At 41.3% G+C, this 282,532-nt stretch overlaps 23 protein-coding genes across 36 annotated transcripts; 11 read left to right on the top strand and 12 right to left on the bottom strand.

Moving 5' to 3' along the window:
- The first annotated feature begins 4,268 nt into the window (after positions 1-4,268).
- rorb (RAR-related orphan receptor B) lies at positions 4,269-28,176 on the top strand. 2 transcript variants are annotated; one of them, XM_049577980.1, is made up of 10 exons: positions 4,270-4,625; positions 20,794-20,879; positions 21,020-21,161; positions 21,376-21,807; positions 22,317-22,438; positions 23,239-23,371; positions 23,501-23,608; positions 23,817-23,927; positions 24,198-24,310; positions 24,523-28,176. In XM_049577980.1, the coding sequence occupies exons 1-10, from the start codon at positions 4,619-4,621 to the stop codon at positions 24,685-24,687; spliced, it is 1,419 nt and encodes a 472-aa protein (XP_049433937.1). In that variant the 5' UTR covers positions 4,270-4,618; the 3' UTR covers positions 24,688-28,176. The 2 variants fall into 2 exon arrangements, with proteins under 2 accessions (XP_049433936.1, XP_049433937.1); XM_049577979.1 differs by having other exon boundaries at positions 4,269-4,625; positions 23,239-23,608.
- Positions 28,177-28,226: 50 nt separating this feature from the next.
- On the bottom strand, positions 28,227-51,924 carry trpm6 (transient receptor potential cation channel, subfamily M, member 6). Of its 4 annotated transcripts, none has more exons than XM_049577977.1 (41): positions 51,713-51,919; positions 50,207-50,286; positions 49,935-49,973; positions 49,032-49,221; positions 48,544-48,757; positions 47,203-47,327; positions 46,890-47,061; positions 46,601-46,775; positions 45,888-46,011; positions 45,731-45,803; positions 45,326-45,423; positions 44,658-44,792; positions 43,932-43,985; positions 43,655-43,792; positions 43,374-43,499; positions 42,615-42,886; positions 42,194-42,422; positions 41,666-41,818; positions 41,412-41,567; positions 41,103-41,231; positions 40,687-40,938; positions 40,401-40,572; positions 39,087-39,201; positions 38,790-38,986; positions 38,538-38,670; positions 36,321-36,759; positions 35,475-36,156; positions 35,096-35,193; positions 34,839-34,941; positions 34,491-34,537; positions 34,301-34,365; positions 33,746-33,771; positions 33,587-33,637; positions 33,341-33,406; positions 32,927-33,225; positions 31,401-31,483; positions 31,114-31,319; positions 30,922-30,973; positions 30,688-30,800; positions 29,985-30,045; positions 28,227-29,908 (listed from the first exon to the last, which is right to left on the bottom strand). In XM_049577977.1, exons 1-41 carry the CDS (start codon positions 51,713-51,715, stop codon positions 29,827-29,829), a joined length of 6,027 nt encoding a protein of 2,008 aa, XP_049433934.1. In that variant the 5' UTR covers positions 51,716-51,919; the 3' UTR covers positions 28,227-29,826. The 4 variants fall into 4 exon arrangements, 3 of the variants coding, with proteins under 3 accessions (XP_049433934.1, XP_049433933.1, XP_049433935.1); XM_049577976.1 differs by having other exon boundaries at positions 40,398-40,572; positions 51,713-51,918; XM_049577978.1 differs by lacking the exon at positions 29,985-30,045 and having other exon boundaries at positions 40,398-40,572; positions 51,713-51,917.
- A 2,574-nt stretch (positions 51,925-54,498) lies between these two features.
- Positions 54,499-56,130, bottom strand: wu:fa19b12 (uncharacterized protein LOC560551 homolog). The gene is made up of 2 exons (XM_049578742.1): positions 55,603-56,130; positions 54,499-55,312 (listed from the first exon to the last, which is right to left on the bottom strand). The coding sequence occupies exons 1-2, from the start codon at positions 55,987-55,989 to the stop codon at positions 55,139-55,141; spliced, it is 561 nt and encodes a 186-aa protein (XP_049434699.1). The 5' UTR covers positions 55,990-56,130; the 3' UTR covers positions 54,499-55,138.
- Positions 56,131-59,832: 3,702 nt separating this feature from the next.
- On the bottom strand, positions 59,833-64,284 carry carnmt1 (carnosine N-methyltransferase 1). Its single transcript, XM_049579503.1, has 8 exons — positions 64,093-64,284; positions 63,369-63,564; positions 63,058-63,224; positions 62,709-62,849; positions 62,252-62,430; positions 61,568-61,681; positions 60,808-60,911; positions 59,833-60,718 (listed from the first exon to the last, which is right to left on the bottom strand). Exons 1-8 carry the CDS (start codon positions 64,227-64,229, stop codon positions 60,521-60,523), a joined length of 1,236 nt encoding a protein of 411 aa, XP_049435460.1. The 5' UTR covers positions 64,230-64,284; the 3' UTR covers positions 59,833-60,520.
- Positions 64,285-65,790: 1,506 nt separating this feature from the next.
- On the bottom strand, positions 65,791-68,367 carry LOC125889956 (serpin A3-2-like). The gene is made up of 6 exons (XM_049578263.1): positions 68,257-68,367; positions 66,927-67,566; positions 66,743-66,813; positions 66,443-66,636; positions 66,149-66,296; positions 65,791-66,053 (listed from the first exon to the last, which is right to left on the bottom strand). The coding sequence occupies exons 1-6, from the start codon at positions 68,308-68,310 to the stop codon at positions 65,859-65,861; spliced, it is 1,302 nt and encodes a 433-aa protein (XP_049434220.1). The 5' UTR covers positions 68,311-68,367; the 3' UTR covers positions 65,791-65,858.
- A 132-nt stretch (positions 68,368-68,499) lies between these two features.
- On the bottom strand, positions 68,500-71,285 carry LOC125889958 (dual specificity protein phosphatase 26-like). Its single transcript, XM_049578265.1, has 3 exons — positions 70,654-71,285; positions 69,551-69,762; positions 68,500-69,474 (listed from the first exon to the last, which is right to left on the bottom strand). Exons 1-3 carry the CDS (start codon positions 70,830-70,832, stop codon positions 69,281-69,283), a joined length of 585 nt encoding a protein of 194 aa, XP_049434222.1. The 5' UTR covers positions 70,833-71,285; the 3' UTR covers positions 68,500-69,280.
- A 186-nt stretch (positions 71,286-71,471) lies between these two features.
- Positions 71,472-77,635, bottom strand: bag4 (BCL2 associated athanogene 4). The gene is made up of 5 exons (XM_049578264.1): positions 77,327-77,635; positions 75,626-75,745; positions 75,165-75,407; positions 74,663-74,932; positions 71,472-73,511 (listed from the first exon to the last, which is right to left on the bottom strand). Exons 1-5 carry the CDS (start codon positions 77,417-77,419, stop codon positions 73,035-73,037), a joined length of 1,203 nt encoding a protein of 400 aa, XP_049434221.1. The 5' UTR covers positions 77,420-77,635; the 3' UTR covers positions 71,472-73,034.
- Positions 77,636-78,268: 633 nt separating this feature from the next.
- On the top strand, positions 78,269-83,315 carry lsm1 (LSM1, U6 small nuclear RNA associated). The gene is made up of 4 exons (XM_049578267.1): positions 78,269-78,444; positions 78,598-78,666; positions 78,859-78,974; positions 82,751-83,315. Exons 1-4 carry the CDS (start codon positions 78,399-78,401, stop codon positions 82,919-82,921), a joined length of 402 nt encoding a protein of 133 aa, XP_049434224.1. The 5' UTR covers positions 78,269-78,398; the 3' UTR covers positions 82,922-83,315.
- A 2,858-nt stretch (positions 83,316-86,173) lies between these two features.
- Positions 86,174-117,462, top strand: grk5l (G protein-coupled receptor kinase 5 like). 2 transcript variants are annotated; one of them, XM_049578254.1, is made up of 16 exons: positions 86,174-86,689; positions 103,353-103,448; positions 103,539-103,654; positions 110,047-110,124; positions 110,479-110,576; positions 110,721-110,813; positions 112,398-112,461; positions 112,565-112,705; positions 112,804-112,994; positions 113,172-113,209; positions 114,020-114,109; positions 114,196-114,404; positions 114,492-114,629; positions 114,852-114,989; positions 115,099-115,230; positions 115,316-117,462. In XM_049578254.1, exons 1-16 carry the CDS (start codon positions 86,638-86,640, stop codon positions 115,397-115,399), a joined length of 1,758 nt encoding a protein of 585 aa, XP_049434211.1. In that variant the 5' UTR covers positions 86,174-86,637; the 3' UTR covers positions 115,400-117,462. The 2 variants fall into 2 exon arrangements, with proteins under 2 accessions (XP_049434211.1, XP_049434212.1); XM_049578255.1 differs by having other exon boundaries at positions 86,175-86,689; positions 103,542-103,654.
- Positions 117,463-122,203: 4,741 nt separating this feature from the next.
- Positions 122,204-125,364, top strand: star (steroidogenic acute regulatory protein). Its single transcript, XM_049578373.1, has 7 exons — positions 122,204-122,420; positions 122,635-122,742; positions 122,912-123,042; positions 123,166-123,324; positions 123,456-123,640; positions 123,795-123,888; positions 124,728-125,364. Exons 1-7 carry the CDS (start codon positions 122,357-122,359, stop codon positions 124,845-124,847), a joined length of 861 nt encoding a protein of 286 aa, XP_049434330.1. The 5' UTR covers positions 122,204-122,356; the 3' UTR covers positions 124,848-125,364.
- Positions 125,365-127,573: 2,209 nt separating this feature from the next.
- Positions 127,574-139,684, top strand: elmod3 (ELMO/CED-12 domain containing 3). Its single transcript, XM_049578958.1, has 13 exons — positions 127,574-127,669; positions 130,078-130,886; positions 131,723-131,794; positions 131,880-131,954; positions 132,042-132,111; positions 132,480-132,542; positions 133,084-133,172; positions 133,565-133,688; positions 133,810-133,932; positions 134,073-134,203; positions 134,524-134,600; positions 134,717-134,844; positions 135,651-139,684. The coding sequence occupies exons 2-13, from the start codon at positions 130,785-130,787 to the stop codon at positions 135,890-135,892; spliced, it is 1,296 nt and encodes a 431-aa protein (XP_049434915.1). The 5' UTR covers positions 127,574-127,669; positions 130,078-130,784; the 3' UTR covers positions 135,893-139,684.
- A 6,425-nt stretch (positions 139,685-146,109) lies between these two features.
- On the top strand, positions 146,110-161,387 carry aebp1b (AE binding protein 1b). The gene is made up of 23 exons (XM_049577930.1): positions 146,110-146,318; positions 146,513-146,978; positions 148,084-148,254; positions 148,343-148,405; positions 149,838-150,191; positions 151,805-151,879; positions 152,434-152,493; positions 152,803-152,880; positions 154,731-154,802; positions 154,907-155,016; positions 155,467-155,606; positions 155,700-155,784; positions 155,889-156,033; positions 156,130-156,218; positions 156,686-156,809; positions 157,009-157,205; positions 157,343-157,519; positions 158,422-158,585; positions 158,761-159,266; positions 159,378-159,517; positions 159,615-159,714; positions 159,836-160,002; positions 160,488-161,387. Exons 2-23 carry the CDS (start codon positions 146,729-146,731, stop codon positions 160,860-160,862), a joined length of 3,642 nt encoding a protein of 1,213 aa, XP_049433887.1. The 5' UTR covers positions 146,110-146,318; positions 146,513-146,728; the 3' UTR covers positions 160,863-161,387.
- pold2 (polymerase (DNA directed), delta 2, regulatory subunit) lies at positions 161,344-166,007 on the bottom strand. Its single transcript, XM_049577931.1, has 11 exons — positions 165,842-166,007; positions 165,391-165,623; positions 165,173-165,294; positions 164,950-165,073; positions 164,699-164,813; positions 164,411-164,609; positions 164,190-164,270; positions 162,412-162,569; positions 162,192-162,319; positions 161,997-162,098; positions 161,344-161,849 (listed from the first exon to the last, which is right to left on the bottom strand). The coding sequence occupies exons 2-11, from the start codon at positions 165,614-165,616 to the stop codon at positions 161,689-161,691; spliced, it is 1,416 nt and encodes a 471-aa protein (XP_049433888.1). The 5' UTR covers positions 165,617-165,623; positions 165,842-166,007; the 3' UTR covers positions 161,344-161,688.
- A 238-nt stretch (positions 166,008-166,245) lies between these two features.
- On the top strand, positions 166,246-167,977 carry nono (non-POU domain containing, octamer-binding). The gene has a single exon (XM_049577932.1). The coding sequence runs from the start codon at positions 166,380-166,382 to the stop codon at positions 167,694-167,696; it is 1,317 nt and encodes a 438-aa protein (XP_049433889.1). The 5' UTR covers positions 166,246-166,379; the 3' UTR covers positions 167,697-167,977.
- A 5,199-nt stretch (positions 167,978-173,176) lies between these two features.
- On the top strand, positions 173,177-186,998 carry npc1l1 (NPC1-like 1). The gene is made up of 21 exons (XM_049579676.1): positions 173,177-173,377; positions 175,636-175,797; positions 175,967-176,878; positions 177,287-177,580; positions 177,673-177,896; positions 177,997-178,097; positions 178,191-178,363; positions 179,011-179,139; positions 179,906-180,088; positions 180,186-180,300; positions 180,411-180,676; positions 180,861-180,950; positions 181,038-181,228; positions 183,431-183,558; positions 183,669-183,798; positions 183,885-183,940; positions 184,038-184,188; positions 184,326-184,557; positions 185,181-185,294; positions 185,460-185,622; positions 185,712-186,998. The coding sequence occupies exons 1-21, from the start codon at positions 173,336-173,338 to the stop codon at positions 185,921-185,923; spliced, it is 4,068 nt and encodes a 1,355-aa protein (XP_049435633.1). The 5' UTR covers positions 173,177-173,335; the 3' UTR covers positions 185,924-186,998.
- A 754-nt stretch (positions 186,999-187,752) lies between these two features.
- On the bottom strand, positions 187,753-211,677 carry LOC125890332 (rapamycin-insensitive companion of mTOR-like). Of its 2 annotated transcripts, XM_049578909.1 has the most exons (38): positions 211,623-211,677; positions 211,450-211,497; positions 209,676-209,773; positions 207,071-207,135; positions 206,689-206,820; positions 206,432-206,495; positions 205,721-205,847; positions 204,060-204,229; positions 203,604-203,671; positions 203,065-203,132; positions 202,853-202,935; positions 200,883-200,970; positions 200,558-200,648; positions 200,396-200,462; positions 200,157-200,237; positions 199,822-199,922; positions 199,425-199,590; positions 198,657-198,758; positions 198,526-198,572; positions 198,287-198,422; positions 197,974-198,173; positions 197,752-197,878; positions 197,356-197,520; positions 196,566-196,642; positions 196,366-196,444; positions 196,148-196,257; positions 195,514-195,601; positions 195,269-195,361; positions 195,057-195,163; positions 194,644-194,873; positions 193,358-194,462; positions 193,000-193,080; positions 191,284-191,543; positions 190,924-191,130; positions 190,667-190,819; positions 190,447-190,570; positions 190,207-190,345; positions 187,753-189,467 (listed from the first exon to the last, which is right to left on the bottom strand). In XM_049578909.1, the coding sequence occupies exons 1-38, from the start codon at positions 211,669-211,671 to the stop codon at positions 189,387-189,389; spliced, it is 5,277 nt and encodes a 1,758-aa protein (XP_049434866.1). In that variant the 5' UTR covers positions 211,672-211,677; the 3' UTR covers positions 187,753-189,386. The 2 variants fall into 2 exon arrangements, with proteins under 2 accessions (XP_049434866.1, XP_049434865.1); XM_049578908.1 differs by lacking the exon at positions 193,000-193,080.
- Positions 211,678-214,108: 2,431 nt separating this feature from the next.
- LOC125890334 (FYN-binding protein 1-like) lies at positions 214,109-218,976 on the bottom strand. Of its 3 annotated transcripts, XM_049578914.1 has the most exons (14): positions 218,870-218,976; positions 218,005-218,668; positions 217,796-217,874; positions 217,437-217,510; positions 217,320-217,342; positions 217,184-217,212; positions 216,994-217,087; positions 216,821-216,910; positions 216,560-216,671; positions 216,309-216,432; positions 216,046-216,096; positions 215,124-215,158; positions 214,971-215,041; positions 214,109-214,557 (listed from the first exon to the last, which is right to left on the bottom strand). In XM_049578914.1, exons 2-13 carry the CDS (start codon positions 218,639-218,641, stop codon positions 215,010-215,012), a joined length of 1,380 nt encoding a protein of 459 aa, XP_049434871.1. In that variant the 5' UTR covers positions 218,642-218,668; positions 218,870-218,976; the 3' UTR covers positions 214,109-214,557; positions 214,971-215,009. The 3 variants fall into 3 exon arrangements, with proteins under 3 accessions (XP_049434871.1, XP_049434869.1, XP_049434870.1); XM_049578912.1 differs by lacking the exons at positions 214,109-214,557; positions 214,971-215,041; positions 215,124-215,158 and having other exon boundaries at positions 215,317-216,096; XM_049578913.1 differs by lacking the exons at positions 214,109-214,557; positions 214,971-215,041; positions 215,124-215,158 and having other exon boundaries at positions 215,960-216,432.
- A 375-nt stretch (positions 218,977-219,351) lies between these two features.
- lg6h5orf34 (linkage group 6 C5orf34 homolog) lies at positions 219,352-224,061 on the bottom strand. The gene is made up of 11 exons (XM_049578890.1): positions 223,791-224,061; positions 223,569-223,658; positions 223,103-223,480; positions 222,770-223,032; positions 222,576-222,674; positions 220,991-221,111; positions 220,778-220,869; positions 220,626-220,695; positions 220,437-220,534; positions 220,300-220,346; positions 219,352-220,153 (listed from the first exon to the last, which is right to left on the bottom strand). Exons 1-11 carry the CDS (start codon positions 223,992-223,994, stop codon positions 219,972-219,974), a joined length of 1,644 nt encoding a protein of 547 aa, XP_049434847.1. The 5' UTR covers positions 223,995-224,061; the 3' UTR covers positions 219,352-219,971.
- A 2,169-nt stretch (positions 224,062-226,230) lies between these two features.
- rnf34a (ring finger protein 34a) lies at positions 226,231-234,289 on the top strand. The gene is made up of 7 exons (XM_049579363.1): positions 226,231-226,380; positions 226,970-227,188; positions 228,218-228,604; positions 229,216-229,278; positions 229,971-230,172; positions 230,460-230,489; positions 231,423-234,289. Exons 1-7 carry the CDS (start codon positions 226,375-226,377, stop codon positions 231,608-231,610), a joined length of 1,095 nt encoding a protein of 364 aa, XP_049435320.1. The 5' UTR covers positions 226,231-226,374; the 3' UTR covers positions 231,611-234,289.
- Positions 234,290-236,385: 2,096 nt separating this feature from the next.
- On the bottom strand, positions 236,386-246,911 carry kdm2ba (lysine (K)-specific demethylase 2Ba). Of its 3 annotated transcripts, none has more exons than XM_049579097.1 (10): positions 246,501-246,911; positions 243,167-243,388; positions 242,867-243,010; positions 241,982-242,068; positions 241,290-241,577; positions 240,380-241,197; positions 240,070-240,233; positions 239,805-239,966; positions 239,127-239,345; positions 236,386-237,699 (listed from the first exon to the last, which is right to left on the bottom strand). In XM_049579097.1, the coding sequence occupies exons 1-10, from the start codon at positions 246,552-246,554 to the stop codon at positions 237,518-237,520; spliced, it is 2,340 nt and encodes a 779-aa protein (XP_049435054.1). In that variant the 5' UTR covers positions 246,555-246,911; the 3' UTR covers positions 236,386-237,517. The 3 variants fall into 3 exon arrangements, with proteins under 3 accessions (XP_049435054.1, XP_049435053.1, XP_049435055.1); XM_049579096.1 differs by having other exon boundaries at positions 243,167-243,391; positions 246,501-246,909; XM_049579098.1 differs by having other exon boundaries at positions 241,290-241,568; positions 243,167-243,391; positions 246,501-246,909.
- Positions 246,912-249,581: 2,670 nt separating this feature from the next.
- On the top strand, positions 249,582-255,466 carry LOC125890303 (calcium release-activated calcium channel protein 1-like). The gene is made up of 2 exons (XM_049578869.1): positions 249,582-249,952; positions 252,348-255,466. The coding sequence occupies exons 1-2, from the start codon at positions 249,839-249,841 to the stop codon at positions 252,894-252,896; spliced, it is 663 nt and encodes a 220-aa protein (XP_049434826.1). The 5' UTR covers positions 249,582-249,838; the 3' UTR covers positions 252,897-255,466.
- Positions 255,467-258,504: 3,038 nt separating this feature from the next.
- Positions 258,505-268,538, top strand: LOC125890301 (histone-lysine N-methyltransferase SETD1B-A-like). 4 transcript variants are annotated; one of them, XM_049578867.1, is made up of 18 exons: positions 258,505-258,616; positions 258,841-258,993; positions 259,131-259,235; positions 259,336-259,606; positions 259,855-259,967; positions 260,100-261,143; positions 261,264-262,001; positions 262,124-262,240; positions 262,329-262,407; positions 262,508-262,689; positions 262,967-263,102; positions 263,193-263,606; positions 264,172-265,203; positions 265,508-265,674; positions 266,157-266,282; positions 266,453-266,572; positions 266,822-266,959; positions 267,493-268,538. In XM_049578867.1, exons 2-18 carry the CDS (start codon positions 258,856-258,858, stop codon positions 267,664-267,666), a joined length of 5,094 nt encoding a protein of 1,697 aa, XP_049434824.1. In that variant the 5' UTR covers positions 258,505-258,616; positions 258,841-258,855; the 3' UTR covers positions 267,667-268,538. The 4 variants fall into 4 exon arrangements, with proteins under 4 accessions (XP_049434824.1, XP_049434822.1, XP_049434823.1 ...); XM_049578865.1 differs by having other exon boundaries at positions 263,193-263,609; positions 267,493-268,537; XM_049578866.1 differs by having other exon boundaries at positions 266,154-266,282; positions 267,493-268,536.
- Positions 268,539-268,551: 13 nt separating this feature from the next.
- Positions 268,552-273,380, bottom strand: hpdb (4-hydroxyphenylpyruvate dioxygenase b). The gene is made up of 14 exons (XM_049578868.1): positions 273,368-273,380; positions 273,198-273,224; positions 272,956-273,018; positions 272,539-272,643; positions 272,164-272,206; positions 271,397-271,479; positions 271,170-271,259; positions 270,959-271,062; positions 270,792-270,869; positions 270,043-270,205; positions 269,870-269,941; positions 269,644-269,766; positions 268,836-268,952; positions 268,552-268,687 (listed from the first exon to the last, which is right to left on the bottom strand). Exons 1-14 carry the CDS (start codon positions 273,368-273,370, stop codon positions 268,577-268,579), a joined length of 1,182 nt encoding a protein of 393 aa, XP_049434825.1. The 5' UTR covers positions 273,371-273,380; the 3' UTR covers positions 268,552-268,576.
- Positions 273,381-282,532: the final 9,152 nt, after the last annotated feature.

The raw sequence follows: 282,532 nt of genomic DNA, 5'->3' as shown, positions 1-282,532 counted from the left end.
CCTGTAATGGTACAACAACAAAGCTACAGGAAACAAAACCGGAAAATGATGATAAAGATGGAAAGATACAATTTAAACAAGACTTCAGGTTTGTCTAAACAGGATCTATGTATTATCAGTTCACCCCCTCAAACGCGTCTGATGGAACATCACTGTTGTCCTTTACCACAGCTGTGCTCTACACTGTGAGCATTTCGCTGCACGTGAGTGAAAATGAGAATTTTTAAATGTGAAAAATTATTTGGATGGACTGGGAAGTGACTGAGGTTGGGTAAATGTGTAGATTCGCTAAGCTTTGATGCTAATTACCATTAGCAAAGAGCAGTGTACAGCACACTGAAGTAGTATTTTTGAACTAGGACCTCAGATATTTGGATCATGTAGCTCATGAAAAATACACTAGGCTAGAGATCATCAGATAAAGTAGTCTACAGCTGTTATTTCAAGGTGCCAGATACATACCGAATCAACAGTTAGGTAAATGTAAGTGTTAGATTGGACCGCAAATACACAATACCAAATGTTCAGACTCAAGTCAGTATCTGAGCCAAACAAAATTTGTTTGGGACAAGTGATTGAAGGTTGGATTCTGAGGGCTGCCAAAATACTGCTACACTGGCAAGGTGCACTCCAAAACGAGAGTGACACCATCGTTGTTCCTAAGCATCTATTTTTCAGGGAGCAACTTCTGCACCCCGAGATACACAAAGCTCAACTTTTGGAATCCAGTGACACGCACTGCATGGCATGCAATGCGGAAACACCAATCACAATCAGCAGATAGTGAATATCAGTCGATAGTAACTATGGAGAAAAAGTTGATCATTTTAGTGCAGGGCTTTTCTGAGCTGACAATATTTTGGCCTAATACACCCTTGAAAAACAACGTCTGGAAGAAGTTCAGTTTTGAACCCATGATTCCTGGTGAATAGGCTACTATTCCAGTTGGTTACTGTTGCTTAGCAACACCAGGTGCAACCTACTTCTGTGCCCTTGAAAGTTGGTACACAAGAGTAGCACCCAGCATCAGACTGACCCGATCCGACCCGTACTGAGGCATGTCAGCACTTTGAGCTAAACGCTTACATCAGCATACTAACATGCTCAAATTAGCAATGCTAACATACTGAGCAGGTCTGTTTGATGTGTCATCAGCATTGCTAGCATGTAAACATTTGCTAACTGACACTAAACACAATGTACGGCTGAGGCTGATGGAAGCGTCATCAGCTTTTCAGGTACTTTGTCATGAAGTATTTGACAAATTAAAGTTTTGATCTCATGGTGACGCTAGTAGAAAAGTTAATGAATCATCAAAGTCATTATGTCCACTGGGCATCATGAATGTCTGTACCAAATTTCATGGCAATCCATCCAATTGTTGTCGATATATTTCAGAATGGACCAAAGTGCAGGACAGAGCAACAGATCGACATTGCCATCCCTGGAGCCACGCCTCCAGCGTGGCTAAAAAAACTGAGGGAAGACAGGATGGAAAAGACAAATTGAAATAAACAGAAAAAACTGCATGTGTGCATGAAATAATGATGACAGACATGAAGGACACACAACATACTCGAGACAGACACATCAGTTAGAATAACAGTGACTTTCAGGGCAGGACGACTGTAGTTAGACAGGTAGACAGACTCACAGGGATATGAGGCAGCCAATAGAAACAGACAGTGAAACATAAAGGCAGAAGGACCTAAGATCCCATCTCGGCGCAGAGTGCTGCTTTTTCCTTCTTCAAGTTCAGCCCTTAGGCATGGCCCGGTCTGCTTCTCCTGCTCCCTTCCTCCCTCCTACCACCATATGGACAGAGCAGCCTACACTCAGTATATCTCATCATACGCAACCTCTATGTTCTTTTTCTTCCCATCGTCGCTTAACAGCCGACGTACATATTTGGTCATGTTTAAAGTCATTTCTCTGCTATCTCTGTGGCTTTGGGAGAACAGTGAATGGTTGGCAATGAGGGGTAATCCTTCTTAATGGAGTCCCCAGCCCTCAGATGGATTGAAGTCCATGCAGCACACTGATCACATGAGGACACATTTTATTGCTTTGACAAAAAGAGATGAAACCTTTATTGTATGCCGAAGAGCTAACTACCCCCTCTTTCATTTCAGCCCCCTCCCTGTCTGTCTTTCACTGTCGCTTCTTCTCTTTATCTCTTTCTTCTGTCTGTCTGTCTTCAAGAGTGTTTCATCCTGACCAGTCTGGGATTTTATCACGCCTGCTTTGGTCATTACATCACAATTATGGAGCTGTTGGTACAGGAGAAATAAGAGATGACAAAAAAAGGGAAGAGTGGAAAAAAGCGACAGATGAAATGTAGGTCAGTGGAGATGTGCTCGGGGCAGTTTCTCTCTCTGTTTCTCTCTCTCCCTGGGCCACAGCTAAAGAGGCTAAAAGAGACCGGGGTGAAAGTGCCTCTCACCCACACCTGCTTCTCTCCTGCCTCGCACAGACATACAGAAGCTCCGGCAGTGTTATCTCTTAGAAAACCACTCTGATGACAGACGCTGAACGCCAGGCGTGACGCTAACCGCGTGTGACAGGAATGGCTCTTTTCAGCACCGACATGACAGACACTCACTTCTGTACATTCATGACATGGTCAGTTTTTACATTTTGTTAATGTTTCACCCAGCAGAGCACTTAAGGTCACCAGGAGTCGGTCCCAGGCCAAAGAACACCTGCTGGGGTTTCCTTCTGGCTCAGTCAGTCAAGGTCTACCCCTGTGGTTATAAATCTGCTGGTACACTGTAATGATAGGACGAGGACACTGTGAAAGAGTCTGAACGCTCAGTTGTCCCTGTTTAACCTTAAAAAAGACAAGTATAAAAAGTGTTATCTTATATTTTAGCGTACATTTTGTGCCATCTTCTACTGTAATTACCCATCACAAGGTCAAGCAGTTTATTGCACTATGGCTGTACAAGTGAGTTATATATACATTGAATGATTTCCATAGGAATGTTAAAGCAGTACAATAAAACACACTGAACCAGGTCATGCACTGTATGCGAAATTATACCATACCAATTGTGAGTTGCAATATATCAAAAATAAGCCTGTAAATATATATCAACAAGACAATCGTCTATCGTCATAGCTTTACCAAGTAACACAGGTATGTACACACTGTACATACATGTTAATATCCCACAGCCTACACTAGGTCAGCCATTGTTCAGTACAGTGGTCTGACATGGGCCTGCTCTTTCATTTTCCAGGTCAGTATTTCAGTGTTTCTCAGAGGAAGGAGAAGACCCCACCCTGAAAGCCATCCTGAAGACACCTGAGATACCTCGTGTCACCCGAGCTGCTCCTCTTTCTGTGACATAAGATCTGTTAGCCTCTCTATATGTAAGATCTATAGCACAAATGTGAAGTTTTTTTTATCATTGTCTTGAATGTATACTTTTATATAATAATCCCAGAGTCATTTACTGCAATAATTCCAGATGAGCATCAGCATGAGATGATCAATTGTTGTGGGGATAAAGTGTCCTGCATTGATCCATATGCATACTTATATGCATTAAAGTATTACAGCATCATCAATTAAATAAACAAAAATCATTTCAGTTTATATTCAGCACAACTAAAATATGAGTTATCAATGATATTGTTGAAATCCTTTTTTTAATTTTTAGTATTTTAGAGAATGCAGAGTTTGATAGTTAAACCCTCCGAATCATACTTCTATCTGCAATACTATCTTGATAATATTTCTAGATCACTGTTCACATAAATCCAGAGTCTACTTAGTCTCTTTATCAGCATTTTTAAAATCATTTTTGTCACTTAACTACATTTTTAAAAAAAAAAAAAAAATCATGCCAGTATTTTAACTACAAGCAATCATCCTCTCCACACTGTCACTTTTCAAAGCTTGTCATTAAAACTATTTATTGTTCACCTTAGAGTAACCACAAAATTGTTCAATACAGCCTCCTGGATGTGAGACCAGATTAAAGATGGACTTCTTTCTGTGCATGCGTGAAACCAGCCTAAATTTCATGAAGCTGACTAAATGTGGAGGGTGACATTAAAACTTTCCTGTGACTGTGTCTGTGTACTGTAGCGACAGTGTGCGCTCAGGCTGTGTGCAGTGTGTGTGTGTGTGTGTGTGTGTGTGTGTGTGTGTGTGTGTAGGCTCCGGGCTGGAGGCTGAGCAGGAGAGAGTGGGAGGAGCGGAAAGTGCTCCAGTCCAATCAGGGCCGCCGGGTAAAGCCTCTCCTATACGCTCTTCCCTCCCTCAGCCCGCAGAAAACAGTGAAACCCTCCCATAGAGGTGAGAGCGTAGATGTCATGAGAAAAGCGACCGCACGACCAGAGCGCAACGACCGACGCACCGTCCGACCTCAGCCCGACTCCCTGTGCTCCGGTCTGGGATGCTTTTAGCGCAGAGACGTCTCCACTCAGGGCCGCCAGTGGACGTCGACGCAGATCATCTACACTCTTTTCGTTACTGTTGTTATTTTTAACCGAGGATCTTCTTCCCCCCGCATCCTCCACCCCCCCTTTTTAAGTGTTTATGTTTGTTTCTTCATGACTGCTGCTTTGGGAAGCGAGCCTCAGCACCAGCTCCAGCAACGCCAACACCATGCGAGGTAAGACCATCCCACTGCTCCAAACACCGCCGCACTTTCCCCAAAGCTTCATCACGCTAAACACACACATACACACACACACACACACACACACACACACACACACACGGTGCACCACAGGCTTTATCCCACCTTTGGCCTTGAAAGTTTATTCTGGGAGTTTTCAGCTGTGAAGCTGATTTTGTCACTATATCACAGCCGAGCGGAGGACGTGTGGCTGGATGTCTCAGTGCCTCACACTATAATGCGTAAAAGTTTATTTGGATGTCTCTGTGTGCGCGTGTTTTGAGTCTGAGTGTGTGTTTGTGTGTGTGTGTGTGGAAAAGGCCTGCAGTTTTGCAAAATTCACACATACTCACAGGTCAAAGCCATTGGAGTCTGTGATTGCAAATTAAAAGTGGCGCATCAAGTTTGATTAAAGCTTTAATCATTTGAGCTCCACTCCACACCAACGGAAACACCAGGCTGACACCAGATCAGATCAGATGATGTGCAGGGTAAAAAATCAACTTAATTTTGTTATGTTCTGGGGATAAACTTTATTGGATACTTTTCACGCGCTCCACTAACCCATTTCCGTAACGCTCTGCACCGCGCTGGGGATGTTGAAATTCAACGTCAATGTCGTCCTGTGCGCGCGCGCGCGCGCGCACACACACACACACACACACACACACACACACACACACACAGAAACACATGTTAACACAGCTCTTTCCACTCTCACTATAAGCCTTTCCTCGCCGTTCTGTTTAAATTCCCTTTAAATCATGAATTTTTTCATTTCTCCTTCATCAGCATCTGCAGCCGCTTTGAGTCCAACACAGCTTTAATATTTAACTTGTTTATTATCTGCTGAGTGTTTGCATTTGTTTGTATACTGTTCCTGGCATGGTGCAATTATCGCTGACGCAAAGTTGCAACACTCGTTCAACAAGACGATCTTGAACTCTAATTTATAATCCAATCTGTTTATGACCTGGCTGAGCCTCCTCGTGCTGCTGTTTGACATTTGAAACAATTAAACTAATTAACAAGAATGTTCCGACATCAGGCCGGAGAGGGAAAAGACAGAGACGCAAACACTATAATTTAAAGGGAAGTATGTCAAACTAATACACTGTTTACATCTGATTAAAAACAAAACACAGGCCAGGCCTAATTCCATTACTTTGGATGCTGGACTATGGCCACAGCTGTGATCAGATGTAGTTTTGTAGGGAAAATATCAGAGTTGATAGATGCTGGTGTAATTATTTAACAGATTAATGACATTTTAATTCAAATGATAAATAGGAGTGATTCAACCAACAATGTGACATAATGCCTTAAACTTATTTTCAATCCAGTTTTTACTTGAAATAAATGCTCTAACATATTGATGCATCACAGCTATCTATCTATCTATCTATCTATCTATCTATCTATCTAGTTGTTTCTTGATGCTTTTTGTGTTTGGATGTCACATAAAGCTTTCTGCAACTTCAGTTTAAGGCCATCGAACCTCAGGCAAGAAAAAACATGAGAAGGCCAAACACCCCCCACCTCTCTCTGTCTCTCATCCCATGGCAAACTCCTCTGTCATGCACCTTGTATTTTATCCACATTTTAATGGGCCTCGCGACCACTCTCGTGCATGGGAGGCTTTGGGGGGTATACCGAAAGCTCCTGCTTTCACTTTATAGCCGTGGTTGGCAGAAGAGGCCCCTGAAGCGTCTCTCTCACCCCTCTTTCTCCATGTCTCTCTCTCTCTTTCTCCCTCTCTCTCTCCATCTTCCTCTCTCCCACTGCACGCCCCAAAGGGTTTTGTCAGATAGAATTAAATCAGTGTGGGCCATGCGGCCCCCACTCTCAACCTGTGTGTGTGTGTGTGTGTGTGTGTGTGTGTGTGTGGAGTCTCGGCTGCCCTTACACAGAAATGTGCTCACAACCACAAGGTTATAAAAAATAGAGGCCCCTCATGAGCCGTGGTAATTATCATTTAACAATAGCCACAACTCCTGAAGCCTTGACCGAAGATGATGTCACCCCCATAGCCTGACCAGGAAAAAGCCAGAGAAATAACAGACGGAATAGTATCATCAGGGCCTTTTCTGCATCTCAGAAAATGGAGCATTGTGGGGTTTTTTTCTAATATGGATCAGCGTTGTGTAGGATGATGTAAACAGGATAATTATTTCTGTATTTTCAACAGCAACATGGTGATGCTGTGCTGTGAATAGTGTTCCTCTAAAACCCAACAAAGAAGTTGCATAATGAAATGACATCAGTAACAGTGACATTATATTTTTGAGTGACAAAAAGTTTCTGTGATAGGAAAGTTTTATTTTCTATAAATGGCCCTATAATAAACAACGCGAAAAGGCAAAAAACAAATAAAATAAATAACACAGAACAAAAACTATTTAATTGTTGCAGTCTATTTTGTTTTTAATGGATAATAATTTTAATCACTGCAATTAAGTGTTAGGTAAGTCTAAAATAAAAGCTGTGTTTTGAGAGCCAATCAACATCATCAGCATCCTCCAACCAATTGTTTCATTTAGTTATAATTAATATCAGCACAGCGTCTCTACTGAGACAACCAAATAAACATTTGAACATGTACATAAACTTACAAAACCACACAAACATAAATAGATATTGGAGACATGTATTCTGCATAGCTTCCTAGTTTCCATACATTAGCCCCTTTTAGCCTGTGTCTGAGTATGTTTTGTGTAAGCCTAAGAGCTTCTACAGCAAATAGATGTGTCCGGGTCAGTCGGGTCAAAGAGTTCAGCGATGGAGGGAACAACAGGGGAGGAGGGGTTCACAGCGCCACTTGATCTCCTCTGTTAGCGATATGTGTCAATCACAGTCTCTCATTCTCCCTCACTGCGGGAAAAGATAGAATGACAGAAACTGGAAGAGTGTGAGAGAACAAGAAACCAGTAAGGTGATGACAAGAGGTGTCAAAAGGAGAAGACAGAAACTATTAAAAAATGTTAGAATCCACAGTGACGGTAACATGAGTGCTTATTCCAACATTATTTATACCACCTTGTTTGATGGCTTGTGCTCACATGCAAGTGCAGAGAGCACTAAAAATACACACACACACACACACACACAGCTGCAATACTACGCATGACGGCCTCATGCCAATAGAATTAGTCCCATCCTGCTTTGCTTTGGAGGCGTGTGTGAGCATTGATTTGTCCGATTCTAAAGCATCCCGGGATCAATTTTTAGTCGAAGCCAACGGAAACAGCATGTTTAGATAAATCTATGACACATAACTTGCATAGCTAAAAGTCTGTACCTTTCAGATTTAGACGTGTAATTCAAAACATTTCTTGTTTCTTTTTTTCCTGTCGTAATGTTTACCCCTATTATTTGTTATAATATGTAAGAAATTGGTCAGTGTGTTTTTAAGATATTGGTAACACTTTAACCTCCCCTTTTAGCATTTATAAGTAAACACTGAAACTATGATTTATAACATGCTATAATGTAGCTGTCAGCCAATATAAGTGTTTATTTATATATGTGTCCTCGTCCTGTGGGCACTCATAAGTGGAGGCTGGTTTATAAACAGATATGACATTCTACATAACCACAGTTGTATGAAATATGTCTCCATATGAGAAGTTACAATTGTTGACAAATACTGTACATTAATCAACACTTATATATGTCTGTAAATCTGCACACAACTACATTATAGTGCATTATAAACCATTTATTAAATGTTAATATAGTATTATAAATGCTAAATGGGGGGTGTTACAGTAAAGTGTTACCAATATATTAATGTGAGAAGCATGTAAAGAGTCCCAAAAGATGATTAAAAAAAATCATTAACAGGGACTCTGTGTGAAGCGTCTGTATGAACAAAAATTGGCTAATAGCACCAACAGTGAACAACTTCACCAAAATAGAAGCTGGCATACTTTGCACTGATTGATGGGGGAGCCTATTTGGAAACCAGCAGCACCATCCTCAGACAGAAACAGCAGGTTAGCACACAGCTTTTGTCACCAAATCACTGTTTCCCATTGTTGCCATGAAATCACTCAGTGCCAGCAGTAGCAGGCACCTGGCCTGAGCGAATCTCCAGTTTTAGTGTTATCAGGGGTCCTTGTTGGTCTGTTGTCAAGCTCTGTGTTGTTGATTGTGTTGTTTATTGTGCATTTGTGCTGACTAATGGCCCAGTGTTATGTAAGAAGAGAGGAGAGATTACCCCAAGCCCATGCAGGCCACACTGTTAATCCCTCAACACAGCCCTACTGACTGACTGAGGTACCGCCAGAGTGCTGTTGCAACACACACACACACACACACACACACACACACACACACACACGCACAAGCTTACATTCAGGACTCACTTCCCACTGTCTGTGCACCTGTCTTCAGACACCCACAGTCTACTCCTCACCTAGCGTGTCTGCCTGACCTTTTTTAAAACTGTCTACTAAAAACATCCCACCATGCTGTGTGTGTGTGTGTGTGTGTGTGTGTGTGTGTGTGTGTGTGTGTGTGTGTGTGGCCTGAATGGCACTTCTGTGGTCCCACTGAGCCACTATCATAGCTCGTGTTTGTTTAGCATGTGCTCAGCGTGCGCTCCATGTTGGTTTTATCCCTCTGCGGCTGTCTGGGGGAGTCTAGGCGAACAGTTTTTCTCCTCAGTCGATTCTCTCCCTCTCTCTGTCTTTTTTAATCTTTACACACACAAAGCGTGGGCTATACGGCACGCTTCGGGTTTGTGTCTCCACTTTATCTTAGCCAGGAGGGATTTCAGCCTGAACCACTCCTAAACTCTAAATCTGCCTTGAAGTCATAGAGTCCTCTGACAGCTCCTTCTGTTTTGTCAGTTTTACTCATCCATGAAGCCAGCATGTCTCAATGGAGCCACAATGATATTCAATATTCACATTTTTCTTCGATTTGCATTGAAGTAAAAAACCGGGGGAAGAGGGTGACTGCACTTGTTAAGAGCAAACCGAGTAATGTATGAACAGAGAGACCGTAGATATTATTGGATGGGTAGCTTTTATAATAAAAAAAATGCTCATATTTGAGAAGACTTGAGCAGGAGTTGAGTCTTGCTGTCTCACAGTCAGAGATATATAGTGCAATGTTTGATAGTCCAAAGTCAGAGAGCATGTTCACCTGCACTTCTAAACTCTGGTTTCAAGTCATTGTCATGTAGAACGTCCACTTTTGAATTAATGCAGGAATAAATAGCATTTTGGCGATGTAATCAGATTATAGTTTGTAAAAAATGAAAATATCAGAAGTAGGAAAATTATAACGGGGCATGTCTTTTATTTGTCATTTATTTCAGTCCCTTTGTGAATGAGACTGTTTCCATTTCTGTAGTTCTACTTTGAAAAGACTGCACAATTCTTTCGAAACTATGACGTGTATAAAGTTTATTTAAAAGAAAGAGCGTTAAAAAGCAGGGGATAAACATAAAGGAGAGGAGGGAGCATGTGAGTGAGTGAATGAGTGAGATAAGAAAAGAGAGAGCAAGTAAGAGAGAGACTCAGAAGTTATATAATAGTGCAGTCGTGTGTGTGTGTGTGTGTGTGTGTGTGTGTGTGTGTGTGTGTGTGTTTGAGCGGGAGTGTTTGTGCAAAAGTAAGGGATAACAGGGTAGAGAGTGGATAAAACAGTAGATTGTGTTTACTTGCATGCACGTCCACACACACACACACACACACACACACACACACACACAGAAACACAAAGATCCAGACTATCCTGTCCTCACATTACACTCGCACACGTAGCTGCCCTCAGCAATGAATAACACCAGCAGCCGTAATAGTAGTATCCAAAGTCCACACTTGCAAACCACCTAGACTTTAGCTAACACTCAAAGCAGATTAGTCTATATACTGCAAGTCTGTGTCAGTGTGACATTCTTAACTCTACTTTATACACCTTTTACAGGTTAAGAAAAGGCCCCTAAAAAACAATTTATCGAACAAATTGCACCGTCAAAAAGTTTTTGTTTCTCCCGCAGTTACAATGAAGATGTAAAACAGATCATGTCTATACATATTAACTTTTTAAAGTCTGAGACTGTGTTGCTAAATGCCTGTACACTGTGAAGGTGTTCAGTGTTTGCAGGTGCATAGCACGCACTAGCAACAATAAGCCCATAATATGACTTAGCCCAGTGCGGCATCTTTTCTTAATGACAAAGATTAGCCTGTTTTAGTGCCTGTAATCTCATTGAAGAGACTCTCATTAGGTCTATCTTTCTTTCTCTCCACATCCCTCTCTCTCTCTTTCACTATGTCCAAATCCTGAGTTACCTCTCCTAACCCGTCTGTGTGTGTTCATGTGTGTGTGTGTGTGTGTGTGTGTGTGTGTGTGTCCCAAGCAGTGGCTGTTGATGTGAGGTCTCCTGTCATTCACAAAGAGAATGCAATTACCAAACCAAGACTGCTGCTGTTTCTTCGTTCTCTCGATTCAGATTTAATGTTCATAATGCATTCTGTTAAATCATCCCACTAGAGAGAGAGACACAGAGAGAGAGAGAGAGAGAGAGAGAGAGAGAGAGAGAGAGAGAGGAAGAGAGAGCAGGTGAAGAGCGGAGCAGGCTGGGCCGAGCCGAGCCGGAGCTGTGTGATAGTCTTTGTGATCAATTTGCCTCTGTGAGAGATGCCCCTGGGGCCACTTTGGGGAGAACCTTGTTAGGCTGAGTTAAATTGTTGCCCGAGGCGAGCTATTAGCGGCCATCCCTGGGAGAGGACACACACATCGACTCACACACATGCGTGCTAACACAGTCGCTTTAACAGACACACCGAGACACACGCGTACACTTAAACCTTTTTTTTTTTTTTTTTAAACGCAGACAAACTCGAATGAGAACTCATTCATAGTCATATCATAGTTAATACCACAGTGTTATAACACACAATTACAAGTAAAAGTTGGCTGTATCACCATCTTTAATTTGAAAAAATAGGAAATTCAATAAAGTACTACAAATGCTACAATATGCTTGCATGACTTGGGTAATAGCAGGAATATTATTTGAAACAAAAGTGATACAAAAACAATCGCTAAAGTCCTTTACAAGTGCAGAAGTGTAATAAAAAAATAACTGAAAATATTAAAAGTAAAGTACTCCTAACTGGCCCCAAGAGATATGGTTTATGTACTATGTAATTGGACAATTATTACATTATATTTTGGTCGAGGTGAAGCAAATATTAACAGCTTTATGTACTGTTGGTAGTTTACAGTACATCAGATTTTATTTGTTGATCATATGTTGTGTTGGTAAAATGTTCATCTAAGCAAAGTAACTGGTAACTACTAGGAACTGTGGCTTTCAGATAAATGTAGTGGGGTCAAAAGTACAACAGTTCCCTTTAAAAATGCAGTAGAGTAGGAAAATAAAGTGGCAGAAAATGAAACTACTCCAGCAAAATACGTCATCTACATCATACTTAAGTACAGTACTTAAGTAGTTACTTCCCATCACTGCCCACAACTGCACTTTTTCTGCATGTGCACACAAGTCTATGCGTGTATATTCTGTTTGTACACCATCAGTCAGATTTGTAAGTAAACAGTTTTGAAACAAACATTCACACAGGCATAGCTTCTGTCCCTTTTCAGTGGTTTCATTGTGTCTATTCACACTAAGTGCTGCTCTCTTCATTAAAGCTTTAAAGTCCATTCAACCTTACTCATGCTGATGTTTCTGTTTTATCTGACTGACCACTGACTATCACTATAGAGGATGCGATTACGAGGGCACATTTCTATACACCTTATGTAAGAACTGAAAGCAATATTCTGTCTGTCTCTCCATGGATGTCCCTCTCTTTCTATCTCTCTCTCTCTCTCTCTCTACACTGGGATAGCCACCTTTCCTCTCCCTTCCCCCTCAAAGACACACACACGCACACACACACACACACACACACACACTGTCATCTACAATTAGGCTCAAGAGAAACACCATAGGAGGAGGAGCGTGAGGTTACGGGAGGATGAGGACATGGCCAGAGCCAACAAAATGTTATTTTCTCACCTCAGGAATGAAACAACAGGATCTCAGTCAGTGTTTGTGTGTGAAAACATATTCTTCTCTGCATCTGAACAAAACATAAACACCGCGACCCCCTCTGTGCTTCAACAGCTCAGTGTGCACACATGCATGTCTGCTATCGTGACGGAGAAGGGATGAGAGAGGGAAAAAAAATACATAAGAGAGCTTAAAGCACTCTTTGTGTGTGTGGGTTTTTTTTGTGCACGCCCGTGTGTGTGTGTGTGTGTGTGTGTGTGTGTGCATGTTTGCTTCAGCAAGTGTGCCTCAGTGTGTGTGCATTCTCATGGCTGATTTCAGGACGGTAATGACCAGATGCAGACCTCTCACACTTGGACTCGTTCCTTCCACTCTGATGCGCTCGCTCAGTCCTTAAGGAAAGGTCAAAGGTCATCAGGGTCTTACAGGTCACCCAGAGGGTTGGAGTGTGAGCGTACGCCTATGTGTGTGTGTGTGTGTGTATGTGTGTACAGTGTCGATGAGAGTCAGACCTGAGAAGGCAGATGGGCAGATTGTGTGTGTGTGTACATGTATGTGTTCAGGCAGGGGTTGGGTTTACCCTGTGGATTTTTTCCCACGCCTCCATCTCCTCTTATCCATCTGCGGACACATGCTACACAGGGTGGGAGACTCTGCGTGTGTGTGTGTGTGATGGGGGAGAGGGGGCAAGCATAGAAATCATACTGTAAAGTCTGCTTTTTCAAAAGCAGTTTGCAGTAATGTATGCATTCAAGCATGTCTGAATGCGCCTCTGTCTGTCTGAACGTGTCTCTGCGAGTGTGTGTGTGTGTGTGTGTGTGTGCCTGTGCATGTGAATCGATGCACTGGATGACAGCCAGTGGCCCCCTTCTGTTCCCTCTCCGTGGCGTCCAATCACGCCGCTGCACAATATTCTATGAGCAAACCGCAGCTGATCCCAGACCTGCTATCTGAGCAATTACCCAGAGTGCTTTGGGGCCGCATGGCAAGCTGGACAAGCTCATGCCCTCTGACATACAGCAAGGGGGGGAGGGCAAGAGAGACTGTTTTTCGGACTGTTTGTACGTGTGTGTGTGTGTGTGTGTTGGCAAAGTGTGGGAAGGGGGGGGGGTGGGGGGTCGATGACGATAGACTGATGGGAAAAGCGGAGGTTGGGGGTGGTAACATGTATGCTCATGCAGCAACAGTGTGACTGTCTATATTACAGAGTGGACAAAGACATACTTGGCGGCGAGGGATGGTGATGGGGGAGGGGAGATGGGCGCACTGCTTGGCATTACGATTATAACTATAACTCACAGAAGAGTAGACTGGGCAGACAAAGACAGGAGCAGTACAGGACTGTGTCATCTTATATTAACGAAGTTGGCTTATGTCAGTATGTCAGCATTACGTTCATCTGTCAGATCTAGATGTCTGAGTCAGGGATGATAATCACTGGCACTGAGTTCACTGTTGTTTACGGCTGCAACTTATTATTTTCATTATCGATGAATCGACTAATTAATCGACTAATTATTTTCTCAATTAATTCATTAAATGCTCTATAAAATGTCAGAAAATAGTGAAAAATGCACAGCATTTTCCTGAAGTCCAAGGTGACATCTTCAGTAGACTTATTTGTCCAAACATCAGTTCAAATGTTAAAGAAAATTAATTTCCAATGACATAAAAGCAGGAAATATTTGGTAGTTTTGCTTAAAAAGTTGCCAATTAATATTTGCCGCTCAACTAATCAATACACTGACTATTTCTTGCAGTAAAACTGGCATTTACAAGCTGTTTTTAATACACTGAATAAAAGCAATTTATCAGGCAGCAGTGATGCTATCAACCAAACTTCATGTTAAACATTCAAGCATTCGACACTGTTATAATGTAAAGAAAATGTTTATTTATCTGTGAGAAAATGTTGAGCAGTAAATCCTGCGTAAAGCACATATTTAATCTCACATTGAAGTATTAAAAGATGGCTTCCAATGCCTGTTCAGATTTGTACTTTTTCAAATATTAGAATATTTTATACATTATGACTGCTTATACTTATTTGATGGTCAAAATAAAGAGGTTTAACTTCTTGTGTTAAATAGAAAAAAAGGGTTTGTAGGCATAAATATTTATATTCCTTATGTTAAAGTTTTGTTTTAGATTCAGTAAACTTACATATAATATTGGCACTATGTTGAAAATTGTGTAGTGGTGCATAGTGGTTTTTCATATTGGGGCATTAAATTATTTTATTGGAGAGCAGACAGTGGAGACAGACAGGACACGAGGGGAGAGAAATGAGGAATGACATGCAACAAAGCCGAATTCAAACTGGAAACTTTGCGATTACATGGTTGGCGTGTTAAACCCTGAGGCCACAAGGGCAACAAAAAAAAAAAAAAAAAAAAGAAACAGTGACATTTACGGTCAACACTGTGCGTTGGTGTGTGAGTCACACAGAAAAGTAAAGAGGACAAACAGTGCGGAATCCAGATGAAAGTGAGTAAAATGCTCTTTATTCTTTTTTATTTTTCTAGAGAGAGCAGATCGTCCACCACCATTCAATCTATTTTTTAGATGTTTCAGACAGTAAAAACAGACAGGAAAGAGAGGAAAGTGTGACAGCACATAGCACAAGTCCGTTTGAAACCATATGCAGTGGCAGTGTCTCATTGATTTTAATGGGACAGTATGATGTGAAAACATGACAGGAGACACAGGGGAGATAACCCAAGCAGCACTGCTATATGCTATTCCCAGCTGTATGTGTTAATCCACTCAGCAATCACGCCACCAAAAGTTTCCTCAGTGTTTTTCATCATCGGCGGAGGGAGGAAACAAAAAAAAAACCCACACAAAAAAAATGCTTGTTCCTCTCTAAGCTCTCTATGAGACAGGGAAGACAGAGTTACGCTGAGAGATGGAAATAGATCATGAAATACAGAAACTGAAATGATTTCCCAGTCACACAGCCACTTACAGCGAGGAGGAACACTCAGAGACGAATGAAAAAGTGGAATGGATGGTGAACAGTGATAGCATAATTCACAGTATATAGACATCTAAGGCCAGCGCCGGAGTTGTTCAGATTTAACAAGGAGTGGTGGGGGGTAAAGTGCTGATCTCCTCCATTTTCCCAGAAGATATCTAGTTAACTGGCAAGAAGCTATGCATATTTTTAATGAAGTGGAGATACCACCCACATTCATCCCCAACAAATCAACCCCTGGGACGACAGTGGGAGTCGTGTTTGCATTTCCTAAGTGCCTTACATTGGCAAAAGTTATGGTAGAAAGTGATTTCAACTGCTCCATAAGCTGTGATACTGCAGCACCAACCTCTAGTGTATAACGCTGTTAGGTTACTGCACTGATAGTGACTGTGTGTTGCTCTGGGTATGTTTCTGTTGTAGACCCACCCCGCAGGCTGAATGAATGAAACATGCATGTTCAGTCTGCCCCTCCTGAAACACACACACATGCACACACGCACAGAAACTAAACATGTATAGCAGCACCTAGTGGCCTCAATTTGCTGTTGCATTGTCAGTATAGACGGGAGAGCTGCCCTTTAAAATGGTCATGTGTGTATAACACTTAATGTGGGTGAGCTACTTATGTGTTTTAGATGAAGTATCGTTAACATATTGGTGCTAGGCTGCTGCTTTTTTTCTGCAGCGCAATGTAGATAATTAGGACTCTATTTAGAGAGAGGGCCAGCCCAGGAAATACACAGGAGATCCTTACTTCATTAAAAATCAATTATCATAACACACGTGCCAGCGCAATACAGCCCTCATGGCCACAATCAGCTACACACTCACACACACACGTGTGCAAACTTCTCACTGTAGTGTAGTGCACACTCTAACAACTATCTTTGTTCTTTGCGAAATTCATCTCGAGTTAGTTCTCTTGTCTTTTTCTCTCTCAAGAGATTGTGCGGGCCTGATCCTCCTCTTAGCTGAGGAATCGCCAGCGTTGCAGTCCCGCTCTTACATAATAACCTCAGGATAACGCTTGTGCTCCCGCTGGCTGAGGACGCTGTCAGTCACTCAACTCAGGCTGGGTCACCTCAGGTTGAAAAGAAGGCCCTCCCACTTCTGTTAAAGACATGTAGCTAAGAGCTAAAATAATCTCTGAAAAACAGAAATGAGTGGCTTGTTTTCCACTGACATTTTGTTTGGAAATGGATTCATGTCAGGAGAGGTTAGGGGGATAGCTGCATTAGACACTTTGCTCTAAAGTTCTACTCTCTTTTAGAAATTCACTTTCACTACAGCTTGAAGGATACAAGTTTCCTTCTGTAAGTAGAACCAAGAGAACAAATACCCAAAATCCATTATCATACATCCTAACTTTGAAAACAATAAGCCTCTTTGAAACATCCAACAAATAACACATCTTAATTCTGCTGTAATCCACCAATGCAGCTGAAGTGTAACAAGGCAGCAAGCATGTATTGTTGATGGATGAAGTGGGAGTCCTTTGGTAAACAATCCACAAAGCCTCCGCCGCTGAGAGAGGGCGACAGGACGAACAGTGATGATACACCGAGTTGGCTCTGCGCACTGATGACATCACTTCCTTTAAGAGTGTGACAGCTTAGCACATCATCGCTGTGACAGCCAGACGAGTGCAGCGAGTGGGTGGTCACCCTGGCAACAGCAATGCTGTCATGACCGTCTCCCTATATCCTACCTGACAGTCCCCACTGGCAATGAGCACAACATACACTCAACAATGCGCACACCCACACACACACACACACACACACACACATTCACAAACACTTTGTCAAACACACGCAGACATGTACGCATACTTTATCTTTCTCTGTGTCCTTTTTTACAAGTGAAACGCTCACTCAAACCCTCTCTGAGATACACACTGAAACAATGCACATGCCCACACGCCCATGCTCCTTTGGGCATAATTATGCGATACAAAGAGGAGTACAATCTCCCATGGGGTAAAAAGAAATACAGTGAAGATATCATGTAATCACTGGTGAGAAACAGTAAACACACACTCCTCTAAAGTGGAAAAATGTAAAGAGGTTTTACAAGAAACCTACAGAAATAAGTATGTATATCCACATCACAGCAGCAGCAGGTGTGGGCTGAACATATTCAGCTCGTCTAAACCCAGAGAGATTCACTTGTTTCATGATAAACAATTTAATCAAAAAGTTTGACTTGAATTATGTGATAAACAGTCCCCACCGCAAGAGTAAAAGGATTAAGTAAGAATGAAGGTGATAAGAAGCACAACTGACGCACTGTCTTCTGTTTATTGCTCACATGCGGTCTGTTGATAACAACCATGTCCTGGGCGCAACTGACCTGTTTTACAGACTATAAATAGCGTTTTTCAGGCCACGTTCATTGACAGCTCTGTGTATGTGTCGTCTGTGTGCCGTCCCAGTCCAGTGCTCTGCTCTGACCCAGTTTGGAGCCAGTTGGCCGAGAATTGGTGGAAATGGGTCACGTCTTGAGCCGCACCAGAACTCACAGCACGAGCTGCGCCACTTTAAGTACACAGTCAAACAGCGCGTTGCTCTGTCCATAGGTCATCCATTTGTAGTCAGTCTACTGCGAAGGGACACAATGACCCATTGTTGAGGTACTATATGACAATTATAATTTCACAAGAGACAAATAAAGGGGGTAAAGGCCCGTTCACATCCTGAATGACAACTATAAAGATAACTATAATAGCACATAATGCAACAGACATGAGGGACGGTGCATAGTCCAGGTTTTTGTCTGAATGGAGGCCATTTTTTTAGACATTTCCATGCCTCCTGATGGCCACTAGGGGGCAGACAGGCAAGGGAATTAATGAGGGGAAAAGCAAATGAGTGGATACGTGCTAAGTTACTCTCTGGATCTATAATGTTCTTTGTTCCTGTAACTGTTAAAGTCATTATTTTTTTATTCTCAATTCTCTTAACCTGTGTTTTAAAACAATGTCAAGGCTATGTAAAGAGAATACAGTGCTAAATAAAAATTATTAATATGATTAAGCTGACGCTGGCACTTATTAAAGGTATGCTATGAAGGATTTTCCTACAGAACGTCAGGATTCATACAGAAGTGAACAATGTCAGTGGTTCCCAATTAGTGGGTCGCAGGTCCATTCTGCGAGTGACTCACGAACATGCCAAGTTTGTAAAAAACACACTTTATTTTGAAGAACATTGCTGTAGAGTGAGTGACTGTATATCAGCAAACCAGCACAACGACATGGCCAAATGCAAGTATGACTGTGTGGACCTTAAACTAATGACTAAAGATAATTCTGGACCCCGTGGCTGAAGCAGTTGGGAACCTTGGATCTATGTCAATCATCAGTTAAGACCCACTAAAAGTGTGTAGCAGTGTGTTTTTTGTAGAGACTCTACTTTCTGCCTGTGTTTATTTATTTATTACTTTCTGTGCTCAAAATGTTTATGACTGTCTATCCCCACAGTGTGCAGTGTGTGTGTGTTGAGGTCTGGACTTTATGAAAAGATGGCGACAAGGTGCCAGACAGTAAGAGGCAGGTATTCAATAGCCACAGCGCTGAAAAAAACCCCCACAACTATAGGGAGACAAAACAGCAAATGAGAGTGAATCTAGGGTTGGCTTTTACTTTTACATTCACTGGCGAGCATGTTAACAAACAGTAACCCACTGTCCTGTATAGTATACCTCGTATACCACCTTGGGTTTGACCTGAGGTTCAGGCAGAGTGTATAGACAGCAGTGAAACTCTGCTCCTGCTCAGTCGCTTAGACAGACAGAACTGTCTCCATTGATCCGCATATGGGATTATCCAATTATATATACTGCACACTCATTCCTCCCCAGACTGTATGCCTGCACAGTATATACTGTACACACATGCAAAACAGTTTATACTGCGAAACCAGAACATATACTCAAATGCACAAAAATAGCCAGATAGAACTGCACCTCAGTGTGCACACACACATACACTAAAGACATGCTCAGACATGCACAGAGGGACACAAACAACTTGTTCTATGCAAATACACACCTCTGAAACACCAACTCCAGCTACACATTGCAAGATTTGTATCGTTCTTAAGGGGAATCAATGAGTCAAGTTTTATGCAAAAATTGAATATAAAACCGCAAAACTTGTATTTTCGCTTCTGCCAGGTGACTTTGTCTATTTCTGAACTTCTCAGAGCCTCTATAAAACTATAGGACTGTGCAGGGAGATTACATGTGAATGGCTATTTCAGCTGTGGCTAAGCCCATGCTCATCAAAGAAGGTAACCAGCTCGACGGGAAATAATTTAGGATTAGATAGGCTGTCTAATCTCTTTATAGAGGGTGTGCCATCTCAGCAGACATACCTACCTACCTCCACATCCATCTCATATCTCTTTAGGAACTGCGTCTCTCGCTGTTCATATATTATGGATATTAAGTCTAAAGACACTAGTGGCAGGTAGCTCTGCGCGATACCTTGAAATACTTCCTGTTGTCCATATTCAGTGCCTTTGGTTGCGACTGCATATGGAGCTGCCCATACACAGTGAGTAAAACTTTGACGCAAATGAAAAATAGTGTAGTTAGTGCATTTGTAGATTAAGAAACGCAACATACTAAAGTCGTTACTAAAAGGGTTGTAGAGCTCAACGTCTGTGTGTGTGAGAGAGAGAAAAACATTTGGAGCGCAAGTGTGGTCCTTCAGTGATGTAACCTGTTTTCTCATTATTGGCAACCTTTCTAACCTGCAGGGGTCTCTCCTTCAAGCATGCAGGGGTCTTCTCCCTCAAAAGAACCCACACACACAATTAACACTATCTTGTCCTGTATGTGTGTGTGTGAATGTGCGTCTGTGTACGAATACAGTCCTTGATATCTCGGTCATTAGACAAACTCCTGCAAGGACATACAGAATGTCCAGATGTCACAGCGCCCTTGTGAAATTGAAGTCACACACATACTGTAGACAGACACACATTGTAACCCAATTCGGCTCCTAAGGCCAACCAGGTTATGTGCTGTTTTTTAACCTCTGAATTAAGACCACCAGCTGAGGTCTGAAAATGTTGTTCTATGTCCTGTCCAAAATGTGTTTTGTAACGTGCATCTTTTCTGTCCTCTCTCTTTGCTTGCAGCCCAAATCGAAGTCATACCTTGCAAAATCTGCGGAGACAAATCATCAGGTATCCACTATGGAGTCATTACGTGTGAAGGATGTAAGGTGAGACTTAATGCACTGTTTCAATCAAAGCCTGTTTTGTTTCTCTGTGCTCAGACACTGTGAAGTCAGTCATGCACAGTTTGTGCTCTGCGGGTACTTGTACGTCTTTACTCATGCTCTTTGTTGGCATGTGTGACCAGGGTTTCTTCAGACGGAGTCAGCAGAACAATGCATCCTACTCCTGCCCGCGCCAGAGGAACTGCCTCATCGACAGAACAAACCGCAACCGCTGCCAACACTGCCGCCTGCAGAAATGTCTCGCCCTAGGAATGTCCAGAGATGGTGAGGGCTGGTATATCTGTATCTAGATGTATATGCAGGAATGATCATTACTGATTTATCATAGGTGTGGTGCATGATTGTACACACAGGTCCAATGCAGATTAACATGCTTTTACATTGTCTTTTACTGATTTATACTAACTGAAAAAGCTGAAAGGTTGTGACAGTTTTTTGTTAATAGTTTTGTCCCCCTGCCTTGTTTTCCCCCCTGCAGCGGTTAAGTTTGGCCGCATGTCCAAGAAGCAACGTGACAGCCTGTATGCAGAGGTCCAGAAGCACCAGGCACGACTGCAGGAGCAGCGGCAGCAGCAGACAGGCGAAGCAGAAGCTCTGGCACGTGTTTACTCATCCAGCCTAACCAACGGACTGTCCACCCTCAACCATGAGATTGGGGGCACCTATGCCAATGGTCATGTCATTGAGCTGCCAAAGGGTGTCCATGGTAACGGAGGCGGAGTCCCAGGGGGATACTATGGGATGGATTCCACCCAGCCGTCTCCAGACCAGTCAGGCTTGGACATGTCGGGTATGAAGCACATTAAGCAGGAGCCGGTGTATGACCTGACGCCAGTGCCCAACCTGTTCAGCTACGGAGGCTACCAGGACAGTCAGCTGGGACCCAATAATGTCAGCATGGGAGAGCTGGGTAAAGACTGGCTTATATTTTGCACTGTTTGACAGACAGACAGTAGATTAGAAATCTATATGAATTATCCACGTGGAAAAAACCCACAAAGGAGTTCTGGTAGAGAGCCTGAGTCAGAGTGCTAATCTGAGAGCAGAACAGATCAGACAGGCTTACACAGCTAGCTGACAAGGTGTCATATTACTGTATGTAGCACACGTTAAGATTAAGTTAAAATTAAGGATTTAAGTCAAGGGAATCCAAGGGAATGATAAATTAAGCAGTAAATTAGTAGCAGTGAAAAAAGCCTTATTTTTCTCCCCCTAAATTTTCAACATGCAGGGATCATTCCTGCAGTATGATGTACAGAATACACTTCACTACACTAATACATTTGTTTAGCACATTGCAGCCCTGCTTGCCCCGCCCACACACATGCCATATTCCACTGCATCAAATGTAAAAATTAATAAAATGATAAAACTGTACTGAAAGGAATAAATGAATAAACGAACCATCCTCTCTTCCAGACCGTATTGCTCAGAATATCATCAAGTCCCACTTGGAGACATGTCAGTACACAACAGAGGAGCTGCAGCAGCTAGCCTGGCAGACACACTCCTACGAAGAGGTCAAGATGTATCAGAGCAAGGTGAGGTTACACGTTATCACAGCATCTTCACATATAGAATGTGACAGAGGTGTGGAGTCGAGTCACTTGAACTGGACTTAAGTCAGACTTGAGTCACGAATCTAATGACTTTAGACTCAGCTTGAGAAAATCAAGACTTGCAACTTGAGCCTTTTGACTTTAAAATACTTGATTATATTGATATATTGATATAATCCCCCAAGCCAAAAGATTGTAAAGTATGTTATGTAAGAAGTGTGCCACGAATCTATTCCTTTTCTGAATCAGCTAATGTTAACACTATTCATTCCCAGCAAGTTTACATTTCATTCCCCAAATCCACTTTGTTTGAACCAATCCAACAACAAGTTGCAGGCAAGAACCATGAAGAACAAACATTACATTGCTGAGCACCAGTTGGAAAAATGATACCAAAGATAATTTCTTTTGCAAACAAAAACTCCACGGTGGCCAACAAAAAACAACTTGCGGTATGCTAAACATGGGTAGAAAAATTCTCGATGGAGACGCAAGAACTTCCAACAAAACTGTGACAAATTTTAACGAATAAAGACACATTTTTAAAATTATTCATGATTTTTGTCAATATAGTATAATGACATAAAATTTGTTGAGGAGCACATTATGACTTGTTTCAGACTCAAAACTCAAAGTTTAGGACTCAGGGCTGGACTTGGGACTTGATTCCAAAACGATAACTTGGTCCCACCTCTGAAATGAGAGAACATCTGGTACTAACAATGTGCAGCAAGTTCATGTACTGACATAACAACTAACAAACTGGGTGTGTTTGGTTCTAGCCCCGGGACGTGCTGTGGCAGCAGTGTGCCATCCAGATCACCCATGCAATCCAGTACGTGGTGGAGTTTGCCAAGCGCATCTCAGGGTTCATGGAACTGTGCCAGAACGACCAGATCCTCCTGCTCAAGTCAGGTGAGTTCACTGGACTGATAACGACGGGTCAGGGTCACAGGTCACAGGTCAGACAGTGTAGTTCAATGTGCTTTTTAGTCTGTACATCAGCTTCAATATCATCACAATCTGTCTCCATGGTTCTTTCAGGTTGTTTGGAGGTAGTTTTGGTGCGGATGTGCAGGGCGTTCAACCCTCTCAACAACACTGTGCTCTTTGAGGGGAAGTACGGAGGCATGCAGATGTTCAAAGCTCTAGGTAAGACATTACCACCTAAATGGCCAATCAAAATTGAGAGAAGAAGGGGAAAATGCAAAAAAAAAAAAAGAAATGGAAAAAAAAAACCCTCTACCCCTTTGAGGTATTTTTGCTCATCTGCACATACATGACCGGAGTAAGTGTAATGAAAAATCTCTTTTTTTTTTGTCTGCCCTTGTCTGTCCTTTCCTCTGTGTTTCCCTCCAAGGTTGTGATGACTTAGTGAGTGCAGTGTTTGACTTTGCCAAGAGTTTGTGTTCACTGCAGCTGACAGAGGAGGAGATCGCTCTGTTCTCAGCAGCTGTACTAATTTCTACAGGTCAGTGCACATTCCCTAATATCATTATAATACAGGAGGTGACCTGTGTGAACCTCAGTGTCTGCACTGAAGCAAAGCATGTAAATAAAACAAAATAGTCACACTTATTATTGTATTAGTCTCAAGCAGCATAATCACAGTTGTAGTAATTAAGTCCATGAAGCTCTAATATTTTGTGGCCTTTGACTTTGACAACTTTATGAACATCTCTTCACATGCCAACTCAAAACTATTAGAATAAAAAGAACTTCTTTGTTTGTTCCTACTCAGATCGCCCGTGGCTGATGGAGCCTCGGAAAGTCCAGAAGCTCCAGGAGAAGATCTACTTTGCTCTGCAGCACATTATGCAGAAGAACCACATGGATGAAGATGCACTGGCGAAGGTAGGCCAAGTCTTTGTGGCGAGATCATTCATATCAGGTAGCCTCAGAGGCACTGTCCTAAAGGAACAGGCAAGGCAAACACAGACACAAATCCTCCGAGAAAAAATGGAGCGATGTAAAAATAGCTTGACTCACTTCTAACCTTGCTCTTATTTGTTGTTTATCAGTCTAAATTTCTGTGTCCTTGACCATCTCTCTCTTTTGTCTCACAGCTGATCAGCCGAATTCCAACGTTGTCAGCCCTGTGCACACTCCACACCGAGGAGCTCCAGGCCTTCCAGCAGCTCCACCCAGAAACAGTCAACGTCCTCTTCCCTCCACTCTACAAAGAACTCTTCAACCCCGACCCCAACTCTGCCATGACCATGCCCAAGTGACTGCCTGTGGTCCCGCTGCAACAAATGGCATCAGCAGAGGACCACGAAAATAAGAATATAGCCACGTCTGATGAGACGACAGCAACTGTGTCGACTATGTCACCGTCGTGGCAACTACATATTCCTGAGCCCCACGAGCCTCATTTAAGGCTGCGGGGTGAGGAGTCATCTGCCAGAAACTTACAGTTACCGCCAACAATACTAGGAATGTCCAGCACTTATCCCATCCCGTTCACCGATACAGTCTGAAGAATGTATATATAAATGAAACGCGCCCCAAGCCACAACTTAAATGGGGCTTCCTCCCGTCTCCTGAACTGAACTGACTGACCAGAAATGTACAGACTTTAAAACATCTAGGAACAATTTTAAGCTGTCAATCTTTAAAAAAAAATGGGTAAGTTAATTTGTTTTAACTTTGAAAAAAATCTTTTTGGTTTGTTTGATTTTTTTTTTTTTTTTTTTTGATTTTTTTTTTCACGTGAAGAAATTGTGAAGTTGGAGAAGCTAGACGGGGGAGGGAACTGTGGATTTAGAGAAGCTATTGTAGATATTCTTCTAGTGCAGAGCGGATTCCAGTATTACTTCTTGTTCTGTTAAAATAAGTTAGTCCTAATTTAAATATACAGCAGTCCACTGTGGCTGACTATACCTTGTCTATGTGTTTTTATTTTATTTGATAGTTTCTTGTGTACAGAATTTGTAAAGTTGAGACTTGTAAAAGAATATTGGGTAAAACCGGGAGTCGATTCGGGTTTTGTTGATATATAGAAGCCTTGTCTGGATTTTGTTCATATGTAAAGAAGGTACTACATCCTTCTCATAGAAATGTAAAGAGAGCATATGAAGGATTTAAAAAAAGAAAATAATGGCTACTACTTTTCAAGGTGAAGATATATACATAAATATTCTATTTTGCAAGAAAAAGAATCTGGCAGATTTGCCATCCTATCAATCATGTTTTTTCTCGCTGCAATAATTATGTCCAATAAAAGCTGGACTGCTTTCGAACAATCAACCAGAAACAACCAATCAGAAACTAGGACCTCACAATAAACCCCGCCTCTTCCCAATGTCCCCTCACCCTGCCCCGTATTTCTTATGTATTCTGGCCCTGACATCAGATTCCAGCAGAAAGAAGTGCGTGGGAATCACCATGAAGAAGTGGACAAAACTCCACAAAAAAACTTGAATTTATCTCACAACTTTCCAATCTTCAAAAACCTGTATGAGTGCCGTGTGTCCTCATCCCGCCCATCACTATTTGCACAACTCAGTCCATGGATGTCAATCACTCCAGACTGTGAATATGAAGGATCCTTTTTCTCTAAAGAGCAATAACTTTCACACTGCCTTTCTGATCTTACTTCTCTCCTTTCCTCCTCTTCCTATTTCCAGCTGTTCAGAACAGGGTAGCAGTTTTAACTAGAATGCACTATATTTGACTCTTGATCATTAATTATGTCGTAACAATCATCTCTATGGATGGTACTCGTTCCATCACGGACTCTGCAGTCTCTTAAATGTGACACATTATGATCTGGGGTTAGGACATGACACAGAGCACTGACTGAAAGATGTGAAAAAATGCAGATTAGCCTCCAATGATCTTTAACACTTCTAAAGCTGCAATACTGCATTGACAATTCACACACAAAGCTGTGATAGACAGTAATGTTTATGCTTTTTTGTTAATCATTCCTTAATTGTTAGCACTTACAGATTGTCATTTTTTGGTTGCTTTCACAACACTAATGCTATGTTGACAAGCATTTGGCCACTGTGTAAAATCACACAGCTTTTACTGGGCGTGTATGCCATCTGTTGTTATCACTGTTTTTTTGCAATATGGCATTCAGTCACTTTTGTAAAGAGATTTATGATGAGTACTATGAGCTATGACACATCTCTAATTTCAAACTAAAGAGCTTCCTTTAAAATGAGCTACTTACCAAAATAAGTGACCCACTACACAATAATAACACAACATTAATCAGCTGATGATACTTTCACAGTTTGTTACCTGGATATAAATACCTAAATAAGACAATTTTTTGATCTAAGACTTTTACTTTTAATTACTATGATCAGTGGTCTCTGATCTAGTGTTATTTATGCACTAGAAATAGAGATCTGTGCTTGCTGTCTGCAAATGTTCACTGCACAGTGGCTAAATCTTCAACTTGCTGGTTATGCATTTACTAACACTAAAAAACACTTGAACATTACCATTTTCATCCTCACGTTTTCTCCACACAGTGAACAAAACAATGTTGACAGCATAGGGAACAAACGTCAATGTTAAACATTAGTGACGTACTCACATCCACCTGATCCGCTCACAGGATCCTTCCTTTGACCCCTGACCCGACCCCAGATCAGAGGCCAGTGACTCTTAAGACAATCACTTGCTCATTAAGGCTTGATGCACTACACAGCATCTCTCAGGGAGCAGCTCTTTTTCTGACTTTGCATTAAAAGAGGGTTTAATATTTTTGCAAATTTACAAAAAAAAAAAAAGAATTATAATGACGTTTTAGGAGAAAAATGGCATACGCCGCCAACGTATGCTGGCAATGGAATCTGCCCAGACAAGGCTTTGATAAGTGTGTGTCTGTGTGTATGTGTGTACAGGGCACGAATTCACTGTCCAATTCTCTTTAGAGCCCAGACTATATGACAAGCATTGTTACGTAGCACATGAAGAAAAATATATATATGTAGACACTGTATGTTGGTGTGCTCTTGTCACCACTGTACTCTCATATGTTTACTGCTTATTTTGCTGCTTTCGGGACAGTGAGGGATGTCCAGTGGTAAGCTGTGAATCAAGCACCATTACAACACCCCTGGGACAGTGAATTCCAACTCTGAATATGAAGTTTTTGTGTGTGATGTTATTATTTTCCCTTGTTAGACTGTGAATCAGAGGGGTGGGATGGGGTTATGAGAGGGGATGTGCTGGCAAGAACGAGTGGCAACGCAACACTGTAAGTAAGATACTGTAGCAATAAGAACTGGAGGCATTTACTACTGTCATGTTTGCATTGTAAGATTATTTTTTATTTTATTACTATTTACTATTATTATTGTTCTTATTATGACTACTATTCTTCTATTACTATTAGCCTATTGTTGTTCTGTTCTATTTGCATGACGTTTCATTGCAATGAAACATTTGGGGCTTATTTGTGTTTTCTCTTCTCATGATATTGTGAGTTTCGTGGGAGGGGTTTATCGGCAAGGTGGGCGATGGGTTCAGGGTGAATTCCACATCAATTCAGTCAGTTCAAAGCAAATTCCTTTCACAAGCTGGAAGAACTTTTAAATAAAATGCTCTTATTTATACACAACCAAGTTAAACTTTGTTGTTCGATTTGAAATGATTTTTTTTTCTCAACCTCTGAATGTGTGAGTTGGTATAACCAGTCAGTGAATGGCCCTTTCTGAACTGGCCTTATTGAACCGGATCAGAGACCCTTAACCTGCAGTGGGAGGGAACTGTGCTGTTGGGGGGGGGGGGGGGGGGTAATCTCTTCTGAATGTTATGGAGTAGCCTGTTCAGTGTGAAGGGCTGAACGCATCACGCGCCTTTACCACTCCATCAACACAGAATGACATTGCAGAGCGCACAATAAAACTAGTCGTCATTCTTCGTGACGGCTCGGAGAAATTGCGCAGACGTTTTTAATACACTTGGTTTGAAATGCATTTCCTACACTTAGTCAAATACACTCCACCCCAAACCTCCTCCTCCCTTTCCCTGAGAAAACCTATGTGAGTGTGTGTGTGCGTGTGTGTATGAGAGAGAGAGACAGAGAGAATGAGATGTTTGCTCTACCAATGCTTTGTAAAGTTTCTTGATGCATTACACAAGCGTGCAATTGGAGTAGTGTTGAAAATTGTTAATTTATTGTTTAGAATGTCTGTGCGTCCCAGCAAGAGCAAATAAAACAAAATGTAGCATCTGTAACCGAAACCTGAAAGGTGCTTGGGCTACAGAACCTTTTACACAGGACTAACAACACAAAACAAAAAAAATACAATAAAATGAGACTTTTTTTTTTGTTTTCAAAGTGCCATAGCTAGTGAGGAGCGGAAGGATTGGCAGAGTGGGGCGTAGATGCTTTACTGTGTGAGTTTACTTGAGAAACCAATCAAAAAAGGGGAACTCCAAGGAAAATGTGTATTTGATTACACTGGCAAACAGTTTTTACATTTTATGCTTTTTTTCATTTGGTGAGAGAGGACTCTGCTGGACTCTGAACTGAGACTCTACTACAAATCCATCAGCTCTACTGTAGTTTTTTTTTTAATTTTCACATGAAGATGAAAGTGTGTGTCTGTGTGTGTATGTGTGTGTATGTATGTGTGCATTTGCATTAAGGAGAGCCGCAAACACCCACATTTGATGGATAAGCATGGGTTGAAGTTCAGAGCTATGCAGGGCCCTTACTGAGTCCTCCTTTGAGATGTATATACAATGTGAAGGTCTGAAGTGATTTTTGTTAAATTCTATATTTTATCGCTTTTGTAGACATTTTGTTGTGGGAAGAAAAAAAAAATAAAAGAAATTTTATGGGTGCATTTCTGCCTCGTTTTTCTGTCTCACTCATGCACTTAGTTGGAATGTTTTTTTATTTTAGCCAAACATTAAATAAATGTATTCTCTATAAATTAATTCCTAACTTTTAATGGTAATTGTAATAACAATTGTCATGTCTCTGTGTCAAAATATTCATAGAAAAGAACAACATAAATAGTGATTTAGACTTTTGTTAAGTCATGAAAAAGCAGTATGTTGTTACTGCATTTCCGATAATGATACATGAGATACAGCTTAATTATAATCCCTTTTTTAACAAGAATAATCTGCAACCCTCCCTACCTTCCTCCTGACACTATTTACTTATATTGAAAGAACATATTGGCATCCTTTGTACAAATTACAGTAATTAAATCTCTAGTGTCCAGTCACAGTTTCCTCTGAAAAATGAATCAGGCAGAGCACCAAGACAGCATTTTGTAAAAACATATGTCTGAGTGTGTACTCAGGCAGACATGTCTCAGAATGTGTGCTGGTAAAAGTGCATGTGTCTCCCTTTCTATACTTCCTGGGTCAGAGGTTACAACCCGGTTTCATCGTCCTCTTGATCTTCTTTCCCCGGTGTAGATTCTGCTTCGCTGCTGTTCTCGCAGCTGTCCGAACACTTCCTCAAATCTGAACAACAGAAACATCAGTTAGCGACATGTCGCTCCAATAACGCAGTCATTATCACAAGAAAGAGAATACTGACAGGCCTGGGAGGAAGTCCACGCATCCGGCATGAATAATTTGGTTTGATTTGTTGGAGAAATCTTGGAGAGGACACAAGAAGAGGAAGAGGAAACACAACGCACCTTTGAAATATCAAAACAACTGTGTCTGAATGTTTGTGTTTGTGTGTTTGTTTGCTGGGCTTGTTTGTTTTTGAGCACAGTTTCTTCCCGAGCAGTTATCCTCTAGATGCCGGTATCGTGCCTACCCAGAGACGTTAATTAATAGCTAATCAAAGCTAATGTCTCAGCAGCACATCGCCAGCACAAAGACATGATTAATACGTAATCAAAGGCCGTGGAGCACAACGCACAAAGCAGGGCCCACCCCCATGCCTCAAACACTACTGTTGTTATAGAAATAAACGAACACTCGCGGCTTAATTAGCTGGCTGTTGGTGTGTGCTGTCTTCATTTGAAGTTGTTGGGGATTTATCTCAGAGCCAACGTTGGCCTCCTGAGTGACGACACAGAGGTGACATACGAATACATGCTTATATACACGTGCACAAGAAAAAAACAAACACAATGACAAAAAATCCTTTGTATACACTAAGGAGTGAAAAAACACATAATGGTATAGGATAAAGAAATGTATTTTTCAAGTATTTTAACACTGTTTACATGCACTCTCCCTTTCTCTCTCACACACACAAACACACAGCAATACCAAACATTTCTGACCTGCCAGGCCCAGTTTGCGGCAGCAGGCACGGCAAGAGTGTTTCTGCAGGAAACCGCTGATGGCTGCATCACCAAGGTTATCTGGACCAAAAAGCATCTCACCCCTGCTACCACTGCAACAGAAAAATAAAAGTTTTATCTTTCTCACAATACATATTTGAGATCCCTTGTTCTAACATCAGAAGGGGGAGATGTTTGCCATTAATAACCTTGATATGTTGTTGGTGACTGTACCTTTGATCGTCTGTCATGATGACTGTTGGATCGGTCAGCTCCTCTCCTACTCCTGTTAAGAAAAGTACACATAAGTAAGACAAACAACTCAACAACTTATGTGTGTCCATACACAGGTATGCTGCACACACACACACACACACACACACACACACACACACACACACACACACACACAGTAAAGAAACCTACCTTGAATATCGAGTACCAGAAGCTCTCTGCAGGAGTACTCATAAGTCCAGTGAGAAAACGCCAGCAGCATTTCTTCCAGTGAACAGCAGGGGGTGATCTCTTCTCCTGTGTTATTGTTGTACTTCCTAAAGTCGCCGGACATGTTCCTCTCAATAGTCAGCCACTGGCCATTCGAATGCCAGAGGACCAGCGCTACATCTAGAAACCTAGTGGGGAGAAAAGACAATTAGTACATGCACAGACACACACACACACACACAGACGCATATACAGGAGAGAACACACACCTTGGTGATTGGTGCATATCATCAGGTTTGACTTCATTGAAGACTTGCATCATCTTCTGAGCTGCTCGCTGCTGCTGGATCTCCTTTAGGGAAGTCAAACAGAGGTTGATGATAAAGTTAAAGGGTAAGGTTGGTATTTTTCATCCTGGACCCTAATTTCCCATGTTTCTGTGTTTAAGTGGCTAATGGGAACAACTTTTTTTTTTGGTCCAGTATTGATCAGGGGTGTAATTCACAACTTTTAATCACAAAATAATATTAGACCAATTCTTTGGACAGCGATACAATATTTGCTGATATCAAAAAGTCTGCTGCAATACAATTTGATTTGATTCAATTCAGGTGACTTTGATCGATACAGAACCATATCAGTAAATATCCTCACTGTCAACCTTGGTGCTTACGATTATCTGCCTGGCACTTGGCCGCTGGCTCTGTTTGAATATTTAGGAAGAGATGTGTGCTTGGACGGAAATGGCTACACAGACAGGCAATGGGAATTTGACAATAAAGTTGTATCTTAATGATGATGATACGTGTCGAAGTTTTCACTTTGCATCGATAATACTGGAACGCTGATCACTGTATCATCATTACACATCTAGTCTGAGCAAGATCACTGCAGACAGCAGTGGTGACAATAGGCTGCAATGTAACCATTTGGGGGCATGTTCGCACTGTTAATTTACATCTCCTAAAAATGCTTGTTTTTGCCACTGACAGGCTCAGATTGGTATTTTAAGTGTCTGACAACATTAAGGAAAGTATGACCACAGAGACAGACCTCTTTGTTAGAGAGTAATATCTTTTTAGTGTATCCCCAAACTGCCCCAAATCACTATCACCGAAGCCACCAGACTGTGTTTAAATAAACAGTCATTTTATCATTGTAAAACAACTCTGGTTTGGTTAAAATAAACCCTTAATTTACCAAGTTAGATGTGAAAATATGCTGGCTCCATACATGCCAAAATTATTGTTTATTTAAATAGAGTCTAGTGGGTTTAGTGATGGAGATTTTGAGGCTGTTTCTGGTAAAACAAAAGGGATCTTATTCTTTTTTTTTTTTTTTTTTTTTAAAAAGTAGGCCTCTTTATGGGTCATTTCCATAATGTTGTCAGACACTTGAAATAACAATCTGATCTTTCCAGTGGCAAAAACAAGCATTTTTGTGTATGTAAATTGACAGTGCAAATATGTCTCAAGTGGTTTCATTGCAGCCTGTTTGATCACTGCCGGCTGCAGTGTTCTCATTCAATACTGAACGCATGTCAAAAAAACATTGTTCCTAATTGTTTCATTTCATTTAGACACTAAACCCTAGAAAAATAGGGTCCAAGATGAAAACTACCAAAGTTACCTTTTAAATCTGTAGGAAGATAAAGGTCCAGGAGGTTTAAAACTGTGAACATGTGGCAAATAGGAGCAATTTTGCAAATTGTTAATGCTATCAGCTTCTAGAAAGTCCTCAACAACTACTCAGTGCTTCCCTGCCTATGCATACTTCACTTTTCAGGTACACTTACTCTTAAACAAAGCTGTAGTGCCGTGCTACCAGGGAAGTACCTCTGCCAGGCCCGAACCACCTCCTGCTTGAAGGCTTTCACTACGTATACCAGACCAGGTCTGAGCACGTCCCGTTCTGCCCAGGTGCACAGCACCCTGCAGCCCTGCCGGAGACCTCCATCCAGCGAGCCCTCTTCACTGGAGAGGGGCTGCAGCATGGCAGAGAGGCCACGTGATGACCAGGAGGAGACTGTGCTGGATTCAGGGTCAGCATCAGAGGGCACTTCCTCCAGAGAGTAGATGCTCACCTCTTCACCTCCTGCAGAGAACATACCAGGAAACAGTAAATTAGGTGCTTGGAAAGAGATGGAATTTAAGACACATATTTTGCTACGTAAAACTAGTAAAAAACAAGAAACAAACAAAAAAGTTACCCAGAAGGGAAACAGGAGTGAAGGGAATGGTGTGAGCCAGTCTCATCAGATTGTTTCTCTCCATAGCTGTTAACACACAAACAGAACACAGTCAAAACTTCACATGAGCTAAAATACAGACATAATTACTCATGCAATCCCAGAAAAACAGATGCACAATTACAGTAGAAAAAGCTTTTGGGATCTGGTGTACCTAAAAATGTTGATAGCCACAATTAATCAAACATAATTTTCTGCCTTTATTACCTGAATAGTGAGGATACAAATTGTCAGTGGACTGGAATGAGGAGCTCTTTGCTGCAGAAAACAAGACCATGGGAAATTAAAGTACAGAAACAGTGTATCTCACAATAATTAATAAATTAACTATACAAACATATTTCATAAAAAAAAGTTCAGAAATACCTTCAGGGGCAATCCCACTCTGTAAACTGCAACAGGGACAAAAAGAGAAATATGTAGTGTGCAATCATAACAATCCTCAAGTGTTTGAAATTCATGGATGTAATGCTAGCAGCAACCTCTGCTGAATAATGAAGCCAACACAGAAGCGCCCAAAACTGCAGTTTCTCCAACGGCCACTTGAGGCTGGCTCAAGAAGTGAGTCAATCCTCAAAATTCTTGCAACATTCCCCCCCAGCAACTGCACAGGGGTTAATTTTTACATAACTCATCGTTTACATTTTGTTAAGGCTTAAAGTTACACATAATTAAGGGCAGGGCCACATGAGTGACAGGCTGTCTGTGAGGCGTCACCAGTAAGAGTCAGATCCACCTCTCGCTCCTCCACAACTCCATCCTCCCTGCCAAATATGACGATTTCTGGCCCCAAAAAATCAAGATAGCAATGGCAAACTCGAACGGCAGTCCACAAATAAATGGGTGACATCACAGTAGCTACATCAGTTATTTTTACACTGTCTATGATATTATGGCAGGCCAAAAGAAAAGCAGACTTACGAAGACCTGCGGCTCATGGATCTGGCCCAGCTGTTCCATGTTGAATTAGTGGAGCTCCACACATCCTGAAGGCAGATGCAAAGATAGTCAGACCACTGACGTATTACACACTTAATATATCATGTATTTTCTTAATAGTTCTGTTTCCACAGTTACTACAGTCAGTTACCACAATTCCACACAGTTTTACCTGATGGGAAAACACCTGCTTCTGCAACAAATCCATTGGTTCAAAATCTGAAACAATATTGATATCATTAATATTCAAAACTTTAAAACAAATCTTTGACTGCAAGTAACTTATAAATCGCACATTTTATTAGGTCATTGTTTCTTTTGTGTTTATTTATTCGCAAGTGATGAATTCAGAGAGGCCTTGCTTTAATGAACCAACAGGCTCTTTATCATTCTTTCATTCTCCATCTTGTCACTCTCCGTCTTGCACCACTGTGCATTCAGGTTCCATGGGATGACGTATGCTTATAGTATGACTAATTACTAATATCTGCTTGATGTAAAGAGGATGGTGAGTCCTTACTGAGCTGACTGAGGCTGGTTGAAGCCGACAAACATGTAGGTTCTCCTCTCAATCTCCGGCACCTTCTCCAGCTGGCATCAGACATATGGGACTGCATGGTTACCTATTTCCCACAAGAATTAATGAAACAGAACAACAAAGAAATTAGCAATGTTTTATGATCCATGTAATATTCAGTGTGTTAGTGAGCAATCATGGAGAAATTTCAATTGTCACAAATGAAGTAAATCTTAGCAAATATGCTGTGAACATCTTACAGTATCTGGACTGCTCTCTTGTATCTTCACTGTCTTCCTGTTCTGGTTTTTGCCTCTGCTGTCTGGTACTTGAGTGAAGTCAGAGGACTTGGACCACTCTGCACAAACAAAAACATACATGATCTGTTAGAAAATGCAGCTGCATGATAACTCAAAAGCAAATTCAGTACACAAAAGTAGACATAATGTACACCCAGATTTTCAGTATATTTTTTTCTGTTATATGCAGGAACTGATATGAAGAAAATATGCTGTACATCTAAATAATGTGTATCTTTGTGAGTGGTCAGTTCGACTACTTTTGCAAATATTTGATAAAGACTGATTTATGAGCTCACACTTGTAATAACTGATGTTGACACCTGCATTACTACGTTACCTCTGCTCCTGCTGCATTGCAGTGATGTGGCTTCCCTGAAACTCCTCCCATCTGACAAACTCTCTTTGTTCATTGGTTCGTTAAGAGATGGAAATGATCCCCTCATTGGACTGAGAGGTGCCCCTGAGAAAGCCATATTCTCCACACTGGATGACAGAGACCTGCAGTAGCCGTAGGGGCGGTCTCTGGACAGACGAGCCCACCTGGGGGATTTCACTGGTCTTCCCCATTGGCTGGAAGGTTTGGGCCGAGAACTTAGTCGGCTATCATCCTGAGAAAAGGCAGGATTTACCAAACCCTCAGAGATGTCTCGAGGGTCAGACAGCAGGACAGCGGTGCTAGAAGCTCTGGACACTTCTATATTAGAGAGCTCCTCATGTGTCCTTTTCTCCTCTTCTTCATCTTCTTCTTCCTCTTCCTCCTCTTCCATGGAAGTTTCCTCCTGATTGGGATACAGGTATGGGTCACATGTCCAGAGTTTATGATGCGGTGACTCCAGGCCTCTGGGAGAAAGAGGAGACGCGCAGCGGGACGGTCCACAGGACTCACAGGTTGTCTGATCCCTGAAACCACTGAGATGAACTCCGGCTCCGTGTGACAGAGAGAAAGAAGCATGAGAAGCAGGTCTGGAGACTCCCTGGCAATTCTCACTGGGATGGTCAGGAGTACCAAACTGTGAATCCTAGGAGGAAAAAAATATTTTAAACAAAATAATTGTAACTAGAGAAGTCATTAATTGTGGTAGTTTTACTGATATAAAGCTGAAAAGACAATGCTAGGTATTAAATACTCATGTTCTTTGACTTCCTACGACAGCTATTAATATGAAATGACAACAGTGTGTACCTCCTTCACTCCTTCCTCTCCCTTCTCAGTGTGTCCTTGTCTTCCTCCTCTGCTCCCCCTGGCTCCAACATGGCACTCCTGTGATGTCAGTCTACTCGCCACCAGAGCATGGCCCTTCAGTAAAGAAGGCGGGGTACTTCTACACGGCTTGGCAATGGCTCGTCTCATATTAAGTACATCCCAGTCTGCTCCACCTCTGTGCATGAGGGTCCAGCTGTGAGGGAGTATGTGCCGGGACGCTGTTATGGGTCGACATTGAGCCAGGCGTGCCTCCTTCTGGTGTAGGCTGTCAGTAGCAGAGAGCAGAGTGAGGGTGTCCACTGCCTGTGCCGAAAGGTCCTGGAGCTGACCCAGCTGACAGTCCAGCTCAGACAGGCTGTCCTGAATGAAGTTGACTTTATCTGAGACCTCACCCATCATCACGCACATCTCCTCAGCTCTAATGAGACAAATAAAAAACAGACATTCACACTGCTTCATCATTCTTTTTACTTGCCTTAATAAATCTTCCTTACAGAGTTTACAAATCTTCCAAAATGCTGCTCCTATACTGTAAACATGGTCCAACAGATGGTCACATATTACACCTATTTTAACCTCTACATTGGCTTTCTATTCATTTTAGAATTCATTTCAAAATGATGGTGCTCACTTACAGAGCCCTACATGGCCAGCCTCCATGGTACATCATGGATCTTCTGCAGCCACACACTACACTTCTCTGGGTTCTTTACCCAGAGTTTTCTAAAGGTATCTTGGACACGTTTTAAGACTCAGGGAGATCATGCCTCCCAAATGGCAGCCCCTGAGCTTTGGAATAGTCACTCATAAACTTGAGGTCTTTGAACTCTTCAGACTCCTTTATTAAACAGGTACAAATCCATGTATTCAGACAGGCTTTTAGGTAGCATGTGGTATTTCATGTTTTAACTTGTGTCTTATGTATGTTCCCCTTGTATATTTTACCTGCTGTCTTATCCTTGTTTAATTCATTTGATTTTATTTTTTAAAATGTGAAGCACTTTGTGACTAGTGTCTGTGAAAGGTGCTATATTAGTAAATTTTGCTTGCTAAACATGTTTTTCACCTTTTAATAATGATGTTAACATGTTGATGTTCATGCTCGTACCAATGTCACAATGTGACTAACTTTTTAAAGCCACTAACAGATGACTTTACACAATGACGACATTCTTAGCAATACTGTATCTCACATGTAAAATACGAGTTTGGGTTGTCAGATATACACAGAGGAGTGAAACCTGTGTTAGTGGGACAGGAATACATACTCACTGGGTTGTGTGACAATAGTAATCAAATTTTTATCTACTTACCAAAAGAAAAATCTTAGAAAACACATTTGCAAAGTAATACGATTGTTCTTAATAAATTCAAACATAAATGACTTCCTATGCACTCCACTTGTCTGTCATGTATCTGAGTCAGAAAAAAAGGCCTTTTTGATGAGGTATGAGTTTACTGAGAATCAGTTGTTATCTCAGGACTGCTATATCAACCACCCTTATAGAACATTCTAAGGCTACCTATTTGAATAAAAAAATCAAATCTCGCCAGGTGTTTATAAATGAATGTTACACTCCATCAACCAACATGAAACATACACGTCATATATCTTTAGAAACCTGAGGTTCTAAACTATCTATTTATGAGGATTTCGATGTGTTTCATTCATTTACCAGTAAGTCATCACCATTTGAAAGCCAAACACAGAACCTGTTGAAATGGGCGTCATATGTCGTCTTTATGGATACGCCAGGGGCGTCAAAACTCGTCATTAAGGATTTAAGAGGGGGCGTCATATGTCGTCATTATGGGGAAAAGAGTTAAATACCTCATTATCTATAACCCTCATTATCAAAATACAGTGATAATGAGGAGAAATATGATGACAGAAGGCACCATTGTAGATGATATAGTGGAAAAATGTATTGGTTTTGGCATTGGGCACCAGTGTTTGAGCTTCTATGTACTGTAGAAACTATAACCACTTCACTGCACTACGCCAAAACCAACTTCTGCAGGGCCAACAGAGCACATATATCATTGGTTTTTAAGACATTCTTCTCAGCTTCATTATATACAGCTCCAAGTATTTCATGTTTCTATCTGAGCCAACTGCTTACACAAGCATTTACTCTGAAATGTCCACATCCTAATCTCCTGTTTTAAACAAATCAATTAGAATATCAATCCAACCTGTCAGCTGTGGCTCTGATCCTGTTAATATGCCTGCTGTGGACATCTTCACTCTTCTCATGAAAGTAGCCCTCTACACATTTCCCCTCAAACTCATGGAGCTTCTTCAGATCTTCATGGCCCAGGTAGAGCTCTGGTAAAGACAGGTAAGACAGGAGAGGTGATTTAATAGATACAGACACGTGCTGAGAGGTGACTCATAAGATATGTTTAGATAACTTCTAAATTAGTTTTACACAGTGCGGTACTCACTAAGCCCAGAGCATCTCTCCTCCCGCTCAGCATCTCCACTTAATCTCCTGTAGATGGCTTTCAAACCTAAGGCCACGTGACTAAGGAGGATAAGCGGTGGAGGCAGCCACGGCCTCTCCTGATAGGTCATTATGTAGCGGTAACGGTTGTACTTCCACAGCTTGTTGGATGTCGATGCCATGTCAAAGTAGATGTTGCTGTTATTAAAAAGACAACATTCTTTGAAATAAACATATTCTTTATTTTAATGGGGGTCCTGCAGTGTAAAATTGGATTTTTATTTATAAACACTCTTACTTAAAAAATGCAATGAGTATGTTGACCATGATGATATACTGGAAGAACATATAGACAGCCTGGAGGAATGCCGTGAGAAAGGAAGCAGGAGGACATGGATTGCTGTCCTGACATGCTGTTAACACACACAAACACACACACAGACTTTACACCGGTGATAAGCAATACCTTCATTTAAGGAATAGTTAGGATATTTGAAGTGGAATTTCATGGGGTATTTATCCATGATAAGTGTATTACAGTCAGCAGATGGTGGTTGGCACACCCACAGTTTGGAGAAGCAAGCAAGAAGACTGCCATGGAAGCTAAGCAATGTACTGCGGTGGTCAGGGGCAGCAAAATATTTTAGCTACCTAAATAAATGAATATCAGTTAAAGTTTACACTATATTTAGAATATTTTCACCGCTTTACCTTGCCTTCAGATAGCCCTTTCCATCAGGGAACTGAAGCTGTTCACTATGCACTCCTCAAAGCCACCAGTCTCCTTTACCAAAAATTGTAATTTTACGTCACAGAACATGGGAGCTGCTGGTCTACCACTGCCTTGATCAGTTAGTTTGTTTGTGTTACTGTTTGACTTAAGTATTAGTTCAGATTCACGAAAATCACACAGTCACACAAATAAAATAACCTCTCTAGGCAGTGGTAAAACAGCAGCTCCTGTGTTCTGCAAGGTGAAATTACTGTTTTTTGTTAATGAAGTCTAGTGGCTTTGAAGAGGATATAGCTAACAGGTTTAGTTCCCCGTCGGAAAAGGCTGTCAGATGGCAAGGTAAAGCAGTAAAAAAAAAATTATATAGCGTACACTTAAACTGATATTTATTTTTTTGGTAGCTAAAATATGTTTTGCTGCTGCCCTTGTCCACAGCAGTACATGGCTTTGCTTTCTTGGGGGCACTCCTGCCTGCTTCTCCAAATTATGGGGATGCGAACCACCATCAGCCGTACGTAATACACTGATTTTTGATAACTAACTCATAACAACCCCACTTCAAAAAGTCCAAACAATCCCTTCAACAGTGGGAATACACTGTAAATTGTTAGGGGCATTTTACATATTGTAAAAAGTTAGTCATCATCAAGAGTATGATTTGGTAGAGTTATCAGAGTCCTGAAACAACAAGGATAATTACCCCACTCATCTTTAGCCTGCAATTAATAACACACATTGGAATACAAATGTGAATCAAGCCAACTCCACTAAAAACTCAAGGCAACAGCAAAGTCATCAAGGTTAAACTTGTCTTCTTTAAATCAACACTGGTTAATAAATAAATATCTAGTGTTTTCTATTTACTGAGACACCTACAACCTATCTCCGTTGCATAGACCTCTCCGTAGATCATCCAGTATGGCTGGAAGACTATGTCTCGAGCTAGGCTCCAGGACGGCTCCTCATCTGGCGACAGGATGGCCTTCCTGGATACCCCGAAGCTCAGCAGCACTACTGCCATCATTACCACGATGAAGAACATGTTACTGGTCTAAAGAAACGCACAGAGAGAGGAGAGAGGGGTAACTAAAAGAAGAAGAAGAAGAAAAAAACACACATCTCCACTTTTTTCCTCACCAATATGTAGTGCACAGTCTCTACCCACCATCTTAGTGATCATGGTGAGGTAAGGGCCAGCATACTGATTGACAGCCAGCAGATCCATCACCCTAACGAACCAGAAGATGGTGTCCAGGCAGTAACTGATGCGTCCTGCCGTCCGGTAGGGTTCAGCTTGCCAACGCAGTACCAGACCAGCCATGAAGAGTAGGATGGCAATGAAATCTGATATGTTCCAGTACTCTGAGAACCAAATCTTAAGCTTCTGGCTCAGCTTCCTCGGCTCAGACATCAGTACCTATGTAAGAGGAGTATATATTTGGTTTGTCTTTGTTTCCTTTTACTGTATCTTCAATGACACTTTTAGTAATGCCTTATGTAGAAAAATGATAACAAATGCACACAAACACTTACAAATGATTTGTGATATTGGGATATATAAATAAAACTGACTGGACTTACCTCTCTGGTTTTCTCCACTGCGGTGGACAAGATGTAGGCTATGACCAGCCACTCCTGAACACTGGGATAATCCCCCATCTTCACCAGGACAACATAGGAGAATAACATCACAAAGGCCAAGTAGGACATCTGAAGTCAAAACAGAGACAAGAAAAACAAATTCAGAAAGTGACACAGACAAACAATAACACAGACTCCACATCAAATACAAGGAGGTACTCTCAGCCCATCACAGTAATGTGTTTTCAGAGAGAGAAATATTTTCCATTTAACACATTTTTGCAATATAACAACATGAACACAACCTACTGTGTGAAACCAGAACTTGACAACAGGAGCTGTGTAGAATTCATAGAGTCGTGTGATCCAGGACAGACACTGCACAGTGATAGAGGTTACAGTTTCTGACACTGGACCCAAACATTTATCACTGAACGACGGGCCTTGCTCTGGATCCTGACTGCCCTGTAAGAGTAGAGTAGAGTAGGATAGGAGAGGAGAATAAATTACAAGACAAAAAAGCACAACACTAAGGCTGGATAAGTGCACTACTAGCACTTTACGGTGTGATCAGTTCCCTCGTGGACTGGTGCTGACTTCACAGACTCAAGTCCAAACAGCGCTGCCTCGTGGGACTGTGGTACATGGCACATTTCAGCTTTGCTCTTAAACTCCAGAAGCAAGATCGCAGGGGGCAGAAGGAGGCTCAAAATTATCTGAAAGAGAGAGATAGCAAGTGTATTATGTAAGCTTGTAACAACTATCCGGAAACATCAGGAGGCCATACCTTCAAACATGAGCTTAGTGAAGCATTAGTTTTTAAAATAACATTAAATCAATTCAAATCACTTATCATAATATGAAAGGGACACTGAGAGTGCTGGACCCTCTGAGATGTATGTTCATTATGTTTCTGTATTATTTTTTTGTGTTTTTCTCTTTTTAAAGCAAAATAAATACATCATCGACTAAGACAAAAAAATCCTTGTTATGATGCTTACAATGAAAGACTAACAGTTGAAATGAATTTGAGCATTAAATGAATTTTCTCTGGTTTATCTGAAAACTCTCACAATGTTTACAGTGTTTACCTTCACAAAGGAGTTTTTTCTCATGTTGAGAGGACCAGTCCACAGATCTGTGAGGAGGGTCTGAGTGCAGGAGTGTGAGACAAACGGTCTGTGACATGAGGAGACAGCCATCTGCAGACAGGTGAAGTGGCTCCATGCCTCCATCTCTGAAGTCAAGAGCTTCATGGCCATCTGCTCGTTCTGACGAAATGCACAGTCTAACACGTCCACCGCCAACTGACCAAACTCACTACGACAGAGAGAAAGGAGAGACATGGTATCAGCCATGCATCTACATCTATATTTCTCCCTCTCAGACCATAATTCAAATGTTCTAAAATTATGACCGGGTCTTTAACCATTCTACTACAAACATTTATTCGGTTGCTGCTGTCCCCATAGGGTGACTACTGACATCACACACACTGACATATACACTCACAGTGAATATGTCTTGAATCGCTCTGCAATGTCGTCGTCCCAATTGCTTTGTCGTGCCTCAAAGGCCATGGAACGGTAAAGCTTACAGGCCACTGTAGCACGTGCCAGCGCTTCCTCACCGTGCTGCCACAGAAAAAGTGCCATCTGCTGACGCTGGTGAAGCACGGCCCACACAAACAGGTCGTTGAAGTTGAAGGGAACCAGCAAAGGAGTGTCACCCAGGCCAGGGCTCAATGTGATCTCTCGACTGCTTGAGGGAATAACATTTTGCTCCTGGATGGGAAAGTTAGAAGTATGGACAAAATAATTGACTATGAAATGGAGATAAAGAAGGAGAGATGCCACAAGGAAAAGAAAAAGTGCAAAAGGGGAGAAATAATGGGGCGGCTGTGGCTCAGAGGTAGAGCGGGTCATCCACCAATTGGAAGAATGGCAGTTCGATCCCCGGCTCCTTCTGTCTGCATGTCGAAGCCTTGAGCAAGATACTGAACACTTATAATAACACAATAACATAAAAATAAATACACATACAAGGTTATTTTAAAGATGTTAAGGTTGCCCTTAACATCTAACAGTGCCGATTAGAAATTACAGCATGGTTTTATGATGGTTGAGCTATGCATGACCAGAGAATTTCTCAAAAAACACATAATGTATGAATTTCAATAGTTTCAATTCTGAGGTGTGGGTTTAAATGACTCAAGGTGGCTTCTTGTTGTTTCAGTGTGCATCCCATACTAAAAACAAAATCCCCACCAACCTTGGGTTTGTAGGGCTGAGCAGTTCTAAAGAAAGGCAGGTCCTGGAGACTCCTGGCCCTCGAAGAGTTTGGTATCAATCCTAGTCTCTGTTTAGACATGGAGGTGGATCTGTCCCGTCTACCCTCCTATACACACACACAACGACAAGAGTGCAAGGAGTGGGAGAGAGGTCGAGCATTGTCACAATTAATAACACAAGAAAGTACCAAGTCAAAATGTTTTTTTTCTAGGACATTTATCAAAACACGGTGGAAAAAAAGAGAGTACTAATGATGCTCACTTTGTCCTGCAGGCGGTTGTTGTAGGCAGCTTTGAAGTGTTTCCGTGTGTAGGTGCTGCGATACGCTCCCCCTATGAGGTACTCTATCACCAGGCCCACGTCAATGAGAGAGAGACGGTGACCTATGGGAAGAGAAGTCTACTCACACGCGCACACACACACGCAGAAGTAGAAAATACACATACTATATACCTTTAGATATGGCTACTACAGTAAATTATGGAGGTAGCAGTGTTGTCTGTAGTGTAATATCAGCATTTTCATTCTTACCACTCACCTGTTTCGCATCTTCAACGAGGTGGCGTAGGAAACGGTCCGTCTGCCCCTGAGGCTGTGGAGAGAAACTTGTATTATTATTCACAGAAAATAGACAAGTAAACAGAAAATACCAGATCGGAACAAAAAAAGATCTACTGGTTACTTTTCAACACAGTTGCACATTGCATACACAGCAGCAGCCCTGGGATCCTTAGCTCGTTTCTTAGGGTACTTACTATCCCAGAGTTATAAATAAATAAACAGCCTTTAATACACAAAAGATAAAGACAATGTGGAGAAAGCCAAGTGTGAGTGCATTGATGACAAAGAGTCTTGTGATCTCAAAAGCATCCTAAAACAACAACTGGGAAAATACTGTGAATGCAATTGACCAGGAAGCGCAGAGATTATTGGTGCAAAACACTTACAGTGCATTACTGTGATTTCAATCAAAGCCACAGTTTTGGAGTTTGTGCTTCAAGAGTCGTAAACAAAAGAACTGAACTGTTTGTACGGCAAAATGTGAGCCGTGGGGAGACAAAGGAGTAAACAGTGCAGCAAGACAAACAAAAGTACTGTGGGGTGAAAGTATTTACTAAAAATATGTATATATTATAACCTTTTTATTCATTTTTTTTATTAATGTTGTATTTTATTCATCGTCAATGTGATGTGTAAATAAGGAATTGCGAGGGACAGTCACAAACATGTAAACAAACAAGATACTTAAATATATTATAATAACCATGTTATAGAGCTCCTCAAGGCGATCCACAGTCAGGAAGCGGCTCATCGTCATGCCGTTGTCAATCAGCAGTTTGACAAAACTGACCCGGTCCATCACCAGAGCATCCAGCATGGCCTGCTCCAAGGAACCCACCTAAGTACAACATACAATTATCATACTTATAAGAAAACTATGAAGGTATTTTAGAATATTTCTTGTGTGCATAATAGCATATAATAATAACATATATAATAACAATATTGGCATATAACTAGGCTACAGCTTACAGCAGTGATTCACTAATTAGACCTGGCATTAACATTCATCTTAAATGATCCGATAACAAATGGACAGCGCTAAATACAAGTGTTAAGACAACCAATACAGATTGTGATGCGATCACTCTAACCACTTGCTGAGGTGATCTGGGACATATGTGACCACATGGCTTTTGTAGTGTAAACACAAATGCCAACTGATGTGTCCCCGACAAGGACTACATCATCAATGCAGGACATGGTGGATGTTTTGGTGACTGTGTGCTAACTCCCCATAACTTGCCCAGTGTACAATAAGTTGGACAAAGGCATGATACACATGTGTGATGTTTCTTGGCTGTCCACTTGTGTCGGATCACTGAAACGCATGTTAATACCAGGTATAAACAGGCTCTAAGTCAGCCTCACCTGCCAATGCTGTCCGTACACCATGACTTTCTGTGCAATGTCAGGCCTGTCCCAGGCTAGGGCCACACTCAGCTGCTCTGCAGGACTGGCCTTGGTGCCTGTTCATCATACAGAACAAAAAACATGCAACAGAACTTAAATCACTGCCTTTCTAAGCAACAGCACAACATTATCACGGCTGACATTCTGACCTTTCATAGCAGGGAAAGCCCAGGTCAAACATCAGTTTGAATTGTTCAATTCATGTGCACTGATAAGTCTTACCAGTGAGTCAGCTAGCACAATAACAAGCTTGGAACTACAAATAATGCAGCAATTGTTAATGTTAGCAATTATACCTGTGGTTTTCCTGCTTTGACATGTCAAAACATCTACTGTCACAAGAAAGAGGAGAAATATACGCACCCTTGAGACTGGTTGTCAAAATGGCTGCATCAGGTGCCGTTTGGTCCTCTGCCTCTGAGTCAAAGATGGTTATCTGTTGTTCAAAGACACAGACTCAGTGTGAGTAGTCCATGGGTTGAATAGCAACATACACATTCCCGAATGGCGTTTCACTCACAGACTGTCTGTGATCCATGCACTGCAGGAGGAGACTGTAGAGCTGCGAGGCTTCTGCTATCTCTACTCCAAACACCTCTCCGATCCTGACAAGGAAGTCCTCTTTGATGTCAGCATCCAACTGCCTTAATAGAGCAGTGAAGGTGTAAGTTATAAGTCTCCTCAGTAAAACACTTGCTATGTACAGTATAACATAGAAGTGGGGGAAAAATTCATTCTTAGACGCATTGTGATTCTCCCTTTAAAGATTATGTCTCAATGCAAAATCTCAACATTACAATTATCCAACACCTTTGTAAGACTAAACTGTATATTCCCAACCACTAAACCAATCAGATGGTGAAAAATAATGGACTTACACGTGCATTGTGTTTCTGTTCTTTTTTTGTTACTACTATTGTATTAATAAAAGATAATGGAAGTAAATTCAACTTTTCATTTAATTATGGATCATTGCAAATGCACTTGTGCATGCACTATGTATTAAAAGAAGCATGTTGGAAAAAACGTTTAGAAATCAACAGTTGTGATGCATCAAGGTGTATCAATTGTTTTACAATGGCGACGTAGCACTCTGAATTGAAGTCAAATTTTATCATGAGATGCCTTGAGATTCCCACCCCTAATAACAACACTACCAAACTAAACATTTCACACAATTAGTTAGATCCTTTACACCTTTTACTGTAGCTTCAGTGAAGTTCACATGCATACCTGTCAATAGCGGTCTGCTTGTGTAAGAAGGCGAGCAGGTCAGCAGCCCTGCCTGATCCTTCGAACACAAAAACGGGCACAGGAGGCACACTGCTAACATAGTCCAACACAGTGGACACAATGGCAGGGCCTCCTTCCAACACCACACACACCACCGGCACTCCTTGGTTGAGTCCTACATAGCAGGGGGAGGAATGTTATATAACATCAGTCAAATCAAACCGCTGTGCTTTTCTTACCTCCTAGATGGATTGCACAAACACACACACACATTTACACATAGACTCACGAGGGTGTATCTTCTGTAGCTGGATGTGTTTCTCCAGCTTCCTCCTGAGGCCTTGCTGGCAGCCATGTTTTCCCAGTGTTCCATCATCCACCAACAGAAAATGGGAGTGGAAACCATTCAGACAGGCCCTCTTGCTCAAAGGGTTCCCCAGTGGCTGGTAGGGCCTGAACACCTGAACCATGTTGAGTGAAAGTCACATTAAGAGCCAACCACAGCTCAATCATGTTAAAACATCACACTAGTATATGTTGGAAATATTTAGTGTCAAATTGATTTAATCTCATTCAACAATACATTAGATTTTCATACTCACATCTCTGCCTACAAGGTCCGTGTTGTTGTCAATGACTCCCCATGGTGTGATGCCGACTGTGTTTCTCTTCCTCAGATTATGTCCCCCGAATGTTTTCACTGCCTCGCCCACGTACTTAGACACACCTATGTATGTAAGTATGTAAAGAGTATGTAAAGAGCAGCTGAATGCACAGCAAATATAGAATTTAACAGTATAAATAAAGAATCAGCTCACTTAAGAAAGGCATCAAACAAGCCATTATGCTGTGTAACAATTAAATTCTTCTCTGTGCAAGTGCAAACAAATAGACATAGCATGCAACTGTGCCCCACAGATTAGACCCTGGGATGCTGAGAATTAATGAACTGAAGTCCTTACAAATGAACAGACCTACATGAGTTTACACAACCCAAGAACATGATCAAGTATTATTATTTTAAGTATTTTTGCAACAGTATGGCACACAGAAATTTACATACAATTCAAAATCAAACCTTCTGGTTACTGAACATCATACAGGCCTCCTGGTACAGTTTAAAATCAGGACCAGCTCTGATTAAACCCAGCTATGTTCCCAACAGCATACTTGTTCTTTCTACTTTCAGTATGTAATCCAGCTGCCCTTCCAAAGTAAGTACTGTTGCATGGAGAATGCATACAATTGGCATTTATTACTTGGTCATAACATTGCACCTTGAACTTTGACCCTCTTGCTCATATATATCCATATTTTAAACTTTTAAGTTATAACTGCATGCACTGTAGATTCTAACACGCAGTATTCTAATAACAGCAGTAAAATTACCCATGCATTTGCATTTTAACTCTAAATTGTCCGTAGGTGTGAATGTGAGCGTGAATGGTTGTCTGTCTCTATGTGTCAGCCCTGCGATAGTCTGGCGACCTGTCCAGGGTGTACCCTGCCTCTCGCCCGATGTCAGCTGGGATAGGCTCCAGCCCCCCCGCGACCCTCAAGAGGATGAAGCGGTTAGAAGATGAATGAATGAATGAATGAATGAGTTATGTCCTTTTGTTGTTATTGGTTATCTTTATGGTTATTCATGCAGCGTCTGTCAACCAGAAAAGCATACTGGCTTGCATACTGCAAAATGCAACAAGATGCAGTAGTACACCCTGGTATGTATTGGCATACCGCATTTGACACATTATGTATTGGAATCTTCAAATACCTAGATAGTATGGGTAATAAAATACAACATGAGTCCCATTGTGCCATCGAACAGCCATGGTGATAATGTTGGTTCATATCAGACAACAGCCCAAGATCCAGTGTTGTTCAAGACTAATTAGGGGTACTGACCCACACATGCAGATCTTATATAAATTTATAACACCTACCTGTATTAATGCCATCAGTGAGGATCCATGCCTCTGTGCTTAGAGCGGCAGTTATTAGCCCTTTGCTGAAGGCCTGCTTGACTTTAACGGGCAGGGTAAAGTTTTCTGAGCCCCCCTGGACAGTCAGTAGCAGCTTCGGTTTCTCCATCTGCCACTCCCTTAGCATCAGTTGAAGCAGCACGTCTGGCTTTGAGTCCACAGCCAAACGGACATACTGCACAGGAAACACAAGGAACTTTTAGGGAGTGAGAGTCTTTTTGAGCTTTTCTCAGGCAATGCCAGTGTGACTGTTATGTGAAGCAGATACCATCTTAGATCATAAGTCAAAGCTTGTTTATACCACAATCAAAAGCCAAATCCTGTCTTATTCACTCCAGGACCAGCATTTACCTTAATTTTTGGAGTCATCTCTTGCTGAAATATTTTTAGTTATCAAAATTTGTTTGCCGTAGAAACACATATAACGTACAGTTAGTAGACTCACAGACCTTGGCCCGACAGACACGTGTGGCAGTGTCTTCAAAGTCTACAATCCCATAGGCATTGGTGGGACTGGCTTTGGTGTGGAGCTCTATGGACCAGTCCTCTTCCAGGTCCTGTCCAGGACCAGGATAGAGGGACATGGGGGAAGGGGACTCTTGCCAAGAGTGCTCCATCATCAGGCGGCCACAGCAGCATCTAATCAATGAAAGATTACATAACTGACCATAGCATGTGTAAGGAGGTGGCAGAAATTCAGACTAACTTTTATGTGTGTGCCTACAGAGAAACATTATTCACTTACATTTCATTACCCTATTTGCACTAAAATAAGCAGGTATTTGTTTGGAAAGCACTCCTAAATAAAGGCAGAGTTGTTGGGTGAAATTAACAGGCACCTGACAGGCCTCCACCTGGCCTATTGAAGCCAGGCTGCTGCTACTCTTCCCCCTTTTCTGTCTCCCTCCCTTCCTCTTCACCTCCCTTTGTCCTTGGGTCTACATCGCTATGATTGGTGGTGGTGTTTATCATTTTACATCCCACAAAATTCACACACACAGCTGTCATTCATTCATAAATCTCCTTCACTGTTGACACCACCATCTTCCATACCCTGTCTGTTTTCTCTGTATAGAATGACCTTGGCATTATTACTTTCCCCAAGCCAGTGTGTGACACATTGTAGAGTTAGTTCATTTCTAAAAACATGTCACTGGCAATAGCAAGACGAAAGACAAACAAAAAGAAGGCAAGAAGGGGAAATGATGAAATTAAGGGTGTGGGAAAACATGACACATTAATCCACACGATGATGAAACAACTCTTCATTGGAATAGGGGGGTGGGTGTGGGAGGGGAATGTACATGTGGTGACTCTGAGGATGGTATAAACACACAATTCATAAAATATACCTGATCAAGTTTTGGCATACTTGACACACAGGAATACATCTGTAAGAAACAGGAAATAACACATTATCAAATAATCACATGGTCTCTATTCCTGGAAGTAAGGGCTGAGTGCCAAATATTTTTGCTCTCAGAAACATGTTTCTAGCCACTGCTGATATTATCATACTATGCACTAACTACGCCGTTATTGTGTATTTCTTCTAGGAATCATAAAAATGTGTACTTTAAACAGTTCTTTGGAAGCTCATCGCTGCAATCAGATGCCAGTTTACCTATGTAGGTCCCGAGATGAGGGGATAAACTTCACACACTCTCTCTTGAAGAGGTTTTCCTCAATCCAAGACCTTCGTGACTGGAATAGGAAGAGAAAATATTTACTTCCATTACACAGACCCTGACGCAGCTAAGCAATCCATTCTACACTAAATTGTCAAACTCATCCCCCAGCCAAAAAACACACTATTCCTGAGAAAATGCAATCAGTGACCTTCTCAGTGAAGCTCACTGCAGTGCCGGCAGCAGCCTACGTGGGAACTAACTGTAGGTCCTTCCCTGTCATAGAAACCTCAACGGCACTCTAAAAAACACTGACGGGATGTAAGTTGTTGTACCGCCATCCTCTCATTCAATTTTGCAGCAGCCTTTTCTTCATGCTTTGCCTGGTTGTCGAGGTCTGTCTTGCCCCTGTGGTCTGCTTCCCCTACATATTTAACAATGGCCTAGCTGAGTAGGAAATTGTTGGTAGGAAACATACACACATCCCTTTCCTGAGATTAGTACACATGGTTGGGAGCTGTTGTGCTGCCTCCCTGGGTGGGATTGTGTAAACACTAAACAGATTTCTTCGGTGTAGCCGATGTAACTCAGTGTTTTTACAATAAATGTATTTTTCATGGACAATAAACCTCACTAGTTTACCATGTGCTGCAGCATTTTAAGAATTGTCACATGACTAACAAACATAAAGCACTCCATACTACTACTTTACATTCATATGATAGTTACTAATGCAGATGTATGGCAATGTAGAAGAAAGTGAGTGTTAATATAATTCCATAATAAAGGGAAATGGACCAACATGAGACATCCTTAACAGTTAGACAAAATATTTTCATGTTTATGACATCATATGTCAGTTTCTATCTTGAATTTCACAAGAAACATAACTTCTCTTGGCTCTTCAGCTTCACATCTGTAATGCTTTTGTTGATAATTAACCTAATTTAGATGCCATACAATATATCTAATGAGATTATCATCTTCTGACAGTATCTGCCATGATAAAAAAGAAGAGTTTAATATCTAAAACATTTTTCCTCTGAAATGCTGTGAAGTTTAAGTATAACCTTCACAAAGCGTAAATACAGCTTGTAACGTTATTAGCTAAGTAAGTTAAATAAGTTACTGTTGGCTAACTTGATTAAAGTAAGGTAAAGTCAGTCAGTAAACACTGTGCTTTATAAATATTAGTTATTTATTTAAACTACATATATATATACACGTTTTGCTGGAGGCGAAATTTAAATACAAAGTCGAGTACACTGGTTTAACTAACATGACATTTAGCTAACGTTAGGCTAAAAGTTTATTTTAGCTAACACGTAAATCACATCGACTTTGCTAACATTAGCTAATTGCTAACGACCGTTGGTAAGTGAAGTTAGCGTTCAATAAAAACTGTCAATGTTTATGTCCGTCACGACTAACTAATTACCCGCTACAAACAAGCTGGGCGCTTCAGTAACGTTAAATAAAAGTATTAGTAAACCATAACTTACCATGGCTGAAGACTCCGGTTAAAACCGTGTTAAGTGAGTGTCTACATGTATCTTGAGTCAAATCACACCACTTCATTTATCATTGCTCTGACGAGGACCGACCATCAGCCGCGGGTCCAAAGGGCAGGAAGAGCTTTGCTGAGAAGCCTTGAGGAGTTCAGGACCTCCTCCTTCAAACACACACACAGGACCAACAAACAGTGGGGGTACCATTGTGTCTCTTTCCTGGTCAAAGACTACATACAGAGGGTGTCTTCATTAGTGAGAGTAGGCAAGAATGATGATACATTAATTTTCAAATGAATCTATCCTTCTGACAGCCCTCTCAAGTACACACACTGCTACTGGAGGGTTATAGCACCTGAAAATACAGTGCCCTGCAAAAGTATTGGAACAGTGAGTCCAATTCGTTTACTTTTGTTGTAGACTGAAAACATTTGGGTTTGACATCAAAAGATGAATATGAGACAAGAGATCAACATTTCAGCTTTTATTTCCGAGTATTTACATCTGGATCTGATACACAACTTAGAAGATAGCATTATTTGTAATGGAACACACAATTTTTAGGTGAGCAAAAGTATTGGAACATATAAACTTAAAATAGATTAAAGTGAATGAGACTTAATATTTAGTTGCAAATCCTTTGCTTTCAATAACTGCATCAAGCCTGTGACCCACTGACATCACCAAACTTTTGCATTCTTCTTTTGTGATGCTTTTCCAGGCTTTCACCGCAGCCTCTTTCAGCTGTTGTTTGTTTTGGGGGGTTACTCCCTTCAGTCTCCTCTTCAGCAGGTAAAATGCATGCTCTATTGGGTTTAAGTCTGGAGACTGACTTGGCCAGTCTAAAACCTTCCACTTCTTGCCCCTGATGAACTCCTTTGTTGTTTTGGCAGTGTGTTTTGGGTCATTATCTTGCTGCATGATTAAGGATCTCCCAATCAGTTTGGTTGCATCTTTCTTTAAATTAGCAGACAAAATGTTTCTGTAGACTTCTGAGTTCATTTTGCTGCTGCCATCATGTGTTACATCATCAATGAAGATGAAAGAGCCCGTCCCAGAAGAAGCCATGTAAGCCCAAGCCATGACATTACCTCCACTGTGTTTCCCAGATGAGCTTGTATGTTTGGGATCATGAGCAGATCCTTTCTTTCTCCAAACTTTCGCCTTTCCGTCACTTTGGAAAAAGTTAATCTTTGTCTCATCAGTCCATAAAACTTTTTCCCAGAATTTTTGAGGCTCATCTCTGTACCTTTTGCCAAATTCCAGCCTGGCCTTCCTATTCTTCTTGCTAATGAGTGGTTTGCATCTTCTGGTGTAGCCTCTGTACTTTTGTTCATGAAGTCTTCTGCGAACAGTAAATTGTGATACCTTCACTCCTGCCCTCTGGAGGTTGTTGCTGATGTCACTAACAGTTGTTTTAGGGTCTTTCTTTACAGCTCTCACAATGTTTCTGTCATCAACTGCTGAGGTTTTCCTTGGTCTACCTGTTCGACGTCTGTTGCTTAGTACACCAGTGGTTTCTTTCTTCTTCAGGACATTCCAAATGGTTGTACTGGCTATGGCCAATGTTTGTGCAATGGCTCTGATTGATTGTCCATCTTCTCTCAGATTCACAATTGCTTCTTTTTCACCCATAGACAGCTCTCTGGTTTTCATGTTGGTTCCACCTCTAAATGCAGTCTGCACAGGCAAAATCTATCGTACCCAATCTGAAACTGAGCTCAGACATTCAGTGCTATTTATTGTTTGAATAATCAATGTAATTGGGAGACACCTGGGCAACAAAACACACCTGTCAGTGACATGTTCCAATACTTTTGCTCTCATGAAAAATGGGTGGGTTCAAACAAAAGGTGCTATCTTCTAAGTTGTGTATCAGATCCAGATGTGAATACCTGGAAATAAAAGCTGAAATGTTGATCTTTTGATCCATATTCATCTTTTGATGTCAAACCCAAATATTTTCAGTCTACAACAAAAATAAAGGAATTGGCCTCACTGTTCCAATACTTTTGGAGGGCACTGTATATGTAGTAATCTACCTGTAAACAGCATAGCTTGAGTGCCATTGACTACATCAGATCAACAGCTGGATTATACTTAAATGTACATACTCTGTCACAGTGGTGCTCAACCAGGGGTTTGAGGCCCCTCAGAGTTCCTTGAGGGTCCCCCAGAAAAAACGGTTGTTTATTTTCACTTATTAATTCACTCATTAAGTGAGTCTAATGTGAGTAAGAGTCTTAAGAGTAAGGTTTCACCTACTCTACAGTTATCTCCTCAACTATATATGTCAGCTATAAAATTCTGGTCTTCAGTCATACCTCACAACCAAAATAAATTCATGTGACATGAGGCAAAATGTTATCAGATGGGGTCCGTGACATAATGTCCATCAGTTCAGGAATCCTTGACACAATAAAAGCTGCTCTTGTCTATCAGGACAGCAGATGACTCACTTGTATTTACAGAACACAATCAATTGCTTTATATGGACTGGACAGCAGCATGCATGTGTGTAACCTTTCCATGGTTTCACTTGTGTGTGCTATTAAATTTGTATTTACTGTATACTGTCATATGCATGCCATTTGCTAACACATTTCTCTCTGTAAATTTAGATTGTGTGCCTTATTATAACAAAATGTAGTTCATTTAAGGATCATTTTCAAAATCTGACCTTCTTATTCCTTCAGTTTTTCTGTTGATCAAGTGACACTGCCCCTGACAAATAGGGCAATGAAATGTATCAGTAGCATGGAATACAAGAGAAAATACTGCACAGATGGTTTTAAAAATGTATATTTCGAACACCTACAACTCAGTCATATAATCTATAAACACCATCTTTGGAATGAGTTACACAAAAACATGGTTGAAAAGATATTAGAGAGTGGTTAAAATATGAACTGTTAACATGCAGACCCAGCTTTTCATACCTAATTTCTTAACACTGTATATCTATATAAAATACTTGTAACAAGGTAGGGATTCTGCACAGAGCAAAAAGCAGAAATCACTATTGCTCACCAGGGTGTCTGACAAACTTACAAAACAAAGCTGAGAAAACTTACATTAGAAAACTTCATACAATTTCAAGTTAAAGGTTGAAGTTTCAAATTTCACCGCAGTTTTAGTTACCTTTAAAAACGAAAAGTGTTGTTGCAGTGCAGATCTCATTAATGCTTCACCTGGGTCACTGAGATCTTAACCTGCATGGAGCTCACTTAGCCTAGATCACTGACAGGGCTACTTGGGCAGTCTGCAACATTAGATTGCTGCATCTCACCTGGATGCATTTTAAGCAACCATGATGTGCTTCTGACGTGTCTATCTGCTGACAAGCATTACATTTTCATCACCGTGTGTTACTGCTGATGTGAGGACAGAGTAGAGCAGACTCGCTTGCACCTGTCATTTTCAGGTTTCCATGGCATCAGAAGAAGCGTCTCTGACTTTTGACTTGTCTTTTGTTTGGGAACAGTCATTGGCGTCTTCTAACAGTGAAAGGTTTAGCTCGGGTAAGGGGACCCTCCAGTACTGGAAGGAGTTGTAAGTGCAGTCTTCGGTTTCAGTGTGGGTGTCTTCATCAGCCTGAAAGCAATGAGAACAAGTTGAGTTCATAAGAAGTGTGCAAAGTAGGTAACAGTAGTATTTTGGACTGGCTGTCCCAGGTGAGATCAACCATATGTGGTCAAAATCAGAGCCAGATTTTACACTCATAAAGTTGTTGACAGGTAGCTTGGAAAACACAGAGCTATACAGTGGGTAAAGGGTGACACCGGGTGGACAGTTCCTGCCATAACACCTGCTCACTTTATCTGAACAGCCACACTGCAGCATATGCACAATGTTAAACTTCTGCTATGCTGTCAAAAACTTACTTTATCATCAGTAGCTTTAGGATTAACAGTCTCTGAACCCTCGCAGTCACCTCTGGGTCGCTTCTTGGAGCTTGTGAGCGTGCTGGTGCTGCGACGGTCCTGGAAACTTCCAGAAGTCTGCACCGTCATAACACTAGCTGCATGTTTCTTTGTGTCGCAGATCCTGGGCTTGCGATAAAGAGCTGTTTCTTCCTGTATCTCTGGGTCTTCAAAGTAGTACGGCCTCTTCCTGCAGCGACTGCCCAGCAGAGCCAGCAGAGACGGCGGGCTCACACCCCCGGTCGGAGCCATGCTGTCCAGGTGCATGTCAACACCGCTCAGCAGGCGGCAACATCTTTTGGAGGGAGCGTCGTGCAGCAGCGTGTCCTCGGTGCGTCGCTTCGCCATTAATGTCGGCTCTGTCAGGGTACTAACATACAGCAGAGGAGCGGGGTTACGCACGTGGGTACGATACTGTTAGTAGCTGCTTTCACTGCCTGAGATGATGCACATGTATGTGTTCCGCCTCGCACATTAATCACCGGTAGTACAATTATTGAGAGGCAGTCCGGATTACCAATCAGAGGAGAGTTCTGTTGCCTGGCCCCGCCCACCGCCGCATCTCTTCCTGTGGCGGTATTTTTATTCCATCCAGACCAGAATATTATCAGGGAATTAACTAGGATTTACCAGTGAATCCCCCTTCAGAAAATGTTGACCATCAAATTAAATATCTAAAATGTTAATGATTTGGATTTTTCACATTAATTGTTTATCCTTTTTTTCTGTAAATGTGATACCCCAGCATAAAGGTCCAAATGTTCTATCATCACACTGCCAAAGATAAAACTCTGTTAGGGGAATGTTGAGTCCTTTATTCATTTTGTTGGCTGACTCTAAAAATTAAGGGTGTGCAATACCACAAATCTTGATTTAAACCTGATACCAAGCAATACCCCAAGAGGAATTGCTGATATCCGGTATCCGATATGATACTTTTCATCATGAATAGTGGCTTATGTAGGCCTACTTTCACGTTGGGGAAAGCAGCGTGTCATGATGTATGAGGCAAATAATCAGTCAGCTAAAGTAACAGCTAATGATGACCAGTTACAGTTTGAAAATGTAACTTTAACTAATGCTGAAGATATGATTTGACTAAAATATTATTTTAACTTCTGGATATTTCTCACCTGAGCTTCTCTGACCAAGATCTGCAAGTGAACTCTGTCTCTGTGTCAGGGGTCTGGATGCTGAGGCATTCCCTCCTCCTCCCATCTTTTCAGTTGCAGCTCCAAGTTCTCTTTCTTGTGTTTTTTTTTCCACTTTCATTTAGCCATCACTCCTATTATGTATCGGAATAAACTAGTCAGGGTGCTCATCATCGCGGGGTGCTGCGCATGTGTGATGCATATGTTGTTTGAGTGCAGACAACACAAGCTGTGGAGAAGCAAACTGTACATGCACTAGATGTGTTCACAACCACAGAATGTTGTTTGCACAGACTGTTACTCTTGAAATACAAACAGGTACGACGTAGAAGTAATCCCCTTTTTGGTATCGATTCTATTGATGCTAGGCTGGATCTTCAAAATGAAAATGTAGAATCTATAGTATCGATATTTCAGTATTAATCCACCCACCCCTACTAAAGATACTCAAATTAGCCTACAAAATACCCACCCTACCAAGACTGCTACGACCACCATAACTTATTATGGACTTCACTTACAGACTTCCTGAAAATGTCTGCAAGGACATGACCTCAGTCTCTTTAATGGTAGCTACTGTCTTGATCGTAATGATTTACGTTCCGGCTTGCCACACAACATGCTGGCATTAAAAGTATGTTAGGTCAGTCTTTAAGGTGGTGACACTACTAACCTTTAAAGTGCTAAATTGGAGGGCCCCTTCATACATGCTACATCCCTCACAGCTGTATGTGTCATCCCTTATTCTCAAAGTCCAGGATAAGAAGAAAGAAGTCTTCCTATGTGGAATAATCTCCCAGTTGACATCAGTCTGATTCTGTCTTTTGAACCTAAACGTAAATCTCTACTTTTTACTTTGTTCGTTTCTTACGGCCATTTCACAAAAGACATTTTGACCTATCATATCAGGAAAGGCTTCTATTTCAGGGCGCTGGTATTGTGCACGCTGCCACACTGTCATGACTTACTTGGACATTTAAATAGAACAAGCCACCATTGATTATATTAGTAACACTTGTGACTTTCCTGCTATAATAAGTCAAAATGTCTGCTGTGAATTCAGACCTGTTATATATAACTGGTGGCCCCCTGGAAGAAAAGCACAGGTGTAACCAATAACATTAACAACTGTATTTAGTTGTGTGAGTCTTCAATGGAACCGCTACATCATTAACTGTTATTGGTTACACCTGCGCTGTTCCTGCTGGTCAACATGCCTGCAGTGAAATACATCTGTTGTGGCTTAATATAAACTAAGGCACATGCATTCTCTTTATCGCGACTGGAAACTACCTCTGTACAGATAAGCAAGCCTGATGTAGCCCGCACAATCACATTTACTTTTTCAGCACCTGAACAAATGATGAAATAAATGAAAACACTTAAAGGAGCAGTGTGTAGAATTTAGTGGCATCTAGCGGTGAGGACAAATCTTTTTCACAGCAGACATTTTACACTGTAGGAAAAGCACAGGTCAAAGTGATAACATTAAAAATGGCTCAGTTCCATTAAGAGTCATAGTAAGCTATTCCAGTGAGCCAGCATGCACAATGTCAGGGCCTCCCCTAGGTGGAATGTTGGCACCATTAATGTTATTTAATACAGCTGTGATTTTCCTACTATGACATGTCAGAATGTGTGCTGTGAAAAAGGTCTCTCGTAGGTGGCAACCAGCTGAAACGGCTCCTTTGTGCCAAGCATGAACTTCCTGTTAAGAATCCTCAAGTGTTTATTGTTTTAGGTTTTTACCTGGAGCTGAATTATTTGTGGAAGTCTCTTCCTCTCTAACACAAACAGACCAGGGGCCGTATTCACAAAGCTTCCTCACACAAAGAGTTGATCCTTGTGACGAAAATCTAAAAAAAAATTCTTAGTGTTGTGATGTTTTCTTAGAATTTCCCCTTAAAGTTAAGACTAGGTCCTTGTAAAGATAAAAGTTATTCACAGAGCATCTTAGACCTTAAGAGCTCCTGATGTGAAAAAGTGTTAGGAGTGGGGAGGGGACTTTTAAGAGGCTTAAGAGTTCCTTAAGCAGAGGAGGAAATGTTGGAAAGACAAAGAGGTCGGAGAAATATTCTCCAACACTTGATGACAGTGAGTAAATGAAATGCTACATATTAGATCATGTAGGGATAATAATATGTGGTTGATGCCATTTGGGATCACACATTTCCCACCTAACACTATAACACCGGAAATAAAATGATCACAATACTAAGATATTGGGAAAACTGGAAAAATGCAACAGTGCAGTATTGATGACTTGTATTGTTCTCAACCTTTCATCAGCAGTGATCACATTAACAATGACTCTCACAGTCAGCAGCTCATCTCATTTCCACTGGGTGTCCACACCTTGCAGGGTCAATAAAGGGTGTCTGTGACAACCAATCACATCTTTTAAAAGAATGCATCATACCTAGCAACGGGTCAACCACACCTCCTCAAGGTAAAAGTTTCTGTCCTTCCTTGCGCAGAGTTGCTCTGAGAACTTTCCTAAATCACTCCTAAGCTAGGACTCCTTACTAAAAAAATTTAGGTGAAGTTAGGAACTCTTTGAAAGTATTCTCAGAATGTTTGTGAATACGGCCCCTTGTGTTTTAAACCGTTAAAAACACTGAAGAATGCAGTTTCACATTACAAATCATTGTTTTCCAATGCAGTTTGTCTCATCACAGAGGAGCTACTTACTAAAGTGGCCAACACAAAAATGCAAATGGCCGTCCCTAGAGCCAGTGTTTTGTTTGTCCATTGTGTGCCACAATAGAAACATGGCTGAGCAGCATGGCAGACTACATGGACGAGTGCCCGCCCCCTATGTAGACAGAAATGGCTCATTCTAAGGTAACATGAAAATGACATATTTCTTACTTTCAGGTGGTTATAAATAAAGAATACACACTTATTATATTCTATTTCTAATATATCCCCTAAATCCTACACACTGGACTTTTAAATTTGGCTTTGAGCTGCATTTCAGTGAATTAAAATCATATCAAACTTAAAATAGCACACCTCCGGAGATTAATATATCTTTAAATGTTCTGCTTTATTCCAAAGTGTGATTAGAAACCAGAAAAGTAAATGAATGTCATCTCAAAATTTAAAACAACTCATTACTGAAAATCTGAAACATGGTTTGATTATATTTTCAGTGTTGACTGATAACAATGCAAATGAGAAGATATAGTTATTGGCACCATATTTGGAAAAAATAAATAGATTTCAAAAGCTAATGTTCACATCACGCCGTCCTATCTCTCTCTCACACACAAACACACACACACATACATACATACATTCTCACATACATTTACTCTCTCAGGCAGTGAAAGTCAATAAAAATGAGCATCAGTAAGAACGCAGGCAGTCAGGCAGTCAGGCAGGCAGGAGCGCAGTAAAAAGAAATAGACTCTTCATGGCTTGTACCTGGCACACAAACCACTAAAAGAAAATAGCAATAAAGGGGAACTGACTCATCTCAAATCCAGGTATAAAGAGATAGAGAATATTTAGATGTTATGTGATACATGTCTCAGGGCCTGCAGAGTTGAGCACATTCCTCCATGAGATACATAATTAAAAATATATATGACAAAAAAGAAAATTCATATCCACTGATTTTTTTCCTTCTGTGTCCGTTTTCTTCTTAATTTTGTCAGTGTGATCTTCGCTTAGTCAGTGGTTGCACTCGTCTGAGTTCACTGTTTTTGTCATAACATTTCCTGTCACGTCAGGCTGTCTGTACCTTCTCGCCGTGGTGACTTAGCCGCTGGTGAACTCTGTTGGTCATCTTCTTCTTCTTCTTGACTGTTATAATACAGGTCTGCAGGTTTTCGTGCCACAAAGAAGACACAGTCGTAAATGTATCTCAACATAGAGCGGTCGTTCTCTGTGTAGGTGGTCTGAACTGACTCTCTCTCCACCTGCAGGAGAAACAAAATACTGTTTTACTACTGGAACAAGATTTTTGAAGACAAACATGATATTACACAATGAAAAGCCTTTGGTTTACCTCTATGTGGAAGCCGAAGTTAACGATCGCTGTCCGAATGTCTTCGTAACTAAGTTCAACAGACAGCTCGTTTGCCATATTCTCGAAGTGGTACAGCAGTGGACCTAAGGAAACATAGAATTAAAATTTTGAGATAAGTTTACAGAGACTCAAACATTTAACCTTTTTTTCTTACAACTGCACTTTCTATTGAGTAAAAAAAAAAATTCACCCCACAACACTTTGAAACAAACAGTAACATTGATGTACATCCTAGTCATGGGACGGTGAAATCTTCCTTCTATTTTTTTTAATTTATTACTGGGAAAAATGGCACATTTACCTTTATTTCTCTAGTACAGCGGTTCTCAAACTTTTTTCAATTATGTACCCCCTTTGAAATATTTTTTTAGCCAATTACCCTTTGACCAATGCAAAACATTTCTGGTAGAAGCACAGTGAATAAATGTAAACCTGTTGTGGCAGGTGACAGTTAACAACTGCAATTAAAATAGGAATATTGAATATAAATGTGGTTTATTGAACTTACATTTACATTTTTTTTTGACTTATTATAGTTACTTATTTTAGGAATTATGCATGACTTAAATTAACATTTACAAAAAAATCTCACCTCCTGTAGTACATGTACACTCATTTGAGGAACACTGCTCTGGTACTTGCAGGTCTTTAATGGTGTATTTGTATTTTAACTGCCTTTAACCAACTCAAACAGCACTGTATTTACTTATGGAAAGCATTTTATATAAAGCTGACTCACCCAGGTTGATCCACACTCCTCCGGGCTTCAGAATTTTCCAAATAGTCTCCACATACTCAATGACATTATGAGCTGTGTCAATAAAGAAGCAGGTAGCGACACAGTCCCAGGAATCTGACCGAAACAGACAATATATTATAACATGATCACTTCAAATTAATGTTGCTAAGGTGCATAATTAACCAATCATCAATTATTCCTCATTTACAGTATCTCCTCATCAGAGTGGTCTGTCTTATTTTGGGCCATTTAAATATGATCTTATGATGTACGATAAACACTTTTTACCAACAGAGATCAGCTGTATATTATCTGTAACCCATTCTTGAGGCCTGGAGTAGACTCTTGTTTGCATTTGTATTAATAAGCTGATATTAATTTGTTATAGTTAATGTAATCCATCAAACAAATTATGTAGAAGGCCAGACATAATCTCAGAGGTTTTCTGTGATTATTGAAGCCAGAAATCATTGCATCTGCTGGATTGCGTTACATGTTTTGCTGCTTCTTTTTATCCTTTTTTGTTATTTTGTGATATGTCAACATTTTAAAACTGAAAAGCCACTGGACGTAGTGCGAATTATTTTGTGGAGCTTGGCCCATTTCTCTTTCAGTGTTATGCCATTAATTTGGCAGTTTACAAATTAAGGAATACTACAGACAATCTACACAGCTTATACTGACCTGGGTCGGTGTAGACTTCCACAAAGTCCCCTGCTACCATGGAGAAGTCTGAATCTAGTGGTAAGCTCTGAGGGTTGACATCAGGGAATCTGATTGATCTTGTTTGGTCGGAGGATTTCTTGTTGTTGCTAAACTGGTGGATCCAGGGGTACAGGGTCAGAGAGTTCACCTTCTCACACCTGAATGGAGCAGTCCAAATTCATGAAGACAGATGGATGGATGTGGTATTCAACAGCATGAGGTCAGAATTATACTGCCAAACAAGTAAATATGAATTATGTGTTCTGATTTTGTTTGTGATCACTAACACGTACTTAGAATAGAATTAAGTGCAATTGATGGACACCACAAGCAAGCAGAGATATCCTGTATAAATGTATGCATGAAGGTGACAGTTCCTATGTGTTGTGTAAGGCAGTTGGAGTCACAGGAGTGTTTGTGTCAGTATGTACTGTACCTATTGAGAACAAAGTTTGAAGAAAAGAGCATGAAGAAGCTCCATTCGTTGCCCTGGCAAATATAACCCAGCCGTGCTATCTCCCAGGCTAGACGGCCAAGCCCAGCACCCGGAATCAGCACGCTCACCTTAGACACATCACTGACATAATAAAATGTACAAAATGCACATATCACATGGATAACATGTAGCAAGTCACATCCTCAGAATTATTACGTAACATACTAATACCAAAGCACATGGAAAATTTGTTTGCTTGTATCATTTCGTATCCATGAATCATTCTGTCTTAGCATGCATGCAGATGTTTGTGTGGTAGTCTGACTGAGTGAGCGTGTGTGCTTCCTACTATTGGTCACTTGGGAATAGTCTTTGGATCTCTTGGATGATGGGTTTGTAGCAGGTGTCCCTCTCAGCCCGGCCCGTCTCGCTCCAGTCTCTGACAAACTGCTTTATGGTGGACTTAAGCTTGTCCATGTCAAACGTGGTGGATGGACGCACCTTTCGTGGATCCTCCTGTCAGTTGAAGAAAGACACAAAACCGCTAACCCTTGAGTAAATAACAACAAGATACTAAAACCACTACAAACTGTATCTGTATGCAGTTTATGTGTGTGAGGTATATGTACAGTAGACCACTCAGTGTAAGCCAAGCCTTACCCTCTCGCCGTACTCAATGTTCTCAAACATGTGGAGGCTGTTGTGAATGATGGCCTGCAGAATCTCCTGGTTGTGGTCTGCACACTGGCTGATCCGGGCCAGGTTGGACAAAACATCTGGCAGCAAATCCTGGTGGTGCTGCGGGAGGCTCAGAAACTGACGCTCAGCACGCTTGACCTGCTCCTGGACATGGACCCTGACAAGAACAGAGGACACGGGTGAATATAAGGGTTCACACGCTTTCTCATGTCAGCTGTCAGCTTGAGGGAACACAAGTAAGTTATCTGAGGAGCAAATAGGTGTAAGACTGTTAGTTTATGGAGAGTGAGTCTAACACTCTGGTCCACATGATTCCTATATTATTAACCCTCTTCACTGTCAATGAGTGTGAATGCTACATCACATTATACCTCTCTGAAGTTTATTTTCACTTGTGAGCAGTGTTATGGACGAAAGAGTGGATCATGGAGTAGAAGTGGTGCCATGACATGAGAGGAGCTTAGGTCAGAATATTAGCAAATAACCGTAAGCTAGTTAAACACACCTTAACCTAACTGTGGGAGGCACTAGCCACTTTATTAAACACAAACTATCTCAGTTGTCAGTTTTCCCTCCAAACCGTTAGTTATCTGCCCTTTGCTATTGTCGCTTGCTAACGATTTCGTTTACTGACACAAACTGTGGCTACCTGGCTCGTATTTCAATTAAAACGTTGTCATTCTACCTGTAAAATCTAAACGCATCGATAATTCTCCAGAAATGTTGCCTCTCCAGCCTGGCCTCCTCCTCGGGTGTGTATTTAATTCTCTCTTTGTTAAAATATGGTCCTCCCGGGGGTCCCTCTCCTGTTGTTTCGGCCATGTCTGAAACAAACTTACAGCCGTCCAATCAAAACGCGACAAACTTCTTCGTGTGAATCAATAATTCCAACAGAGCAAGCTTCACGAGGCATGTTGCTGCCACCTGCAGTCAGATGATGACACTGCAGTTAGTTGCTCTGAACCGGATGGAGGCAAACAATATATTACTGCACCCCCTTCTCACAATTAATACATAATTATTCTGGTTCCGGGATGTCCATTTTGGTGTCCCCTGCCCCTTGCTTTTACTTGTTTTTAAGGCTCTTAATGGGTTGGGACCAGCTTATGTTACTAATTCTTTGTCGTTTTATAATCCTTCACGGCCTCTCAGATCCTCTGCAGCCGGCTTTTTAAATACAAACTACTCTAATAAGAAAATTGGCAGCTCAGCCTTTTTTTAACTATGCACCAAAATTATGGAACTCACTACCCAAGGATATAAGAGATACAAGTTCTGTGAAAATTTTCATACAACAATTGAAAACTTATTTATTCAACATTGCTTCCAACTGTCACTATTCCCTGGTTTTTATCCCCATCCTTCACATTTTTTATCTGCTTCCATGCATTCCGCTGTTTTAATTTTATCTTTTACATATTATATTGTTCTTGGTTGCATTGTGCAGGATTTGCACTTGTCTTCTTTTTTTTTTTTTTTTTTTTAAATTGTATTTGTCTGTTTTTATTTTGTTGTAAAGCACTTTGAGCTACACCTCCCTGTATGAAAGGTGCTACATAAATAAAGTTTATTATTATTATTATTATTATTATTATTATTATTATTATTACACACTAATGCTATTTCTTATACGCTGAAAGGTCTTCAAGAGGCTATTTGATTTAAGTAATGCATAAGCAAGTGGTAAACATTATTTAGAGTTTTATTTCGGCTGCCATGATATTCAGTTGTTCTCATAAAATCACCTGGTGATGTATCGTCAATGCTTACCTGCAGGGGCCTAAGTTTCATTTCAACACTGGGGGGATGACGTGGGGGTTGGCGGTCCTCCCAAAGGACATTTTGTGTGTCAAACACTTCATTATCTTCATTGTGGTGAATTTTATGCACCAATCTGGGCCTTTTATGCATCAGTTCAAGGTGGAATTGTCTTTAATTTAGTCAAAAGTTCTCTGCAACTTTTTGTTTTTACTGGGAGAATGTTATGTCCCCCTGAAATCTACATCTAAGTCTATGCTTTCCTGTTAAGTTAGAAAGCAATCTAAGCACCACAGCACAAGCCTCATATATATTACAAAACATCTCAGAAAAAAAGGATTTGAGAAATAAATCTATGTTTTTTTTTGGCTGGGATAGATTTTTGAAGAAGAGGTTAAAGAAAAGGATTTAGGATAAATTGGTAACTGCTTCACATAGTCCCTGAATAGTTTGCGTTGTGTGTTATAAAAGCTTATCTCTGTTTTAAGAAATGCCAAATGCTAATGGCTGTTGATAAAACTTTATCCCTGTATCATTTTACCATCAAAAGCCAATGTAAAATCAAACACTAATGAACTTCAAAGCTGTTAAACACTCAATCATAAAGGAGACACAAAAACAAAGATTTTTCTGAGTATTTTATGTATGTGATGCAACAGCTGTGTCTTCAGGAAACACAAAGTTCTTGTTCCATCAGATAGTTGGGTTGATAATCTTGCCCAGGAACAGTATGTTCTCTGTGTCGCGTTCAGTGATGGCGACCATAAATGGACGATTGAACTTTAAGACAGGGACATGGCGGAAGGACAGAAGTGTGATGCCAATGCCTGTGGCGGCTGCAGCGGTGGCTCCAGCCTCGTCGACATCCAGCGTAGCTTGGTGCACAACCTATGGTGAAATGGAGGCAGGAGTGGGATGAAAGATGGTTGGAATAGAGTGTAGGCAATATTTGTGAAATAACACATTATGCTTTCTGTCCTTACATCTGAGACAGCCAGTTTTTGTCCCTCTGAAATGCCACTCAAATCTGCACGATCGCCAAACATGTCTGTCATTCCCATTTCTTGCAGCACATCATTCAGGTTGTAGGAAGACTTGATGGAGAACTTTGGAATATATATATTATATGTCCTTTAAAAAAAAGGGGGAAATAGACAAAGTGATTTATCTGACAAAATAACTGATCTGACAGGAAAAGCTTTCTTAATACAGTCATTAATACAGTGTCAACCTTCCATAATAGAAACAAAGAAAGGATGATTTTAGATTCTCCATACCTGGACTTCATCCATTTCAACCATTTGGTGACATGGCCTGGGCAAATGGTGTTCTCCAGTGTTGCCATGTCATCAGGCAACAGCAGCAGCATGGAGTAGGAGCTGTTGAAGGGGAGGTGGAGGACTGATGTGTTAATCGCCTGGTCGTAATAGGTATCAAGACTCTCCTCCATATTCATCATCTGGACTGGAACCTGGAAAATGACGGTTTAAACATGAGGTGGAAAAGACACGCAATGAGAGGGATGCATGATATGCTGAATTATTAATCCATTCTGAATAAAAGGTGCAACTTTGAACCTTGGTGTTCTCATCCACCATGAAGACGTCCTCCTTGGTGAGATCAGTTTCAAATGGAGTCGCCCACTTTCCTGTTTGACAATGATCAGAAGTAAAACACAACTTTTCATGGGTACACAAAACTTAACCGTGTGACCTCAAGGGTCAGCAAACAAACCAGATCTAATCTCACATAACCTTTTACCTTTGTAGTAGATGTAGCTGAGGAGATACATGACTGTGTTTGGATCCATGCTTTCGACCAGCTTGTCTATCTTCCCGTTGGTCTTCTCCCCCACATACTTATTGATGGTATCAGCGCTTTCTTTTGTTTGGGTGAAGTCAACACTGAACCCATCTGCAGAGTAGGACTGCCTCAAGGTCTCCAGGAATGCAGGCTGCGGCTTGAAGCGGTTGTCCACGAATACAGCGGTGCCTTCACTGACGTCTTCATGAGACGTGTTGTTTGCCCTTTCCATGAGCATGTAGAAGGCATGATCCACAGCTGACTGCGTCAGGAGGGTATTGTTGAATCCCAGACCACTGAAAAGCTGGTGGTGGGTCTCCCCTCGTGCTCCTACGGCCAAGGCAGCCAAGGCCACAGACACACTAACTGGGGAGAAGAAGATGTTCTTACCTTCGGAGTCAGCATGAGCTGCTAACTTCCTGTATAGGCGGAAGGCAAACTCTTTGTTGGCAGCAGTCACCCATGAGACGCTGTTGGTGTGGGTGTCGAGTTCAGTGTGTTGGTCATGGTGATGTAAGTCATAATGGTGATTGCCTCTCCCCACGCAGATCAGTGCTGATAAGATCCAGAACCCAACGGCTGCATGCATCATTGTGAACTGAGAAGTTCAGAAGTGCAGCATTGTTGAGTTACACAATGTTTGCTATTGGTAATTTTCCTTCAAGTTAAAATAAATATGTAGTTTCAAAGGCCATGAAAACCCATTCAATATTTTTTTTCAATCAGCTTCTTACTATGAGTGATGTTTTAGTTATTTTACACATACATTTATTCTTTTTTCTTTTTCTTGTGTACTTTTTTCAGTGTCATGTCTGTCCATCCACCAATAAGGACTTTGCAACATCCGATCAGAATCTGCTGAGTAGGTGGGCTGTTTGGTTACTGTTAATAAAATCTGATCAAACCACCCACACAGTCCTCATGAGTGTCCCATTTTGAGGTTGAATTCCAAATAAAAAATATTAAAAGATGTTTTTTTTTTTTTTGATTGACTAAAAGTCATGACTAATGTTATTGAAAAGTATGTTACATTTACAGTGGCTATCATTAACAGAATCGTCTAAAGGAGGATAAGAAGAGTAAATGAAGTAATTTCTAAATAATTTACATTTACAGTTGTAACTCACTACAGTTGTTAGATATTTTCCAATCCCAGTGTGCACAGTTAGCCTACATCTCAAAGTCAAGATGTCAAACATTGTTTTTAACAGTTGGCAGAATAGTTTAACTTGTATGTTAACACAAAACCCAATTCATCTGAGCTCTCCCAATTTATTTAACCACTTACCTCCTCCTGTTTGAAATGCAGACAGTGAAGCACAGGTTGGACAGAGGGGGACATCCCTTTTTATAAGACTGATCAAGCTAACTGAACTTTGGCTTTGTTTATTCTCTATCTCTGACTCTTATTTGCTCTGCCCCTGCATTTGTTCTGTGTAATGATTACTATGATCAAACTGAGACTGCACATGAAAACTGCAAAAGCCAAGCTGCCACCATTTGCTTCATCAGCATGTACGAAAAACATATTAGTAATGGTTACTCATCAGTCTCCAGCCCAGACTCTGTCTCATGCCACCTGTTACATTAGACACCCAATTTCTGTTTTGGTGTTTAAGTAGCACTGGTGTGTGAACTGAGTGCCAGACATTCACAAAAAGCTGAATCGGATTCAAATGTTTTTAATGTAATACTCCAATTAATTTCTCATGTACAAACTGACAGAATATGAGTATGTTTTACCTTAAAGGGACAGTTCACCCCCAAATTAAAAGTACATACTTTTCCTTCTCACCTTTAGTACTATTTATCAATCTAGATGGTTTTGGTGTGAGTTGCACAGTGTTGGAGATATCTGCCATAGAGATGTCTGCCTTCTCTCCAACATAATGGAACTAGATGGCACTCGGCTTGTTGTGCTCTAAGAGCAAAAAATACATTTGAAAAACTCAACAGTGATGTCTCTCTCCAGAAATAATGAGCTGGTTACTCAAGATAATCCACAGACCTTGTTGTGAGCAGTTTCATGTAGGAACTATTTTCTTTCTACCCAACTATACCCGCCAACTGTATCACTGCGTGGAAGGAACTGAGTTTTTTTTTTTTTAAACACAATTAAAACATGATCCAGGAAATAATTAGATGCTGTTAAGTCCCTTTTAAAAAAAACAATACATGTAGTACAAAAACTACGAAATGAAATCAGTGCATTTACTCTTTTAAACATTATGAAATATACTAGAACTATCTTTTCCATATTTTTCCTAGGTCTGGACCCATGAAATCTGAACAATAATGCCACCAGGCAGCATTTAATGTATGCCAAAGAGCTGGTTGTCCAGTTTGATGAGCTGTCGGAGGAAACCTCGATTGGGGATGACACCCCGGTTCTCTTTCACAGCACAAATAGCCTCCACGAGGGTCAGGTTCTGCTTCAGCATCAGGTAAGCCAGGACCAGGGTGGCAGAGCGGCTCACTCCTACGTGACAGTGCACCAAAACTTTGCCTAAGAATCAGAGAAACATTACATTACAGACCGGACAGCCTTTACAGTAAATTAATTTTCTACCTCCTCCTCTCACCTCCTCTGCTGAGAGCCCTGTGGATAAAGTCTGCTGCTGCCTGGAAGTTGATGCTCATGTCAAAGTCACAGGAATCACGAGCGTCTATGCCCATATAGGTGATCTGCATGGAGTCATAGATGTCTGGCTTCCCTCTGCGGTTACTGTGGGCTGCGTTCAGGATGTGAGTGACTCGATGCTTGAATAGATCCGCTTGGTTCTCTGCGCTGTCCCTAGAAAGCACAACACTCTGTATTTACTGTCAGTGTCTTACATAATGTGGAATATACAGTTAAATATTGCAGGTGTTTTTTTGAATAACAGTTTGCATGGTAAGTAGGGGTTTCAAGGGCCAAAACAAAACATATAAATACAAAAAAAAAATACACAATTATACAATAAAATACTTATTTGAGTGAGATAGAATAGAATTAAAAAAATGAATAAATAAATAATTAGTTATGGTAATAGGATGCGTAAATAAATGAATGAATAAATAAATAAATAGATTAATAATTACGTAATTTAATGCGTAATTGTCAAAATTAACATTTATCATTTTTTAAAAAGTATACATACATATATTACATACATATACATTTATACACAATAAATGAAATTATTAAAAGATAAATAAATGTGTGACTGAATGATTATGAAAATAAATTAGTCAATGTATGAATGAAGAAATAAATATACAACTATCTATCTATCTATCTATCTACTCATTTTATTTAAGCATCTAGTAAGACAGATGGGTTTTCACATGTGTCTGACCCAGTGTTGAAATGAAACCTAAGCCCTGGTGAGTTAAACTTATCAAGATACCTGAGACGTGCTTTCATGGCAGGGCATCAGTGGAAACTCTCACACAGCATGGCTGTAGTTTACGCATGTTCCCATAGTGGAATGCAACTGGTGGGATCTTCAATTACTCATTCTGCATTTAAGTCTGATTATGATCAGTTCCTCTTTCACACATGTGGACTAACTCCAGGTCTGGACTTGGGCAATATTCGTAAAAATGTCTCAGTCCAACTCTACTAACACACACTGCAGTGAGTTATAAGGACATGCCTCAGGCTTTCAGTGGGTTCTAAAAAAGAGAAAAGTTAATTACTTACTGGTCACCGATGTAAAGCCTCGGCCAAACTTCATCTGCATGGCTGATGATGGCTTTGCCAGTAAACAGGAGTCTTTCCAATTCAAACACTGCTAATCCAGGTGAACTCAGGTCAATTTCGACCTTCCGAGGAGGTGGTTTATCATTCCAGGACGCGGGAAGTTTGGATGTGTAGGACATTGCTTTTTCTGCAGGGTTCTCTGAGGTGACGCAGCAGTTTACCTAAGTTATGATGCAACTTCTAGTCCTCTAAAAGTAGACGGTACAAAGAGTCAAACCAAAAAAAAAGTAGCTGGAGCTTGTAGCCACTTAGGTTTTTCAAAATAAATCTTAGTCTTCCAACAGAAAGCTCTAAAAAAATTATTTCCAAAAAAGCTGTCCGGAACCACTGCGTTAACAGGGCAGAACGAATGGCACAGGTGATAGTGGTCTCAGGCTTCTTTGCCTCAGATATACCCACCGCAGGGTGTCCTAAGGTTTGTCAGGCCATTTGACCCTCGCATTAATCCCAGCCAGTGTGCCTCAAGCCCTCAGGGGCCTGTGTTATGCTTTTGCATCAAAATAGCAGTCTATTTAAAGATCCGTATGCTGCCAGGCAGATGTAGGCAGTGTGGACCCATGCAGCAGTTCCCACTAGACAAAAACATTTTCATAACAGGAGTGTCTATTTCTTATTTATCTGTAGCCACTATCCATATAGAGCTAAATTGATAAATTTTCTCTGGTCACTGTATTTGTTTCTGAATACAGTATAAAACAGCGAGGGGAAAAAATAAATTTCATTTGATCACTGGTTAAAAAATATACTGACATTTAATTATTTCTCTGCTATTTTCTCACTTGTAATAACTTCAGTACTTATCAGGCAAAGATTCCCCATCTTGTGTCGGAAGCATGCATTACATCTGAAACTGTACAGTTGTGCTCTATCTAAACAGAAACTTAACACCACAGGAAAATGAACACATATGACAGGTGATTTTTTTTTCATGCAAAGCTTGTGATCTTATTTTTTTATTATTCTTATTTTTTTCTACTTATATAAAACCATCCTCTGAAATATGGCACTCTTTTTTTCTAAATCAACACATCAAGAATGATTGGAAAATAAAGGACTTTCTCTACACAAGGAAATGGATTATGGTGCAAATCTGGATTTGTATCACAAGGAGTGCGACAGAAAACAGAAACAAGGTCCAATTTAAACACTTGATCCAAGTGCTGGGGACCAACATCGTCTTTAAGCACACAACATTACTGAAATTGTTAACGTACATCCTTCCCTTTAACCTTTACAGCAACTGAACACTTAATTCTGACTATACAATTCACTTGCTTAGTCATATATATATTCCAAGTGTTCAAAAAGGGATAAAAGAACATATCTTAACATCTTTTCAAGTACTTCTTAAACTTCCCTATGTCCTATGTATCTGTAATAACAGCAGTTTCTAAAGTGAAATACATGGCATTCATATGTAGGTCTGATTCTAGGTCCGCACTTAGAAAGAAATTTCATCCAAAAGATGGAATAAATGGGGACAGCAATCTTTAGGGGGTTTCACTAATCCGCTACGCTCTAGGCCCAATTATGAGCTTGGAAATGTCATGACTGTGTTTAGTGCTTGTCTGACATTACAGTGCATGCGGGGCTGGGAGCACAATTGAAAAAGGAAAGCATTGCACCTATTTTCCTGCAGAGACATGGAGAAGTAAGTGACTATGGGCAACTAAGTGTATGGCCTCTATCAGGGTGGGGTGGGGTGGGGGTGGGGGGGGGGGGGGGGGGGGGGCCGGACAATATCATGCAAACGGACTGTGAGATGTAATGACACACGGCTAACGAAGTGCATGTGTTGTTAGATGTAGGGTCGGACTAAAACCGACCCATGATCCTGAGGGACAGCATGACAATAATCTGAATCTCTATCACAGGTTTGAGACCACCAGCAGTTGCAACGTGGCACTAAATTAACTCATCGTCCTGTGACGCTGCCTCGCATTATGCTGGCAAAGGCATGACGTTAGACAAACTGAGCGAGAGTGTCAGGTTGTGTAGCCAGCACAGTCACTCACTGAGACTGAAAGTCAGTTATGATATGTACAACCATCACTCTACACTTCTAACACCATCATATCACTTGTACCAGCATAATTAGGTCTTTAAAGGTTGATTCCATGTACCAGCAATTGCTCAGCCTTGGTCTTGGGTCTACGCCACTTATTTCAGGCATGTTATATCACGGTGGTGGAAAAAACCCTTAAGATAACACAGCTCAGAGAGAGAGAGAGAGAAGACTAGACCCTCATTGTGTCCATGGAAGATCTGGAAGAAGAAAACAGCAAGACTTAGCGACCCACAAACCAGTAAATGAGTCCAGCTCAGAAGGCTTTCTTCTCCAGCCGGTCCAGGATGGCCTGGATCCTCTGTACGGCCTCCTTTCGGGCTTGCCGGACGTTGTCCTGTCCCTGAGTCTCCACAGAGTCCAGCTCCAGCAGCTCTTTGGTCAGCAGTTCCTCCAGACACCGATAACTCTTGTCTGTCTTTTTGCCAACAAACTCGTCGACATCTTCCTGAAGCAGCAGCACTCTGGCCATGACCTGTTGGACCTTAGCTAGGCCGGGGTTATCGCTCAGGGGGTGAGGTCCAGCTGGGCCTGGAGCTGGAGCCGGTGCTGGAGCTTGGGCCGTGGCCGAGGGTGGGGGCTCACCTTGAGAAGGATTGGGCTCTCCTCTACCGGTTTTGTTGTACATCTGAGGAGGTGAACTTATTTCAGCAGGCTTTCCATTGGGGTGATTCAGGGTTTGGGCTGGCCTGGGTTTAGGTCCCACTTGTGGGGCACGTTGGTGCTGTTGGTCCTACAATAACATCAGACATAAGAGTGTAAAGATATTTGATAATTGCCAATCTCGACTCCAGATGTGGGGCTAGGCGATGTATTTACTGGGGAAGTCTAGGTCAAATCTCAAAGATTGCAACAGGGCCGATTAAGGCATTTTTTAACTGATCAGGATCAGCTTTACTGAGCTGCATACAGCCCAATCCGATCCTTTGCTTTATGTCAGCTGTTACACAAGTGTAATTCCTTGCAAAGCTTTAGACTGCAGGGCTATTCAACTGTCAAGCATATACATTAGATTGATTTTAATCATTTCAATGTACTTCAAGAGTGCACTGTGCAGCTGTATTATCTAGGAAAATAGAATTATTGGGTCGGGACTCTGTATCGGCAGATGTTCATCATGAAATGACCTAGATCTGGTTCTGGCATATAAAATTGGATCCAGATATCCCTAGTATTTACACAATGAGATTTTTGATCAATAATCATCAGTACTGTGGATATAATGACTATGTGGGTTAAGGGAAAGTAATCAGGTGGTTACAGCAGTTTGGTAAGGTAAGAAAATGACATCACTTAACTGTAACGCAGCCTTTAAAACCAGAAAAAGACAACATTTATGATACTACGATAACCAAATTCTAACAAGATATCTAGTCTCATATCATGACAGTGATACAATACAAGCACACCATTTGTAAATTGTATTCACTCACTCAAATGATCTATGCTTATACTGTGGTGAGACTTGACATTTCGGTTTTTGATATCTAGTTCTCCAGATCTGGTTTCATGAAGCCACATCTCTTGCGGGTTTCATGTCGTCTCATGATTACAATCATTATGTCTTTTATACAAAATGTATGAGCAGCAACGTCCTGAAAATAATGTCAATGTTATTTTTTATTTTAAATATCATCACAAACAGATATGTTTTATAAATATCTAAATGATAAAAGTCAGACCAAGAGAAATGTGATTGTACCTTACCTAAACCTATCAGTGCAGTTTTCTTAGTTTTAAAGTGCATCACCTCCTGACGTTATAACACTCAGTGTGTTTATTTTCAGTCTCATATCAGAGTATATTTTTACTTACCTAACTTTATTAGTAATACTAAAGGGGTCATGAAGGCTACATTGAAGTACAGCATCTGTGAATTCATACCTTGGGTTGGTAAGGTGGTGGTGCGCCAGTTCCAGTCCCTGGCCATGCTGGAGGATGCGGTGGACGGACATGATTTCCGTAGTGGTTTTGCGCAGGCTGCTGGCCTGGCTGCCATTGCTGCTGTGGGGGAGCATATGCACCAGAGTGCGCCCATGCATCGGCCTGGGGGTTTGGGTGCAGTTGCTGGCCCGTGGGGTATGGGGGGGTTGAAGGCATTGCATGACCACCTTCACTGTAGTGAGGGTATGCCCCAGAAGGATATCCAGGACCCTGGGAGCAGAGGTAAGACAGATACATGTAGTATTTCCTAAAATACTCTGTTTCTTTAGGGTGTGAGGGTAATTTTAGTTAAAAAAATAAATAAATAAAAACAAGCTAATTATTTTTATCACTTATAACACTCTGTATAGATTGTCACAGTCAGAGATGACTATTGGTAATGTCACATTTGGCAAATACGATTTCAAACATTTGACTATGGTGTATGTTTAAATGAACTCACTCCTTGACAGTGTGGACCAGGATAATGATGATGTTGATGCTGATGTTGATGTTGAGAGTGTGGCTGCCCAGACGGCCCACTGCTCTGCTCTGCTGGACAGCCCTGGTTAGGGTAAGGACCTGGAGCCGGTCTCTGAGTGTCAGCACAGTAGAAAGGATTGGATGGGTGGAAACCACTTGTTGAATACTGATTCTGCGCTGGGCTGTAGACACCATGGCCATTTGGATAACCTCCAGGCATTACCTACATGGAAAGCACAAGACGAGGGATTAACTATAAGACAGTCCATTGTCTGTGTGTGAATGTATGGTGATGTAACTGTTCTGACACTGTAGCTGACTGTTAGAAAATGTGAGTGAAAGGTGAAAGCACTTAAGAGACTTAAGGATGATGAGTAGATTTACTGCTAGGGTACACCTTTGGATTTAGAGGGCTAGGTTGTGTTGCATCATGAGCTGTACCTGTGGATTGTACTGTGGCTGAACGTCTGATCCCGAGGGATAGGTGTTTGCATAGTGTCCTGTGGAATGAGACTGGGGATACCAGTAGTGTGAAGGGTAGCCGGGATACTGAGGAGCGTCCTGTGAACACAGAATATCACATAGAAGAGTGTTATTTTAAGAGAAGATCTCTGTCCTTCAGGGACTGTTTGCAATTTATAAGGTGGGAGGGGGTGGTGCAAAAAAGGGGGAGGAATGTCAACTATTTTTTAAGCACTGGAGAGGGACTTTTCTTTTTTATTTTGGCTTAGGGAGGGGTATACAAATTAAAATGCTAGTATTTTGTATTTTTTTTAACTGCAGTTTTTCAGAAAACATGCCTTCCAAACTGGCCAGCGGGTTTGGAAGGCATGTTTTCTTTATAAAAAAAAAAAAAAAAAATCAGCAAAATTACCCCATTTATCATAGCCAAAAACTGTAGCAAAACTTAATGTTGGATTTTCACATTTCCGACAGTCCTTGGACACATCATTAGCAACTCACACTGGGTGTGAATAATGCAATTTGCAAAAGTGAATTAGATGTAAAGTCAATGTAAAGACGTCATTAGACTAAAATTCCCACTGTGCAGCAAGATGGATGCAGTGCAATTGACGTGAAATACACTAATTAAGTGGCAAAAATTAAGCAAGTTGCACGATTTCATGTCATAGGCTTATTCACAAGAGTTGAAAAATCTGAATTTCAGCAACCAATTCGTGCCACACTAGCCAATCAGCACTGAGATCCTCCAGGGCATATGATGCAGAGGATGTACCGGTGAAAGTTAATTCATTGATTCAGCTATTTTACATGCGTTGGCATGTATGAATTGAGTCAACACACAATATTATGACATTCAAACTCACGCAAGTGAGTTGCTTTGAGTTTGACGTGTACAAAACGCTTCTGTCAAGAAAAACAAATAATTTACTAACCAGCACAAGAGTGAGGCTTTGATGTCAACTTTTAAATTTCAAACATCACAGGGTAAGTTTTAAAAATCTAATTATTAATTTATGGTGGAGACAGGGTCATGCATTTTCCACCAGTCACTCAGGAAGGCTCAAGATAAAATATTTCTGGCTTTGGAGAGGGTCATAAAAAGTCACACCCCAGCTACCACCTTCCTCTCCTTTGATAAGTAAAGAACAGTCCCTAAGTACCAGCAGCACTATTTATATTCCGAGCTGTCCTGGATACAAGCTAACAGGAAACTGTCAACCAACCACATGCTATCAACATCACCGCCTCTCCCAGACACAAACAATAACTGAGTAAACAGTGGCACTGACTCAGTTATTGCTCACTGGACCAGTTGTGAACAGAGCAGATGAATTCCGCACTGCTAACCAAAAACAGGCCACGCTGCAATTTAAAGGGAATATTTCTCAAACATATACGTTTTGACACAAGTGTAGTGTTATTAGTATTTTCGTCACGTCAAGATAAACGTGACAAAGTCGGGCGACAGCTGAACAAGCAGTGTAGCTGTAACTATTACATAATGCCAGCTAGCTCCGTTAGCCGTCCAGCTAGCATGGACCCTGCTCTACCGTTACGCAAGCTAGCTGGGTAAAAATGTTTTTCTGTAAAAACTCAGGTTGTTTGTTGAAAATTTAACACACTCAAAGACAACAGACAACCCGTGGGGACTTGTCCACGCTGTGTCCACTCGCTTACCATTGTGTTATTCCAGTTGCCGTGAGTATTTTCCGAGTTGCAAGCCGAGGGCCAGTCGGATTTCAGATTTGACTGCATTTGATGATGGTGCATCGGCTAAGCGCGCTCCCCGGCATCCGTCCTGTTACCTGCCATTGTAGAAGACAAATGTTTAAGAAGCCTAACGCTACTTATCTGAGCCGTCAAGTGGTCCAAACTGTTTGCAACAATGTTGCCGTTTTTTCTACAGAGGTAGAGATCGCCTGATTGGAATCAGGAAATGATTGAATGACACTGATGCTTCGGCAATCCAGTACCGTCACTTTAAGGAAGGGCGCGAGTAAACGTAAAGAGGTCTCACTCCGCCACTTTTTTTTCTGCCACCGCGACGCGACCTCAGTGCATTGAAAGGCAGTGTTAAGAAGGTCACTTTTAAAATGTAATGGGTTACAGATTACTAATTACTAATTACCCTGTCTAAAATGTAATGAGTGATGTAATTATTTTAATTATTTCATCAAAGTAATGTAACTTTAACAGTTAATGATTTTTTTTCATTCTTTAACTTGAATACATAAAGCTAGTCACTCTATTATTTTACTGCATTATGTGAGATTATGCGGAAGTTGCAGTGTTTGCGTGGTTTGGGTTAAAAAACAAAATTGTATTCATTAACTGTATAACGTAATGTTATCACAAGTAAAACTGTTGAATTGTTCCGGATCTGTCACTGTCTGGTAGTTATATACGATCTTTGTTGCTGCGTGTGCGTCAGTTGATTAACCAACCGGAAACACGTCATCAAAATATATATTTTTAAAAAATATATTAACTAGTATTTTAACCTTCAAAAATGATCTGTTTTTGGTGTCACGTGTATTTATAGGTGTTTTCTTAAAGAAACTGTCATAAAAAGTTAGTGAACATAAATTTAATTGTATTGCAGCGCCCGTAGGGTTAAGCGTCTACAGGAAGTTTATCCCAGCCGTGTATAAAGACACTTCCTGTACTCCTCTTGGAAGAAATATATTTTGAAACATTCATGGCTTGAGATTACACAAAGATTTACGAAGCAAATTAAAATCAGCCCAAGATGAACTACGTACCAGGGACGGCAAGCCTCATTGACGACATCGACAGTAAGTGTGAGAGGAGGATCCGCTCCCTCGTACAGAGAGATGGTGTCTGCTGAGAAATCGTTTCGAGATGTGGCATCGTGTCCGACACAACTGTATCATTTGTAACCGTTTCACGTTGTAATTAAACATGCCTGTGTTGGTTGTGTCCTGCAGAGAAGCACCTGGTGCTGCTCCGAGATGGCAGAACACTTATCGGTTACCTCAGAAGCATTGACCAGTTTGGTATAACTCATTTCATTACCTTCACTTTTTCTCATCATATAGGGGCCAAAACACAAGTTAACGCATTTCAACTCATCCCACAGAAGCTTAATTCAAATATGATTACCACCATCTGGTGTTTTTATTTAGTTTATGTAAGTGTAGTGCTAGTCTGCACTTTATTTCACTAACCTGTTTCTCTTGTCCTTCCAGCCAATTTAGTTTTTCATCAGACAGTTGAGCGCATCCACGTGGGGAAAAAATTTGGAGACATTCCCAGAGGAATATTCATAGTGAGAGGAGAGAATGTGGTGCTGCTCGGAGAGATAGTAAGTGGGAATATCCTCGTTTTATTTGTGTGTGTGTGTGTGTGTGTGTGTGTGTGTGTGTGTGTGTGTGTGTGTGTGTGTGTGTTAGACTGATAGAGGAAGCTGAAATGATGCAACCTGGGATTCAACATCAGTGGATGGTGTGTAGTTACTACCAATGATATTAATTTGGCATAAATTGGTCAGAATCATAAAATTCTCGCATTCGATTAAAATTATAGTGATGAGTCTTGGAGTGGAGGTTCACATAACTATGTGGCCAAAGGTCCAGTGTGAAGGTTTTAGTGGCATCCAGCAGTGAGGTTGCAGCATTGAAACTTCTCCTGTGTGCCAAGTGTGTATGGGAACTATGATGGCTGATGCAAAAATGCACCTATGTTGAGCCAGCATTTAATTTGTCCATTCTGGGCTACTGTAGAAACAACATGGTGGACTCCGTGGGAGAGGACCCGCTCTGTGTGTAGATATAGACCAAGGGTGCATTGCGAGTCGCATACTTTTTCGTTTTACTTTTAGTAGGTACTGGGGCAGCCCTTTAAAGGGATAGTGCACCCAAAAATGAAAATTCAGCTATTATCTACTCACCAATATGCCGATGGCTCAGGTGAAGTTTTAGAGTCCTCACATCACTTGCGGAGATCCCAGGGGAGAGGGGGTAGCAACACAACTCCACCTAATGAAGGCTTACGGCGCCCCAGATTCAAACGTCCAAAAACACATAATTGAAAGCACAAAATATCTCCATACTGCTCGTCCGTAGTGATCCAAGTGTCCTGAAGCCCCGACATAAAAAGTTGTTTGGAAAATCATCGTTTGAACTCTGTTTTTAGCCCCATTGTAGCCTGTAGCTCTAACTGCCTCTCTGTGCACAGCGATCACGTGTGCGCGCTTGTGCGAGACCGTGAGACATGGGCACTGCCTTCATGTGTGTTCACGTGCTTTCACTGGTTTCACTGGAGATATTTTGTGGTTTCAATTATGTGTTTTTGGACATTTGAATCTGGGGCGCTGCAAGCCTCCATTAGGTGGGATTTGTGTTGCTACCCCCTCTCCCCTCGGATCTCCGCTAGTGATGTGAGGACTCTAAAACTTCACCTGAGCCTCCCTCGGCATATGGGTGAGTAGATAATTGCTGAATTTTCATTTTTGGGTGCACTGTCCCTTTAAAAGATCTGTGTTGTTGCATGCAGTATGCATACACAATCGGCATATACTACTGTCTCGTAACATTACACCCTGAACTTTGACCCTCTTGCTTTTATATCCGTTACCTTGGAGATAAAACAAACGCCACTTACTGAGTTTGCCAGAGACGGACATCAACCTGGAGAGCTCTGCTGTTGTTACTTTGCAATGTATGCAGTTTAACTTTAAAGTTATCACTGCACAGATTGTAGATTTTAACATATGATATATGTGACAGTGAAATTCCATCTACAGTCCTCTGTCACTGTTATTGTCAGAGTTAAGTCCTGTTGTTGATTGTGATATTTCTGATTATTTTGTTCACTTAAGAAAATCAGTATTCCTATTATTACTATTCGACTGGTCATCAGTTACTTGAATACTCTGTCATTGCGACTTCTGATAACTGTCAATCAGCTGTCAAGCCGTCATCTGTTTGCGGCTCAGACGATGTGACGTATTGTCAGCTGTGCAGTGGATTATGGGTCAAAATAGGCTGAGAAGCATGCTGGCTTGCATACTGCAAAATCGCACCAGAGGTAGTACAACATCCTGGTACTTTTGGCATACTGCATTTGACATACTATGTATTGGGGCATACTAAATCTTCTTTTGGCATACTAAATGGTATGGTAGTATTGAAATTCACAGCAAATCATAGTGACGATGAACTAACCGCAGCAGTCCCTTCCAGGTAGAAAACTGGCAATTATTTTGAGTTACGGAGATATTTGAAATCGGCAAATTGGTTTATTTCTGTCAAAATTTTAGCTGTAACTGTAACGTTTAAAGATCTACAGTTAAACACCTTGGTCTGACCTGTCGGACTTTTCTTTTGTACTTACGGTATTTAATCTACTGTGTTGCTTTGCTAGTGTCTTTAATAAACCAAATCTACCAGCAGGGAAGCTAAACAATGTGCAGCTGTGGATGGGGCCACTGTAAAACATATTTCAGCCACCTAAAAAAAATCAATATCAGTTTAAGTGTTCACTATATTGGGAATATTTTCACAGTTTTACCTTACACAGTAGCTGATGGAGGTAGTGGTAGACCAACAACTCCCTCGTTCTGTGAAGTAAAATGACTGAATGAATGGCTTTTAGAAAACGGCTTCAGCTTCCCGTCAAAAAAGGGCTGTCTGACAGCAAGGTAAAGCAGTGAAATTATTCTAGATAAAGTGTAGAGGGTTTTTTGTTTTGTTTTTTTCTGAAGGTGGCTAAAAGCTAACCAATGAGGCAGTGTTTGCTCAGTGATGTTTCATTTTATGCACATGACGCAGGGTTTTCTACGCCTAAGTTGTTGCAAATAAAACATTAAACGGCTCATGTTAAGGTAACCAAAGCAGGGTTTTTCTAATCTTTTTTGCCAATAGATGCCCCTAAACCCTACACGCTGGACCTGTAAAGTAACATGTTATTGTTTCTAAATTTTTATTGTTTATTCTACATACTTATTTTTAATACTGTCAGGCTGTATGGAAACAGATGAACATAATGTGTATGAACCCAGCTCATTTACCCAAGCTAATGTCTATATTTTTATTTTTCTGGGTAGTAAGTCACTAGGCTACAAACTAAGTAAACACAACAGCTAGACTGCTTTCTAATAAATCTTCTCATTTGGTGTGACACTGCTAGTCCTGTAATCAAGGATACAGAAGTTGTGTTGGTACATGGAAAATAGGATGGTGTGTTTTACGCAGTCTTCTTCATGTGCAAACAAAATAAAACAGTCTAAGATGTGTGAAACCTACAGAACAATGTAACTCCTGCTTAGCCACTTAAACAGGCTTTTATTCTGAACATTAAATGAGAGTTAAAGTAACTAAAACCATCTATAATATTTGATTTTTGTATCCCTAATTTGTGTTAACATGTGCAATGACACCTAAAACACATTGCAGCACATTACAGTGACAGTATAGGACCCTCTAAGCCTTCACACACCACAACCCAGACTCTGTATCTTCCTCTATAAATATGCTTCATGCATTCAGTCACATATCTGCATTTTGACAGCAGTGAAGCTGCTACAGCTGCAGAGCATGTACACTATGTCGACCACAGCAGTTCATGTTGTCAAAGAAGAACACACACATAGCAATGATGGGACTCTTAGGGCTTGATGATGCAATCGCCAAACGTTTTCATTTTTAGCAGACACAAGACATCAATACACTGTTATCAAGCTCAGTGCTCGGGGAGATGTTAACGTCTTTTTATGGACGGTGAGGTTTGTGGTAGCCTGATAATTATACTGAGTTGCTATTTCAGTTTCATTTCATTATTCATTCATTACTCATTATTTATTTATTTCTGTTTTTAATTGCTGGGGCTGAGTTTGTGGTTGAGAAGTTATACTGGTGCCGTTTCAGATGTATCTGTTGATATTGGATGATCACTTTTGGCCAACAGTGGCAATTCAGTATCAGCAGGAATATATTTACATACTGAACGTGAGCGGTTCTTGTGCTAAGCTTTAATCTGAAGCTGTCACGGGAGGTAAGAGTGAACAGTTTGCTGATATACATAATGTGTGATTAGTTTGCTGAAAGCCCCGTGACAGATAAAACGTCCCTATCTCTGCAGGATGTGGACAAACCCTGTGACACAGTCCTGCAGCAGGTCTCCATCGAAGAGATTCTGGAGGAGCAGCGGTTGCAGCAGCAAGCCAAACAGGAGACGGAGAAAGTCAAAATGCAGGCCCTGAAGGACCGAGGCCTTTCCATCCCAAAAGCTGACAACTTAGACGAATACTAACATTGATTCCACGAGCCTCTTTCTCAGTTTGTATCGGACTGATAAGTTTTATGTTGCATTTGATTTTGAGAGAGCATGAGTGTGTGTTTTTTTTTAATGGGTACAAGGCTGCATCATGTTGGGCCTGTACACTGCAGTGTACTGTATGGATTTCATTTGAATTATGTGGAGGAAAAAATGTGATATCTGCTCTCTGATCTGCAGATCCTCAAAGCAAAACTAAAGATCATCATGTGTTTATGTAAAATCACTCTGTTGGCAATTTAGCAATTATTTTACAACAGCAGCACTTTCGATTTTGTCAGTGATATGTTGAGCCTGTTTATTTGGAGATACTGTGCTATTGACAAAAAACTACATGCTATGCTCCATTAAAGAGTTTAGTTTTTCATTATGGAAGGCGTGCTTGTGTCATCACATCTTCTGACCACGTTGCCCAGTCTTTCTGTTTTATATGATGCATTATTAGGTCATTAAAGGCTGAAATATTTGGGGGTAGTTGCCCTTCTGCTCCAGTGTGATGGCGCCAAAATGCCACCAAACGCTGCAATGTTACATCAAACGTGAGGCTCGTGCATGTGTTACGCCTATCCAAGAGGAAAGGGCATAATTAATTTGAGTAATTCAGTGCAGGCAGGCGGCACCATCAGTGCATCAGACTGTGTCCTGTTTATAAAGATAAGAGCGCGTCCGGAGAAATCGATCCTATCTGACTTAATCAGTCAGTGACAGTCGTTTGGACGGATACAGTGAGTTGATATAAAGCAGGCACCCTGTGACCGCCTCAGTGCGCCGTGTACACTGGGTGCTGCAGCAGGCAGAGTGGCGGTATGTCTCTGAACTCTTAAACGAGTTATCATAGTACCACGTGACTTTGCCTTCCGCCGAGATTCAATGTATGTTGAGTGTTTTTTTTACACTGTGAACACTAAAGCAGCCTGCATGCGGGGAGGGGGGGGGGGGGACTTACACAAAGATGTCAAATTATGTATAGTTACAACAGTAAGAGTTCCGGGCAACCTTCAAAATAAAAGCTTCATAAAATGCACTCCAGTAGGAGTCACATCACAATCAGCTTTATAGGCCAAGTGTGTGCACACATACATGGACTTTGACTGTCATTGCACATATAGACGTGACATGAATGAGGAGGGCAAAAGTTGAACAGTGGTTAAACATGCTAGGGACCACACAAAGATGGGTCTGTGTTTTTTCAGCCATGCCACTGGCTAGTCCAGGTCTTACACAGGGATTAATTTTTGTCACAACAGTTTCTAGCAAATTGCTTTCAATGTTCAAGATGTCATTCTTCCTTGCATAGCCTAAATTCATTTTATTTGCATTTTCATGCAGTAGTAACACATCAGGTTACATCATGAGGCCCCACATCTGAAGTACAGCTGTCATATTTACAATATTAACTATATTGCTGTTATACTAAGTTGCATACACACATTTTTGGAATCTCAGATGCCACCAACATGGAAGACATGACGTTCCTGACCTGAGTGAATATGACCCAGACAAAACAGTGTAGTAGAAATAAAAGCCTTTTGCTACTCGGACCCATTTAGTTTGTAATCATGGGTCGTGGTATCATCTGTCAGTCTCAGCAGTATGAAGAGGCATTCAACAAACAACGTGTCAGCAAGTCTTCTGTAAACAAGGACAATCTTAAGAGGCACTAATGCCTAATACAGCATATCCATAACCTTATTACAACCTATCCTTTCTCTTATGTAGTTCATCATGTAGAAATTGCACCACCAGAGGGCGTCTTTACATTTTCCCCATTCTATATTCACTACTACAGTTATTTTACCCCTCTTTTTTTATTTGACATCATTTTATTTTCGACACAACTTGCAGGTATACATTCACAAATAATTGTCAATATTAGAGCACATGTAGCTATCAGGGCAATGACAGGTGGTTAAATTAACAAAACAGGGCATAATAATAACAAAAAAAACCTGACTGTCTGACCTCTTCATAACATCATACCACATATAATACGGCTCTGCTGTTATGGCATTAACAGACACAAAGAAGTAGCACAACATACACACCTGCACCTTTTGGTCATTCCTCAACCCTGACCCTCAACATCCACATGGGTCTTTCTCTAAATTCTACTATACATGTATAAAGATTCTCAAACGTGCACTGAAATAAGACAAAATACAAACACAAATTCATGCCATTTTTCTAGCTATGTTGAGTACTTCCTGCCTAGCCTCAAGCATGATGTAACCTGCCCCCTTCATCCTAGCAACAAAGAAATTCAAAGATAAAGTCTCTGTTACAGAGTATCTCCACTGCTCAGTAGTGTGGCGGTTTCCACCAAACCACCAACATCTTTGTAGCAGCAGTGCATGCTGATAACCATAGCTGCCTTTGAATGTGATTAAAGTTCAGCCATGAATTATCATTAAGTAGTGTACACGCTGGAGAGCAGTCAATCTTCACACCTAAAATTTCACATAGACATTTTGTTATGTGTTCCCAGAAACTTTATTTGATGGACACTTCCACATGACATGTAAGAAAATCCCCAACTGATTCAAATCACACAGGGTACAGTTTGGATAAGTAGATATATTCATCATTCATCATCTGGTGTCAAATAAGTTTGAAATATGAAATTCAGGCTTGTTAATTTATGATTTATGTTTAATGAGGAACTGGAAATATTCTTCCAAACTGGCCCAGTCTATCGATGATTCAGCGCAGTTCTTGTTCCAAATTGCTATAGTGCCAATTGGAGTTTATGTGTGCTCTAAAATGTATTAGAAATGTAATGTCCTCATGAGGACACAGGGTATTAGGCGGACATATACTGAGACACAGGATGTCCTCACAGGTGTTCTCAGTTATCTGTGTGATTAGACCTCTGCTCAGGTTGGGTGAACCTATGCTGGGTGCTGATGTCACCACACCATAAAGCTGACTTGTTGAGAGTCAGTGTAAAAGGTTTGTACACATCCACACAGCCTGAGAGGAGGTACAATCAGGTAACAAGTGGAAACACCTGTGCAGGTGGACCATAGCTGCTTTACAGGTGTGGACAATTGTGAACATTTACGCTTATGTGTATGGTTTTTTGCATCCTTTAACTTACGTTTCTGGCTGTGATTGTCAGGAAAAACTAGGACTATTTGTAGTTTATTTTGTTGACAAATTAGCTTCACTTCCCGTGAAGTTGTTTCCGTCCGCCGCTTGACGCAGCTGTGACAGAGAGGCCCAGCCCATTTTGATTACGCACCAACAGAGGAGGGGGGCGCACTGATGTCCTCTCTGGTGCGCTCAACCAACCCCTGCTGTTGTAATGTAAAGCTGGTAGTGTCTTGCCGTACCGCTGTAAAGAATCCGCTGTTAAGGACACGGTTCGCAGACATCGGTGCCTCCAACGTGAATACTTTCTGCATCGGAGAGATTCCGCAGCCAAATTACGCATGGAAAGGTTTTGGGGGGATTGGAGTAGAAATGCAGCGCCGCACTTCCAACCCACAACAAGAACCATGCCCAGCTTACATTGCAAGCAAATCTATGACATCCTGTTTTATCCATTACGACTTTGATATGAGTGAAATTTGCTCGGATACCGACGAGGAGTGAAGAGAAACCCCACACAGCGTACAAACGCCGAAAGACGTTGTTTTCGCTGCAGACGCTTGTGAACCGAAAACCTCTGCATTTAGGATTTTTTTTTTTTGATGGAGCTGGAGAACATAGTAGCCAACACTGTACTGCTAAAAGCGAGAGAGGGTAAGTTGGCACATAAAAGGAGCTAAGTGCAAACAGTAAGTATAGGCCTGGCTGTGTCACATTTTGCGCTCAATATGCAGAAAAGGTGGGAATAATCGTAATGATGACGGCAGTAGGTAGGTAGCTTGCGGACTGTACGGCTCAGTACAGCAGGTAAACCCTACAGATGCAACAGAAAAAAAAGACTCTTATGCAATAACACACTTAACATGAACACATCTCACTGGGAATCATTCCTAAGGTGATCAATTCTAACCTATAATCAATCTCATGGATCATTTTATCCTCACTGAATCTGACAGATCATATGCGTTTTCCCACATAGGCTATGTAGGGGGAAAAAATCTGCCTCCCACATCCGCTTTCGCTGTCTGTGCAAATGAATGCGCTCTTTCGCAACATTATACATGCTGAGGCACACACTGAAGCAGGGAATAACTCTTTATACACAGAGAATAAATGAGTGTAGGCTGGCTGGCATTTGAACGGTGATCTGATGACGTGACTGGTGTTGAAATCTTTGTATAGGGCCTGCACAGAGGGAGACTGGTTATCAGTGTAGAAACGGTCCAATGTCTGAGAAGGCCACATGTAGCCTGACTTTATAGGTTGAAATATAAAGGTATTAAGTTTCATTAACAGGTCTGTTTTTTTAGGGAGAAAGCCAGGGTCGTGCTGAGGGCAGGAGGAAGGCCTGCAGGTAAACATCATGCAGTCAAATACCATGATTGTTTCCCTGGAAGTCTTCTAGATGTCCGTGAACCTGTTTTGGGAACAAGTGGGTTAAAAAAAGAAGGCACCATACTTTCTTAGAGCTTTGTATATGTCATGCCTCTTCAGAATAAACAATGAAACCTTTAACTGCACTGGAAACGATGTAAATTCTATGTAACTCACCCACTCTCACAAGTGCACACACAAGTTTGGTTGCACGTGGTTTCATGTGGCAACAGTCTCTGTGGAGTTGCGGGGTGACGCAGGAGAGGACTGTGTGCCTCTGGCAGCTCCTTCTATTTATCTCACATGATGACATACTTAGGAGGAAAAAAAGGCTAGTCTGCAGAGAGGGCAGGGAGAGTTTCATGGGAATTGATGGAGTAAAACAGGAAGCTGAGATGCTGTCAAAACCCTTAACAGAGGATGCCTGCGGGTCAATCTGGACGTTTTGTCTTATGGGGGCAGAGCACAACTGGGCCGGGTGAATTAAGCTTCATGAATTAATAAGAGCAGCTAATGACCCATGACAGATCTCGCTTGTCCCAGCTGCTCCATTGGTGCTCATCCAGTCCCTGACTGTGTGTGGGGGAGAAAGGGCCTTTTACAGTTTCGCATTAAGGGATGAGACGGTCCTTTGAGTTAATAGCTGAAGCACGACTTTCTCCACAGCTTGATCAATGGCCCTACAAATGCAGGCGTGTGAGAGTAGATCAACAGTTGAGTTCAGATTCGTTGCACTGCGCACTCTGAAACGTGTCACAGGTTGTTGTGAGTGTCCTTATACTGTGTGATTCATTAGAGGTTTTATCTTACAGGGGCCTGGTGCCAAAGAGATCCCTGTGTGCTGCTGGTGGTAACCCTCCAGCTTCTCACTCACATGTATGGCAGTGGACAGTATGCACAGAGGCTCACTTTGGGTAGCATACCAGCACCAGTGAGAGGATGTGAATGGAGCAAATAAAGTGTTTATTCCTGTTTGTTTATGCAAGTGCGTCTCAAGCTGGAGCTGAAGCGAGAGGCACGCATCCTCTGTCCAAACGCTCGCAGGGACGCACAACAGGAAGGCCCAGTTTCCACTGCAATCTTTGTTTTGTGCCAGCGTCCTCACACCTCTCAAATCAGTGAAACAGTGTAAGTGGCAGCGAAGCGTAGAAATAAAACAGCGATTGATATCCCCAGGCAAGGAGCTGCAACACAGGCCCTGTGCCAACCTTGCATCGCTCTGTGGCTCCTCTGTGTCAGACAGGTCTGACAGTACTGGTCCTGGTTTTGCCACCAAGACCTGTGAACACTCCTCATTGATTAGAGAACCCAGAGATGGGAGATTAATTTATGGATCAAAGAGGATTTACGATCAACATGCTGTTTCATGTTAATCACAGAGTGGAAAATGTAACTCATGGCTTTTCCATAGCTGAAAAGAAGCAGCTCTGACTGTATTGAACCATCTCGTTAAGTGACCGCTCTCTTACATAAAGCCAAATGGTATTATACACTATCAGTTAGATGCAGCCCATAAGCTATTTAATCAAATTGATCGTTACATAACAAACTGAGTGGGCTACTGCCATTCGAGCTCCATCTTCCTGTGGAGCTGCTCTCTGGTCTCTGCGGAAGATGCTTTATGGATGATGAGTATGCAGTGAAATGAAACACCCCGATCTCCTGCACGGTCATCTGAGTATCATCTGACGGCTACAGTACAGTTAACCATGTCAGAGCAGCAGGATGTGCTGCTGTGCTGATCTTAAAAGCTCCGCTGTCTGTATGAGCTGTGTCAGCTGAGGAAACTGGGGGTCACAGCAGATCAAAAAAGAAGCCCTGCGAAGTTATTCATGGCTGTTTGTTTCAGCCTTTTTAATGTTAGCTGACATATAGTGACACAGACTGAGCAGGCTTAATACCAGGGTACACTGTAGATTTATGTGTGTTAGCAGATGAGGGGTGTGGGGGTGAATTCCTTTGTTTCAATGTAACCCGAACCCAGCTGCTCTGACGAGAGCAACATCAGTGCAGTAGACCCTGAGCTTATTATATGTGTGTGTGTGTGTGTGTGTGTGTGTGTGTGTGTGTGTGTGTGTTCCTGCCTCCCCATTCACAACTCTTGCTGGCAGCGGTCGCAGATTCCAAGCCAGGCGAGCGAACGTCATCGGCTGTCGAAGTGAATGAGAGTAAGGGGGAAAAACTGCATTGCTGCATCCAGATGCCTTTCTTGAATTGCTGTAGCAGAGCCGGGGTATTTAGTTTGGGCTACTGGACTGAATTCCACTCCGATGCCTGCTGGCTTTCACATTCAGGGTGTCGTGTTTTTTGGAGGCTGTGGTTGCACAAGCGAAAATCACTTCTGTCACATTTGGTGTAAAATTCAGTACAGGGAAGTGCCTCATACAGTACAGCCAGTACGTTAACAGATATCTCCATGGTAAAATGACCTGAGTGGCGAAGGATTAATTTATTTCCAGGTGGCTAAGGTGAGACGTGATGATGGAAACATGGCATCTGTTCTCTCAGTGTCTTTTGTTTTTCTCCCCCTTTGTTTCCTCAAACAGAAGATTTAGGTAATGTCATTGGATTAAAATCCAGACCGGTTGAAAGAATGATTTTGGAACTCTGTTGATCTGTGATCCTCTACAGTGATTTATTTGTTGCAGGCTTATAGAAGAATCTCTATAATGAAACAAGGACCTTGTTTGACAGCCTATATGGTGGAGGCCTCTTATAGTGATCACATCTGTCCAGGTCAAACTCATGACTATAAGTAGATATTCATCATAGCTGAGTGTTTTTTCTTTTCTTTGTTCCTCATGCAGATTACCATGTCATTGACATCTGTGTATTTATCATATGACTATAAAGTTATGGGGGCATGACGTGACAGGGCATTATCAATCCACTTGACAAGGACATTTTCAACCACAGGTGCTTTCCCCATGCTCATTCGTTTTTCTGTCTCCATCAGCGGCCATGACTGTTTCTCATTGTTTGAGTAGACTTCACAAAGTACCAAGTTTCACTGTTTTGTCTGGGCCGTAGTCATTCACCAAGTTGCACCGCTGCATGTCACTGGCTTGTTTTTGGCAATTTGTCAAAAGTCACAAGGAGACTATTTTGAAGGCTAATGAAGCAGCAACCTGCAAGGCTGAAAAATGAAGCCAACACAGAAATGCCAAAAAGTGCAGTTCCTCTAATTGCTTACTTGAGACTGGCTCCAGAATTTAGTTAATCCACATAAACATGTTAAAATGTCCAACTTTACAGCAGAAATAAACATTTTTACAGCCTTTTACAGAAAGCAGTTTTGGTCTCTGGCTAATGTCAGCATTCATAACAACTGATGAATTTTTTATATAACTCACCTGTTTACATTTTAGTAAGACTTAGAATTACACATATGTAAGGGCGGGGTCTGCGTGACATCACTACAGGAAGTTAAATAGCTTATGGACAAATAGAATATACTGTAGTTTTGGACTGTTTGGTATTTTTTTTACCACTTTTTGACAGTTCATAGAATTAAATGATGATTGATAATGAAATTGGTTGTATAATTAAATGTCTCAAGTAGTAGTAGTCATTGAATTGGCCTATTGGTTGTCAAAAAGCAGTAATACCTTGCAGTTATCTGACATCAGTGCAGAATTATGTTGCGTTTAATAAATGTTAGACTCATCTGTGTGCTAAATTACAAATGAGAGTATCCACAGAGAATAGCTTTGCATGCTTAACACCTAGATATGCTGGTATCCAGTCATTTGGGGTCCTCCAAAGTGCACTATAGTTTTCCCAGATTTAGATAGCAACAAGTCCTGATTGGAATTATTTGTGCATGAAATCATGCATATCATGTTTTTTGTGGCCCCATTGCACTCTCAATAGGATGTTCTGATTAGTACGAACATCATAAGGCCAACTGATCAGTGACTTCAAGAAACAGTGCGTTATACAAGATAACATGAGATAACAGGCATGAGGTATTTGTCTGTACAGGCGATTTGTGTGGGCTCTGAAAATGCACAGTGTGTTCGAGCTCCTGCTGCAGAGGGGCGGGAGGGGGGGTTAGGATGGTGTTGCTTCAACATGTGATGCCATAGCAAGTCTCAGCAAGCCAGGGAAGCTGCTGTTGGTAGTACTGACAAAATTCAAGTGAAAAGAGCTGAGTAACCTGTTTCAATCTCAAACCCCTAACTGTAAACACACAATACAGGTCTCTGTTGTCCCGTCTGATCCTCCACCTGTCAGCTAATGGTAATGTCAGGATGAATGAATTCTCTCCCACTTCCTCACAAACAAAAACACTTGCCTGGAGTGCTCCTCCCTAAGGACCCCTCTGAAAAGGACGGAGCCATGACATAATGCCGTCGACTTTTATTGGGTAGAGAGCTTTAATAGAGGGGAGAGTGAAATACACGAGGGGGAAACCAGCCCGTCGTTTCCTCGCTGGGTTGTTCTGATGGGAAAGAAGCACAGAATAGGAAAAGAAAACCTATGAATAAAGTCTGTTGCAAATAGCTGCAGGGCTGTTCGTGACCCGCTCTTACACATCTCATATTCATCACCTCTCTCTGAGGTGATTCACTTTGATTATTAAAGCAATAGTTGTGTTTTTTCATGTTGTCACTTCCCAGCGTGCATGCTTTAGGAGACCAAACCACACCACACCAGACCAGACCAATAAATGCTCCAGCTGGTAGGTGATGTGATACAAACTTGTCTGGTGTCCAGCTGTCACAGCAACATTCTTGTAAGCTATTACAGTTAAACAATACCGTTTGACCTCCGTTTTTTCAGCCTCTGTTTTTACTATGCTTGAAACTGTATGGCACGCACTTCCTGTTCACAAACTCACGCGATTACAGCTAAATAGGACATTAAAATATGTTTCTAAAATATTTTAGGCGAGAAATAGGCAGTGTAGGAACATAATCCTGATTTATATTCAATCAGCACTGCCTAGTTTTACTGTTTGATCGGATTTTGGTCTGAGTTTGATCTGCTTCTATAATCTTTGTGTCTGTGATGGCGGCATGGGTGACTGGCAATGTGACAATGTGGACGTATAGCCTGTAGTTTGAGCAACAGCCTGGGAGAACCAGCAAATCTCCGCTGGATGATGCATGTCATCTGGGAAATATCTAGGCACTGGTTAGATGGAGGAAAGTACTGTTCTGTTACAAAGCTAGTTGAAAATCGGCATAGTATCCCTTTAAGTATTTTTTAGTAGCCCATTATAAACCCTTCACCTCCTTCCCAACATCATAACATACAGGCTTCCATATAATGTTTTCTATGTTAAAACATGATTCAGTGCACAAATTTCAGATTTCAGTCAGTGGAAATTGATCAACTTTTATTGAAAATAGTGTAAACGAGCAAATGTTAGCATTCTAACAAGCTATCAAAGATGCTAAACATCAGCATGTTAGCATTGTGCCATTGTCATCGTGGGTAGGCTTTGTTAGCATGTTAAGCAAGCATTTGGGACTGATACTTATTACATGTGAATAAGCATAGTTATTTGATTTTAAGAGTGAAAATGTTTGTAGTTTTTGTATTTTTGTGTTTTTGTATTCATGCAATCATTTCCCCAAATTAAAATATGGCAAAGTAAAGAATATTTTTGGACCAATTTTGTTTGTCATTCATGCAGGTGACTATACAAAGTAATTATTTCATGCTGAGATATTTTCAGCACAGTTTTAATTGAAATTGAGACATTTTTTTGTGTGAATCCTGTTTTTTTTCTTGGCTCCCCATCTTCTCGCAACAGTCAAACATGGTGAAATAAACCAAAGAAGAAGCTGAGATACCCATTTCTCCATCGACAACAGGCCACAAGGCTCGCTGTGTTTTGAGTAGGAGTGTGACTCATTTTTTCTTGAGTGGAAAAATTCAGCTCTCTGGCTCTTACTATCTCTATTGTTATTGCTGCCTCTACCCACACGTACAGTATACATAACTCAGCTGGATGCAACAAGTTCACGCCTGTCCTCCGGGGGTTGTCGAGTGGAATTCTGGGAAATATAGGAGATAATTATCTGAAGTAGAAGTAGACAAGGTGGGCTAAGGGAAAGTGGATGCAGGAAAAAATGTGAATTTTAACAGCTCGTCACTAAAGTAGTCCAGGAATGCACCGAGCAGCCAAAGTGAGGATATCTTTTTTCCCCATGTCAGACATGCAGGTGATTACTTATGCAGAATTTTATTGTGTCTTGATACATATTAGGCCTGAGGTGTGCTTCCTGCCCTCTGCATTGCTGCCACAGCTCTTTAATGGAACATCCAATGAATATTTGATGTGCATTAATCGTGGAGTAATCAATACTGTATCTTATGAAGCTTTCTCCCTAATGTCTCCTGCTGTATGAGGAGCTAAATGTTAGACTGTGCACTTCTTCATCATGTCCATGGAAACTGTACACACACACACACACACACACACACACACACACACACACACACACACACACACACACACAAACAACATGGTCTGACATTACAGGGCTTAAAATTACATGAGTTGATATAATTTAAAGTCCCCCTCCACTGAAACATGTCTGTGTCCCTTAAAATGTCTGACCTTGACACTATACTGACAGTGTTGCCAACTTGGTGACTTTCTCGCTAGATTTAGCAACTTTTCAGACCCTCTTAGCGACTTAATGTCTATAAATTGACAAGTAACAAATTTAGCAACTTCAGTCCATCAGGGAAAAAGAGAGAAACATATTTTTATCCACTCCCATGCATGCCGCTCAGAGTAATTGCAGTCCACGACTCTTCCACCATCAGTACGGTTGGGGTCTCTCTTCCTCTCTCCCCTGGCACCTTGCAGTCGATGTGGGACAGGTAGTAGAGGAGGAGACATCACTCACTGTGGGAGTTCAGTTGTAGTTAGTTTGTGGTTACGTTGATACTCTCGCTTTGTGAATTAGAAGTGCAAGGAAGTGGTGCACCATAGTATGAAAGCCATAACTGTCATACTATTCAGGGACTTAAAGTGAATAAAAAAGCCAGTTAGATAAAACTCAAAGGATCCTTTCACCTTGTTGATGTTTTTAGGAGCAGAAAATAGTGGTGTGTACAAGACTATAGTCCCACATGAGCCAGCATACTGTATTTATTGGAACCTATGGCCTGGGGATTTTTTTAAAGTGCATTATGAGAGAAAATAAAAGAGTTTATGACATCTTATTTTGTAAAACCTAATAAACATCAGCACCTGCTCTACCTTGAGGCCTGCTGTGACTTTCCAACACGATAAGGGAAAAAGGTGCAGGTCCAAAATGCCCCAGAAAACCAGGTCGGCTCAGTTAAGGCCACAACCAACTCTCATGCACCTTTTTTTTTTCCTTTCGAGGGATGTTGCCATAATAGGGACAAAAGAACATGGAATGTCAACATACAGTCGGAGCAAGACGTGGAACAAACATTTTCATGACGAGTGTGTGTGTGTGTGTGTGTGTGTGTGTGTGTGTGTGTGTGTGTGTGTTTGAGGACAAAAAGGAAATGGAGGGCAGATAGAAAAGTTAGAGACAGCTTGGGAAGGGCAGTGTAATCACTTTAACACTATTTCTGGGATGGGTTTTTGCCACACACACACACACACACACACACACGTTCAATAATAACTGTTCACATACAGCGCACCATGTGTTCCATCAGTTTGATAAGTCGAATCTCTTGTTTTCATTGGAAGCACTTTCCTCCATGTTTGCTCACTTGTGATGTAACTGCAGAGTTTCACTCCCAGCGAACTAAAACTGCCCCTCACAGAGATTTAGGATTACATTGCCATAATGTTTCGTCCTATCAAAACATTTATGGAGGTGAACAAACACACCAGCACAGTGTCAGAGCGTAGGAGCGTCCCATTATGGCTAGCTTCATCTGGACTATGCTCTGTCTTCCTGGATCTTTATGGATGAGCAAACAGCATGTATTACCCAGCGTGCCCTGGGCTGTGTGTGGTGCTTTGATCAGACAGCCCAGTGGGTTATATAATTTCAGTCCATTGAATCTTTTTCCCCTCCTTCACATTCCATATTTAATGTATTTATAGAACAGGAAGCTTGTGGCACATGACAGGAAATGTACCCTGCCTTCTGCTCTTGAATGCAAGTTTTCACACTAATCATTTTCCCGCACGTAGTTGTTCATTTATGAACACAGACACAGTTACTCTAGCGACAACTGTCACAGCTCACCGGCTCTGAGGTCATGGACCGGTTTGACCACCTCAGTTTGTATTAACACATTGCTCCTGCCCTTGGGCTGGTTGCTATTTATAGCAGTAATGTTTACAAGGACATAAAGACAGGGAAACAGTCTGTGTATTTTTTCTTAAAGCTTTGTAAATGTAGAGGTCACACACTGAATTTATGTCCAGATCAATCGTAAACACATGAACATGTAGCTTTCATGCTAAATACAGCTACATTGTTATGGGCAAGTTACATTCAGGTGTTATTGTCAACACAGCGCACTTGTGCATGGGGACACAGCTGTGCGCTAGCATCAATACTGCTGATAAGATCTCTGTTTTATTGTCTATGACTGATTTGGAGTTTATGACCCCTCATTAAGTGGTTTAACATGTGACCCCCACAGCAGTCAAAAGAATAGTCGAGTGTTGCCAGGTAAAAGGCGTACGTCACAGATGTTTGCTTTGAGAGCCTTAGCAGATGTCGCAGCCCGGATTCATGCCGTTATTATTGCGATAATGAGGGATACGTGGACAGAGGGGCTTGTTCAGGATGGTAATAAGGCGGCTGGACGGAGGGGGACCGACATGACATCATGGTGGAACAGGGCAACAAAGAGCTTCTTCCTGCTATAGTCCTCCCCTTCTGCTCAGGTCTGGGCAGCGTTTCCCTCAGCTTCCTGTGGCACACAGACCACACACACAGACACACACTTGTTATAGTTAAACAAAACCTGAGGGCTAACCCTAAAATGTCCTCCTTTCTCTAAGTTTTTTTACATGAGGTAAAAGTGAAGGATTATGTCAGCACTAAAAGGCCTTAAAATTTACTAAATTGTTGAATCAACAGAGGTGGGACCAAGTCATCGCCTTTTAAGTCCTAAGTCTCAAGTCCTAAATGTTAAGTTACACGTCCTATACCAGTTTCACCAAATGTAATGCCATTTTAACAACAGAGTAATAATATACGAAATTTTCAAAAATCATGAATGTTTTATTACTTGTTTTTATTAGTTTAACAAGTGCAACTGAATTTAATCATAAAAAATAGTGCTGACATGCATTTAGCAAAAAGCACTATTAACCTTTTCCACAACAGAATTAATTTTGTAATGTTCCTCCAGAATTTCGCTGTTTTGGGATTGTTGTGCCTGAAATGCCTGATTTCAGATCAGCTTTTCTAAAAAAAAAAAATTGTGACGCATGTTGTGATGTTGGCGGCACGGTGGTGTGGTGGTTAGCACTCTCGCCTCACAGCAAGAGGGTTGCCGGTTCGATCCCGGGCGTGGGAGCCCTTCTGTGCGGAGTTTGCATGTTCTCCCCGTGTCAGCGTGGGTTCTCTCCGGGCACTCCGGCTTCCTCCCACAGTCCAAAGACATGCAGATTGGGGACTAGGTTAATTGATAACTCTAAATTGTCCGTAGGTGTGAATGTGAGCATGAATGGTTGTTTGTCTCTATGTGTCAGCCCTGCGATAGTCTGGCGACCTGACCAGGGTGTACCCTGCCTCTCGCCCGATGTCAGCTGGGATAGGCTCCAGCCCCCCTGCGACCCTCAAGAGGATGAAGCGGTTAGAAGATGAATGAATGAATGAATGTTGTGATGTTAATGAGCATTTTTTGCAATACAATTCTGAGGCAAGTGAAAATTCCAAACAGTAGTTGTGATGCTGTCTCTGATTTAGAGTGTATTTTATGAGCAATCAGTGTTTTCCAAAGAATTACAATCTATTTGTAATGGTAGGATGGGGTGGGGGGCAGAAGCAGCAGGTTGCCAGACTATTGCAGGGCTGACACATAGAGACAGACAACCATTCACACCTAAGGACAATTTAGAGTCACCAATTAACCTATCCCAAATCTGCATGTCTTTGGACTGTGGGGGGAAGCTGGAGTACCCGGAGAAAACCCACGCTGACATGGAGAGAACATGCAAATCCCACACCTGGGATTGAACCAGGAACCCTCTTTCTGTGAGACGACAGTGCTAACCACCACACCACCATGCCGCATAGTGATCAATCAATATGCCGGTAAGCTCTGCTGAGCCCTGAGAAGAAAGAAGAGAATGTTCTACCAGGGTGCCAATGCAAACTTCTCCTCTTTGCTTAACAATGAACTTGTTGTGTATTTACCACTCATGATTTGCATACACAAAAGCATGCACCCTTACCTGCAGCTCTGATGCAAATAATCCCCAAGTATTGAACAGACAGATATTGTGGCAGAGATGGAAGAGTGTTTTGTCGTCTGGTGTCGGTTGGCTTTACTGTGTTGGTACCTCACAGACCACGACGGTGTGACTCAACCGTGAGGCCGACATTTAACAGATCAGACAAAGGAGGTGATGTGAGAATGAGCGATAATCAGAAGGGGATAATCAGTTGGTTGTGAGCAAGAATGAAATGTTAGGTTGGTGCAGGGAGAAGATGAGTGCAAGAAATCCACAGAAATCTCACTTTTTGCACAGTGTAGGTGTAGAGAACAGCACATATTCACAGGGCTCCTCTCAGCCAGCGCTCACACATCACACTCTGCTGCAGATGTTGTCTTTACATATACGCCAGATGCACAGCGTGAGCTTCAGGATGTGGTTTTGGCTGGTTGTCCACAGCACATCTGACTGCACGGCTGGAGTGACAGTGCAAGTGGAGGTGTTTGAAATCTTAGAGACCGTGTGTGTGTGTGTGTGTGTGTGTGTGTGTGTGAGAGAGGGAGAGACACAGAGAGCTACATGCTTTAAGTGGTGAATATAACCTCACAGCTAAGCAGGGACATTTTTGAATGTGTGGATGGATGGGGGCCTGCAGAACTGCCCAAGTCGGTTAAATTGAGCATGAGGACATTATTAGAGAGAGGTCACAGTAGAAACACTGTGCACACATACATACACACACAGATGTTTGGGATGCCGGTAACCCCCTGGTGTCGCGCCAGACGGATGTCGTTCCCTCTCTGACCTTATTTTTGCCTCACTTGACATGCCTTCATGATGTCAGAGCTGCTAAGCAGAAACATAAATAAAGGGCGGCGACCACACTGCCCTCATGGAACAAATTAGACTGACAAGTTCCTGTGTGAAGCGTACCCACGGCACAGTGCATATTTCTATTCATGTGTAAGTGACAGACCATGAGACAGTGAGAACTGTCTAATAGTGAAAGAAAGAAAAGGGGGAGCAAGTGCAAGAGGGTTTGCAGACGACATTTACGAGCATATTCATACTTTTAATAGCTCAGTGTTCATAAACATGAACACAGAGTTACTGGTCTGGCGATAACACTTGCCACGTTTTTTTTTTTTCTTGCAGCTTCATACCATGATTTTAAAATCTCATTGCCTCGTTTTATGTTGATATTCACAATCCTTTCCCCCAGACCTAGTTTTTTTTTTTGTTGTTGTTGTTGTTGTTGTTGTTGTTGGGTTTTTTTTTTTACATCCTGCCAGAATATTTCCTCTTCAGCGAGCAGATATGCAGCAGCTGACGGGCCCACCAACAATGCGACGCAGAATCTGAACTCATTTGAACTGATTAAGGGTTGTATTTGTTTCAGGCCGCAGACATCAGAGATGTCAAAAGACACTGGGGCCAGACAGGAAATTGCTCGTTACTTCCAGATGGATGAGTCTCTTGTGTGGAGATGAATAATTTATGCATGATATTTGCATGTTTGTGGGAGCGGTTGGGTGTGTTCGTGTACGGATGTTAAGCTCTTTGCACTCAATGGGCCTTTGCTGTTAATCATATTTCTTCCTGGAATAAAATAGTTTGTTACAGCTGGACAAATTAAACATGTTGTTGGGGGTGCCCATTGCCAAGCAGTTCGGATGTTTTCATCTCCACTAACTTTCCCACGCCCTAACTCTCTTGTTTTTGCACACAGTGCAGAATGACATGTAAGGTTTCATTTGCCATTATGAATATGCTGTAGCCTATTTGGCAAAATGAGGCCCCGTAATTGAACACCATTTTCACTGACTGGTTGAATGAATAATCTAAGGGGCTGTGAAATGAAGAGAACAGAAAAAACGGGTTCCTTCAATGTTAACTTTTTTTAAACTTGTTTTTTCAGTGAACTACTTTCATCACTACTATATGTACAACCTGTGACAAGAGGCTGTAAGTACACTATACTTTGTTTCAGTGGTCAAAAAGCTAAAAAGGAAGGGAACAACTGATCTGTAGCAATGTTCTGTTTATATGCCCATAAAGCTGTAAACTCACGACCTTATCCAATCCTAAAACAAAGAGAGTTGATGGGCCTGAAGTGACAAATGAGGCCAGTCATTGGCTGGCAGCAGTGGGTTATGATGACAAAAATCCCCAACAGAGTCCGAAAAGAAAAAAGGAGCTGGATTACAGGAAACAGATAAACAGTTGAAGGTGATGGCAGGAGAGACGAGGGAAGGGGAGATGAGGAGGGAGAGAAAATGAAAAATAGATTTAGAGAGAAGGAAAGAGAACAGGACACAGAAAGGATAAAGAAGAACTACATTATTTGTGGCTGTCCCAGCATTGTGTAGAAGTTGAATGCCTGGGTGGAGTGCAAATGTTTGGTACAATTATTTGACATGGTGTTGACCCTTCGCAGGAACTCTCTGCCATTTGGTGGACGCTTTTATCCACAAATGCTTTACAGTAGCTTTCATTTTAAGCATGGTGGTCCCCCATGGGGAATGACCTTCTCCACTCACTGTACTGTTGTTTTTTTCAGCAGCCGTCATATTTTTTATTAAAAGAGATTTGAATATTGGATCACACAGCAACACAGCAGAGTGTGGTAGGGTTTTGCTGTGCAGCATTACTTTACATATTAACTGTTTTCAGAGAACAACTGGTGCTTAAATAAGGAAGTGTGCCTGTTTATAGCTTGTCTACAGTAATGTTGATGAGGAGCAGGTGCTGGGAGTTAATGATTCTCTTAGGGGATATTTTAACTTGAGTTATTAATACATTCATGCTTGGTGTTTGTCTGAGGTGATATGGCTACCACTCTGAGTGTGTCAGCTGTGGTGACGCAGGGTCCTTTATCTAAAAACATACCCAACATGAAGTCATATGAAGGCTTCCTACAAGCCTCAAAAACCCTTTTTGTTGATTAAAAGTAAAGCAATGGTTTAAAAAGTGAGTTTTTCTGCTCTAATTTAAGCTCACTGCCTATATTAGTAAGTTAATGTTACTTCCAAAGTCATGGGGCACATAATTACCCGCATTAACTACAACAATGTGTAGGTTTACTTAGGCTATGCCCCATTCAGGACTGGCACACAAACTGTGTGGGAACCAAGCAGCTCCTGGATGACACTGTGTCAGAATTTATGCTAACAGTCTTCGTAAGTAGGCTAAGTAAGCTGTCTCTTCTTCTGCTCACTTGTCATTGAGAGGTCATATGCTTCGCCAAGTACATTGGTTAGTTCTCATCTGAGTAAATCTTTAAAAATATAGACAATATAGCAAAATACATTTTTCTGTAACAGTTCATTGGGCCACTTCACAACAGCTACACTCAAAGAAAATATGGGAACATACAATTTGCTTAAATGTTTAATGATGTGTGCAAGTTGAAACAAGGGGTGGGAATATCCGGAGCATCCACGATACGATCTTATCACGATATTTCAGTCACAATACAATATTATGGTGATTTTAAATATGTTGCAATATGTTGAATATTGCAATAAAATACATTGCGATTTATTACCTTTTTAAAACTGTAAATTATGTCCCCAAAAGAAAACTTTGACAACATCTGTTTAATCCAATAAGACAAAGTTTTCAGTCTGTTTATCTCACTTCAGCCGAAATGTATCTAGTGGACTGAAAAAGCAATTGCTTATATTATTCTAATAGGCTACCTACAGTTTAATTTGTATTTGTAATATTAATAGTTTATATAATAAAAAAAATGATATTTGGCACTGTGTGACGATACGATATTGCCACACAAAGATATCGTGATACTGTGCTGTATCGATTTTTTTCGCCCACCCCTAGTTGAAACACTAATCGTTTCACACATCATAAAACATTTAAGGGAATTATGTGCTCCAGTATTGTCTTAATGTGCAGTCCTGGCCCATTGAACTGTTTGTTGCATCTCGTCCTTTCTGTGATCGCCGACCTCCGCCTGTGGAGGGGCTGAAGCGCAATAGATTCCTTCAACTCTGAAATATTTTTCTAGATTTAGCATAGTTACAACACACAGAATTAGCATCAGTTTGCTGGCTGATAAAATCCACGGCGGCACGGTGGTGTGGTGGTTAGCACTCTCGCCTCACAGCAAGAGGGTTGCCGGTTCGATCCCGGGCGTGGGAGCCCTTCTGTGCGGAGTTTGCATGTTCTCCCCGTGTCAGCGTGGGTTCTCTCCGGGCACTCCGGCTTCCTCCCACAGTCCAAAGACATGCAGATTGGGGACTAGGTTAATTGGTGACTCTAAATTGTCCATAGGTGTGAATGTGAACGTGAATGGTTGTCTGTCTCTATGTGTCAGCCCTGCGATAGTCTGGTGACCTGTCCAGGGTGTACCCTGCCTCTCGCCCGATGTCAGCTGGGATAGGCTCCAGCCCCCCCGCGACCCTCAAGAGGATGAAGCGGTTAGAAGATGAATGAATGAACAGCTTCATTGATATGATATCATAATAAGTAATAAAGGAGGCCTGTATGATGTCTAGTGTCTGATATCACAAAGAAACATGCCAATTCGAGTTGTTAATCTTTACATCGTTTAGTGTAATTCAAATGCCTTGACTTTTAGTCCAAGTGAGTCAATATTACCAAGACAACGCAGTGTATCTGAGAGTAACAGATACATTTCAAACAGCAGGGGAGAGAGGGCTGAGGCAGTAATGCAGGGGGATTGATGGGAAAACTGTGAAAGCTTTCACTCGGAGGCTCCAGCATGACGTAGTGGCTCTCGCATTCCTGGGTTATTACTTAAAGATGTCTGCTTGTCATTGCCTCTCATGCTCTCAATGTTGTCTCTCACAGCCGCTCGCAGCCAATTTCCACTGCAGAGAGTGGTTAAAGGAAATCCCTGTCAGTTCATTAGAGCAGTCCTCGCGTATAAAGAAAAAAATTAAGCTGAGACGAACATGACGTAAGGCACAGCAAGTTGGAATGGATGGAGAGCAGTGAAATAAGTTCTCACAGTTGTGTTTAAGAGAGAGGAGAAGGCAGAGGTGATTGTTTAGGTGGGAAATACGGAGGTGAAAGGCAAGTTCAAGGCAAGATAGATTACATTAATGGATAACTGTCCAGTAAGTCAACTTTAAAGATCCAAGGATGTGGATGTAAGAGATATCTGTTCATGATGGTGTTACGTTGCTGCAGGAAGCTGATGCATGATTATTCAGAGTCGTGGAATCCAGTCTGGCAAAGTCCCGGGTTCTGATGGGAACTGAGCCGGTCAGAATAGGCTTTTTTGTCTGAGTTGACACAAACACACACACACACGCAGATACACACACACTGTTCCACTTTCAGAAAAGCTACTGAGTGAGGAAGAAAGTTAGCAGAGAGAGCAGGGATTTACGGAGGAAGTGAGACGTAATCTATGAATTATATATACACACTGAGACTATGATTTCATTCAGGGGAGAGCCCACACACAACCCCCCCTCTCTTCTCCTGCCCCTTTTAGCCATTAGGCGTTCATTTGCTCCTCACTGATGAAAATAGACTTTGACAACTTTATGAAGTTCTTTCATTATAACATTTTCACCTCTTGTTTTTCCTCTGTTGCCGCAGGTGGAGGAGGAAAGCGGAAAGGGAGGAGCAAAAAATGGAAGGAGATCCTTCGCTTCCCCCATATAAGCCAGTGCGTTGAGCAGGGAAATTGCGTCGGTACGTGTTTTTATGCTCACCTTTATCAGAAGAGAGTGTATTTATCTGTTGATGTTTTAAAGTGTGTGTGTGCTTTTTTGTTATTTCAAGCAGAGAGGGACTATGTCAGCATCTGTGAGAAACAGCCCATTGGACGGCTTTTGTTCCGTCTTTACTGTGAGACCAGACCTAAACTACAACGATGCATCCAGCTACTGGATGCAATGGTAAACACACACACACACACACACTCACACACACCACACTGAGTGGTCATCTTTTAACCACAAGTTTACCATTACAAATCTAAGAATATCCCCAGGAAAATTATGTGGGGAAAGCCAACAATGACCTCTCTTTTCCTTTTAATAATTACCATAACAGTTTGTGGACAAAGCATTCAACCCCTAATAAACAATTCTAAGTAACTCTAACTAGGAATGGCAGGCCTATGAAGATGTGGATTTCTTCAGTTGCTGAACAGGTGGAGCTCTAATAAGAGATATTTGGTATCTTAAGGAGGGCGATAGGCGGTGTCTTTTTTAACCTTTCCAGAACCAAAACCACAAGAGCAAAATGTAAAGCTGAGCATACACTGAATGATTTGAGTCTGTTTTAGAAATGTTGCTAACTCCCACTGTACAAGTACATCGTCTTCCATGTAAAGCCCACACTTGTGGTTTATGTGCTCATATCGTGTGGTCCTATTGTCAAGCCAAGACCTGAGTGCTCACACTGTACCTGTAAAATAGACAACAAAGCAGTCTGTTGTCCCCTGTGGGCTAGCTATTGAAATTTGTCAATAAAGATTCTTTTGAAAGCTCAGGGATTGCGGACAGGTAAAAGTTGGTTTGCTAGTGGAGGTGTGATTCCAGGCCCCAAGGAACGCTGCTCAGTCTTGCAGCCAATTTTTCCCAGTGGCCACTCGCGGTATTGCAGCAAAAACGTTTCCTGCAATGTTTTTGCTGCACTCGCGGTATTGCAGCAAAAACATTTCCTGCAGCCCAAATGAATTTTCTCCATAGGCCACCATTATAAAAGAGACATCTATAAAACAGTTGACAGGACACTTCAAACTGCAAACAATCTCTGTTTTGACTCTTTCTATTATAAATATTTCATTCACAGAGGTTTTATATTTGTAAAACGTTCCTGGAGCCGAAAAAAAAAAAAAACAATTTCAAGCTGTTACGTCATCACAATGTAAAGTCTGTAAGCTGAGTGGGAACTTGAGGGTGGAGACAGTGGGAGAAACACTACTGCACATATTCAGTGGCCCTCATACTGCGGAAGTAAACCCAGAAGCTAGAAACCTTTTGGTGTATGCGCCAGGCAAGCAACTCCAATGGAATGAATAGGCGCCATCTTGGCATCTGGTATGTAGATATTATTATAAATCTTTGTACGATTAAGACAATGTACTTAGAGACAGACAGGTCCTTCTAAGTTTTGATGGTGGTCATATCATTAGCTAACTACTACTACTACTAACATCTACCCCACCCAAGGACCATCAATCCTGTGGTGGCTCTGCCCTGCTCTTTATTTGGTTTGGGAAGTTTAGACTTCAGCCAAACTTGCATTAGATGTTGTTACATGATTGGTAATCCTCCTCAGATACTTTTCTCTTGAACAAGTAAAGCATACTGTTTGAAAATAGAAACATCAAGGGGCGTCGGTGGCTTAGTGGTAGAGCAGGCGCCCCATATACAAGGCTGTTGCCGCAGCGGCCCGGGTTCAACTCCAGCCTGTGGCCCTTTGCTGCATGTCACTCCCTCTCTCTCTTCCCCTTTCACGCTTAACTGTCCTATCGATTAAAGGTAAAATGGCCCAAAAAAAAATATCTTTAAAAAAAAAAAGAAAAGAAAATAGAAACATTAAAGCATAAAGCTAAAGCATTAGTCGCCAACATGGATCACAAACTGGTGATGTTGACTCTTTGGCCTCAGTTTTCTAGCATTATATGGCTACTGTATGGTGACCATGCACATTGTTGACCCTTTTACAGAGTCCTGGATTTAAAACAAATCAGCTTGAGACATTAAAGGCCAACTTGAGGTGGAGTTTCAACCAGCTCATATATTTTTAGTGTTTAGTGTAGCTAGTTACAACCCTACCAGCAACATTTATCATTTCAGCCAACAAAATCCACAGCAGAAATGAGAATCCAACAATGGTATCCTTGCACTAACAACAACAATCACTTCTTGGTAGACAACTGGCAATTTATTTTAATCGCAGAGATATGTAAAATTGGCAAGCGTGTTTATTTCTATTGTCATTTTAAGCCATAGCTGGAATGTTTGAAGATATATAGTTAAACATGGTGGTCCAACCTGTCTGACATTTCTGCTGTGCTCATTTTATAAGCTGTGGGTCATCACTGATAAACCAAATTTACAATCACAGAAGTTAACAATATGCAGATGTGGATGAGGCCACAGCAAAATGTATTTTAGCCACCTAAAAAGCAATATCAGTTTAAGTGAACACTATATTTCGAAAAAAAAAAATTCCCACTTACACGCTAACTGATGGAGGTAGTGGTAGACCAGCTACTCTCCTGTTCTGCAAAATGAAATGATTGTCTTCATCAGTGGAGGCTGGTGGCTTTGAGATAATGGCTTCAGTTCCCATTTTTCCTCAGAAAAGGCTGTCTGACGGTAAAAGGTAAAGCGGTGAAATGTTCTAAATATAGCGTACACTTAAGCTGAATGATTAATTGATTGAATTTTTTAGGTGGGCCTTTTTTTAGGTGGCTTAAAAAACTAACCACCTGAGGCAGCGTTTACCTGCCTGACAGGCGTAGCAACACTAACTAACAGGGAGAGAGAGTAGGGGGAAAAGCAGCACTCTTTTCTAGATGAATACAGGTCTGGAAAACACCCCCATCAACATTTTAGCGCACTCACTTTCATTTCAGCGTAGCCTGAAAGCACCTTGATGCTGGGTCATGCAGCCAGAGGAGACAATTAAACTGAGTAGTGATTATTCAACCAGCCAGATCCCCCCCCTCCCCATACACCCGGCTTGTTGTCCCCCACCTCCAATCTCTCTCTATGCGTCTAGACGGAATAGCTCCCACATGACACATTTAAGTCTTTATCTATGCCCAGAATATCTTTGCGGGGCATGTGACAGGACAGAAAGGACAGCATTGTTTCCCACACCACCCCCTTCCAATCCCAACACCCCCACCCTTCTCTGCCCCCTTCACCCACCCAGCCCTAAAAATGACCGTCACCCTCTGCGAGGGGGAAACCACTTACAGGCACCCGTCCCAGACACATGCTGGCGCTAACTCTGCAATCCATGTGACGGACTCTTGAGGCCACGCTCAGTGTTGAACCATATACTCACCACTTTACTGACAATAAACCCGGCCCGAGGGTGATTACAACCAGGCAGGTGCTTGTATTTCAAGTGATTCAATAACGTTTTTCCAGTACGGTTAGGAGGTTTACCAGAAGCTGTTTTATTATGTAATCAAGTCACTGTTCAATTCCAGAAACTATTAAAAAAACCAAAGTATATTAGTTCATTTGTTGGTCTTTGTGTGCGTGTTTAAAAAACTGAGCAGGAGTGTGTACACCATGAGAAAGCTTGAACATGACCGTTTCGGAGGAAGAGGGATTGTGTGTGTGTGTGTTTCGGTGTGTATAGCAGAGGAAGGAATGTGCTCGGGGGTTCCAGTGGTTCCTCTTACATCATGAGAAGGTGTGTGTGCACGCAGTTTTATGTGTGTGTGTGTTTGTGTGTGTTGGATCCCCTCTGCTTCCAAAAGGCTAAAGGGGCGTCTTCTTTTCCCTTTGGCTGACCCCCCACCGGCAAAGGGTGGGAGTCAGACAGCTCATTTACCGTGTGTGTGCGTGTTTGTGTGTGTGTGTGTGTGTAATTTCTCTGGAGCCTCTGATAACAAAGCCTTAGTTAATCAACACTTGGCAGCAATCACAATTCGCTCTTTCCCCCTCTTTCTCTGTCTCTCCATGTCTTTCAGTCACACTCCTATATATTCAAATTTCTATGTACAGTACGTATTTATTTTTGTCTTTTGGCTTTGTTCTGAAGTGTCAGTGACGCTGTGGCTTTTTAAAGCCTGTTTTTCCTTAAGCTCTGGGCTTATGTGTATATGTACTGAATACATACGTGAGTGTGTGTGTGTTTGTGTATGTGGTTTGTAGTGGAAAGCTGGTGACGCTGGTGTGACACACTGTGACACTCCAGGACCTCAAGGAATCCCGTCGTGTTTACTGTGTGGTTGCCAGGCAACACAGGACCATGTTGGAAAAATGCCACTGATAGAAAGAGTTGGGCCAGCGTGCAGCACAGGCGCCATGTTGCTCCCCCCCGCCCCTTTTATTTTTGAGAAGTTAAAAGTGCTGGCCACGAAATGCATCAGAGCGCTCTTCATGTCGTCGCCTCTGTGAGATGTCCAATATGTCCAGCGTGTAACGGCCAACGGTTTCGTATGTGGAAACACGGAGCCAAGAGCAGCATATGTTTGTGTGAGAGTGACAGCAACACACAGAGATACAGAGAGTGAGCGGTGTGTGTAATCGTCACCACTAAACAGCAGCTTCTCCATCAGACAAATTAAAAATTATTTTCTTGTCACAGGCACAGAAAGAATTTGGCACTTTTGTTTTTCACAGTGGGAAGGCAGAGAGAGGGTAGGGATCATGGAGGAAATACTTTTGAGTTACACGCCCCTCATGTCAGTCGGATGATTTTAAAACATTTGAGCTGTGTTTCCGTTAAAGACGCTTTCTTTATCCAAGTCAAGGGCCTCAGGATAGAGGATGTTGTGTGCTGTACAGATGTAAAACCCTTTGAGACAAATTTGTCATTCTGGGCTCTAGAGACAAAACTGACTTAAAGGTATACCATGTGGGCATTGTTGGTTACAGTTTGTAGACAGTCTCGCTAGCCAGAGTAAACGTGAAAGCCAACCCCAGATTCACTCCACTTGGCACTATATTTGCATTTAATCTTTATTTATTTTTTTATTTTTGTAACTTCCTCTTGGATGCGTGCTGCTTACAGTCTGGCACCTGGTAACTACTTTTCCCAACCTCACCTGTTCGCTGTGCCCAGAAACGTCCTGACCGCTACAGAGTAAGAAAATGCAGGCAGCAGGCAGAGTCTCTGCAGATACGAATGTCGCCAAACACTTCTCATGGGTCATAAGTGATGTTCAATCCATAAATTTTGGGGGGAAATTCCTGCATAGTATGTCTTTAAAATCATAAGGAATGGAGCCTTTTTGTTGTAAATTGTACTTTTGGAGGAGAGAGGAGACAAAGTCCATTTTCATTTACCATTTAATGTAAGAAATTAAGGTGTTTTTTTAATAGATAAATGCTGTTGTACCACTGAAAAAGTATATTTGTTATCCTTTTAGTTGCTCTGGCTTTAGTGCTTTTATGTTTGTAACACAAACAGGTGCCACTTTCTAATAAGTCAACCTTTATAAAGTTGTCACCAGAGACTGTGTAAGATAACAGACGTACCCATTGGTTTGTGGACTGCAGTTTCGAAAGCTCAGTTTAAGCATTTTGGCTGTGGCCGTCTGGGTTTTTCTGGAACCAGAAGTGACCATATTTGGACATGTGGGCAGAGCTGTGGAGGAGTGAGGGCTGGTTCTCACGTAGAAGCGGAGGACACTATTATTAGACAGTCACTCAAAGTGCCCCTTCCTTAATTATGTATAACTTTAAGCCTTGATGAAATGTGAATGATTGAGTTATATAAAAACTAACCCCCCCCCCCCATAAAGTTGTCACAAATGGGGAAATTAGTTAAAGAGACCAAAACCATTTTTTGTACCAGGCTGTAAAAATCTTGGGCATTTTAACATAGGGGTCTATGGGGATTTTCTTGCTTCTGTAGCCAGCCGCAAGTGGACATTGAAGGAACTGTAGTTTTTGTCACTTCCATGTTGGCTTCATTTTTCATCCCCGGAGGTTGCCGCTTGATTGTAACTAATGAATTTATTAATTTTAAATAAAACATACCAATGCATTATAGCTCAGTAATAAACCACTAATAAAAACAGTTTGGTTGCCAGGTTGTGAAAAATTCTCTTTGCTGATGTTTCTCTTCATAATGAATGACAGCTAACTTTGTTAATAAGTTATCAACTCTGCGGTTACAAATGTTATTTAAGTCATTAATACATCACTGTCTAGTAAGAACAAGAATGCAGGTAGACATGTTAGTAAATCGATAATAAACAAGCTTTCAGGTGCACCGCAGCAGCTTTTTCCCAGAAGTTCAGAGGTCAGACAGTAAAGGAGGGAACTACCTGGTGAATTTAATACCTAATAGATAATGTGTAGTGGTGAAAGAGGATAAACACCCGCAAGAGAGAGATTTCACAACCTGGCAACCCAAATGCTGTTGCTATTAATGTCCTACACTGGATCTGAAAATCATTTTTAAATTATTTATTAACCATTGTCTTTAGTAAAGGTGACTTACTAGAAGGTCCATTAATGATCATTCATTAATGATTAACAACAGCTACAAAACATGTGGGTCTTGAGGCACACAAGATGAAGTAAATTAAGTGCTTTCATTTCACCTGTTGATACCAGTGTGTCTTATTTTGTTATTTTAGGAAGACTATGAGGTGACACCCGACGAAAAAAGAAAAAGCAGAGGGGACCAGATCATTAAGACATTTCTCTCAAAACAAGTAAGTTTCATTATCTGATACTTGTTGTTGTAAAAGTGAATTTAGTACCTCTTACAGTGATTGATGTTTAAATCCTGTTGGAAAAGCAGACAATAATATTGAGTTACAGCTGAATGAAAGCCTCCCTAACACTCACAAGGGTACTTAAAAGGGTGTAGTAATTCAATGTGCGCATTAAATGTGCAAAAATAACAGTGTAATGTTTGCACAGCGCCTGTGTGCATAATGTACTGATACTCTACAAGGAGCTATGTGTGTTTCTCTTTAGTCTGATGTAGTGCGAGTAATAAAAAGTAATGTACTCGTATGTGTGTGCGCGTATGTCATGGTGTGTGTTTACATGTGTTGATGTAGTCACCTCAGCGTGTAGACATAGCGGAGGTTTTTGCAGACCAGTGCAGAGAGAACCTCGAGCTCAGTCCATGTAAGGAGATCTTCAGCAATTGCCGCAAGTGAGTCACCACTTTGTTTTTATTCCCTCTCACCTGTTATCTTAGTTTTTTACCTCATGTAAATATGTGTAGCAAACAACAGATATTGCTGGATTATAGTTGAAACTGTTTTGACTGAGCCTTCTGTGTTGTGTGTTGAACCAGGGCCGTCCATGACTACCTGAGTGGAGCTCCGTTCTCGGACTACCAGAACAGCATGTACTTTGACCGCTTCCTGCAGTGGAAGATGCTGGAGAGGTACACAGTGAAGTTCATATGAGTTATTCTATGTGGAGAGGTTTATTAGTTCAGTTGATTAACATGATTATATTGGTTATAATACACACTCAGTGGCCACTTTACTAGGTACACATGTACCATCTAACGCCATGCAGTTAAACAGCTCTGCCATAAATCCTGCCTTCACAAAGTTTCTAATGTTTAGTTTTTATGATATATCTTGGGAATGTTTGAATTCAATTACTGTATATGGTTACTATTGAGGTCATAATTAAAGGTGCAGTCAGCGATTTTAATCCAGGACACTTTTTGACAACTTTTTGCCTGCTAGCTGCCAGTTTTGTTTGTGCACTTAAAAAAAAACCCAGTGTGCATACACAGCCCTGGCTCTGTAATTGGGAGACAAACAAAGTAGCTCGCACCAAGCCACACAACACTGTTACAGCCAATCAGCATCAGGGGGCAATTATGCTCATGTACAGAACAAGAGAAAGGCAGCAAGAGCGAGATGGACGGTAAAAAGGAGCACTGATAGAGGGTATATATTTTTGGGTGCTGAGTTCAGATATTATTAATCGTTCTTCAGAATCACTGACTCCACCTTTAAATGCTGTTTCTATTTTTTATTTATTTATTTGTCCTCTTTTGTCTTTTTTATTTACATACAAGAGGGTGGCAGTATATGAGACACACCTAGAATATAATGCAGCCCAGGAGAACACAATGGTGATTAATATAATTGAATCAACAAGTCTATGAAAGCCAACAATATAGGTCTCATAAAAGTTGTATTAAATTGCATTAAATTACAGGTGTACCTAATAAAGTGGCCACTGAGGGTCGTTGCCTTTAACAGTGCTTACACAAATAATTATTACCCCTGTAGTTAGTTACCCATATTAGTTGTTCATTTCAGCACTTAATGACCCCAAAAAATACATATGCAGCATTTTACTCTTGTTGTTGGTCAAAGTGGAGAGTGGATTATCTGTTTTATACATTGTTGGATTGTTTAATCTATAATAACATCATATATTATAAGGCATGTAATTGTATGTAAAGTAAATAGGAACTTCAGCTGTCAAATAAATGTAGTGGAGTAAAAAGTTCAGTATGTTCCCCTGAAATATATTGAAGTAGAAATATAAAGTAGCACAGAATTTAAACACTCAAATAAAGTATGAGAGCATAAAAGTGCACTTATTACACATGTGATTTATACACTTATAATAACTCTGTCAGATGTCATTTCCCACAACCTCCTACCAGTTTGAAGAACAAAACAAATGGCAGGTGAAGAAACTTGACTTGGACAGACTAAGGCTTCACTTCAGAGACTCTTTAGAGGAGTATGATGACTCTAGACAGGAAAATATTTTATGCAGAGTGCATATCAAAGGCAGTTAGAAGTAAACAGCAGGCTTTTAGAGCAGCCTTGATTGTATCCGTGTCTGGAAAGTGAAATTGCGTACAAGAGAGACCCCACCCTCTGTACAGGAAACAGACTCAGGATGGTATTGAGTTCCGCTGATAACATCTCTGCCCTAATCGATACTATATGAGCGTCTATTAATGGATTTTGCTGTGTCTGTGTTCTGTCAGGCAACCAATCACTAAAGACACGTTCAGACAGTACCGAGTGCTGGGGAAGGGGGGATTCGGAGAGGTAAGAGCTGATGATGATAGTGATTAATGTTGATGATGTTGCTTAAAGTGTTGAGATGTGAGTGACAGCAATGTGGGAGATACCGTCTCGTTTTTCGTCTCAGGTGTGTGCCTGCCAGGTCAGAGCTACAGGGAAGATGTATGCCTGCAAGAAGCTTGAGAAGAAGAGGATAAAGAAGAGGAAAGGGGAGTCCATGGCTCTCAACGAGAAGCAGATTTTAGAGAAAGTCAACAGTAGATTTGTTGTGAGTGAACACAATAGAGGAGTATTTGCAGCTCAGTATGCTCTGTGTTATCTGGAGGTCTGTTTTGCGCCATTTAACACTTGCTTTGCTTCTTCAAGGTGAGCTTAGCGTATGCATACGAGACCAAAGACGCTCTGTGTCTGGTGCTGACCATCATGAATGGAGGAGACCTGAAGTTTCACATCTACAACATGGGCACGCCGGGCTTTGAGAAAGACAGGGTCCAGTTTTACGCTGCTCAAATCTGCTGTGGACTGGAGCATTTGCACAGGGAATCCATCGTCTACAGGTAGCACTGTAAATGTTACACGATTTCGAATGCACTTTGAGATGTAGTTCAGCTCAGATAAACCCTCAAATCAAATTATTTTATTGAGTTTTAATGAATCATTGAATACTGTTTTTAAACTCTGTAAATTATAATGTGAATAAATACTCACACACTCACATGCTGTTTTATTTGTAGGGATTTGAAGCCAGAGAATATCCTATTAGATGACAATGGTGAGTTCCAGCTTAGATGTCTGGTTATTGCATTGCACAGCATTTATGTTTTGTTGGTGATATAGTGTTTCAAACTAAATTAAAGGGACAGTTCAACCAAAAATCTGAAATACATATTTTCCCTCTTACCTGTAGTGCCTCTTATTAAAATAGATTGTTCTGGTGTGAGCTGAAGAATGTTGGAGATATCGGCTGTAGAGATGTCTGCCTTCTCTCCAACATAATGGAAATAGATGCCCCCTGGTTTGTGCTGCCCAAAGCACCAAAAACATACATTTGAAAAACTCAACAGCAATGTCTCTTTCCAGAAATCATGTCCTGGTTACTGAACATAATCAACAGACCTTGTTGTGAGTTTCATATAGGACCTATTTTCCTTTTACCAAACTAAACTTAAAAAACCTGCAAGCGTGTATCTACAGCTAGCTCACCTAGCACCACTGAGCTAGCTAACATTACAGCTCAGCTGAGGAGGACACTATAGATGATTACATCTCCCATGACATGTGCATGAGCCTCTCATTCACGAGTAGCTGCACACTTCCTTCTGCGCAGTGATATGGTTGGCAGGTGGAATTTGGTGGTTCCATAATATTTCAGAGAAGGCAGACATCTTTATGGCCGATATCTCTGACACTTGACAACTTACACCAAAACAATCTAGACTGATAAATAGCACTACAGGTAAGAGAAAAAATATGTATTTTTGATTTTGGGGTGAACTGTCCTTTTAACACTTCATAATTCATTGAATTTTGAGTAAAAAAAAAAATGCATCATGTTATCATGCTCACCACTGTTGTGCTGCAGGACACATCCGTATTTCAGACCTGGGGCTGGCCATCAAAGTGCCTGAAGGAGAACTCATCAGAGGCAGGGTGGGGACTGTTGGCTACATGGGTAAGAAACACTGTAATCAGTATTTCCATGAGTAAATTTACCTGACTAACTATCAACCATTAACAACCCGTTCCTTTCCTTTCAAGCTCCGGAGGTGATAAACAATGAAAAGTACGGCATGAGTCCTGATTGGTGGGGTCTGGGTTGTCTTGTATACGAGATGACTGCCGGACGATCGCCCTTCCGTGCCCGCAAAGAACGAGTCAAACGGGAGGAGGTGGAGAGGAGGGTGCAGGAGGAAGAGGAGGAGTACAACGAAAAGTTTACAGAGGACACCAAGGCCATCTGTAGAATGGTGAGCATCAACGGAACAGTGTTTTGTACAGAGAGACGGATGAATGATGGTTAATTTAATGATTCATCTCTGCTTCTGCTCACCCAGCTGCTGACCAAAGACCCCAAGCAGAGGCTGGGGTGCCAGGCGGATGGAGGAGCAGGCGTCAAGGCCCACTCGTTCTTCAAAAAGATCAACTTCAAGAGGCTGGAGGCTGGAATAGTGGAGCCTCCCTTTGTGCCTGATGTGAGTATAGTACTGTACAGGCTGCATGTTTAAATTGGTCTCTCTGCATACAAAACACATTCTTAAACTCCAGTTTTTCTGTGTTTAGTAAAAACTTACAAAGATCCAAAATAGCCACCACAGCAAATAAAATTCCATGATTATAAATGATCTGTTTAGATAAACTTGTCTCCTGTTTTTCCTCTCAACCTCTGTCTTTTTCACGGTCATTGCCCTCTCCAGCCTCGGGCAGTGTACTGTAAGGATGTCTTGGACATAGAGCAGTTCTCCACAGTCAAGGGAGTAAATTTGGACCAAACTGACAATGACTTCTACTCCAAATTTGCTACAGGCAGTGTTTCCATCCCATGGCAGAATGAGGTAAGTGTGTGCACTTAATATGACATCTTTAAATGCAGTTTGTATAACTGCTGGAAAACCTCACTTGACAAGGTTCGCCATATCTCTCCTCTTTTCTCCTCTCATTCAGATGATAGAAACTGAGTGTTTCAGAGATTTGAATGTGTTTGGGCCTCAAGGGACGAGGCCTCCGGATCTGGACTGGAATCAGCCTCCAGAGCCGCCCAGGCGTAGCCTGCTGGACAGGATCTTCAGGAGGCATGTAAGTGAACACACTTATAAACCTACACACTGATAAACACACACAAACTAACTCACTTAAGTGTATCTCTCTCTTTTCTCTGCAGCACCCAGAGGTGTCTATTTCCCACAGCCGTGTGCAGTCTTCCAGTGTAAACTCTGTGGACTCCATGTCCAACTCTGCCCCCTAGTGGCATAGTGACAGTGTGGGAGCCACACACACACACACACACACAAAGGGAAGGAGCTCCGAGGGGCTTCCCTACTGCTGATTGGTCCACAGCCGGGGCCTGAGCAGCAGCCGGAGACAGCCTGTGTAAAAGCCTAAATGGTCAGCCCATGGGGGGTGGGAGGGGGGTGACCAGGCCCTGAGACCCCGGGCATTTGTAGTGGGATGGTCAATGTTGCAGAGACGTTGGGAAATATTCGGACAAACCTTACTTACCCTCAGGATTGCTGGACTATAGATCAGAGCCACTGACGATGACGAAAACAGAAAAAGGATAGAAAACAAGCTAACATTCAGGGGATCCACTGTATAATAAAGACCACCACAGGGAATAGAAGATGGGGTCTTGGTGAATTTTATTTTGTTTTTGTTTTTTCCAGAAAAGGAATTTCTTTCTCACTCATTTACAGTCCTTTACTTTCTGGCCTGTATCTCTCCATCTATCTACATCCCTCCGAATGTCACCATCTGTACAACTCTTTCTTTCTCTGCATTTCCACCTCCCATACCTCAGATCACTCCTAAACATTCAGAACACATCACCTCAACAACCTCAACACATAATGTACATTGCCTTGCATACACTCAGGCCAAAGATTACAGTTTAGTTTTGTGATACTGTTGTCATGTTGATTTATTGGTTTTGGAAGGTTTTCTGCTGTTGTTTAGAACCACATAAGGATCGCAACGCGCGATCCATTTTATACATTTTCTCTAAATATGAGCCTGGCAGACATATCATACTGCTTAAAGCACACATACATACACAGTCAGATAGACATACGCAGACAGAATTGTGAGAATCGTGTTGTGTTTTCATTGCATGGACAAGTGTAAGTATGGACAGCTGTATCCCTTTTTCGCTTCTGCATACCTCATTCCACAGATGTTACCGTCGTATACCGTACAACACGCAGACGTCTCCCTCAGTTTACAGTGTCACTTTATATTTGACATTATGTGGAAATGAATTAATATGCTGTACAGAAACAGAGATCTCCTCTTTTGATTTTTTGTTTGTTTGTTTGTTTTTTGTTTTGTTTTTTGCTCAATTTTTCTGCACAGTCCCCCATGGAGTGGAGAGGAACACATGCACTCAGCCTGACTTTACAACTTGCACAATTTCAAAATGTCATGCTGTTTGTTCACCAAATGAAAATGTTTTTACCTCTGATCATTAAGGCACATTGTTGTATTGATATTGTCACACGCCGCTTGTTTTTCTACATCCAAATCTTAAGTGTTCTTGCTCTCCCTATGCCTTTTCCCATTTTAAAGATATTGCTGCATAACCATTGTCACATGTAAAGGTTTTTATATTTTGCCCCTTTACACATGCTCTACAAAATGCCTCATTGATCTAAAGGGTCTTCCTCTTGTTTTGTGCCCAGCTGCAATCAAACACACAGGGTATCAGCAGCTGAATTTTGTTTTAATCAGTCCAGTCCATTCATGTCAGAGCAGAGGAGGGGAGGAAGACGCCAGAGGATCCGGCAGACACCACACAAAGAAGTGGCCTTCTCGCAGCAGCACAGCCAATTAAAAGAGAGGAAGAGCTCACTCTCCTCTGTTTTTAAGAATGTGGTATTTTCCCTATCTGAGGCAGTGAAAGCTGGTCCATGCAGTAATTTCAATTGTCCTTACCGATCTCACACAAGCCTGTTTTTTTTTCTTTTCTCTGCGTACTTGATATAAAAAAACAAAAAAAAAGAATCAGACTGAAGTGCCTCCTTGTTAGCATGATCTCCTAGACAATGCCCACACAGACATCAGCACTTTGTTTATTCTCTGACTGTCATGCTCTGTTTGTTTCGCTGGGGAACGCATCAACACAAATACACACAGACTCACACGGTTTTGTTGGAAGCGGGGGGAAGGAGGGGTGAAGGATGGAGAGGAGTCGATGAGGGGGTTCTCCTTCGTAATGTGATGTACAGCCAAGTGCTGAGTGCATGTGAAAGCCAAACCCACTGTGTCCTTCAAGTCCCAATAAACTCTGTGCTATAGCTTGAGGACTCTGTGGTTTGCATGTGTCTTTATTTCCCTATCTCCTCTGATCATCTGACTGCACAATATTTCCCTGTTCATAGTCAAATACATCCAAATGATTGAAGATGTTTTCTGCACGCCATATTGTTCAAGTTCCTCATGTGCATGGAAGTCAGACAGCAAAGCTCTTATCTTTATAGTCATAGATGGATTACTGAACAGGCCTATCGGGCACAGGCCCAAGGGCCCAAAGTATAAAGGGACCCCCCCCGGTCCTCACCTGTAAAATGTCACTCAAATGAACACATTCTATCCAGGAAGAGATTCAAAATGACCACAAAGAAATGGAAAGGGGCTGCAATGAGACAAAATAACTACAAAAGGGACAAAACAACCATAAAGGCACACAAAATGACCATTAAAGCTACTAAATGACGTCAAAGAGACACGGAAAAACCACAAAGTGATGTAAACCACAAAACATGCCTTACGACCACAAAGAGATGCAAAATGATGACAAAACAAGATGAAAAGTCTTTAAAGTATGTGCGGGTCTTGCTCCTATGTAGGTGAGATGTTACATATCGGTGCCCAGGGTCCCATTGTCTGATAATCCACACCTGTTTATAATGACTGCTATACTACACTATACAGTTTTGTAGTATTACTATTTGCTGTACTGAAATAACATGACCCTTTTTCCATTTACAAAGAGTAATATTAAAGTAAGAACATAACATTCTCACTGTAGAGCAGAGAAGATTATTGTGAAGCCGCATCATGTGGTGAGAGTTTCTCAAAACAAAGTACTTACTGGGGATTTCAGAAAGAAAAAATATGGCCAAACACAGTTGCTGTAATGATGAGAGACATGATGTGGGACAACAATCCATTGAAAAAAATATATAATGATATATTTCCAAATTCAGCCAAAGCTAATACAAGGCCTTCGAAGTTTGAGTTTAAAAGGTACAGTGTTTTTAGCCACTAATTCTAACTTTGTGTGACAGTATATTCCTCTACCACAGCTTAGCATGAAAATACAGTCAAATTTCACGCTAAAACGACTATGACTACGACTAACATGGCAATGAGACACCTTTATTGTGCGTATTTTGTGTTAAGACAGAGGTCTATTGTGTCGGATTAAGGGGCATCTAGAGATGAAGTTGCAGAGCTAAAACTGTGCCTAGTGTGCAGGGGAAGTACAGTGGCCGATGTAAAATGCAAAAACACTAAAACGCAAAAGACCCTATCTAGAGCCAATTTTTGGTTTGTCCATCCTGGGCTCCTGTAGAACAACATGGTGGGCTCTGAGGAAGAGGACTGACTCCATATGTAGATACTATAAGCAGCTCCACGCAGGTAACAAAAACCGTGACTCTTATTTTCAGGTGATTAGAAAGCAATGAATATATTCATTAGTATAATTAGATATTAGTATAAATATCATATATCATTTTTGCCAGTAGATGTCTCTAAATCTCACACACTTGACCTTTAAGAGCACTTATCATTGTGAGACTCACTGTCTCCAGGTACATTTATTAACTAAATAACTTTACCAATAGAGCAAGAAGACATTTTACACCACTGATTTAAATTGAAGTCATAAGCAGTTCTTCCTCACAGTTGGCACTATAAAGTTACAAATATGAGACATGACCCTTTGCAAGTCTACCTCAGGCCAGCCATTAGGAATTATGGACAATGGCACAAATTATGAGAAATGTTTTCAAACTAGGCCCTTCAGTCACACCCACTTTAGCACCACCATTGATGCAGACACCTTTGAATGCCCCCCTCTTACCCTTTGACCCCTGTGATGGCGGGTCTGGTCCATCATGTCGCAAGTGATACCCGAGTCAGGTGGAGTCATGGGGTTACACAAAGATGTCTGCTTCAAGGAATCTGAATAAATGACTACTGCTGTCTGCAGTGTGCCAAAACAGGGTGATACTTGCAAATAAGCTATGGACAAAAATATCTTTACCAAAGCACTAAGTACTGAGCAAACCTTTGCAATGCATGTGACAGTGCAGTAAAAAAAACATTTCAGAAAGCTACTGCATGCCAGTGTCAACATCAAATCCAGCAAACCTCTTAGGCTGGTGAGACTGTAACAAACATCATCATTTTTAGTAATGATTCCATTGTCTGCACATCAGAAGCTTAAGTGCTTACAGAAAGGCACTTACTTTTCAGATGTACTTTTTATAGGAAAGACTCTTTAACCTTCTCCAGGTTCCTCATGAGTCCACGATCCACATTAGAGAAATGCAGTTTGCCCCAGGACTGAGGCTCATTAAAGCATAATGCAGCTCTTGTCGAATAAGGAACCATTAGAAACAAGAGTATGACCCACTTTGGCTCCTGAGTCTCTTTACTGAACTTTACAGTACAGGAGACATGGGTGTCTCATCTGTCCACGGTGGCTGAGTAATGGGTCAGATAGTACTAGGCCTGTGTGTTCCCATATTAAACAAGAGAACTCACCTCACAGAAGGCCAGAGCAGCTGATGGATAATATCTGCCATCCAACCAGAGAGATCTGAGGTTGCAGGTTAAGGTGACTTCAGTCTTTTTTTAAGATTTATTAATCTGTTCCTGTTTTCTCTGTCCACTAATCAGATGGCCTCCCGTCCTCCTGACAGGTTTCCATTCCTGTAGTCATGCACACTGTTGACTCTGAGTGGGTGTTTGACGTGCAGCTCGCTGGGGCAATATTGCTGTTAGATAGTTTGGATTGTGCTTGGACGGAGTAAGCAAGGTTGTCAAAACATACGGGCAGCTTGATAAAAACATGTTATTAGCCGTGCGCCATTGGATGATTAAGGGAGCCTTTTGGAAAAACTTCCAGAGCGTGATTCAATCTCACTGACAGAGAGGCCGAAGCAGAATAATGAGGCTGATTTTTGGATGTTGTTATTATGAAATGTGATGTGTTTGACAACTCTAACTACTATGGAACAAATGACAGGGCTGCTTTTGAACAATATTAATCCCTCACTGAGTAGTTTTGTTTAACTTCTGCTTTTACAGGGTAGATAGACTGAGCATACTGTACATAATTGTTTGCTGCAATGCCCTGTTTTCTGTATTTCTGTACCTTTTAACAAAGCAGTTATCAATATATGAAGCGCACACACACAAACATATCTGAAAAATTGTGTTTAAGGAGACACGTCTTAACTAAAAGATTAGAGGCTCAATTTGTTGGAGTGTCACGTCTCCAGTGAAAATGTCCTTGAGCAAAACATGTTAAAAAAAATGCTGACTTGTTTACTACTCTCTTTGACACAAGCTGGCCTCGCATATTTGCTGTAGGTGATAAATTATGAAAATTACATCGTTTATACAACAAAAATTTAAATATGTTATGTTTTATATATTATATGTACAATGCGGGACAAATATATATTCCTTTTGTTTTCCAAAAAAATAATTCACTGACAAAGACATGCACAGTAAGTTTGTGCTACAGTGATGTGACTTTTGTTTAGGGTTAATCAGACTCCCTGTTAGACCTTTATGACCTTTATGTTAGACCTACTGAACTCCAGTAACAGAAATTTAAATAGACTAAAAGCACTAAATCATGTTTATAAGCAATTTTCAGAAAATTTAGAAAAATCAGTGAACATCAAGTTGATAAAACAGTGTAAAATATGTTTTGTGAGTTGTTAAAACAGTGATGCCCTGAAGGAATGGCCAGGGGAGGCCACAGCCACCCTGATACAATCATTGCCCCCTTCACCGGCCCCATTTCATAAAAATAACAGGAAACAATTGGAGGCCTCTGTGTGGTGTTTTTGAACTCAAGTATGCCTTTTCCCAGTGAATGTTTTGCTCCTTACAATCCAAGAACTCCTTCAGATTAAATTTGTATATTTGTCTTTTTAGGAAAAGGACAATCAGCCTAGCTAAAGAACAATAAATCACCTAACAGATGTAATGTATATACCGCTACATAACTAAAACAGGATTGCTGTGGAACTTAGAATGTTACCTGTACCGATATTAATCTATGCACATCAGATACTTAGTATAAGAAACCAAAGTATGTCAGTATGTGATCCCTTAACTCTCCATATTGACATAGTTTTCAACTAGCTTATATACTTCAAAAGCATAATTTAATTCCTGATATTCAGCTATGACTTTTGGTTTTGGTGTGCCACCCCAAGATTTTCTGTGGCCCCATCTGGCCACCCCTATGAAAATTTATGGGGGGCCACTAGTTAAAGAGGGTGTAAATCTCAGTGACCCCAAACAGAACATTAGGGTTAATGGCTGGTCATTTCCACTCAGTGATACTGACACTTACAAAGCATGTAGTAAGATATTAATCATAACAAGGAAGTAACAAGCCAAAGTCAATAGAATTATTTTACTCTCAAATTCCAGTTAGTGTTCATGCTGTAATGGACCATGAAAGAATGGATGAGTCACTCAGGGCCTCTCCCGCTGACCTCTCTTTTAGGCACTCGCATCACTGAAGAGAGGCTGTCTATCACCCTGGTATGGGAATGTTTGTGTGTGTGTGTGTGTGTGTGTGTGTGTGTGTGTGTGTGTGTGTGTGTGTGTGTGTGCCCCCAGCACTGGACGTTATCTGACACAATGTTTGTGAGAGGCTGAGACATGCTCGTCGTGTCCGCCAGGCAACCTTGGTGACATGGCCATTGGAACAGTGAGGTGATGTGTGTGTTTATCTATGTGATGATAGCCCAGTGGCCTTGTGGGCAGTGCTCTTATATATACGGACACTTTCAAACCTCAGTTAGAAATCTAAGTCTACCCTACAGAACTCTCAGCTGTTGGTTTACTTCTTTCAAGAAGTTTTGCAGCTCAGCCAAATATTGAATCTTTGTGATCTACTTGCTTAAAGTTTCTTAGTTCTCTTAAAGGTGCAAGAAACTCCTGTAACAAAATGCTGCCTGCAACCTTCAAACTGTGCGCTGGCATCTCCTATCGGCATATGAGGAACATGACAGGTGAGTGAGAACATTCAGCGCTCTTGCCTTTTCTCTTTGTTTCATTTTATGCTCAAAATGCATATTCTCTTAGCGGAGTTCTGCATGGAGTCCAGGAGTGGCTAAATGAATCAATGGAGAAATGGAAAAGCAAAGAGGTTTACTGTTATTTTCTGTCTTGTGATTTTTTCTTTTGACTGCATGTGTGATCAACACATTGTTTTTTGTCTCCTAGGCCTGAGGAAGAACGCCTTAGTGGCCATTCACCATGAGCTGAACAGACTGGCAGGTCCGGGCCCCAGTAACTGGATCAGCCAAGTCCGCCGACGAAGCTCCCTCCTTAGTGAGTTGTCACATGATTATTTGAGACAGACAGAAATAATGCTCTCATAGAGTATCAGGCTAATTAATTAACTAGCTGAAACTGAATTCAGTGTTTTCCTTGTGAGATATTTATCTTAAAAATACAGAAAAATAATAGTGGAAGCTGAATGACACGCTTTACTTTCTAGGTTCTCGGATTGAGGAGGAGCAGGGGTACAGCGAGGAAGAAATGTCCTACGTGAAGCAAGGTGAGAATGCACTGCAGAAGGCCATCAACATCCTCGGTGAACAGGACGGCTGGACCATTGAAACTGTAGCCGTGAGTATTGAGACAAGACACACAGAAAAGAAGAGCACTTCACTAATTAAATCAAAAGGTGCAGTGGCTGCCACCTTCTGATCAAAAATGTGGTTCTCAGTGCCTGTTTACACCCCTCCTTAGGCAAATGGAGACAAAGTCTTGAGTAAGGTGTTACCTGACATCGGGAAGGTGTTCAAGCTGGAGGTGATGCTAGAGCAACATCCTGACACTCTTTATGAAGAGCTGGTGGGAAATATGGAGCAAATGGGGGAGTGGAACCCTAACGTCAAACAGGTCAAGGTAAGAAAGAGGCATATGAACAGGGATCCCTTTAGATTCTGCTATTTAAAATTCAGTTTCCCATATCACAACCAGATAATTCTCATATCTATCCAAGAGCACTTACAGATTTTCACAATGGAATTCCACAGATCCTTCAAAAGATCGGCCAGGACACAATGGTTACCCATGAGGTATCTGCAGAGACGCCCGGCAATGTGGTGGGACCAAGGGACTTCGTTAGCGTCCGCTGTGCCAAGCGCCGGGGCTCCACATGCTTCTTGGCTGGAATGTCCACTCAGCATGCAAAAATGCCTGAGCAAAGGGGTGTGGTGAGGTGAGTTCCCACCTAACTGAAAGTAATTTACCTTTCGTGATGTGTACATGCATGTAAGGAGTAAAAAGATCAGACTACTTGAGTGTAATGGATGGATGTGAGTACCTTATGCTGTTGAAACTGACGTTGTACATTGATCATTACATTATTTCAGAGCGGAGAATGGGCCTACCTGTATAGTGATGAAGCCCTGTGCTGAAGACCCTAATAAGACCAAGTTCACCTGGTTACTAAGTATAGATCTTAAGGTATGACTGCCATATGGTATTTTCTTTCCCACATTAACCACAGTGATTTGCACTGAAATGCATTCAAAAACCCCTGTAAGCAATTGTGAATAGCCTACTCTGTTTCCAATGTTTTTTCCACTTTAGAAATGTGCTGACATCAGCTCGTGACAAGTTCCTTTATACGTTCATCTGCGCTTGGCACATTCTTGCAAGTGTTTCCATTACGTAGGCTACACTGCTACATGTAGCTACATGCTAACATGAAGTAAACATGTAATCTTGGTTGCCAATGTTGTTAATTTCTTCCTGATTTCAGGATTTTTCTGGTTTTGAATATCTTGGTTTAGAAGCTTTTATTGGAGAGTTTTCACAGTAGAAAGTGCCGCTATACTCTGTTAGGCAACAGCCATTCTCTGGCTGCAAGTACACTGCTACATGTAGCTCCATGCTAACGTCTGGAAAACGTAATCTCAGTTGCAATTGTTGTTAATTTCCCCCCGATTTCAGATCATATTCCTGCTGGGACATGTCTGGTTGAGAAGATTTTGATTTAGAGGCTTCTATTTGTCATTTTTCATGGTAGAAAGTGCTGCTATACTCTGTTACAGTCATACCCAGATGCAATGGTGGTGCACAGAATACCCAGAATCTCAGACCACTCAGAGCAGACACTAAAAGAAAAAAACATTTCAGACAGAGGGTGAATCCAGGTGTTCCAGCAGAAACAGTATGATGAAAATAAAGTGTGTACTATATAAGTATCTGAAACTGAGCATAATAGATCCCCTTTAAAAAACAAAATGAAATTATAGAAAACATTCCCATTTTAACATTGTCTTTGTCTTTGTCATCTGCAGGGATGGATCCCAAAAACAATCATCAACAAAGTGCTCTCTCAGACGCAGGTGGACTTTGCCAACCACCTCAGGCAAAGGATGGCTAATAATGTTTCTATGGCGATGGCTCATGCCTGCTGACACAGGATGCCTCTTGAGCTTTGGCACAGTGCGCTCAACAGTACCAGAGGAGCAACCCCGTGCTCATTAAAAAAAGTCGTAGGCTACAAATCTGCTTATACCTGCTGAAACAGTATGAAAATCCAGAGAGTATTAAGGAGATCAGAGCAAGATGACACTTGTTTGAGATCTAAGGAAAACCTGAGCACAGATGTTGGTTTCAATTGGCAAATGCGTGTTTCTCTTGCCCCTGGTAATAGAAAACCTGTCATGAGATTTTGCATCTTGCACACTGTGTGCCTTGATTGTTTCTGACACATTCATCCACATCACTTCATTTTGCCTTGGCAGACACTCTGAGTAATTGTGAGCAGTTAAACGTGTTATAAACTGCGCATAGTTTCCTCCTGATAACACCTCAGTTATTGCCCCCCCCTCTGCTGTGAAGTTGCACTTTTATTTCGTGTTTTATTTATTGATGTTGTGCAGATGCATTTCATTACAGTGACTGCCAAGTGAATAAAAGATTGCAATGTCATTGGTATTAATGTTTTTATTCTTTTATTATACTGTTTGAAAGCAGTTCTGAGAATGATTACTCCATCCTGTCCTCATGCATGAGAACCCAAATAAAAGCTCATAAAACATTGCAATCATCATGATTAACTACAAAGATAACAAATAAAAACATAGTCCACACACATAGTTGGTCACACAGACTTAAAAAATAACACAAATTATTGTACTGCAGGGGAAAAAATACAAAGCAAAACAGAAAACTGAATGGAAAACCTAAAACTCATCTTGGAGATTCCACTTTGACAGGGAGGAGAAAGATGAATTCAAAGGCTCTTTTTTAAACCATGAGAAATGTAGTTCATAAAAAGATGTCTTCCTGTTCCTTGATGGATTTTCAGACTGATAGTTTGCCAAAACGAGCAGGTGTTTGGCCATTCAGATGTGTGAGGAGCCCAGCAGCGAGCAGTTCAGCGTGAGCCAGCAGCACATTCCCCAAGATCGAGTAACAGTGAGTTCCATCCCAAACAGGAAATCTGTCCTCCATTATTGCCAGTTGTGTAACATTTTCCTATTTTGTGAGTCGATCCAAAATGTTTTGTAACAACACATTTTCTTGGATGTAGTTAAGGCTACATGGGCAGCCAGGATGAGTTAGGTTTAGGAGTCAAGGTCTCACTTCTGTCTCACATGATGAAGTTGGCTGCAAGATATTCACGAGCACTACTACAGAATTATTTATTCATAACATACCAGTTAGGCCTGAGGAAAGTTTCTGAGGTGAAATAGGAAGTGAGCTGTAACCTGTGGGCTGTGGTGACTGCTTTCCCCTTCCTTACATAATCTTTCTGAGAATTTAGGCCCAAGACAAATGCCCAGTTTGGTTGATCCTGATTCCATTGTCCTCTAAATAAAACAAACTTTAGCAGAATAGGTCCAAGGGCCGCCTTGTGCAATGCAAAACAAACATTTTTTTTTCTGGAAAGAATGTTCCAGAGGGTAATAATTGACATCTGCTTGAAATCCCTTAAAATCTGAACATAAGCAGATGTGAGGAGAGTTGCACAGCCACTTGGAGATCTTGTTCTTGTATTTGTGTATCGAGAGGAAAGGAGAAATTCTGACTTAGGAAAGGGAAAATTATTCAGTGCAGTGCTTCCGTATGTAATAAGGACAGTAAGACAAAACAAGTTATCTGGCAGTCTGAGCCTCGATTAAATGTCATGATTTTATCCAGTTTCCATCAGTGTGTCCTTGACCAAAACATAACTCTAAACGTCAGCCTTTTTTCTGTTGGGGAGAAATGTAGGCAAATCCTTGCACTTTATAAGCTTTCCAGAGGGGGTTAAGGGACCGTTCATTACTTATGAGGAGGGAGGGGTTGGTGCAAAAAGGAGGGAGCATGTCAAATAATTTTTTAAGCACTGGAGAGGGACTTATTTTTTCATTATTTATTTATTCATTTTGTCTTGGGAGGGGCATACAAATTTAAATGTTCGGTTTTGGTATTTACTTTACCATTGATCAAAAAACTATTTAATTTCATGTTTTCTTTAGAAATTGCCAGAACTAACTATATTATTCATCATAGCCAGAAACTGTAAAAATAGAAATTATCGTTGGATTTTTAAATTTCCAGTGGTCCTTGGACACATCATGTGCAACAAACTCTTCTGTCCGAAAAAAAAAGAACCAAATCTGAGCTTAACATAGTAATATTTCATCAAAACCACTTTATTCTACGTCATCCAAAATAAACTATCAACACTAACTGCCCAGCATGCAAAACAAGGGTGAAAAACCAAGGCTTTTTTTCAACTTCAGATTTCATCTTCAACTTCTAACTTAAGTAAGTTTAAAAAAAATCTAATAGCTTAATTAATGTATGGTGGGGGTGGGGGTTGTCATTCATTTTCTGCCAGTAATTCAGGGAGGCTCAAGCAAAAATAAATGTAGCTTTGGGGAGTGTCAAAAAAAAAAAAAGCCACCAGGCACCCCACCCTTGAAGTAGCTACAGAGCAGTCCCTAAGTTAAAAAAAAAATCTTTAATAATTGATATATTCATAATTAGATTTAGAGAAATAATGACACTCTTCATTGTATCTTAAGCAAAGAAGAGTATGTGCTGAAGGGAGGTGCAGACAGAAAAGGAGGTCACAGGCTCCCTGCTCTCTGAGCCTACCATATCTGTGAGAGAGAAAGCAATGACGTAATGAAGTTACAGCCCGAAAGGGAACCACAATTCCCAGGATGCACTTGAAATTACCGTGGCCACTGGACGGGGGAAGGGAAGCTGAGATTGGAGGGAGAAATAGTCAAAAACTGAGGTACTTTCTTAATGCTTTATATCGCATTATATAGTCGGACAGCCCACAGCACGCAATGTTTTGTAGCGTTTTTAATATACGTTATAGACAAAAGCAGATTAATCCGTATGTTGCTGTCGGATTTGGGCACAGACTCCATCCCCGTTACAGTTCAATAGAGCTACTGCTAGCCCGTTAGTTAGCCTGACAGCTGGCTTTTCTTGTGTTAGCTTGCTCTCAACTGCATAATTGCACTTGATATTCATGGCATAAATTGTACAGCTAATTGCGGCTAATTTTGGCCGGCTTGCATGCAGTGTGTGCGGATAGTGCATTGTCGGTGTGACAAGGAGCTGTAGCTGCGTCTTTGTGCCTGCGGGGTTGCTAGCTGACATATTGCTAGCTTGTTGGTTGCTACAGATAATGTTAGCTATCTGACGTTAGGTCGCTATGAAGCTGTCAGAGCGGTGATATGGTACAGGAGGCGACTGTCATCTCACAAAGTTGGATTTATTCGGTACATTTCTGTGATTTCTGTCATGACACAGAGCTTGTACGTTGCGGTGCTGGACTTTGACACTCCTGTGTAACACATTTAAGGCTTTTAAAAAATCTTCCTGTGATTTAGACAGCAGTGGAGTGTTAGTAATAGTGTAACTTACAGTAAAAAATCTCCATTCCATATTACAAGTAGAAGTCATGCATTGAAGTGTCACTCAAAAGAAACTACAAAAGCATCAAAAATAAAAGTACTCAACGCAGAAACTAAATGCCCATTTAGTTGGGTAATGTGTAATTAGCATTTAGTTGTTTCCTGACTGTTTCATGGGTATTTTACTCCAGTACATAACATTAAGCTACGTGATAATAATAAAATAATAAAGTGCTTTTTAAATCAAAGTTACAAAGTGCTTTGCATGGTTGAACCCAGATGTAAAACAGTGCTGGATTTCAGCAAATAACATTCGGCAATTTTAAGAATAACAAAGAAACAGGAATCCCAACAATAAAGGTAAATACCACCAATGAAGCAGCAAAGCTAACAACTAAGTGCCCTGAAGACTGCACAAATGAAATGAGTCAAATGTAATCGATTAGAATAATATAAAAGTAATATAATCCAATACCAAATTACTTTATAAGATGAACAAATCATATAAAATATGATATATATGAAATAAACAGTGTGCTAAAAGTAACAGATATGTTTTAAAGTGATGTAAAAGATGGCAGCAATTCTGCAAGCCTCACACTCTCAGGCAGGGAGTTGCAGAGCTGGGGGGGCCTTGACCACAAAAGCCCCGTCACCTTTAGTTTTGAGCCAGGATTGAGGAACAGCCAGCAGAGCCCTGCCCGAGGATCTGAGGCTGCACTCTTGCTCATAGGGGAGCAGCATCACAGCTTTGTAGTTGAACTCCTGAAGTGTTATTTACGTAAAATCTTATTTACATAAAATTGTATCTCTGTAACTTTTACAGCTGTCAAATAAATGGGGTAAATTGCAGTTAGAGTTGCAACAGTGTACCGTTTCAAGGCGTACCGTGATGTTAAAATTGACGTTTATCGCAAGGTGTACATTTGCTTATCTACGATATTGACAAAACAAACAGACAGAAAATGTTAACTTTATTTTAGTTACTTTTAAAAGTGAGACTTTTTTCACGCACTTCGATTAAAAATGGTTTTAAGTTTGTTTAACCAAAAATAACATTTCTATTTTAATTCCTTTGAGGATCATTCTGACATGATAATAATTCTGCCATACCCTGATACCGTGAAACCACAATATTTTCTGAGACGGTTATCATTCCATGAAAATCTCAAACTGTTGTAACCCTAATTGCAGTGTTGTTGTTGTAAAAGTATAAAGTAGCATGGTTCAGTTAAAGAGCAACTTCCTCAAATTTGTATTTAGGTATAGTAATTGAGTAATTTACTTTACGCTACTGAATTTAGATTGCTTTGGCAAAAAACGTACATAGACAGTATACAAAGGACAACTTTTTAGTGCAATATAGTTAATAGTTTATATTTAAAAGTATTCTTTAAATCAGTTTTGACATGGTTAAACTTATATTTTGCTTCACATTTTTATGCACCATTATGTAGTCTTGTCACGACACTGGAATTCCTAACTTCGGTAGTACCTTAAAAAAATGTTGATATTCAGTATTAATGTTACAATTACATTTTTTAAATGAAAAGATAAATATTACAAGGCCATGTATGTTTGTAGTCGAGAGTAGTAAACAAGAGAAACGCAGCAGGTACCTGTGTATCTGTACTGCAGAAAATGAGTATTGAAACCGCTTCGTATCAATATGTATCAATAAATTGATGTTTTCAACAGCACTATTATCATGTAAGTGTGTTTCTCACTGGTAAATGTTTACTAACTCTGTGCAGTTTAATCATTCTTTTTGTTCTAGTTTTCAGATATTATGTACATATGACAGCCCCTCCTCAGGACTCTGACCAAACAACAACTCTATCCATGACCCACATCTCACTGGACACCTTCACTTCTCACTTTGGACATGTGCTGCAGTTTCATGTGAGGCTGAAGACATAACATAGCGTTAGTGCACAACTGTACTGGTACCTCTAGGTGCATACTGGATTTGTCTTGAGTGCCAAAGTAATGAAGTGTCTCGGACGTGGAAAGCCCAGCCCTGAAAAGCAATGTCATTATCCAGCTTCTGCGTACGTCTGATGGGGCTAAGGAGTGGAGCCACTGGCCAAGTGGATCTGTGGAGGAGAGAAAGGAGGCAGGTTTCCAGGAAACTTCTGCACTGATGGATAGCCGTTTCTTCCTGTCAGCTCTTGTGGACTGATACCTGCATATTCCTGTCAGAGTGCACACTCAAGGTTAGACTTTAGAGTAGCTAATAAAACCAGGCTGCCATCAGAACCCCACAGTCATCGCTATTACACAGAAGAAGAAAATATGATGTGCACAGTATGCATTTCCTCTGCCAGTGACAGTTTTGGGAAATCATACTGGTGACTTTGGACGTTGAGTTCTCTATGTATATGAGGAGAAAAGGAGAAAAGTGTAGATATTTGCAGTCACTACAAATGTGCTCTACGGAAATCATGGTGGTCCTTGCATCAGCTCCTCAGCCCATCTCAGTCCATGACTACAGAAGCCTTTAGAGGCCACGATCAGGAACACACTCGCCAGCCAACACACTCATATGCAATGGAAGAAGACATTGATGTCACAACCCTCTCTGAGGTAATATTTCACCTTTGGTCCTCAAGTTTGTGACTTTTTAATCTCATTCCAGTGTTTGGGTTTACAGCAACTTAACCCCATTAAAACAAAGCTTGACAGCAACACCTGCTGTGTTTGTCAACAGAATAGAAGTCAGTGCCGTCTTGCACCTGTTGCCATACTGATGTAGTCACCCTCAGAGATAAATTTTCCTTTCTTGTATCACACTGTTGTATAATAAACAATTAAGAGCTAATGTGTTTAAGAAGTTCTGTCACACGTGTTTAACTTAAGGCCTAAGGTCAACAGTTGTCCCTCTGCTTTAGCTGTAATCTCCGGTCTGGCTGGCTTGGCATGTTGCTATGGCTTCACCTGACAGGGCATTTCCCTTATCCCCAGCTTGGTTTTCCAGCCGTAACATTACTTATTGCTCCCTGGCTTCTATCCTTGTGTATTGCTTCTTTTGTAAACAGTTGGATAAGTATATCCCCTGCCTGGCTGGATGCAATGTAACAGGGCAGGGACAATTTTCTTCAGAGGAAGTACACCCTTGAGTTACTAAATCTGCCCTCACTAAATCCATCAACACAAAATGCATACTTAAAAAAAAAAACCCAGAAGTGTTAGCACGTGCTTTACTTCTGAGGCCATTTTGAGATTTATTTGGTGTGCTGCACTAAATATGTTTCACGTAGTTTTAGTTTTCAGGGATGCCAGAATGACCAAAAGTGAGAACATAATAGAGCAAACAATTATGATGAATTTTGCATGTCTTTAAAGCAGTGAAAGCTGCACTATTTTTACATTGTGTACATGTCTGAAGCATCTGCTCTGTGTTGCTGCTACCCCCCTGTCAGGGCCTGAATGGTTTGTCCCGTGAATGTAAACCATTAGAGGATATCACCAATGGACACTCCAACCATAAGCCTGTGAGTACAAATCTCTTCTAACTGATCCATCGTAGTTTCTTTGCAAGTGTTTAGATATTGAAAATGCTAACTTTTGTCTTCTCAGGTCATGAACGGACTGATAATTAGTCATAATGTCAAAGACCACACCAACGGCAGTGCACCACTCAGATCCTTGCCGGTAATTCAGTTTCATTCTTAGCATCTCACTGTACCCAACGTCTCCCTCCTGGAACATGAGGTAATCCATTGTTTGGTGATTGTCCAGATTTCAGCACTGAAGCAGAATGGTCTTCTGCAGACCCTGGCAGCCGGAGGGGACCAGCCTAAACCTGCAGGTAACACACACATACTCTCACACAACCTCTCTTTTGTCTCACATCGTCTTCCCACAGGAATGAGAGACAGTGTATCCTAGATACCAGGCAGCTGGTGCAGATAAAATTTCCCTTAGGAGTGCAGGTTGGCAGCTTGGAGGAGGCACAGGGTCTCAGTGGCACTCTGAGTGATGCAGGTCTGTAAGACTGGAAGGATTTATGACTGATGATGAACTGGATGGGTGTCAGCCAGTGCACCATAGCAGATTGGCTGAGTAGATATTCATTCCCAATCAGTGCTTCTGGTGAAGTTTGTTTGTTTGTGTGAGAGTGTGCGACAAAATTGGGTGTTTGTTTTCTTATCTACATTTTTAAAATTATCCCTACAGAGGACAATGTGGAGTTGGAAAAGGCCAGGGAGGAGTGGGAGGCTCTGGAGAGCGTCCAACCAGGTCAGATGCATCTCACTCCCCCAATCCCAAATGGATCCCTTACAGACTCGTTGACTCAAGCCCTAAGCCCTTACAGACCTTGGACCAATTCCATTTCTTCCCCTTCCCCTTGGATCCATTTGGGATTGGGAGACCGTTTCACCTGTTTGCATCAAGTTTAGGGCTGCACAATATGTCGTTTTTGTATCATCATCATCATCATCACGATATCAACTTGTGCAATAAACACATAGCTAAAGACTGCAGGCACTTCTTTGGTTAGTTAGAGAGTACCAGTAATAAACTGTTTTGTGTCTTTTGTGTTTAGTTCAATTTGTTAAATAAAGGAAAGCTATACACTGAAAGCAGCAGAAAGGCAGAACTGAGTACACTTCAATATCTGTTTTTTTTTTGTTTTTTTTAAGTAATATCATGATATTCAACAACATTATCTCATATATTCCTCATATTGTGCAGCCCTAGATAAGATGACAGTGACTTTAACTGTTTTGTCTGTAAGTTGCTGTTCTAAAAGAGTAACTTTGTCTGTAATATTCCCCAGCTCTCACTGAGGACTCAAACCCGACCCCGATCATCTCCTTCAACGAAGCCTTGCAGTACTTCCAGACCACAGACCTCGGGGACTTGCTGGTAAGGAACATTGCATATCCAAAATTCTCAAATAAGAGCTGACATTTCAATAATGGCCAACTCTCGAATGATAGCAGGAGGAGTGGATTGTTGGAACAAATAAAGGCTAGTCCTTGCCTAAATATCAGTGAAAGATTTTTGGGTTATATGCACACTTTGAGTTTGATGTCTTCACAGTAAAAGCGTTCCAGGAATAGGAAGGGAGGTGCTGGAAACATTTACTTGTGAAACAAAGGAAATTTGAAATGAGGAAGAAAATAAAGAAATGAAGGCCTGATAAAATATTCAAATTAGAATCAAGTGGATTACTTGTGGATGTGTTTAATAATTTAGTTGATAGTTCTAACTATAATTTTAAAGTGGTATTGTATTTCTGCCTTCCTCATCTGTAGAAGAACATCCAGCCAACCATTCGCAGAACAGGTCTGGCCGCGATCACACACTTCCTCTTCGGACCTCCACGGCTGCACAGGGAGCTTCTGGAGGAGAGGGATCTGGTCTTTGCCATCGCACAGTGTGAGTTTGTGTTTGCTGGGCCTGTTTGTATAATCATCCCACCATGTGTATACTCTGGAATGTTTCTAATAAACCACTCAGTGATTTTCACTGCATATTTGTGTGTGTGTGTTTTCTATAGGCCATGTGGACAACAGCCAAACAGTCCACATGCGTGTCCTTCAGACCATTTATAAGCGGCTGATTGGCAGCAGGCTGGACTGTCCGCGCTATGGGGCTCACTGGGAAAACATCGGCTTTCAGGGTAAGATACCTGTACACTCCTTTGCCTCAGATACTGATCTTTATCCAAAATTATTGACAATATTTACACCAAACAAGGAAACACTATGACTCAATGTATTGTTTTGTTGTCTCTGTGTTTGTTTTTTTGCTGCACTGCAGGTACAGACCCAGCCACTGACCTACGTGGCACTGGTTTTCTGGGACTGATGCATACGCTGTACTTTGTGATGGACCCAGAGACTCTACCGTTGGCTAGAGACATCTTCAAGTTATCACAACACCCTACACAGGTATCAGCAGGTCATAAAAGACACCCCTGTAAGGCAATTTGCTCATGTCAAACAATGTGTGTATGCATGTGTTTTATTCAGGAATCAGATTTCACTAATCCTTCAGAGACACTGTCACATCTCCCACTCAAGGCGTGCTACTTTGTAGCTGACCCTGACCTTTGTCCTCCCCGCAGAGGGAACTAGAACGAAAAAGAGAATTTCCCCTCAGGGATCAATAAAGTCAGCCACAAGACGAGCCTGTTTCAGGCCTTACTCCTGTAGCCTCTGTAAGCACTCCTTGTGGACCAAAATTTCCTTGTGTATTTTCTCTGCTTTAGAACTTTCCATTCAGTGTGATGTCAATCAACATGACCCGCATTGCTCTGCAAGTACTCAGAGAGGAAGCCTTGTCCAAGTGAGTCACTGGTCCTCAGTTTTCTTTTTACTGCACCTTCTTGAGTATGTGTTTGGCTTGCTGTCTATTTGTCACACTGTATTTCTCCACCAATGCCCTGTCTTCGCTCACGGCAGGGAGTGCAATCGTCGTCAGCAAGTGGTTGGTGTGCTGAATGAGTTCTACGTTGCCACATATTTGCACCTGTACCAACTGTGGAAGACCCAACAGAAGACCATTGTTGACTCTGGCTTTGTACTGAAAGGTAAAGAAAATGGCGGATGGAGTCCACTATTACTAAGCACTTTGAAATCAGCCTTGTTCATTCATTTGTAGATCTATCATTGTGTAGCACATGCTTTGTATTGTGGTGACAATGTTGCATGTATTAGAGTTGTTTGTATTTTTTTATATATATATGATAATCCATCAGCAAAGGGGGCTCCAGCATTTTTACATATCAAAGTCTGTTGACAGGTCTTTGGGAGGACCACTGCAAATGAGAAAACAGTTGTATAAAGCCTGGCTCCAGAGGGAGCTGCCTGAAATCAGATAAAATTTCCTTGGGAAATTGGGATTGAGTCAGCAATGGTTGGGTCTAGGTATTACAGATACTACTGGATTCTATTATTGAGGCCACATGAGTCACTGGCTACTAGCATAATACATCAGAATCCCCAATGACATGTGGTATTGTTTTGACAAACTAGAAGAATGTGTGAAATTGAAAAGATGATATCTCTGGTTCTGCTGCATTGATTTAGACTTTGTACATCAGTAGTCCAAGAATGTTAGAGGAATGCTAAATTGTTGAAGTTATAGTGGTTGTATTCTTTTAACTGCATGTTTTGTCCTGCTTTTTGCCAACTGAGAGTGAAATGAGAAGGTGGTCGCCATGTTTCAGATTCATGCGTGGTATCACTCTTGTCATGTATTTTCAAAAATGTCGAACTCTTCCTTTAAAACATGAACCATGGGTCTATGCATTGAACGCAACACTCAGAAGCACAGTTGAACACAGATTGTCATCGCAGCATGAGTCCCACCGTTTCTGTGTTTCTAACCCCTCAGAAGTGGAGCTGTTTGCCAAAAAGAACCCCAAGCAGATGCTGCGCCGACTTGAGGTCTTCCTGAAAGAGAGGCGGGCAGGTGGAATCCCCCGTGGGACGTCGCCAGACCCTCAGGCCCAACAGCCCTCTCCTAGCCTGGGGGCCAGAGCTGGGACGGGACAGGGAAGCAAGGGAAAGGAGTTGCACTTCACGGGAGTGTGTGATCTACCGCCAGACATGGAGGGAGAGGCCAGACTCATCTAAGCTAGACTGTGTGTGTGCGTGCGTGCGTGTGTGTGTGTGTGTGTGTGTGTGTGTGTGTGTGCGTGTGTGCGTGTGCGTGCATGGGTACATGAGTGTGCGTGCATGCTATGTGTGTGTGTTTGTGTTAGCAATCCTGTTTGTGAGTACATCTATCTCGGTATGTATGAGTGGCTTACTCTCAGAGAGCTAGAACCCCACCAGTCCCTGATCTAGGACCTGCTATCTGAACCTACTGAAACACTTCCACTCCTTCCACTGACGCTGGGGTGCTGCACTTTCATCAGATTAAGCTTGGAGGTCTCTCAGAGTTATATTTGGTTTTTTTAAATTGATTAATTTATTTTTTTAAACAAAGAACAGACAAATATAAAGAGCTGATGCGGGCCAGAAACACAAGATGTCACAAAAACAACAAAGTGAATGTGTGTGCACTTTTTTTTGTGGATTTAGTAGCCAAACTGATTAAACTCTACCTGCCTAGAAGGTCAAAACGTACACACTTGTGTCCCTAGGATCTCTCAGTCAGGGTAAATTAGCATTGCAGAGGGGGGAGCATGGGATGGAGCGGCTTCTTAACAGGTTTGACATTCTCTCTCGCTCTGAGATACGGCTCCATCACGGGAGCACGCTGACAGCTCATGATACAAGCTGAGGGCGGCATTGTCAGGCATATTGTTAAATGCTCTGTTAACTTTATGGTGATAAGAGAGAAATGAACTAGTTTCAAGCCCTGCGACAGAGCAAACAGAAGCAGGTTTTCTCTCAGCTTGACTGAAGAGCATCAGATAGAAAACCTTGGTAGATTACAGAATTTTTTTTTTTAAGTGGGGAACAGAAATTGCCAGTACATGTTGTTCTCAAATATCTCACACAGTAGACTTTGAATGCAGCTTGCTTTGAAAGTCTGATCACTTTGCTTTCTCTATCAGAGCGTCAATTAAATATATGTCATGTGAAAGATGTACAAAAATGGACACTTCCAGATGTGTGGCGGTATAGCCAGATGTTGGTGTACTCATGGTTGCCAGGGGTCTGAATATGGGGGAAATTTATTTTTAATTAAAATGGTAACTTTTTTTAGTCCTCTCTGAATGGTAGCTGTCATAACTTCACAGTTATGTATAAAATCCCTTCAGTAAACAGATAGCTGAGTGGCCGTGAGAGGGATTTTTAACACTGTTAAATTCCACTGTCAAGAACGTCTCAAAATCTGAATTCTTAAGTTTTCGCGGTTAAAGCCAAGGAGACACTTCTTAACAGAGTCTGTGTGCTTGGCTTGGTCCCAGCTGAAGTGGAAGGTCTGGTATGAGCTTTCTCTACATTCCGTTACAAAGCATGTGATTGTAATTTTTTTGACCAGTTAAAAATTTATTCCAGTGTGTGTGTGTGCGTATGTGTGTGTGAGAAATAAAATGAATGAGCTGATATTGATGAAGGGTGCCTCTCCTCGGAGATGTATGGTACAGTATGCAATCCCAGCTCTCACTCAATGATAATCAAAACGATAGTGCTGTGTGACGATAGAAATCGTTCCTAACTTCAGGGTTTGTGCGCTTGTGCAAGTGAATGCATTTGTGTGTGTGTGTGTGTGTGTGTGCGTGCGTGTGTGCGCGCGTGTGTGTGTCGTATGACAGGAACTGACTACAGATGGGGTGCTTTCCTCTGCACACAATAAGCCAGCTTTACTAAGTACTTGATCCATCAAGCTGCAATGACGGTACTTATCATTTTAAAAATGGTACATAACATTTCCGTGGACAAGATTTGTCCTAAAACAAAGAACACATTCTTTGGTTAGCATTTTTAAAAAAACAAACAAACAGATGTTGGTTCTGGACACAGCTGGAGTCAGCAGCACTGTGGCCTAGGATGGGCAAAGCTCCTCAGCAAAGCTGGTTCCTGCTTTGTGCTAATGTGAAACCATCTCCCATCATTGTAGTCTCAATCTGTAGCATGTTCAGGTAGCACTAGTACTGTAGCATCCTATAGCCTCCTCCTCTTCGTAAAGCTTGTTGATGTCATGTCTCAGTTACAGTCTGTAGTGTCAATGAGTGCGCAAACTGTTACTACTATAGCACATTTATTTCGTATTTGCATCAAGCCTCCTTCAGTAGACACACATTTAGGTGGTGCAGCGTATGTTTGGAGAGATGTGGGATAAGCTTGACATGTTATTGAGCTCAACCTTGTCTTCTAAGAAGGTAACAGTAAAAACGGTGCCTACATCCAGTGGAGCCATGTGGGGTAGAGCGCTGGTTTGTCCTCGCTTCCTTTTTTTCTTCTTCTTTCATTTGAGCCACTGTGCCACAGTAGACTTCCTCCATTCATGTAACGCAGTAAACAGAGTTGATGTGACCCCCCTAAAACACGCAGGCCTAATTGATATATACATTCAACGTGCAGGCACGTACATGTTCTGTGTCAACATGTACTCAGATGGTTGTACTGTGCCATCTCCACCATATAACTTCAAAAATGAGCTGATGTAGTTTAGCCAATTGTTTGCGAGTGTTTTTGACTGAACAGGAAAAATTTGCACTGTTGTAGATATTTGATAGTATGCGTGACGTATGCAAGAGGAAACAGGCCATCTTCAATAGCCATATTGTTCATTAGCGCCCACCTCATGAAACAGGCTTCGTGGAGTCCCCTCCTCACTCTTTAAAAAAAAACAAAAAAAAAAAACGATTGCACCACGGATATGATCTCACATTTAGTTCTATTAAATTTTAAACTGAGGAGCAGTACAGTGTATGTAAATCAGGAAGTTTGTATATAGAGAATTAATGATTGTAACTGTATGATTGTCTGTAGGGCATTATACTGAAACACATTGCTTACCTCAAGACTTGAGACAAATCTCTCCTTTCTCTCTCCTGTTGTTTGTTTGGCCTCTCAGTCAGACTATCTTTTTACGTTTCCTTATACCTAGGCCTTCTCTCATACCAATTGGACATGTTATATAATGTATATTCAACACCTGAAGCACTACGTAATAGCAAACTAACACGAAAGCTGGTCAATGTCATGTGTATTCTATTTAAAGACACATTTATAGACACTATTATAGGCCCACACATGCTCTGATACACATCTGCAGATGATTAAAAATCCTCTTAAAAACAATCTATAATTGGCTGATGTTTACCATGTTTGAAATAAGCTGGTTTTCTTGTGGCTTCAGTGATAGTACAGTATACTTTTGCTGTGTTTAAGTGTTTGATGTCCAGAAAACACTCAGAAACAATCCAGTCTTTACAGCTACAGTCACAAACCAACAGTTCAATATATGATTGTAAAGATATAGGCTTGATTAGCAGTCATAATACGGTGTATGCTTTGACCTTGGTATATATATTCAGTATCCAAACAAGGCCTGATTTATCCTCTCATATTACCAAAAGTTATATTTTCAGCAGTTGTAATAGATCATATTCTTATGCGTTGATCATTGTTTGGAATCTCCTCAGTTGTGAAACCAGAACCAAGAGAAATTACAAAAAAAAAAAAAACGGGTTCTTGCAGGATGTCGGATGCTCTGAGAGGTGTGTGAAGTTCTGCTTCCTACAGCAGCAGCTTGGCAAATACAATCACTTCTCTCAATATCCTGCGCTTTATATGAAGGTGTTTTACTGTTGCCGTCGTCGTCATGTCCCTCAGAGCATTTTATGACTGTACCTTGATTGTAGAAGCCCTATTTTATACTGAGAGTTATTTCAGAATACAATATGTGCTGTTGTACATTAAATGTATTGTATGGAGAAAGCTAAATAAATGCTGTTTAAAAACTAATATATTTTCTCTGTGGAATCAATGAACCCCTATGTAAATACAAATTTTCACACTATATTTTTCCCTGTGTCAGTACACAACAGATCAGTATATTTTACTGTATTGTTCCACCATGCCTTTCGAGTGTCACTGCCAGTTCAATTTTCCAAGGAGAAAGCAAAAGTATTCTCCAAAGATGTATAACTTCTTTTGTGTTTTGCAAGATCTTCCTGGAGCTTTCTCACCACCATACGCATTTTAAGGCTAACTTTTTTTTTCTTTTTCTTTTTTTTTTTTTTCATTATCCAGGGTTTCTGTGGGTCCGTGAAATTCTTGAAAGCCAAGGCCTTGAAAGTTTTTGAAAATATATGTAGACATGGGTTGTTGAACGTGCTTGAATTTATATATTTTGTGCAAGAATGGAAATTTAAGTTCTTTTGATATATTTTTTTACTTAATGTTTGTAAACAGGCTATATTGGTAAAATATGCAAGTAGCTGCTAGATTTGCTTCACTTTGCTTCACTCAGCAGCCAAAAACACAATGGCAATCTATTGAGTGGCTGGTAGATTTTGGAATCCACTACCCATGATGGCATGTGGTAAAAAAGTTAGTACAGCAAAACTTCAATTAAAAGCCGATTCCCAATAAAACACCCAGTCCCTTTAGTCTGTAAGGGTCTTCAGATCAAAAGACTCAAAAATTATTCCAAGTTGTGAGTATTGTTTTAACAGGATAAAGTGGTGTTGTGTCAGTATGCCAGGTGCAGTAATCCTTGAGTGCTGTAACTCACTCACTCTCTGAATGTGTTCTCTGTCTGAGCTAGATCAAATGAATGATTCATAATTGATATATTATCTGAAACTGAAATTTGAGACAAGTAATATTCATACTTTTTCTTTTTGAAAGGAATTAAAGGCCTGTCCCAAATATAGGCCAATTGATTTCATTGATTTAAGCAAATAATAGCCCAGGCTATTAATTGAAGTTTTACGGTATTGAACCCTGCCTGCCACCATCTACACAGGACAGTTGAGAGGTGTTCACACATTCAAGCCTTACTTTTTTAATAGTGGTCTGAGCCTCTGTAGAGCCTGCTGGTATTCATTATTGGAATTCTCAGTACTGTAACTGCATTTAACCCTGGTCAGTGTCTTGAACTATGTCATATTAGATCCTTGAATTGGAGGGAACTGGGTATGAAAACTCTTCAAACTGGATGTATGAGAAGGTGTGGGGACCCTGATTATCAATTCATCTGTTGAGGATTTTTTTGTTTCAGTTAAATGATTAATTGTTTTGTCTTTATAATATTTAAAAAGCCATTAAAAGTTCTTAGAGCCCTGTCAGAGACAGACAGAAAGCAGCAAAGCTAACATGAGTGAATATTTTACATTTCTGCTAAATTAAACAACTAAAATGATTGTTTGTCAGAATTGTTGCAGATTTAATACATTTTTTTATATATCAATTCGATTTTCAAACTTCTGTAATTTTTTTCAGCTGTGCACAGCCTTTCTTTGTGGGGTGTTATTGTACTTCAACAGCACACTCAGAAATCAACAGTATGCATCCCATCATTCTTGAGTACTCAAAAACTGCGTAGAATTACTACGTAGTTTGGAATTGGGGCACAGCTGTGGTTTGTAGGGGGTCTTCAGCTTTTCTGTAGATTTTCTGTAATTCAGCCACTAGAGTGCACACTTTGATAGATCTGCAACTTAAGGACTGAAGCTATAAGAGAACATAGTACAGTCTACAGGTGCTGCATTATTCAGACAGTGTTTTATGAATTGTAGTACTGTAAAATACCCTCATGCAGCCATGCAGGCTACACAAAGAATCAGCCCAACTCTATTCTGTTCAGTAGTAGAACTTAAAGTTTGATTTACACGTCATGACACACATCCAACTAGTGCTTTAGCTTTCAAGGCAGTGTCAGTTAACTCCTGTGAAATCTAAGCCTGATCCTTATTTATCCTCCTTTTGGTTGTTTAGTTTTAAGTGAACCTCATAAGTTCCTCTGGTGCTTCATCATTAGGGAGGAGCACCAGTACTGGCAGGCTGTGTAGACACTGTTGAAAGTCTCAGCCACAGTCCAAGGTTCTTCGGTTTGCGCTTCATCTTTCATCAGGGAAACAAATTACTTAATAAGACGTCATCGTGGCACTATTAAACAGAAATTGTAGTAAATAGTCTTCCCTTGTGTTGCCATAACACAGAGCCACTGCAGTACAATGTTGAAATATTTGCAACTGATCGAAGAAAGGGGGATTTTGGTCCTGGGTCAATAAATTTGGGATGCCTCCAAAGGAATCTTGGTACTTCGTTCTCCTACATCTGTGCCTAATCAGACTCATGGCTCCAGTCCCGCACTGCCAGATGACTAGGCTGTGGTGGACCTGCTGAATCACAGCACACACAGGATGGAAAAATATTTCAGCCAACCTTTTTATAGCTAATCTGTGTCGAAATCACAGTTCCATAAGCCATTTTTCATATCTGCTAATAGTTTGCCGTGCTGTCTCTTCTTGTATTAGCGTTCTTTGATGTGCACGTGGTTTCAGTGGAGAGCAAAGGACAAATGCAAGACACAGCTTGAATTACATCACTCAGGAGTCCATTAATTGGTAAATAATATGACACACACATCAGTTATGTGTCAGATATCCTGCTGGAGTAGTGAGGTATCCACATGCTCAGTGAGAGTGAAGAGAAAAGAGCAGGATGGGGTTTTATGAATCTGTTTCCATTTGTACCTAGTGAGCCTGCTGGAATACAGCATTTCTTACTCTGTCTCGCCTTCCCTCCCCCAACTCTCTTCCTCTCTTTCTCTCCCTCTCTGATGTCATTGTTTCCTGCTCAGTAGATGCTGACGCTCAACTCAAGGCTGTGTGCACAGACCCTAAACCTATACTGCTCTGCTTATGTTGCCCTACAGGAATTTACAGACCCAAATGAAGGTGATGTCAGATCCATTAAAACTCAAGTCTACTATTGTCTGCACTGCAATTGTGTGGCCAGTGTGAACAGTTGTCCTGTGTAAGTTAATTTAAGAACTCAAATGCTCATCTGCTCTTTGTAATAATCATTCATGGTGTCTTTTCTGAAACATTACACTCAGCACCACTCACTCTGATGTACTGTCTGAACTGTGATCACCACGTGACGGACATGAAGTGTTAGATGATTAGTATTTTTTGTATTTAGGTGTAGCCTACAATACAAGCTTCTATACTATGATTCTTTACTTAAAGGTCCAGTGTGTGAGTTAGGGGCTATATTGGCACAAATGGGACGTAATATAAGTATGTTTTCTCTGTTGTCTAATCAGCTGAAAATAAAAACGGTTGTGTTATCGTTACCTTAGAATGAGCTGTTTACATCTACAAAGGGAACGGGTCTTAGTCCATGAAGATCAACATTTTGCACAGCCGTGTTTCTACAATAGCCCAGAATGGACGGACCGAACTTCTCGATAGGGCCATTTGCATTTTCACATCAGCCACCTTATTAGCAGCCCTTCTGTGAAGAGAGCGTCCAAAAACCCACTGATTTTTTTAACATGAAACTACTTAATTTAGTGTTTTTACCGGTTTTAATCACAGGGTCCGTTTGTTTTTGAGAGACAGAGACCTCTGTAGATAATTTGGCTTCCAATAAAAATGTCCTGAACAATAAACACTGAAGGAATTCTAACCGTGAGAAGTTTTGAATGCTTGCAATTTGCAATCCTCACCATTAGATGCCATTAAATCCCCCTAAATCTTACGCGCTGGACCTTTAAGTATGAGCTGTAAAAACACATTTGGCAACATTTTCAGCAAAACACAAGTATACGTAGTTAAAATACTAGTACTAATATTATACAAGCAGAATGGCCCCTGTCAATTAGCATGTGTGGAAAGTGAACATTTACTTAAGTACACACTTTTTTGCCTCTTTGTTTTTTTTTGTTTTTTTTACTCCAGTATAAGACAGAGGGACATAACTATAGTTAACAGTTACTTTAAAGTTTAAAGTTAAGAGTAACACACAAAAAATATGATAAACTTATAAAATACCATGCATTCTTAGAGATTGAACTACCTGCTAGCATGATCTCATTTACCAAAATGGTACTCGCACATAGGTCTACATGCATAAAATATGACTATAATATATATATAGAGAGTAATAATATACAGTAATACACTAATAGAGACCATTTTTCGGCATTGTTTTATTTATTTATAGCACATTTTTCTCATAGTGGTTGTAATCTTTACACTGGTATTGCTGCTTTTCCTTGAATAAAGAATGTAAATAGGCCTACTTCTTCCACCACTGTGTGTTATATCATTATCACTGACGGATTAAAGCCAGACTGTGTAACTTTTGAAAGAAGAAATAACATATTCTCCTCTTACAAATGAAATTCAAAATAAATTCAAAATGAACTAATGCTCGCTCAGACATTCTGCTGCAACAGTCTTACTGTCTGTCATAATGGTGGGTTATGTAACTAGGGTTAGCAGGCTTTAGGTAGCGCTGTAAATGATATTACTGAGTTGGTTTGCTGACTTTATGCATCTTCTCTTCTTGTGCTACTTTTACAATATGTTTTAGCATTTATTGTTTTCTTGTAATTGCCACTTCTGCCATTTGATGCTGTTCAGAAAAAGTTAGGAGCACTTCCTGTGAGCCGAAATACTGCACATTAAGCTACGGTCATAACAGAACAAGTAAGGCTGTGAATTCCTTATAGCCTGTACTGAACTGATCAAAGATGTTTTATGTCTAATTATGTCAAATGACCATTATTTATCATTTCAGAAGTCACATAGTCCCACTTAAATATAGCTGTTGGAGGTGGAGTGATTTATTTGTGGGTATCATATGAACTGATCACATAATGTCACTTCATATGTAAAATAATCAGTAAAGTAACGACCGTAGCTGTCGAGTAGGTGAAATGAAGACAAGTAAGTATAACACTTGCCAGTAGCTGTATGAATGGCATGAATTGTAAATACTTAAGTAAGTGCTACCAGGCCCTGCCTCTTACAGCAATTTTACGCTCTTCCCTTCATCACTGGGTGAGACGAAAGTTATTTGTTATCAGGAAGTAGCTGCTGTGGCTTTCTTTAAGTAAATAATTAGGGCGATTCGGGTGTTGTTTTTCAAGCTTTCATTTGGCTTTTACAGCTGAAGGCAATGACCCTGCAGATTTCTGTCTACATTGTGAAATAGCATGGGTGAAAAAAGAGAAGGTCTGTGCTTGCTCCCCAGTGTGTCTCTGTATCCTTGCCAGCTGAAAAGGCCTCAGCTTGACCTTACTGTAGTCTGAATAATCTGTTGCATTCTTCGGAGCCTTAGTCATATCCTCCATAGATATGATTGCATGTCACAATACAGTTTTCATCAAATCAGATTCTCCACGGCTAAATGCATCTCTGTTCCACTGTCTTCACAATCTGAGAGTCAATGAACTGAAATATTTTAGCGTGTGTGTGTGTGTGTGTTTGCATGCACTGGGGTATTTGTGCCTCTCTGTGTGTCTTGTCTGATGATTTGTTCAGTTTAAAACCCTGATGAGTCTGCCTGACCAGAGTTAATGGGACTTCAGTGGGCTGTGCAGTGGTTTGATTGCACTGCATGTCTGGATAATAAACCTCCTCTCAAAACTGGGACAAAAACTTGAGCTGAGGTCATTACATTTTGTAGGAATGTCTGCAAAAGCAGGGTAACATGACGCTTTTTCCCACTGGCATTTTTTTCACTTATTTTCTTACTTTAATGCTAATGATTATATTTGGACATTTGACCAAAAATGTTGTCATGTCTGTCTAACGTCTTTAACTGGAGTTTAATCTCAGGCCCCAGATGGATCTATCAGATTACTTGCTGAGAATAAACAATTCTTGATTACCAAGGACAACTAAAACATGTACCTTGATTAGACTGGTGGTAAAATATACAACACATCCAGCATTTGAAGGCCTTGACAGGCTCTCCAGTGGACAGAGGAGGAGGATGGGGGGACAGCATGGAAAACACCAAATCTTAAAAGGTTATAATTCTGTCATCTGCTCAAACAATTCTCCTGTCCTGTGTGTGTGCTCCTCCATGGCCCCCTTGCCGACCATAACTTTTCCTCTAGAAAGTAGAGAGCGGGCTGTGTAACACCATGAGGAAAGAATGACAGAGCTCCACAGAAACGAGGAGGAAAGCAGAGATCCATTCCCAACCAAAACAAGTCCTGGACTGAGAAAGAATTTATGTTCTACTCCTGCCTGTTTTCATTTTCTATGAATTCCTCCCTCTGATGATTAGTGGTGTTTGGTTTTGTTAACACACACACAAAATCCCTGTCCTCCCCTTTTTACCCCTTCCTCCTCCTCCTCCTCCTCCGCCTCCTCCTCCTCCTCCTGTTGTGGAATTCAATGTCCTAGGAGTCGCTCCTCTCTCCTGCTGTTCTGCTCAGTGGTGAGTCTGCAGGGTGAAAGCTCTCCGCCGAGGAATTCAACAGAAGCTGCAGACGAAAAAGGAGCTGACTTCTTTCTCCAGCCCAAGGTGGAGCAAGCCCTGTAGTCTGAGGCCTCACCTGCCATCCCTCATCCTCCTCCCCCCATCTCCTGTCTGAGCTCTGCACCTGTTCTGACTCGTCAGCCAGGTGAAGGGGATCCTCTGGCCTTAACATTGTTGGTTCAGCTGACCGTAGCTGCGGGGCAATTAGGAACCCAGTCTATTCATTTGACTGGATTGTTGCTTTGCTCTGTATCTCTCTCTCTCTCTGTCTCCCTCTATAACCCACCTCCCTTCCCTCCCTGCCTATCCCTACCCCCCTCCCACTCCATCTCCTTCTAGCCCAGTCTGAGCCTGGTTGACACTGTGGCTGTGGGTACGGGTGCAGCTGCAGAAGTTTCCCTGCCGGAGTAGTAGTGTTGATCACATTGCAAGGACACAGTGGGGGAAGAGGTGAAGAAGAATTCTTCTGGTGGAACAGAGTTGGATTGAGCATTGTGGACAGCTGAGACAGAAAACTCCAAACCAAAGGATTCTGCAGTTGGAAGAGCAGCAGGTATGAAAAGCCAGACTGTGGTTGTGTCTGTGGCTCTGCTGGCCCTGTGCTGCCTGCTGATCCCCAGAGAAGGGGAGAGCGCTGGGGGGATAGTTGCTCTCCGGCAGACTGAAGAGGAGAAGCAGGCAGGGGATCAGCTGCGAGATGAGTCCCTAGATGACCCAGAAAGTGAGCAAGGACTCGCAGTGGACCCACACCCACTGGGGAGCAGCAATAAGGACAAGAGAGACACAGAGGAGGCTGCAAGGGCAGGTGAGTGGAAAAAAATTAGCTTAAAAAAATACAGATGTGCTACACAGACATGACATCAAAGCTGTTGAGGTGTGGGCTGAGCTCCATCACGACATGGAAGAGCAAATACAGACACAAACACACAACCATTCAGTGTGTGACAGCTCCAACAGGCATGAGACAGTCCAGGTGCTTACCTATCCACTGCTATTTCTCCACAGCAGGGAGTAAACAGCATAGACTGATTTTTTTGGCTCAGACCAGACAAGAGAAGAAGATACTGAGTCAGGCATCTTGCAGACAGATTTTTATGACACTGACCTTTTCCACTGCCACCGCATACCACCTATAATGTGGTATGATTAATGCTGACTCAAGTTCACAGTCACACTGGCAGAATGAAATGTGGAAGACCGTTGCACATTTGCTTTTCTGGAGCTTTCTAACTACGTAAGCTTCAAATGCAATACTCACCAGTCCACACTGGCTCTTTAATGAGTCTCACTGATGGGTTTATGCTGTGGCCGTAAGATGTTGCTGAGGTGATAGCGATATGTTTATTGACTATCTGGACGGATTTTGTGTCATTAAAACCGAAGTGTGGTTAATGGAGCACAACTAATGGAAAGAGAGAGACGTGTTTTCCATGAAAGTGCCTCAAGACTTCAGACAACCTCAGAAGGAAATACTGATGGACCTGAAGCAACCACTGAAATGCATCTGGCTGTCTGGATTTTCCCTGGCAGTGTTGCATTTTGACATTGCAGGAAAGAAGTGATTGCATAATTTAATCCTCACATTGCTCATAAATGATACAAAGTGTTACATAAGCTTTACTTCAACACGAATGTGCTTTCATCAATTAATAATTTGGTGTGTGATTAGTATTGGCAGATCTTCACCTGTTTAGAAATGTAGTATTAACAGCTGAAGAGGGTTCATTTTAAATTCAGTTCAGGAGATTGATTGGGCTGATGATAGGGGACTCACATGGAAAAACAGAAGATTTATGCATGAGCATTTAATACGATCATGAGTGCTGTGTGCTTATTTTGATTATGACCAACAGTCGATTAACACAGTTTTGGAAATCCTCTCCCTTCTCATTTTTTCCTTGTCCTTCCAGATGTTTTGAGCAGGTTGAGGAGAGCACCAGAAGAAGGCAAAAAGAAGAAGAAGGACAAGAAGAAGAACAAAGAGCCAAAGGACCCCAACGCCACTAAAAAGCCCAAAACTGACAAGAAGGGAAAGAAGAAGGACAAGACAACAACCACGACTCTACCACCAACCACAACACGTGAGGACAGAGCAGAGCCAAGTTCGTACTTGAGTGACTTGGACTTTAGATGAATGTTGTTGACCTTTTGTCTCTCTGCTGCCTCCAGCAATCCCAACTGAACCACCCACTGAACCTGAGCCCTACACTGACTACCCCTATCCTGATGTTGGTGAGTGACACACACGTAGGGACTGTACAGAAATTCATGGGGTGTGGGAGGAGGGGTAGAGCTAATGTTTCTGTTTGTAACATAAAGACTTTAAAGGGGAACTCCACCAATTTCACACATCAAAGTCCTTTTACAGGTCTTGGGGAGTACTCCCACATATGTGAAATAAAGTTGCATTAAGCCTTTTGCGGCTCCAGAGAGAGCTGTGGGCTGTCTGAGAAACTGCCTCAAGTGATGTCACATGAGTAAGTATCAGTTGTGGTTGAAGACTACAAGTTTAAAAATGTGGGTGTGGAGTTAGAAACAACTGAGTTTAACAGACTCCTGCAGATCCTCATCTCAGCTTGAAGCTAGCAACTTGAGGCTGCATTAGCAGCTACTGGCATAACCATAGTGTCTCTTAGTGGATACAGTATTAGAGGCCAAGCCCCATTTATTTCAATGAATGTTGCTCAGTGATGCCTGAAGCCAAAAAAGTTCAACTTCTCAGGTGCAAAATTACCCTGATCTTCATCATTGGGCCCATAGAACAGGCCCACTAAAGACTATGCTAGCCGAGCAGCTAATTTCCAGTTTAGCTCTCTGCTAACTTGAATGGGGATAAAACGATTTTCTTCAGACACATCTTGCAGCTCTTCAAGACTTTCGAAATGTTATCTGACCGAATGAATCCAATCCCGATGGTGTTCTGAGTCATTTTGTGAGGGTTGTGTCATTCAAAAAGTATCCACTGATTAACAGGTGTCTCTTTCACAATGTAAGTCTATGTGAAAAGCTCTTTCTGGAGCTCATGGCATCACATGAATGGCCCGTGTAGTTTCAACGTTTGGCCACTACAAAAACTGGCCACAAAGTCTGGTACACTTCCTGGGAACCTGATCATAACATACCCGAGCCCCTGACCAAACTGTTAGTGGTTGTGTTGCATTGTTGGTAATGTAGGCCCGGTGTTTTGACAAGATCATGGAAAAACATACAAACAAACAAACAAACAAACACAACCCTCCCGCTTATCTGACCTCCCCTCCCCCCTAATAAATTGTGGACAGTCCCTTTGGAATGAAAGGAACTGTAAAGGACATAACTGTGGACCCCTCGAATTTCCTTCTGTCTTCACACCATTATCCCATCTACAGGAAAACATCATCTACTGAAATAACAACTCAGTATATTAAATTAGCGTGCATTTTTTTTTACTTTTAGTGCTATTCAGCTGCCATAATCCTACTTTAATAAAAACCTGTCTTGAAAGTTAGTTTTGTTTGAGAAACAACAAGCAAATTGCAGTTCTGCTTGCTTCGGTCTGCTTCCAATAACAGTCAAAGTGTTGCTTGTTTGCAGTTTGGCAATTTAAGTCACATTCCATTTTAAAAACAAAAGCAGTGAAAAAATAATAACATCTATCAATATAAACCATCTGTTTCCTTGTCAGATGATTACTGGAAACCCGAGGATGACTACTGGGATGCCGAGCCTACGCCATCCAGGCCGCAGCCCGAGGCTCCAATCACAGATCCTCCGTACGACTACTGGAAGCCGGAGGAGGAAGACACAGCTGCTCCAGTAACAGACGTCTACGATGACTATTGGAAACCAGCAGAGAAACAGCCGTCCACTCTGGCGCCTGACGCCTACGAGGACTACTGGACACCAGACGACAAAGACCAATACGCTCCTGTGACTGATAACTATGACAGCTACTGGAAAGAGGTGGACCCGACGCCCCCTGCCCCTGAGGTTGATGGGAAGGTCGGGACAGATGATGCAGATTACTGGGACGCCACATGTATGTCTGATTCTGTGTTTACCTCTGCTTTGTTTAGATTGGGGATGTTTCTTGGGTGACAGTTTATCACATGAGGAAGATGAAACTATAATGATCCCTTGGGACCATTATTGTTGCATTGACCGTTGGGATTCATCACTTTTCAGATGAGGTTAAAGTTTTAAAGTAGATAAATTTAAGTTGAGCCAACAAGTATTTACTCATATTGCCAAGAGCTGTCTAACTTAATTACATTTATTTTTCACAAGCAGTTTCTGGTTTGATTCCTCCAGGCACCACGCAGCGTCATCACTACTGCTTTTACTGTGTTGCTAACAGCCAAAGCTGAACATGGATCACTGAATCCTAGTTTTAAATCTGTGTCTGAAATGTGTTTCAAAGAAAGAGTGACTAAGTGGTTGAAGTGGATCTCCTTGTGGATAATATTGTTTTAATTTTGATCAGAGAAAAGACTGTGACTCATCTGAAAAACCTGTAGAAACAGACACATAACTTTCCTTAAAGGTCCAGTGTGTAGGATTTAGCTGCATCTGTTGGCAAAGGTGGAATTATATAACAAGTGCATTTTCGTTAGTGTGTAATTACCTGAAAATAAGAATTGTGGGGTTTTGTTAGAATGAGCCATTTATATCTACATACAGAGTGGGCCCTCATCCACGATGTCTGCCATGTTGTACCACTATGTTTCTATAGTAGCCCAGAATGGACAAATCAAACACTGGATCCAGGTAGAGACATTTCTGGTTTCACGTTTTCGCATCAGCCACCGTAGTTCTCCTACATGTCTGGCTTTTAATCCAGTACGCCGCGTGCTGGGTAAAAAGTTCAACAACTTGATTCACTGTGTTCGGTAAACGATCAGTTGGTAATGAATCACAGCTAAAAAATTTGACATTATCATGACTCACTCACTGTTGTCGTTTGTGGCTTGGTTTGTTGTCAAGACTGAAAATTTTAGTTTAAATAGTTATCTTTACTTTATTAAACCCAAATAAATTGTAATCCAGAATATAAACTGGATTTTTTTTTTTACAGTGGAAAGAATTAAGAATCCATTGGGTGAGTCTTGGCATGATGGGAAAAACAATAAATCTGAGGCAATATTTGGACCAAGACACTTAAACTATGCAAGGATAACACAATTTTATGCTTCATGTGTTTGTGACAACATCCACTTATTAATACAGTACCTTCCAAATTCAGGCCCCTGATAGTTCTACCCTTTTCAAACTACTACAGCTAATACCTGGTGCACTTATCCTTTAGAATCTGATGTACAGACTTCAAGCTGAAAATTTTTACGATCATCATTATCTCTTCCAGCCTCCGTCCACCTGAAGTCAGCAGTGACTTAATTAGTTTTTCCACAGGCTCAGATGTAGGAAACAGTGTGTCGTGTGGCTCTGCGACACTCATTTGGACCGGACTGACATGTTCTCATTACTTTGTGTTTCCAGCGTACTGTACCATACGTCTGCTCTTCCAACATTTCCACTGATTCACTCACACTCTCCCGTCCTGCCTTTTCTGTCACCCTCTCCTGTTTCTCAGTCTGCGTCTGACACTTAAATAATCCCTCTGTTTGACCTTTCTTTTTCTTTCCATTCCTGCAGTCGAGGTGCCGGAGAATCTTCCATTCCCTGATGGTAAAGAGGTCAGCCCTGAAATCACAGTAGAAACTATAACAGGTAACAGCTGTCACTCAAGTATGTTAAAAATTCAATTAACATCTATCAATCGATGTGTCAGATTTTCAATTAGGCTTTTAACTACTGAGAAATCTCTGTGGACTTGTGATGCAGAAGAAATGTTCATTCCATCTGTGCCTTTAGGCTGGGAGCAGATGAGAAATCATGAGCAACACATGGGAATAACATAATAGTGAGTCTGTGAGCTAACCTGCCCTACTTTCCAACAGGAGTGGGTGGGTTTGCTTGGTTCCACGGAGTCAACAAAACTTCCTTTAGTTTTGATGTGGAGTTAAAACAAGAGCCCTGTCATCACATCACAACCCTGTTATGATTCTTGTAAATGTAATTAAAAGATTTAACAACTTAATTACACGGTAGGCGTCGCAGTGGCATCCAAACAGCGAGCAGTAGTTGTGGTTGAATAAATCAGGGCTGTACTAACCTGTAAAACCATGTCATCTTATAAAATCTCACTTGTAATATAGCCATTGCCTCTGATGGATGGAACGAGTTGTCTGACTTGACGTTTTGTTGTTTTTCTTTTTACACAGAGGAGCCCACAGCCGCTCCCTATGATGGGACATGGTATGACGATTACGACGAATATGGCAGTACGTGCACACATGCACACATGCACACATGCACAACACTGAAGCATATCCATACTGAATGCTTTATATTAGATTATTGGTTAAGCTGCAGTGAGACTTCCTGCCAACAAAGCAGAGAGCAGGGGAAGGGGATAAATGGCGGTCAGGTCAATAACTTTCCAGATTTATAAATGATCCTTTGTGACCTTTTTTACTGTTCATGGTTCCTAATAGCTTGCAAAACTCAGACAGACATGCATATATGCTACTGAACACAGGGCTGTTGTGTTTATAGGTATTTCTATAAAATTATCTTTGATTTTTCCACAGGGAGGAAGGAGACAGACGACAAATGGATGGAGAAAGAGCGAGAGAGAGCAGAAAAAGAAAGAGCGAGGGAAGAGAAAGGTAAGAAAACCCAGATGTGAATTTTTTTTTTTTTGGTTACATAACATCACTCTGCACCATCATGTCAGAATACATATGATAGTGTAGCTGAACACGGCCTGTGACCTAAGTGCAAAAGGACTGACAGATAACAGCTCTAAGGTGTTCACTCCCTTAGATCACATTTCTGTTCTAACAGAACGCAGATGTGACTTCCCACCACGCTAATGTGAAAGTGTGAAGCGGGGGCCTTTGGTACTTGCTTTAACTTGCACAGCGGGGACAAAAGTTCATCCCCCAACAACAAAGTGGAGATTATTAAAAAAAAAAAGTTCAGAAAGCTCTTGTGAGCTGGACTGAAGCGAAGAGAGTGAGAGCGGGAGGTCAACTGAGAATGAGCCACATGCAGCGGATTAGTGTGGGTGATAAAGGAAAGAAGCAACACAGGAGAATTAGCAGGCAGAGGATGTTGCAATGTACGGCTCTAAAGTACTCACATCACATTCAGCTCTTTCTCGCCACGTGTCCGCTGTGTGTAGCGAGGTTAGCTGGTGGTTAAGGCGAGCCTGGAGAGGATGACATATAACACTGTCAGGACTGGTGTCAACAGGGCACCTCCTGTGTGGACGGGTCACTGCTATCTGGATTGAAGGTTAAAAGCATCTTCAGCTATCTTAAAGGTTCAGTGCGTTGGATTTAGGGGGTATATTGGCAGAAATGGAATATAAAATAATAAGTATGTTTTCTTTAGTGTGTAAACACCTGAAATTAAGAATTGTTGTGTTTTCGTTACCTTAGAATGAAGTGTTTATATCTACTCAGGGAGTGGGTCCCGTCCATGGAGTCGGCCATGTTGGACCAGCATGTTTATACAGTAGCCCAGAATGGACAAACTCTAGAAAGGGCCATTCATGTTTTAGCGTTCTTGCATTGGCCACTGTAGTTAGCAGCCTGTCTGCGATGAAACAAACAGCATCGGAAAAACAGATTTTTAAAGTCAAACTGCTTCATTCAGTGTTTTTATCAATTTAAATCACTGCATCTGTTTGTTTTGGAGAGGGAGAGACCTCTGTGGATAAATTTGGCTCATGGTAAAAACCTACTGAACATCCAGGATCTAAAGTTAGCATATAAAAGCGGCGAGCACACATTAGCAGGTGCTGGGTCGAACATTCAGTGTTTTTACCGGTTTAAATTCCCAGATCCGCTCTGCAAATAATAGCTCCCGATAAAAAACCTCGAAAAATGAACACTGAAGGAATCCTAACTGGGAGTTCACGCTTGGCACACAGGAGAGGCTTCACCTGGTTGCAATCCTCACCACTAGATGCCAGTAAATCCTTAACACATCTCCTTTATGTTCAGAGGTTGCTGCAGCCTGAAGCACTTAACTGTAACACAGAGGAACAAAGGCAGATGTGCGTCTGCACCTACTCACACAAGTGTGTGTCAGTGGGTGCATGTGTTTGCCCACTTGTGCATGTGTGTACAGCAGGTGAATGAGCTCACATGTTTCACATTCTGTCAGTAAGACTCCTGGCAGCCATACTTCCAACAATAAACAACATGATGTCAATGTGTCACAGTCTAGTGTGCGATAATATGAATAATGATGATGATAGATGGGATGCAGCAGGGTTCGTCAGTAGTAAACTCTGTGGGTCAGGATGATCTGAGTTTGAGCAGAGCACACTTGGACTGGGAGTGTAATCACGGGGATTTTCTTCCCGGGGATTTTTGACATATAACATTTGCCAAATAACAATGAGTTCCTAGATCATTTCTGGGCAGAGAGAAAGACAGAAAGAAAATATTCAGCCACGACAGTGCAATTTATTTGGCATTAAGACTGTTTTTCTGACTTCTGCCAGAGAGAGCGCAGAGGCTGAAGGAGGCAGAGGAGCGGGCCAGGAACAGACCACGTGTCTTCAAGGAGCCAAAGAGTGAGTCGACGTCTGTACAAGATCTGGAAAACATTGCATAAGCTTTGCTAATACAGTTAACATATCATTTGACTTTCTGTGTTGTGCGTCTGCGTACGTGGCAGAGTGTCCTCCCCTCGGGATGGAGTCCCATAAGATCGAGCCAGACCAGCTTTCAGCCTCCTCTATGTCTCAGTATATCTTTGCACCTCAGAGGGCACGCCTCAACATGCAGGTACACGACAATCAGAGTCGGACTGCTGTGGTCTGGATGCCTACACACACTACAGCTATCACTTACATACAGCCAGGCCTTGAAATAAACACCAGCTACCAGCTGCATGTTGGAAAATACTGTTATGGCTGAGTCTGTTGCTTCCATTAGCTGCTTTGGGTGTTTGTGTTCATGCTCTTTATGGTCTAAGAATCTTTGTAGCAGCTAAGTAATTAAATCAGCTAATAAATCTTCTAAATGTTTCTGCTTACCACTGCTGATTTTTTATTCAAGTTAGGCTCCTTTGAACAATTAACTCCAAATTATCATGGCGTCTGTGATGTGTGTGCAGAATATGAACTACATTATTTGCATGTCAGTGCATGATAAGCTGATATTAGAAGTAAATGCGCGAGCTGAAAATGAGTCAAAGGACCCAGCAGTGTGTGTTGTGGTCTCTGTGGTTCCCAGGGCTCAGATGATGAAGACAACATGAGAGGGGGGGCGTGGTGTGCAAACTCAGAGGACAGGATCCACTGGTTTGAGATTGATGCTCGCAAGGAGACAGAGTTCACAGGAGTCATAACACAAGGACGAGACTCCCAGACTGAGTAAGACACAAACTTGTACAAACACACGGATGACTACACAGTGTTTTTCCATTTTTAAATTCAACATGCTGACCACGTATTGTCTCGTTTCAGGAATGACTTCGTGATGTCCTACTTCCTGGCTTTCAGCAATGACAGCCGAGAATGGACCACCATCCATGATGGATACACTGACTGGGTGAGCTCTCTTAAAATGATGTCCCTTCCTTCGGTACCACATGCAATGATGTCTCCCTCCTCTTTTCCTGACTCACTTTTCTTCGTCTTCTCTCTCGTGCCCAGCTGTTCTTCGGAAACAGTGATAAAGACACTCCAGTGATGAACCAGCTGGCAGAGCCTGTACTGGCCCGTTACATGCGAATCATCCCTCAGAGCTGGAACGGCTCTTTGTGTATGAGGCTGGAGGTCCTTGGCTGTCCCCTGCCCGGTGAGCCTTGAGCACATTAACACACTTTTACAAGCACACACGCACTAAAACACAAAAACTAATACATTATGTTCATTTTTTTTGTTCGGTTGACAGATCCAGTGGACGTCCAGTACAGGCAAAATGAAGTGACTCCAGTAGATTACTTGGAGTTCAAACATCACAGCTACTCAGAGATGGTTGCAGTGAGTATCCTCACATACAGGCCTGGCTGCTGGCTGACTGAATTCCACAGGAAATCCTCAGCTATTTTCCAAAGACAAAAACAAAATAATTTTCCCAGGAACAATTAAACAGTGAACCAGGAGGTCTGCTTTTATTCACTTGTATATAAACCGATATTAAAAACCCATGCCGAGGGCTCATTCCTTCTCAGTTTATTATTTCAACCACCAGAGGGCAACATGACCTTTCCACATTAGCTCAATGCTCATCATGAACAGGGCCCTTTATTTCTCAATTGATTGAGGATTTTTCGTGTTTTCTCAGTAGCACAGATAAACCAGATTGACCTATTGTTGACTGAATAAGCTGCAAGGATGTTTTGCTGGTGATCTGTGCAAAGGTATTTAGAATTGCAGCTGTTTCATAAATGTGTAAATTATATAAAATGCTTTGCACACTAACTGTTTCCATCATCTCACATGTTCAGCTTATGAAGTCAGTGAATGCGGAGTGTCCCAACATTACCAACATCTACAGCCTGGGCCGCAGCTCCAAGGGACTGGATATCATGGCCATGGTCATCTCAGGCAACCCCACAGAGCATGAAATAGGTATGTGTTCATACGACTATGAAACACGCAGATAAAACTAATACTTAAATCCTGATTGCTTGAAATTAAACACCTGAGGACTGTTGGGCCTCAATGGCACCACTGATGATTCCTGTAAATCCAAGTAAACACCAGGTGGAAGTCGGCAGATTATGGTTGAGGGACAAGCAACTATAGTCTTGTCTGTTTGTCTTGACAGGTGAGCCAGAGTTTCGCTTCACGGCAGGTCTTCACGGAAATGAAGCAGTCGGTCGGGAGATGATCCTGCTACTTATGCAGTATCTGTGCAAAGAGTATAAAGACAGAAACCCCAGAGCCCAGCTGCTGGTAGAGGGAATACGCATCCACCTGGTGCCATCGCTCAACCCTGACGGACATGTGGAAGCTTTTGAAGCAGTCAGTGATCATTAAAAATCATGTGTTTCTACTTAACTGGCAAACAAAAGAGAGAAACAAACAGGAAATGTCAGTGAATCATGCTGTGATAGTGGTCTGGGGTGACTTGGCTTGCTTGTCCAAATTCTCCCCCACAGGGATCAGAGCTGAGCGGATGGACCACAGGACACTTCACTGACGACGGCTTCGACATCTTCCAGAACTTCCCCGACCTGAACAGTATCCTGTGGGATGCTGAAGATAAGGGCATGGTGCCCAAACTCACCCCAAATCACCATGTGCCCATACCAGAGACCTTTGAAACCAACAGCTCGGTAAGAAACAGACGTTTTAAGAAACAACGTCTGTTGTTTCTTACAACCAGCAAATCATAATGACCTCCAGTTAAGTGTTGTCATAAGGAAAGTGGTCAACACACACTTCCTGTAGTTTTCCCTCAAAGCTTTAGTTGGTAACTTTTATAAAAATAACTTTTTGTCATGTTTGCTGAAACTGTCACCATGTGGTAACAGTAGTCCATGAGACAGACAGTCTGTGGGAAAGATCATGTTCTTCAGGCTCCGCATAATGGCATTTGCAAAAATACCACCATCCTTGAGCAAAAACAACCAATCAGAGCTGAGGAGTCTCACAGCTGTCAATCATGTCAGTCACTCCTCGTGAACTGCGGTCAAACTGTCAAACTAAGCAACACTGATGGAATATGAATCATGATTCTGTCACTGCATTGCCTATTTCTCACCTCAAATGCTTTTTTAGAAACATATTTTAGTGTACTGTTTAGTTTAGCTGTAAAATAAAAAAGTTTGCTCCAGCTAGAGAGTGGTGTTGTTTAATGGTGCCCAAGTCACAAACTTTCTCATTTTTCAGCTCAACAGAACACTAAAATGTGTTTCTGAAATTATTTCAGGTAAGAAACAGGCAATGCAGTAACAGAATCTTGATTTAGATTTGATCAGCGCTCAGTTCACAAGCAGTGTTTGACATGATTGACAGCTGCATTAGAAACTTGTCCACTCATATTGGTTGGATTCGTTTTGCCACGGTGGATCTTGCAAATGCCATTAGAAGCACTACAAGAAGGAAGATGATTCTTTTCTGTACTGTACAACTGATGTAGAAGACCTTTGTGATCTTACGAAGGTGGCTGTGGTCTAGTCAGTAGACAAAAATGAGGACACACTGTACTTAACAGGTCTCCCTGTTTTTATTCCAGATTGCTGTGGAAACCAGGGCCATAATCTCCTGGATGAAAAGCTATCCATTTGTGTTAGGTGCAAACTTCCAGGGTGGGGAGAGAATTGTAGCCTACCCTTATGACAGCTTACGTCCCAACAAGCCTGCTAACAGCCAGAAACCCCACAGCCGCAAGAAGAGACAGTATGACTTTTTCCTCTCCTTTTGCCACTGTGCTCTGTTGTTGTTGTCACCCTGCTTTACACACATATTCATCTCCCAAACTCTTATTTTTACCCCTCCTTTCACCTGCATAGTGCTCCATGAACCACTCAGTTACGATCACGTGAAATAGTTTAACTAGAATCATTTCTTACAGGTATGAAGAGGAAGGTTTTGATGTGACAGAGTGGGGAAGGGGCTACCACGAGGAGCCAGAGGAAGACTGGAGAGGACAGGGTTACGCAGAGCCAGAGGAGGAGTGGAGGGGCCACGGCTACAACCAAGGTTACAACCAAGGTTACAACCAAGGTTATGACCACAATCAAGGTTATAACCAAGGTTACGACCACGGCTACGACCACAACCAAGGTTACAACCAAGGTTACGACCATGGCTATGACCACAATCAAGGTTACAACCAAGGCTACGGGCACAGAGAAGAGGAGGAGGATGATAGAGGAAGAAGCGCCGGCTACCAGTACGCTGAGCCTGAGGATGAGCCTCGGGTGATCGCAGATGAGTCCCTCTTCAGATGGCTGGCTGTCTCCTACGCCTCCACACACTTGACCATGACACACAGCTACCACGGCTCCTGCCATGGAGACACCTCTGCCGGGTTGCATGGCATCGTCAACCGGGCCAAATGGAAGCCAATCACAGGAAGTAAGTAGAGGCCAGTAGGTGGATCATGTGTTTTACATGTATTTATAACACACCCTGGTGGACAATATGTGCAGTGCAGGCTTTGAGGTTAACATGTTTATTCTTCTGTAGGTATGAATGATTTTAGCTACCTGAACACAAACTGTTTTGAGTTGTCCATATTCTTGGGATGTGATAAGTTCCCGCATCAGAGTGAGTTGGCGCATGAGTGGGAGAAGAACAGAGAAGCTATGCTGATCTTCATGGAGCAGGTTGGTCACACACACTCACATTCACACAACATGATATACAGTATACTGATGTTCTGTCACGCCCTGCCCCTTCAAACTATTCCTCCTCTCTATCTAGGTGCATCGTGGCATCAGAGGCATTGTGAAGGATCAGCAGGGGAACCCCATTGCAAATGCCACTGTGTCTGTAGAGGGGATAAACCATGATGTCACTACAGGTCTGCTGAAAGACTTCTTTCCCTTCTCACGTCTCATATGTTTAAACTTTGGTTCTTTTCCACACAATATATCACTGTCTGTGCTTAAAACAAAATGCCTGTCATCTTTTTGTCAATGTAGCACCAACAGGGGACTACTGGAGGTTGCTTAACCCAGGGGAGTACCGCGTGACAGCTCGAGCTGAGGGCTTCTCCCCTGTGACCAAACTGTGTGTGGTGGGTTACCAGTCAGGAGCCACTGCCTGCAGCTTCAACCTGGCCAAGTCCAACTGGGACCGCATTAAACAGGTGAGGCACTGCCCTCTCAAACTGACCACACCCTAAATCAGGGATGCTCAACTTGCTTTGCCCGGCGGTCACTTCTCCAAAATGACAAGAAGCCAGGGGCCTCAGTGTCATAAATGAATTGCATGTTTTCAACCTTTTGACATTTGCTGTCAGCAATCATCTTTGCTAAGGGGCAAATCTAGTTGCGGCAGCCCTGCACACCTCAGGTGTACGTGGGGGCATTTATAGGATTTGAGGACATTAGCCCTGGCCCTCTGTCACGGGGTCCAGGGGGATCCTCTACTGACCTTTGTGATAAACCAACTCATTTTGATGTTTTTACGCACTGTGGCACCTTATTAACAGTCACAGTACAAAAGAAATCACAATGTGAATCAATTTACATTCACTGTGAATTAGAAAATGGTCGGCACGCCATCCAGCACTGGAGTATCACTGCCCTAAATTTTTGTCTATCTATTGTTTCTGTCTTCATTTCTCTGCAGATCATGGCCCTCCATGGCAACAAGCCAATTCGACTCAGCTACAGCAACAACAGAGCACAGTACCCTGCAGCTCCTAATGCCAACAGGCGTGTCATCAGCAGCAACAACAGGTATTCATCGAATTCACGAATCAGCGCTGAACGGCAGAGGAGGCTCAGGATAGCTCGTCTGCGTCGCCTTCGGCAACAGAGATTACTTAGGATGAGATCGACGACGACGTTACCCCCAACAACAACCACAATTCCCACAACACCAGAGACCACCACATCCTGGTATGACTCGTGGATCATAGGGGAGGGACAGTCCTCGACACCTGGTGGTTTCACAGACTCCATCTTGGATTATAACTATGAGTACAAAATTGATGACTATTAAACACACATGGCCCTGATTCAGTAAACGCGCAACTCTCCTACAAGTAGTTCTCATTGCCATGTTGTACTCTGAGCAGGCTGATAAAGAATCACATGAAGAATCCTGTCTTTGTACAACATAAAATGGGAATGTACAGAATATTAACTATAATAATTGTATAAAGACAGTGTGTCTGTTACCTAACAAAATGCCTCTTCACAGAAATGGACCCTGTATCTCAGTCTGACAGTTTACACTGCAGTTTTCTCACTTGTTATTCAGTCTTTTTGCTTCATGAAAAGATGTTTATTGTGGGTGCACATTTAAAAAAGTCATGACCTTGTTTTTCACTTCACCAGAGTTGAGTTATTTACACCGTCTTCATCCATGGCAGCAATATTTTTACAGTATGAACAGTCGCTTAAGGTTTAAAAAGCATTTGTTCAAAGATGGTAACAGAGACAGAGGAGGGAAAGAGGCTTCTGTCATGTTGCCTCAGACAGCTGGAGTAGTTATTTTTCAAATAAAGGCTTGTTAAAACACAACCTTTGCCTCTTTTTTTTAAGCAGCTGTGTGAACCCTAAGTGGAATACTGGGCTATCAGTGCTCTTTATCTCTTTAAGTTGTATGAATAAACACCATGAACATAGCATTAGAAATAAACTTATAAGGCAGTTTTTACAGCAATTCATTGACCATTATAATACCGGACAGCATCAGTGTAGCAAGGACTGTAATTCTTAGCCCCCAGTGTTGCTGTGAGTCCTCTGTGGAGAAATTAGTCTGAATATTTATCAACAGTGTCCGAGAAGTGTCAGTGTGTTGTACTGCATGTGGATATGGCCCCTCAGTGGCTGATGTTCATCTCACTTTCCTCATCGTCGTCAGCAGAGAAGGCCGAGAAGCTGACTGGCTCACATGCGAGAGTACGTAAATTGACAAGGCATGCTGTTTGGGTGCTGCTGAAGTCTGGAACAGTAACCAATAGGACTTCCTGGCCGTCAGCACCTGGCGGGAAGACAAGAAGAAATATATTAGCACATTAGTAGGGAGGAAAACAAATGAAAGAAAATATTGTATCCATCTTGAGTCTTACGAAAGATTGTGATCATCAAGCAAGTTTCTTATGTGTACATGTCAACATCACACACTGACCTTTGATGAGCTTGGACTCAAAGGCTGGGGCGTTGCCACTGAAGTAAACATGAGGACACTCATCCAAGATGAAAGGGTCTTTTTGGTAAAATGGGTAACAACCTGACAGAAAATGTACAGACAACAGTGTGAATAATTTGAACCAACAGAAGACAGAGGTTCATGTTTCATTCTGCATCAACCTGTCTGACTAACCAAGAGTATCAGGAGCCGTTGGGGCCAGGTGTCTGAGTCGTAGCGTATCCTCCAGTATTTCCAGGTGACTGTCCATGCTGCTGTACTTCTGAATGTCACAGACATTCTGACCTGATGTGCCCAGGAACCTTCATGGAAACACACAGGCACAAACACAGGGCCTTTAACATCTGCAAACTTGCTCAGGATTCAAGACTAAACAGTGACTGTATATGCTTACCTCACTCCATCAATGTTAGCTTGGTATGGATTGGTGGCCAACTGTAGTGTGGGGTACACTGAGGACAGGGGGAACATACAGCGGTGGAGAGGCTGCTGAGGAAGGGTGTAGTTTGTGGGGTCGTACTGGCCCGGCATTACATCTACTGGAACTGAGGCCTAGAACAGCAGGAGGCAGAGACACAGTGACACACGTGTCTATATTGTCACTTTTTTTAATTCCTAAAGATATTCCTTTCACTTGTGTCGAGCCATCTTTGGTCATGGGCAATAATTATTTTTTAAATGATTATGATCTAAGAACTTTCTTAGTGTATAATTTATTTCATTTTGGGACTGCTGCATCAAGAATTGTTTTCATTAGCAATTATTCAGTGAATCACTTCAGTCTATAAAATGTCAGAAAACTGTGAAAAATGACACTTGCTTTTGATAAAAAAAAAATCATTACAAGAAGAGGTAAGTGATGTCTAAATCAAGGCTATTCAATTAATTCAGTTGGATCATTTTAAAACCAGGAAATGAAGCCAGATATTTTCAGCAGCCGGTTTAAAACTTTTTTGTTTTAGCTTTTGTTAATAACAAATTTTCAACATATGCAAATGAATGTAGTAAAAAGTAACAATGTTTATCATTTTACATTCAAAATGTATCTATATAGTATATAGTATCTATATATATTTTTTTCACATATCTGACCCAGGCACACAACAAAGTGCAGAAACAGATTAAAAAAGAGCTATCAATGCTGTCAATGCACAGAGCAAAAACAAGTCGCAGTAACAGTCATCAATAACACACACCCTCTCTCTCTCGACCAGTATCTCCTTCCCTCTCAACTCATGACATTTTCCCATCAAGGTCAAGGAAAAGTGATTAGGAAAAGACATAGGAAGGTTTTGTTTTTTTTTACAATTCAATCACAGACCGGATGCTTTGAAAAGCTACTAACTGTGGTCGGGACTATGTCACATGTGAAAACATTGCTTTGTAAAAGATATGACTGTGTCACTATACTGATCCTAACATCCTGTCTAATCAGAGCTGTGTGTTACTCAGCAGAGATGAGAGAGAAGCAAGATGGCTCACTTGTTATCTACTTCCAGACATTACGTAGTTAACATATTTTAATCATACTGGTACAAATTTCTGTACGATGGGCCACTCGGAGGTTGCTTCTGGGCCAGATGTGAACTGCGAGCTACCAATTGAATAGGCCTACTCTAAATTGTTTCTTTTGTTCAACAGTCTTAAATCCAAAGTTTATTACATTAATAAAACAAAGAAAAACAGGAAATACTCAAATTTGAGAACCAGCAGTGTGGCATATTTTCCATTATAAAGAACTTAAACAATTTATAAATAATCAGAGTTGTTCTCAGTTCATTTTTCTTTTTATTGACTGATCAATTTATCAACTCTTTCAGCACTAACTTGTTTTATGCCACTGTGGACATGAATGGCTAATAAAAACTGTAATATGGTGATTTAGCACAATGTAGTATGTAGTAATCAGACAGATTATTAAGAGACAGCCACCACAATGTAAATGATATTGCAAGATCTCAGCGGTTATACAAATATACTGTAGATCAACTCAAAGTATACATTATCCTACTGAACAAAAATAAAATAAATGTATATATATATATATATATATATATATATATATATATACACATACATATATATATATATATATATATATATATATATATATATATATATATACACACATATATACATATATGTGTGTGCGTACGGGGGGAGCAGACTCACCACCAGCTGAAGCAGCAGCTCATCCAGCAGACGAATGGCCTCCACACTGCCAGCCTGAGTCTTCTTGGTGAGGTACTTGGGCTTGAGACACAGAGAGGATAAAATGGGTATTTGAATGCCTTTCAGTGAGCCACTTAATGTGTTTCTTTCCTGAAAAAAATAAAACTAATGAGAGATAAATATAAATAAATGTGTGTCAAGGTTAAACCCGTTCCAGTTACCTTTGTTGATGCATCCTTGTCCTGGGTGCTTTGGCTCAGGAGGTTACCAGCCAGTAGGACCCTGGAAATTGTCGCTGCACCGCTCTGCTCACCCTGGTCACCGAGCTGACCGGTTACCATGTCAACCAGCAGCTGTAGCCCCAGCATGCTGTCAGCGTGACTACTGCCAAGACCAAGTCCTGAGACCAGGAGCACAAACCTGGAAGGTGACAGACAGCAGCATTAGAATCTCTTATCCCAAAAGGCTGGAATTTAAGCTGTGTTTGTCTATATGTGTGTTTACTGTACCTGTCAGAGCTGAGAGCAGCTTTTGGTGTCTGCGGAGGAAGATCAGCTGTGCAGAAGTCCTCAACTGTGAACTTCCCATCATTTCTTTCAGCTCCATATATAGCAATAACACTACCTGAAAGAGAAAGAGAAGAAATTCCATGACATACAAGAGACCTGTCCATAGCTGAGTGATGCAACACTGTGATCATTTGATGATGTGATAGTGACATCATTCTTCAATCTGTCTTGACCTCAAGCCAAATCCTGACCTGTGACACATTTGTCTCTGTCAATTTTGCCCTCCAGTTTGATCCTCTGTAGCTCATCCTCTAGAATCAGCTCATCGTTTTCACTGATGTATTTGGCTCGTGTGGGCTGAGGCAGCAGGTTATGCTGAAGGAGAGAAGAAAACAAGAGACACGATGCATTACACTGATTTCACTTTGTATGACATGTCGGGGATCAGCTGGTGAATTTAGCAAGACTGCTGACCTCCTCACTGATCTCCTTCAGAATAGATGGCTGCAACTCCATACGCTTGAACAAGGTTCCCACAATGCAACACTGCTCCCCTGTCTGAAGATCACACAGCTTCCTGATAAGCACATCTGAACCTGGCAGAGACAGAAAGAGATATATTAGAAGATACATGGGCATATACTTCAAATGCTGTAAAGTCCCAAATGTGGGTCAAAACGTCCTGAGCTTACCCCACTTCTGCTGAGCTCTCTCTGAGAGCAAAGGCCTCATCTGCATGAGTCGTGCAGCATAAATATGAGCATACTGACGACTAAAGCTCCGCTCCCCGACCGTGTAGCGCTCGGCACATGGACTGTAGGCCAGCGACACCCTCTCAAACACCGGTCCCTGGTCCTCGGAGGCAGGGCGGCAGAGCAGAGAGGAGCCCTGCTTCTGGGCGCTCATGTCGGAAAACATGACTGTCCTGCAGCAGAGGCAGAAGAGAGGTTAGCAGTATGTACTTTGTTACATAAAACTTAATGACTGCCGAGTAAGTTTATAACGTGGTTTTAATAGGCTAGCTTGTGAAGGATTTTAGCCCAACGTTAGCGTTACTGACAGCTCGTAGTCCTGTCTAATCTCTTCCAAAACATGCTGGCTGCTCTGAGAATATCGCTAATGTAACAGATTTAACAACTTTACCTTAGAGGAGGGAGAGTCAAGCGTCAAGTGCTACCCGTTTTTAACTGGTTAATAAGTTATATTTTAAGATAACACGGAATTTATTCCTTGTCTGTGAGCAAAAGAAACAACTCCCGCGAAATCACCCGCTAAACATCACTTTTTTTTCAAGGCGAACTCGTATTCTCGCGAGAAAAATAGGGATATCAGAGTAACCGCTACAATACATAAACCTAAACGTAGCATAAACCTTAACGAAAATAACCCACCTCGAATCTAATAAGCGGTGGTATTGTGTATATATATATAGAGCATGTTGCTGTATAATTTAAGATTTTAGAACAGCCGATACCAGGCTTTTTTGTTTATTTATCGCACCGTCGCACAGAGGTGACGTCACATAGTTATATACTAACGTCGCACTAAAGTGAGGTCACAATAGCGTAGCGGCAGCACGCAGCTTCGCCATTTTCACAGTTCTTTGTGCGCTACTGTCTGCTAACAGTTTGTGTTTTTTATCGAGCGATTCTTCGCCTCGGGTTTTAATTAATTGGTAAAAATGCAAGGAAACAGAGGCCCCCAGCACAACCACGGGTCTAACCGCCCGGGGGAGCAGAAAAAGCCCGGAGGAACAAACACAAACGGCCAGCAGCCCGAGCCCAGCGATCAAACCAAGCCCAACGAGGCCTTAACCCTGGACCTGCAGAGCTTCAGGAAGCCCGGGGAGAAAACCTTCACCCAGCGCAGCAGGCTGTTTGTAGGAAACCTGCCAACCGGAATTACCGAGGAGGATCTCGAGAAGCTGTTTGAAAAGTACGGCAATGCCAGTGAAATCTTTATCAACAAGGAAAGAGGCTTCGGCTTCATCCGGCTGGAGACCAGGATCATAGCAGAGATTGCTAGAGCCGAGCTGGATGATACTCCATTCAGAGGCAGGCCCATACGGGTGAGGTTTGCAACACACGGTGCTGCTTTGGCTGTGAGAAATCTGCCCGAGTTTGTGTCCAACGAGCTGCTGGAGGAGGCCTTCGCCGTCTTTGGGCAGATAGAAAGAGCTGTGGTCATAGTGGATGACCGAGGGAGGCCCACGGGGAAGGGAATAGTGGAATACACCTCAAAGCCAGCTGCAAGAAAGGCTTTGGATAAGTGCAGTGATGGTGCCTATCTCCTCACAGCATTCCCTCGCCCTATTACAGTGGAGCCTATGGAACAACTTGATGAGGAGGAGGGACTGTCAGAAAAAATCATTAACAAAAACCAGCAGTATCACAAAGAGCGTGAGCAGCCACCAAGATTTGCTCAGCCGGGCTCCTTTGAGTACGAGTATGCCATGCGTTGGAAGGCCCTGATGGAGATGGAGAAGCAGCAGTATGAGATGGTAGAACGCAACATGAAGGAGGCTCAGGAGAAGCTGGAGGCTGAGATGGAGGCAGCCAGACACGAGCATCAAGTGATGCTGATGAGGCAGGACCTGCTGAGGCGGCAGGAGGAGCTGCGGAGGATGGAGGAGCTCCACAGTCAGGAGGTGCAGAAGAGGAAACAGGCTGAGCTCCGGCAGGAGGAGGAACGCCGGAGGAGAGAGGAGGAGATGAGGATGCGCAATGAGGAGATGCTGAAGAGGCAGCAGGAGGGCTTCAGAGGCAACTTCTCTGAAAACAGGGAGCAAGACATGAGGATGCACATGGGCAGTCATGGGATGAACAGAAATTCGCTGGGTGGCAGTTCTGGTCCTACTGGTACTCCAGGCATGGCTGCCGAGAATACTCCAATGATGCCGGGGTCAGGAAACAACAACATGCCTGGAGGTCAGAGCGGCTTCCCAAGAGGCCTCCCTGGGCCTGGAGACTATGGACCTAACAAGCAACGCAGATTTTGAATCACATGTCTATTACTTCCTTTTTCATACTCACTGTATTTTAAAGTTCAGGTAGTGAGTGTTACTTTTTGAACTTTGAAAATTGTTGCATGTATTTCTTTTTTACCTTTTTATTTGTACATTTTGAGTTATGTCTCTAGTACTAAAATGTCATAACTTTCCAAATGAGCCATGAATTTTCTTTTAATTTTCACCGTTAGTCTATTTTTCATAGGGATAGCAGATGTTTTGTGTCCTGGACATGTTGACTTTTCTGGAATAAATTCATGATTCCCTAAGAAGTTTGTTTAATATTTCTGCATGGAGCCAAATATGTCACCATAAACACAAGGTTTATCTACATTTTGGTCCCATACTTAGGGAAAGTCTCACTCTGGTTCTTGATTCTGTGTATTATCACAGCTGTCAGCTTGATTCCTGCTATTGAATAGCGTATTGATTTTTAAACACTGTGGCACTGATGAATCAATGGCCTGAGTTACATTTCCAAGCAGGGTTGAAAAATAATGGTGGGGGCTGGTGAGCGAAGCAAATCTAACAGCCACTAATATATTTTAGCAAAATTTGGTTGGGGACTGGTGCTAATTTCCAACAATGATAACAAGGCAGCATATAAAGTCACATTAATAACTATCTCCATTAAGTCAGGAAGAAAATGGTGCAAAATAGTCATGAAAATTAAAGAATGAGCAGTTAAAGTTGTTATCATATGTTGCTGTATTTATACTTTTACACAGCTGCAGCTAATATTTAAAGAAATTTAATGAGATGCATTGACAGTAATGTTATATTTTTGATTATTATTGTCAATACCTGCTGATGTGAATATCTAAATTTAACCTGATGGATTATTGGTTTATTGGGCTCAGCTGTGTTTATCCTGCTGTGATACATTTATGAAAGGGGTCAGTTGGTTCTACAGTGATGCAAGGCAGTAATTGTAATATTTGGAGGGACAGGGGGGCTCATCACAGACCTGTCAGATGTTACACACACACACACACCCCAATGCTGACTCCATGGCTATAGCTTTGCAGTGATTTCACCTCAAGTTAGCGAGCATAGCAACCAATAGCTGTCCTGTTATTTTATAACAGGAAAATCACAGGTGTAGTTGATGCCAATAATGGCTCTAATACACTTGGGTGTGCCACAGTTAAAGCGTACTGGAACGATGGCAACATAAAGTGAGTGCTGTTTAAAAAGGCCTTGGTGCTTCCTGATTTTTATGGAAGCCTGACTCCCTGGGTAAATCACCACCTACCAAACTAGATGCTTCGTGACTCATTCACCATCTAGTTAAGGAGGAAGCTGAATGAATTTGTGATCACTGAGTGAAGAACAAAGCAAACGCTCCTGCCCACACAGTCTGAAGTGACACAGAGTAGTGACACCTGCATACCTACACAGTGACAACACATAAACAATGTGTCACAGCTTACTGAGTAATGACACAAAAGGAAGGAGGGTGTTTACTTTAAATTGGCAGCAGGAGAAATGTCTGATTCAGACATGCTTTTTTTTGTATCCTGCTCAATAAACATGATGGAAGAGGCTCACCACATCAGAAAATTACAGGTGCTGTCAAGTAAGTTTTCCACCATGAGTTTCATGCACAGCTCTGTGAATTAATTTACCCAGAGGTTAAAGATCAAAGCCTGCTCAAAAGATGATCAGAAGCCTGTGAATCACAGTACCGATCCATGCCCTGCCAGCAGTGAGTATTTGAGTTTCATGAAGAAGCCCCTCATCTAGTGACCTGTTGAGATGAAACCCAAACAGAAATAGCATGCAGAGAAAGTCTGGTTTGTAAACAAGGGCTGTGTCAATAGAAGCAGCCTTAAACTGTTTAGGCTTGTATAATAGCCGTACAGTTGCAGCCTGCATGTGCCGGGTGAGGGCAGTGACAAGAGCCAGGTTATGCTGTAGTACTTTTGTGTCGCTCTGGCTGGACAGCTGCTCAGTACAAACCAAACATCCAAACTAAAATTAAAAAAAAATAAAGTCAGGAAAGTGACAGTGGTATTTGAGATCAGCTGATTGCCAAGGTCTTTCCAAGGAAACTATCCTTCACCCGTATAAGAGTCCAAAAAGTCAAGACCATCTTGCAGCACAATGACAGCTCCATAAATGATGATTGATAAGGACATGGATCATAAAGAGGGAAAAGTGTGTATTATCAGGAGGTAAGATCAGCAAAGTCTTAGAGAAAAATGGTTGAGATGAGCACTTTTAAACACTGTACTTTGACAGATAGATGGCAAAAGATTTTCTACAGATCTCTGTAAAACTATTCTTTTTATATCGATCACACCTCTGAGCCTGCACGCTAGAAGAACACTGTGATCTAGCAGATATTCGTCACCAGTTATTCCAAAATTCTTGTATACCTCTCCAGTTTATACTAAGATGACAAAACAAAGTGGGAGTAAAATAATCGATTGCTAAATAAAGAGTAGAAATTAATTTAATAACACACACACACCACAAAATGGAAAGGTTCCCCCAAAATTATGTAATTAATTAAACTGTACTGTTGCACTTTTGTTGGAACTTAAATGTCTATAATCTGTTATGAATTTATTAAGACTCACAGCACTAACCTCCTTTGTTCTCTCTTTGAAACTCAATGAAAAACTTGTGTGGAGGTTTTTAAGTGATCAAATTATAATGATAATGTTTAATACTCAGTCCATAGTGATGTAGATTGTATTTCAAAGGGACAAAAGAACACCAGTATAATACAATGCGATCAAGTACAGCCTAAACAAAAATGCAACATTGTCATGGTAAACATAAGGTATGTATTTATCTGAAGCAAAATTACTCTTTTGTGAAAAGCTGTCCTAAAAACGGTGTCATACCTTTGCATAAATATAACATCTGTTATTTGTGGAGCTGTTGTCAAATCTTGAATATTTGATATGCAAAGCGCAAAATGTAGTGGCACACATTCAAACCTAGCCTCTACCCATTGTTTTTCTGGCTTTTTAGGAAGCATCTCTTTCAGAAATACAGATACGTGCTGAATTTTTTCGAAAGGATTTATGAATGGGTGAGTCCCTGGCACATAAGGAAACAGGCTCTTATAAAGAATCGGTGCCAGTACACTGTGCACCTCTCCATGTAATAAAACAGACCAGGAATAAACTAATCAAGAGATGACTAGAACAACAAACAAAAAAAATTGTAATATGTATTGTAATGTTGTTGGTCTGGGTAGTTTAAATGAACTATGGTATCATGTTATCATGTTTTCTAAACCTATAAATACTTTTAAAAACCTTATTTCATTCAATTTTATCCGTCCTCCATCCTCCCTTTTTAAAACTCAAGAAAAACTTGTGTGGAGCTTTTATTTAAGATGTTAAAATAATTTAGCAACAAGAGTTTTTAAGTACTCAACCTATATTTGTTGATTTGTGTAAGCCTGTCCAGGGTGTACCCTGCCTCTTGCCCAATGTCAGCTGGGATTGGCTCAGGCCCCCATCGTGACCCAAGGATAAGCAGTTATGGATAATGAGTGAATGAATGAATGATTTGAAATACTTAGTTCACTTTGATGTAGATTTTATTTTAAATGGACAATGAGAACAACAAAAGGAATACCTGTAAAACTGAATGCAATAAGATACGCCATCACAAATAACCATGACTATAATGAACATATAGCATTAAAGGTCTAGTGCAGTAGTTCCTAAACCTTTTCCTAAAGGGAACCCTTTTCTAGTATTGAATAAACTGCCAACCCCTGAATAAGTGACATGTTTTATGGATATATTGTATTCAATACATAACATTGATTGTACAGAACAACTGATAAACTGCAATACCTGCAGGAAGTTTTTATAAAATGAGGAATTTGGGTTTTTGATGAAATTTGATTATTTCCACAATTCTCTGTATTTTTGGTTTTATATTTATTTATTTATTTTTGACAAATTCAGTGTTTTCTTCTCCCTGCTGTTTGGCCATTATTCTATCGGCTCTTTGGTTGTTTCAACTGCGTACTTTTCTAATGCAGGATGAGACTTTTTAGCAGACAGTGAAGAATGTGACTATAGCTCGTGTTCAGGTCTTCACTGGTCTTTATTCAACTGTGAAACAGTAATTCTAGTTTTTATTGAAGTTTATATCTAAATAATAATTCAGAATTTAAAGAATATTAATTTCATTTAGTTTTCTTCACAGACATGAATAAAATGCTGGGATGTAGGCCTACTGTATTAAAAAAAAGTTTTCTTACACCCCTTAAAAAACCAAGACAGCCTTGTGCCGCCCCCATTTAAACCTAGTCTATGCCCTTTGGATTTCTGAAGTGATTTCTTGTGATTTCTTTCAAACATCCAAAGGTTTACTGAATCTTGTAAAATCAATTTATGAATGGGCAGACTCCCTTGCCAAAGTGGAGATAGGCAGGCATAAAGAATAGGTGCAGTACACCATGTCCTGCAGAAGAGCCAGGTAAAACACTACATAGAAGAAGTAGGAACTTTAAGTTTAATATTACTTACCAATATTTCAGTGCTGCACAACCAATGTTACAATACTTAAGTGGACAAATAGATGGTAATGCAGATAAATCACATGATTTTAACTTTTGGTATGAATAGCATAACAGTTTTTGGTTTGCTGGCTAAGTTACAAAATTCTGCACAATGTCGTGTCTTATCAGTAGAGAAAGAACAAAGAACATCACCATATCTGCCCCATTTCTTCTTGTCTTTTTAACCATCTCTGTTTATCACTAATTGAGATGCTCATGCACCTTCGCCCTGATAGCTCTGATGCACTAGAGGCATGATCGTGGACCCTTGGTTGAGAGTTTTATCTCAGCCGTGACCTTGACATGTGATAACAACATAATTACAAAGTGGATTTGATATTGTAGGATGTGATCCAGGAAGTGATTAGTCACGTTGGCTTGGCTTGGCAGCCTGTTATCATCTTCAGGCTGTCACCAGGTTTGATGTGGGGTGGAAAAAAAAACACAATTAAAAGAAAACTCTATGTCAGAAAGACCTTTATCAGGGACATTATCAGAGATAGTTCTCTCCCCTACAGATCAGATCTGTACATAGCAGTGTCACTTAACTGATGGTCTAAAGTTCACGTTCAGGAATGACATGTTCAGTGAACGGATTGATCGATTCAGGGCAACCAATGTCTGTACGTTCCTCAACAGAAACACCAAAAGTCACGGAGGGCCAGTAAAAATATATGACTCAAGATATATGTTAGCAAAGAGCTGGGTGCGGTTGTTATATCGGATTTTCCTGTAGTTTCTCCCTCTGCTTTGGATCTCCCAGCAACTGTATCAAAATCTCCCCAGTGTTAATTATCAGACAGAGGAATTGGCCATCTGTAGCTGTGATTGGCCAGCTGCAGCATCAGACCAGATAAGAAACGTGTGACATCACAAGAGTGGTGACAACGGACATGTCCTGATGTTTCTCCTTTCCCAACCCTAACACTGTTAGACAGACAGACGGACGGGCTGACAATAGGAGAGTCCTTCTCTCACTGTCTTACTTTGTCTAATGTATCTTCAAACAGGGCAGCAGTGATTAATATACACTCCATTACATACTGCACCTGAGGACTTTGACTCTTCTCTTGCTGACAGATATTCAGGAATCATGGTCCGCATCTCAACCCTGATCACTTTTCTGACTTGTATGGTAAGTTGGTCTGGTGATTTTTCTTTGTTGAGTTCAAGTTCAAGTTCAGGTTCAAGTTCAAGTGCTTCATTTGTCACATGTACGCATACCGCGAAATGAAAAAGGAGGCAGCAATCTGCTCTGTGCAAGCCGACAATAGAAGCACACTTAATAAATATTAAATTTGTAAGAATAAATACAGGACCCTGTATCCAAATTTTGTTTCCGTCAGCAGCATAATGACCTCACACTGCTTTATTCTCATATTCTAGTATTAAAACCTTAATAGACTTTTATCTGATCCGTGACAACAATTGAAGTTGAAGAATACATATAATTGCTTTTGTAAACAAAATACTAAATCAATCTAATCCCTTACAGCTACGAGGAAATGTTGCAATTAAACGGTAGGCTAATTATGGATCCAGATGTTAGTAACAGTAGTAGTAGTAACAGTTGACAATTTGTTCCGTCAGTAAAGCATCATAAATGTCAAAGCTAAAATGACAGTTGAGGGCTTTGTCTCATCTTTGTATCTGAAGCAAAGGTAAGTGTTCACAGAGCTAAGAGCTACAGCGTTTAGTCTCGTAGATAAATGTTTCCTTAGATAAAACGTCTTCTGTGGTTGTAAACTCAACTGTGTGGAAGATATTAAACACCTATACAAATTATAACACGTATTTCATTTTTACATGAAAATGAATCACATATTACGATGTGTATCATAGGTGTGGTTAGCACTGTCACCTCACGGCAAGAGGGTTGAGGCTGCACATAGGTGTGACTGTGAGCACAAATGGTTGTCTGTCTCTGTAGTCCCTTTTCCACTGCACAAAAAACACTAACAACTGCTAATATCTGTCTTTTTAATGTAATGGGAAAAGTTACAGTCGGTATTCACACCCTGGTTAAATGACTCTGCCGTAATCACAGGTATTTATTGGCCCCGGCTCCGATAGGCAATGATGGAAACATAGTATCGATCCAAATTAGTCTGCACTGAGTTTGAAAGAGAGACTGAATAAGTAAGATATATTAAAAAGGAAGAACCTGTATTGCACGTGTTTAAAAAAACCCACATACATGCATTTATTTTAGTGGAAAAGGGGGTAGCCTATATGTGTCAGTCCTGTGTTAATCTGGCGACTTCTCCAGGGTGTACCCTGTCTCTCGCCCAGTGTCAGCTGAGATTGGTTTCAGCCCTCCCCACAACGATAATGAGGATGAGTGGTTACAGAAAATGGATGGAATGTATATTGCAGCTCACTTCATCTGATTTGTTTTTTTGTTCATTTAGGCATTTAAAATCTTCCGTACAACTGAGAGTTCTAAAGAAATAGTAAATAAGATATTTGTATAAAGTAATCTAATGTAAAACTGGTTGTCATTTTTAAAAGATGACATTTCAAAAGCAACACTCCTAGCCATGTTAGAAACGTATTACTAGATTGTCTGTTTTCATTCTTCATAGTAATCAAAGTGTTAAATTTACAGTTGCAGGGTCCAGTTATTTATTTTCGGTTTTTGATTTTGGTTGTTGTATAAAGACTGAAATAAATTTTACACAATACATGTTACGACAGTCTACATTGTGTTTGGCTTACTCACTCAAGTTTAAGCCAATGTATGTATCTTTTTATCACACAGTTGTCAACCAAAGTCCTTTTATAAATATGAAAAAGTCATTAAAAATAATGGTTATGCCAACAAAAAAGAATAAAGTTAAAACACAAAAATATCAATCGCCGGAAACTTCTAATAGTGAGGACCGTATGGATAAATAATTTTACCATTTTACTATTATATACTATTAAAGCAAACTGTTTTTAATTTAACATTTAGTTTACAAAGTCTTGATAAAGATGAAAAAAAGAGACTTTATGAAAAGCTTATTATTAAAGAGTGTATTTAATATGAAAATAGTGTAATTGATTTTTGTATATTATATTCTTCTGCAGATGTGGGCTGTGGTTGTAATCAACCTTGAACACTGATCAAATGCAATGCATTTTAATCTAAATATAATTGATTGAACCTTGTCTGTTTAATTTATCTAACAGTTGTGTCCCACTAAACATAACTACAGTGTTTCATTGTAAAACATGGAGACAGATAGTGCTTACAAACTTTACATACTATACTTTCAAATGATCATATAAAATGTAAAGAGTTTTTGTTGAAATCTCTTGACTTGTCCCAAGTGTGCCTTCTTCTTCACTTACAACCTAATGTGGTTTCCCCGACTGTGATTATTTGTGACAACTTTGTTTTCTGTGCAGGTGCTCTCTGAGGCCCAACATGAAGCAGGCTACTGTGCTTTCTATGAGGAATGTGGTCGTAACCCATCACTAGGGGAGACCCTCATCCCCCCTATTGTCCCTTGTTTAAACTACAGCAGTGCCCGAGCCATTAAAGGAGAGCACTACAAGAAACTCAAACAGGTCTGTGGGTCCAGCTTAATGTTTAAATGAAGCAGAGAACATGACTGAATAAAATATGGTAGAGTAGTTTTTTTCTTGAGAAATCAATTTTTAAAAGTATTCATTTGACAAGAAGTGAGTTCATGTTTGAGTCTGTCAGTTTGTAAAACAGCAGCTGTTCTTGCTGCAGGTGTGTCCCATGTTGGATCGTGGAGAGGGCAACACATTCGCCTGCTGCTCCATCAAACAGCTGTCATCCCTGGAAATGAGTCTGACCCTGTCCAAGGCAGTGCTGGTCCGCTGCCCTTCCTGTGCTGAGAACTTTGCCCATCTGCACTGTATCAACACCTGCAGCCCCAACCAGAGCCAGACAGTTAAAGTCACAAAGGTCATGAACGTCACCAGCCTGGGCAAGACACGGAAGGCCGTGGTAGGTTATCAGGCATTCATCAGCACCACCTTTGCAGACGCTTCCTTCCAGTCCTGTAAGAATGTCCGGATTCCCGCCACAGGAGGCTTCGCCATTGCTACCATGTGTGGTCGGTATGGCGCCAAGCTGTGCACCCCCCAGCGTTGGTATGACTTCCAGGGGGACTCCAGTAATGGCCTGGCTCCACTGGATATCGACTTCCAACTGATAAAAGAAGGAGACACCGCGGGTCTACCAGAAGGCGTAGTTGCCTACAATGGACGTGCTCTTAAGTGTAATGAGAAGACGCCATCTGGAGGTCAGGTCTGCTCCTGCCAGGACTGCCAAGAGTCATGCCCGAAAGTGCCGCCTCCCCCATTGCCCCGCGGCCCCTTCAAACTGCTGGGGACGGACGGCTTCCTCATAATTTCAATCATCTTATTCTGTCTCCTGTTATTAGCCTTTCTTTTCTACCTTGCTGTGTCTTACCTGGTGAGGTCTCAGAAAAGAAAGGATGAAGAGAAAGGAAAGAGGAAGGGGAAAGGCAAAGACCAGAACAGTAATGATGTGACTCGGCAGGTCATTGATCCGTCAGAGGTGACATGCGCTGAAAGGAACAGCCTGGCTGCTCAAGCTTTCCTAAGCTTAAAATTTCGGCGCTGGGGAACCCTCATGGCCTCTTACCCTCTCACGGTTAGTTTAATTCACAAAAGTTATTTTAACCAGTAAAACATGCCAGGCATTGATACAGACCTCTGCTTTTTGTTTTACTTCGCTGCAAACACTAGCTGCCGTTTACAGCTTGTCATCCTAGATTAAGTAAGGCTGTAGCAACAAAACATCTGAGTGTATTGACTGAGCAGGATTGAATTTTAATTTTCATGAATTCATCTTTTCATTTGCAACAAGAGGATGTCTCTTTCAAAAGTTACATAACCTTGCTTTAAAGCAAATTGTATGTAGAATTTGAAAATTTCTCACTTTTTTGCACCCCCATGTTAGTATCATTGTTTGTGTTGGGGACACTGAGAGGAAAACTGGCTTAGAGCAAAGCAGAGTACAGACATTATTACAAGAACTGTGTCATCATCTTCATTTAAGGTGCTCCTGTTGTCGGCTATAGTTGTGGCTGCCTTCTCTGCTGGCCTCAAGTCCATTCAACTCACCACTGATCCCGTCGAGCTGTGGTCTGCTCCCAACAGCCGTGCCCGCCAGGAAAAAGAATTCCACGACACGCACTTTGGCCCCTTCTTCAGGACAAACCAGCTAATCTTGACAGCACCAGGCAAAAAAGGCCACATTTATGACTCTTTGCTGTTTGGACCACAGAACTTCAGTGGGCTTGTATCCAAAGAGCTCATCATTGAACTGCTGGAGCTACAGACACGAATCCGGGTAAAGAGCCCAGAATCTTAGAAGTTAACAGTATTTACAAAAGCTCGCCATATGATTTTACCACATTGATGTGTCTTTTATGCCAATTTTAGAATATTGAGTTCTGGTCAGAGGATCTGAACCGCACAGTGACTCTAAAGGATGTGTGTTTTGCACCGCTGAACCCATCCGACCCCTCCCTGACGGATTGTGCAGTCAACAGCTTGCCACAGTACTTCCAGAACAGCCTAGACAACATTAACGCCAAGGTGAATATGACAGAGCTGGGGGTCACCAAAGAGGTGGACTGGAGAGACCACTTAGTCTACTGCCTCAAGTAAGGATTTATCAGATGGAATTTCACATCAGGCTGGAAATTTATCTGCAACTGTTCAGGAGCTTTAACATGACCTTCCCTTCTTCCATCTCTTCTCTAGCTCTCCCCTGTCCTTCAAAGACATCACTGATTTAGGTATGAGCTGCATGGCTGATTATGGAGCTCCAGTCTTCCCCTTCCTGGCCGTGGGAGGCTACGAGAGTGAGTTCACCAACATCATTTACACACAAAATACCTGAACAATAAACCCAAAAGGGCAATTCGCTTGAACATTATACGTCTTGCTTTTCCCAGATGACGACTTCACCAACGCTGCAGCTTTCATCCTGACCTTCTCTCTCAACAACTACGATCGCAGCAACCCTAAGTTCAAAGTGGCTATGCAGTGGGAGACAGAGTTTCTTAAAATTGTCCAGGACTACCAGAAGAACCCAGCCTCCAACTTCACCTTTGCATACATGGCAGAGGTAGAGAAAAATATGGAATCTCATGAAGCATATTATATGTCTGTCACATAGCAAAAACATTCACAAGTTTTACATTTCAACTAAGAAATTTGGGTTGATTTTGTGATTGGCAATTGTTGTTCTAAGTGATCAGTAGCCAGGGCGTCTTGGTGGCAAACTTGCATTTCCTAGGATGGTGAAGGCATTACCTTCCCTGCTCTGCTTTTCTCTGCCTCTGACTGGCTAACCTTAACCCTAACCAATCCCACACCTCTTGCCTAAACCTAACAAACCTAGTCAACAAAGGTGACAAGTACAAGCCAGTCAGAGGGAGAGTAGGGTGGGTCATGCCTTTGCCGTTCTGGGAGATGTAAATTCCTACAATGTAAAAACGTAAATTAGCGTCCTGGTGGCTGAGGGTTTTTAGGACCCTGACCACGTGATCTCAATGTCCTTGGTTTGAGTCCGCCCAGGGACCTTTGTTGCATGTCATCCCTTATCTCTCTCTACCTTTATCCTCCCTGCTCAACATCACCCCATATCTAAATTAGGTAAAATGCTTTTTCAAAAGACGTGTGGAATTCTCCTCACTGTTTCTATCCCCTCACTATTTTAACTCTCATGCCCCTGATCCTTTTCTTCTCTCTGGCCTCTCCCTTGCTCTACAGAGGTCTCTGGAGGATGAGATTAATCGAACAACAGCAGAAGATATTCCCATCTTCATGATCAGCTATGCTGTAATCTTTGTGTACATTGCTGTGGCACTGGGGGAGTATTCTTCATGGAAGCGCATACTGGTAAGACTTAGCCTTTATTTTAATACAGTATTCCACATTCTCAGCTTTTTTTGCCACTCACAGATGGTTGGTCCACCTCTTTGGTCCAGGCTATTCAACAATTACTGGATGGACTACCAATAATTTTTGCACAGACATTCCTGCTTATGACACTTATGATCCCCTGACATTTACTCAAGAGCCACCATGAGGTTCACGTTAATGGTTTCATCCCATTCTGGATGATCTGTAACAACTGATCTTTTTAATACTTTGGTATATAACCAGTTACCAACAAAACCAACAACATTCCTTCCAGGCTCAGCTGTCATTTGTGTTAACCTATAGTAAGCTGCATGCTACACTACGTTGGTATTACTGCTAAAGCATGACAGTATGTTAACATTGCCATTGTGGGCATGTTGATGTTAGCTTAAGCTCTTCGCACCATCGGGCCTAAGTACAGACCCCCCCCAGTCTGGTTAAACTGTTGCTTCATATGTTTTTTTTACTATAAAAACAGAGGTATGCAACATGTGCCTGGGATACGATAAGCCTCTACCAAGAAAGTAAAATTGTTGAAACAGTACTTATCACATACACGATAAGGAGAGACTGCTGTAGTATGGCTGCGTCAGCTATATAGTGCTTATCTCTGCTGTAACTCCCATGGGTTTATTGGCCAAGAAGTTATACAATACAGAAGAAATGATACAGCAGGAGATACAGTATGCAAAAGGTTCACTGAGTTTAAAGACATCTAGATTCTTATCTCTGCATTTTGCAGGTGGACTCCAAGTTTCTGGTGGGTCTGGGTGGGATCCTGGTGGTCGGCTGTTCTGTCCTGGCCTCCATGGGCTTCTACTCTTGGATTGGTATCCCCTCCTCACTGGTCATTCTGCAGGTCGTGCCTTTTCTGGTGCTCGCTGTTGGAGCTGACAACATCTTCATTTTTGTTCTAGAGTACCAGGTGTGTAGATCTGTGAGCACCATGAATGTACAGTATGGCTGGCAAGAAATGCATATTGGTTTTAGTTATGTTACCCTACTCTTCTTAACCATTTCAGAGAGATGCACGGAGGCCGGGAGAGAAGAGAGAGGAGCACATTGGTCGTGTCCTTGGAAACGTAGCTCCCAGCATGCTTCTGTGCAGTCTCTCCGAGTCTGTCTGCTTTTTTCTAGGTAAGAACTTTTTGCAAAAACTACGTCCACATAGCTCTGTGCATGTGTAAGGAGGGAGCATCAAGTTTCAATACAATGCATTAATCTCTGTATCTGTTCTGCTACCTAAGGGGCCTTGTCCACCATGCCAGCAGTGAAGTCCTTTGCTCTGTATGCTGCTCTGGCTGTGCTTATGGACTTCATCCTCCAGATGACAGCCTTTGTGGCCCTGCTGTCCCTGGATGCCCGGCGCCAAGACAACAATCGCTGTGAACTGCTCTGTTGTGTAACAGTGTCAACCATGCATCCCAACAAGCCAAATGAGGGCTTCCTGCTGCCCTTCATGAGGAAATATTACGCCCCTGTCCTACTGCACCGTTACACCAGAATCATAGTGGTAAAGTTTCTAACACTTTAGTTATGACATAAGACATAAGAAAATTATTTTCAATCTGTGGTCTCTGGTGTGTCTTTAAAGTTAAATCCAAGGCTCCCATACACAAACATGTATTTGCTTATCACATAGAGAGGCCCTTTAACTGGATATTTGTTGAATACATTCTGTCCTGTGCTTTCCTTAGATGGTGGTTTTCATCTTCATGCTTTGTGGATCCTTATTCCTCATGTTTAATGTGACTGTGGGGCTGGATCAGGAACTGGCTATGCCTAAGGTCAGTAAGCACTGCTACAGAAACACAAACACCTGCACACTCCCCTTTCAATGTAACCTAACAAACATTATTCTGTTTTTGATGCAGGGCTCTTACATGCTGGACTACTTCCAATACCTGTACAAATACTTTGAAGTCGGAGTCCCTGTTTACTTTGTAACAAAAAAGGGCTTCAACTTCAACACTGTGGAGGGCATGAATGCAGTCTGCTCCAGCGTAGGCTGTGATCAGTTCTCACTCACCCAGAAGATTCAGTACGCCACCAACTACCCTGATCTGTGAGTTTTTTCATTTATAGGTTGTTGACGGGTTATACACTTTTACCTGGTCTTGACAACACATGGCTGCTCAGCTTAACTCTACATCAACCACTTGCTTTTCTCAGTCCGGGGAAGGGTGGTTTTCTGCGTTTGTCCTTCAAATTATTATTTTTCACTGACAGATCCTTGAACCTCCTGATATCATGGTAGCAACCTCTTACATACTAGCAATCAGATCAGTTAATGATGAACTTGGTTACATGAAAGCCGCTGAGCAGATAACGGGTGCCTCTGGGTGATCATGCCAGCCATAGAGAGCAAACACCCAAAACATCCCCTACAATTACTGCCTTTATTCTATTCAAACCATTGTGTTATGGTTATGACCAGGTTGATTAATGGGAGCGATAAACCTTTTTTGTCTGTATATAGTTTCCATTAAACAGATAATGTGTGCTGCACAAATGAATTCCAACACTTACAGTAGAGAATTATATGACACATCTGACATGTCATTATGATATATAGTATCAATAAATCACTTAAAGCAATTGTGACAGATGGATTATATTACAGCGCACATTTGTTTCCGTTAGATAAGAAGGATCGCTGACTGATTATTAGTTGCTTGCTGGCAAAGCTCTTTTCATAAAGGGGGACTTGCCAGAACTATATTAGCCTACTATATGAAAGTGAAAGATGTGAACTAAAAAAGGCAATTGTGCTGGTTAAGAAATATATTCAATTTCCTGGAAGGGTTCACTTTTTCAATGCATGCTAAAATTAGGTCAGATTGTGTTAACTTAAATGTCAGTAATGTGAGTAGGCTATCACTGTCAAAAGTTAAAAGGATAATTGGACATTTCGGGAAATACGCTCATTTACTTCCTTGCCGAGACTTAGAAAAGATTTACAACAATATCATGGCTGCAGCAAGCTGTGTCCTCCCTGTGTCCAGTCTTTATGCTAAACTAAGCTAAATGGCTTTTAGCTGTAGCTTCATTTTTATCGTCCGTACTGTAATGCTGCATTCATTTACCTCGAAAGTCGGAGGTCGGTGCTGGGAATGATGTCACACTCAAGTTGACCATGTTCTAGCAAAAGTTCTAACAAAATCTGCCTACTGCACCTTTACTATTATCCGTACGAGGCGACTAAGGGTTTCACAGAGGGAGCAAGGCCATGGTCTTTTATTAGGGATGTCCCAATCAAGTTTTTTTTTTTTTTACCCCAATCTCAATCAAGTCATTAAAAATTGAGTATCGCCCTGCTCTGATGCAATGCTTCTGTCCTTCCAGATAATACAATTAACAGTGCACACTTCACGGTCATTAAAATCATCAAAATAAATCCACTGTACATGCTTAACAACTGAACAGCTCTGCATTGCTTCTCCTTACTGCTTTTTTTTTTTAACATAAAAATAAAGTATGAAGTAACAAGCCCTCTCTTTTACTTTAAGGGAGTATTCTCCAGTATTTGTTGCTTAATTTGCCTGAGTTATCTGAAGGAACTGTACTCTGTTATGTATTTATTTTTGCCGCCTCTACATCTTTTGCACATCGTTTGCTTGCAGAGCTTTTGTTACACTTGCAGTGGTGTCATAACTGTCAGTGGTGCAACACCATGCACCAACAAGCAAAAAGCAAGATACTCTCTTGTACTGAGCTGAAATAAATCAAGCGCATATTAATAAGATAAATGAGATGAATAATCAGTCTTATACAGAATTTTGCTGTTGTTTATGGTATTTGGGATTTTATCGCAGGCGTGGCTCAGCCCCTGCTGTCACACACACAGGGTGGAGAGACAGATAGCAGGGAGCTGACAGCAGCTCCACCCGTTGCATTGCCGAGCGTGAAATCTTTGTGAGTAAAAACATCTGTGTTACAGCTGACAAAAAAAAACAAAGGATTGGATTGGGCTCAATATAGCTGATCCCAATCAGTAAAAAAAATGCTTGATTGGCCCCAATAGAGATCTTTGATATCAGATTGGGACATCCCTAGTCTTTATGCTATGCTAACCATCTCCTGGCTCCACCTTTACACTAAATGGACAGATAGCACAGTTCATTCTGAGTTAGTATTGATGGATGGACTAAGGGATTGTTGTTTTTGGTCTATTCATGGGACTTGGTGACTATAAGAAAAATATAGAATAACACTTTTATATTTGCATTACAGCCTTCCTTTAACAAACTTTCACTGTGATCTGTAGATCCTACCTGGCTATTCCTTCTAACTCCTGGGTAGATGATTTCATTGACTGGCTAAACCCTGGATCCAGATGTTGTCGTCTGTACGGCTTTGGTCCAAATGCTGGAAAGTTCTGTCCTGCAAGCGAACGTGAGAATCACCACAACGACACACACATTCTTTACTTTGAATTTCCTCATATGATGAAAGACATTACCCTTTTTTTTATTACCACTTACTCTGCCTTTGTGTCTCAATAGCGCCTTTCCGATGTCCCTGGAAGTGTATGGCTACTCCACCAGATGGTGTCCTTAGGCCCACTGTGGAACAATTCAACCGCTTCCTCCCTGACTTCCTGGGTAACAGGCCAGACCTGCAGTGCCCCAAAGGGTGTGTATCATAGCAGCATGTACACACACATAAAGATATCACAACATGAAAACAACAATCTCACTGCTTACTGTCTCTTTTAACAGTGGTCTTGGAGCCTATGACACAGCTGTGGTGAAAGATCTGAGCGGAGAAATTATAGGTGAGCCATCTGACATCATCTTAGAGCAGTCAATGATCTTTCATTGTATTCATAGAAACTGTATGTTAAGTTATCCTTTTCTTTGCTGCGTTTCCAGCCTCTCGATTCATGGCTTACCACACACCTTTAACCAACTCTCAGGAGTTCACTGCTGCGCTGCTGAAGGCCAGAGAGCTGGCCCACAACATTACAATGGGCATGAGGGAAATACCAGGGACCTCTCCTGACTTTGAAGTATTTCCATACACGTACGTACTTTTGTCTCCAGAACTCCCATCTTCTGCTACTCTGTGAATGGTTTTTTTCATAATATACATGGTGATGCTGGTTAAACCTATGCAGTTTGTCATCTCTGATCATTATTTTTCTTCCCTTCTTCCTCTAGGGTGACTAATGTATTTTATGAGCAGTATCTGACCATTGTGCCAGAGGGACTCTTCAACATCTCCTTGTGTCTGCTGCCCACCTTTGTGGTGTGCTGCCTGCTGCTGGGTTTGGATCTGTGCTCCGGTCTGCTCAACCTAATCACCATAATCATGATCATCGTGGACACTGTTGGTGTCATGACACTGTGGGGCATCGATTACAACGCAGTGGCCCTTATCAATCTGGTCACGGTAAGAACGCATCTGTGAAGGGGGTTAAAGAGGCACTCCACTGATTTCACAAATTAAGGTTGTTTTACTTGTCATTAGGAGTGCCACTCACTCTGTGAAGACGGATGTATAATGTCCTCTGTGGTTCTAGAGGGAGCTTTTTAAAGTTGTAAAAAAATGACCTTGATGATGTCATCAGGGTTATCTTGATTTGGGCTTAGAAACTTCAAATTTTGAACGAAAAGTCGAAATTATGAAAAGCTGCATTACAAAGTGGAGGTGTGGATTCTGAAAGACATGGGTGTTCACCAGGCTCTTACCTCATGAAAGATGAGAGAGTTGCATTATGGGAAATGAAGGATCAGGACAAATCAAGATATTTTGCCCTCTGCTGCTCCTATTTTGACCATTTTTTTTTTTAAATCTGTAGTCTATTTTGAGTCCCTAACATTTATGCAAGTACAATATTAATTTGCTACATTTTTTTATTGTACAACTTATATTTTTCCTGTGTCCTGGAGACAATTTATGATGTTATACTTTGTTTTCAGTAAGGCAAGACGTTTATAATTCATATCATATCACCAATCATTTCTATGATCATTTCTTACTTTACTAACTTACATTCTCTATGTCGTTTGCAGGCTGTGGGCATCTCTGTGGAGTTTGTGTCTCATATGACAAGATCCTTCGCACTCAGTGCTAAGCCCACTCACGTAGAAAGAGCTAAGGAGGCTACAGCAAACATGGGCAGTGCAGTAAGTGAACTATAAGGCAGTCTAGAGCACACATTGTTAATCCCACACAAATCTAAAGCAGAAATTTTGAGTAATAAACATCCGGTTTTAGTGCCACAGATTCATTGACTGTGTAAATATACACACAGTAACAGCTGTTAAATATGTTTGTTGTGTAACCTGTAGGTGTTTGCTGGTGTTGCTATGACCAACCTGCCAGGCATCCTTGTGCTGGCGTTTGCCAAAGCGCAGCTCATCCAGATCTTCTTTTTCCGATTAAACCTGGTCATTACACTTCTGGGGATGGCTCACGGACTCATATTCCTTCCTGTGCTGCTCAGCTTCTTCGGTATGTGCTTTACAGGTGCTTGTTTATGTGAACAACAAAGACGTTTGACCAGCTATATTAACAATACAATTCATGTTTCCTTGTCTTAGGTCCTGGTGTGAATAAAGCAATGCTGCTGCAGCTCCAGCAGGACAAAATTAAAGCCAACCAGGAGCTGGAGATGAGAAACAACATCAAACAAATATATGACAACCTGAGCTATGTGGACAATGAGACAATACACAACCCAGACTCCAGTAGACCTTCACAAGTTATAAATAACCAACCAGGGGCGAAAGAGGAGAGAATTGACCGTTTCTGAGCGCCAATAACTGTTCATGCTCGGATGAGTGAATACCTCTGTAAAAAACTGAACAAGGACAGCCACAGAAAAGGACAGAGATAGCGGACAAGGAGTCATGTATTTGGCTCAGTATACAAATCCTTTACTTAACTATGTACCTCAATCAGAAAAGGACCAGTGGGACTGAAGACAACAAAACACTGTTGTGCAATATTTCTGAGCAATGCAAGAGTGGACTGCTGATATGAGTGAACCTCCCTGTCTTAATATAAATAACTATACGTCGGTCCTCACAAGCACTGCAGCTAGGCAAGTTTTAGTTGTTTCAATTGTGGAATTATTCGACAGGAAGTCCACAAATATTCTTGAATCAGTCATTTTGTATTTTTTGTATTGAATGTAATTATTTTGTATGTGTAAATACTTCGTTAGTACTGTTTAGGGTAATTTTAAGGAACACACACTCCACTTTTCATATTATAGTTTCTTCAGTAGCAGTATGGTGGTGTCACTATAAAATGTGCAATCAGTGAAAAAATATAAATGTGTTAAACATTAGGTATTATAATTTTCAAGGTTTTGTTTTAAAGTTATTTATGGTACAAAAAAAACCCCTCAACACACTGGATCCTGCACCATTGAAAAGAGGTCTATGACTGAAAGGTTGTGTGTAATTAAATAAATTATGGAGATTTTAGTATGCATAAGTTTGTATTTATACCACCTCTTAATGCCCTTCCTGCAGCCAGCAAAGTCTTTTAGATGCTGCACACTTTAATGCAATTTGAACTTCTGAAAATTTCCGTTTAATCTGCATTTTCTGTGACACAGAGGATCTGATCATGAGAAATACTGAGTAGAGTCACCCTGTTTATTTTTAGAGAATGCCTCAAGACAATGAGTTGACGAGGCCAGGCTGGAGTTTTTTGGGGTGTTGGCAGGTGGTGGCTTTAAGTTTTCACACACAGGTATGGAACAAAGGTAAAATGCAAAGCACCCACTGTGACATTGATTGTCTTCCATGCAGACCCCATGAGACACACCAACTTACAGATGGCCAGTCTCCCTGGTTTTCCTCATGCACCCCCTGGAATTACCCCAGCAAAGAAAATTACCAAATGTTTAGTAATAAAGAATGACAATCAGTATGTGTGAAACCTTTTGTTCTATGTTAATCTCCGAGCATAGATCCTAATGAACCCTTTTAGGCAACAGAACCCATTTGTCTCAATAACAATACTTTTGGAATGGCAAACAGCAGGGGGCCACAGATTGAAATCAAGGCTGCGGCCGCTGCAGCAAGGATGATGCCTTTGTACATGGGGCGCCTGCTCTATCCACTAAGCCACTGATGCCCCCATGAACTAAATGTTCATTCTCTACCATAAGTCGTCTCCAATGTTGCTTCCCCAAATTTCGCAGTACATCCAACCAGCCTCACAACTGCACAAGTTAGTTACAACAACAAAAAGCAGGTAGGTCAAAAGCCCGGTGAAGATGACGAGCATGCAGATGCTGCCCTGAGACTCTATGTGCAGAAATTCTTTGGTTGTGCAAGCCAATTATTGTATCAGGTTTTCAGGTGACTGGTCTCACATGAATTTGCAGGTGACAACACTGAATGTGGAGGTGGTGTGGTTACACATGGTCTGTGGTTGTGAGGCTGGTTGGATGTACTGCCAAATTCAGGGAAACAACACTGGAGATGGCTGATGGTGATGGAATGAACATTCAGCTAACAGGCATCAGCTCTGGTGGACATTCCTACTGTTATGCTATGTAAATTCAGATATAAGTTAGAGATAAGAAATAGAAATAAATGAAGAAAGTGTCACACATTTTGGGTATTTCAAATTTTGTTTTATTAACAATGCATCCCTTTGATAGGATTGTATGTTTCTTTAGGTCATCAATGCCCCCAAAAACATACTGTACACATTATACAAGGGAAACCACGATTCAGGCAAAAAAAAAAGAAAAGAAAAAAATCTTTTTAAATTATAATACAGTCTTGAGGAAAAAATATAAATAACTTTTTTTTTCTTCTCTGGTTGAGCTCACTCTATGGTACAGACATATAATAAATAGATCGGATCTGACATCACTCAGCTGATCTATGAATCATCTCTCTATGAGTCCATTTGTTTAGCAGCATTATAGCAAAAACAAGCCAATGGAAACAGAGATCCCCCGTTTCCCTGGAAACCTTTTACAAATCCTTTAGTCATCACACCGCTTCCCCCCCTCCTCCATCTCAGCCAATGACAGACAGTGATATTGCATTGTGGAAACAGATTCAGGGGTAATTATATTCCTACAATGTAATGGCAGCATGTAATGGCAACCTATTGTTCTTTTTTTTTTTTTCTTTTAAAGTTTTACAAGCAAGAAACACGTTAAGGTGACATTACAACTTTGCCATGCTTGTTGCACATGCAGTGGAAGTGAAGCACAGAGGTAAGAAGGCATAGAGTTGGGTGGCTGCTCGGCTTACACAGGTTTTGGAGACGTTTTGTAAGCAGAGTTTGGTACTAAATCTGTAATGAATCATTCTACAGATAAACTTGTACAACCGAGCATCTTTCCAAGAGATCGACCCACCTCCTGAGAAGCTTACTAATAATGCAATGGCTGAAGAAAAACATTAAAGGTCCTAAGCAAGTAAAGGATGGCATAAACTAGCATTAAGTTACATGCTATTCTCCTCATGTACTGTGTTAGGGTGGCATATATAGTGCTTTAGAAAATACAATACTAGTGATGTTTGATTGTCTGAGATACAAGAAATAGAAAAGTAATTGGCTGTCTGTGCTGACAAGAGGCTACAGGTTGTAGGAAGTGGTGAGGCAAGAGAAGCAAAAGCACATTATCTGGCTAGAACAGATCACAAGTCGGGGTGGGATGTGAACCAGGAAGGCTCCAGGTAAGTTTTAAAAACAGCAGGACCCTTCTGTAGTGTTTTGTATCGTAAGGAGAAAAGAATGTGGGGTCTGAGGAATCACTGGGTAGACACAACGACATGCCTTATTCATTTCATTACAGAAAAACACCACCTCTGGAAAGAGTTAAAATGTTGATAGAATTATTTTTTCTTCTTTTAAACACAACGTGAGTCTTTGTCTTAATGATCCAGCTTGTCCTTTAGCATTATGTTGATGTATTATTGAGTGTTGCTCGAGATTGCCGACCCATCTGAAAACAGTATTTGGTTAAACTGCTCCCCCTTTTTCCTGTTCGAAAAAAAAAAGAGTTTGAAACAGCATTAGGCAAGTCGGGGTAATTTTGTTTACATATACCGACAGCCTTTGTTTCCAAGATAGGCGAGCGATGACCACCTCCTCCTCTTCCTCGGCTATGGTACTCTGTTTTGAGCAACAGAAACATGCCAGACGCCTCCCCGACCTTATATCTCTCAGTCATTTTTTTATGTTTGTAGGGTGGCAGGACCGGGGCTTTGCAGGGAACACGAGGGGGAGGATGATCAGGATTCTGCAGGAGGGTCACTGTCCTCTTCAACAGGTTTTGGTAGTTTTGTCAGGATTGCCTCTGCTTCCTCATACATCTGAAAAAAGGAAAAAGAAAAAGGAATATTATACATGGGATAGCCCTGACACACTAGGCTGATGATCGACGATGGGTGTCTGTCTGTCTCCCTAGTTTTTGTCCCTTACTAGTTCGCCATTGCTGACTTTTTTCAGGCCGATTCAGGATATTGAATCGGCATCAGAGATGGCAGAGCGTATTGGTAAAAGAAATCACTCTGATTGGCAGCTCAGCTCAGTGCACAAGAAGAGAAATGAAGTGAGGAAAGTAAACAAACAACTAAAGTCAAGAGGGCTTGAGATCTAAACAAAAACATCTTATATGGTAAGATTATGTTTTTTTTGCCATTGAGCTCTTTAGCAGAAATTGTTTTTAATTGTTTGTGTTATTGTTCATTGGTACACATTTAATACCCTTTGTTCTTTCATCATCGGGTTTTGTTGTTAATGTTCTAACTGGCTAACTAGCGTCTTGAATCCGTCATGTCGGTCTTCTGGTTCCTTTTTTTGAATGACGAATACAGACTGCTGCCACGTGCTTGTATGGAGAGTTATTTCTTCCCACACGGGTGCAGAACGCATGTGTGAGCTGTTCACTGTAGTCTTTGTGGTGTGTTCATGTACTTTTTGCCCAAGATACAGGCTATGCAATAGTCAGTGTTCATTGCCACCTGTTCTTTGAAGTTGGTTTGGTGTGTCTGGGCCTGAAGAGGTAGTTGCAGAAAATGTAGGGGAGATGAGGGTGGTAAAATGTCTTACCGGCATGAATTGCACGTCCTGGAAGAGTTCCTGTATGAAGCGTCTTGAGGTGAGGCGAAACATACAGTGGGCTAAGAGGTGGGAGACCTCGGAGTACAGGCAGATGTCATCAAATGCGTAGGGGAACTTCTCCTTTATCCTGCAGTAAAAAGAGAAATATAACAGGCTTTAAAAAACAACTTCTATTGTTCTGCAGTTGAATGTGCTTCTTAAAAAATGCACGTGGAATAAGAAGCATACGTCAGTAGTCCTGTTTCGTGGCCTTTGGTTCCTACAGAGGAGCTGAGGTTGATGATGAGGCGGAGCACCTCCTTCCTCAGCAGGACTCGGGAGGCGGGGCCATCTTCTGATATGGCCTTGCCACCTAAATGACACAAGCATTCAGTGTTTAACACAATAAATACAATATAACGCTGTAACACACTACAAAGGCAAAGGCTGGGGTTACTCATGGTCTTACCTATGACAATGTCAGCAGGTGTGGGCGTGCTACAGATTGAGCCTTGTGACACAGCAGCGTCGCTGCAGCCCGACACCCCAGAGAACTTAGACTGGGGCATCACCTCCAGGCGATGGCCGCTCTGCCCTCCCCATGATGGGAAGTCAACATAGTCTAGAAGAAAAAAGTATATATATTTAAATGACCTATTATATTCTGCACTGAGCTCAAAGTATGTCCATGTAAACGGCTGAAAGACTGAATGTGTGTCTGCTCACCTGTCCGAGGGTGTGTGCTGTTGATCTGTGGCTGTGTGGGGTATCCAAGGACGATGGCTCCTACACAGTAGAGGCAGTTTTCTTCAGTGTGTTCCTGCAGTCCTGTCTCCTCTGCACCCACCGTGTGGTTCTGCGTGTCACCTCGACACACAATCAGCTCAGAGATGCTGAACTGTTGCTTAAGTGCTGGAAGAGCAGGGCGATCACCTACAGGGGGAGTAACCACAGTGAGTACAAGCACATCAATCTGTTCTAAATATCTTTTTTGTCTGACATTTCTGACATTTATTATGCCTTTTCTTATTTTCTGTCATAGATCCTCTTTAATTATCATTTAATCTGGCATGAAGTTGAATTTACCATCTCCATCGCCAAAGAGGAAGCGTTTCCGCTCTTCCGACGGCGGGCTGATCCTCTGCTGAAAGTAGGCCGAGTCTCTGATGTGGAACATATCGTTGATGTCCATGGGCAGCGCTAGGCCAACATAGTCATCGCTACACCCAAAGGTGGCACTTGAGACCATTGAGCGCACTGAGGAGCAGCGGTGTAGAGTGCTTTGGTTGATGGGACTGAGCAGTTCCTCTTTATCCAGAGAGGCAAAGCTAAGTGCCTTCAGAAACCTAGGGAGGGCAAGAGGAGAGGTGCGTGAGAGGATCCGGGGGGAGAGACTGGGACAGAAAAGGAACATGAGGAATGAGTGAAAAAATGTTGGATGAAAGCAAGAGGCACAGACTTAGTGAACAGAGAGTGAGAAGCAAGTTGGGATCATCACAATGGACTCTAAAGCCTGACACACTGCAGCAAGCTATCAGGGCAGCAGCTACAGGTAAAGTCACAGCAGAGGATACACGTGCATCCAAAATATGAAATAACTGTCGTAAAGCTAAGTACCTGGTATTGATTTAAAGTGCGCCGAAGCATCCAAGGATCAGTAATCTAAAGCTTCTCACAGACACCCAGGTAAAGTTTAAATGGAGGCAGAAGCTCATTAAAAAGGAAAATAAATAATTTGCATCCTTGCATCCTATAATAATTAAATTCATATTATGACAATAAATTTGATAAAAATAAATAACATTCAGTATAATGCAACGTCGCACTTCCACAACCCAATGAAAATGGTATGTAGTTCAATGTTTCATCTCGATTATCTTGGTTTCAAAATTGTTGGAGGCCAAAATCTTAACTGAAAATGAAATTTGAATAAATGCCCAGCCCTCGTCAATATGATCTAAAATTTTGAAAGAACTGCAAAATTCATAATATATAATAATAACAATAAATAACAATAATAATAATAATCAATCAAAAGAAAATGATTCAGCAACTATTTTGCTGATTCAACAATTTGCTTCTTTTCTCTGTTTAATATAATTGAATACCTTTGGGCTTTTGACAAAACAATTTAAATCTCAGGCTTTGGGATATTGTGAGACACATTTGTCACTATTTACCTTCCTTTTATAGACCAAGATTGTGATTTAAATGTTGTGCAAGTCTGTTGATGTATCACCTGGAATTTAAAGTAATTATAAATTAATTATTACGGGTTAAATACTTCACGGTAAATGTGGAGTGATAGTTTTATATATGATGAGAGCTGAAATCTTATGTGCTTCAACTTTGACACTTGTGTGTCACACCTAGAGCACATCCTCAAACACTCCTCACATCCTCACTCCCCATATTTCGGTCCTGCCTTCTGCCCTGTTTGTCCACATTTCTTCACCCACCTTTGTTTCATTGTGTATGACTGACTTGACAATTAAAATGGATTTTTATACCACAACAAACAGTACAGCCACATCTATAATATGGCACCTATCTTCTCTCTAGCTCTTTGCTTGTTACACTTCTATGAAGGGTCACAGCTCTAAGTGGAGGGATCAACCAGCAACTGACCAATCTACATGGGGCTTATTTACACTGGGGGCTACAGGAGTCAAAGCAATAGCAAAACATCTGCAGATATAGAGCTGTAGTTTCTACTCAGGTAAAAGCAGCAAGAACATATTTGTTTGGATCGGTGCTAGAAGGTACGTCTCTACTGAGGACACTGTCGGTTGGTCCACCCACCGCGGTACAATTGTTCTGGACAGCCTGCGGTATGGACTTAAGGAGCTCGGCTCTGGACAGGTACCCCTCCTATTTGATATCCTGACAGACATAGAGGGTGCACAAAAAAGACACTCACACCTGTCATTGCCAAGCTAGACAGAAACAGAGAGCCCTGCTCCAAGCACATGGCTGCTTTAGCTACAGCAGCACAAATGCAGACATGTTTGAGTTTTTCTCTTGGATGAGTACATGCACATCTTTTCATTTATGTGACAAACATTTAACTTGAAATGAGTAATAAACACATTCATGGAGACAAAAGAAAAACAGACGCAGATGCTTTCAGTCCCTGTCCCCGCAGCGATGGCTGACTTACCTGCGAGGTGTTAATCTGGAGTCCAGGCTGCCGGTCTTCATAGTGATGGTGTCTGTAAACAGCACGTCTTTGGCTGGTGAAGCCAACGCTTCACTGTGAGACAAAGACGGGTGTATCCTCTGCTGCTGCAGCCTCTTCAGCGTAGCGTAGCCCAGTGCATCTCGTGGGCTGGTGTACATGAAGCTACAGTCAGCCAGGCTCTTGATGGTTGTTACTGAAGGAGACTTGAGAGACTGAGCTCGGCGGGGGAGAGTGTGCGAGGAGCCGGGCGGTACCAGAGAGACAGTGGAGGACTTAGACGTGGACATGTGGTTGGTCTCAGACTGCGGGGTGAGGGAAGAGAGCGTTTTGACAGTCTTGGCCGACACCACTGTGTTGAGGCTCACACAGTCAGAGGAGTCGGGTTCGGGTTCAGGATGCTCAGGGTTTCCAACAGTCTCCCTGGAGGGGCTGGAGCTCATGGAGCTGATGCCGCTGGTTGTGGTGTCCGTGTTAAAGCTCTGACTGCGGCTTTTAAATTGCGTACCTCCTCCGCCCCCTCCGCCTCCTCCCACATTGCCTCCGCTGGATGAGGAGCCACCGTCTCCTGCTAGACGCTCTCGACTGCTCTGCTCCCTCTCCCGGCTGGGGTGCTCCACAGCCCCATGCCCTCCAAGAGCACTTAGTCCAAGGCCTGAGCCTCCTCCCCTGGCCAGCCTGCCGTCCACGAGCTGCTCCTCAGAGCCCCCCCTGGTCCCGACAAAGGATGTCTCCAGACTTACTGTGGGACTCTTCGGCATTCCCCTGCCATTAAACACAGGGGTGAAGACGTCCCCCTGGTTTGGGCTGTAGACAGAGGGCTCCGTCACTGTCCTGTTCCGCCTCATACTCCCAGTCTTGAGCTCAGTAGGGGTGCGAGAGCCGGATGGGGTCTTGGGGTCGCTGGTGGAGCGCAGCTTCTTGCTGGGGAGGGACAGGGAGTTGAGGAAGCGAGTGCGTACGAAGCGTGTAGAGGCCAGAATTGTGAAGGGGCTGCGGTCTTTGACTGGTTTGGAGTGTAGATAGAAAGAGGGCTCATCTGACTGGTCCAGAACATCACACTTGTCATCGTCCAGGATGTACATGTCTGAGAGCACAAGGAGTGAATAAGAACACAACAGGAGTATTAGAGGGCTCAAGTATACCATAATTGTCATGAAAAATACTTGAATACTACGATGGTGGGACATCATAAATACAGCTAGCACAGTTGTTTCGACTGTCAATACACACTAGCAATAAACACAGACAAACAAAGTCCTACGTACTTGGTTGAGACTCGCTCTCACTGTTGTGGCGCGAGCTGGTGGATTCAGAGTTCAGACTGAGCGTGCTTGGTACTGAGGAGAGTTCAGAGGTCAGCTGTGCATCGACCTCTTCTGGAGTGACAGGCCACAGCGTCCTGCGACTGTGTCTGACTGCATCCCAACCATACTGCTTCAACACCTCACAACCCTGCCTAGTCTTGGAGATCACACCAAGCACATAAACACATGTCCTGTGGATAGAAAAAGACAGTTAGTAAACACACTAAATGTACAAATGTGTTCTGTTATTAACCCATTATGTACTTTCAGAAATATGTGCAACTGGTTGATTCGTTTCTACAGAGAATCCTACAGAGTGTCATAAGTCGAGAAAGTGTTGGGGAGTTGGATGAAACTAGTAATGATAAGCTCACCCTCGTACTGACAGCACGTCACAGTGCTGAGCCAATGCGAGGATATCAGGAATGACATTCTCCTCCTGCAGGAGATTCAGACCCCAGTTTGAAGAGCCAATGTTGCCCTGAAACGAAAACATTACACACAATTAAGAGTCATCTCTTTGTAACTATTATCATTATTATTATGGCAACATAGGTGACATAACTTGACAGCAAGTGATACTGACCAGGGCCCAGAGAGCAGCCTTCAGCTGTTTAATGCCCTCCCAGGTGTCCAGCATCGGGGAGCGAACTGTATAGCTGAGGTCAGGAACCACACTCTGGAGACAAATGTAAAAACACAGACATTAGGAAGAAAGGCTGCTAAATCTGCACAACCCACAGCTCCCGAGGGAAATTAATGAAGAAAATGACACGTTTGAAAGAACAGAGCGTGCTGTGGAACGACCTAGATATAAGCTGCAGCAGTTACCTGAGCCTCCAATAAATGACAGCCTGTCTTATCATGGACCAGCTGACCATACAAGTGCACAGGGAGATAGACATTTGGTCTTTGTAACCTGGAGACACAAACACAGAAATTAGACACAGACTCCATTTTAACTGGCTAAAAGTTGAGGACAGGATGATTTCTGCACTTCTACTTTTAACATGTAAAGTTTTAAAATCAAAACTTCATCATAACAGTACAGTAAAATACACATACACCACCAGACAGGCAACAGAAGGTCGGTTTCACTTCCTAAAGAATACACTAACTAAGTATGGAGAGCAATGAAAGTCTGTAATTCTTTGCCACTGTTAATGACTAAATTTATACAGAAAACAATGTGTCTTCTGTGCATTTGGGGATATGTAGTTTTTGCTGCAAACTATATATAGAAAGTTACTTAAGTTTTTATTCATACACATACATGCATACACATCACATATATTAATGTTGTTCTCTCATATATATTTTACGTTTGCCATTTGTGTTTTCAAATGTGGACCCCAGGAAGATTAGTGGTGCTTCAGGGCACAGCTAATGGGTATCCTAACAAATAAACGCTGCAGTGTATCCTGCAGTGTGATGTCTCAGGTGATAAAAAACTCCAGCTTCTCACCTTTGGTTGCTGCGTCTGACGTAGTTGTCTCCATCAACAGGTTTGCGGTAGGTCGTTAGTGCTTCGTTGAGCTGCTCCTCTATCAGGTCCACGTACTTTAGGTTGTATTCCTGCAATCAAAGTGGCATTTTGGTCGAGTGTGGTCTTATTATATAATGGCCAGACAGTGAACTGTAAATGTGAATTTATTTTGCTGTATGCCATTATCCTGATGATACCTTCTGCCATTTGTCCAGCTGTTTGCTGACGTAACCCCTCTCATTGAGGTAGGAGAAACCTTTAGGAATGGACAGGAACCTAAATGGTGCAAACACGATGTACAGCGTATTCAGAAAGGTTGCTGTGCTACATAAGACTGAAACATATCAAATACTGTAAGTCACGTCTGGTAATCAGTGCTGTAATGGTAAACACCCACCTGAGGAGCAGCAGGAGGCCCTTGTCTCCCAGGTGGGACAGAGCTGGCTTGAGCTGAATGAGAGCGTGGAGGTTGGCCTGTGAACCAGAGCAACATACCAAGTCAGACAAGAAGGAGGGTGGACACACAACACTGCTGTCAAACAAATACCATCAACTCAATCTATGAGTATTTCAACTAGGGATGCACAATAATATCTGCACATCATCAGTATCAGCATATAAAGGCTTTAAAATGATTATGTTAACATCAGCCAAAAATGAACATTTCTGCTGAATATGACAGGCACTGAAGATGACACTTCAATCATGAGACTTCAATTAGTCAAAATGTGTCAATTTGCCCCAGTTGTGACTATTTTTAGGATTATCTCAGCAAGAGCATCAGCCAAACCTGTTGAAGTAGGATGAATCCCACAGTTATGTTTGTAAATATTACATAAAATTAAATATTGCATGTTTTACATGTAATTTAACTTAGAGCAGTTTTTTTTACTTTGCCCAATGTAAAGTGTGAAAAGTACTGTATTTTTTGTCTGCATCTATCAGAGCACCGTTGCAATAAGAGTAGGAATCATGTGTTAATTCCACTACAGTAATAAACTGCAATTAGGTGGAAAAAAAATATGCACATAAGTCGGTATTGGCACCTTCAATTGGCCAAAATAAGTTAGTAAATATCTGCATATCGGATAGTGTGCATCCCTAATTTTAACACATTAATATTAATGTATCCATTAACACTATGTAAGTAAACTGACAATACTCTATGTGACGCATGATGTTTTCACCTTGTCCTCGCAAGCCTCGTCCAGTATGTCCAGGGCCTCCATGGACACAGCCTTGCTGTGGTCATGAAGCTGTGTGACCAACAGCTCCATGCCCCAGCTGCTGAAAAACTCCACGCTTGCACGCAGCAGCACACGTAGGTGTTTGGTGGCGTACAACCTGCATGTCTGCTCAGTAAGACAAGAAGCATTGTGGGAGAAAGAGGAGACATTAGAATGCAGATCTTGTAGGTGGAACAATGCAGTGATGACTGCATGATTTTGTATCTAATGACTCTGCAATGTGATGTCTGATGTTTTAAACAATCTGGGGTAATAAACAATTTGTAAAACTGTGCTTCTCTTCCCATCACTGCTTCCTAACAATCTGTTTTGCTTGTATGCCTGTGGATGTCTTACATCAGTAGCAGCAGTGAGGATCTTGGAGAGGATCACTCTGGCCAGACCGTCTCTGCTGTAGTCCAGTGTGGATACAGCAAGTTTCAGCACAGCATCCTGGTTCTTCACAGAGCAAAGATTCAGCAGGCTGCAAAAACGGAAAACAAGAGTTGTCGACAGAAACTTAATTAAGATTTGTCAATTTATGAAACAAAGACTTACATTTTATGTCTACACACTCACCACTGAAACAGGCCACATTTCTCCAGCAGTTTGACTCCCTGTGGGTGTGCAGAGAGCGTCCCCAGGAAGAGGAAGTAGTGTTGGCTGAGTGTGGTGAGCAGGCCGTTGCTTTGCAGACAGCGCTCAGGCTTCAGCCCTGAGGACGAGGAGAGCCATGACACCATGTCCCTCACCAGGTCCTCCAGGTAACCCTGGCCGTCCTGTGACAGTGGAAGGAGAAAGAGAAGCAGACAACAGGAGAGGTCAGTCAGGTAATGACTAAAGGTAAAAACAGAAATGTGTGTGTTTGTGTGTAAGTGCATACTTTTCCCACCTCATCGGAATCCATGAGGAATTCGATAAACTGACAGCCAACCACAGTGAGTTGTCGGGCCTTTGGGTGATCCAACGCCAGCCCTGCGTACAATTTACTACTGGGCTTATAAAAGTACAGCAGCCTCCGCACAAACCTGCAGCACACAGAAAATAAAGATGTATTTAAGATAAGGAATCAGAGAAATATGTTGAACTATTTCAAATGTTGCACTGGGTTTTAAGGGTATGAAGTCTTACTTATGCATATGTTCATCTTTGTTGTTCCTGAGGTTTACATGTGGCCACTGGGAGAGGAAACACAACATTTTAAACTAGTAAAGAAAAAAAAAGCACAACAAAACTTTGGTGTTCCATGTAAAGAACCTGACCTTGAGGATAGTTGCAATCAGCAACCAGTTCCACTCCAGGTTCTGCTTGTGGTTGAGGATGTGACTGTCTCTCAGGTTCATCATCAGTGCTTCTTCCGTGTCCTGAACACAAACACAGAAAAATATGATTTGACAGTGTAAAAAATTTAAATACGAAGATACCGTTTTCTTTCTATACTGTGAAATGTAAAAAGCACTAATTATAATGCAATGCTAATAAACTTGCACCAATTTTATTTATTTATTTAAAACATCTGCTTCACCTTGTGCCAAACAACACATCTGTCCTAAAATTGCAGTAAACCACAGGCTCTTAGGTGTGTTTAGCTAAGCTTAACACAAACACTGAAAATAAAGGGAAACAGCTAGCCTGGCTTTGTCAATTGCGATTTAAGGAGCAGTTAGTTTACACACTGAAGCCATTTGCTGAGTAACAACAGCTGGCTTTGAACATTTTACAAACTCTAAACAACATCCAGGTAATCCTTAAATGAACTGGTGGCTGGCTTACTAGCAAACAGAATCTGAATTTTGGAAGTCAAACAAGGAAACATTTATGGATCTGTGATAGAAGCTTGTGATTTCCCCCTTTTCAGCATTTGTGCTAGGTTAAATTAATCACAGAGATGAATTTGATATCTATTGTGGGTAAGATGGCAAAGATGCATATTCCCCTATATGTATTCCTTTAAACTACTTTAATATGTTGCTGAGGCACAGAGGGAAGAAACTTAAAATCTAGACTCTGAAAAGAATATTCATATTTACCTTTATAACGTAGATGTCCCTGTGGACACGAGAGTGTGACTCTCTTCGGCTATGTGACGACACAGACTTGCGGATGATGTGGTCCAGGTAAAGGCTGTGAGGTTTCAAACCTTTCTTCTTCTTCTCATGGAAACGCTTCAGGTTGTTGACTGCTGCACTTGCCCGACTGGAACAACCATAAACATGGGGGATGTTTGGATTTTTCAGAAATTTGGTTTAAAATGTCCACAGTTCACTTCTGTACTGTGTTCACTGTTACAAGAGTGCTACTACATCAGTGTACCTTTATGACAGAGAGTACGTTTAAACTTCAGTGCAGTGTATTGTGAAAGAATATACAGTTCTGGTAAATGATTTTTGTACGGGAAAGCAGACACGCATGTGTGAGAGTACTCACAGTCGTTTCTGCTGTGCGATGTCAAAGGAGGCTGCCATGTTGATGAGGGTGGGGAGGCAGTGCAGATGGTGACTGTGGGAATGGGGAAGGATGGTGTTTGCCTAAACAAGACAGAGGCAGGTGGAGGAAAAGAGAGAAGATTCATTTTAGTATTAGAATCCAGATAACTCAGTTGCCGCAGGCAGCTTTTCAAAACACACAAATCTTCCAGACTTATGCAACATTTATTTTGCTGTGGCACATTAGCACAAACATTCATTTCAGGGTGGCAAACAACACTTTTTTAGCTTTCCAAAATAAAAGTGTCAGATATAGTTTTTGCATTTTAACATTACCATGTGTAAAAGTTCTCCCAAGAGGATGGTGGCTCTCACGGCAAGCTGATCATCGCTACTGGTCACAACTTCGACAAGACCCTATAGTTACAAAGGTGACAATATGGTTTAATCGCAACATGGTGTTAAATTATAACATAGGACAATCAGAGAACACATCGTGTGTGTGATACCACTACAAACCATTCAAGCTAAATGTTTTTTTATAGAGGTTAGTTTAAAGGTCTGCCTCAGCTCACCTCTAACAGCCCACTGGTGATGAAGGCAGAAAGAACAAATGCCAGGTAGTTGTCCATCAGATCAGGCCTAATGAAGCAAACACAAAAATGATTTCATGTCTCATGTTAACACTGAACTTTTGTCAAATTGTTTTCAGCCTATTCTCTCATTTCATCTCCCACCTAGAGCGGGCCCGATGGGGAAGGACGACTTTGGCCTCAGCAGCAATGAACCCATCAGACAGTCTCCATGTGTCCTGGAACCTGGCAGGGTCTGAGGAAGACCAGAGCGAAGCTTACACACAGCCTTATTTGAGTTCAAAGAGTACCGAGGCATTTCAGTGTACAACTCTGGAGTATGTTTTCTGTCATGATCATACAAGGCCACACAGCCAAACTGCAATTACATATCAAGTACTGTATGTAAAAACACACAAATTACTAGGTACCAGCATGCTGGGAGGAAGTATAAAAAGAACACTGAGGGTACAAAAGATGTTTCACTCACCAACACTTAGAAGAGCTTCAGTGAAGTCTTGAGTTACAATGGGCACAGGGAGCCTGAATATCTCATATAACACCTCCAGCAAGCCTTTCTGCAGGGCAAAATACATTAGTGCAATCAGATACACACTTGATATGGCACAAACTACATTTGTGAGTGCTTAAAAGAGCTTCTGGTATCTCAGTGTTGTGGCTGTGTAGCACATTACTCAAATTACTCGAGGGTAGCCGTAGTTCTTCTCTGAATCAACTGGAAACCGAGTGATAATATCTGATTTGGGTATATCTCACTCTGAGTGCTGATACTCTAACCAGACACATTTTATTTTTACTTTGAAATACTCTAAAAAACAACAACAACAACAACAACAACAAAAAAAAACAAAAAACAGGTCAATATGGCCCCTGTCATCACCAGTATTAAGTGTAGTGGAGGAGGTCAGGCTGCTGACCATAGAAATTAGAGCTAACATAACACTAAAGGCCCAAACGCACTGAGAGCCATAACTGATACATATCATTTGACACACGTCAGTTGATGCTCCCATGGTGCACTGGAGGCATCAGATTTTCAATTACAACACCACAGAACCAGCAGTATTTTGGAAAAAGGTTAGTATATAAATTATGCCAGGGACACGCTTGTATGCTTTACAGATACCCCATTGATTTTCTATACATTTCTATTTAAGTAGTGTATATCGTTACATGAGGCAGGAGGGCAACTGTGCTGATGCTTTGGTCAGTTGGTTGGCAGTAGAACACCAGTAAAGCCACTGGGGACCAGACATCTGGTCTTCCAGGTGGGTAAAAATCACGTAAAGCACAGCTAATCACAACTCTATACTATGTTAAATGTCCAGTGCATAGGATTAAGTAAGAAATATAATATAACATAATGTTTTCTTTAGTGTATAATCACCTGAAAATAAGAAAAACAGTGTTTTCCTTACCTTAAAATGAGCTGTTAAATCTACAAAGGGAGCAGGTCCCGGTCTATACACATCGCAATATTGCACCAACATGTTTCTACAGTAGCCCAGAATGGACAAACGAAACACTGACTCTAGATAGGTCGATTCCATGAAACTTTTTGATTCAGTATTTTACTGGTTATAATCACCTGGTTCATTTGTTTTGGAGAAGAGGAGACCTCTGTGAAAAATTCGGCTCCTGGTAAAACCTCCTAAACAATAAACACTGAAGGAATCCTAACCGGGAGAAGTTTCAGCTGGTTGCAATCTGCAATCCCCACCCTATATATTGCTAAATCTCCCTAAATCATACACACAGAGCCCTTAATTAAATTCTTTCGTTAGGTTTATGTAGCAAGTTAAGTTTGATGACCAGCAGTTGTCAGCAAACATTCATGATGATACAAGGTGGGTCTGTTATGTTAATGTACCTACCAAGGGTCTAAGCTTTTATGTTATTTTTCGTATCTGACATGTGACAACACAGCAGTTAACATCTGTAGTATGCTGTTTGCAGTGGTAGTTGTTATTGTTAAGCATTGCAGAAATACAACTATATTGTTCATAAAGATTTATGCTAAGCTAATGGAGCTAACATCAGCTGTCAACTGCTGCCCAAAACATGTTGTATGCTCTCACTGTATGTCTGCCTCTCAGTCTCTCCTCGCTACCTCGCTGACTCTGGTTGCTGGGTCCTCCTTTGACGCCCCAGAATCGAAACAAGGTCGCAGTAGAGGTGTCAAAGCAGTTTGACGCACCTCATACCACTTGTGGTGCGTGTTAAGCCACTACAAACAGTAGGCGTATTTCAAAAAGCTAACACAAAAATGTGTTAGATGCTTTTGGTGTGTTTGGGCCTTTAAACTGCAAAATGAAGGCTGGTGGGACAAAATCTTCTCATCTATCAATTAGGTCTTTACCACTAACTGACTAACAAAAGCTTTTCATGTGTTTTGTGTTCATAAACTTATTTTTTGTACGTAGCTGTTTCAGTACTCACCCGAACTTCCATATTTGGTATGCAAAGTAAACCAATTAAAGATTGGATCCCAGAATTTCCAGCCTTGCATAGGTTGATAATCCCTGAGTAAAGACAGAGACAAGAAGAGACGTTAAGTTACGTTCAACAGTCATGAAAAAAAACAAGTCTATTTTTTAAATATAATCCTCACTTAAATGACTACATTTATTACTACACTCAAAAGTCCTTACCAGACCAGGAGCGAAAGGCTGCCACTATGGCCATTCTACTTGACAAGAAACGGGCCTCTCTGTCCTCCCTGTGAACACGAAAACATACACACACATACACACACACACATTAAAAATAGAACACCATGTTCCATACACACAGCATCATTATGATCCCTGTCTGTATGGTGCTTCTCACAGAGCACTAGAAAGTATTTCACCAAGGATCAAACCAACACCAGAGAAGCAAAACAAAAAGCACTGAAGGGGAATAACAAAAAAATCTCTTTTCATATAAAAGCAAATCTTTCAGAGTAACTTAAAGGATTATCGTGACTTAGCCTGCTTCACATCCTCAGGCAAGTCATGCTGGAGTCAAGCAGCCCTGATAACAAAGGTCATACCACAAAAACACAACACAAACCCTCAACTTTCTCAACGCATGGTGTTACCAATATGGGAACACAGCAAACGGTAAACAGAGGGAACATCAGAACACTATCTTTTTGTTTCTACTGTAACAGTGACACTCTTCATACCCCACACACACACACACTCACTTGAGTTGCCCTTCAGCCGTGTCTGCGTTGTGGCGGTAGTGAAAATCTGTGAAAGGCGCGAGGATTTGCTGGAGGACAGGACACACACAAGACATGGATGAGTACAAAACACAACAGACCTTCGAGCTCTTCATTAATTCTTGAAAATGAAGAGGAAGCATTCTTAAATATGCCCACGAAACATCTTGCAGTAATAATGAACCTGCGTCTGATCTCATATGACATCCATGTGGCTTTTATGACTGGTGGTGATGAGATGCATCTGTCCCAGGTGTCTGTTTACAGACAATGAGGCTTTAGAGAACTGCTGTAACTGATTACTGTAAGCTCCATGGGAAAGAGACGGGCAACCTACGGCCACTAATCCTGACTGGAATGACTCCCAGCACACTGGCTCATTTATAAACAGCAGCTTCAACTCAATTCATATCTGTCTGTGTGCGAGCGTGCGTGTACCTCCAGTTCGACGTCAACCCGCACGTACTGACGGGTACGTGGGTGGTTGAGTAGATGTAGGATGGTGGTGATCAGAGCTTCGTTGATGCGACTCAGCTGACAGTCAATCACACTCTTCAGAATGGTGCTGAGGCCTCCGCGTTTGGCCACCACCTCTGGGTTCTTCAGGGCTACACAGTCAGAAAGTCCGCAAAGAAATATTAAAGGCTTCTTAGATAAGTTCAAAGCAAACTAGCAGGGTTCACACATATTTTTCAAAACTTTTACGCAATATTATACCACATTTCCATGACTTTATTTATGTAGTTTCAAGTGAGTAGGCCTGTATAATGTCACAGCCTTCCAAGGCATTTGTGGAAACAAACGGGTAGTGCTTGCTAACTTTACTCGCTTGTTAGACAGTCCTGCTGCCACCTAGCTGTGTGTCCACTGCTTGTAGACCAAACCGGCACATATGGTTAGTTTGCAAAACATCAGGGCTGCACCCCTTTTGGGTGACAGAAACTAAAGATCCTGTAGGTGTCAACGCAATATGACGTATTTGAATTATAATTTTGACAAGTTTGTATGCATTTATTTCTTGTTGAACAAATCTTTGTATGTGGACATGTCTAATTATTGTTTTGCGACCTTGCCTAAACCAGAGCGCACACGATACCTTAATAAACTAAGGTAGATCGACATCATGTCCCTTCAGTCTTCCCTTGTCCAAGTGTATCAACGACCAAACACAGTGGCTGGATATTGCTTATCCAGACATCTATACATGCATAGATGTCTGATTCAATCACATATTTGAATCACCAGGTATCGCTGAGCTTAGTATTGTATGCAAATAACAAACCTGTTAACAGCCAACTGTTTGATCTACAGATTGAGATTTATTTGGAGACAACAGTCTGATGCTGCTGTATATTACGACTGTACTGCAGCAGCCTTCCACTCAAGCTAACGTTAGCTATCCATTAGTAGTAGTATTATTATCAAGCAGTTTACAAGGTCTATTTTTATACTGTTACTCTCCTGTTTTATCCCAAAGGGCAGGTGCAATTTTTCTCTTATCAACTTTTATCTTCCTACTGCACTGCACTGTAATAAAGTTTATCTTATCGTACTTTATCTTAGTAACTGTCAGCGGCATCATTCAGCTGTTTACCACACTGACAATGAATATTCATGAATCTTACGTGTCTAAATCTCAGTGTTGAAAGTCTCAATTAATCTGCTACACAACAACTTTTCAGCATTTTCGTGTTTCTCCCTCATGTTACAGCACATTTGTTTTTTCCAAAAGGGGGTGCGGCCTTGGCGATCATACAATGCCAGTCTGTGTATCGTGTGACGTTTCAACAACGCAACGCTAGATTTTAAATTAGTAATGCAAGAAACAGATTTTACATAACATTAGACATGTTTTGGGGTTTTTTATGAGAACACTTTAAACAATAGCCAAAACTCTTCCCAAAAAATGTGTTCATTCCAAATCATAAGAGTTTTTCTAATTTTACAACTTTTCCAGGAATTTCATAACCCTGGAAACCCTGAACTAGATATTTTACGAGGTGCTCCTGCCCACTGACGTCGCAACTTCCCAAGGGAAACCACAGTGCACTGTGTGTGCAGAATAAATGGTCATTTTTACACCAAGGCCAGCTACTCACCTAGCTCACATACGATGGCAATGGCTGCGCGAACCATGCGGTCTCTCTCCTGTAGTCCATCAGTGCCCACGGCAATTAGAGAGTTTGCAACAGAGGAGGGGAACAGCATGGCATTGACAGTGATAATCTACCAAGGGAGATAGAGGAGGAAAACATGAGTCATCCATCAAACAAGTCTGGACAAACAGAGGCAGAAAAATAACTACAATGATTTTTTTAATGGCCCTTTTTTTAGAACTCTAGAAAAAGAAGATGTATTTTTGAAATGCTAAACAGTACCTGAATATATTTGGAGGGTCACATATCTCTAAGTTTGCAATCCAAGGAGTGATAACAGAAATGTATTTCATGATAAGAGGCCAGGCTATACGTCATGGAATGAACACGGGGGTTGTATTACTGTCTGATGACCAATAGTCCTCTTCTGAAATCAGACCCTGACTCTATGCGTGTGTGCATGTGTATCGTTTGTGTGTACATGAATGTGAGTGTGTATGTGTGAAGAGAGTTTACAGTAAACTACAGAAAGGGCTATAAATAACCTCGCCTGCAGACTCATGCAAACAGTCCACACACTGACACTGCTGCTAACCCAATGATCTTTCTGCTGGCGCTAAGGCTGAGCTGTGAGGGCAGAGGGCACCTTTCTCCAGCAATTAATTAGAGAAAGACAGTGAAGGTATAGAAATAAAAAAATACATGTGGTCTTACCTTTCGGACTAGCCTTAGAGCCTGAGTCCTCTCCCCCTCATTGCTTTGCTGGATGTCAATGCATCTACACAAACACACAAGCATAATTAGCCATGACCTTTTAGCCAGGAGGAGACAAATAAATGTGTCAGCAGAAGGAAAACACGTGGGCTAACTACTTGACTTCTTGTGAAAAATATTTTTTTGACCCACAAAATGAAAAATCAGCCAGAGAGTACTCTTCCACCAAACTGATTATGGTCTAAGCAGGATCTCACCTTGCTATCAAATAGTCCACCTGTAGTCTGAGGACCTTCTGAAGCACAGTGGTGTCTCTGATGAGGTAGCGGAGCGCCCGCAGCCCCGCAGCACGCACTTCCTTTGCCTCATTCAGTAGAGCTAGTCGCAGGCTAGAAGTTCAAAAATCAAACATTTAGATGAGTCCAACATTGCAGTTGGGACATGAAGCAAGATATAAGCATTATGATTTCTGATTCCTGCTGATTTTCAATTAAAAATGCATCAAAATGCAAAATATTCCAGCTGATCAGGCACAGGATCTGACTTACAAACTATTTCACTTGGCTGCATAAATAACAACTGGAAATAGAGAGGATGTTGATAAAAAGTAACGAACTACTGGTTGCTGACCACACTCACCAGATGATGATTTCTTCATATGTAAACCCAAAGTTTTCCTCACGGTGGCTAATGCTGCATAGCAGCTGCAACACAGAAACAGAACAAAAACTGAATTTGATGATTGACACAAAGAATGCATTAGCATGGCTCTGGTCAAGGATAACACTAAGCGTAACACGGACATTATGGTACAACTAGAGCCTCTCAAGGTGTTTGTAAGTGAGCTCACCTGAGTATCTCAGTATTTAACAGTGTTCGAGTCAAAAAGGCATTAAACTAAGTGACTATCCAATCTAACAAACACTACAACACTTTCCTGCAGGGTGCTGCAGGAGCCATGCAGGTATGTTTGTTGTATTTTTCCACTTGTCTGTTACATGCTGACTCGTTTGGAGTAGGTGAATCGTGACTGGATAATGTTATGCTTTCACTTGTGGTAGATGGAGGTTATAATCACGAAAACGTTGGGGCAACACATCCACAGGTCCAGTAGAGGGTATCAGCTTGTGTCACCTTCAACACTTGTTGTTTATGAGTGAATGTGCTTGTATGAATGTGTTGTTGGTTGTATGAAAATAGAGGGTGATAACAGAAAGTAGGCAATAGGTTCTGTTGTATTCTTCTGCTCATAGCCTGACAAGCTGTTCCTGTTTTCTGGACTCCACCAGGCGATGGACCCTGTTTTTAGCATGAATTGCCACTTGAAGCAGTTCCCTCACCACAGGTCCTCCATCATTAACAGAGGCCCACACACAGCTGGTGTATACAAGATTCAAATTCTATGTACACAAACGCAGTTCATTATAAAAACAATAAGCCTTCAGCGACAGTCTGTGTCAACTGGTGAGCCAAAGCTAACAACAGCACAGTCTGAAACTCATTACATGCACAAAGCAATGAGCACCTTGGGCAAAGGATGCTGCCATTTTGGAGCTGCCACCTTTCTTATAGGCACCCTGAGGCACCCTAGCGCTCCCAATGAATCGGTGCTACTCCATCATAGTAGTTCGGTCTACCCTTGCCTGTCCCGATGCAGCAGCAGGGGAGCCGATGAGTGAATTAAACAGGTAATTTTTGTGTGACGTCCTCCTTAAAGCTAGACGTAAATCTCCTCTCCCCTTCATATACCACAGAGGAAAGCAGGAGGAGAGATGGAGCATGATGGGATGGGTGATGAGAGGCATGGTGAGTAGGGGGTTGTTTTAAACCAGCTGTGATGTCAGAGCTCAAGCAGGCAGGAGGAGGGGAGAGAGGAGACGGGGAGGGGGGCATGTGACACTCTCTGGGGGGATTAGGTCACCCTCACTGTCCTGGAACCCTTATAAGGAATCAGAGGCACGGTGCTCTCACAGACGTATACACAGACACACGCACGTCATGGCTATTACCCTCCTGTCAGTTGTAAACAAAAGAGTTAGGTGTAGCTTCAGCCTGATTAAGTGCCAGCTGCAGTTATCTGAAGGCCAGCACTCACTAGCTGCACAGCCAATATCGAATGGTCAAAATATGTCCATGACAGTAAGTCAGACCTGGATTACGGTGGTGGGTCGTTCGGGAGAAATCGGCAAATGTCTGGGCAGGAATCTGAGGCCAGGTTTGTGTCAATGAGGTGATGGAGGGCAAAAATATTGTCATTGTCATACTCAACTTGCAGTTTGCAAGTCATTTCTGAATTTCCTGTTCAGAATAACGCAAAGGTTCAAGACTATGTAAGCATGTGGCTGGAGGAAGGCAGAGAAACACCCTTGAGAAGTTACCGGTCCACCACAGGGCTGACACGGACTGTGTCCACACTAAGAAAAACACATCTTAAAACCACTGTTGACATGTAAAAATACCTAGCATTAAAATTATTCTCTATCAGAACTAAAACTCCAAAACAATAAGAAAAAAAACTAAATTTCACATTCTTCCTCTTTTTTTTCATTTGCAAACAATAAATCATCAAAGCCGTCACCTGCTGATACATGGGACAGAGACTGCCCAGTTACACAGCCTGGTCTCTGCATTTTAAACCTCTGTTTTGATGCCTCTGACTGTCCATGACCACTTGTTTTATGTTTCAGTTTACCTGCACACACAATCCAGTTACTTTTTTTGACATGTGTGAGATTTATGCTAATTTGTACCCAGTAATCTTTACGTTTACCATCAACACTGCAGTGCAAAACTGAGACAAGACAGACTGTTTATCACCCGTGCACAAAGCGCTCACATTGAAACAGACTAATAGTTAGTTTGGAGAAATAAAAAAAAATAAGAGTTTCCAGATTTTCTAACCAAATATCATGAATCTCAGGTTCCAAAGTCAGAGAGCTGCTCTTGATGCACGTCAGGTCAGAGTGCTTTCCCATCCCTAGAGCTCCTTTTACATTCACTGTCAGCGTCACAATGACAGGCACAGCTAGGCCTGCTGGCAGCTACACCCAAGAGGAGAGGATCAAGGAGAGGTTAGTGGTGACACTACAGAGGAGGGGGGGGGGGGGCACAGCTAGTCAATCTTTACAGATGTCTAAACAGTCAGTCAATCAACAGACAGTCAGTCATCAGACAACCAACTCACTAATTCTCAGTGTTGTCAACACTGCCTGGATTAACAAAGAAAACACTGGGGCAGCATTACCTTTATGAAGTTGTTCAGGTGGCCCAGTTTTCGCATGTTACTGACTCCGTGCGGTTTGGCCACATTTTGAAGGATTTCACGGAAGTTTTCTGACGGTTCTGCCGGGGAAAGAAAAGGAAATACAATGTAACTAAGACAAGCATCTAAAGCCATATTGCCATAATATCAGTCGATGAACTGTAATTTATGTGTTGCAGGAAGGAAGTTGGTTTAGCTGGTCAAACTAATTTGGTGTGTACAGTCAAAACAAGGTCTAGACAGTAAAAGCAAGACTTGAGCTGGGAAGTGTTTCTTTGTTTTCAGTTCCTTTCAACTGTAATGTGCTTCTCTAATGCTAAATGTTTTTCACCAAAACCAAATGGCTTTTAAACGTATTCTCTTGGCAATAATCCGTGCTTTGCCGGTAGTTTAGTTTGCATGGAAACCAGTTCCAGATACTGCATTTCAACAAAAAGATAAAGGCCGTAGAAACTATGAAAACGCCAGCTTATTGAATTGAATGCAATATTTTCCCCTCAGCAACAAAGTTCAGAGGATGAGCCACATTTAGTTTCACTCTTTCAATATTAGTCATCAGTCAAAATAATGTTGTAAACACATGTACTAACAATTTAGAGCTTTGAAATACTGGACTATTGCAAACAACTTCAATAACTCTACGTAAACTAGTACAAAATGTACAAATGTTCTTCTATAAGAGAAAATTACTAAACCAAATTCTCTGGGATTTGAATAAATTAAACAAGCATTGATTAGCATTTTCATCCACTCAGACAGCTGACAGGGCAGTGATGGGAATCTATCTATACAGTACATGCAAATGGATGTGGGCTAGTTTGAGCATGTGTCCCATGTAGGAATGTGTATGCACTACAGTCGACATGGGCTTTGCATACTAATTTGGGGATTCATGATCTTGAACCTTAGGGCACAGACATGGTTTAATCTTTAGCTTTAGGACTGTACAAAAACTCCTCTGACACCCACCAATATTATAGGCACACTCATCCTGACTTGGAATGAAACATTGAGGTTAACTAATATCCTACACATAGTAATTTTGCAAACTGCTAATGAAATAGCTCACAGATTAAGTAGACACCATCCTTCTGTAGGGGGCTTGGATCATGTCAGCAGGCCTAAAACACAGCTGGCTTTTTTTTAATGCATTCATGTGCCATTTTGGGTGCAAAATACCTCCAATGGTTTACACGATTATGTCGTAAAATCAGCTGGTTGTTTGATCCCAGAGATTGGAACAGAGAGCCATGTAAACAAAGTGGTATGTGCTGCTGCTGCTGCAGGAGTAAATCTGACCAGCCTGTGCAGCTGTGTATCAGTGTGCCACTGGAAAAACCACCCTGCGCTGTCTAAACGCTGCTCAGCGAACAGCCTTGAAACCAGATTTCTCATACAGCCAGCGATGACCAATGCATGACTACAGCACTTATGGTTGGTTGGCTAAATAACAGGCTATCTTGCCCACTCACACCAATCAAAACAACAGAGCGTCGTCATGGCTGGTTAGCTGTGGCAGCTAGCTAACGCTAACTCAGCTAGTTAGTTAGCTCGCTACCGCCTGTTATTATGATATCGCTAGCAATGTTATTAGACGAAACAGAAAGGGAAAACTGACGAGATGACAACAACAATGACAGGACAAGAGCACGGACTGACGGGGTCTTCACTTCACGGGGCTAGTGTTTGCAGAAGAGCTCCTCATCCATTTTGAACAATAATCGCTTTCAGGGTGATGTGATGAAGCTCTGCTTACCTCTGGTCAGATCCAGCGGTACGTTCTCCTCCCCGCTGTCATTCCGACCTGTCAAAAACACACACAGCGGACATGGTGAGGGATCACGCCGGGGTCATCACGTGCCTGAGAAAATCTAGTTTCGCAATATCCCTCAATTACAGCTCGCACTGGGTCGAGTTTTTCATGCTTACCTCGCATCCGAAGACTCCGGATAGGACGGCCGCGGAAGCTGGCCGCCATGTTTCCAGGAACATACACAACACCGGAAACTTCGCGGATTCTCGCGAGAAATCGGACAACGACGGTCGTCGCGACAAAAGCCGCAGCGAAGCTCCCACAGACCTGAGATCAGCTGGATCCTCCTTAATCCTCCTCTAATGTAACCAGGGAGAAAAACATACATCTGATCTGGCGACTGTTTTATGGTCAGTGAAGAATGAGCTCAACAGGGACTGTTCATTATGAGAAAGGAGGGGTGGTGCAACAAGGGGGAGACATCAAGTCAATTTTAAGCACTGTGGAGGGACTTAAGTTTTTTTTTTTTATCTTAGCTCAGGGGAGGGTCGTACAACTGTAAATGGCTGTATTTTGTATTTATTTCACCACTGATTTTTTAAAGAAAACATGCCCTCCAAACCCAAAAGCATGTTTTCTTTAAAAATGGCCAAAATTACACTGTTCATCACAGCCAGAAACTGTAAAAACAGAAATTATCACTGGATTTTCAAATTTCCAACAGTCCGTGGGCACATCATGTGCAATAAAAGCTTCAGTCAGGAAATAAACATAACCAAATCTGAGCTTAAAATAGCGACATTGCATCAGCGTCTTTATCTTTATTCTACATTTAAAATGTTGCCAGAAATAAACTATTTGCACTAACCAGCCAGCATGCACGACAAGAATGGAAATCCAAGGCTTTTTGTATCCAGGATTTCATCTTCAACTTTTAACTTTCAAACATGAAATTGTCAGTTTTTAAAATCCAACAACTTATATATGGTGGAGGGGAACATCATGCATTTTCACCAAGTCACTCAGGGAGGCTCAAGGAAAAATATTTGTAACTTTGGGGAGGTTTAAAAAGAAGAAGAAGAAGAAGAAGAAGAAGAAGAAGACGAAGTCACACCCCAGACACACCCCTCCTCTGATAAGTAAAGAATAGTCTCTTAGCCTTTCACAGTGTCACTGCTTGATTTGCTCTCCCTTTAGGAATGTAGGAACTTTAGAATTAGGGCTATGTTTCAGGACGACATGGTTTCTTTTCCTGCTGCAACATTTTATTGGAGTAATTTTGTTGGTGATATTGACTGTAAGAAAGTTTTGACCTTATACCACAAAAGTTTCTTCAGACAAACAAGGAAATATATGCTGTATTTAAATTGATCCAGATTCTATCCAGTGGAACTGGATAACAGAAAGAGTGACATAACTGTAGGAGCTTAAATTGCTCTTTTTGTGAAATGCATGTTTGTAATTTTCAGTATGTGCCATGGAAAGATATTACCAAACTAATAGCTGACATTATCCCAGATTTTACTGCTTATTATAGAAATATTATATTTGGGTGCTACGATTACGCTGACAAATAAATTAATGTATTTTTTCCTTATTACCAGAAAATTACAATTAATAGCCTGGACTGTTATTTGCTAAAATCACTGAAATCAAAGGGCCTATATTTGGGACAGGCGTCTATATGGTACAGGCCTATAATTACTTTCACACATTACTGTTGCTCAGCAAAGATCAGGAAATACAATCAAATTGTTTATTTAAACCAATATGAATATTAATTATATAAAAATTAGGCTTCATTTGATATATCAGCTATGAATCATTCATTTGTCAAGGTCTGACAGACAACACATCAGAGAGAGAGAGTTACAACACTGGAGGATAATGGCACCCGGCATAGTGACACAACACCACTTTATCCTGTTATAACAATACTCACAACTTGGATTAATTTTTTATGAAAAACCCATCTGATTCTTTAAGGACCCTTACAGACTAAAGGAATTTGAATAACTTACAGGGTAATCAAGGAATGGACAAATAATTGAAGTAGCCAACTACTTGGTTTTGTACATTCAAAGAACTTACATTAAAATATAAAATGCTTGGCAACCAGACCAGGCGTCTAACTGAGACGGGCCTTTATTTGTCAAAATGTGTAGCTACACTGGGCTAGTAAAAGGGACTGGGTGTTTGATTTGGACTAGGCTTTTGATTGAAGTTTTGTGGTAACCCAATATTAAATCTTGCTGAAGTTCACATTCACACCACAAAAAAAAACCAACTTCATATTTCTGAAAAAATTGCAACACTAGTAAACAAGTGCTTTCTCATATAACAAAAAAGCTATCAAAACAATATGTACTCCCTTTAAAATCTTAAAGTGAACCTCTTGTCACAAGTCACTCGCGTCCTAATTACTACTTATGTTAGATTTGTTTCACGTTGCTGTCTTTTTCTGTTTGGAACTGTTTTTAGTTTTGTTTTCTCAGTGCTTCATTCGTATGTGTATAATGCTGTTCATGTTCTGTGTCTGCTCACAATGTATGTTAAAAGTTCAAAATAAAGATTATAGAAAAAAAAATAAACATTGTCATTTAAAATAGAGGTCAAGATAGTTTCCCAAAATAACTTCACAAAACCCAGTCATCAATTTGTATTTAATTCGAACAGTAAATGTATACATCAACAAACCATTCACAAGGTATTGTGGATGACTCAGTCTATTAAATGTGCAGACAAGTTACTAAATAAATGCAGATATTTACACGTTTTCCTGAACCAAATAATCTACCAACCAGTGACTTATCCATATCTCTAAGAGCATGTCACCATTGTAATGGTGACTGTTCAGAAGCTCAGCACTACTAAATGTAATAACACATAGTCTTAGATACAGTAGGTTGCAGCATTATATTCACCAATGTCACAATGTACACAATAATTAAAATAGTAAATGACTGATACAGATAATGGATTCATCAACAAAGTACAAACACTGCATATCAATGTATGGCACTAACATGATACAGGGCTCTGGTCTGTGTCCTTCACATGGTCACAGTCATTATTGCAGATTAGTCGATTTCATAGACACAGTCTGTAGACCTAAAAACCCCACAAACAAACAAACAAACAAAAAAAAAACATTTAAATTAATTAGATTTATTCACAGTATATGTTCTGTGGTGGTAGAAGACAAACTCAGATCCGTAAGTAAGAGTAGAAATACCACAATGTAAAATATACACTATCACACTAGCACAAGTCCTGCATTCAAAGTTATATGCAGAATTATGATCAGTTGAATGGATTTAAATGAAACAAGTAAATCATGTTTTATTAGTAGCTTATGTTTTTTCCTCCATGTAAAATCAATATATGCAGAGTAACCAGTAACTACAGCTGTCATATAAGATGTTGTTAAATCAGAAGTAGGACACTCCTCCCTCAAGACTTGACAATAAATGTAATTTTCCACCGCAGTCTGCTGGTCTGTTATTAGAGATACCAGGACATACCTGTCTATGGTGCCATCATAATCAGCTTCCTCAAAATAATCATCCACAATCAACGACATCATAAACATCACCTGTGGGCACAAAAACAACTCATGTTATATTGTCATGACCTCCGGAGTGCCAAAATATTAGAGGAAATGTGGACATATTTACATTCATCTATGGGTGGTTGTGGCAGAGAAGAAAGTCTGGTGGGGAAAGAGAGAAAGCATTATGAAGATGCAGTGAGGTGTGGTTAAAGCAGACCTATATGTTGTGTATTTAATTTATTTTTAATGAAGTTAATGGATCATTGATATCATTGATACATTCATTAGTAGATTATAAAGATAGTTACTGTGTTGAATTACTTTACACTGATTTTTTTTTCAAGGTTTCAGCATGGCAGCTGACCATGGCAGCAGTTTATGATGGTGGTGATAATCATGTTAACCACTAGGTGTCGTCTATACACAACAATCTACACTGTCAAACAGTGGAAGTGGACTGGAAAAGGACTTCTCTATTTGAAATAGTGATACTTGCACTGTTAAAAGTATTAAGGGTGTAAATTGTTGTTTTTCCTGTGCATTTATTAAAGATCCAGTGTGTAGCATTATGGGCATTAATTGGCAGAAACTGTAGGCTACATAATATTCCTATTTATGCTTTTTAAGTGTATAATCACCTGAAAATGAGAATCCCCGTGTTTTGGTTACCTTAGAATGAGCATATCGTGCATATCTTTCTACATACATCCTCTTCCACAGCGAACGCCATGTTGTTCTACAGTAGCAAAGAATGGACAAAACCAAACTCTGGCTCTAGACAGGGTGATTCCCGTTTTCACGTCAGCCACCATAGTTCTCCTACACTCTTGGCACAGAGGAGAAGGTTTGGTTCTGCAACCTCAGTGCTAGATGCCACTAAATCCTACACACTACACCTTTAATTTGACCCAATACGTCATTCCTTTAAAGAAAATATCTTAATTTTTTGGTTAAACACAGATCTCATAGCACCAACTGAGATTTCTACATTTATGAATATCCAAGTCTGACCCACCCATTGAAAACAAATACAAAACCAGTACAACCTTGTGTCTTGATAATCCATAGCGACATAAAGATCATTCTCTCCAACTGCTCTAAAACATAACAGGAGAAAAAATATGGCTGTGTAGAGATTATCATACTGTCATATTTTAACAAATGACTTCAAAGCAATGCAAACAGCCTACGCATTTGTGTGCTGAACCAACTAAAAAGGAGAGAATCAGTAAAGTCAGCAAGAGATACTATGTGTGACTGATTTTTGCCATTGAAGATGTTTAAACAGTATTTCAGGGGCATTTTGTACCGACACACATCTAGCGCCCCAATGTCATCATAAACGTCTGCTTCAGACCAGTACATCCGAGTCTCCTCATTCACGTTTAAATCATCCAGGCCTGTAGTGACAGCCTCAGTCATCACAGAGACATCTGAAAGAATATCAACATATAGATCACTGATTGTATGGTGTAGGCCCGCCTACATGCCTGTCACTCTCTTTTCTTCTTTCTCTTCTACATGTTGTTGATAGTGAGCACAGTTGTCCCTCTGGTTTACCTGTATTTTGGACCACTTCAGTGATTTCTGCTTGATTCAGAGACAAGTCTGATTTTGCTCCTTTACAATCGAGTGCCTTCCCCTTCTTGACTGTGTGAATAGGTCCTTTGATCTAGTTGAGGATAAGGCGATGTCAGTTATTTACTCGATCTGCACAATGTAGGAAATTATCAGTTTCACAGTGGTAGTGTTTCTAAATGTGTTGGTATATTAAATTAAAATAAAAAGGGTAAATCCAGAGTGTGGGCTTTGCACTCTTACCTTGAACTTCTTTTTCTTCTCTTTCTTCTCTTTCTTAGCCTTTCTTTCATGATGTTTTATTTCTTTTGGGTTGATGGTTCCTTTTGGCTCCTGATTACCATAGTTATCATTGCATCAAAACAGTTTTTGAGCATAAACTTTATTCAATACACACATTTATTGAAAGCACTTACTGCCTCTTTCTTCTTTGTGACTTTGCCGTGGTTTGCGTCATCTTTTCCATGTTTACTTTTTTGGTGTTTTTTAGATTTCTCTGCTTGTTCCATCCTTTGGAAAGATAAGACATGATATACTGTATATGCATAACACAATATTGCCTTATTGCTGCCTGATTCTTACCATTTATCATCAAGTTTTTCTTACCTGCCATCACTCAAATCTACCTGTGGAGACTGAACAGATCAAACTGATGAAAACCAACAATCAGCATAAACACTGTTCCCTCATTGCATTAAAAACCTTTAGTTTCAATGGCAGTCAAATAGGATGAATGGATTACCTCTGTCCTCTTTGAAGGATGTTCTGTGAAGACAAAGCAACAAGACATTGACCACCTGACTGACTCATACAATGGCAGATTTATTTAGTAAAATTATGACATAAAATAAGGCATGACCTTGAAGGGGGAGTGGCGGAGGCTTCTTGATGCCAACATTTTCATAGCTCTCATCCATGTCCAACTGTTGACTCCTTAATTATGGTCAGAGAGAGATTTTGTCAACTCAAACATTTTATGGACAGACTGGAACAGACTTTATCTTTGCAACTGTGCATAATGAAATTTCTTCAACGGCATTTTTGAGATTAGTGAGGATCTGACAAACAGCTTCCTGTGAGAAGCAGCAGGCAAAGTGCTGCAACTGTGAAGCCGAAATCCACAGTTTGATTAAGCCGCTATCCAAAGGCAATGTTAACAGTAAACTGCCTGCGTTATGATTTGCTACAACACAGCACCTCCACAATATGGAGACTTACAAAGCAGCTGCATGATTGAATGATGGAGATGGATGCAGATGTGAGGGAACAGCAGAAGGTGGCATCTTCATCCCCGGTCCTGTCACACAAAAATCTTAATTCAACTCTCTATTACTGAACACTCTGCTACAACATTTGTTAACATTACAGTGGTTGAAGAAGCAATAATCATATGTGGCAGTGATGCAGCATTTAAAACAGTTTCTTACCTTTATTTAAACATTTAAGATTCCTTCTGAATCGATGAATGTCAACACTTGGAGGCCTTTTAGGCTTCGTCGGAGGGCTTCCCAGAACAAGCACAGTCTTAGTAACAGAGGGGTCAACGCTGCCTATTTGGAGTTTATTTCGGGGTCCCCGTGTACTTATGTAGTTAGGTTTCTGCATTTCATAAAGTTTGGGGAGTTTAGAGCTGATGGTGTATTCCACCCTAACATTGCCCTTAATCAAACGTTGCTCTTTGGTAAGCATGTCTTGCTGTGCCAGTGACTGTTTGGTGCTCTGGCGCACTTTGGGGAAGGATGGCACATCTGATTCCCGGGTCTCTGGTTTCAGCATTACTGTAATCTCCTTTCTGTTGCAATAAATTGGCCTTGCCATGGTGGAAGCAAGAGTGACACTGTTCTTGTGGGAAATATCAGTATTTGTTTTCACTGCAGATTTCATACCTACATGTGTGCGCATGTGCGCATGTGTGCTGCTGGTTGTGTTGAAAACACCTGATAGATTCCCCTCGAAGGCAGCTATTTTTTCTGCAACACAGGATAAAGCGCACTGCTTTTGTCGGAGTGAATATTTATAGGAAGCATCTGGCACAGAGCCGCTACTTGTGTTGAACTGAGCCATCAATCCTCAGATGTATGACTGCCTTTCCTATACAGGGAAGAAAAAAAAATACTGTCTAGTCTAGAAAAACTTTGTGCTTGTCTTCATTTTATATTTTGCCACATATTATAGACAGAAAAACAAAACAAAAGAGAGGTTACAGATTACAGATTACAGTTTCAGGAAGCTAAAAGATGAGAGAACTATGGGAATTTCAATAAAAACATTGCTTTAAAAATCTTCTCTTACCACTCACTCGATCTTTGATTCTGGTATGGAGTTCTGTGTAGATCTGTGTGGCCAGAGGCTGTGTGATATAGCTGTTCTCCAACAAAATGCTCCACCTATAAAGGAAGTATTTGACTCTTGACTGGGTGAGAAAAGGCCACTGCTGTGTGCTTTTATAATTGTAAAAAGATGACTGTAAAACCCCCTAACACATCAGCTGATTAGAAATGAAACTTGAATGATTCAGTAGTTTATTAAGACAAACTTTTGTCAGCTGCTGGTGATGTTTGTTCATGCATCTTAAAAATATACAAATGTTTGACATTCATCAAGAAAAACAACCACTCAGAAAGACACAGTGGGATTCAAATATAGAGAATAAAAGTCATGTAACAGCTACATAAAATGATACACTAGTCTATGAAAACCCTGTGTCCCTTGGTTACAACACAAAATGCAGATAAAAAAAGACACCACTACTGACTCCATATAGCTTTGGGGGCTGGAAGAGGAAGAATGCAAACATGAATAAAAAGACAATTTGGCATGTTGAGTATATTTGTATTATTTTTATTGTTGTCTTTTCTATCCTTTTTTAATCATTTAATAAAAACATTTTAGAGAAACAATTGATTGTAGCCTTTTTTGGGCTGTCAGCACTGCCCTAAATTATACTATTGCAGCTGGGGCATATGGTCCGACACACGACCACAGCTTGTTTGAGTAGTGACCTACATCAACACTTAAATAGTGCATATCATACTGACACTTTTTAAAACTTATAACCACAATCTGTCATGGGTGTAGGGAGGAAACATCAAGGTGTTAAAGCTATTTTGCACCACTGCAAGTTCTTATCTCTGACCCTGACAGGAAGGGACTGTGTGGTGACAAATACATGGTAATTAGCAACTGGGAAAACACTTTCTGTATGAATGCTATTGGAGTTGTGCCAGAGTTTGACTGTGTAGTTGAGTACAACCTCCAGCAATTGCAAAAAGCAAAAAGCGATGTTCCAGTATCAACATACATTAATGATCTTTATTTCAGTCTCGACACGCATCTCTTATATTGGTGATTCTTCCAAGATTCTTCTTAAACTTTTCTCTTTAGCAGGACTCTTTCAAGTCAGCGTGGCTGCGGATATGAGAGCATCGATGTCCTGAATGGCTTTGGATGTTTTCTGAAGAGCCTCAGCGATGCAGTTCTCGTTCACTGGTTCATGAGTCACCTCTTCTGCAGAGCTACCTTCCAGTTTCACACATCCTTTTTCACTTCTTAGCAGGTGGTTGTTCTCCAGCAGAACTGGGCACAGGATGTTAAAGAGCATGTACGATCTTCCTCATTGATTTCTATGCGCATTGAGAGTACATGTAACTAGCATACCAGCTGATATGAGAATGGGTCATTTGCAATGTATGATGTGCACAGCCCTTCAGTGCAAAGGATACAGTTGAATCTTTTTATCTTCTCCAGCTCTGCAGCAACAAGCTCTGACCTAAATTAAATGCAAAGTAACATAAATTACATTAAAATATAACATTTAAAAATAAAATACCAAAGGAGTGGTCGGAAAAATATAACTCACCGACTTTCTACTGTCTGTGTGACGTTCACATGCTGCTCAACAGATACAAGATCGAACAGATTTTCTTCATGCCTCGCCAGTTTAGAAACATGTCCTCCCTGGAAACAACATTTCAATAAATTCAGTAGCTTGAACACTGTGCAAATACTCAGTTATAATAATATCAGCAGTGACTACTTCTTCTTTGACCTCATTCAAGCAGCTGGGTGTGGCAGGAAGCTTCAGCGATTCCTTGGCCTCATTGTGGCAAGTGAGGATCCTGTAACACAGCGGCGTGATGGTCAGGGACTGATGCAATAAAGTTGTTAAATTCATCAGACTGGGACAAAGTAGTGGCTCACCTGCTTGCACGACTCACAACAGAGCACACAGAGTACAGCTGTCCAGGTACGTCAGGTGGAAGGTTGTTCAGATGGTATGTTACCTCCTTCACCTGTGAGACAACCACAATGACCAAGGCTTTGTATTGTAGCTCAAAATAAAAAAACAGATACTATTTTAAATATAGTACATTAGACTTTATTATAGTTATATGATGAGAGACTAATATTTACCTGCCCTGACAGCAGCTCAGGTTTGTGATGGGTATAATAAGTGTTAAGGACACCATTAGACCGAATGACTGATCCATCTCCCGGGGAAACCTCTATGACTGAGACCACCCCGCTCAGTATCCTACTCAGGGGACATAAAGGTAGGCACAATGTAGCTGAATATATCATGTGTCCCTTACATGTTTAGGTGTATTCATGTACCCCTGGTAAAGATAGATGTAGAGAGAAAGAAGCTTACTACTTTCTTAAGAAGAGAAGATTTTGGAAAGACAAAGAGATAGAAGAAATATTCTCCAAACACTGAACAACAGTGAGTAAATGAAACGCTACAGTGTAGATGGTGCAGGGATAATGTGTGTGGTCAATCCCATCAGAGACGTGCCAGAAATGAAAGTGATCACAACACTAAGATATTTGGCAGCTAGAGAAATGCAACAATGCAGCAGTAATGACTTGAGTCTGTCTCTTCCATCAGATCACACTAACAATTACAGTGCTTTCTCTTATTGTGTGTGTTCATCACATTTCCTCTGGCTGTCCAAAACTTACAGGCTCACAAAGGGACAACCAATTACATCTTTTGAAACAATGTGTCATACCTGGCAAAGTTGTAAGCCACACCTGCTCACTACAGTGAAGGTTTCTGTCTTCTCCTTACTCAGAGCTGCTCTGAGAATTTTTCTATATCACTCCTAAGCTAGGACCAGGGTTCCCACACATTTTCATGGACTAAGTTTCAAAAGCTTTCAATGACTTTTCAAAGATCAATGATAAAATTATCATTTTGGAAAAGCATGCACTTGTCAGCCTGGTTACGGTTACGGTAAAAAATATGATTGGTTGTCCTTTTGCGAGCCTATAAGTTATGGGCAGCCAGAGGACACACATACATACATACACAGGAAAGTCTCATTTCCCATTGAGAACACTACACTGTGTCACATATGCACGTCACGTCTAAAAGCAGAGACGTGACGTGACGCGACGTCTCTGCTTTTAGACGTGACGTGCTTTTAGACGTGACGTGCATATGTAACACTACACTGTGTCACATATGCACGTCACATCTAAAAGCAGAGACGTGACGTGACGTGACGTGACGTCTCTGCTTTTAGACGTACGTGCATATGTGACATAGTGTAGTGTTCTCATTTCCCATTGCGAACACTACACTGTGTCACATATGCACGTCACGTCTAAAAGCAGAGAGCTTTGCCGGTGTAATTCATGGAGAATGAGAACTGTGAAAGTTTTCCATTATTATCAAGCATCAGATAAGTTGTTGAGGTCATTTGCTTTGCTTGACATTGCGCATCTTTTGATGCGACTATTGCGCATGGTAATGTCAATGCTGAAACAATATATCGTGCAGCCCTAAGTTCAGGCATAATTTCATTACAAACAAAATTCCATGAGTTTTCCAAAACTTTCAATGATTTTTATTAATGTCATGACTTTTCCAGGCCTGGAAAATAAGATTGTGAAATTCCATGCTTGTGAATATGGCTCCTGAATTCATATTCTCACACACAAAATGTCAAAGATCTTTAAGGTCCCTGTTAACCCTGAAAACCCATGTACCTACCTGTAGGTGACTCCTTGACACCACATCACTTTCACCAGCTCTGTTGGAAGATCTTGTTCTGAATGTTCTCTCTTGGACAGGGGGTCTTTCACCTTCCACCTTAAATACACAGGTAAGGACACTTCAGCCGGTTGTTAAATACAATCCACATGTTTTGTTTTTTTTTTCCCACACAAGTCAACTGATCATTCAACCTGTGCCAGTGTGGTGATGCACATGTGAGAGGCAACGACCGAGGAAGGTGAGACTGTCTTTCTGCAGTGGAGATGTCTGACATGTTTGTTCTCCCTTGTTCCTGGGTGAGGTCGCTTTCTCCTTCTGGTCTGACATCTTTAGGTTTAGAGAGACGAGCTGTCCAGAGATGGCGAGCCAAGGAGAGAGGGTAGGACCAGATGGGGTCAACGGCACAGCAGGAGTGATGTTGGACCACTGTGGTGGATTGATTGGATTCCTCAGGCTGAGAAGCAAAGTAAGATATTTAATCAAAGCTAATATATACTAAGAGAAATATTAAAAGGAAGCGTTACCTTTGGCTGAGTAGTGCTGATAATCCGAGGAGAACAGGACCTTGATCTGATAGACTCACTCCTTCTGCTTCCTCTTCCCTGGTGAACCTCTTTGGTCTCATCACTGGTGGTCTGACAGGTCACATCACTCACAAGCTGCTGTTGACTGCGTGGACTAATGTCCGCGTCTCTGCTCAAACCCTGCAAGCTGCTGCGCTGATTTTGAGTCTGACTGAGGCTGCATGTGAACTCCACAGAGAATTCTTCACCTGAAGGCGACAGCATCAACGTAGCTTCTCCTCTCTCCGACCTGATGATGGTCTGGCCTCCAGGTCCAAGCTCAGCATCACAAGAGGACCACTCAGGCCACTGCACGTCTGAGCTGATGCTGAAAAAAGGCTGCAGGAGGAAATGCAACACATACAGATATCACTGAGTGAACATAATGTGAGGGACTAATAGGCGGTGAGGACATAGCTCTTGGTACCTTCTTGCGGTCAGCAGGAATGAGCTCCTCTGGCAGATATGGTCGACCTGCATATTTATTCCTAAATGCCAATGCAGCTACCATGAACTCCTGTAAAATGACATCATAACTTAGAGTACAGCGAGCCTATGTGCAATGCAGAAGACCACCAAGCTGTGTACATTTATCCTAGCGAACAACAGCCTACAGCTGTAAAGAAAGGCTGACACTTGATGTTTTCACCTTGTAAGTGCTGATGGTGAACCTTGTCCTCTGTCGGACTCTCTCAGTGGGCTGCAGAGGATGTCCGGAGGGGTCTGAGGGTTGTACCAGCATGAATTCACAGCCACACGGTGACAGCTGTAACTGGGCTCCGTTTCCGTAATGAACATCCACCGACTCATCCTCATACATGATCATAAGACTCACATTAGCGCTAGTTTCCATACTTAAACTGTAAACGAGACTCAACTCTTCTTCTGTTGTAGACGCGCTGAAACTCAAAACACGGTGACGCGTCGGCAACGTCATCAGGTGGAGACGTTTGTTATTGGCGCGCTCAAGGAGAGGGAGCGAGCAGCCCGGAAGTCATAGACATATGTATATATGTCTATGCCCGGAAGTGCTAGCTGTCAACATTTTTTAATGACATATGCGCCTATAACTGTACTGCCAAGCGCGACGTGTGTCCTTTTATGATAAAACAAATCAAGCTCAACACAAAAACAATTACAGGCTTACCACCTTGATCATTTAAAGTCATTTAAACAAAACAAGTTTCATATCTAGACTTTGGCAACTGGCAAATTATGACTTCAGCCCCTAAATTTAAACAGATGTACTTTGTCCAGCAGCCTTGTCACATTAAAGTAGTTAATGTAAGAGCCTGTAGTTGTATGTCGACCCATCCTGTAAATCCATACAGGCTAACATAAACTCTGCCACTGCCACATTTTAGCCAGCAGAATTCAAGCATTAGATAGAGCTGTGACATTTGCAGATAAATTGGATTTCATATTTTTTTGCAACAAAATTTAGAATTGTGGTAGCTAATTAATTAAAAAAAAAATACAGAGTGAGCCCTTGTTCAAAAGCCTGCCTTTTGAGTTTCTGGATTTGAATGAATGAATGACTTTACTTTGAAAAATAAAAACAAATCAACAAAACATCAACAGACATGCTCAAAAAGGAGTAAGAAGAAAAGTACACTTATATAATCCTACCCCCTTCTCAGTAGTCTCGTCTAATTTAAAAGGAACATGTCAACAACTATCCAAAACGTATTTACAACCATTAAGATAGATAAATAAACAACAGTCTTAGATATTAAATTTACAAACCCCATCTCAACTAAGCCCAGATAAATAAATAAATAAATAAATAAATCAACCCATCAGCATCAACCCTCTTTGTCTGTATATCTCCTAAATATTCTCTCTGTACATATTTTTTTTAAACATATATATATTTTTTTTAAACAACATATAAACTGCTATAGGCCTACAGCATTATAAAAGGAAAATAAATAAGAAAAAGGGTATACATATGCACAAGTACCTACATATATATATATATATATATATATATATATATATACAGATAACTAGATATGCACAAACCCTGCAAAAGAACAGGCAATTCTAGAAGATGAAGGCTTAATCAGGGTCCATCCTATTGTGATTGGCAACAAGATGTAAAAAATGAAATAAAATAAAATAAAATAAAATAAATCAAGAAACTGGGGGTATAGAGTCTTTTGTATATTCCAAGAGTGGATTCCAAATTCTCATAAGTTTGTCAGAAGAGCCGTGTAATGACTCTTACTTTCTTAATGTACTCTATAGTTGTGTTTCCCTTTAACTCCACATTTAACCCATTCCATAAATCCACCCCACACACTGAAATACACATCCTTTCAAGGTTGAACACAATGCTTTATAGAGTTAATTTTCCTCTTAAATTATATCCTCCATCCCTGTCACACTTTTTTTTTAATATTTCCCGAAAATAGATTATTCCTTGCTTTGTACATTATTTGTACTGTTTTAAATTTAATCAAGTCCCAGAATTTCAGTGCATGTGACTTTAAAACTGTGTTCTCTATATCCTACATTATGCACAATCCTGGTGGCTTTTTTTTTTTTTTTTTTAAATATGTGTAATGTATATAAATTGCTTTCATGGATGTTACCCCAGGCCTTCACACAGTAATTACAATGTAGTAAAATGAGTGAGCAGTAGATGATATATAGTGATTCATGGACCAGTGTGTGTCTTGATTTTCCCATAACTGCAGTGCTCCCTCCCAGCTTTGATTGAGAGTGACTTATTTGAGGTTTCCAGCTGATTTTGTGATTCAGTATCACTCCCAGAAAGTAGGAGTTAGGTTTAAAGATGTAGTAACATGGAAGGGTGAGAAATCAGGTGAAGGGTGTAGCTGCAAAATGTAAGATTGTTAAGGCCTATACTGAGTCAACAAATACTTGAATCGAGGTTTATAATTGTAATATTTTAATCCTTCCTGGTCTGAATTATCCTCCACAAAACAACAAGGGATGAGGACATAACCTCAGGGTCTTGGTAGATTCAGACTGGGTAGTGCATTACACTCCAGTTCTATACATGAACACTAGGGGGCAGCAAAACAACGAGGCTGTGTGCAGGCTGCAGCAGCTCCAGAAAGAAGAAGCAGCAGCAGCAGCGCTCGAGTCTCGACCGTAACTCTCATCACACCAAGACGCATTCAGGCAATTAAAGAAGTGATGCTCCACATTGCAATGTTTATACCGTCAGTCTCATCCTTCGCAGTAGACACGCCGGAGCTGCAATGAAGGTGTGGTTGTCTTTACTAAGCCTCTGTTTCATTTTTACCTCTGGTTAGACTACCGCTAGCAGCAGCTAGCTAATGTTAGCTAATGAAATGCTTCATGTCGCTGTACAGGCTGAGCTGACGTTATGGTACCTAGCCTGTGCTAGCTAATTGTCACGAAGGTTGGACAGACAGCTGTCATTAAATGTCGAGTTAACTGTAATGTTAAGCATTCAATGATACTGGTATTTTCTTTTTTAAATACATAGACGTGTAGTTATTGTTCTGCTTTCTTGCAACATAATGTCAGCTGGTTATCAACATATTTTAACAATGTAGCTAGCTTCATTGTCTGTGTTGTGTTTTGACAGAAGGTGTTTGCTCTCCGTCTGCACGGTTTGTTTTGCTGTTTATGGTTTATGGTTTATTGATATGTTATCTATAATAGACACCCATGTGTGGCCCCTGTACATATAATAATATGACTTGTCTCTGTGTTAATCATGTGCATGAATGATGCTGTTAGAGATGCATGTATGTTAAAGATACTGCCAGTATCCATCAATGAGATCAGTGTGAAGATGGGAAATAATAGGTGCATTCACGTTGTCAGGCAGGGGCCTCGTCCATGTGGGCTTCATGCTGTGGTCTGCTGAATGAAGTCATGGGTACTGGGGCCGTCAGAGGCCAGCAGCCAGGGTTTGGAGCCGGTGCTGGACCCTTCAGATTTGCCCCCAGTGCGGGATACTCCACATACCCGCCCACCAGCTCAGGGAGTCCCAGTCTTGTATGCAAGGCCTGTGGTCAGGCCTTCTCAGTCTTCAGGAGGAAGGTAGGTGTCTGGATGTGTATGTTTGATGCCAGTGCATGTTAATTGGTTTGCTGATTTAATGAGAAGATTAAGGTGCATGTGTAGAAGCAGTGGGGGATATTGGATGAATATTTTAGACAGAGGTACTAATTACTTGCTGTACTTGGCTGTGGAAGACTGAGTTGTTTTTGGCGTGTCGATAGAGCGCATGTTTTTACTCTCATTTTCTAGTCTACATTTGTAATAGCTGATCATATTTTTAATCTTGTCCAGCCAGTGAATCTCAAATTAAAAGCCAAATTAATTAAGCCCAGATAAGCATAAAATCCTAATGATTAGTTTAAAAATATTCTGAAATTTTCAGTCATTGATGCGAAGGAAATGCTCAGATGGTAAAGCACATGTGTAAAGCAGAGCACAACTGACCACTGTGTTCTGCAGAGCTGAAACAATATTTTGGTGTGTGGAAACAAAAAAGCTAAAGTTAATTTAATTTACACCCAGAGGCCACTCATTTCTAATGAAAACGCTGTGCCGTTCTAGCTGATTGCAGAGACAGATGGACACCATACTTGCTCTGTAATACCTTCACTGTGTGCTCATGTTCATGTATGGCTCTGGGTCTCATTCTGTCTGAACCCTGTGCTTCACTCACTCACCGTGCCAGTCTAATCCCATGTCTTGCATTTATTACTGTTTGATGTTTGTCACTTAAAAGAAATGAGCTGCCTCCTGACTCCTCGCCTGGAGAGGCAGAGCAGATGTGAGTGATTGAAAAATGCAGGAAAGTTCTGCTGGCATTGATACGCTTTCCAGTAATTTGTTAAATGTTGTCTCTCCATGTTTTCTTCTTGTTTTTATGTCATTTTACAATTTAATGATAAAAAATTTAAATAAGGGTTAAATAGAAACATTTGGCCACATTTTTATGACAATTGCGGTGTTCTTTTATGAGGGAGTTTTGGCAGTAACACATGGTAGAAGAGGCCCCAATTCCCAAATTGCCTCATTTCCATCATGTTGTTTTCTTTTCACTCTCTGTTTCTGCAGTATATTTGCTGCGACTGCAAGAAGAGCTTCTGCTCGTTGTGCTCCGTGCTTCAGGAGAATCTGCGCATTTGTGCCACATGTCATTTGCTGAAAGCAACAGCTTTTCAGCGGCCACGGCTCATGCGCCTACGAGTCAGGGACCTGCGTCAGTACTTGTTGCTCCGTAACATCCCCACCGATACCTGCAGGGAAAAAGAAGATCTGGTGGACTTGGTGCTGTGTCACCAAGGCATTGAGGAAGAGGATGACCATGACACGGGCAGCCTCCACTCGCGTTCCCTGTATACGCCGACCCCTTCCACCACACAATCAGCCTCAGAGCTGTCTGCTTTTGTCGCCTCTCAGGAGGAGCAGCTCAGCAGGAGTGATAGCTCTGATACCAACCAGGTCAGGACATGCTTTAAACACATCAGCCATACACTTGTTATTATTTGCTGAGGCACAGAAGCCTGTGTTCAGTCTTAAAACCTTTTGGCAGGTAAAATCATTAACCTAAAAGCTTACACTTCTAAAGAGTCCTCACAAGTGTTTTTCCACAGGTCTGTAGGTTATTTGTTCAGATCTAATACACCATGTCAACACATTAGGCCGACTGTTTGTTGAGCTGTCAATTATGAGTCTATAGGAACCACTTGGCATGCCACTGAAGACAAATATAGAAACCAACTGAGGTTTATTGTTCATCCTTTCATTCTGGCTTTACTACAATTTGTAAGCCTGTTAAAAAGAAAGTGATCAGGATTTCAGAAAGCAGAGAGGCCATCAACAGGCACTGAAGAGGGAGCTAAGCTCCGAGCAGCCAGGATCCACTATAAATACTTGTACTTGGCCTGCTTAGGAAGCAATAAGCTTTGCTATGAATGGAAGGTACGAGACATTGTTGTTCCCAAGGTGTCAATGGGCTGTCTGAAGAGTATCTAATCCTGATCCCAAGTTAACAGGCTTGTTCCTTGCATGCAGTGAACACTAATGTTTGTGTTGCTGCTGTTGTGTTGCAGGATATTGGCGATGCCACATCTGTGTCTCTCTTAAACCTGGACCCCAGTGAACACACTCCTGAGGTAATATGTCACTAACCAAATTCCCTGCTGTCATTATGAAATGACATATCATATGTGAAGTGTTGATGAATGCATTTCTGTTGCTGAATATTGATAGTGGAGTATAAGTAGAAATAATTGGTGACACAGCTTTATATATAATTTTCTGCTGCAACTTTTACAGTGCAAGGGAAGCAGTTTAAGGGTTGACAATGAGGAGCTAATGCTTAAAAATTCTTGGCTGAATGAAAAAAACAATAAAACACAATTTACATGAGAGTTTTACCAAGCATGCTTTCTGAAACAGCTTCTCCCCTTGCTGCAAAAATTGTAGTGTCTTGCAGATTGCTGTAGTCAATATACTTCAAACTTTTAAATATAAGTCAGAAAGTGCTTTTTGCACAAAAGAAGCAATAATAAGCTCCTTTTATGATGCATCATGAAAAAAAGAGATTTTTAATTGCATTAAGTTTTGGGTGGTGCATTCTTACGAAACACAACACATGGAGGAGTCTGGGACATACTTATTTTAATCTAACCTTTATACCGACTGCTTACATTTTTAATGATCCTGAGTACAGTTGTTGTCGCTGCGTGTCACGTGCTACCAGACTCCACTGTTCTGCACGCAGCTGAGTAATTAAATATTAAGGTCATTTAAACTGCCAAGTTTGTCATGGGAATCTCAACGTCTTGTTTTATTTTGTCCCTAGGTCAGTCCTCAGACGCGACGTCGGGCCAGGGCGTCTCTCTCGGACATCTCCAGCTTGAGGGACATCGAGGGCCTGTCTGTCAGGCAGCTGAAGGAGATCCTGGCCAGGAACTTTGTAAACTATTCAGGGTGCTGTGAGAAGTGGGAGCTGGTGGAGCGTGTCAGCAGACTGTACAGGGAGACAGAGGAGAACAGGAAATCATGTGGGTATTAATGTTGTTGTAACGATGTTGGCTATAAAAATGCCCTAATTAATTACATATACTAAAGAATAGGGTTGCACCAGTTTGATAACTGATAATAATTGTGTAATACCATATAATATGATACCGTGAAAGTGTGATTATTTCTAAGACGGTTATTGTACCATGTAATCGCACACCGTTGCAATCCAACTATAGAATGTATCTGTTGGACAGAGAATAGGCTGTATTTGAACACAGCTTGCTTGCAAGTTACAATAGTAATTTTGATTTTATTTTCCTTGCAGTGGAAAATGTGAGCAGTACTGTAACCACAGGTAAGCTGTCAATCATCTGTGTGCACACTGTCCTACATGTCAATATTGGAAACCACATCCTGTTTTTAACCATAAAAGCCTAATATCTCTGCTTCCTCTGTCAATATGATGTACTTAAGGTAATAATTTACATTAGGTTGCACTGAATACAAGGAGAGAGTTTCCTCATTCAGAATCACGATATTATGTCTTTCGCTTGCTTTACCCCTCCCCCACTAAAGTGGTGGCCTTCCCCCCTCCTATCTGCAACGGTGCCATCGGAGGTAAGGCTTATAGATTCTTCGCCACTGTTGCCGTGGTCACATGCACCACCCGTGACTCGCCTCTCCATCCTACGAACAGTGTTTGCCACCACATCTGTATTCATTGTGAATCCATTCTCATTCGTGATCCAGCTTTCCTCTTTGTGAAATCCCTGTATGTGGTCCTCATGTCAAATGGCATTTACTGTGACCGTCTCTGGCTGTTTTATTGAAGATGAAAATGTATGAAGCATTTTTTTAAGAACCAAAATTGAAACATTTCAGGTTTTTTTGTCATGCTCCAGAAACACTGATCTACCATGAGATCAATCTTTTTCTGTCATCTATTCATGCGCTTCAACCTGTGAAGCAAATCATACTGAGTACTCCAATATGTCAGCTGTGTATATTCACTCCCTTACCAGCACACTTCCAGTGATAAAGACTGTTCGGTCGTCATAGAAACACTCTGACACATAGCCATAACCAGACATTGACATTTTTGAGGAGATTGTGAGCATGACCTTACCGAGATAAGGCACACTTGATAAGACGATGTGTTTTATTAAGCTGCTGAGCGTGTTGCTGGCCCCATGTCCCTCCTCAGTGCATGAGATACTACTCTGTTTTTTTGTGCTGTGTTTAAAGCAGTTCCCTAACATTTCCAGTCACCTCTCTGTGTCTCTGTCAGACGGTGAGAAGGGTCCGCTGACGATCCACGACGACAACCTCTGCAGAATCTGCATGGATGCTATGATTGACTGCGTTCTCCTGGAGTGCGGTCACATGGTCACCTGCACCAAGTGCGGGAAGAGGATGAACGAGTGCCCGATCTGCAGGCAGTACGTCGTGAGGGCCGTGCATGTATTCAAGTCCTAATGCACCCCTGCAACACCACAGCACCTGCTTCAGAGCAGCAGCTCAGACTGAGACTGTACCTTAAATCAACCATGCAGCTCATAACCCTCGATTCCCCAAAAGACTTTTTTTTGTGGATGTTCCATGTTTGTATTCCCCAAACTCTCACATTATTTGCACATTGAAATATTATGAGAAACGTGTTTTTCTTAAGAATTTGACTTCAGTTTCACCAGTGGGCAGAGCGTAGGATCGTACCCTCCTGAGTCATTCCTCAAGTAAACATATCTCTAATCCGTGTTCATTCCTAAGTGTCTGTTTTGCTTTTCTTACAATTTTTCAAAGCAAAGAATGTGTGGCACTCAGCCACGTGCAGTCCTGTTAAACACAACTCATCACCCTCAGATCTGCCTATGAACTGTAGCTTAAGAGCACATCTCTTCACAACTGCTGCAACTGACTACATATCTTAGTAACACCAAGGATAGGCGCACACTGGACCTCGCAACAGGAAAGAGGGCGAGTGAACAAGGTGCCAAATAATGGGTCATGCCCTTATACTTCTCACCCATTTTTTCCCCTCCCGACTGCGTGGGTCAGTGTGCGGCTGTTGGTTTCTCAGCACGTCTTAACAGAAAGCACTTTGTTCACACTGTGTGTTGATGCACCACTGCTCACAACCCACTGCAAACAGTGACAACGGTGGCTGAGGTAGCACTTGTACTAATTAATTCTTGAGTACTTAAAGGTTAACTTTGGTATTTTTCAGCCTGGACCCAATTTTCTCATGTTTCTGTGTGTAAGTGAGTAATGGGAACAACAATTTTTGAAATTGATGTGGTATTGAGCAACTGACAGCGCTGAAACAGCCTGCAATATAACCACTCAGGGCATGTTAGCGCCCTCAGTTTATGTCCACTAAAAGTGCTTATTTTGCCACTGACAGGCTCAGATTATTATTCTAAGTGTCTGACAACATTACAACAACATCTTGAGAGAGACAGACCTTTTAGACCTTTTGTTTAAGCAGGAATAGCCCTAAAATCGCCATCACCAAACTCACCAGACTCTTATTTAAGTAAGAAGCAATTTAATCATTGTAAAACCCACCTCATTCAAAGTAAATAGAAACAAATAGAACTCGGTTCGTCTCTTCACTTTTCCAACAATCACCAATTCTTTTTTTTTTTTTTTGAAACAAACAGTTAATTCACCCAATTAGATGTGAAAATATACTGGTTCTATACATGGTGAAATTAAATGGAGTCCGGTGGGTTTTGCGATTGCAGGGCTGTTTCTGGTTAAACAAAAAGGATCGTGTTCTTTAACGAAAAGGTCTATCTCTATAGGTAACCTTTCCATAATAATGTCATACACCTAAAATAATCCGATCCTGTCGGTGGCAAAAGTAACCACTTCTACTGGATGCAAATTGACGGTGCTTATTTGTCCCGAGTGGTCACATTGCAGTCTGTTTCGTGGCCGCCAGCTGCAGTTCTCTGACTGAACACTATGGGAATTTCAAGAAATATTATTCCCTTTTATTCCCTTTACTCACTTGAAAACAAAAAAATGGGAAAATTGGGTGCAGGTTTAAAACACCAAAATTACCCTTCAAGCTTGACTGGTGATATTTGGAAGGTTACTAACTTAGAAATCACTGATCTTGTGTTTTCTTTTCAAGTGAAACTCAGTGTTACTCAGTCTACAAATGAGCAGGTCCTCTGCCGCTGTGACTCGAGGATATTGCTGATTGATGTTGGTGATTGATGATGAAGTTGATGCATTATTGATTATATTTACTTGTTTTGTTATAGAAGCGCATATTGTAATGTATTACACATTGAAATAGTCATACAAAGTCTGTCATTACAGCAATAGCTAACATCCGCTGTCACCTCCGTCTCTGCACTTGAGTGGAGACAAAAGACAAAAACCGGTGCTAACTCATCCAACCATCTTCCCCGTTCTCCAGCTGAACTGTGGATGTGAAACTCTGAATGTTTTTGTTTTTGTTTTATTTTTGTTTTGTCGTATATTGTTGGGAGTGGAATGAAGTGTCTTAATGCTTTTCAGTTGATTTTCTTCTTATGTAGGAGTAATGTATTGAACTAACTATTCAAAGACATAGTTACAAGTTTACTGACACCTGTGGTATAGAAAGTATATAGAAATAATGACTTGCTAATGTACATTTGCATATAATGATCCATATGAGATGTATATATCTATATTTTTTCCATTTGATTTAAATTGTGTAATATCAGATTATTGAAATCTCCCTGGGATTGGGTTAGGTTATTATTACAGAGTTCTGTTTTCCTGTCAAGTGGTTTTTAAAAAGTGTGTTTAATCTGCATAGGTTTGCTTGAACTATCTGTCCCTCTTGAACCAGAGCATGACGAGAACCTGTATGACACCAGTTACATTGCTACCCTCATCTTCTCCACCTATAAAACGTCCCTGTTTTATTTTCTCTCACCCCAATCCTGCTCATTTCGAAGTCTCCAGCTCTGAACTGTACCCACACAAAGTCAACATTGCTGCTATTACAGTAAAGATGTCCCCTACAATCATGAACAGTAGCTGAGCAGGTTGCACTTTTCCTTTAGAGAGGGTGTAATTGTGTGCAAGGTTTGGTCTTTGTATTTGGGAATGTTGAACTTTTTATTTTGGTAATTAAAGATTTTAATTAAAGTCTGTTTTTGTTACTCGTGCATCACAAGCAGTGTCCCTCTGCTATCTTGGATAAAGTAGTAATTAGTGCTGAGATAAAAAGATGCTTAACTGATCAACAAATTGATCAGCAATTTTGATGATTAGCTAAATCATTCTGAAAGCGGAGACACCAAACATTTACTGGTTTAGCTTGTCAAATGTGAGGACTTGCACTGTTTCCATTTGATATTGTGATTCCTTGGGTTTCGGACTAGGACAATTTAAAAATTTAACATCAGACTCTTTGGGGCAGGTTTTTATTTTATTTTAGGCTTTAAAAGACGATGCTTTGTCGTATTTCCTGAAACTGTCACTGTGTCCTGACAGTAGTAACTGAGACAGTTAATCCATGAAAAAATAAGGTTCCTCTGGCTCTTCCCAGTTCTCCTAATGGCACTTGCACAAATCCACTGCATACAAAACACACATGTTCTCACCAAGTCAAGTGCATGGCTTCAGTTTTGGTCTTAAGTCATTTCAGGTCCTGTAGCTCGCTCTACCTTGGAAAATCTGCTCTGTGTTTACCCTTGATTTATCTCGGGCACGGTTTAACTGTCTTTTTATCTTGCTTTTCAGTGTTGGTCTTCTTTGGTTTACTTGTGTTTGCTGCTGATGCTGTTGTTGGCAGTTGAGGGATGAGCAGTATTTTCATTGCTGGTGGTTGTTTATCAGTGTTTAAGACTCCTGGCTCGAACTGGTTTTGTTCAGGTGTAGTGTATTCTTGAGAGTCCCTTTAGCAGCACTGGGAGGAGCCAGAGGAACATGTTTTTTTTTTCACAGATAATCTGTCTCAGCAAACATGACAGAAAGCTTTTTTTTTTTATAAAAGTTGCTATAGCATTTGCTAATTAGCCTCAAAGACAAAGTACATCTGAGGCTGATGAGAATGCCACTAGTTTTGCAGGGACTCAAATGTACTGTTGGCGCTGTCTTGGGTTAAGGATCACTACAGTTCCTACAGTTGATCCAGTGAGGGACATGAATTTGTGCACCAAATTTCACAGCAGTCCATCCAGTAGTTGCAGAGAAACTTCAATCAAAACCACAAATGTCAACCTCACAGTGGCGCTCGAGGAAAAGTCAGAGGCTCACCTGTAGCATTTATTCTACAAGGGAGAAATGTCTCTACAAAATGTCATGATATTTTATCAGATATTTCAGCCTGGAGCAAAGGAGTGGACTGACTGACATGTCGACATTACCATTCCTAAAGCCAAGGTCAGTGGCATGGTTATAAACCACTCTGATATCCACAGTACACACACACTATATACACTGATCAGCTAAAACACTGAAACCCCTGTTGTGTAAAGTGAGTAATATTGATGATTTCACCACAATGGAATGTTCTGCAGGGAAACCTTGGGTCCTGGCATTCATGTGGAGGTCACTTGACTCACTCCACCCAACCAAACACCATACAAACTGTTCAGGAATAGTCTGAGGAAGGTGACAAAGAGCTCAGGGCGTTGACCTGGCCTCCACATTCCCCAGATCCCAATCATCAAGCATCTGTGGGACCAGCTGGTACCCCAGAGGCACCCCAGATCCACAGTGGGGCCATCTTGCATTGCACTTGGCTCTGACCTGTTGAGGCATTGACACAAGACCTCTGGGCGGTGTCCTGTGGTGTCTAGCACCAGAGCGGCAGATCCTATGAGTCCTATGGACCAAGAGTTGGGGCACAGGCATGTCCCATGAATCCTTGATCAGGTTGTGATTTGGGGAATTTGGAGGTCAGGTTGATGCCTGAACTCTTTGTAATGTTCCTTGGACCATTCCTGAGCAGTGTTTGATATATGGCGTGGTGCACTGTTCTACTGAAGGGAGCTACTGCCGTCAGAGAGTGCTGATGCTACAAATCTGGAACAGGAGGGATGAACACCATTCCTCCAAGATATTCCCTCATTTGGTGTTTTTGATAACTGTGGCGGAGAGCACCAACTCAGCATTTCACAGGCCACAGAGCACAATTGGATGTTAATTGCTTCATCGTACCATGCAGTGCACCTGCACGGAGCATCTGCATTCATTTCTCGAATATTTCCTAGCACATGAAAACCGACAAGACTCAGTGATGGTACAAATGAAATTCTTTTAATGCATGTTAGCACTTCGTTTTTGGATTTACAAATATAAACATTATCACATTCACCTGAGGTGATAGATTACAGCACAACACACCCCAAAATACACACAACACCTACTGTATGGAGTTATTATTTAAACATATGCAAATTAGTTATTTGCAAAAGTCTTTCTTAAACCTGTGTGAAGAACCAGATGTGTGGGGTTGACTGCATTTTATAAAGTCAGTGTGAAGTAAATTGTCAGTCACACATTTGCTGTGACAATTACAAAATTGCAATTTCACTGCCACTGACTTTTGGGTGTTTAACTCCCCAAACTGGATTCTGCCACAAGCACAAGCACCCCGATAAATTATCTGCAAGCATTATTTGACCCAGCTCTGAGACATCAATGTCAAGTTACTGAATAAATGAATAAATACAAACTGTTATAAAAAAAAAACAAAATCAATAAATTAATGTTGAAATGTTGAAGAAAAGCCTGTCAAACACAACACTCAACAGTCATAAAAGTATTAAAGTAAGTGAAGACATGAGGGTGTAACATGAATATGACATTTGTTTACTCTGTTTTATCATTCTTGAAATACATTCTAAATATTTGGGAAGTATTTATGATAATTTAGTCAAATATTTATTTCTGTACAGGTTATTTTTTTTGTCTGATACTGAATGTCAAATACAGATTTTGGCACATAGAAGACACTGTTGTATGAAGGCAAACTGAGGATGGGGACAGTTTTCAGTTCACATGCTGTACAGTCTCTGATATTTAGCTCCTGAGACACTGTAAACTCATGGAATGATGCTTGTATAAAAATACTGCGTTCTCAAATATTTAAAGATAAAAATAAACAACCCGACAGTCAATTACAAGCACGTCTCTATAAAAGTACAATCGCAACACAAATACATGCATGATGTTTTCTCTTTATCTGTCCAGTGAATGTGTGTCACCTCCTCAGTCCATCTATGATCTCCATCCAGGAAAACGTCCTCCTCCACTGATTCAGAGACTCATCACAGAACCAGTTTAAAAAGAAAAAAAAAAAAAACAAAAAAAAAAAACTTGTTGAAATAAGTGCAAACAGTTTTTCGATCATTTTTGTCCTGTTCATAACTAGCTCGTCTTCTGCAGCAGTTTGTCCTCTTTCAGTCGAAACGGTACGCTCACAGACATCTCCGCGATGAACCTTTCGCACGCCGTCTTGGTCACCTGCTTGCAGAAGCGGAGGTCGATCTGACAGATGCTTCCGCAGCGCTTGAAAAAGTTCAGGGAGTGGTCTGTGACCCGATTACAAACTACAGGGAAACAGAGAGGAGCAATAATCAGTCACAAGCATGATATTTAAAAGGGATCATGTGTGGAGAGAATTCAATTAATTTCCTCCTCTTATGTTGTGTAACGTCAAGAAAAGTACAAGATCTCAGAGTGTGTAGATTATGTAAGTAGGACAAATGCTAAATATGTAGCAAATGCCTCGCTCTTACATGATCCTGCCTTTTCCCGTGGGGTCTACTAAAAACGGCCCCTGTAGGCAGTTCATTTACAACCTATTTACAACAAGGCAGGCAGCTGCAAATTTCACCTTTAACTACATTCAGTTTGATGTACAGTAGTGGTATTTCTGTGGCTTAGTTTATACTCACAACTTTACTACTTCAGGACAAATTTACTTATGGGACATAAACATACTACTGATTTGAACCAGGCAACTCTGCATCCTTTTGTTCTGCCTTTAGCTTCCTTTCTTTTCAGATAATTTTTATTCTTTTATCTTTCAACTCTGGTGTCTGCACATCATCTGTTGCAGACTTCATGGATTACTGAGTATGTTATGCACACAACTTGATCTGCTTAACAAGTCAACATAGCGACTGGTTCCCCAGAAAAAACTTGGGGGAATTCCCAGTTGCAGCATTCACTTCCTGCTGTATCACACCTGTTTGTTATCTCCTTTACAACTCAGGAACCTTTGCATTAGAGAGGTGAAGCCCCGCCCTGTCAGGTGGACCAATGTGAGACAAATAATCCTTTGATCCTGTTTGAATTGTGTCGTTGATAACACTTTGTTTTTCAGTTTAAAGGATAACAAGTCATGAAAGTCAGTCTGTAATAAAACAACTGGAATATAAGACTGAAAAAACATTAGAAAGACTACACAAGTCTTATAAGTGATGTCATAGCTTTCTCTCTCACTGAAGCTACAGTGCCTGTGTGTTTTGTACCAGGATGTACTCACACCAACAATAGGTCTTGCTCGTTTGAGTACATCCTGGTACAAAACACACAGGCACTGTAGCTTCAGTGAGAGAGAAAGCTACAGTGCCTGTGTGTTTTGTACCAGGATGTACTCACTCCAACAATAGGTCTTGCTCGTTTTTTTGCTTCCTGGCTGATTGAAAAGACCAGGATTCACTGGAAAGAACAAATCAGGTAAGATATTTAGTTATATTTGAGCCAAGGTAGTGGCCCTGTTGGTGTTAGTGACGTGTATTGTGCAAAATGAGAGATGTAGTTGACTACGTTTCACACAAAGCTAAATGGTACTGTGACAAACTGTGACTTTCTTGACTTGCAAACTTATCTTTTGCAATGATCTTCTTGTCTCTTGCCATTGACTACTGTACATGATTTTTTCAGAAACAAGGTCCCATGGGGGAAGAACTTTGCCTTTCCACCTTGCTGTGTATTCCCACACTGCGTTTGCTCAGACCCCAGCTCTCACCTGACAAGTTGATCTCTGTGAGGGAGTCTCGTGTTGTGGTCCCCGCTGCTGTCAGCAGGTTGACTGACTGGTCGTTGATATGGTTGCAATAGCTCAGATCCAGCGTGGACAGAGAAGGCATCTGGCGACTGATGAGACGCAAAGATGTGTCGGTGATGTCAAGCCCCGCCAGCCGCAGGTCTTCAACATTCCTTAGCTTGCAGCGATTGTCCAGTTGACCTGTCAGCCGGTCACATAAAGAACATCACTAATCAATTTATGTATTTTGTCAAGAAGTGAATGATAGTTGGATGTCTAAAAGCTATATGTGAGGAGTCCCTTACATTATGTTTTTACTTGAAATAAACTTTATTTAAAGCTGTCCCAACACCTAAACCTAAAGGAGGAAAAGAATCTCATCAATACCTTTTTTTCAGTGAAAATTGTCTGTCTTGCAAAAAAGGCACGATCATTTTGAGATTGAACTGGGCGGGCAAAATGTGCATGACCTGCAGGAAAGTCTAGCCACTTACTCACTTTGTGTATTGTCCCCTCCAAATAGTCTAAATTCAGTGAATTAATCAGTAATGGTCGTCATACAGGAGGCATCACACTGCTTTCATACATTCTCGCATGCAAGGCAGAAATAAAAAAAAACGATCCATGGCAGTGCTTATTCTTTAGTCATCCACAATTTACCTGGTCTGTTGTCTGTGGGCGGTGAAAGAAGGTCCCTCATCTGTGCATCTTTGAGTCCCTCCACCCACTGGACATCCAAGGTGCGCAGCAGAGGGCAACTGGAGGTGCAGAGTGCAGATACAGCCGCCCAAGAACACCCCGACAACTTCAACACTCGCAGACCTGAAAGACGCAAGAGCACTTTAAAATAGTGATGCAGGACAAGCGCAGCACAAAAGAGAGCATTTACTCGTCTATAGATCATCTATCTGTCATAGTTAAGTACCTGGCAATCTATTAATGAGCCAGCTTAGTTGTTTCTTGGAAATGTTTGTCCAACTGAGGTCCAAGGAAACTGGCTGTCGGCGGATAATCCCACTTAGCATGAGTGGAGTGATGGAGGTGCAGCGGTTCAGATCAATCGTTGTCCAAAGTCTCTTATCACAACACCTAGACGTCAGAGGGAAAGATTTACGTTTTATGTTATTTCTTCAAAGGTTTGTGCATCCTGTGCGGCAATTTTTTTCTTTTGCAATTTCCTGTGATGTTAAACACAAATGTAAACATGCTGAGTGAAGTGTGTGCTGTGCATTTACCATCTGTTCCATGTCTTGCAAACTCTCATGCAGACACACAGCTCCTTGTGTGTGAGATAGCCAAAGATCTTCATCCAGACCTCGCGCTGTATGACGTGTGTTTTACCATCTTTCAGAGGCAGTCTGTCAGGAGGCGGGCTTATCGGAGGGGGTCGAATGACGTGCCGCTCCATTTGGACACACTTGGGTGGGGAGTGTGGGGGCACCGGCCGGTTGGTTGGAGTGCTCCTGTTGAAGCCCAGTGGAGTGATCTGACTCGGGTAGAAGTGGCGCAGCTCCCAGGGGGTCCCGTTCATCTCTTTGGTCTTGAGGTGGGGCCTCTGATCCCCGAGTTCACTGCCGTTGTGGAACAACCTCTTGGGCTCCTCGTTTTCCGTCTCCGGCTCCACCTTGAGGGGTTGGCGGTTCTCGTTGGCCAGGCAGTCCTCAGTCTTCTGGATTTCTTGGTTCAGTGCTTTGCTCAGCTCTCGGCTCAACTCTCTGTTAGGCAAACGCCGCTTGCGACGAGCCTTTGGACGTGGCCCTTTCTCCTGGGTCTCACTGCCACCCTCACTGCTGGGGCCAGCCTGCGGAGAGCTGCAGTGAGACTGGTCGCTGTCTCCAACAGGCGTTTTAATGTAGGGGTTCAGAATTACACTCTTGGAGTCTTTTTCATCCTCTTCGTCTTCAGCGTCTCCAAAACGGCCTTTCCTCTCTACACCACCCCGGAAGTGAGGGTCCCTTATTTCTTCATCCTCCTCCTCATATGCGTCATCGTCCTCCTCTTCTGTCTTGATTTGGTGCAGAAGTTTGGAAAAATAGGGCTCATCAGACTTTTCCTGCAGGACGAAAAGTGGAATTAGCCCCAAACACTTGCATTTAAAATGTCATATAAAGTCAGTCACTGTGTTAATATAAAAGGCAATCAAACCTTCTTCCTCAAAGTGATATCCTCTTCCTCATCATCATCAAACAGCTTCCTCTTCTTCCTCAGTTTGTCCTCAAGCCTGGGCCGGGGCAGGTTGCTGGGGGAGAGCAGTGGTGGCTGTCGGTGGAGAGACTCCTCGGGTCTGTACCGAGGTGTCTCCTCTCTGTCTGGTCTCCTCTTAGCTGCAGAAGAAACGTCCCCCTCCTCCTTCACAGGCTTCTGTTCCCTCAGCAGAGAGCCAGGGAGGTTGGAGGCGTACTTGAACCCTGGACCCCTTTTTTGCTTCAATACCAAGGGGGACAAAAATTGCGAGACAACTTTATACCTTTAGCCTATAGCGACCAGGAAAAACAACTGCGCTACCGGTGTACCTAAAGCTCAATAAAGTCACTGTGATCAAAACACAAAACATGTGTTACGTCAGTGGTTTCCTGCTTCTGTGACAAACAGAGTCACATGTGAACGACTTTCACAAACCAGAAAAATATAAACAGGAAGTGGCAAGCTAATCAACACACATAAGCTGAAATACTGACAGCAACACTGAACAAGGACAGCAACAGTTATCTATGAGTCATAACCAAAATCTTAGAAAAAAACTTTAGTAGTAGGTTGTTTTACTGTTTTCAGAGAAACAAAATACTTCCAACACACCCTTAGCAAGCTGTTGCATAATCTAAATCCTCTGTACTCACTTTCCCACTTTTGCCAGCGTGGTTGCATTTGGGACATTCCCAGCAGTTGGGTAGCTCATCGTTCACCACTCCTGAGGCATCGCTCACCTGATAAAACAACGACAAACTGAACTGGATTTCAACCAGAACAACACGTTTTAACGGTGTCCTATGTACAGTACACAAATGAGACAAGGGAAGTGAAAGTGACTGTTGTGACGTGTGGTTGTTAGGCAGGTCAGCACAGTCTAGCCTCAGCTCACAGGCACACTCTTGCTTCATACATGAAATAGAGAAGGGAAGTAGAGTTAAAGACTCCTGCTTAAGGAGCTTAAATATGCATTTCTGAATGCCTTAAAACTGAAAGAGAAACATATATAAACTTAGTTGTTGCATGCTGCCAAACAACTAGACAGTGCTTGTCTGATAAAACTGGTTTGACCGAGCCTGTACCAGCAACAACCTGTTGTGTTTTTGACACTGTTACAAACAGGGTGTGTGCTGCTTTACATTTTATTTGACCTTTACCTCAAATGCTTTCAGCACTGCAACTAGTAAGGTCTACTGTCTCACATCCTTTTCAGCCGTTTTTTGGTCAGTCAGTAAATGTTTATTTCCAACTACTTGTATTCGTGAGCATGTGGCAGGAGTCAAATCCTCAAACATGATGGTGTCACACTTGTGCCATATAAACTTCTGAACCACATAATACTGATGAGTGTGCTTAGTGTTATGTAAACAACACCACATCTAATTACCTTCAGATACTACAGTCCAAACGTCTGAGTCACTCGCATTATGTTAGGATGACCTGGGATTCCTGGCACACTACTTTAACAGAAATGAGTCACCCAGTAAATGACTTAGGTGGAGTTGTTCAGCTGTTCCCAGCCTCGCCCTCTGTACCTTGAGACAGTTGGGGTGGACAATCTCGTTGCAGATGGAGCACTCCATCAGCATGAAGTTGAACTTGTCCTCCTCTTCCTCCAGTGTGTCCTCTTTCCCTGCCTCTTTGCACACCACACACACCGCTGTGTGAGGCAGAACCGGCTGCATGGATGGAGAGCAAAACATCAAGAGCATGCAGGAACCATATTGCGAGGCAGAAGAAGAACTGTGACAGTACGTTAAAATATTTGTAGAAGATGTGTGTCAATGATTTATAAAAATACGAGTGCTACTTTTTTAATAAGCCAAACTACTTACCGCAATGCACTGTCTCATAATGCAGGACTGTTTCATGCGCCCTGGCCCTCCAAACTTCTTCATATCTTTGCAGAAGTGACATTCTCCACACTCGGTCCGGAGGCATGCTTCGCACTTTCTGCATCGTGTCCTCCGGCGTCTGGCTCCGGATGAGCTGCGGTTGGACGGCAGCTTAACAGCTGATGATGTCCCTACCTTGGGCTTTGGACGGTTTGCCGCACGCTGCTGCAAGACAAATAGTCAGAGATGAGATGTTAGATAAAGACCACAAAATTATTCAGGGGAGGGTGACAAATTTATACATGAAAACAACAAATATGTCCGACACTGTTTCAAGGGCCTGTAAGCAAGGTAATGGGTGAAATGTTCTGTACACTGGTCAGCTTATTTGTACTGAACTGCTGACACTGAGCATCAGGACAGATATCAAAATGATGCCTGATAAGTTGCATCATAAGGTATACGCCTGGTTTAATTATTTTAGTTATAGTAGGCTGTTCCTGCTGCTTAGTGGCTAATTACTAGCCTGGCATCTGCACCAAGCATTATTGTTAACATTTAATGACAGGCTGACTATTGGACACCAGACATATGCTGGCATATAAGTGAAACAAATTAGATTTGTAAGGTTCTGACAAATTATAACATTTACATTTTCATGTATTCATCTGGCTCACATTTGAGAAGCTAGACCCCGCAGATGCTTCAACGATGAATCAGTTATCAAAACAGTAAACAATTAATTTGCTGTTAACGATGGCCTTATCAACTGACTATTTGTTTCAGCCTTAGGTTTGAGAATCTGAGTATCAAATGAAATGATTGTGCAAGTTATTGGATAAAAACCATGCTTTTATATAATCAAAGTGCACCCTGACCCACCATGTGACTCACGGTAGTAAATAAGAGGGAAGGTAGCGTGATGATTAAACTCATCTTGCACACAGATACACACACATTCCCTCACAGACACACACACATCCACACACACCTCAGCCCTGAATTTATGATCCCAATTTCACATTTGTGATTTTCTCACAGTTATTTTTAGTCTCTCGCCTGTTGCCATGGCAGAACTGTAAAGTGCTATGAAAATAAGACAAATCATAGACCATTACAGTGATTCTTGTTCTAGCAGGAGAGGTTACCTTGGCAACACGTTTGCCTTGCTGGTGGCAACTGTTTGAATAGAAGACTGCCAGAGATGGATAAAAATAAGCTCACAGAAGGAGGTTATAATTTAGTGTGAGGCTGTGAGCACTTTACTGATGTCATTTAGTCTTGTTCTATAACTGATTACTACTACTGCATAGCAATTCAGCGCATGCTCATTTCTAGATAACAAAGCTATGGACAGGTCAAACAGGTACACCAAGACAGAGATGGAGCAAGACATTCAGGCTAACGACAATCTAGACAAATACTTTACGATTGATATTATTACTCAAACAAAAGAAGAGAAACCAGCCCTGAATCTGCTGACTGTGACAAACCATCTCAGCAGATCATTACTGTCCTGATTTTTGTTTCCCCTTGGGAGGACTTTGTTTTTAAAATCTATGCTTCTTTGAGTTTCTTTTAATTTGTATGTCTTTCCAGCACAATAGGTTGTGTTTTCCCTGCTGTTACCGACTGAGAATTTAGTTGAGATACGGAATAATCCATCTAACAGCTTTCCATAAATCCATCTGACTACCGTGGAAATATGGGAGGGAGACATCAAAGGAAGGGCTGCTGCTGCAGGGTGGATGTGACTGTCATCATCATCACACTATGTTGTTGTTTTTTTAGTTAGCTGCCTCATTATTTTCCTGACCTTGTCTAACACAACTGTTTTCTAATATCATATTAAAAGCCAGCCTCTGAACAAAGCAATTTAAATTAAAGCAAAGTTTTGATCACGACAACTTGTCGACATTTCATCCATTCCCTGAACATCTTGAATCTCTACCTTGCCACTTCACACTGATTACAGCAAATAAGTGGCGTAAAATTGTGGATACAAACAAGGAGTACTCTGCAGAGCGTGGTCGCCGAAGCAACTATCAGCTGGCCTGTCTTTACTGTAACTCTATGCAGTAATATGTCAGGAATTTGGGATCGGTTCCTGAGGTCTGTGAACAAAAACATGGCCTATATTCTGAGCGCAGTCTTCTGACTCAGCGCGGATTTCGGTGGGAGGAAGTCACAAGACTCATCATTTGCTGCTCATGTACAATGGTCCCCGACACAAATAAAACAAAGTGTGAGTTACTGTGTTCAACAATGTGTCACTACAGAATAGGTCAAAATACCCTCTGTGAGAAAGTGTTAGTGGGTGTTATAGGTGTAAACATTGTGTAAGCACAAGGACCTGGCTCTTGTGTCAGCACTTCTCATATTTCTTTTGTGCTTAACAAGCTAAGTGTCCTGTGGAGACTTATGCAATATCCCACAAGCCCTGTTATAAGCATTCATGTAGTGTGCCCCACTGTAAAGGCATACCACAAATCAAAAATGTGTCCTTACATAAGACAATATACTGAGTGTGATGTCTGATTAAAGTTACACATGCTCCTGGTGCAGAACAAGGGGACAACATACAGCTGTAATCAAACAAACCATTGTGTAGCCGGGGGGTTGAGGGGTCACTGGACCCCAGTTTGGGAACTATCAAGCAACAGAAGTAGAGCCATTTCATTGTTCCCTCACCCCATCCCCCTCCTTGGTCCCTGCCTGGACAACTCTTTGCCTAAAGCCTTCTTAAAGGCACAGAGTGAAGTGGCAAGTTTAGGAAGTGTGAGGAAATTAATCACAAATAACGTTATGCAATTTCCTCACAGGACATACGGGTGGCTAGAGTACATGTGTAAATCCCAGCATTAAGAAGTTGCATGGTGTTACAGCTACATAGAGGACACTGAGATCCTGCACAGCCACGAGTGTGTAACATAACAGAGGGAAACTGTGTATTAAGAGTTGGTCAGCACAAAATGGGTCAGTTGTGGCTAACATGATAGATGGTGTCCAAGGAGGAGAGGACATGGTGTGTCTGAAGGGGCATGGTATCAATTCCAATAAGCAGTCGGAGTCCATTTGACTCTAGGTACACAATGTTTAGCGACCTATTCACCTCTATCACGGGGTTTGCTGTTAAAGGTTTTAAAATAGACACCTTTCTCCTTTTAACCCGACTGGACACAGAGAAGAAGAAGAAGCGGGTGAAACCCTGATGTTAACCTGAAGCCACTGAGGAAAAACACTGCTCACAAAAGACTTTCTTTCACCCGGCACACTGTGACAAAAACACACACACATACACAGAGATAACGTAATGAAATGTAAGAGCTCTGACCTGTTCCGACTCTGAATCATATTCCTCATCGTCTCCGCTCAATGACAAGGCCATGGCTCCTCTGTCTCATCGTTTGTGAACAGTAGAGAAAACTAACATGGCTGAACAAGCCTCCAGCTCAGCTCATTCCCCCCTCCTTCACACCACACCGACACGGGCAGCTGCAAGCAATGTTCACTGTGCTGTGTTCAGGAACCATGGGAAACATAGTAAACATCAACTTCCTGCTTACTTAATGCACCTTCAGCATTCCGGTTAGGAAAAAAAACGCCAACCGAAAAACGTAAGGGAAGATAAAAGTGATTATACACGTGTTTTAAATAATAAGTAATACTTTAAACAGTAAAATACGGTAAAAGGTAAAGAAATAAAAAAAAATATTGGCGAGGCTAGTACCTTCGTATACGTTGCAACGATGCGACCTGATAGCAACATCGGTGCAAGAGGAAGTGAAGAGCAACAGGCAGCGCAAGATGGTTCCCTCCTACACACGTCCGTCTTCGCTTTTTCTGGTTTTAGTGGTATGTGTGAGTCAGAGAGGGGGTGAGTACAGGTTAAATCTACACATTGAATCAGTTTACTTAACACTGGACCATGTGATTTAGGTTTAGTGATAGTAATAACCATTGAAAGTCAATACATGCTGTAGCCTCATGGCCAAACAGTGCAATGTTTAGTCACCTGTGCAGGTGTTGTACCCCGACTGATGCGAATGAGCCAGAGCTTAAATACAGGTATCACTATTATTTCCTGTGTCTGGTGGTGAGTCACGGACCTCATGTTATTTGTATAAGATAGCTGCCATGTATGATGTGTGATAACTGTAAAGCACTTTGTTTGGCCGTTGGCTGTTTTAAAGGTGCTATATAAATAAAGCTGACATTGACATTGACATTGACATAATTTTGTTCATTTGCCAATTACATTTTGTGCACCTGAAATTTAGGGACTAGACCTATTTATATATTAAATGTTTACAATTACCAAACACTGTTGATCTGAGATTGGTATAAATATAATAAATTAAAGTTTAGAGACAGCACTGTAACCTGAAAGTGATGCCTCATTTTGTTTTAGATCCAGTGTACTTGCACACAGAGCCAAGACAACAACACATGTGTCACTGGCTTACTCAGGACTGTATGATATAATAATGATGATATAGTAATGAATCATGAAAGCCACTTTGTTTATATGTAATGTCACATGACACGTTTTACATGTTAAAATGCCTTACTTTGGCGTCATCTAGTGGTAGTATCAAGAATTAGTCTGTGACAGGCAGTTTGTGTGAGCAGCCTGAACTGTGAAACATTCATTCATTCATTCATCTTCTAACCGCTTCATCCTCTTGAGGGTCGCGGGGGGGGGGGGGGGGGGGCTGGAGCGAGAGGCAGGGTACACCCTGGACAGGTCACCAGACTATCGCAGGGCTGACACATAGAGACATTCACACCTATGGACAATTTAGAGTCACTAATTAACCTAGTCCCCAATCTGCATGTCTTTGGACTGTGGGAGGAAGCCGGAGTGCCCGGAGAGAACCCACGCTGACACGGGGAGAACATGCAAACTCCGCACAGAAGGGCTCCCACGCCCGGGATCGAACCGGCAACCCTCTTGCTGTGAGGCGAGAGTGACATAGGGCTTTTAAAACATGTAACTGGATTTTTGCATCTTGAGTAATATCTCTATCATATATGGCTGCTGAGCCATGGACCAAAATCTTTTGAGTACCTCCACATATAATAGCATGATTTCTAAGTTTTAAAGTCCATTTCCTCCATGTTTACTGAACAGGAACAGTTCACACTGCACACTAAGATCAGAGTGCACTTCAGAGAGCAACACCAACAGCTGCATCATCTGCAGGATGTGATACCACAGTACATGCAATGTACTGTCATTGACTGAGGGCTTTCAAGCACCTCACTGAACTTGTCTAAGCCAAAAGCCCCACAGCTAGGTATCTGTCTGGTCTCTGTGGAAGTGAATGCATGCTTTTTCACCAGCACCACCCAGGTGCATTATTTATAAATTAACTAGTAAAAATTTGTACTTCAGACTATAAGAAATGGTGTTGCTGTATGATGGACCAAACAGTACGTCTGTTTTCGCGAGAGGCCTCCCCTGGTTCCTCTCCTACAAAAAGGTACTTCTTCTATGTATTTATGAATATGCAGTGAGGAGAGTTTCCACTACGGTAACGGGAAGCACACATAAAACACAATCTGTTTTTAGACTGTTTCCTCATTGTACTCTATTTTTAAAAAGCAACTCCATCTCTGACTCTCTCTGTCTGAGATGTTTTGTGCTTGTCTGCCCTCAGGTGGTGGAGGACTGCTAGACTGTATGATGTCACAGTATTTACTGCAGCAGCAGGACTGTGGCATGCCCTGTTTACTCACTCTACAGTGGTTTCCAGTAGAAGTGTTTAGACGTGTGCACTCACAGAGGGAGAAGCTTCTGATCCTTCAAGTGATAGTTGAGATTACTCAAACTTTCTCCTGTGCTCCAGTAGCTCCACAACTGAAATTAGCTTTTAGCTTTATTATGTGTTTAATTTTATTGTATGTTTACAAGTCTATTTTAATTATTATTGGCTAATAAATCTGTCAGTCTACTGTAGTATAGAAACAGTTCATGAATGACTGCTTAATATCACTTTATGGTTGTAAAGGGGATACAGGAATAAAAAAAATAACTCATGTCACTATTGTGGTGTAAATAATTGTTCAGTATTTTTCCTCCTTGGTGGTGTTTATACAAAACTTTAATGGCAGTTTAAAGCAAAATGCATGACCAGACTTAAGTAAAATTTTTGTGGGCTATATTTTGGCCTAATTGCTCAGACTTTCAGTTTGACAGAATTTTTACCAGCTTGATCCTGACAGTGAACCCATTCATCTCCACACACACACAGAGGTCAGTGTGGGCAGCAGTAAGGAGCCACTAAGAGATGGACATGTGTGGCTAGTACAGTTTGGGTGTGTGTTGGAGATATGACATATTCATAAAGGCAAAGAGCACTCAGCTTCATGACGGATTACTGGCGCAAGGAGGCAGACTGCTGCAGCGCCTGGAGAGCATTGGATTGTGGGTATCTTGTGTTTCCTGATAGACTCTGACAGTCGGTCAGCTGTTGCAGCAAAGTTTTGACACAGTCTGGTAGCTCTCTGTATCTGCTGTTTATTAGATGTTTAACCTCCTCGGAACCAAACTCAGTGCCTGTGCTTTTCATCTGTTTACTCCATCGACTGCCTTCCTGTAAATCAATCCGGCTTGTATCTCCATATTTGTAAAAGTCGCCGCTACACTAACTTGGAGCAACTTTCGTAATGAGTTTGAACGAGCACTCGTTACAGGCTCTGTCATGGAGAAAACTGTACTTGAGTCGAGCCAAGTTAAAAGCCACCAGCCGCACTTCAGCCCTGCTGTCCGGATTCGCGATGGTAAGTTCACTTCACTGGTTCATGTTACACAGTGTGTTACCGCATGAATGCAAACTCAATTTAGGCCGTGGGTATGAACCGCATATATCTATGTGACGCAGATGATTGTTTTCACGGGCTGTGGCGAGATGGACACTTCACAGGCCTAATGACGGCTTCCCCGCGTCAATATTTACCACTAAGCAGTGTTTGTTTCCTGTAAGGACGGTGTAATAAACTGCGTGAAAAGTCACAGTGTCTAAATTAAACTCGTCCGGTTAACCATGTGCGCCTTTGCATGATGCATCTCTAGGCATTGAGCGACGATAACGGATCAAGAGAAACAAACAGTATGTGAACTTCAGAGGGCTTGTCCTCACACCCTCAAGCCTGGGTTAAACTTCCGCCATAACAAGTAGACCGCACAGCAGCACTGCAGAAGCATCAACACAGTTCTTAAGATAAATAGATAAATAAATAATAATTATAATAATACATGCATTTTTTTCTATTTTTAAACGTGCAAATCAGCACAAATTACATATTTAACAAGGTGTCTGCAGGCCCTTAAAAAGTCTAAACAATGTATTGAATTTAACTTTTTAAAATAAATATCAGGCCTTAAAAGTTGTTAAATAGTCTTGGATTTGTGGGGTCTTAACATCTTCCCTGCCAGAGTATTATTTTTAAGTTGTCAGCCACTGCTAGCATTTTGGATCATATTCACTCATCTTTCAAGATCCACTAAATAATTTATCATATGAATATGTAAACAGTAAATACATGAAACTAAAGAGAAGACTTTGCGTTTTTAAACCCAAAAAAACTCAATTTAGTTCTATCTTATTCCATTTCTTTCTTATCAACACTTGAATTTGTGCATTTTCATTTAAAATAACAAGCAAAAAAACAACATTTCAGACAAAAAAGCTGAGAAAAATGCATTTTTGCCAGTCATTTTCAAGTACAAAATCAATGTCACATTTACATTTTTTTCTCATTTCCTTACATCAGTTTGAATTGTATAAATGAAAATAATAATAATAATAATAATAATAATAATAATAATATATGTCCGTTTCTATTTTTCATTTGCAAATTAGCACCAATTTTATAAATTTAACAAGGTGGCTGCAGGTCCTAAAAAGTCTTGAAATGTATTATTATTATTATTATTATTATTATTAGTTTTTTTTAATCATTAGGCCTTTAAACATATTAAATAGTCTTAAATTTGAATCTGTGAGGTCTTGTTTGCTACCAGTGTTGGAAGAAGTATTTAGATCCTTTACATCAGTAAAAGCGCCAACTCTCTAAAAAAATTCTCAACTACATGTAAAAGTCCTGCACTTAAAATCTTACTCAAGTACAGACATGCAATTGTTATAAGCAGAATGCAGCAAGTATCAAAAGTAAAAGTAAAATTGTGCAGTAAAATGACCCCTGTCAGAGTTTTACTGTTATATGTACTGTTTTAATATTACTGCTGCATTAATTTGTATGTTGCATTTTACAGCTGTAGATGGTTAAGTTGCTCCTTTTAACTCCTTTATAGTGTTGGGTAGTTTAATCCACAGCAATGCAACATATTCTGTAATATAGTTTATGTTTGTATGGTTGCTGTCCTGTGAGAACCACCTATTGCTAAAAAGTCAAGTTTTCACAGTGTCAGAAAAACAGCCCTGTTTTCAGCTTTGTGACGATGCATTTTTTCAGCTGATCCTGCAGGTTTTAAGTTGTTTATTTAGCTTAAGAAGGAGGAGAATTTTCTCAACAAATAAAGGAGCACTTTATCCTTCACTTAATCACAAACATTCATAATCAACACATCTGGAGATACATGGGACAGGAAGGGGATCTGAAACTGTAATCTGAAAAGTAACCAAAGCTGTCAGATAAATATATTGGAGTGAGAAGTACACATTGACCCCTGAGATGTAGTTGAGTAGGAGTGTAAAGTTAATTAAAATGGAAATACTCAAGTAAAGTCTGATTCGTACTTAAGTACTAAACTTGAGTAAATATACTTAGTTAAATTCTACCTTTGATTGCCACACACATTTTTCCTAATTTCTATGTCAAAATAAGTGAAGTTCCTCTGTGTGTAACTCCACATACCTGATATTACAAATCTTTAAAGCTACCACTGAACCTGATACTGTCTTTTTACTTTATAGTTGCATTTATCTGTTGGTAAAAAATATAGATTAACCTAACTCACTCTAATAACCATATTCCTGCATAAGCCTCTGAATGGGAGCTCATACACTAACCTTTTTGTTTTTGTGTTACTTACTTACAGTCTGAGTTAAAAAGTTAAAATGGTATTGACTGGGTAGGTGCATAGTCATATGTTAAATATGGTCATATTCAGTTATCAAGTACAGAAGAGACATTTTTCCTGTGTTTTCCCCAGGTTGCCATGGTGGAGGTACAGCTGGAGCGGGATCATAAATATCCTCCAGGGCTGCTGATAGCCTTCAGCGCCTGCACCACAGTTCTGGTTGCAGTACACCTCTTTGCCCTAATGATCAGCACCTGCATCCTCCCTAACCTCGAGGCTGTCAGCAATGTTCACAACCTCAACTCCGTCAACGAGTCTCCTCACGAGCGCATGCACCGCCATATAGAGCTGGCCTGGGCTTTCTCCACAGTTATCGGCACACTCCTCTTCCTGACGGAGGTGATGCTCTTGTGCTGGGTGAAGTTCTTACCCCTCAAAAGCAACACCGACGAGAACAATGGTACTATAAGTTCCGGCGAGGCCGCAGCCATCGCTTCCACCTGCATCATGGTGCCGTTTGGACTCGTTTTTATCATGTTCGCCGTCCACTTTTACCGCACGCTGGTGAGTCACAAAACAGACCGGCAGATCCGAGAGCTGGAGCAGGTCATTCAGCTCCAGAACCAGCTGGACCACAGGGCTGAGAATGACGACCTGAAGGCCGCCATCCATTTCCCTTGATCGTAGTCAGTTGGCACACAACAGTAGCGGACATTCAACAGTGCCTTTATTGTGAAATCTCTTATGAAAGCTTTATTTTTTATGTTAATGAACTGTGCTCAGATGCTTCTTATGGAATTACACGCTTAATCTGTCGAGTTGCTGTAGGTTTGACTCAGTCCACATTTGGATAGTACATGTTCACAAATTTCTACCTGTTATATATAAGAAAAAAATGTAATTTTACCTTTAACTTATAGGTAAATGTTTTGCTCTCAGGCACTTATTTCAGTGGCTTGAATTATGACATATCAAATCACTGTCTAACATCATGCATAAGGGATATAGCCACTTCAGGACACCTGCACTTAAGTGTACTATCATAGGAATTGGAGTGATACCCATTTATAAAGCTAAATAGCCAGCGAGAAATCACTGTACAGATTTACTGTAGTGATGAAAAGATGTTGTTGTGTGGTGTAGAAGAGGACCTGCTTTCACCAGCACAAGGAAAATCTGGGTTATATTGTTGCCCTGAGGAAGCTCCACGTGAAACCAAAACAATGACTAAGTTAAAGGTGCATTTCCTTGTTTAAATATGGCTCAACCAAACCAGAACTTCTTGTTAGATTCATGTGAAACAACTCTGTGGTGAAGCCTGTCTTTAGCTCAGGTAGACAGATAATGGTGCTGCTCCGTCTGTGCTTCCATGTGTTGTTACCGGTAGATTTGAGCTGTCACAATTTTATTCAGTGCTGCTGATGGAGGCATACTGTATAACTGACCACCACAACAGCATCCATCTGTGGCTAGTGTGTAAGATTTCCTCTGTTACTGATGTTTATAAATGGTTCATTCAAAGGTAACAAAAATACAATGATTCATATCTTCAGGTGATTATACACTAATGACAACATAGTTATGAATATATACCATTTCTGCCACTATATCCCCCTAAATTGCACACACTTGGCCTCTTATAGCGTCCCTGCTCTCATGTTTGCCTGGCTGTAAATTAGGCTTTTATAGGGAGCACTACCAAGCCGTTATTACCAACACGGATGTTCATATTCACTGTACAAATTGTCTGACTGAAATGACAGCTGTATTAGACTCATTGTATGCATGCTTTAAAACCAAAATTATGGAACAAGTTGCATCCTTTTGAAACATTTATAAGGTCTTAGTGCTTTTTTTTTTGTATACACACGTTTATTGGACTGAATGGTTGATTTCAGGAGCTTTTTATTTTCCCCTAGTTACCAGTTATTCTAGTTTGTGTCAAATGTTTGCTCCTTTCCCTTTCCCACACCTAGGTTTTTCAGTCTTCTGAACAATTTCCATTTTACTATTTGCAGAATCCTCATTTTTAATGAGGAATCTATTTTCATAGGAAAATGAAGTTTTAAACAAAACACTTTAAGGGTACTTCACAAAACAAACATTTTAGTCCAACAGTATTTGTGTGCAATCCGAGGCAAAAGAACACTTCTTAAAAAGATATAAATGCTAGTCAGGGAGTGTTATTAACCAAATTGCGTTGTCGCTGTGCACATATTTTTATAGCAAGGGTTCTGTAAAATCGATCTCAACTGCTTGATTTCTTGTCGCTTTTGTAATCTGTAGAAAATGGTTACTTGCTTTGAAGAAGTATTGTTGAATGTATTATTACAACGCATGTGAGTATTGGAAATGTTTTGTACTTTTCATAGTTTACAAGTTTGAGCATGCTCACACATTGTTTAGGTTACAGATTGTTTAAGTGTGGAAAATAGGCTGTTCTTTTTGTCCTGCGGCACATTACTGAATAGTTTTACTTAAGTTTGATCATTTTCTTCTTTTTCATCTTTGCTGTAACGTTGGTACAAAAATGTGCACATATTTATAGCTGTACGACAATCCTTGTTTATCATTCTCTCATGTGATGGTGTCGTGACAACATTTTCATAGTATATCATATCCCATAATTGTAACATGCTGTAATTATATCAAGGTAATGCTGTGGTTATTGTTGCAATATCTGTAACACCCACCCCCTACACATGGTTTATACTGAGTCATGGTAAAGTTTCTGTAGACATTACCCCCAAAATTTGCACTCAAATTGTCCAGACCAGATGATAATATCTCTGTGACACGTAGCAGAGAACAAGGAGTCATCAGGGGTCAGTAACTTACAGACTAGTTAAATGGTGGTTTTGCTTCTCCAAAGCACTGTTGATGGTGTTTCTGTAAGGCTTTTCACAAGGAATTAAATGAAGGCAGGTTTATTCATGTCAGATGCACACACTGGGACACTTCTGATAGGAATTTCCACATGCAGCTCGTTTAGAAACACATGCATGCAAATGAAAGGCATGTTTCTTCGGTTCATTGTTGTGGTTTATTTATTTAACCCAGTGTATGTTACTGTATATAGAGAGTTTCCACTGCTTGTGTCAATGCACAGCTTTAAAGTGATTTTATAGTAAATGCGCTATTGTAAGTTTTGCTTACGTGTGGTGTTTTAACCTGGTTACAGTCACCAGGATTTTTTGTTGTTGTTGTTGTTGCCTGTTTGAGAATAAAACACATATGAGATATTTTGGGAATTTTGTGTTAATTAAGTTTTTGACTATTTGCATGTATAAAAGAAACACCAGGAAAAACACCCAAGTAAACACAATGAATGTATCATATTGAATGTATTTTAAACTCTGATATCAAAAGGAAAACCACACAGGAAAGGTGTCCGGACATGCAGTTTGAGTGTACTGTCAATCAGTAGTCATGAGCCTGCAGCAGCACAACAAAGCACTCACACTCTTCTCTCTGTTATTTTTTCCACCACTCTTGTTTCCTTAAGCGCTGGTTTCGTTGCTTCTGTGAATAAGTTGTCCTCATTTTCCCTGTATGTGGCCGAGCACTCTAAGTACAGCACAGCATTTCCTTTTCATCCTCTACTCCAGCTTAGAATAGGGTTTTAATCCCACAAATTAATTGTGAAAAAAAAATGTGTGACTTTTCATGTAGCTCTATCCAGTGACACTAATAGTTGATCCCAGAGGAGTTTGTGTAGCTTGATACCTGAGTATATGTGATTTGATCAGGACTTTTTTAGGTCTGCTTTACACCCAATAAGGACAATGGGCACCCCATCACAAAAATGTTACACCTCAGGGTACCACTGAAAGACACTGAACACAGTTACATTGTGGTATTTTTGGGAGCATAAACTGCAAAGTGATGCATAGGTCAAAATGTAAGGTCATCCCAGTCAAATTTTGATAAATTGAGAAAGTGTTATTTTTCTTATAGACTTAAAACTGAAAGAAATTAAACCAACCACTAATCCTTCTCCAACCTTGACCATGGATTACTGAATGCTGGACACATGCCTAGGGGCCCAAGTGTCAGCGCCTCTCTTGGCCTTCACCTGCAAAACATCACTGCAATTACAGACCAGGAAGACACTCAAAATGACCACAAAGAGGTGTAAAGGAACCACATAGAGACACTAACTGACCACAAAGACACACAAAACCACAAAAACAACAAAACAGACAACAAAAGAGATGCAAACCAACAACATCTGCCCATGCTCTTGATCTGACATTGACAACATCAAAACCTGCATTTAAAATGACAAAGTCCATCATATTCAGTACTAGCACTGTGACAGACAAAATTTAAAAAAAGATAAATAAATAAAACAACAATTAAAAACAAAAACTCTCAGGTCATTCTGAACAACATGATTGTAGCATTTAACTTATTTTGACTAACGACAATAAGGCATGTGATTATATTGATCTCAACCTGTTGTGAAATGACAGCTCACCTTCCTCAGACCTGTTTAACAAGGTGAGGTCAAAAGTGTCAGTAGAGTGAGACCTCACCTGCAGTGTCATAGAGGTGTACCTGACCAGTTGCGTTTTCCTAACACTTGTGTAAAACAGAGATGCAACAATTTCCTGAAAGAAAATTTTTATTTTTTGTATCTCTTTATTCTGTTTATTTTTTCATTTAAATAAATTTAAGCATTCATACCTACTTTGACACCAAAATACAGAAAATACTGCAGAGACAGCCAGGTATAACTGACCTACAGTGTGCATTACTAACTTCTGGAAAGACTCCTTCAGTGTAAACTGTGAGCAGCGATGTTTCCTCACATCCCTTGTCTCCTAAAATAACAACCTTGAATTCCTCTTGCTGACTGGTGCTACATCTGTTTGCTCCCGATCCTTTCTGGGTCATGTTTTGTGAAAGACAGACGAGGAAGGATGTTTGCAGTGACTGCTGGTCCTGGCAGTGTATACACTGTAGAGATAACCCAGAGATAAACGGAAACCGCAGAAGCTAGTCACTGAATATCTTTTGTGCAGCAGCATGGAGGCTGTATGAACAGATCAAAGCATTTGGAAATGCTTTCTGGGAAACTCACACCTCGATACCCCATAATGTGCTGCATAATACAGTGCTCCACCCTCTGTCTGAATATCTCAAGTATTTAAACCTCTAATATAACTTGTATTAGCTATAATACCTTTTTGAGTAACTAATCAATGTATCTATACATTAATTATTATCTCAATCTATTGTCGCTGCAAATAACCACAACAATATACTACTGTACAATAATATAACACACTATCTATATTACGTTTTTATGCCTCCACGGAGGTATGATGTTTTCGGGTTGTCCGCACATCTACAATTGGCACAAATGTCCACTTGGACTCTAGGCTGAACTGCTCAGATTTGGTGGTCAAAGGGCAAAGGTCACCATGACTTCACAAAACACATTTTTGTCCGTAATTCAAGAACTCATGTCTTACTTACAACAGAATCTCACAGAAATAGCTAATAGAATTAAAATGATGACCTCATGACACCTTATATCCAAAAGGTCAAAGGTGGACTTGACTGTGACATCATAATGTTCTGCAAAAACAGTTTTCTGGCCATTACTCTGCCCCATAAGTGGTGACATTAATCTTGAAACTGTGTTGATTGCACAGATCTCCTGTGCTGCCGGGTTGAAGATGTGTGTGAAGCATCCATGTTTCAGAATTTGCAGCTTCCTTGCAGCAATATCCATATCTGAGTTATTGTCAACTGTCATGGCTACACAAGTCTGAAGAGACAAGGATGTAAACTGTAACTGCAACTTGGTTGGTAGATGCATACGACCAGAAGGCAATCATTTTAGTTATACAATGCAACTCTATGCCACTATATTTGATTGTATTCTGTTATCTTGTCTTTTATGTGTGTATATTATACATATTGCATATTAATGCAATTAATGCTTACTTATATTTTTATACTGTCAACATTAGGCCTGTGCTTACTTAATTTTTCATATTATGCATGATTAGATTCATTATGCATACAAATATACTTTACTATGTCACTTCAATTTTTTTAATTTTCTGTCAAAATGCTAATTAATAATAATGTGATGATGTAATACATATGTTACAGCACGCACTTTTCAATCTAAAATGTTTTTTTTTGAGTTTCTTACAAATTATTGTGTAATAAAAGTGCACAGAAACTCCTCACACCTGTCACCTGTAAGCCCACCTTCCTCTAACTTTTTGTATTCTTCCGCCTCACTGACGGATCTATATTCCGTCGCTGTCTCCTGGCGGATGAATCCATTGTTCAACCTGGGCGACAAACTGTGAAAACACCGAAAATCACAGCAGCTTTTCCACAATGTTGCTCCATCAAAGGATGAAACTTTGGTTCAGGTAAGCGAGATAAAACGTTTGGTCAGACCTCTCTTGAAATATTTCGACATGTTTCATGTTACAGCCTGTTGTCGTTTAGAGAAGGATAACGCTACAGGTGATGCTCTCCATCACCTGTCGGGGCGTGTTAACCTCCAGTGACGGACTAATGTAAGCTAACTAACGGCTGTGTTTGTCGTGCTACAGATGTTAGCATACGGCGTGTGTTTTGTTGTATTTTACAGGTTTTGACGAATGTAATGGAAAGCGAAAGACAAAGTACAGAGAGAGAGACGCCGCCTCAGCACTGGAGAAGTTGCAAGTTGATAATTGACCCTGCATTGACAAAAGGACTGTACAAAGTGTACCGTTATGATGGACAACAGTTTAACATACCCGTGAGCATATTTAAATATCTGTTTGTTGTCTGTCTCTTCATTAATAACCCCTTTTTAACAAGTACCCCCCTTATAATATTGCGCCGAACAGACACATATGTTTCCGTTATGATGATGGGTGTCGTGTCCCTCAACAGGTGGAGGACTTAGGTCTGTTTCCTGTGGAGGCAGTCAGAGATCCCCGCATCTGCCGCCTGTGGAGCAAATGCAACAAGACTGACCTTTTGATATCTAAATTTAAGGTCATCTTTACAGTCACCATCATAATCATAATAACAATAATGAAAAGAATAATAATACTTCTAATAATAACACTAGCTGTTGTTTTTTATTTCCTCTCAGGTTGATGAATGGTATGTGGGCCCTGTTCCTCCCAAAGAAGTGACCTTTTCCAGGTTGAATGACAATGTGAGGGAGGCCTTCTTGACTCACATGTGCAGTAAATATGGCAACCTTGAAGAAGTGGAAATATTTTACAACCCCAAGAACAAGAAGCATTTAGGGATTGCGAAGGCCGTCTTCGACACAGTGAGGGCTGCAAAAGACGCTGTTCAGTACCTCCATCAGACGTCAGTGATGGGAAATGTTATTCATGTGGAAATTGATCCTAAAGGTAACTAGGAATATTTTGTATATTTATGTGTTGAAAGTATAACTTTAACTGAAAATAATTGTTTTTAGTGTTTAATTTGCACTATTTTAACTTGTGCCCCATAAATGTTGTGTTCTGGTTATTTATGTTGTACCATAGTCCCAAAGAAATGCTCTCTCATCTGCAGTGCACAGAGATGTATGATAAAATGAAAGTAAACTTCTTGATAACAAATTTGTTGATTAACTGTAATGTGCACCCGTCCTCAGGTGAAAACAGAGCACGATATCTCCAGCTTCTCTTGCGTGGCCTTTATACTCCTTGGACGCTGCCAGTGGGCGGCAGTGAGCGAGCTATTCAAAGCTCAGTCGACACTTTGCTGGTAAATATTTTAAAGCTGCATATAATAGTGAAGTAATTGTATATGCAATATGTATAAACAAGCTGTTAGATATTTTTTAAGGATATTATTTCTCAGCTGTTGTTTTCTTTATATCATCCATCACTTATGCAGCGACAGGGGAGTTTTTCGAGCCCCACCAGCATCGCCACACCCCTCTCTCTGGACACAGCCTATTCCAGTATTTGGCAGGATACACCTTGCAGCTTTGGGCTTACACCACGTTCTCAGGGAACCCCCCGCACTCCTTGCTTGTCTGCGACTCCTCTCTCCCAGGACTCTTGCTACTCAAGTCTTCAGGCAACTCCAGTCCTCCAGGGGGAGCCCTCCACCTACAGTGTTCACAAGCCTTTAAGACAAGAGCTCTGTCATCGTAGGCCTGCGAGGTATCACAGAGGATCCAGTGAAGTCTCAGATGTCACTTTAATTTTGAAGCATTGCCAACCACAGCCACCACACCCCCTCCCTGCCCAAATACAAAGTGGCAGCCCGCGGTTTGCACTGTGGGGTCGCAGCGCACAATCCTCATCTCCCAGTAATACAGAACCTTCCTATAACCTTGCCTCCCCCTGTCAGGAGTCTAGAGACATGGTCACTGATACCTCTAAGACTTTACAAAGGAACTGCAACTCTTTCAGCATCCTGAGCATTAATTTCACAGCTGACCGGCAGGCTGCAGCATCCCCCCCTCCTGATGATCATCCATGCATAACAGAGTTATCTCCATCTGCTGGTAACTGTTCCTCTAGCAGCCCTCAGCCAGAGGTAGAGAGTTTGGATTCCCGCATAGAGAATTTGCTGACAAACAGCCAGATTACTGACCCCTCATACTTTGACAGAAAGACTTTGGCGGCTGATGAGCACTCTCAGGACAGCCCAACTTCGCCTTGCTCCACTCATACTTCCACTTTCTCAAATGACTCGCTTGTTTGCACAAAGACTTATGACTTCACCACCAGCCGCCAGTGCTCCTACAGTGATCTGGTGACTATCAATTCAGCATCACTGGTTGAAACTGAAGAGGATGAAACTACTCAGGCTGTTTTGTTTCTGACAAGAAATGCCCAGTCTCCATCTGACTTCACACAGTTTGAAAACAGAGCTCATGTACACAACGAAAAAGAGGCAGAAAGTGTCCGGTCATTCTCATGTCTAAAGGTAATTCCTCTTGATCTCTACGTACACCATCCTGATAATAAAAGTAGTAGTTATTATGTTGATATCTATGTAAAGGTATTTATGTTGTGCCTCAAGTTAGTTATTACTTGTCTTTTTCAGGAGTATCATACAGCAAATGAAGATAAGGAGCACTCAAATAACAGACTGCCTAGAGCTCTGACACCCGCAAAACAGATTGCCCCCCTTCTCCTGTCTCCATCCTTTTCTTCTCTCAACAGCACCACTCAACTCCCTACCCCCAAAACTCCTCCTGCTATTAAATCTGGGTGCTCCCACCCACCAGTCACCCCTTTCCCTTTCCCCCCTCCTCCCTTTCCCCCAGCTCTTCCACCTGTTCCTCCTCGCCTGCCAAATGGCACCATCCCCATCCCACCTCCAGGCTGGATCCCACCTTCAGGCCACCATACCAGCATCCCCATTCCTCCTCCCCCTATTCTACGTCCTCCTTCGATTCCTCCCCCACCAACTTTTCTTGGACCCCCTCCACCATTGGTGCCACCTTCTGTTCCACCCCTTGTGCACACATACCCCTTGCCCATGCAGCCGCCAGGTCCTTTGGATAAAGGGAATCCTCCAAGGCATGGCCTTGCACCTTTACCATTCCCTCGACCACCCTGGCCCACCCCACCTTTTCCCAGGTTTAACCCCTTTGTACCACCACCAGACTACCCGCTTGTGCGGGAAAACCCTCATAAGGTCACAGTAGAAAAAGTTCTAGAAGTCATCATGGAAGAACTGAAGTCAATCATTAAGAAGGACATTATGCGTAGAATGATCGAAGGGGTCGCTTTCAAGGCGTTTGAGGACTGGTGGGACAGTCAAGAGAAGAAAACAAAGGTAAATTCTTTACCTCCCATTATTATCTCATACAGTGGTCAATGAAGTCACATGAATGAAGAAAAAAATCTGTGTTCTTTTGGAGCCAGTAGGTTCATTGTTATTGATGTTTTATTTTTAAGATACAAGTTTCTCCTTTGAAAAGTGGAGCCGCAAGTGTTGAAGAGAGGAACAAACTAATAAATCCCCTCATGCATGTCAGTAGCAAGGGCAGGAAACCTCCACTGCCATCCTTCAAGGTAAACTTTTCCGTTTTTTTCCATTTACTGTAATATGAAGCACACTGGCATTCAACGTAATGTAATGTAAAATAACATTGTCATGCAGGTAAAAAAGAAAAGAGCTGATGATGCTGCTACATCAGAAGAGACAGAAAATATGTCGTGTTCTACTCATGAAAGCTCTGGTCAGTGCTTTTAAGGCAATAAACCCTAATTTACAATGTAATTACACTTTTTGGTTCTAGACTTTAACTCAATCAACTGTATTGCTGTCTTTCCATGTAGATGTGAAACAGAAGGATGACACAGTGAGACTTGAAAGAGCCAAACGCAGACATGCAAGACCACATGAGCTTGACAGTGATGATGATGAAGGGAAAGAAGAAGATAACACACTTCAAGATGAAGAAACAACTTCAGACAAAGTGGAGACTATTGTACCAGCTGATGATGATATTCAAATTCTGGTAAAAAGGGATTTTGCACAAAAAGTAGTAGTGGAACTACAAAAAGAGGCTTATAGTGTGCAGCCAGTATTTAATTTCAGTTTTTAAAAGAAAAGATGTCTTTGAGATTAATTAAATCGTTCCTTGAAATAAAAGTCTGGCATGTATTTTCATAAGCAGCATCGTTGGTCATGGTGGGTTACAAAGAGTTGAAAATAGTTAATTAGTTAATTGTCCTCATACAACTTTAGCAAAATCTATACAAGGTATTAATTCTCATTCTTCATTGTCTAATTAGTGTGACAGAGATGATCATGATGATGGTGATGACAGTGATCATCCTGAGGAAGAAAAGGAGTTGGCAAAAGAACACACAGATGATGAAGATGCTGACATCGTCCAAAGTAGTGATGGAGTGCAGTGCTTAGATAGCGGTATGTTAAAGTCATTGACAAGGACTTTGAACACTTAAAAATAATTCTGTTCCTATAGGTAAATATTTTTGTTTCTTTTTTCAATTGTAGAGACTTTTTCAGAGAGCAGCTCCTCAGAGGAAGGTGAGTACTCATCAGACTTCAACACCTCAGACTCGATTTCCTCAGAGAGCTTTGAGGACTCGTCCTACTCTGACTTCAGTCCTGAAGATGAAGACATGGAGGAAGACGGTGACGGGAGTGGTGAGTGTATAATCGTATCATCAGATGAGGAGTCGATGGAGCTGGAGCCCCCTGTCACCCCCTCAGCCCCGCTAACCCCTGGTGCTCAGCTGGAGCTGGGCTTGCAGGACTGGGCAGATCCATTTCATAGGGAGGGAACTGCTGAGAACCAGTACGCATCCTGTCGACAAGATGCCTGTTGTGACTTGGATATTATGATGGAGCTCCAAACCAGCGAACCCCAGGACCATCTACGACCCCCGTCACCCATAGGACTTCCAGGTGGTATGTCCAGCATGCTGTATAGCGGTAGATGGAAATAGTTTACAGCATGACGACAGCTCTAATAATGTTTGACGTCAGACAAAAATTGTATGCTAAATTTGCATTCAAAGAAGTTTCTATCATATCCCAATTTTCTGGCCCCTAATGGGAATAAAATCAACGGTAAAGGCATTTGCAGCTATTGTTTGAAATAAGTATAATGAATTTATCCTCAAGATGCATGATTATAATGCATGATTGTAATGTTTTTTAGAGTCAACATGTTGATGTTTAGCATGTGTATTGTTTATCATGTTCACCATCTTAGCATGTTAGTATGCTAGCATTTGCCAATGAGCACTAATCACAAACTACAGCTTTGGCTGATGGGGATGTCATAATTGTTGCAGGTATTTTTTAGCAGATATTCTAAGTATATGTAAGTATTGGACAAGCAATAGAAGAAAGTCAGAGGATTAATATTATTACAATTCATCCTCTGGGGACCATGACTGGGGGGAGAAAATGGTGGTGAAAATGTGATTTTTTTAAAAAGATATTTTCTTGTTATTTGTCTGTGTAGCAGTGGAGCCACACCTTGATGTAGAGATGGAGAGCCCTGAATGGACAGAAGAGTCACCAGGGAACGTAGAAAACCTGAGGCCCCTCACTCCTACTGGCTGCTTGCTGGACAGCGACCGTGACCTTCTGATAAGAAGCAAGCCCACATCCCCAGCTGTGGAGGAGGTGGAAAGACCACAGACACCAGGCAAGGGGATAGTGGCTGAACTGGAAAGTGTGGACTCTGCAGATGAAGTCCTCTCCCTCTCTCCAACAGGCACTGAGCTCGTCCTAGCTCCTTCTGATCCCCTGACCTCGTACCCATCATACCAGGATATGCCCAAAACTCCTGGTAGAGAGGATAGATGTGGATGGACCTCCTACATCTCTGGGAGAGCTCCAGCAACACCAGGCAGAGAGACGACCATGTCAGAGGGTAGCACAATGATGTGCCAGACTGTCAGCAGCCCACCTCCTGTGCCATCCCTGTCTAGCAATCCATATATCACAGCCCCAAAGACTCCTGGGAGAGACATCATCCTACCCCATAGAGCCATAGTCCACAGGAGAAAAACACAAATGGTGACGACCTTACATCCCCTTTTAAATGATTCTCTAGAAGGCTCCCCCATCTCAGTGTCCTCTGTATGCAGCCTCTCAGAGTATTCATCTGACTCTGATCATGGGAAGGGCATGATCAGTTCAGGTGGGAGATTGAGGCCCTTGCAGGGGCTGGAGAATGTACCTGGCCTTCTGGATGATGAGAACAGGACAGAGACAGAGACGTCCTTATTAAGGAGACTAAATTGGAGGAGGTTAAAGAGGAGGAGGAACCATCATCAACGGAGATCACTGAAAAGAATCACTCACTCCGCTCACAGGCATCCTTACAGGTGGCGTACACCCTGTGAGGAGAAGAGGATACTTAATAGTGTTTGGAAGAAGGGCCTAGATGAAGAAGATATGAGGCTGCTGCGGTGTACATATGAAAGGCTGCAAGCACGGGATAATGGCTTTGGTTGGATCAGTGACACCCTGTGGATACCTCACCCTCATATCCTTTTTAACTGGGGTTCATGTTGAAATTAAATTAGATCTAAATGAGTCAATAGTAGGTGAACTAAGTAACTGAACCATAAACAAATGACCGAGATTAATTGTATTATGTTACGTATGTTATATTTAAATTCTAATATTCTAGAAAAAAGTCCAAACCCTTACAGCCAACACTGTAAATTGATTTGAATTGAAAGTTCTGTTATTGAAACATCAGTTTATACATAATTAAGTCCGATAATTTTGGAACCTTATTTGCTGTAAATCATATTCAGCGCTTGACATCCTTAACTGCTATGCACTGACCAAAGTCCTTACAGAGGGGAGTGAGGAGCTCAGATCCTGGTTGCCAAAGCACAGGACCGGCTCTGCTCGCAGTGAAGGATTCTACAAAATCAGCAGAAAAGATAAAATGAAATACCTCAACAACACAAAGCTGACTGCTGAGCTTCCATCTACAAGTACTCAGGTATCGACAAGTCTCATTTCCCAGTTTATTCCATTCAGTGCTCAGTGTCAACCAAGGCTGTTAAATGAAGGCTGTGACATGCTCTCTGACTCTTATCAGAGCTCTTTAGGTGCATCCAGCCTGACAAGTTTTTGGGTACACTCGAACAGATGGCAGCTGATATACAATAGAATTTTTTATATAGAAAACATTTGTTTATTGTCTTTCATTGAAGGCCTTTTCAGTAATTGCAGAATTGTAATTCTCACCCATATCTTTATTGCACATATAAAACATATTCCAACCCAAGGCCGACTGCAGAGGCCTCAGCGAAACGAAACAGTCATCCTCATGTTCCATGATAGTGCACCAGCTATTGAGCCATTTAGCAACTGCAGATCAGATTTTACTGGGCATGTGTTGTACCCCAAGAATATGACAAAATATGACGCTGTGGCTTCTCTTCTTTTTAACCTCCTTGATGTCAACATATATTTCAGCAGGGAATGTGCATCCCAGCCCAACAACCAACCTCACTGCGTGCCGGATCTGACTTCAGGTCTGAGCAGCGTCGGCTGCTGTCCTCTTTCAGCTGTGATAGCGACCTGGTCAAGTTCAACCAGCTGAAGGTAAGTGAATTATTAGTAAAGATAAGCACACTCAACTGAAGAGGTTATGTAGAATGCAGTAATTTGAGTGATGACCTGAGAGGAGTAAACTGTCTCATCAGAATTTGCAGTAGTTGGGGCACATGTTAATAAATGGCATGTGTCTTGTTTTGTCATTTTATATATATTAGTTCCGAAAGAAGAGGATTTGTTTTAGCCGGAGTCATATTCATGAGTGGGGCCTGTTTGCGATGGAGCCAATCGCAGCAGACGAGATGGTGATTGAGTATGTGGGCCAAATCATCAGACAGGTAAGACAAAGTCACACAAATGACAAGGCGTGGAAATACATTCATACTGTATAATGCACCCGCCATTTGTAACAAATGTCACTTACATGCTTTTAGGCAAGCTGCCTTTCCCCTGTTTGTTTCCACTGATTGGACCAATGGCCCACTGGGACCCACTGGTTATTCTGGGTACTTTCCAGGAGTGTGAGCAGGGTGACAATGATAAACAACACTCACATGGATAGGCACATCTGTTTTCTTTTTCCTCAGGTCATTGCTGACATGAGGGAGCAGAGATACGAGGAGGAGGGCATTGGGAGCAGCTATTTATTCCGGGTTGATCAGGACACCATCATTGATGCTACAAAATGTGGGAACTTAGCCAGATTTATTAACCACAGCTGCAATGTGAGTAAGAGTGCTGTGTCTGGAAACTGAAGTGTTAAATAAGATCAATATGTTGACAATTGATGTCAGAATCAAATCCATATTTTCCTCTTACCTGTGGTGCTATTTAGCAGTCTAGATTGTTTTGGTGTGAGTTGCTAAGTGTTCGAGATATCAGCTGACGAGATGTCCGCCTTCTCTTGAGTATTATGGAACAAGATGGCCAAATGTGCCAAAAAATACATTTTCCTGTGCTTGGTGATGCGGTTGTCAGGTGTAGCTTGGTAGAAAGAAAATAGTTCCTACATGAAACTGCTCATAACAAGGTCTGTGGATTATCTTGAGTAACTGGTTCATGATTTTGGGAAAGAGACATTGCTGTTGAGTTTTTCAAATGTATGTATTTGCCACTTTGAGCACCACATGCGGAGTGACAAAAAGTTCCAGACATCTCCAACTTTCCGCAACTCACACCTAAACAATCTAGATTGATAAATAGCACTACAGATGAGAGTAGTTTTTCTCTAATGCAAAACAACCTTTTTGTTTTGCAGCCTAACTGTTATGCAAAGATCATCACTGTGGAGTCTCAGAAGAAGATAGTGATATACTCCCGGCAGCCCATAAGCATCAATGAAGAGATCACATACGACTACAAGTTTCCGATTGAGGAGACCAAGATTCCTTGTTTGTGTGGAGCAGATAGCTGCCGGGGCTCCTTGAACTAGTCTCTTATGAATTGTCCTGATTATGTCAAGAGCCAAAGTTGCCTGAGGTACTGTACAATATAAACACAGACCCTGAAGATGTTTCAAAAAAGCCATTTTAATACTATTAAAAACTGTATAGTCAATAACAGGAAGCTATACAGCAGCTTATAAAAATGCAGAGGAGTGGTGGTGCTGCTCAGTGAATAATGATTTAATAAACTGTCCCAAACAGCACTTAGGACAAGAACAGAACAGAGCACTTCTTGGAACTTTATCAGTGGAGGTCTGGCATGAAATGCTAATGCGCCACCTAATAATGACTGTTAAAACAAACATTTGGTTGTACATTACAGTTTATGAAGACATGGCAACCACTGTTTCACACATTGCAATTGTCAATTCACAACACAGGCACTCCAGACGTCGTGCAAAGGGGCACTGTTACAATAAAGTGTCTGCTGACCTTATTGTCCAAATGATAACAAACATGTATAGTTAAATGTTTTCATTTATGAGAGCTGAAATGGGGTTTTGCTTGAGTCAAGCTTGTATGAATGATTATGGTTTTCTTAAGAAGATATACGAGAAAGTGTTGCATAATATTATTAAGTTGTGATGTATTCCTGATAACTGATACTAATTCATGAGATGATCTTTCACCAACATCAGGACAGATTATTATGACATACTTTTTTGACATGTAAGTTAAATGTTATTGTGATAAAACATGCAAGTCACACAAAAATTAAAGAATAACTTTGCTAAACATGTTTTGTGTGTTCTTATTGTATTAGAGCATCGATGTAGAACATTATTACATTGTAATACTCTGAAACAGTAAGCAGGACCCTTTACAGACAGTGTAGTAGCATAGTAAAGTTTAGTTACTGAGACTGTCCAAAACTCTAAAGCTATGTTAACATTGGCATCACATGTCCTTTGAAACTCCATTTGGTGTCAGGACAGTCAGATTTCCTCGAGCATGCTGGTCTGCTTCGATGGCTTGAAAAAGAGACTTGAAGTTTCCTGCGCCGAAGCCCTGTGGATAAAACATGTATTTAAGTTACTGATATGGCAGCAAAGTCAATCATCTTCACAGCACAGATGTTAAATTGAGATAAAGAAGCATGTGCTGTGTAATTTCTCTTTCCTTGTAAAAGTTGTTGTGTATCCAAGGTTGTCCTCACCTGGTGGTTATGTCTCTGAATGACTTCCAAGAACACGGTGGGACGATCCTGAACCGGCTTGGTGAAGATCTGGAGTAAATAGCCATTTTCATCATAGTCCACCAAGATCTTCAGCTCCTGGATATGAGTGAGATCACAAGATAACATTTGTCTATTGTAATTAACGTTTCATTTGGTTGTAAAGCTGAATAGTTGGCTCTGTATGTTTTCTTTTTATACACTCAGTTGATGCAGACAAAGACAAAGCTCTTCCAAAGCACTACACTGCATCTGCACCACCACCTGTTACTAGATATGGACATACATATAGTTATTGCTTTAACCAAACATGAAAACATGAGGTTCATACTAGAATTGTTTCAATACCGACATCAGTACAGGAAACACCAGTACTGCTTAAACTAGTGGATCGTTACTTCACACCTGTATGAAACAGCAGTTTTCCCAGAAATCAATTCTTCTTTGCCGCTTTAAAACAGTAACCTAGACAGCAAGTACTGCTGTGCAGCCACTGGCACCTACTTTTACAGAGCTGCAAAGAAGAACTGATATCCGGTAAATAGTGCAACGTTAACTGCAGGCAAAATGTCAGCAATTTGGCAATACTTTACACAGCAAAATCCCACCGGTTTAGGGCTTAACCTAAGCCATGCCAGACAACAATTATGACAGTCATTTCACATCCATATAGAGTTAGTATACACCTGTTAAATTTTTTTAAATGCTTTCAGATTAGTACTCAGTATGGGCTGATATATAAGTTGAGGTAACATTATTGGAATAGTTGAAGTATGATCTTAGTTCTGACCTGCAGAACATCCAGGTCCTCTGAGATTTTGACCTTTGAGTGTTTCAAGTTCTCCCTCAGCTGGTCGTAGTAGGTGTCTGGCACACTCATAAACTCCATCCCACGCTCCTTTAGGTTACGAATCTGGAAAACAGGGATTCATCAGAGCATTAGGATTAGGGTTAGGGTTATATTGTCATTGCTTTTGGGCATCTACATACAAAGCCAAATCGTTTTGTAGACTTACTGCAGTAATGATATCAGATGTGTTCATGGCTATATGCTGCACTCCAGGTCCTCCATAGTACTCCACATACTCCTGTGAGTGACATTGTAGGACAAGGATAAATGTTGTTGAATAGTTTATGCACAAGTGAATTGTTTGGAGTCCATGCATCTGTTAGAGTGTAAAGAACATACCTGGATTTGAGACTTTCTCTTTCCCATGGCAGGCTCGTTGATGGGCATCTTCACAGTCTCCTCATAGTTTGCCACAACAATGGAGCGTAAGGCACTAAACTCTGTCTGAAGCTGCTTGTCATCCACTGACCAGAAGCGGTGAAAGAGAAGGTTTCTTTGATACCTGTTAGAGCACGAACCAGAGATCAAGTTCAAACAACATGGTGGGCCAAACACTCATAAAGTGTCTCTTGTAGTGTTAACATTCCCCATGTTGAATCATTTTAAATGCTTAGTTTTTTTCCTCAGTGCACAGCCAGCACAAGATTTCTTTTGTTTTCATGCCTCGAACTGATGCTACTATTATTTCATGAGCTACATGAGAATCGAAGAATTGCGGCCTAATAAACATAAAAAAGTGACTTTTTGATTAATGAGCCGGCTCCATGTGGTTCCTCTCCCCAAAGAACCTCCAGCCTGTGTTACACCCCTCTTTCCAGGATCAACCAATGAGCTTGCTCAATTAGAGAGCTGCCTTTCCCCGCCTTTTCATGGCCAGATAATGGGGTAAAAACAAGATCCAGATGTGGAAATCTACTGGAGACCCACTTAAAAAACGCAAAGTCATGCTGATCACTAACTTGTGCCAAAAAGAAAAAGAAAAACAGAGTTATGTAAGAATCAGACACCCTTCGATCGTGACACAGAGACATGAAGAGCAAGTGTGTTGCAAGCCTCTAAACACTACAAGAAATAGTAAAGTCCATTACCACTCCACCACTGGAACCATCTCATCATCTGGTTGGTTTCCCACAACGTGATCAATGAAGTTCAGGTGTCCACTTGGCCTGTGTGGGAGAACAGGAGCATACAGACATATAGTTATTCTTCTGACTTGATCACCTTATAAACATAATAACGACATATGTACGCTTACAGTTTGGCTAATGAAGGATCCTTGAATATAGGGGGTTGAAAGCCTGGCAGAAACAACCCACTGTATCCGCTCCTCTCCACAAATGTGTGTGTGGTGTCACCATACTGCAGCAATCAAAGGCAAGTGTACAATGTAGGACATTTTAAATGTGCTAAATCAAAATAGTGACTAAAATAATCAATGCAAATTCATACTGAGTGACTTGTCTTACCGTTTGAAGCACGGCCAGCCTGACTTTACCATACTTGTCCTCCAGGGTGTAGGGCTCCTTTACAATGACTGCACCTCTCTCTCTGGCTTTCTGTGAATCAGGATATATGGTAAGTGAAAACATGAATCCAGCAGATTTCATACAGCAAATAAATGTAACCTCAAAAGTGAATAGTGAGTTAGGAAATAGCTGAGAATGCACATTTAAATGAAACCCTGTTATTTTACCTGCACAAGGAAATCACAGTCCTGCACTGTAAATGCAATATCCTTCACTCCATCCCCATGCTTGACCAAATGATCTCCCATCTCTGAGAAAAGATGAGAAAAAATCTTTAGCCACACAAAGTCAATTATGCTTTGTTCATCTTAAACACTATAAATGTATGAAGTAATGATTTAAATGTATTTCTGTATGTTTTATTAATTGAACTTTGCCAAATCTATAGGAATGACATAGTAATATTTCCGCGATGTACATTAGTACTGTGCACACTACTATTATTTGACGAAAGCATGTCAGGATATATCAGGAATATCTTTATGCAGTTGTTTTTATTGATAATAAGGACATAATGACAGGAGCTCAGTGTTCTTCCAGCAGGATATTTAAGGTGTAAAAATGTATTTTAGACATAAAAATGCATACAAGTTTTACTTGAAACAATAAAATAGTGAGGTAAAAAATCATGAAATTAAAGTATAATTAATAAAAATCTTGTAGATAGTCTCCCAAAATACGTGCAAGAATTAAAATCCAGTGATCTGCATTGTGACATCTCTCCTTTTTGAAGTCTCAAACCAATGTATGTATAATTTTATTCCTGGAAATTGTAAAATCTTCAAAATGATTTTACTTGTGAATGCCAGATAAATTGTGAAAAATTCATGTAAAACTTTAAAATTACAGTTATTTTATTTTTTTATAACTGTTTTTTGAGTCATTGTTTTTTACTTGAAAATATAGAGGAGCCAGCTTCTGATAAGTACTGTACCTTTGTTTCCAGGATTGAGGGCAGATGAGAACACATAAATGATCTGTGAAACACAAATTGAAAACATTGACTCCTCCTCTATCATTTGATTCACTCTGTACAAAGAAACCGTTTGAGTCCAGTATAGTTATGTATTATATTTAGTTATTTATTTGACAGCTAGCATTATAATCCACATTGGTCAATTAAACTGTACATTATGAGATCAGTAATGAAATTGGGTTAAACTAATTTCTATTAAGTATACTCACTAAAAGTCAAATGCCAATTCAACTTGCACAGAACAGTGTTTGCCAGTTTTGTTATTGTGATTTTCTCACTGCTCTGGTCTTAAGGATGACGTGTACTGTTACTTCCGGACTGAGGATCGTTTACCTTGCCTTGTTTGACTACATGAGACACCACTTCACGACTGCCAGTCTCCAAACCCTGGTAGACGAAAGGCTCAAATCCCAGCTTGTTACAGTAATATGATGCAGCCTGTTGAAGACAATGATTTTTAGTCAGCAGAAAATCACAGTGAAGGTACAGTGAATTAAACAGGAAACAGGTTGGCCTCAAACTCTCTGACAGCTCCATCTCCTGGTGAATGTTGAGGCCTGACACAACTTGTGCTGTGGGAAATTTAGTATGTGGTCTGGGGTTTTTACAAGCTGTGTCCCCTCCACCCCTCTGGGGAACCAATAGCCTTGCTGAATGTACAGTCTACCCCTCTACCTGTGTGAAAAGTTGGTTAAAAACCAATACATTTGAAAATAATAATTATTTTAAAAAAGTTAGGAGTTCACTTACCTGTTTTGCATTTCCAACCCAGAATGTAAGGTGATCAAAGCAGAGGAATCTGCCCTGCTCATGCTAAAGACAAGAAGAAATAATGATCATGGGTGGAAGATTTACTTTTAAGCTTTTGTCGCAGCAAGTTAATTAGTTAAGAAAAAGGGAAAGACAGTATGTAGCAAAATTAACACCAATAACTGCAACATCACTTATTAACCTTTGTTCAGTAGTACAATGCATATGATTAGGTTACCTACCTTTTCACCTTTATCTGTGTATGTTGTCTGTAATCAAAAAAGCACATCTTAAAGTCATTACAATACCAAGAAAAAGAACGGCCATGCTCAGGTACACTGACAAAGGTCTCCTTATCACAGGTAACAAAAATCATCCATCTAAAATGACTCAGCTGTGAAAGGTAACTCACCATCTTGCTCCTTGTAGCCTGACCTGACTGTCAGAATGAAATTTACAAAGAGCCTCTGAATTTTAAAGAGAAGGACGTTTCTAAATCCACACCCACCAGTAAGGAGGAGATATTGGAGGAGGAGAGGAGGAAGAGGAGAAGGAGGAGGGGGAGGAAGAGGAGGAGGAGGAGGGAGTATTGATGCACGTTGCACTTTTGCACAATGATTAGTTGGGAAAAACATCAATATATCACAGGTCTGATCAGACCTCATCATTGCTTAATTCACAGTCAGTTCAATGCAACTGACTGTGATGCTTACAATAAATGCCATATCTAAAATACATATACCTTGATTTTTTTTTTTTTGCAAACTTAACAGCTTCCCTACTTCACTATGCAACCCAAATACAAAACAACACATACATAACTGTTAGGGATAAAAAATGTTTGTCCAAACATGTTTGAAATTACAGATGTTTTGTTCCTAGAGGACGGGCATGTGAAGACCATATGTTAGTATTTAGTGGCAAGAGGAGGCGCACTCATGGAGGACTCTCATTGGCTTGCTGGGGTTGAGTGGAATGAACCTTAAAAAAAATGCCCCATCCTGTCAATCTTCCTCCACATGTTGTATTCCAATAATTAGGGTTATTCCAATTGAAGAGTTACAGAGAAGGACACAAGGCTGTTGTATTACACCTAAAAATGTGACGCATCTAAAATCCATTTGTAGTGGTTAAACTCTGTTTTTAGGACATTATAGGTTGAATTAATGAGTTTCAGCTGGTGCTAAAGTGCAGGTGGCAGGCTTTCAATTTGTGCACTTTAGGTAACACATTATTTTGATAGTCGACCCACAGATTGTTTACAGAGTATTTGTAACATTTTTACAGTTTATTAGTTGAGATTCCATAATTTAACTGTTTCCATTTATTATGTAGAGTACTATTAAAAATAAGATTTAAGATTTATTTGAAAGCTAGACCATACGTTTGTACTAAAGGTGCATCAAATAAATTTACAGCTGAAGTTTGGACACACTCTGGATTTAATCTGTTGCTCTGGTTTTGTTCCTGTTGGCTGCAAGGCAGACACTGTTCCCTTCTCTGACCATTTGCTGTTATCCTTCAGTGTTAATATACCACTTTGCAAAACCAATCTTTTTGCAATATCAGTTATTACTTGTCTTCCTATTACAGGCAGTCTTTCTACCCTGGATGAACTGGTTTCTCACTATAACAACAATCTCCTAAATAACATGGCTCCACTCAAACCTATATCTGTAACTTTTACTCGCTCTTCACCGTGGTTTACACCCACTCTCAGGCTTCTTAAAGCTAAAGGTTGCCAACTTGAACGTCTCTGTAGAAAGTCTGGTCTCACTATCCATAGTATTATAATCATATCTCTCATTATAAAGATTGTATCAAGCAAGCCAATCCACCTACTACTCTGGTTTAATTAATTCCAATGAAGCTGATTCTAAAGCTCTTTTTTTTCTGTGCTCAGAAATATCACACAACCTCCTGATTCACTTCCTCCCCATATGTATTCTACTGCCTTCTGTAACACCCTCATTTCCTTTTTTTTCTACTAAAATCACAAATATCCATCAACAGCTTGTTCCCAACTGCTATCCATCTTCCTTTGTTCCCTCTTTGCTCCCTTCTCAGTCACTTTCAGCATTCACTCTACTACCTGTCCTGATCTTAATTCTAATCTAATTAAGAAAGCCAAAACATCAACCTGCCAATTAGACCCTCTTCCAACTGTTCTAGTCAAAGCCACTGTTTCCTCCTTGGCCCCTCTCATCACACACATAATCCACTCCTCTCTCAGCACTGGAATTGCTCCCTCACCTCTCAAATCAGCTGCTGTTACTCCTATACTGAAGAAGCCTGGTGCAGATCCCAATAAACTCAATAATCTCCGCCCTATTTCCAACCTTCGTTTCTCTCAAAAATTCTTGAAAAAACCGTTGCCTCTCAGCTCCATACCCATCTCTCTTGCAGTAATCTTTATGAACAATTCCAGTCTGGTTTCTGCTGTCCTTTCCACTCTACTGAAACTGCATTGCTTAAAATCACCAATGATCTCCTCCTGGCAGCCGATTCTGGTCTATTATTCATCCTCATTCTGCTTGATCTGAGTGCGGCCTTCAACATCATCTCACACACCATTCTCCTGGACAGACTTCATACTATTGGCATCACACACCCCTTGACTGGTTTAAATCTTACCTCTCTGGCTGCACTCAGTTCATTCAGCTGAAATCATTTACCTCACACCCCCTTCCATTCCTCACAGGTGTGCCCCAGGGCTCTGTCCTGGGGCCCCTGCTATTCATCATCTACTTACTCCCCCTTGGCCACATTTTCCGTAAAAACCACATTAATTTCCATTGCTACGTGGATGACACCCAGCTCTACATCTCCTCCAAACCTGATTCCACCCTCCCTCCCTCATTCCTTACTGATTGCTTTCATGAAATAAGTCCTGGTTCACATGCAATTTCCTCAAACAGTGATAAAACAGAAATGTTACTAATTGGCACTAAATCCACTCTAGCCAAAGCCCAAAGTTTCATCATATTGATTGACAATTCTTCCATCCTCCCCTCCCCTCAGGTAAAGAGTCTGGGTGTCATCCTCGACAGTGTGCTTTCCTTCTCATCCCACATTAACAATATAACCCGGTCAGCCTTTCATCTCTGCAACATCAACCACTTACGCCCCTCCCTCACACCTTACACCGCTGCCATACTGGTTCACAGTCTTGTCACTTCCCGGCTTGACTACTGCAACTCCCTCCTGTTTGGTCTCCCCCAGAAAATCCTCCATTGACTGCAGATGGTTCAGAATTCCACCGCCCGTATTATCACTAGGACCCCATCCACCAGTCATATCACACCCATCTTACAGCAGCTCCATTGGCTCCCCATCACCTACCGCATCCACTATAAGATTATACTTCTGAGCTACAAGGCCATCCACAACCTCGCCCCTCTGTACCTCTCTGACCTCCTTCCTTTCACCATACCTGCTTGCACCCTCAGATCCTCCTCTTCTATTCACCTCACTGTCCCCTCCGTTCGCCTCACTACCATGGGGAGCAGAGCATTCAGCCACTCTGCTCCCCAACTCTGGAATGCACTCCCCCCTGACCTCCGAAATATAGATTCACTACCACACTTTAAATCCAGGCTGAAAACTCACCTGTTCAGGCTCTCCTTCTCTCTTTGAGTGGGTAGATGTTTTGTTTATCCTTGTTTTGTTTGCTTTTTAAACTGATTTGTTTGGTTGTTTGTTGCAAAATGTTTAATTATCTTGTACTTTGTATTTAATTGTATTTTACTTTGTATTTTACACTGTAAGACCTTGAGTGTCATGAAAGGCGCCCAGAAATAAAATGCATTATTATTATTATTATTATCATTATTATTATTATTATTATTATTATAGCTGCAGTATTACAGCCTGAGAACCACATACACTAACATGTACCTGTGTTGTTGACTACATTTTTCTCTATCATTAACATTTCCATTATAAAATCATAACTTGATAGTGAATGTAAAAATTGTGTATGTGTTATATAGGAGTAAGCCTTAGTGCGCACAATGTTGTAGTACTTAAGATTAGTCTTTGTCTCAAGACCACTTTAAGGTGTTTAAGGTCTTGGTCTTGTTGGTCTTGTCTCAGCCTCAACTTCAGACAAAGACAAAGGGACTATTTCAAGACTGGTCAAGACCACGACTGTGGGGATAACACTAAATTGGCTGTGCAACAAAGGAGTGTTGAATTAAGGTGGTTAAGTTGATTTCAACTGCTTAGGGGTTGTATTTGTTTGTTCAAAGAAAACAAAGGAAAATTACCACACATAAGATTTACCTCTGAAAATACCTTTAGATTATTTTATTGAGAGATTTTTTACACATTATTACACACACAGATACAGTATTACAATAAAATGGGTGAATAAAAAGGAATCCTTACTGGTTTTCTGTGGGTGTTCTTATGGGAATGTGAACATTTCAGATGAATTTGAGGAGTGTCTATGGTTTACATGTTCTACATTCTGTCCCAAGTGTGTCATGTAGTGTGGGACTCGCAGGTGTGGTCTTGAATTGGTCTCAACCCCCTTGGTCTTGTCTCGATCTTGATACACTCTGGTCTTGGTCATAACTTGATCTCGGTTTAGGTGGTCTTGAATACAACACTGGAAGGTGCATCAAATCAATTTACAGCTAGTTTCTAGCTGCAGTATCACAGCCTGAGAATCACAAACAACATGTACCTTTGTTGTTGACTATAATTTTCTCTATGATTAATGTTTTAATGATAAAACCATATCGAGATACTGAATATAAATCTTTTTTAACTGTGTGTTATAGGAGTAGGCCTCAGAGTAAATAGCAGTCTGATTATATTAAACCGCTCTTAAAAGAATCACTGCAGCTCCTACCACAATCTAAGCATGGAAACGTTCTCTTTTTCTCTGACTTTTAACATATATATATATATATATATATATATATATATATATATATATATATATATATATATATATATATACCTGCAACAATAATTGCCCCTAAATCAATGAAGCATGTAAACTGACCACGTTGTGACCCCAAAACAAGCACAAGCCACCAAGGTGACTTCTACCACCGCTGTATCTGTACGGACAGTGGCTGATATTCCTATAGGCAACACTGGCAGCTGCTTAAGGTGCCATCTTGATGGGGGCCACCAAAATTGACAAAAAAATCTCAGAAAACAAAACAAAGCGGAAAAAAAACCCCAACAACCACGGAACAAAATGAAACAAAGTTTTTTAATTTTGTTTTTTTGAAATGTAATGTAAATGAAGTGTAAATTCAAATGTAATCGAACGTAAGGGAAGTGATGGAGTGGAGTGTATGTGGAGAGCACTAGTGTAGGAGAAAATGAAAAGGCAAAAGCTATCCGGGGCAGCAGTACAACACTACATCAAATACAGACTCCAGTAGGAGTTATTGGAGTTTAATGAAGTTCTAATTTTTCCCTGCAAATCATATCTAATCATACCATTGACCTAAATTTCCCAACTACAGTAATCCCATAACCTGAGTTTAACATTTGCAATTGTTTGATTGACTGTTGTTGACTGACCAAGTCAGCAGGAAACTGTAAAGTGGTACATCTTACTGAGTAGTTACTGAGTCTAAGTCAATAAGTCCAAACACAAACTGTGTTTACTAAGTGTATTGGGGATTCACATATTTACAACATCTCAACATCTATTCATTCATTTTAGACTATTATCTCAAAGATATAGTCTTCCACAGAAAATATATGAACAGCTTTACTAAAACACTACATATTTGCTAGTTGTGTGTTACAGCACATTCCACTAACAGCTCACTAACGAGAATTATGATCCCGCCCCTCAGTGCTCCCACTGCAACCGTCCCTGAAGATCTTTGTTTTTCATGCTGTTACCAAGAGGTTCACAGTTGTCATGGGATGCAACTACACACGCAGACAGAAGAACACAACATGCTGCATTAAATAATTTCAGCTGATTTACATAATCACAGCTATTAGATCATCTTAAGTACCACTGGAGAGAGCTGCACATACACCTAAGTACTGCTTTATTAGAGCAGAAGCAGTTTTTCCAGGGTTTTTAATGGTCTCATCTACCTCAAAATGCTGATTTTGTTTTTTGATAGATTTTTATTTTTGATCTAGATTAACTTGCCTTGCTGTTGTCTCACACAATGTTTCAAACCTTACCTCACACGTCATGCTGCATTACACTAGACTATAGGTCTAAATCCCCTGGTATCCAGTCCCTCTAAGGACACACACCTCCGTGAATCAGGTCCTTCCCACGCCACCACTCCTCACATAATTGTAGTAGCTCAGTCCAAGGGAGCACAACAGCTGTCAAGCCAAGAAATAAAAATGAGTGAATCATCATCTGAAACAAATCCACAAATACTGGTGAATGGTGAACAGCAGAAGCAACAGCAGGATGACGCTACAGGAGAGGGGCAGATCTCTGTTGGTCTGGAGGATGAACGTTCGGAGGAAAACGTTGCAGCAGAAAAGGAATCACAAGCAAAGGTGCAGTCTGTTTTCCAACAGGTACGTAACCAGATCAGATCACAAGTGAGGGCCCCAAAGAGCAGCATACTGGAGCTGGTGCAAAGAGTCAAAGACAGAGAAACTGAGATTACACAGGTGAACGGTGACCCAGAGGGCAAGGATGTCAGCAGTGAGGAGCAGAAACAAGCTGAAGGGCTGGTGGATGAGAGCAAGAATGAGATGGAACTAAAGGAAGAGCAGCTGTGTGCAGTTTTTGAGAAAAAGCTCGAGGCTAATAAAAAAGCCTTAAGGGATGATTTTGAAGTGCAGATTTCTCAGGTGCGCAAAGAAATGCAGGCCTACATCGACCAGGCTCTGAAAGACTTGGAGTGTAAGATGCAGAGCCAGCAATCCCACAATCTCCAGCATCCCAGAGAGCAGCAAGAGGGCAAAGGTCCTGACAAGAAACTGAAGCCTCCAACAGCTCCCTCTCTGGCGGCCAGAAGAGGAAGAGTCCTGACTCGGACCATGACCACCATCATCCCTAAAACGTGTGCCCCTGTCATCATTGGCCCACGCGCCAAATCGGAGACACTGTACTCCTCGAAGGGCGAAAGCTCTCGACTTCTATTGAGAGATCCATTGCTCTCCCACCCAGGCAACAAGCCGTGCCAGTGCCGCAAGCCACTCCCTCCAACCTGCCCACCGCTGTATCAGCGCAAAAAGCCTGCCCGGCCAAAAGCTAAAGCTGGAGACTGACTCAATTTGAGAGACAAAGAAAATCTTGAACATTTATGCAGCTGTCATGAGAACAAACCAGGATCATGAATGTCTGTTATTGCTTGTTACAACCATTACTGTACCTGCTACACTGCTGTCTGTGATTTGCTGAGGGGGCTGTTACTACAACAGCACTTGCAGCCATGTTACTAACTTTATGTAGAAATAAAAAGTAGGTTTGGAAATGGCAATTATAATGGTAAAAAATAAAGTGTCTTGTGAGAGTTTGAAAGGAGATTTCCCATTCACTTCAATACAGTCAATGCATTTTGCTGCAAAAGTTTATCTGCAAGAAGTTCAGCTGGGGTCAATATTCCTCATGCCATCTTAATATACAGTCCAGGCCATCTGTAAATCAATAATAATAAGAATGTATAAAAAAAAATGTTAATAATATCAGCTGTAAAGTTTTCAAAAGGAAACTTGCTCCAGTACACAGTGTGACATGACTCTTCACCCTTGAGAAAAAATATTTTGGTAATTGTACTACCTGACCAACAGATGGCAGCAGTTCATTTATATGTGCTTACAAGTTATCCCATCCTGATAGCTGAATCCTGTCACTATGCTTATACAGAGTGATGAATCACTTTTATAACTAAGTGCATGTTGTAACTGCAGTGTAGCAACATGAAACAATTTTTGAAATTTAAAATTTGAAGTGTTCAGCAGTCATTTAGAAAGTAACAAATTCATACATGACCCTCAATAATGACTGGAAAGACTCTTACCATTGAGCAAACTGTATAATATCAACATTGTGGTGGGACAGTGAGGATAACTGACCCATGAAGTCACCAGTATGAGGTTCGACATCAGCTGGAAGGTGAGGTAACCTCCCCACTTGCTAGTCTCTGCAGTCCGCTGCTGCTCCCCAGTGGCCAAACAGCAGACTGCTGCTGTACTGATCAGGTCCCAGGGAAGAGGATGTGAAACTGTGATGAAAAGATGAAGGGGAGTGTGCAGAGTATGCAGCACCATTTGAGTCCATTTTGTTTTTTTAGTGACTTTCTAGTGAGAGATTCAAGATTTTCTTTTAGCAAATTATCTTTTTTTTTTAATTATTTGTTTATTTTATCACCATGATGCTGATTCTACCTGGTTAGGAAGGAATTTGTGTCTTAAACACCCTGACAAACACAAAGATCACTTCATGTACTGATGCAGACTAAACTTTTAGCTATTTTATATCTGTCCATTTCTTTCTTGCAAAAATGTGCCAGTGTCTTGCTCCTGATGAGTGACAAAAAATGGGTTAAAACACCCACCAGCAAGTGTAGTGCCTGTTCCCTGTCTATGAGAGTTATAAGTGTGACTTGCGCAAGAAAGGTGAGCTAAACCCAGTAGTTTACCTCTGATATTTACTCTCAGAGACCTGAGCACCTGAGTACTTCCAGCAGCTGAACTGGCACTGGGACCAGCCAGTGACAGGAGATGCATTTAGCCCTGAAGCAGCCACAGGAGCCGTGTGCCTAGAGGCAGGGCCTTCACAATGGACGGGATAGAGAAGGATGTGAAGAGAATCTTTGTGTCTAAGGGATGATGGGCCCTGGGCGACCGTATCCGGAGGGGACGAGAGCCCAGCACATTCAGGTCTGGCCAAGCCACGCTGTCCTCGGAAGCAGCATCTCTCGCCTAACGATATCCACCAGCAGCAGGGCTCATTACTATGCACCATGCAGCCGCTTCATGGTTTTTCATAGATAGATAGACAGATGAATAGATGCACACGAACATGGCCACATATGATCCACATATGTTTAAAGTTTAAGTCCAGTCTTAACAGTGTACTGTAGATCCTCTTATATATTTTCTCAGCTGACTCAAATCCTCTCAGCCCCCCAATCAGATGTAGTTAGTGCCCCAACGGGTGGAGTGGATGTGACCCTGAACAACAGTGAATAACAATGACAGGGAGGCGGCGTTGGGGGAGATCCATTTGAAAGCCCACATTTCCTAATCGCCTCTTGAAACGTGCCAAAAGATAACGACATTACCATGAAAACACTGATCTCATGTAAATGCTGTATTTTTCTAGGCCGTTGTTCTCAAGGTCTGGACAATTACAGCAAGAGGCCACTTCCAGGTTAAACCAGACGGATTACTGACACAAGCTGATTTCAATTGTGATTCTAGAGCAGACATGGTAACAATTTACAGCCAACAATATAGGGGGGAAGTGAAGGAGAGAGACTGCAGTGTTGGTGTGTATTGGATACTTGAGTGGCCACTTTTGTGAGACATGATTTGTGGTGATTTCACTCTGTTTCCATGAGCTGTGGAATGCCATTGATCACTATCAGCATAGAGTAAGGAAAACAGAGAAGGA

The sequence above is a fragment of the Epinephelus fuscoguttatus genome, linkage group LG6 (assembly GCF_011397635.1).
Source record: "Epinephelus fuscoguttatus linkage group LG6, E.fuscoguttatus.final_Chr_v1".
NCBI lineage: Eukaryota > Metazoa > Chordata > Actinopteri > Perciformes > Serranidae > Epinephelus > Epinephelus fuscoguttatus.
Note: the sequence above shows the minus strand (reverse complement) of the source record. Positions and strands in the feature narration are given on the sequence as shown.

Bases quoted from the DNA above. Each gene is read 5' to 3' on its own strand.
- rorb (XM_049577979.1), top strand. The intron at 21,162-21,375 runs GTGAGGGCTGGT...TCCCCCCTGCAG, and splicing joins CCTAGGAATGTCCAGAGATG to CGGTTAAGTTTGGCCGCATG. The intron at 23,928-24,197 runs GTCAGTGCACAT...GTTCCTACTCAG, and splicing joins AGCTGTACTAATTTCTACAG to ATCGCCCGTGGCTGATGGAG.
- trpm6 (XM_049577976.1), bottom strand. The intron at 35,194-35,474 runs GTAACGTAGTAA...TTGTTTGTGCAG, and splicing joins GCAATGCAGCAGGAGCAGAG to AGTGGTCCAAGTCCTCTGAC. The intron at 34,366-34,490 runs GTAAAACTGTGT...ATCTGCCTTCAG, and splicing joins AGCAGGTGTTTTCCCATCAG to GATGTGTGGAGCTCCACTAA.
- wu:fa19b12 (XM_049578742.1), bottom strand. From the start codon at position 55,989: ATGGCGAAGCGACGCACCGAGGACACGCTGCTGCACGACGCTCCCTCC. The intron at 55,313-55,602 runs GTAAGTTTTTGA...CATTGCTTTCAG, and splicing joins CTAAAGCTACTGATGATAAA to GCTGATGAAGACACCCACAC.
- carnmt1 (XM_049579503.1), bottom strand. From the start codon at position 64,229: ATGGCCGAAACAACAGGAGAGGGACCCCCGGGAGGACCATATTTTAAC. The intron at 63,225-63,368 runs GTAAGGCTTGGC...TTCAACTGACAG, and splicing joins ACATTGAGTACGGCGAGAGG to GAGGATCCACGAAAGGTGCG. The intron at 62,850-63,057 runs GTAGGAAGCACA...TTATTATGTCAG, and splicing joins CTATTCCCAAGTGACCAATA to TGATGTGTCTAAGGTGAGCG.
- LOC125889956 (XM_049578263.1), bottom strand. From the start codon at position 68,310: ATGTCCCCCTCTGTCCAACCTGTGCTTCACTGTCTGCATTTCAAACAG. The intron at 67,567-68,256 runs GTAAGTGGTTAA...TGAACTTCTCAG, and splicing joins TGCATTTCAAACAGGAGGAG to TTCACAATGATGCATGCAGC. The intron at 66,297-66,442 runs GTATGGAGAATC...TTTTTTTTAAAG, and splicing joins TTGAAATGGATGAAGTCCAG to GACATATAATATATATATTC.
- LOC125889958 (XM_049578265.1), bottom strand. From the start codon at position 70,832: ATGTCCTACACATCCAAACTTCCCGCGTCCTGGAATGATAAACCACCT. The intron at 69,763-70,653 runs GTAAGTAATTAA...TGTGCTTTCTAG, and splicing joins AGGCTTTACATCGGTGACCA to GGACAGCGCAGAGAACCAAG. The intron at 69,475-69,550 runs GTGAGAGGAGGA...TCTGATTCTTAG, and splicing joins CAGGGCTCTCAGCAGAGGAG to GCAAAGTTTTGGTGCACTGT.
- bag4 (XM_049578264.1), bottom strand. From the start codon at position 77,419: ATGCACCATCATCAAATGCAGTCAAATCTGAAATCCGACTGGCCCTCG. The intron at 75,408-75,625 runs GTACAGCTCATG...CTTTCCATGTAG, and splicing joins AGCCACAGTACAATCCACAG to GTAATGCCTGGAGGTTATCC. The intron at 73,512-74,662 runs GTATGAATTCAC...ATGTTATTGTAG, and splicing joins CACCACCTTACCAACCCAAG to GACCAACAGCACCAACGTGC.
- lsm1 (XM_049578267.1), top strand. From the start codon at position 78,399: ATGAACTACGTACCAGGGACGGCAAGCCTCATTGACGACATCGACA. The intron at 78,445-78,597 runs GTAAGTGTGAGA...TGTGTCCTGCAG, and splicing joins CCTCATTGACGACATCGACA to AGAAGCACCTGGTGCTGCTC. The intron at 78,975-82,750 runs GTAAGTGGGAAT...CTATCTCTGCAG, and splicing joins TGGTGCTGCTCGGAGAGATA to GATGTGGACAAACCCTGTGA.
- grk5l (XM_049578254.1), top strand. From the start codon at position 86,638: ATGGAGCTGGAGAACATAGTAGCCAACACTGTACTGCTAAAAGCGAGA. The intron at 110,577-110,720 runs GTGAGTCACCAC...GTGTTGAACCAG, and splicing joins ATCTTCAGCAATTGCCGCAA to GGCCGTCCATGACTACCTGA. The intron at 114,405-114,491 runs GTGAGCATCAAC...CTGCTCACCCAG, and splicing joins CCAAGGCCATCTGTAGAATG to CTGCTGACCAAAGACCCCAA.
- star (XM_049578373.1), top strand. From the start codon at position 122,357: ATGCTGCCTGCAACCTTCAAACTGTGCGCTGGCATCTCCTATCGGCAT. The intron at 122,743-122,911 runs GTGAGTTGTCAC...TTTACTTTCTAG, and splicing joins CCGACGAAGCTCCCTCCTTA to GTTCTCGGATTGAGGAGGAG. The intron at 123,325-123,455 runs GTAAGAAAGAGG...GGAATTCCACAG, and splicing joins CTAACGTCAAACAGGTCAAG to ATCCTTCAAAAGATCGGCCA.
- elmod3 (XM_049578958.1), top strand. From the start codon at position 130,785: ATGACTACAGAAGCCTTTAGAGGCCACGATCAGGAACACACTCGCCAG. The intron at 130,887-131,722 runs GTAATATTTCAC...CCCCCCTGTCAG, and splicing joins ATGTCACAACCCTCTCTGAG to GGCCTGAATGGTTTGTCCCG. The intron at 131,795-131,879 runs GTGAGTACAAAT...TTGTCTTCTCAG, and splicing joins GACACTCCAACCATAAGCCT to GTCATGAACGGACTGATAAT.
- aebp1b (XM_049577930.1), top strand. From the start codon at position 146,729: ATGAAAAGCCAGACTGTGGTTGTGTCTGTGGCTCTGCTGGCCCTGTGC. The intron at 148,255-148,342 runs GTGAGGACAGAG...TGCTGCCTCCAG, and splicing joins TCTACCACCAACCACAACAC to CAATCCCAACTGAACCACCC. The intron at 155,017-155,466 runs GTACACGACAAT...TGTGGTTCCCAG, and splicing joins GGGCACGCCTCAACATGCAG to GGCTCAGATGATGAAGACAA.
- pold2 (XM_049577931.1), bottom strand. From the start codon at position 165,616: ATGTTTTCCGACATGAGCGCCCAGAAGCAGGGCTCCTCTCTGCTCTGC. The intron at 165,074-165,172 runs GTCAGCAGTCTT...TCTCTCCTTCAG, and splicing joins TGAAGGAGATCAGTGAGGAG to CATAACCTGCTGCCTCAGCC. The intron at 161,850-161,996 runs GTCAGTGTGTGA...TCTTCCCGCCAG, and splicing joins TGAGTCCAAGCTCATCAAAG to GTGCTGACGGCCAGGAAGTC.
- nono (XM_049577932.1), top strand. From the start codon at position 166,380: ATGCAAGGAAACAGAGGCCCCCAGCACAACCACGGGTCTAACCGCCCG.
- npc1l1 (XM_049579676.1), top strand. From the start codon at position 173,336: ATGGTCCGCATCTCAACCCTGATCACTTTTCTGACTTGTATG. The intron at 180,951-181,037 runs GTCAGTAAGCAC...TTTTTGATGCAG, and splicing joins AGGAACTGGCTATGCCTAAG to GGCTCTTACATGCTGGACTA. The intron at 184,558-185,180 runs GTAAGAACGCAT...TGTCGTTTGCAG, and splicing joins CCCTTATCAATCTGGTCACG to GCTGTGGGCATCTCTGTGGA.
- LOC125890332 (XM_049578909.1), bottom strand. From the start codon at position 211,671: ATGGCGGCCAGCTTCCGCGGCCGTCCTATCCGGAGTCTTCGGATGCGA. The intron at 200,971-202,852 runs GTGAGTACTGAA...TTTGCCCTGCAG, and splicing joins TACCAAATATGGAAGTTCGG to AAAGGCTTGCTGGAGGTGTT. The intron at 196,258-196,365 runs GTATCATCAGGA...CTTTGATTGCAG, and splicing joins AGCTGGACAAATGGCAGAAG to GAATACAACCTAAAGTACGT.
- LOC125890334 (XM_049578912.1), bottom strand. From the start codon at position 218,641: ATGGCTCAGTTCAACACAAGTAGCGGCTCTGTGCCAGATGCTTCCTAT. The intron at 217,343-217,436 runs GTCATGCCTTAT...TTGTCTTCACAG, and splicing joins TCCGCCACTCCCCCTTCAAG to AACATCCTTCAAAGAGGACA. The intron at 216,433-216,559 runs GTAAACCAGAGG...ATATTCTTTCAG, and splicing joins TGAAGTGGTCCAAAATACAG to ATGTCTCTGTGATGACTGAG.
- lg6h5orf34 (XM_049578890.1), bottom strand. From the start codon at position 223,994: ATGGAAACTAGCGCTAATGTGAGTCTTATGATCATGTATGAGGATGAG. The intron at 220,870-220,990 runs GTAAATATTAGT...GTTGTCTCACAG, and splicing joins CTGAGCTGCTGTCAGGGCAG to GTGAAGGAGGTAACATACCA. The intron at 220,535-220,625 runs GTCAAAGAAGAA...TGTTGTTTCCAG, and splicing joins CACCCAGCTGCTTGAATGAG to GGAGGACATGTTTCTAAACT.
- rnf34a (XM_049579363.1), top strand. The intron at 228,605-229,215 runs GTCAGGACATGC...GTTGTGTTGCAG, and splicing joins ATAGCTCTGATACCAACCAG to GATATTGGCGATGCCACATC. The intron at 230,173-230,459 runs GTGGGTATTAAT...TTTTCCTTGCAG, and splicing joins AGAGGAGAACAGGAAATCAT to TGGAAAATGTGAGCAGTACT.
- kdm2ba (XM_049579096.1), bottom strand. From the start codon at position 246,554: ATGGCCTTGTCATTGAGCGGAGACGATGAGGAATATGATTCAGAGTCG. The intron at 241,578-241,981 runs GTGAGTACAGAG...TTGTCCCCCTTG, and splicing joins ACGCTGGCAAAAGTGGGAAA to GTATTGAAGCAAAAAAGGGG. The intron at 241,198-241,289 runs GTTTGATTGCCT...TTCGTCCTGCAG, and splicing joins ATATCACTTTGAGGAAGAAG to GAAAAGTCTGATGAGCCCTA.
- LOC125890303 (XM_049578869.1), top strand. From the start codon at position 249,839: ATGAGTTTGAACGAGCACTCGTTACAGGCTCTGTCATGGAGAAAACTG. The intron at 249,953-252,347 runs GTAAGTTCACTT...TGTTTTCCCCAG, and splicing joins TGCTGTCCGGATTCGCGATG to GTTGCCATGGTGGAGGTACA.
- LOC125890301 (XM_049578864.1), top strand. From the start codon at position 258,856: ATGGAAAGCGAAAGACAAAGTACAGAGAGAGAGACGCCGCCTCAGCAC. The intron at 259,236-259,335 runs GTCATCTTTACA...ATTTCCTCTCAG, and splicing joins TTTTGATATCTAAATTTAAG to GTTGATGAATGGTATGTGGG. The intron at 266,960-267,492 runs GTGAGTAAGAGT...TTTGTTTTGCAG, and splicing joins TTATTAACCACAGCTGCAAT to CCTAACTGTTATGCAAAGAT.
- hpdb (XM_049578868.1), bottom strand. The intron at 272,207-272,538 runs GTAAACGATCCT...TGTGTTTCACAG, and splicing joins ATGTAGTCAAACAAGGCAAG to ATCATTTATGTGTTCTCATC. The intron at 269,942-270,042 runs GTATGTTCTTTA...TGTCACTCACAG, and splicing joins AGAGAAAGTCTCAAATCCAG to GAGTATGTGGAGTACTATGG.